Here is a 283,573-nt window from a genome sequence, read left to right on the forward strand (position 1 = left end):
CGTAGATGTATATACAGAGCACGAGCTTTGTGCAAGGTGAACGTAAAGTTATACATCAGCTGATAATGCAGTACAAAGTACGGGTTCTGCGATCAAGAGTAAATCATCACACGGATCAAAGAGCGCTCTACAATTTGAATGTCATTTACACCACAGTAACCTGGGTCTTCTTCAAAGACACACGTGTTGAATTAAAGTAGATATATACATACATAATATACACATAAATATCCAGCATTTTTCGTGTTTCATCTGTTATTCTATTATGTCCAGACGAATTAATTACCCTCCAGTAATGATATGTGCAAGGGGTGCGCAAGTATTATATCGAGAATATCGCATATGTTGGAAAGAAAATGAGAATGAAATAAATGAATTGAATTGAATGTCCTGCTGAAATTCCACTCAAAGGTCATAAACGAAAAACTACACAGTTTCTTCATTAAATTTTTCTCGTGTTTTTAAAGAGTTTTAAGCTATAAAGAGAGAGCATGTTTAGCTTCCAGATTAGATATATTTTGTAAACACTTATATATATATATATATATATATTCATCTTGGAATTTTCCACGTGTTGGACTTCGAATGTTGTAATTATTAGAAGAAAGAGTCTTAAGTACGCCATGGATCCAACGATTACAAAAAAAAAATTATTACAATAAAAAATTTATTTATTTGTAATAAAATTTTTTTTTGTAATCGTTGGATCCATGGCGTACTTGAGACTCTTTCTTCTAATATATATATATATATATATATATATATATATACATATATATATAATCTCACATTCAGAGACGCATTCTCGTGATCCAGGCAATAATTTCATTATAGGCTCTGTTCCAATATAAATGATTTTAATGGTCCCAAAATATCCATGGCAACTCTCTCCAAAGTAGCACCAACTCTATATATATATATTATATATCCCGATATTTTGTAGTATAATGTTATTCGGTAAGTACAAGATAAATGACGGACTCGGATAGGCTTCCAGTATATAGACCACCATCGGATAGATCTCCATTAGACCACCGAGCTTTCGCCCGACAGCAAGTGTTGGTTCTAATCCTTATAGCATGCAGCGGGTACTGCTTTATCATTCAAATTCATGACATTCTTGACATTCTTGACATTCTTGAAATTCATGACATGATGATGCTGTCCGGTGATCAGGAGGTCGCAGGTTCGAGTCCTGCTCGAGTATGTACGCCCATGATTTTTTATTATGGCTACTACTAAAACACTGATCAATTCAGTGTTTATTTACGTCGATGTAGGGCAATTTGTCAATCAGTTGCAATGAAAACATCTCGACGGAAGAATGTCATGAATTTGAATAATAAAGCAGTACCCGCTGCATGAGATTAGAACCAACACTTGCTGTCGGGCGAAATCTCGGTGGTCTAGTGGAGATGACGCCTGTCCGGTGATCAGGAGGTCGCAGGTTCGAGTCCTGCTCTAGGATCAATTCAGTGCTTATTTTCGTCGATGTAGGGCAATTTGTCAATCAGTTGTAATAGTGATATATAGCTTTTATGTGCAGGCCTAACAAGTCAGATTTTCAATACATCATTCAGATACAAATTGCACATCTTATTTTCCGACAAACGGTGCACTTCTTTTGTGACAAAGGGAAATTTGAAGATGATACATCGGGAGTTAAACATTTTAAAATGTACACCGGTGAGTCAACATTAAATCGATGAATAAGTGAGGAACCCACTGAAAAGACAGTATACTATTCTTCTGGTATTTGTACAATAAGTATTTTTGTTTTGTAGCACCTATCGCGGTGAAAAACAAATTTCCGTTGTCATGAATCAATACTCATTTAATCATGTCACTTCTAAGCGGGTCCATCTGATTAAGAACATCAGTGCAAAAATAGGCCACATTCTGAATCGAATAGAGTTTGATAACAGAAACAAGAAGGAGAACACCAACATTAGAGAAGACTTACCTGATAAGACATCAGAAGAGACAAGAAACGTTGTAAATGACGGATCGAACAGCGGCCCGCGCAAGTATTATATCGAGAATACCGCATATAAGACAGGCATTGAAAGGGGAGGGCAGGTAAAGGAATGGCGGTGTTAGCAGTCCGGGGTATTACAGTGATTAATGTGTATTCGGGTAGATTCCATGAGATTTGGTCCTTGCGACAATTGCTCCCATGAAATATCTGCAGGCTACACTCTTAGAAAAAAAGGTTCTTTTGAGCACCATTAAATGGTTCTCAGCACTGTCACAATAGCGACACCCTTTTAGGTGCTCGTGAGAACCTTTTTTAAATGGTGCTTGTCGGCACCTTTTGCAAAAGGTGCCCATTAGAACCTTTTTCCCGATGAAATGGTGCTCGTGAGTACCATTTAAAAGGTGCCCATGGGCACCTTTTTGACTAAAGATGGGCACCTTTTTGACTCTTTTTCAAAAGGTGCTCATGGGAACCATTTCATTGGAAAAGGTTCTAATGGGCACCAATGTTAAAAGGTGCTTACAGGCACCATTTAAAAAAGGTTCTCACAGGCTCCAAAAAAGGTGTCGCTATTGTGACAGTGCTGAGAACCATTTAATGGTGCTCAAAAGAACCTTTTTTTTTTCTTAGAATGTAGTATGTGAATTGATGTCTGTGTATTTTTGGTGTGTTTCACACGCAGTGCTGGTACGGTGCTTCACTGGCACCATTCTTAAAGGTACATTACCTATCTGCATTGAAAATGTGCATCACAAACTCATTTGAAATGAAATGAATTCATCTGAATTTCATCTCATCAGTCAAACATACGTTCAAAACATGTATATTAGCAATACATCAGCATATCATACATTATCATTGACACTAGAAAAAAAAAAGAGCAAGGATAACAAACCAACGCACATACACTTTCACAAGCATGTATACATGTACATGACATTCACCAATATTTTTTCATGAAACATTACTCAATAACTGAAAACCATAGAAATTTGCTCTTTCACAAATTCGCAGAAATGTATTTATTCACCTTCACTTTTACAATCTAAAGTTGAGGTTTGTATTTGTCATGTTATAATCTGTCAAATATTCTTAACAAGATATTTTTATTTGTTCACTAATTTTTTCCCACAATATTTGTCATTCGTGTACCGAGCAGTTCTTGAAACACCATCACACATCTCTGTACAGATGATATGAAATAGCAAGAGGTGCATCAGGCTTTTGAAATACATAACAAAATTTCTAATTCTCTGTGAAATAATTCCTGCACGGATGAGATACAGTAATTGTTTAAGTCTTAAGATAGGCAGAAGTCAAGTACATTACCTGCTTAAGTAGTATGATGAACTTTTTCCACATATTTGCTAGTTTGTTCGGTGTTGTTGTTTTTTTTTTTTTTTCTTTTAACGCATATTTGTCCTAAAAGCAACTACAAAGGGCAGGAAAACAATTCCATTAAACAGGACCTTTGGTATTGTCACAGAAAACATACATTATATTGCTGGTATGATACTTGGGATAGGATAAGCTTTACACTTCTTCGCTTCACTTCACTTCACATTCATAACGTCGAGTACTTGAATTGACTTATCTTTGTTTGTATACGAGTGACCTTTTTTGTTGTTGTTCTGCAATTTGAAAGCGCCATAGACACATCTATGCAACTGCAAATACAAGAAGAGCATCAATTCAGGTTAATCATGACTTCTGACAATTTACAGCATGTCCTACGAAAACACACACAAAAGAAAAGAAAAGAAAAGAACACATTGTTTTATAGTGAGAAGGATAATAAGAATCCAAAGGGGAAAAGAGCTAGGATACCACACCCACACAGTTTCACAAGCATGAATGAACAAAACTCCTCAACCATGATCTAAAATATGTAACATTGGGAATCAATAAAAATTTGAAGAGTTTGATAGCAAAAACCGATGAGTCCATTTTTGAAGATTTTGAAGTACGGTCTCTGTTATAAAGTACAAAATAATACCTTTTAAATTATATATTGGTTACTACATATATAAAGGTACATGTTTGAAGTTATGGTCAAAAGAAGCAAATATTTTCTTATTGTTCTCTTTATATTTCTTGACCTTTAATCGCAAATATCTCCATTTGGCAAATATGGACTTATCGGTTTCTGCGAACAAACTCTTCATTTACACTTTTTTTTTTTTTAAAGCAGAGCAACAAATTCATTAGAGTAAACTATATACAATGCAGGCCTAAAGCTGAGGTATGAATTTGCTGTCCTATAACCTGCCTATGACAATTATATGTTGTTAGCATTTGTCATTTTGTTCACCAAATTTGCCAACAGTCTTTTAAACACCACCACCACGTACATGTACATTTTGTATTTCTGCAAAAGCAATATAAACTGGTGACAAGAGGTGCATCAGTGCTTTGAAATAAATTACATAATCTTCAATTCTCTACACAATATGTAATGCCTGCGTGGGTATAAATGCAATAAGTTCTACCAGTCTAGGTGCAAACTTTAAAAGTGTGCAGAAATCGACCACACAATGACTGGAGAAGTATAAAGAGCATTTTCCGTTTGTGCTTTTTAAGTTTAGGACTATGAATGACTCCACTTCTCAGATTAGCATCTGGTCTGATCTCATTACGTCTACTAACCCCCCCCCCCCCCAATACAGTTGATTCAAAGCTGTTAAATACAAATTATAGGAAAACATTATCACTGGTACATTGCAAGTTGCAAATACTGTATTGGGATCGTAACAAAACATATGTGACCCTCCATCACACAAACCAACAAAAAGTCGCCAGAAATGAATATTTGGTTGACGGCAGATTGAGATTCTGAAAGAGCAGCTATAAAATACACTATAAGTCAATGCAAACGGACTTACCTACCCTATATCTACATATTTCTCAAAGGTTTTCTCTGGCAGCATCAGTGTTTTTTCTTTGACTCAGCTCATTCTTGGCTAGCGTAGGTTTCTGGTCGATGCTGTCAACGGGCTATCGGGCTAAAATTGTCATTCTGATCTATGTATTCTTTTGGTCACCCAGCTCATTCTTGACTAGCCCATCGGTTCTATTTGATGCTGTCAACGGGCTATCACAGGCTGTCATTCTGATCGATGTATCGTCTTAGCCACACAGCTCATTCTTGACTAGCCCAGGGTTCTGGCTGATGCTGCAAATGGGCTATCCCGGGCTCTTATTCTGATCGATGAATTCTTGTGGCCACCCACCTCATTCTTCGCTGATGTTAAGCCTACGGTTCTGGCCGATGTTGTCAACGGTCTGTCACGGGCTGTCTCTCTGATCAATGTAGAGTCTCCCTTTTTCCCTAACCGCACCAGCGACCCGAACACGTACGTACTGCTTCATCGTCCCGGCCAGAGTTACTTGTTTCCTGGTTTCTGTGCATGTTGGTGTGTCCACTTCCCTGATATATGAATTGAAAGATACAATAGACCTACACCGCGTTAATAAAACAATGTCATTGCTATAATTCGATAAACAGAACACGGCATTACATGACGTGACTCGTCACTTAGAACAAGCCTGAAAACATACTGCAAAGAGATTTTGACCTAACAGTTAGGCCTACTGGGCTGTAGACAGACCTCTATTGGCTCTAACGTTAACACTGACAGTTATAGGGAGTATAAAGTTAACGTTAGAACAAATTTCCTTCAATGCATGTCGACGGTATAGACCTTACCCCGGGGCGCTCCTTGTACACAGTTATCTTTGCGTTCGGCGTTTGGGCTATGTTTCGGAGTCAGTAGACTCTATTTTTAATAGGCATAGAAATGTGTAAACGTTACATGCATAACTAGCTAAGTAACTTAGCCCTGCCCAGTCCCTGTGAAAACGTGACAGCCATGCTCCGGCCCCGCACGGCGTCTGTTCGGGCTAACTAGCCCATGAGCCATTGCTACCGGTACGCCAAATTTCTAATTGGGAGAAGTGTCAGGCCTAACATGTTATTGTTAGATCTGGATCTACTGTACCTGGTAAACATTACACAAGATAGCAGCTTCGATCAAATTAGATCTAACAGTTAGGTTAACATTAGGATCTAGCTAACCGTTCAGGTTAATCATTGACTGAAAACGAAAACTGAGTGATGAATCTAACACGTAACATTCTAACTTGATTTTAACGAATGTCATCTAAAAATGAGATAAAACCACATTAAAATTAAAAATCTTACCTCTTCTCCTAAATTAGTGATGACTGCCATGGCGAAAATGGAATTGACAGTGACACGTTTCCAGTCCACTAACGTTACCGGGTGCCGCTCGTTATGTATTGCAGGTTTGGGTGTGATGTGTTATGTGTACACTAGCCGTCTGCTGCTGCATGCTAGCCTATGCATGGGTATTGCATTGGCACTCTGCTACATATACCTACACCGCACCACCGCTCACTGTGCGGTGGCCAGGCTAGGCAGGCAGCTAGCACAGGGCTACATAGCCGCGGCGCATGCCGCCGCGGTTACATTTTATAGTCCTACAGTGCAGCAGTAGTACGTGTACGTTTACGCGTACGCATATCTGATCGAGCGCTAAAATTGGATGGTGGCAGCTGTCAGTTGGCACGCAGCCAAGAGAAGTCATTAGTCTACGACAAAAACAATATGTACTTTTTATTATCACAGCAGTAGAAACACATACAATATCTTTGTACCAATACCACAGTTCTGGTGACTCTTACATCTGGCATTCGAATATACAGCAAGGGGAAAAATGAAAGTGGACCTAAAAACATTGTTTGACCTGCAGGAGTACCACAAATAACACTCGGGGACTGGATCGCATACTAGCAAATGGTGACGAACGGAACCATTTCGATTGGGAACCATTTATAGGTGCTCATCGGAACCATTTTGCGAGAACCATCTGATGAGAACCATTTTGGAGCCGACGAGAACCATTTGAGAACCTTTTTTTCTTAGAGTGTAAGGCAAACATAAAACCTACCTACAAACATATAACCCGTACCCTAATCCTAATCCTCACATCAAGCTAAACTTAAACAGGGGCGTCACCAGCTTTTTTTCAAGGGGGTGCGGTTTGACACTAAATGTAACGAGATTTTTTTTGACAGATATTTGGAATTCAGGAAGCTCTCAATCCCCAGACTTTTAGGGTTTTTTTTTTTTTTTTAGGGAAACCAAGCGGGGAAAGGGCACCGGCGTAGCTAGGATTTATTTATTTATTTATTTATTGTTATTTTATTCTTTATTTATTTATTTATTTTTTTTTTTTGGGGGGGGGGGCTGTTAGTATACGCGAGGGAGCGAAGCGACCGAGCCCGAGCGAACGGAGCGAGCAAGGGGGTGTGGGGGTGTGGGAGGGGGTGTCCCCCTCCCACGGTAAGAACTTTTTGCATTTTGATGTTGTAAATGGTGCAATTTGATGCCTGTTTTTGCATGTTTTATCGACTTGAAACAGTCCCACATGTTTAAGGTAGCAGTGTATTTTGATGTAGATTATTGTTTGAAGTAGATTATTGTTGAACAATTTGCCTATAAAATAGTATCATCCCAATAAACTTCCTGTTTTAATATTAACACTGAATATCATGAACGCGACGGAACAAGAGCGAGCGGAGTGAGCGAGGGGGAGGGTGTGTCCCCCTCCCACGGTAAGAACTTTTTGCATTTTGATGTTGTAAATGGTGCAATTTGATGCAGGTTTTTGCGTGTTTTATCGACTTGAAACGGTCCCACTTGTTTAAGGTAGCAGTATATTTTGATGTAAATTGTTAATGAACAATTTGCCTATAGAATGGTATCATTTAATAAACTTCTTGTATTAATTCTTACACTGGTGTCATGAACGCGACCGAGACCGAGCAAGCGGAGCGAACGAGGGGGGAGGGTGTGGGAGGGGGTCGTCCCCCTAGCACGGTGAGAACTGAAATTGCATTTTGATGTTGCATGGTGCCATTTGATGCATGTTTTTGCTTGTTTTATCGACTTGAAACAGTCCCACTTGTTTAAGGCAGCAGTACATTTTGATGTAAATTGTTAATGAACAATTTGCCTATAGAATGGTATCATTAAATAAACTTCTTGTTTCAATTCTTACACTGATGTCATGAACGCGACCGAGCCCGAGCAAGCGGAGCGAGCGAGGGGGGAGGGTGTGGGAGGGGGTTGTCCCCCTCTCACGGTGAGAACTTTTTGCATTTTGATGTTGTAAATGGTGCAATGTGATGCAGGTTTTTGCGTGTTTTATCGACTTGAAACAGTTCCACTATAAGTAGCAGTACATTTTCATGTAAATCATTATTAAACAACTTGCCTATAAAATGGTGTAAGTTAAATAAATTTCTTGTATTGATTCTTACACTGAGTATTAAGAACGCTGTCTGTTAAGCAATCAAACAGAAAAAAAAAAACATGCACACGAGGATGTACATAAGGGGCATTTCTCCTCCCATATAAAGATGATTTTGTATTTTCAGACCTGAAATCCAGCGATCTGGTGCAAACTTTTGGTGCAATACAACTGTACTTGAATTTGTACTGACTTGAAATCCGCCTTCCATTTTTTTTTCTATGAGGCTAAGGTTCGCACTTGGGCTCGCATTATCAATATGGATTGGTCAGAAGTAACGTGGTTTATACATAGACCCTACATACTTGTAAGTATAGCACACGTACATGCAAACGTGTACGTGCCATACCGTATGGATGTACAGTACGGTCGATAGATAGTAAGCACTGTAGAATACTCGTAGATATAAAATCAGTGCTAACAGGGCCCAGGGTGAGAATTTTTGCCCACGATTTTGTTGTCCCTGGTGCAAAATTAAAAAAAAAGTAAAAAAAAATATATATAGATTATTTAGCGTCCGGCGGTGTGATGTCGCTCGCAGACTGAAGTGGTGTTTTTTTTTTTTTTTGGTTTTTTTTTTTGGTCTGAATGGGGGTGCGTCCGCACCCAACGCACGCCCCCCCCCCCCCCCGTGACGCCCATGTTAAAACCCTATCACAACCCTAACCCTAACCATAAGTCCTTTAAGTCCTTGGAGAAAATAAGACCGGAGCAATTGTCGCAGGAGCAGATCGATGTCGTATCACTACTCGGGTGATAATAGCAATATAAGTGACAATTATGTAGATTATTCATAAGTAAGTGTATAAAAACAGGCTATGGAATATTCTAACATTGTAAAAGAAAACCAACGAGAGGATCTCTTTTTCTTTTTAACTGGAAATAAGGAATGATTCTTTCATTACAAGTTCTTAGGTATATAAATAAATCTGCTGGAAACTGGCGATTTCCCGACCTATCAAAATACCAACTACAATTGTCCGGCAAAACTACCTTATATGGGCAATAATATATCATAATTATTATCAATCAGTCATGCAAGGAAAAAGCCCCTCACAATATCCAGTCACGAATACTGATCCTTGACACATTGCCCATGTTGACCTTTATTATTCCAAGTGTGCATAATGCGCTAGACGCAAGTAAATACGTGTACGAGCTAAGGCCCTTCCAATAGTGTTGAGCCAAGTGAATGCCTATACAGTACTTCCACACGTTGTTCATGCTTTAGGTGCATTGAATATTTTGCAGAAATGGCCAATAAATCTGACTCCGCTTGTGCTAAGAGCTCTGAGGAAGGTAGTATTCGTGTACTCATGTGCATTTTTGCATTCATAATGCGTGTATACACAGTACTGTATTATGTTTATGTCACAATGTATAACTCGTCATAAGTCGAAATGAGAGCGGCTTCTGCGCGAACGTTGTCAGTAGGTGTTGCCCATCGCGGTGTGTATTAACATACTACCATGATTCATGTCATGCGCCAGCACGTATAATGGTGCGCACAAGAAGAGCAGGGAGCTGAGGTGAGCTCTTTCCTGATCAAGAGAGTCGCCCACTCGCTTTCCGAACCGCAAATGAATTTGTATGTTGGACCTTTTAATATCAAAATCCAGCAACCCTGAACAGCTGCCTCGGTACTTTTAATCTTCTGCTCAAAGGAATCTATATCTTGCACTGTGCCTTAGTATAAAAATAACACTAACAGATTCTGATGTGAAAGAAAATAAGTCGACTTGGTTTGGTTGGGTGCACACACGCGTTGACATCGCTAGGCGTAAAGGAAATATCTATGCTGGGATGGAGGGCTAACGCCCACTAAACACGTGACTAATGTAGAAGCTGAAATACATCAACCATTCAGGCAGAAAATCACCCATGAAATTGGACATCGCTTACCTATGTAGAAGCCTCTAAAATGTAGGAATAACTCGCAGACGTCATCCTCAAAATGAATACCGTATACGCTATAATTTTCGCGTACATGAATTTTCGCAAATTGCCTCTGTCACACATTTTCGCGAGTGGTTAAATTCGCGATTTGGGGACCAGAGAAAATACGAAGTGGCAAAGAAAGTGTGAATTTTCAACTTACTAGCAAATAAGAATGGTAGTAGTTATACACTGCATGAAAAAAAAAAAAACTTACCAAACTCTGCGAACTATTAAGTTAGAATTCAACATTTTTGAAGTGGTTAAGTCCATCGCACTAGATTTCTGATGAGTGGTACGAGGGGTTGCGATAATGGATTGGCTCTACAGTATTCGTACATTGTAAGTAGACGTGGACTAGCCCTACCACCCCAGACGCTGTTAATACGCTGTGCTATGCGAGTGCTACTTACAGCGACTGGGCTGTGTATATTAGTTAGTAGTTAGACATGGACGTGCTATATGTACGTAAACAAGCTTGGCCAGTATGGTCTGTTCGGTAAGCCATGACATGGTATACTAGTACTGAAATGTTCGTATCATCAAGGCAAGGGATTCATTTTAGAAGGTAATATTTTCGCGGTTGTTAATTTCGCGAATAGCTCCCGACTCGCGAAATTCGCGAAAATAAAACCCACGCGAAATACATAGCGTATACAGTATACAAACGATAAATGGTTTTTAGCTAATTATCTGATTGATGCACGTACCTAGGGTCTACCTACCTGCATCACGAGTGCGTGTGTGTATGTTTGTATGGATGGGAGATAGAGAATGTGTAGCAATCCGTGATGTCAAGAATCCATTGCTTTATGTTGGTGAGACATCTGTGAGCTTGTTACTAAGATCCCTTACAAAAAAAAATTGTATGGTACATGTATGGTATGGCTCTATGGTGTATGGTAAATATATGGTACAACTCTATGGTAGATGATTGCTCTATGGTATACCATATAGTGTAAGTATATGGTGGGAATATTGCATATATGGTACATCTGTATGGTAGATGCTTGTTCTATGGTATACCATATGGTGTAGATACATGGTGAGTAGACTGCATATGGTACATCTCTATGGTAGATGCATGTTCTATGGTATACCACATGGTGCAAATTTGTGGTGAATAAAGTGCATATGGTACATCTGTATGGTAGATGCTTGTTCTATGGTATACCATATGGTGTAGATACAAGGTGAGTAGACTGCATATGGTACATCTCTATGGTAGATGCATGTTCTATGGTATACCACATGGTGCAAATTTATGGTGAATAAAGTGCATATGGTACATCTGTATGGTAGATATGCGTTCTATGGTACACCATATGGTGTAGATACAAGATGAGTAGACTGCATATGGTACATCTCTATGGTAGATGCATGTTCTATGGTATACCACATGGTGCAAATTTATGGTGAATAAAGTGCATATGGTACATCTGTATGGTAGATATGCGTTCTATGGTACACCATATGGTGTAGATACAAGGTGAGTAGACTGCATATGGTACATCTCTATGGTAGATGCATGTTCTATGGTATACCACATGGTGCAAATTTATGGTGAATAAAGTGTATATGGTACATCTGTATGGTAGATATGCATTCTATGGTACACCATATGGTGTAGATACAAGGTGAGTAGACTGCATATGGTACATCTCTATGGTAGATGCATGTTCTATGGTATACCACATGGTGCAAATTTATGATGAATAAAGTGCATATGGTACATCTGTATGGTAGATATGCGTTCTATGGTATACTACATGGTGTAAATATATGGTGAGTAGAATGAATATCGTAGATGCTTGTTCTATGGTATACCACATGGTGTAAATTTATAGTGTATCATAGAATGCATATGGTACATTTGTATGGTAGATGCTTGTTCTATGGTATACCACATTGTGTAAATGATGGCGAGTAGAATTATAGAATGAATATGGTACATCTGTATGGTAGATGCCTGTTCTATGGTATACCACATAGTGTTAATCATGGTGAGTAGAATAAATATGGTCCATTTGTATGACAGGTGCTTGTTCTATGGTATATCACATATGGTGTATATATTATGGTGAGTAGATCGCGTATGGTACATCTGTATGGTAGATGCTTGTTCTACAATATACCGTATGGTGTAGAATAAGGTGAATATGGTACATACAGACATTTCTGTTATATATACTTCTCTATGCAGCTCATATATCAAAATATTTTTTTATTGTGTTACATTTTTTCATGACTCGGTTTTTGTTTTCATACAGGTAATTAACCATGTGAACAAAATATGGCTGTTAAGTATAGTGTTGGTTCTATGATGGTAATAGATGCATTGTAGTTATATGGTAGATATTAGGTGCTAACATGGAACATTGTATGGTGACTGTGGTAGATATCTGTGGCAGATTAATGCGTCATTTGTGTTAGCTGTTTTGGTTTATGGTAGATATATGGTAATTATATGAACGAAGTATGATTTATGTATGGTGTTTATGGTGTATGCATGGTGGTTCTATAACTTCTATGGTGGGTAAATGGTGCAACCATACCACCATATGCCTACCATATAACCATCATACACCATACAAGCACCATACATATATCATACTAGTATCATACATCTACCAAATACTACCATACTTCTACCATATAATCACCATACATAAAACTACCCCAGAAGCACCATACAGCTACCATCATGACCGCCATGATACCTACACCATATAACCACCACTCATCTACCACAGAAGTACCATATATCTACCATTTATAAATACACCATATAACCACCATACATACACCATATAGCGACCATACATACCCCATATTACCACCATACATGTTCTATATGACGACCATTCACCATCCCTGATACTGTTTAGTGATAGCAGACACTCGTCGCAAAAAAAACCCCCCAAAAAACGTCTTTTATTGGTCGTAAACAGGTCAACTGGTCATACGTCGTGTTACTTATACGACATCTTTATGACGACTTTCAACGGCGAATGAATTGCACAACTAGAATAGTATGCTGTGACATTTACGTCAGTTATTGACCAATAAATTACCAGTGTTTTTCTCCTGCTTTCATGTCGGGATTAAGACGCCAGTTTTACGTCGCTTTTTGACCAGAGCTAGTGCATTCCCGCAACCAGATAAAGACGTCAATTTCACGTCATTTATTAACCTAATCCAGACGTGTTGTATAAAAGGGTTAAAGTTTACTGTATATGTACATATTTCACTCTAAATCTTTTACCAAACCTTAGTAAATCTAAAATACTTGTCAAAATGGAGAATTGTTACATGACATAGCCAGAGCTCGACACTACCGGTGGCCCGGTGGCCCGGGGCCACCAAAAACGCGCGTCGGGCAAATGTCGGATAATTGCCTTTACTTTTGTAGATGGACAGCGGTAACAAACGGCTCCGTAAGATGCTAAAATGAATGTCAGATGTTTGCTTTTTATTTTTGAAATGAATAATGGTAATATTCGGCTCCGTATGATACCAAAATAAGTGTCGGATGTTTGATTTTGCGTTCGGAAATGAATAAGGATAACATTCGGCTCCAGAAGATGATGAAATAAATGTGGAATGTTAGCTTTGACGTTCGGAAATGAATACTAATAACATTCAACTCCGTACGATGAGAGAATAAATGCCGGATGTTTGCTTTTTATTTTGGAAATGAATAACGGTAATATTCGGCTCCGTATGATACTAAAAGAAGTGTCGGATGTTTGGTTTTGCGTTCGGAATTGAATAAGGATAATATTCGGCTCCAGAAGATGCTGAAAAATGTGGAATGTTAGCTTTGACGTTCGGAAATGAATACTAATAATATTCAACTCCGTACGATGAGAAAATAAATGCCGGATGTTTGCTTTTACGTTGGAAAGTAAATAACAACAACATTCAGCTCCAGAAGATGCTAAAGCAAGTGTCGAATGATCCCTTTGACGTTCGGAAATGAATAAACATGATATTCAACTCCATATAGATAGTAAAATAAATACCGGATGTTCACGTTCAGGTGAATAAGAATGTCTCATGTTTGCTTTTATGTTCGAATGTATATAGCAACAACATTCAGCTGCGGATGATGCTAAAATAGATGTCGGATATTAATTTTGCTCTGACGTTCGGAAATGAACAACAATAATATTCAACTCCATAGATCACTGTAGATAGTAAAATAAATACCGGATGTTCACGTTCAGGTTTGAAATAAATAGCAATAACAGATCAGCTGCGGAAGATCAGCTGCGGTAGATAGTAAAATAAATACCGGATGTTCACGTTCAGGTTTGAAATAAATAGCAATAACAGATCAGCTGCGGAAGATGTTAAAATAAATGTCGAATGATCCCTTGCCCTTTGACGTTCGGAAATGAATAACAATGATATTCAACCCCGAATGATGATTAAATAAATGTCGGATGTTTGCTTTTACTTTCGAAAGTAAATAGCAGTAACATTCGGCTAAGGAAGATGCTAAAATAAATGTCAGATGATTGCTCTTGTATACGTTCGGAAGTGAATAGCAGTAATATTCTGCTCCATACGATGCTAAAATGAATGTCGGATATTTGCTATTACATTTCGAAATGAATAACAGTAACTTTCAGCTGCGTTTGATGGTAAAATATTTAAAGGACATAAGGATTGAGAGAATGCAGCAATATTAGTAGAACACATCAGTGAAAGTTTGAGGAAAATTGGACAATCTGTTCAAAAGTTACGAATATTTTAAGTATCTGCGCAGTCACTGCTGGAAGAGAAGACTACTACAGTGTATGATGTCACATGCGTACAAGTATATAAGGAAAATAAAAAGAGAATTTCACAAAACTTTATACTTTATTAATAAAGTGCACATTTCTTCGACTTGCTGCTGACGTATGTTAAGGGTAAACTATTCCCCCTGCCTTCTGAAAGAGAGAAGTGGAGTGTTCTTTTGTTATGCAAAAAAATTGAATATGTTGATTTTTTTTTTTTATTCTTTCTTTATATCGTTGTACTCATGTGACATCACAAGCCATGGTATACTCTTTTCATCCAGCCGTGACTGAGCAGAAACTTCAAAAATTCATAACTTTTTAACGGATTGTCCGATTTTGCTCAAACTCTCACTGATGTGTTCTACTAATATTGCTGCGTTCACTCAACCCACATGTCTATGAAGGTGAACTTGTCCTTTAAAGTCTGATGTCTGCCTTGACGTTCAAAAATGAAAAACAGTAAAATTCGGCTCCGTACAATGCTAAATTGTCAGGTAATTCATTTCACTTTCGGAAGTGGACAGCAATAACATTCGGCTCCGTACGATAATAAAACAAATGTTGGATGTTTGCTTTTTTAATTTTAAAATGAATAACGGTAATATTCTGCTCCGTACGATGCTAAAATGAATAACAGATTATTGCTTTTACATTTGGAAATGATTAATGGTATCAATCGGCTCAGTTAGATGCTACAATAAATCGGGGATGTTTGCTTTCACGTTCAGAAATGAATAAAGATAACATTCAGCTCCGTAACATGCGAAAATGAATGTCAGTTCTTTGCTTTTACATTTGAAAAAAAAACAAACAATTAATAGTAACATTCGGCTCCGTATGGTGTTAAAATACTAGTAAATGTTGGATAATTGCTTTTAAAATCAGAAATGAATAACGGTAACTTCCAGCTCTTTATAATGCCAAAACAGATGTCGGATGTTCACAAATGTCTGCAAATGCTCCCACTCTATCGTTTCAAACGTAAGTTTTGACCACCTAAATAGGCATCAACTTTTATAATAATCTATAAGCCTATTTGCTAAATCTTAGAACTCAGAATAACGGTAAGATGATTGAATTTTCTCTTCATTTATTTTAGACATGGGTACATGTATCACTTGAGTAATACTTAATATTTCATTTTCTATGTTCAGTAGGATCGATTTAGTATTTATGTTTTTCTTGATTTTTTTTTCGGGCCACCAGATTTTACTTTCGGGCCACCAAAAAATAAAAATTAATGATTTTGATGGCCCGATCGGGCCACCAAAAATAAAAGTTAGTGTCGAGCCCTGCCATAGCCATATATACCAATTATAGTCCCCTTCGCTCTGCCATCCCCTGGCCGTGCGCGCCAAAATTAAAAAGCACAGCTCGTACGTACGTTAACCGCCAGCGCGCGGTATGCGCAGCGCAGTGCCATTGTTCGAATTGTAACCGTTAGATGTCCCCAACGCAAGCGATCTAAGAACACGTCTCGAAAGATCGGAGATTGAATGCCAAATTTGGAGACTGGAAGTGGAAAGGTGAACTGCATAAAAGCATCTGTTCGCTGAAGAGGCCGGTTTCATCAAAGAACTAACAATTCCACGTCAAATTCGGTAAGAATTTATTTGATGCCTGTTCTCCATCCACTCGCACTCGGCAAATATTCTTTGTACTCCCACAGTCCCATATATGATTTTCTGTGTTGGTGCTTAACTGCGACCAGCAGCCCCATGCATACACTATGCGTATGGGCTGCTGGTCGCAGTTAGTGCTTAAATTGGTAACCAACATAGATGTGGGGGCAGTTTCTGTCAAAATGAAATCACATTCTGCAGTAATTTACAGTGCAACTGCAAGTTTATAAGCCCGCTTACGCAGAAATAATCGACTTAAGTGATCAAGATCGGTGTGTTGAATATGCAGGCTATACATGTACCGATGTAGCTCGTTAGCTGGTTAGAAGAAAATGCAACCTTAGATCAAAGGAAACAATATTCTAACTGGAATCGGCTCAGGACTGTGCTTGACAGGATTGTGCTTGTTAGGACTTGCAAGATTCTTCCTAAATTTTGCCGTAATAATCAAGATCTACTGTGGCATTACAAAATACAAAGACGGAACTTGCAACTACATTGTACATAAGTCGTAACATGTGTAACTTAAACAGAAATCCAAGTTCAACATAATTAAGGCTTCACCGAAGGTTTATAGTACTGGCAGGATATCATTCATTGTCACAATTAATCTATTGTTGACACTGTCAATGACAATGTTACAATTCTTACAGACAAGGACAAGGTCAGAGCCCATGGCCCATATGGAACACGAAGCAGTCTAACCCATGCATATTAGTGTGTTACAGCCTGTGAGTATGAGGCTGTGTGTACTCAAGAAGATTGCTTGTTCATATATCAGTTGTCGGTGATAATGATAAATGAGTGACATTGCGATTGCGAAATAAATAATATATCATGTTATCCTGCTACATGTATTTGTCTAAATGAAGCCTTTATAGTGTTCATTATTAAAATCTATTTTAAAAATGAATTCTCTTTAACTTTGTTGTCATGCAAGTATGTGGTGATGTTTCGTGGATAAAAAGGAGGAACTGGAAACATAACAACCTAGAAATGTCGAATGCAAATTTAATACTAATTAAACATAATGCTACTACTATTTATGTGCTGAATACTGTCAAATTTGCATTTGGATTTTGGAGGAGGCCTATTGTCACATTGCTGATTCAAAATGTTTTCGTTAATATTGGTTCTCTATAAGAATTCTTGCAATCTGCATTGATTTATATAATGATACTTTAGATAAGTACAATTCAACAATTTTGGATTGAACAATGTTAGACACTGCCTTCTAATGTTGATTGAGGCTTTTAAGAAAGTTATGGAGAACACGCAACTTTATAAAAATACAGCACTTGAAACAAATTTACTTTTGCTGATGTGGCAATTTAAATGCAGGAAGTGGCTTTTTTTTTCAAAACTCATACTTTCCAGTGAAGTAATGAAATCGTTTTTGTCAATTTGTTTGTTTTAATTTCATATTTAAAGGTATGGCTGCTAGCAGTGAGCATGAAAAGTGCTTGTAGGAATGGAGGGCGACTGGAGGAGCCATGACATGAACTACACTTGTCGGCAACAAATGGGAGCTTCGTACGTGTACGTAGGGCAGAACTGATGCGAGACACATGTACCAGCCTGCCCTACCACTCATGTTGAGAAAGGCACATGTATGATGATGACCAATGCTCCCTCTGAGCCCCTGACCCTGAGTCCTGGAGGCTGGACATCATGGCTTGTTTGGGTTTTGTACATCACAGGTATGATACCACACGAGCACCCATAATTCATCACCATCAATTACAATTCCGGGGGCGGGGGGCAACTGCCATTGCAACGTGGACACCATGCTCGTTCATGAACTTTCAAAAGAACCCTAAATGAGTACCGGTAATGACCCTTCGATTTTTTCCACCGTATGAAGTATTCGTATTCAGATTTTCATGAGTTGTAAAATATGAAGAGTTTGTTCGCAAAAACCGATAAGTCCAAAATTGTCAAATGGAGATATCTGCGATTAAAGGTCAAGAAAAATAAAGAGAATAATAAGAAATGTTTTGCTTCTTTTGACAATAACTTCAGAAATGTACCTTTGTATGTAGTGACCAATATGTCATTTAAAAGGTATCATTTTGTACTTTATGACAGAGACCGTACTTCAAAATCTTCAAAAATGGACATCGGTTTTTGCAAACAAACTCTTCATATATTCCCTGAACACATATCGAGCTATTGAAAAGCGAACCCTTTTTTCAAAATTTCTGTGATTTTGATACCCTTTCCACTGTTCGCGCATGCATTGCCTGACCGTGAAAAAAAAAACCCTTTTGCATGTTTTGTTGAATGAGCATGGTGTCCACCTTTCAGTGGCAGTTGCCCCCCCCCTCCCCCCGAGAGGGACAATTTTACATGTTTTAAAAAAAAAATCTATTGACAACATATACAGTAATGACCGTGGTAGTACGTAATATAAGCATAAAATCGACATGCAAAATTTGCATTTGATTTGACCCTCAAGAGGCAAATAAGTGCACTTGTGACTCTGTATTTTGCAATATGCTAGGATTCACATCATTTTCAGTGAAAGAGTATTTGAGTTCAATTAATATTCAACAAAAATATGTGCAGAATAGATTAATTCATTTTTTTTTTGTCATACATGATGTACAATGTATTCATATGATGGAAATGTGTTACGTGAAGCTTGCTTTCAACTTGCTTGATTTTCCCCACTTTTATACTCCAAAAAGTGTGCCTATAATTTGATTTAAAGAGACTGTAGATATGAATTTTAGACTGATATTTGTAATAGAAAATGCATTGTTTTCTGTAACTTGCTTTTTATTGCTTAATGAATACATGGATCTTTGAATCGTTAGTTTTTTTTTTATCGAATAGAAAGGGAAAAATATAAGCCTCTAAAGCTTAATTCATCTTCCAATATTTCTTGGAAAGTGATCCATAGCCCATGAATCACTCTCCATTGCTCACAAGAAATATTGGTAGATGAATGGCACTTGTGTACTGTCTTGTGTGGTCTCAGTCACAATTTGGATCACCTTTTTCACTTTTATCTCTGGCACAGAAAATCATGAAATAGCCACCAGGAGGTGTCAAAAGGCAACAGATTAGGTGTGGATTCCATGTTGGAGGCAACCATCAGCAATAGAAGAATCAGGTGATTATCACATTACTGATTCTAAAGCACAAAGATAGTTTTGGTAAATCTGAAAATTTTTCACAAATTTCCTCTCCTTGCAAAGTCAGATCATTATGAAGAGTATAAGCCTATGAAAACATATACTTTTGTATGAAGATTGTAGTAACTAGAGAGTACCAAGTCATCCATTTGGATGATCAGTTTGTCCTACCTTGATAGGATCAAATTCATTAACTGCATAATGGCATTTGAGGAATATTAAGAAAAAAAAAATCCACCTTACTTTGAGAATTTTCCTTGCCTGATTTGAGCAATCAGTTTTTGCCTTTGCTCCACAACACTTGCCCGACTTTGACTTGCCCAGGGCAAGCGGGCACATGCTTACCTAGCACCTTGCCCTAGAAAATTAGCAATGATGGGTAAGAAGAGTAATGAATATGTACTTAGATGAGCATTAATTTTGTGACTCATGTTAAATTGACCCAAAACTCTTGTGTTGATACTCAGTATATGGCTAAGATGTAATTTATAGTAGCAAAAAGAAGTTCCACTAGTATTTCAAATCTTCATTTCACATCCCCTTCTTTTCCCAGCACTCTAAGTCCAGCAACCAGCTGTGGCATCCCCAACATGACTGGTCATTTCAGGATCCAGAGCAAGCCCCGTAACAAAATTCGCAAGTAACAAGCTAGCTTTACTCAGCACCCTGTACTAGCTGTATCTTGTCTCCAAGGAAGCATCCAATGGAAATTACTACATGTACGTCAGTGTGGAATAAACAATTTTGCAAAAAGGATGGAACAAAAGTCAACACCCACAACCTATTGTAGTTAGCACGTCTACTTGTGTGTGGTTTCCCAATAGGGAGTTTAAGATTTCAGTGAACATGCACTAGTGGACGGAGTCGAGATCATGTCTGCCTGCAACGAAAGGGCTACTGCGCATGTGCCTCACTCTCAACAGTACGTCGATGTGTTCACTCCTTACCCGCCAATTTCACGTCATCTCAGACGGGTGAACGTCGTCCACTGAACCATGTAAACGTAGCCTTAAATGACGCCATCGGTTCATGTCGACTACAACGTATGTCAAGGTGCAATCTTAACTCCCTAATATACAGTCAGTGAAATGCGGACTTCTACGCCTGTCATATGGCTCTCACACGCCACATCGCAGCAGGTATACAACAACCAACACAGAGCAGTTGAGACTGCACTTCTGTGCTCTTGCTTGCAGCAGCTCAGCCGCTGCCCCGGCGAATTGCCAATGTTACAGTGTGAAAATTCGGACATCTTCAGATTGTCAGTCGTATGATAAGCTTTTTATGAGAGGCTTTCAAAATGTTTGATACACGTGGATATTTTATCAAGCCAAAAATTGGAAGTTTGTATCAGAGCTTTGGAAGGTGAAACAGTAACAGAGTATATCAGCAATAACATGAATTCTATGCTCAGTCTTGTGGAGAACCGCCATTTCATGTTCTGAAATTGTGGGTAATCACCCCCTCCAGTGACATTGGGGGCAAGGGGGTATACAGTTTTTAAAATTATATTTTATTAATTGTCTAAAGTAAGCATGGCTAGATTTTCCCTTTTCATTTTTACAAAGCAGAAAATTCTGTAAAAACAAAAAACAAAGGAAAATAGGAAATGTGCAAAATTTGTACGAATTTGTGTCATGGATATCAATTACATCATTTGGAAGATTTTTTTTTTTTCTACAGAAAACCTGAAGGAGTTTTATTTTTCATTGATTTTAGATGAAATTTCAACTTTCCCTAAAATTCATAAGAAATTTGCATATTGAAATCCAAATGTTGAAAATACTGGTCTTTTTTTTTTGAGGGGGGTGGTTAAATTATTCTACTCTGTATGTGTAAATTTTCAGGTCTTTCAGTTGATTCTAGTAAGCAATATACTAGTTAGACCTTCAATACATGTGCTTGGAAACTGCTATGTTAACAGCAAAGTGTATTTTTAAAAATGTTTTCCTTTTTTCAAGATATAGAATGTATGTGTTTTTCTTGTGTTCATGATTGAATTATGTAAATACGTTTCTAATCAACTTGTGTGTATTTAATTTTTTGATGCAGTATTGTAGTCTTTGTCTTGTGTTAGTGATTGAGTGTTAGTTTATGAGGTGGTTTTGACAGGTGTAGTTGTAAGACAAATATGCTCATTACACTGAGTACTGTAAATTATACATTGATATACTGTAACCATAGAACAATCTGTCTTTTTGATGCATTAATGCTGTCCCACTCATTTTACATGATAAATAGAATTTAAAATAAAACAATTATTGACACCGTAATGATATCACACAGACATCTTTGTGAACATTTATACATTTTAAAATGTTTTCAGAGTATTACGACTTATTCTGACCAGTAGCACATCTTAATGAAGTCTTTTCATGACCAGTAACATGTCCAAAATATGCCGTAAAGGCGTCTTGTCATGACTTGTAACAGGTCTTAAATACATCTTAATGACGTCTTTTCATGCCCATTTAAATGTGTGAATTATGTTTTAAACATGTCATACAATGTATTATGGTCAGTAACTGGTCTTAAAGACACCTTGTCATGACCAGTGACAGCTAAGAATTACGTCTTTAAGACGTCATATTATGGTCAGTTACTGGTCTTAATAACATCTCAAATACGTCATTTCATGACCAGTAAGACGTCGTAATGACGTAAAAATATGACGTCATCACGACGTCTCGCGTTGGTGCAAGTTTTCGTCTTATTTGCGCCGTTATATGACGTCTTTAAGACAACTTACTGGTCAGGAAAATACGTCTTTAAGACGTTTTTAAGATGTGTTTCTGCTATTAGGGATATAACCACCATACACCATATAACCACCATACATCTACCACAAAATCACCATGCTTTTACCACACAGTGCTTCTATGGTAGATGTATGATGGCTATATGATAGATATATGGTGGTTATATGGTAGGTGTACGGCTGTTATATGCTGCTTTTTGGGATATGGTGGTTATATGGTACATGTATGATACCGCTGTGGTAGATTTATGGTGGGTATATGGTGCTTCTGAGGTAAATGTATGGTGGCTATATGATAGATATATGGTGGTTATATGGTAGATGTATGGCTGTTATATGGTGCATTTTGGTATATGTATGGTGGTTATATGGTACATGTATGATACCGCTATGGTAGATATATGGTGGGTGTATGGTGCTTCTTGGTATATGTATGGTGGTTATATGGTACATGTATGATACCGCTATGGTATATATATGGTTCTCCTATGGTAGATGTATGATGTTTTTGTGGTAGATTTATGGTGGGTATATGGTGCTTCTGTGGTAGCTATATGGTAGATATATGGTGCTTTGCTGTATGGTGTATGGTGGTTGTATGGTAAATATGTGGTGCTTCTGTGGTAGCTGTATGGTGGTTATATGGTGCTTTGCTGGATGGTGTATGGTGGTTGTATGGTAAATATGTGGTGCTTCTATGGTTGCTGTATGGTGGTTATATGGTAGGTATCTATTGCTTATATGGTAGGTACATGGTGCTACTGTGGTAGTTATATGGTAGGTATATGGTGCTTTGCTGGATGGTGTATGGTGGTTGTATGGTAACTATATGGTGCTTCTGTGGTAGCTGTATGGTGGTTATATGGTAGGTATATGGTGCTTTGCTGGATGGTGGTTGTATGGTAAATATGTGGTGCTTCTATGGTTGCTGTATGGTGGTTATATGGTAGTTATCTGGTGCTTCGGTGGTAGGTGTATGGTGGTTATATGGTAGGTACATGGTGCTACTGTGGTAGTTATATGGTAGGTATATGGTGCTTTGCTGGATGGTGTATGGTGGTTGTATGGTAACTATATGGTGCTTCTGAGGTAGCTGTATGGTGGTTATATGGTAGGTATATGGTGCTTTGCTGCTTGGTGTATGGTGGTTGTATGGTACTTATATGGTGCTTCTGTGGTAGCTATATGGTGATATATGGTGCTTTGGTGGTGGTGTATGGTGGTAATATGGTAGATGTGTGGTAGTTATATGGTAGGTATATGCTGCTTGCTGGATCTGTATGGTGTTTATATGGTAAATTTATGGTGGTTCTGTGGTAGATGTATGGTTAACAATATATGGTAAGTGTATGTTGGTTATATGGTAACTGTATGGTATTTTTTTATGGTAGATGTATGGTAGCATAAATTTGCATAAATTTGTCCCAAAAATGTAAATGAGATGTATGGTATTTGTATGGTATATGTATGGTATATGGATGGTACATGTGTTATGGTATGTGTATGGTATATGTATGGTACATGTGTATGGTGTATGTATGGCATATGGTATTTGTGCTATGGTATTTGTGATGTATTCATATGGTATTCGAATGGTATAAGTCTATGATACCATACAATACCATTGTATGGTATGGTACCATACATTGTATGGTATTTTTATGGTATACCATAGCATTTTTTTTTGTAAGGGATATGTTGTATTATGAGTTTCAGTGGAGGAGATAGGCTAAAATAATGATATTTTGCTGTCCAAGTTTTTTTTAATTCCCTTATTTTTCAAAGTCAAAAACTTCACGTAACTGTCGTCTGTCTCCATACCCACAATGCAGTTTCCACTGTCACGCAACCTTCTTTAAATGAGATGCCCTCATCTCCTAGAGTAATTCACAAAATTTGCAAGCTATGCTTTTCTTGTGAATTCCTCCTTTCCCTTAGAGTTGCAAAATGGGATTGTATTGCTTACTTGTTTTCTATAAACCAAAGTTGATATTATTACAATATTGTATACCCATATGTTTTGTTGAAACTTTCATTCAAAGTTCCCTACAATATTATGTACTCATGTAAGTGTTATGTATATTGCTTTGTATTACTTTATGTGGAAATAAAACTCATTTGAATTTGAATTTGAATTTGAAAAAAGTATTATTATCATATGTCATTAATTGTTTTCTTTGTATTTTTACGTATTTCATGCTATTCACAAAATAGAAGTCTTTGTCTGTCCATCTGTGAGGCATCCTACTCATAAGCAGATAAAGGAAATAGCCAATGATCTCGGCTTCGACTTGGAAGAGGAAAGTCTTCAGGTAAGAAACGAGGATTGCCGCCCTCTGAAATGATATTTTGAAACTACCCAGATGGCTCAAGTGTTGATTTATTTTGGTTTTATATGAGACTGGATTGCAAATATCTAAAGTTCATGTATTTTCTATTACTTACAACACGCTGATATGGATGATAATTGACATAATTGGAACAGGCAATAATCCCACATACTACTATTATCGAGACCTACAGCCTCTCTAATAACCTCTCCCATATCAAGTTGTTGTGTCCCCAATAAAATGAAGGTTGGTAAGTTTTTTTGAGAGTAACACAAACCTTCGACATCAACTTTCTGTGGTATAGGTATGCCAAGAAGGTAAAAGGTGAGCTCCCCAAATAGTTAGGTATACCTACCATACCCTTTCTACCAGCGGCCTCACCAACAAGCTTATCAGCTATACATGTATATATCTTTACGCTCCATTAATGTGCGTGTCCTTATTTTACCACAGTCACCCACCCATCCACGCGCGCGCACACACACACGCATACACACACACACACTACACACATACAGTTGTAACGGGTAAGTGAGTAACTATAGATATTCGACATTATTCCATGATAATACAAATTGAGAACGAGCGGGTATTTTATTCTCATACATATATATGCAAACTTACTCGTATGTCGGCCTACTCAATTGCATGCAGTTCAAAAGACAAATTGAATAGACCATCCATCATCATAAGCAAATGCTTAAAGGGGCTAATGACATTAGAAGTACATGTAGTAATGTTCTCATACAGGTTATACAGCACTCCATGTAAAGAAGGTGATGCTCAAGACCGAAGTGCATTAAAAAAGATTATTGACCACAGTGTGCTTTTTCTATGGAAATTCCACATCTAAAATGATTAGTACTTCTACGATGGAACACATGGTTATTTTAAGTTTTTCTGATATGACAGACTTTCAAGAAGACTATATCAGAGCACGTTGATGCCATAAACGCCATCGAGTGTCTTGTGGAGCCGAGGTTGCCGACGAAGTACCCACGTCTCCCAGGATATAGGCCTGAACAGAAGGACAACCCATTTAACGCATGGTTACACTGATCACATTTCTTACTGGATAATTTGAATAATTACTAATTTACCTAATCTCACCTTTTTAGATGAGAAGTATAAGGGGATGTGATGTTAAATATATAAAAAAAATGGGGCAAGTGTATTCATCACCATAGGCCTATTATTTTTATTTCCTAAAATCCGAGAATTGTGTCATTACCAGTCAAATTTAATTTGTGTTACATTAGTATGTCTTTCTCTTCCTTATATGTACACCTAAATAGAAAGTCATTTGACACTTTTATGCTATGTCACTGTCGTACATGATTACGTTTATTACTTTGTTTAATCTCCTCAGACCAATTAATGATCTATGAAATCACATGCTCAACGTAATCTGCATGGACAACGTGACAGGTGTATATATAAGGGCCAAGTCTTTTCAGTTTATGAAAGAATAACGTATTTGAAGTATTAGAAATGTATACTGAAAGCTTCATCGTGAAGAATAGAAACGCGTCATCCTTATACAGCAAAGTATTTACTGTATACATTTACTCCAATATTATCGATACCGCCATTAGACAACCTTGTTTTGTCACATGTTGAACCATGCAGGTATTGGCGATGTGATATCAAAGGTGCGGACAACGGAAAATTGTCCGGTAAGAGAGTTGCGGTCAAGGACAACGTAGCTCTAGCGGGTGTCCCAATGATGAACGGTTGTCATGCTCTCGAAGGTTACACGCCCGATTTTGACGCAACAGTAGTCACAAGAGTTTTGGATGCAGGTACGTCCGGCTGTTAAGTCCTCCATTTTATCAATTCAATTGTGTGAACTGTAAATGAAATCCAATTTATCGTAAATGAAAGTGCCCCGAAAGCAAGGTATGTATAGGCTATAGATGGAATTTATTTTCCTTAACGCGAAAGACATATATTGTGGGGTTTTTGTGTGTGTGTGTGTGTGTGAGAGAGAACCCTTGTTTGATAAAGATGATTAGCAATATTGTATTAATAACGATAATTGTAATAATAATTGCCAATTATGAAGCGGACCTTTCGGTTGTTTCTGATGATCTTAAGGATGAAATTATCATTCGATTTGATAGCAAGGTCTCAAACATTTTGAGGCTGCAAATATACTTGCTGATGCTATTTAGATGCAATGGTGATTTTGATGGCCAGTAGTTCCTAGGGAAACAGAGAGTACAACTTACAACTAGAGCTTATAATCATCTCGATATCTGTAGAACTGAGTCTGTTTGATGCCGTCAAAACGTGAATGCTATATAATCAAGATTCTTAATAGGCATGTTTTACGTGTAATCAGGGTATTCGCTCTGTCGATAGGTTTCCTCGGTATTTAAAGAAGTTAAAGGCATTATTTACCATTTTTAGATGAAACAAAAACCCAGCTGTAGTGCTTCAAAATGGTTCTAAAATGTGAGTTAGTGATACAAACAACCGTTGTAAAAATGCTTATCATTATAATCAATATTTGGTATTGTTAAATATACAAAAGAGAACAATATCATAATAAATTGCTTCTAGAATAAACCATCTGCAGTTATGGTTTAATGAGGAAAATGTTGATATCTCCTTATATTTTAGGCTTTACAGCATAATGTTTTGTGATTCAACTGACCTACAGATTTGCATCAAAATAAATGTGATAACTTGAAGTTTTTTTTTTTAAATCACTGCTCCCAATGACAAACAATACCTTTAATGATCAGTCTCAGGAGTGTATTGATTGAACCGTAAACGTATAATAATTGAATTTGAAGAGGAAGTGACATCAGGAAAAAAGAGGATATACTAACAATGCCACAGCAGTTCGAAGCGGGTACACTGTACTATCGTTCACAAAATAAAAACGGATTGGAGACCAGGACAGAGAAAGAGAGAGAGGGAGAGAGGACACTATAGTTGACTGGACGATGAGGACACGAATGAAAGCAGACAAAGAAAACTACGTTGATTTGGATAGTGATTCGTTAATAACGACGGAAGAACCCCCAATATAGGTTAGGATAGGCCTATACTAATTGCTGTATACACAGACAATTAAGCGAGGCAGATGTACTTTCCTATAGGGACCCAAATTGGAGGGGAAAATGAACTTTTTGGAGGCCAACATTCAGCAAATATGCTGAATAGTTGACTGATAAAGACCAAGACACAGGGCAAAATCATTCTTGAAAAGTCCAGAGAAGCTAAGCCCAAGATAAGACAAAGTCGTGTATAATAAGACTAATTTGCTCAACAAATGAAAAAAGCTAAAAATGATACAGAAATTTCTATTTGATGAGCAGTGATATGCGTATCAACATTATAATAATCATTTTAACCTTTTGCATATAAACATCAGGGGCAAAAGTGAAAGCAACTGGAAATACGCTGAATCTCAGCCACTGCCATCTTGTGTGTCTTAAACTTTAATAAATCACTTCATTAAGCCTCTTGTTGGATTGATGCCTATACGTGAGTTTGTGTTCGATTTGGCAACGCACGTTTGTATAGTCATAATGAAAAGTCATATGAAAATGTCAGTGCAGTAAGTCGTTGGTATCACTTGGACGTAATTTCACTTTAATCTGTAGGTGGTACTATCGTGGGAAAGACAGTATGTGAGAACTTGTGTTTCTCCGGCGGAAGTTCCACCGCGGCTAAAGGTCCTGTCCAGAATCCTCATGACACCGGTCGTAGTACTGGAGGATCAAGTTCTGGTAGTGCTGTAGTGGTAAGTTGATGGAATGAGCCACAGAACACAAGTCATGATGTGTCCATGGAAAATGCACCGTCACAGACGTTTGTCGAAGTGAAATATCTCTCGTGATAGTTCTACTTGTTTTCCTGTTTAGGGCTGATGATTGACATATTCTGTAAGTTGAATGAACATGTGTTGACAGCATGTTCACTCTTGTGTCCAGGAAGTACATGACTGAAGGATATCTGTATCCTGGATGTTCAAGTAGAGTAATATAGTATCTTCATATGCACGGCGTTTGCACTCTGCTCGTGTTTTTGTTTTGCTTTTGTTTTTTGATATCTTTGGACAGGTTTACAGAGTCATCTTGCTGTCAGGTTTTCAGTTATTTTGGTTCACTCTAAAAAATGAAATGGTAAATCAACATTTTAAATGTTTATACTCCTCCATGCCTTTTGTTAAATGATAAATCTAATACTCAAAATGTTCAATTTAGCACCCAAAATCTTGAACTGCCATTTTTCAAATGGTACAGTTTGAGTGTTAGATTTAAACTTTTGTTCATTGTGTAATTAACATAAAAATTCATACAAAGATTGGAAGAGAAACAACTTTCAAGATGTTGATTTACCATTTTATTTTTTAGAGTGTTGATGGATTTCTTTCAAACCTGAAATACCTGAAGTAAGTTAATGTCCCCTCTAGCATTCTCACATACCAGACATTGATATCTATCAACTCGTCGTGTGACTTTGACTTCGACCAACAACAGGTGAGTGTTGGCGAGGCGGACATGGCTATCGGAGGTGATCAGGGTGGGTCGGTCCGCCTACCAGCCAGCTGGACCGGCATCGTAGGGCTGAAGCCGACGTATGGTCTCGTGCCTTATACTGGCGCGATGGGTATTGAGATGGCAGTGGACCACCTCGGGCCCATGACTAGGACTGTTCATGACTGTGCTCTCTTTCTGGAGGTAAACTTTTCCTCTTCTTCCTCTTCTTGTTAGTTCTTCTCGGGGTGCTTTTCTGTTGGTTTGTTACTATTTGTCGTCCAATGAAGACGGCAAGTTTTGGGAGCAGTATATAGTGTCGACAAGCGCGCATATTCTTTTCATTGTCATGGACTGCAAATTTTCCTGCGACGGTGTTTTTTTTTTTTTTTCAATTCTATATTAGTCACAACTCTCACTCAGTATAGCTATTATTAGTTGCGTTTATTTAGATAAACGCAAAAGATGATACCAATTGAAGGGAAACGTGTTCACAAACTCGCGAATTGTAAACTGAGACATCCGATTTTACTATAACTTTAACAAGAAAATGCTGTCGTACATGGTTGCAAGAAATATGGCTTTTACACCAGAGGTACACTAGGTCTTTTGCTTGTTGGTCAGAAGAACAGGGGATATGGATGAATGATTATGTATCTGTATTTCTTTCACTTTTTTCGTTGATTAAACTTTTGTTGCCTCGCAAAGGTACTAGCTGGCTACGACAACGGGATGGATCCACGACAGCACCCACATATCAAAGTTCCTGAATATACAGAGGAGGTGAGGAAGATGATTTTCTTTTTCTTTTTGAGTTTTCCAAATTGATAAGGGAAATGAACCCAAATCTATTACCCTCAACATATTTCTGTAACAAGTGGAAGAAATGTAGGGCTCCTATGCTATTCATGGAAAAGTGAAAATATTTCAAATTCTCTTCATATTTTCTCTGTTGTCCTAAAGAGTGTGACATCAAGAATTTTTGTTCTCAGCTTATCCAGTGATGTTGTAATTTTTAAAAATTTTAAATTCTAATTTCAAAGATTGATGCTTTTTATAGGATTGTCCGATTTTCCTCAAAATTCACAGATGACTTTTACAAGTATTTCTGCATTCACTCAATCCACAACATGGCCGGCGCCACGTTTTCAAAAGTGTGTGTGTGTGTGTGTGTGTGTGTGTGTGTGTGTGATGGGGGGGGGGCACGTTCGGGTTTCATGAGCTAACAAGCAAAAAAAAAAAGTATACTGAGCATCTTTCTCATTCCAATTCTGGGTTTCTTCAGCTGACAAGCAAAAACAAAAACAAAAAAAAAAAAAAAAATCCAGCCTTCACAAGACAAAAATAATTAAGGCTACGGTATACAACGCTGTGATTTCAGGTGAAGTTGTGGCTTCCATGAATATTTTGTGTCTCCTTTCCATTTTTTATCTCAATTCGGGATAAACATATTGAAACAACCTACTATCCTTTGGGATATTAGTTGATATATATTGCTAGAGAGATATAATGCTATAGAGAGATATGATATTAGTTGAGAACCGTGTCGATGATCTCCGTGATGAATTCCAACCTGTACCACTCAAACTATGTTGTGATCACAATGTTAGAAATCACCGTACAATGTTAATCTAGATGTATAAAGCTGTTTTTACGTAGAGAAACTCAGATGGTGCCCTTTCTCCAAGTTAAAAATGTCTCTTTTTTTTTTTTTTTTTTGCAAATCAGTACACCATGTTTCCCTCTATTAAAGGGAAGGTAAACCCAAAGAGCAATGTGGATTGAGTGAAAGCAGCAACATTAGTAGAACACATCAGTGAAAGTTTGAGAAAAATCGGGCAATCGATGCAAAAGTTATGAATTTTTAAAGTTTTGGTGTTGGAACCGCTGGATGAGGAGACTACTAGAGGATATGACGTATGAGTGGACAACAATACAAAGAAAATATAAAGGATATTCAACAAAAATTCACTTTTCTAGAATTATGAAAGAGCAGTGGACCAACCGCTTTCAGAAAGCAGGGGGAATAATTGCTACCCTTAACATATGTCAATATCAAGTTGATGGAATTTGTAATTTTCATGAAAAATGGATTTTTGTAGTATTTTCTTTATATTTTCTTGATATTGTAGTCCACTCATACGTCATAACCTCTAGTAGTCTCCTCATCCAGCGGTTCCAACACCAAAACTTTAAAAATTCATAACTTTTGCATCGATTGTCCGATTTTCTTCAAACTTTCACTGATGTGTTCTACTAATGTTGCTGCTTTCACTCAATCCACATTGTTCTTGGGGTTTATCTTCCCTTTAACCTCTCAGCTGCTAAGTAGCAGCGCCCATGGCCTGAAGATTGGGATTCTGAAAGAGGGCTTTGCATCGCCGAAAGCAAATCCAGCTGTTGATTCTCTGGTGAAGAAGAGTATCGAAGCTCTGACAAGCGTGGGTTGCATCGTGAAAGACGTTTCGATACCGATTCATGTACAGTGTAAGCTGATCTCATTTCTCACGGTCGGACAATGCGTCATGTAGATTTTCGTTGTACTTCTGAGGTCAACAGCCATTATGGCTAAAACAGCACTGTGGGGCATTCGGTGGTTGGACAGAAAGTTGGTAATGCGTTAGAATCGTTGAATCAGAAAAAAAGTCCCATTTTGATTTTATTAGACTGGACATTTTGTGCTTTCCATTTTTTTGCAAGTCATTCTGTGATTGTTGGTATTGCATTGTTATCATTGACAATGATTTGATTTCCTTTGTCTTCCCTTTTCCCTCTCTGTTTCATATTCATTGACAATTAAGATCTTATCAATATGCTTTTGGGGACTTGTACGATAAATGACATTTTCGTCCAAGTGACGCTATTCCTGTGCGTACACGATTTATTATGAAGTATTGTTATCATACTTGATGACCAGCTTAAATTCTTTTCTCTGGAATGAAAATCTGGGCCGAAATAATCATTGCAATGATTTATGGATATGTTTGACTTCAGTAAGCATACGCTCACGCACACATACAAAAAATATGTTCATTATGATATCATGTATAATATGTATAATAATACAAACATGTGTTTATGTTGAGTGTTATCATAAATATTTCTGTTATTATCGCACAGCTCCATTGATCTGGGGCGCAACTGCGCAGGGTTGCTATGAAAACATGATTCGCTTCGGAGGCAAGTTATCGTTTCATATCTAGTCTAGGTAACATATCAAATATTTCGCAGAAGAAGGGCGATTGTTGATGGGGTGGATTAATGTTGCAGTATCGACGTTATGAGACAAAAATATTTGACCCAAAGTTTCAGTTCACGTCAGCAATATTTTCTGGTTCATGAGATCAAACTCGGTGAAACGAATTTCTGTGATATGGCAGCTCAAGTGTGGCGTCGCTTAATATTTGCAAACTGTTTCTTCAATTTAAATGAATTCGCCAAATATTTGCAAACTGTTTCTTCAATTTAAATGAATATGAAAGCATCTTTTTACCTCGGTACTATATCAAGAGAGATAGATGCACACCAACCCCGGCACCAACCCGTGCGCGGATCGCAATTAATTTGGCGCATTACATTTTTATTTCCTGCCACATTTTGGATGGGGTTAAATGGGTTGGGGTGGTAGTAAAAATGTCAAAAACAACAACAACAAAAACACGTAACCAAACAATGGCGGCAACTTCATCATCATCACCAGCACCAACACAACAATAATAACAAAAAATGTGTGAATATGAGGAAACGCGTTTACTGGGAAGGGTTAGATTTGCGACGCGGACATTAAGAAGGAAAAAAAAACTGTTCTACCTACGCGCAAGACCGCTTATCAAAATCAATATCGCGTCGTCTGAGTTTCACGACGGTGTCCGCTCAGATTCACGACGCAGAGAAGATACTTGATGCATGCCATTATGACGAACGACATGTGGGGCTTGGCTGTGTCTTCGCGAAATCTAAACCTATTTTGCAGCACGACGTAGAGAGAGAGAGAGAGAGAGAGAGAGAGAGAGGAAAATGGTCAACACAACGGTCGTCTTAACGTTCGCGTCGCAAATCTAAAGCTCCGTAATGATTCAGAAGAGATGACAAGGTTCATACTATGGGAATTTTTGAAGTACTTTTCTGTTTGTGAAACTGAGGGTTGGAGATTCAGAAATATGAATCAGAGGCAGAATGTTTTTTGCTTTAATGTTTGTTTATATCGTGCGCATTTGTTTCTACTCGAGAAACATATAGGTCATCCTCAATTTCTTTAGCTCTTCCGGAAATACAGTGGATATTATGTTAAATTTTGATGTCATATCACTTATTTTCTTTACAAATATCAGTGGGAAAACAAATCTAGCAAAAATAGAATTGAATTAATGAAGTTACGGTACTGATGCAGTCCTTACATATTGAATGCAAGAGAGAAACAAGGAAGGAATAAGCTAACGGGTTTAGAGTAATTCTATCAATACAAAGTAACAATAAAGATTAGAAATGAAACTGTTGGCTTAGCGTTGGTATGTACAAAATGTAACAAGAATGAAGTTTAGATGACCATATCCTATTCCTAACCTATGTTTTAAGGCTATCATGAATTATGAAAATTACGAATTATCTTCTATTTTGTTTCGTTGCTTTGTAAATATTTCGTTAGTTCAATCATAACGATGTGATATATTTTAAATTTTGTTCTGCAATGAAAGGAATTGGTATGGGGCATATTGGCTATTATCCTACGAGCTTCGGAATCGCATCCAAGAAAATGATTGCAAGCAGACCCAACGATCTGTCAGAGACAGTGAAGGTAAGAAAGAAGTAAAATACGAAAACAACTCAGTGATCGAAGTTAGTCTTATGTTGCTGTTGTGGTTTTCTGATCTGTTTGCTTTTAAAGATTGAAATCTATTAGCACATGCGACAACGGTGACGTGAACGTTGTCCATTATTCCTCGACATCGAAGTACTTGAAGAAAATTGGTGATAAGTGCGAATTTCTAATCATATTTTAGTTCATTTGTTGTGCAAACATAATTTTTTGACTGTCCCTGTCTTTCAGATGTTCTCTGTAGAAGGAGAGTACCTACACAGGTATTACGGCAATCAAGTGTATGCTAGGGCCCGGAACCTCGTCTTCAATCTTCGTCAGGCCTATGATCGGGCGCTAGAGGAAGTAGATGTCTTAGCCATGCCCACCATTCCGTTTACAGCATCTGAGCTCATTCATAAGGACGACTCATTGTCAGGTATATTTGGAGGCCATTGATGTTTGAAGCTTCAGTTGTTTAATTTTTCAGTTCATCTTGCATGTCACAATAATTCAGTCAATACTTTTCACTTTCACTCATCAATTACACAGGTTAACCAGGATAGTAAAGAGATTTGATACAGTGCAATATTGCGCCGAATCTTGACTACATGACGACTCTATCGGGGGGGAAAAAAAAACGAAAAAAAAAAAAGAAAATTGAAAAGGTGATGCCAACAAATGTTTTTTTCACTGAGCATTTTGCTTAAAACACGACGTCTCTATATAGTAGTCGAGAAAAGTAACGTGAAAAAAAGTATTTTGAAGAATTGCAAAAAAAAAAAAAAATTGACCTTAAACGATTGTCACACGTCAGAATCACAAGAAAATGAAAAATGTTGACAGAAATCAAGCAACCGTTTCCATTGTCTATACGATTAAACACTCGAAAATCTTGAGATGTTATTATGCACGAAGAAGGCTTTGCGTGCCAACTTGAATGGCGTAAACCGTGATTGTTCCTATAGGGTACTTCACAAAATGCATGGAGATGACAAGTAATACCATGGCCACCAACTTAACTGGTCACCCCGCCATCAGCGTCAACGCCGGATTACTGGACGGCTTACCTGTGGGACTCATGCTGGTAGGAAGGCACTTTGAAGACACCACCGTCCTCAGGGCAGCTCAGGCTGTGGAGACTATGAGAGAAGCTGCAATCGCCAAGTGAATGAACCTTTTGATGAGGAAGGCCGTTTCATCTCCAGTTATTTTTGTATCAGTCATAGAAAATGTGTATGTATTGAAGGCGCATACAAAATTTGATCCTCAGAAATCAGTGTCTCGGGTGTGTCCATGAGGACATAATTCATGCGCTCTTTGATCGACTTGAAAGTAGGCCGTACCTCTAAACTTGGCATTCTATCCGGGCATTCTATGTTTATATTAATTATTTTTGGACAATCGACGATTAGAATTATACCTCGATTATGATGAAAATTTAATGTTAATAGTCATTGTTTTGGGACAATTGGTGATAAGAATTACGCCTTGGTGTAGGAAAACAGCAATCTGTACTAATTGCATGTCTTATAGTCAATATATGTATTCCTGCCTATTTTTAGCCATTTGAAATGTATATTATTTTCGTATAGATTTTGTATCGCTTTCTTTTCTTGTGTGTGGTGGCTTCATAAAGTATGTTTGGCATACATGTATTACCGTTTCCATCATGGTCATGTACTGATATTTGCACCATTTAAGATTTGTCGGGCTTTCCTAATTCTAGCACTTTGTGCACGTCTTGGAGTCACCCAAAAAAACAAAACAAAACAAAACAAAACAAAACAACAAACACAGAATATAGGCCCATGTCTCTCTCCCCTGCTCCCACCCCCCCCCCCCATTGTCTTTATGTAGGAGCTTTAATGCTTACTTCCTTTGATACAGAGTGTGAATAACGTTTCCAACCCACCACTGACAAACCTTGAACCTTGAAGACGTTTTATGACATAGGCCCTATTAGCTGTCGACGTCTGCCATTTCAAGACAATAGGAAGGATTTGGGGAGCATTTTATAATATCTTTCAACAGAGCGGTTATTGCCTGTTTTGGTCTGGTAGTATTATGAATTAAAGGGATTTAGAAGTTTTGCAATAATTTAAATGTACAATCATTGTAAACTTCCTCGTGCTATGTGAGGAGCACACCAAGCTACACCACTCGTAAAATACACTAAGTTGACATCAAATTCGGTCATGAGAAGCATATAATGGTGACATTTACTTAATAAAACATGCACCATCTTTGTTCATAATTGTGCACAGATGAGAATGTTAACGACTGGCAAACTATCGGTAGACCTATTCACCACTATTCATACTGATATAGAAATGGACCTCACTGCGTACATCTGATATACTGCTTTGGACCTTTCAAACTCGAGTACATCCTCTGAATTAGAACGGACGATATTGACCTCAGGCTCAGTCCATGTAGACACGGTAAATATCCAAAATGTTTACATCGTTCCTTTGGTGTTCAGAGGTCCTCATTCCTAAAACGTGATGAACTTAGATATAGGGCCTACATTGTACTTGATACTGATCTGTCCGAAGTTCACAGATAGCACAGTGTATTAAAAATCAGATGATGCTATCCGTAGGAATAGTGCTTACGTTATAAATACACAGTATCATAAATGTGAACACGGAACAGAGAGGAGAAATGTGGCAGCCAAAAATGGTATAACTTAGAATCTTAAGACTGAGGATTATGCCGACATTGAAATCAATATCGAATCTCAACATAATTCTGATCTGGCTAACCCCTCAAAAACATCATTAACAGGTCTTTGTAACGTTTATGTGTGTAATGACATTTGCTTTTTAGAACAAGTACAACAGTAATGGATCGGCAAGTAAATACACAAATGTATAATATCTGTATGAATTTATGAACATTTACATTTTCCAAAAGAGTAATGATTTTGCGTGCATAATGCTGGCATTCTGTGATTTACTTGCAAATAATAACGAAACATGAGAATCAAGTCCAGTTACATAAATGGGTACACACATCACTGTAACACGCTGTGCAGTCTTACCCAAACACAGAGTCTATAATATTATGCCAGTATGGGTACTACCATTGGTGTTACATTTCCACTTTAAGTATGATGAGGTGCTATGTGCGCCACAGGTTTGTGTACGTGCAACGTATTTACAAAGTGTGTGTCTGGTTGCATATCCTCGAAGCGTGTTTTGGGAAGTCGAGCGTACCTCCTTCCCCATTTTTTAATTATTTTTTTGTTTGTTTTGTTTTGTTCGTTCTCGTTGTAACAGATGAAGCAAATACATGTATGGGATAGATATATGAGCTTGACCTGTGAATTACTCACACTGATGAAACCTCCAAATTATCTCACTCTGTGTAGAAAGACGTGCCACAGAAAATGTTACATAAATCAAATCTTGTATCAGACACATCAAAGTGAATATGGAATAGTAATGACATTTTGATGGGTTACTTTTGCACTGATAAAACTTCTGAAATTACATCGCTATGTGTAGTAAGTTGTTTATGTACCACAGGAAATTTCACATAAATGAAATTTTGTAATAGACAAAGCAAATACATTATTATGGAATGAAATTACATTTTGATGGGTTACCTTTGAAATTACCTCGCTCTACGTGTAGTGAGTTGTACCTTAGAAAATCTTGCTGTATCAGTGCAAATTTTTGTAGTGCATACAGGGGCTCACTCAAAATTTTTATGATGTTTATATTTTTGTACAGGAAACAATGGGAAAGTTGTGAGTTCATGACATTATTACCTCAGCTATTTTTGAGATGTGGTTGTGACCAAATATCAATGTTTAGTGAGAAAAAAAAGTTCAACTTTAAATCCCCATAAATATCCTCTGTCACATCATGCTGAAATTACCACCATTTGGTACACCTAATTTTTACCATGTCTATAACAGTCAACTTGAAAATGGTGTGAAATTGTACTTAAAGTCAGAATATAAATACATCACACTGAAGAACATCTTTTGCATGTAAATCAAATGAAGGTGTCTGTGGAGTGTCTACTGTTGAATATGTATCCACTGTTGATTGTACTCAAGAAAGGTACATGTATTTTGTTTCTGCTTTCCATTATGGTCCTGAATAGGAATAAGACATCTCCAATCATCATACCACACACCATGATATCACTCCCTCCAATCACTCCCTCTTCAGAATAATGCATTAACTCCATATTGTATTCCCTTCACTGTCACTGATACATAACACAAATCACTGTACACTGTGTATCCCAATGCATTTGGAAACGACTGATATGTGTATTTCTGTAACTCTCATAATGCGGTTTGTCAACATTTTTTTTTTTCTTTCCAGTGGGAAAAAAGAAACATCAGTAAGTATGACATAAATATTACAAAGAGTGGTCTTGCCATAATGTGGAAACACATGACACGGCTGTAACAATATTTTACATCATTTAGAGGTCTCAAATGACACATTACACAACTGTCAGGTAAATGGACAAAAATATGCCAAAGAAAAAAGGTTCTCTCACTGGTCTAGACATCATAGCAAGTCATCATATCTCACTGAATACAACTGACACACTGCCAGACCATTACTTTCCTTCAGTACCGTACCATCAAACTGAGGCATGGAGTCTCATGTAATTTTGCATGCTGTGTATTGGACTTGCACTATGCAACACCCCTATGAACTACAAAGAATTGTACGTATTCTGTTCATCTAAATCCACATGAAATTAGCTTATCACAGATCACATTATAGCTTCTGACAGTACACTTAGTCATTGTACTGGTGTTTCAATGTTACCTTTGCAAACCATATGCTGAGTAATTTTCTGTATTATTGCAATCAAATCCTAGCTGATGCAATGTAAACCTCAACTTAACATAAAAGGTTCAAAACTGTCATTTCCCCTGTAGTGATCCATAAAAAGTGAGCTCATTGATTAGCATTGTACAAGCTCACAAGACGCATAGATGATGAGGTCTGCATAGCTTACCAGTTGAAAAGGCAGCCTGAAAAAAAAGAGTAAACTTTTATAAGCACAAGAGTGCAAATTTGATCAAAATCAGATAAAAATCAGGGAAGTTATGAAATGATATTTTTTTTTTTTTCAAAACAGTCTATACGAATATAGACTCCTCAAAAAAATGTTTGGAAATCTGTAAGTTTCATTAATTATTTCTCCCTTATTTTACTATTAATCAACACATGCTTGACACCATCAGGATACCTTACATTTTATGATTACTGTAAAAGTAGAAATTTTCGCGGTGTTCAAATTTTCGCGCATTTCGCGCAACCAGAAACAAGCGCGAAAATAAAAGCACGCGAATATTTTTGCTTGCCATATGTGCCTGTGCGTGATGTCTTGATTCCTCGGAATCAAAAACACGCGAAACTCTTCTGACCAGGCCAAGCGCGAAAAATTAGTCACGCGAAAATATCCACTTTTACAGTATGCCATTGGGGAAAGAGCAAAATTTTAAAATATGGGGATAAGATTTAAATTGAAAAGTTGCAAACTGAACACAAGCAGTCATGATGAAGTAACAGATCAACATCAGAGCAACTAGATTCTAGCATTCAAAAGCATTCAAATGAGGCAATGGCGGCTTGTACTGCGCAGAGCACGATGACATCCAGACCACAGCCATCAGACTTCGAACGTGCCGCCAATGTTGGGCCAGCGGAGCAGGCTACCTCCAGCACCAGTTGGTCATCTCTTTAAGCTTGGAGGAAGCACACGATTATTCATATTACAGGTCTGTGGCATTGCATGGTGACTTTTTTTTTTTGTCTTTCCACCTCAATTTTATTTTCATCAGGACGTTTCCATATAATGGGCTCGTTTGGCTTTGTATGGGGTAATTCAGTTTTTGGTTGCTAGCATACTACACTCTGTGATCTTTGGCATGAAGTGGAATGAGCAAAATAGAAGTGACCAGAACTAGGTTGCAAATATTTCATTACTGTCCGAGTGTTTTCACAGATTAGCATACACCTTTCAAAAGTCGCTTTGGTTTATCCTTTAATGATAAGGTCAAGACAAAGGCGGATGATTAATGTAATGGGGTGAGTGTGTTCATGTAACTTTAGCTTTTTTTGTGTGTGAGAAATGTGCATGTTGAAATCTCCAACCAGAGTCCTCCCGATGACCAGGAGCAAGAGGCTGAGCTGAGCATCACAGAGCTGAAGGAGCTGAGAAATAAACAGATGCTGGAGGCAGAGGAGAAGAAGAGGAGGAAACAAGAGGAGGAAGAGATGGAGAAGAAGAAGAAATTGCAGGAAGAAAAGTTTGGTGGCATTGACTGGGGCATGGGTACACATGTAGGTTCTCCCCCTCCCCCCCCCCCCCCTTAAAGGCATTATTTATCTTTTGCAAGTGAATCAAAAACCCAGCTTTAGTGCTTCAAAATAGTTCTGAAATGTGAGTTAGAGATAGAAATAACCAATATAGAAATGTTAATCAGTGTAATCAATATTAAGTATTGTTAAATATGCAAAATGTGAATAAGTTATGATAAAATTGTTTCTAAAATAGACCGTCTACAGTTATGGTTCATTGAGAAAAATAGTGATTTCCTTATATTTTAGGCTTTATTGTGAAATGTGATATCCCAAAAAGTGATAATAATATAAGGCGACAGGCCATGCCTTTTATTAGCTTCTCTTTGTTTCACCATGTTTTTGGATATCTCGGCCATTTCAAAACCAATTTTCATCAAATAAACTTTTGATACCCCTAAGAATTGCGTGCTCTTTGACATCTCATAGAGTGGTTTCTGAATATCTCGCAAAACATTAAAAGCTAAATCCTCACCTCAGCCAGAGCTGTACACACCCTTTAACAATCCAACTTGTATTGGTGCTATGTCAGGTAATGATGAAAGCTCATTTTGTATTTGGTTGCTCTCTTCATGCCACATGTAAGCAATAATAAAGAGAAGACTTTGTTGTGTTAATGTGGTGAAGGTTTTTGTGAGTTTCAGTGGTTTGAGTCCTGTTTCTTAATGTCCATACATGTTTGTCTGTTTGCTCCTGCACACATTTGTTTGAATCAATGTTAATTTTGAAGAGACAATGGCAAACTCACTCATCAACAAGGAAAACAATTGGGTGACTTACCAAACTTGGGTCATTTTACAACTTTTCAGTTTTGAACTTACTCCACATTTCAAAGCACTGCACCTCCATGTAATAATGTGGTGAAGGTTTTTGTGAGTTTCAGTGGTTTGAGTCCTGTTTCTTAATGTCCATACATGTTTGTCTGTTTGCTCCTGCATACATTTGTTTGAATCAATGTTAATTTTGAAGAGACAATGGCAAACTCACTCATCAACAAGGAAAACAATTGGGTGACTTACCAAACTTGGGTCATTTTACAACTTTTCAGTTTTGAACTTACTCCACATTTCAAAGCACTGCACCTCCATGTAAGCCATAAATATAACAAGTAGGCTATCATTTTACAGAGAATTGAGCAATCTGTCTGTGGCTACCAAGCATGTGTTGATTTTTCCTGAGATAAGAGAACAATAATTGATTGAACTCAGACTTTCATTTTTTTTTTTTCAGTCAAGAAGAGAGTGAATTTTGGCTGTCATCACTTCACAATCTTCAAATGATCATGTAGAAAAACTGACAAAAATTAAAATTTTCTGCTGTAAAAGTGTAAAACATTAATGCTATTTATGGATGAATACCTTCAAATGGTGATCACTCTGATATACATTGTATAAGGATTTGAGACTGGGGCAAAATTGTAGTTGAAAAAAAAAAAAATCAAGATTTTGTGTACAAACTGTATTGTATATGGCAGGTTGTGAGGTGATGACACAATGTGACTGCTCATGAAATGTTTTGTGCAAATTAACCAACCTTCCTTCATAACTTCCTTAATTTTAAGTGATTTTGATTAAATTTTCACTTTTGTGCTAATACAATTTACTCTTTCCTATCACACAAACTTTTTCTGGTCCAGAATTCTCATTTTCTTACTTTCATCAGACACTTAACATTTCTTAAGTCAATTGTTCCTGTAAAGTATAATCATCCACTTGGGGTATCTCTCCTGGCAAATTTATGTGCATAAACTCGTCATATATTTTTTATTGGCTTTGACATTGAAAAAGAAATCAGTTCAAACTCTGCCAGTATATAAAAAAAGCCACCTAGGGGGATTATCAATTAATTAGAACACTCTGCACACTCGTAATCCTGCATAAATCCAGTTACTATGTTCCTCATGCTGCATGCTGTCCACATAATGTCCTCGCAGTAAAAGTTTACTCAACTATCAGTTCTGCATAGCATAGTATAAGCGTTAACAACCAGGTGGGTAAATATCAATTTATGTCATCCCATTCCACAATTTCTCATTCTTTTTCCATCTGTGTATTATGATGATAAGAGATTTGCTTCATCGAAATTTGCATTTTCAACTCAGGACGGAAGGAAGACCTCGGAGCAAAATGAATGCACTACCACGCACTTTCTGTCCTGTATAAATACAAATACATAGCTTGGTAGGATGAGGTGGTCTGTGGGTGACCTTTGACCTTGCTTCAGCAAAACTTTTCATATCCCCACTGTCAGACTTCCTGATGTTTGGTGCAGTGTGCAAAAGATGCACTGACAGAAGAAAGGGACGGTAAACAAAGCTGACCCCTGACTGCAGCAGGGCATCGTAAGAGTTCAACGGCCCAAGGCACGATATGACTGATGAGCATGCTGTCCATCACTTCCTCTGACCATTGTTTCACTCCTTCTTGACCTGGTCATCTCCTGGTCTGGAGGACAAAGGCACAAGAATACTGTCCATGCTTCCTGACAGGCTTTCACTGCATGTCACTTCCAGACTGCCATCCCTGCAGTATAAGTGGCAAATGACAACAATAAAACACATAACAAGAAGCACGTGCGACTCCTGTAACAACAAAGTTCTCAAACAAGGCAGTATTCTGTTGCAATACCAATATATTGTTATATCTAAAGGGAATGTTTCACCATAGAATTAAATGATTGTAATTTTTAGGCCTAAATTTTTGCTTTGTGGTCATGAAATCTTGTTATATCTGTGTTTGTTATAACAGGAGTGCCCTGTACTGAAACATTTGTAAAGCAAAGTGCATCATGTAAAAATAGGATGGTAATAACTAACTGTGTAAAAATCTGCATTTATTGCATGCTTGACTGAGAGCTTTCTCAAAACATGATTGCTCATCAGCAATCGACATCATCAGACCAACTGCTAAGCCTCTGCATAATACAAAGTACTGGTACAGTGAAACCCCGTTATAACGAGTTCGGTTATAACGAGGAACCGCTTATAACGAGGTGATCGCGTCGGTCCCGTTTTCCTTTGCGTGTAAACCTATGGCAGAACGAATCGGTTATAACGAGTTCGGTTATAACGAGATTCCGGTTATAACGAGGACTTTTTCGGCGCATCATGATAAAGAAAAACATAGGAAATTTGATCGGATATAACGAGGTACCATTTGTTGACTTGCCGCTTTTCAAACACGAGACAAATGAAACATTGAAAATCGAATTCACGCTATCCATGTCTTTTTCACGTTTTGCAGAGAACGGTTCCTTCCATGTTTTCTTTTATATCAATAAACCACGCAAAAAACAACACATTAATACCATTCGATGTTCCTACTAAATTATTAAACATAATCACTCGATTTTCTTTTCACACGCGTGCGTAATGTTATAGGTCAGACCACAGCGCAACAAGGGAAAAAAGATAACGCACTCAAAAACTTTTCATGTAGCGACACTCGTGGCAAATATGGAAATTGGAATGCGTGTTCAACTCAACATTATATCCTTTCCATTTGTAGTCCCGACTTCAGTTCTTTTGCTTGTTAGCAAATACGAGTGTATGATTATAGCCGAAATAATTAATGAAATCGCGATCTCGCCTGGTGACAGTAGCGTAAAAATAGTTGAATAACGCAATCCTGTCGCAATTTTCTTAAGAACGGATGGATGCAATGCGAAGGGATTTTCGGCAGATGATAAAGAACGCATCTTTAATCCTTTCGGGCGCAACGACAATACAGTACATTGTATGAGATTACAGCCGAAATGATTCATGAAATCATCGCATTCCCGCTGGGCACCAACAGCGTAAAAATACCCCGCAAGTTACGCTAAACGACGCACGAATGTTACTCTGAAATCATCGCGATCTCCCCGGTTGACAGTAGCGTAAAAATAGTTAAATAACGCATGTTAAGCTACTTAGCCGTTGTTCAGAAAAAGAAACAAACGCATTTAACAATTTAAATAGATCTGGGTTTGTTCATTATCACAATTTTAACAACGCATTTCACAATGAAGATTTTCTTTCTTTCAGAATGGTCTATGAGGAACAGATCTGCGTAAAAAGGATCACAACCTTCTAAATTCAATCCTATCGCTTATTTTTCAAGAACGGATGTACAAAACGCTAAGAGATTTTCGGAAGAAAATAAACAACGCATTTTAATCCTTTCGGGCGCAACGATCATACTTGTATAAGAATACAGCCGAAATGATTCATGAAATTATCGCATTCCCGCTTGACACCAACAGCGTAAAAATACCTCGCAAGTTACGGTAAACAACGCATTTTATACAATGTGATTTTAATATAATATAGGCCTATACTTCTCAAGAACATAACGTGCACTATTATGCGAAGAGATTTTCGGAAGAAAAATAAAGAATTAACCTATTTCAACCCCGACTTTTTCGCCTAATTCACAAATAATTTCCCTTTATTCTCTCGATAATAATGAACCATAATTGTGTAATAACAACGCAAAGGATGTTCTTAACTTTCATTGTTGGGTATATTATGACGTCGTGCTTATGTTTTTCTTTGTTTTTGATGCGTACGGTTATAACGAGGTACTGGTTATAACGAGGTAATATCGCCGGTCCCACGGACCTCGTTATAACGGGGTTTCACTGTATATACACGCTATCTGTAACTGCATGCTTCCTATACGTTTTCCCTTGTATCATATGTGTGGACAGCTAGTCAAATATACACACAGTCAACCTCACCTTAGTCAACCTCGCACAAGGTAACAACAAAAAAAAAAAACAACAAAAACAAAACAAAACAAAAATGGCTATGCCAGAGAAGAATTGTACCCTTGATGGATATACACATGTGTTAATTCTATTGTGTAGGGAAAAAAAATCACTTGAGTTAAAGCATTTTCTCTGGTCCTATGAATTTGACTTAGGCAAGGTTGACTGTATTTAGACATCCATGGACAGATACCCATGTCTTAAAGGAACTACAGCATAGATAGAAATGCACCATTGCAAAGGAATTTAAGAAGAGCTCTGCAAAACCAGTTAGATGGATTAATACGAAAGCTAATTATGCGTGACTTGTTAAAACTCTGCGAGTGGTTTATTCACCTTTTCAGATGGACATCTAGGGTGACTTTACCCTCCTGTGGCTCCTCTGTGGCTAAGTCTCTGAGAACAATCTGTAAAAAGAGTAGCAAGATAAGAGATGAGTTAGATGTGGCAAGATGCTACCACAAAAAGCAATTTGATATATCAATTCAGAGTGAGCACATCTGTAATTCACATACAAAGAATCTTCAGGAAATTACTAATGACAAATTAGTAATCTTCATGACTGTGATATGGTGGTAAAATTACACTGCTGTTATGTTCCTATAGCCCCTCCCCATCCCCATATTCTATAACTTATCTCATTCTGTATTTACTTTTACTGATGTGAGCCTTCATGGACAATTTGAATATTAAAAGTAAGACAACTTAATGTGAAAAAAAAAAAACAATCCGAAAGATAAAGCCCAGCATGTTTCTAAGTATACTAGAGTTTTGATTTGACATATGGCTCATGGTAATTTAAAAGTCACGCTAGGTCCTTGCAAATCTTGCAATATCAGCTCAACATTGAGAGTTTTCCGAGTGACAAGGGGGTCATCATTGGTCTGCCTTTCTCATGGATCACCCACAAATTGTGATGTTAGATGCAGGCAACACAACTTGACAGCATGATTTCAGATGTGCGTTTACCAGTGCATACTGTGTGGGACAATGAGTTCTGCCAATCGTTTTGGTGCAGAAATAATACTGACAAGACCTCTGCCCAATCAGTAGGAACAGTGTGTCCAGATGCCGAGACTCTGAGATACATCCTCTCCCTCTTATTGTTATACAATTGTAATCTATTGAACACTTTGCTACATTGGTATATTCAGATATTGAACCGGTATGCATTAAACCTTGTCAGTGATTACAAATATTTTTGTTCATATGACTGTAAAAACATTATATTCATAATTATGGTAAATCTGAGGCAATCTAGTGGATAGAGGTACAGCATGAATTCAACACTATGCATGTATACATAGCCTCATCTATGAAGCTCTATTGGGACTGTTAAAGCTTGAGCAGTTGGAATCTGTCTTTGATGTCAGGGCAGCACTGGTGTGTACAAACAATGGCCATGCCTATGATGCAGTAAGGCCAGAATTGATTAGATTGTGATGTATCTTGAAGTAAACTGCCCTTTAATTGGTTATTTCTCCTTCGTAACCATACTTGGAATCATTATTGTGTTGACTAAGTAATGTTACATCCAAGGAACAGGTCATCTTATGTACTTTGTCACATAGAGTAAAAACCATTTAATAATGAATGAGTAGTAGGATGAACTAGTATCATCATCAACTGTAATAACTTTACGGCAATTAGTAGTTACATGATGCAGATGTCATGTCAGCTCAAGAATGCCTCAAACACTTTGAAGTGAAATTCAACACCATGTTAAATTTCTCTAAAACCTAGGCTAATATCACATGTACAGAACAGAAGAAGTTTCATCAAAGTCGGACACAATGAAAGAGAGTTATGAATTTATTTTTTCACATACTTTCAGTGATGACTATAGATGTCAGTCTGATTCTGATGAACCTACTACTGTAAAAGTGGTTTCTTTCGCGTACAGATATTTCGCGGTTTCCATCGGTGCCGACTTTTTCGCGTGTGCTTAAATTCGCGGTCGGCAAAATCTGAGAATTCACAGTCGGCAAAAACTGTTTTATTTTGCACATGAAAACCCAAACTATAATCCAATAATTTTTTTATTTATCAAATAGAAATTAAAATTAAATGCAGGCTTACCTGAAATCCCGTCTCTCGAGTACTTTATAATATGCTTGTAGGCACGCACACAGGAGTTGACCTACATTGCGCGGAGTCTTCGTGTGTGCATGTGCGCAATAGCGTTGTAACAAGAGGCGAGTTCAAAACATTTTCGTGTGATGTTAAATTCGCGGTTCAACCTCAAAGCGCGAAAATAAAACCACCGCGAAAGAAACCACTTTTACAGTATGCCATTTGTTTTGTTTCTTCATCTCTTTATTAAAGCTAACTTGAACATGGTGTGGTATAACAATACACTGAAATCAGGGGGGCATTTCATGAAGCGTTTTGTCAGATATTTTGTCTGACAAACTGTTACAAGCTACTGAAATCCTTGCATCTGATTGGCTGAGAGCAAATTTGTCCGACAAAGTTGTCGGACAAAATGCTTCATGAAATGCCCCCCAGGTATGACAGGTGTTTCTGGGGTCATACCTGTCCTAGACTGGTAGTGGCTGCTGGTGTGCACCCTGGCTCTCCTTCCACAAGCTGTAGGCAGAGGGAATCCTGCTCCTTGGGAATGGTGAAGTAATGCTGCTGTCGCAATGGGATGAAGCTCAGCTTTGGCACAATGGTATGCAGAGATGGGGACCCACTTTCATCTATAACCTGTCATCATATAGCAGGTTACAAGTTGTTCAGTGACAAACAGTAGCTAGCAGTTTATATGAATACTACACTGGTTCACTATTCTTGTACAGTTGCATGTTCAAAAATAAACGAGACAAAAAATAGCAACAAAATGAAAATTTAAATTGTACTCAATGCACACAAAACAATGAACTTAGTTTAATGTAGGCCCTACGTATCCATACCTGCACAACTATTCACTAAAGAAATCCCGTACTAGCCTTCTGGCCAAGATCATGACTTGTGTGGAAAGCAATAAGGGCATTCTTTAGGGTGAAGGAACAAAAACAAAGATGCCAAACTTGTAAACAGCAATGGAGTATCCAGAGGGCTGAAAAGGTGTTGGTTTTTTTTTTTTTTTTAACTTATTTATTTATTTATTTATTTATTTTTGAATGGCAGTTTTACACTCCTACAACAAACATGTGTAGTCAAACACTTTGGGAAAAACTGTATTTTCCATGAGACTCGCAGTATTTTTGGAAAAAAAAAAACCCATACAGAAACAAAACAGTACTATTTAATACTGCAAAAATGTAACAGTTACCAACTCTATGAAAAGCATGTCTGTGAAGCTTACCTTGACATAAATGGACTTGCTAGTAGATGGTGTCTGTATCTCATTACTGCTACAAGAGACACTGTCATCTCTGCTCATTAACAAGGCAGCCTAGAGAGAAGTTGAAAGAACAGTTTGTGAGATGAAGTTCAAAATTTTTCTTTGCATAAATCCAGATAAAACTTTGATGAACTTGAATGCTGTCATGACAGAAGTGACTGAGAGTAATAATACTGTAAAACAAGAAATATTCGCAGCATAATGTTTGTGTGCATAACAGCCAACAGTTTTTTTTTTCTGAATGAATTTTGCACGAATTGCCACTTGCATTCTATGCATAAAAGTACAGAAAAGAACTTTCATGTGCATTTGAATTTAGTGAATCTTGGCTCCTTGCGAAATATGCAAAATGTCATGAACACAAAATCTCTGGTTTTACTGTTGTGTAGTTTTTCTTTCATAGTAGCTTTCAACCACACTGTGACATGTAAATTGCTTGACAGCATATCATTATGTGAATCCCTGGAATGAAACCAACAGCTCCTGAGCACTTATTTTACCTGATGGGGAGTATTCCAGCTAGGCATCAGTTCACACCACACACATAACAGCAAACTACCTTGTCGTTCAGCTTTATGTCAGGTACCCAATTGTACATTTAGGTTTAAAGGAGCATTGTACATGAAGTGTGGTAGTAAGGCTCAAATCCTGAATGATCCTGTTGAAGATCAGTGTGCATGCACCAGAACATCACACTTCTACCATGAACCTTTGAAATATTAATCTTGTGGACTTAGACCCATCCCTTAACCCGTTGAGGACGGATTGATTTTGCGACAACATGCATTTCCCATAGACACTTGCCCGAGTATACTCCGGACTTGTCCTCAACGGGTTAAGATACTAAGGTCCAAATTGTGGTACAATCTTGTCTATGGTTCAAAACATGGACAAAGACCGTAGTTTTTTATGGGGCCCCCAAGTGTCGCCTTCGTGAATTCGGGGCTAAGAGTCCAAAGAATGACCTGTTAACTATCTTACTAGCAGCATCCTGCTAAGTTCTTCACATGATTAATATCATGTGATCTTATTTGAAGTTTACAAAATTGGTATAGCTCATCTAAACTCCAAATTCCACATACTGGTCGTGGATATTGACTATACCATTCAAAGGTTTGTTTTCTGCAATGTACCATTAATCTGATATGATGGAATAGGCATATATTATATATTGTGGTCTAATGAAATGTTATTGTTTCCACCTTGTTCTTTGCATTTTAATGAGAATTTGGAAATATATGAAATTAAGTGAAAATAACTGGAATATACTCAGGCAATCAGAAAATCAGGCTTCAAACCCATTCCAACATCTGTTCAAACCTTTTTAATTACAATTACAGTCTAAGATGATTCCTAAGTGCTAGGATGTAGTACTGTACCTGCACTGCAGCCCCTGTTGCAATGACCTCTTCTGGTGATATTGAGTTGAGCAGCTCAGCATCAGGAAACATATCTCTTAGCTGACTTTGAAGTTTTGGAATGCGAGTTGAGCCTCCTGTAATGATTACCTATCATTGTCAATAAAAAAAAAAAAAAAAAAAAAAAAAAAAACAAACAACAACAAATAAACAAACAAGCAAACAAAAATACATATAATTGAATGTACACAACATAATATCCCTATCTGATCAATGATATTCAGGATGTCACCCTCTGTGATTTCAAGCCTTCCTGATTGTCATCATTCAGAGTACCTGCACCTCGGTGAAATGCAAGACATAGTAAAAAAAAAAAAAAAAAATTGTTTTGGCCAGGGTTGCATACGTTGAAATTTGTGATCATGATTGATGTATGGGTGACCTTACAAGAGGACTCTTTCATAAGTTGCCAGTTGTTTAATTTTGTTTTTATCACCGTAATAGTGTTCATTACACTTACAGAGACATGAATGAATGAGAAAAGAGAAGTATATGTACAGAAATGTGTAGCTCAAGATATTTCATACCTGCCAAATGTCATATTTAGAATAACAAACGCTGTATCATTTGTTGAATGCTCAGGTTTGACATGGCCTAGGGACTTATTATCTTGTAAACAACTGTGCATAATAACATTTGAATTTCATTTCATCAAGTACAGTCATACCATTATTTCCTTAGATTACAATACTAGTCATCACCTTGTAAGAAGACTGTGCAATCAAAAAACTGCCATATCTGGGAGCTGTATACACTGTGTTCAATGGCAAATGCAGAAATAAAACCTACACATTAAGATAAAAAGGTGACTGCCTTGGAACAACCCTTGTGTGATTCAGCATTGCCATCTTTTCTGAAATGTAATAGCTGGAATTCAACTTCCATGCATTCAGACCGAGAGATTGCTGGTCTAAATAGTTACAACTTGCTTGGACCAAATTAAGGTAATTATGATTGGTCATGTTACCTTGTGTATATCACTTGAAGATAACCCAGTTTCTTGAAGAGTAGCTGGTATTAAGTGGAGACATCTCTGGAGAGGTACATTAACCACTGATTCAAATTTAGCCCTGCAAGGAACCAGATAGGTACAAAGGTATTACTGAAAGATTGTCACACACTTACACTTTTCAAAAATATTCACTGATGGGTGATTCATGGACCAATTCCTACTGGCAGACAGATGGGCAGATTTGGTGTTTGAATAAACAAATCATCCATTAAATAAACTCTCAACTCTCTATTTCAAAGGCTATGGTAAACAAACATTCACTGCTTTGATGGACATGGTTCAAACTATTTGCCCAGTGGTAACTTCTAAACAGTGCTATGCCCCAAGAATTTGTCTTGGGCATAACACTGTCAAGAAATCACACTGCTGAGAAATCACAGAGGACAAATAGTTTTAACCGTGACCTGAGAAAAAGCAATTCATGTTTCATATACCACATCCCTCTTAATTTGAGATAATTAGCAAAAAAATGCTAAATTAAGGCATTGAAATAAGGTTGTTACGCTCCCAGGAAGAGAAATTACACACAGCATTATTTCACAATGTGCAAATATAGATAAATGCGCATGATACTTTCACAAGATTAACAGCAACAATGCGAATATATAGATACGCCGACAAGATATGCGCATCTTGAAAAACCACTAGCTGACTTCTGGGCAGTAAAGCCAAAACTATTTACTGCCCTTGGACCAATCAGAAGCGAGGACTCATCAAATGAGGCATATAATAGTAAACATACAATGTTACAGAGTAATTCAGGCATCAAAAATCTTAATGCAGTTTGATGCTAGTATTGGCGAGGCTCACACAATTGGCAGTATACAATTTCACACACTTGCTTAACATCTATGTGCATCACAGACAATAGTAACAGATAATTATACATTGTCGCTAAATAGAACAAAAACTGGAAAGAAAAAAAACCCTTCCTGTTGCATAAAATCTCATATACATGGAATGAGAATAAGGGTTCAGTCAAAAACAAATTTCCTAGTGAAATTACAATTGATAATAAATATGTTTATTGGGTATCCATCTTACCTAGTTATGTTGCTATGGAAATCAATGCCCTCGTAGAGTGAGTCCACTGAGATGTGTGAAGTATTGATGGTGGAGAGTACATGCTTGCACGTCTCACATGCATTGTATAGCTTCCCCATGGCTCTCTTGTTTTCACTGACATCCATTCTATACTGTCTAGAATTGAATACAATTAAGGACAAGACAAAAATAGGTCATTATACATTTGTCAGAGAGTTTGATGTGGGCAAGGTAAGTCAAGAAATAATTTCTGCTGGAATTTTACTCTGATTCTTCTATACATGGGACAATTTCATTGGACTGACCACGTGGCAATTATGCATACATTCTATAAATTTGGGAATATGAAGTAATGGAAGACTAACTCACACCTTCATATATCCTCCCCCATCAACAAATTTGGGTGCTGCATGTACACAGGAATCACATATTGGCACATACTGATTATTACAGCCACAATGGTTTTTGTTTATGATCTTTTATTTTATTCAAGGCAGTCATCATTATATGAACAGTAAAGTTTTTAATACTTCCTATTTGGCTTCTGAATCAGAATCATTATTCTCAACTACATCATAACAATTTCCTAGTAGCAATACAAGCAATATCAAATTTGTGCTCCCAGTTATCATGCAAAATGTGGTGTGTATCATTCCATACCTCTTGAATTCCTGAACACACAAGCTTGAAAGGGCGCTGGTAATGTCATCTCCTCCACACTCATGATATGTCTTTGAGGCCTCAATCCTGTAAAGGCCATTTGTCACATTGACAACTGACACACTCACTGTGCTGCCTCCAAGTCTGTACACGAGCACATTACTGGAAAGAATCACAAAAACAACATCTGGGTGAGCTGACAAATGCTGTAACAGCACATCTATAAAGTCAAACAAAGGGATGGCCCAGCTCACAACGACATGCGTTATGTCAACCATAATAGTATTTTTAACCTCCAAACTATAACTATGTAATTATGATTATGCATCCAGACTTCAAACAAATAAAACACCACTGACATATATCATCATTGAACATTTACAAACACTTGTGTTTCTGAAGATGAGTGAACTAAATCACTCCTTCATCTAGAATAACTGATGGCACTACAGTCCAAACTCTCTAATCCGGACATGTCAGGACCAGGGCTCATCCGGATATTAAAGGGATTTGGCTGGATATGGGAGACTTAATGTTTAATACATGCAGCTGCCTACCCAATGGTAGCTACATGTAACTTATTGCAGGTAGCATACACTCATACTCTTTCTTTGCTATAAGTGCAAAATTATAGGCGTTTCTCTTTTTTTTTTTTAATAAGAAAATGAAAATAAATTTGTTGTCAAATAATATGTAATTCATGAGAGCTTGTGTAGAAATTTTTTTTTAGTTTAAAATCCCCCTTTTTCCTGTAATTATTAGATTGAAAAAAAGCAAACAAACAAACAATCATGGCAAGATGGCATCAGGATAATAGAGAGATCTGGATAAAGGAAGGCCGGATAAGAGAGGCTGGACTGTACTTCTGACAGGTGATATAGGCATACCATGGATCATGAAGCTTTGTAACCCCGATGCTGTAAGCTAGAGCTGCTGCAGAAGGCTCACTGATTAAGCGTAAGACTTCAAATCCTGCTACTTCTGCTGCTTTCCTGCCAATAGACAATGAGAAACAAAGATAAAATACCACATAATTATCAAATATTGCTATATTTCTTTACATGTTTTTCTCAACTACCCACAATGATAAGAACTTCCAGGAACATTAGCAAATTGGATGATTTCTTATGCTCATTTCTACTACTCTCAATGAAACTGAAACACAAGAATATATTGTCTGCAGCCATCATGCCAGTTTCACAGAAATGTATGGGATCGTTATATCCTGCTTCACTGTCTATTTCAGTTGGGCACTGCAGATTTTTATCAACGCTGAAGTGCAGGGTGGTCCATGAAGGAATTTTGCATAATGCCTTGCCAACAATTTCATTGAACATTAAAGTGGTGTGACAAAAAAAGAAATGACAACATTATAGACAATAGAAAACTTGCCAAAGAGCCAGATGTGTCCATTAATTTCACATAAACATGCTCAAGATTTATTCTCAGATCATAGCTCATTTATTGATAACTATTCAAGACTACTCCACTAAGGATAAGATGCACCTAAAACCCAGGAGAATCCTGGGTCCTTGAGAGGGTGCTGGACCCCAGCTGCACAAGACTTTGCAATTCATACTTGTGATGCCTGTGGTGCATACAATTTCAAGATCTCTTTCCAGGCATCATGCTTAAATTTGCAAGTTGTGGACTACACTGGACATTATCATAATATACAGCACATATGAATAATAAATAATACTGCTATAACTCGACAGAAAGAACAGCTGGTCTTTAGGCTCTACTTACCATTTAGTTTAATAACATATCCTCTGCTATCAGTTGGGATTTTGTCATATTTTCTACATATGGGAATTTATCAACTAAAAAGATAAGCTTAGAAGCAGACATTTGAACACAGAAAGTGGCATGGAAAAGAAAGGCAGCTTCACTACAGTGCATACACCTACAGCAAGCAAACAGGAGATATCCTCATTAAAGAGGAAATCCACCCCCAAATTAATAAACTTTAAAAGAAAGAGAAAAAATTCCCTACAAAACGTTCCAAAAATAACAAAAATCAGAAAAGAAATAAGATATGACATTATGAAATTTCACATTTCTTCAATTTACAATTTTTCATGTATATAATATGAAATTCTGACAAATTTTTGTTTCTATCTACATACAGGTAAAAACATATTCCCATACCAAAATATATCAGTTAACATTTGCTTTCTTTTAATATGTGTGGTATTTATATGGCTGAAATATGAGATTTTTGTCATTTCTGTATATGAAATGAATATGAAATTGTGAGAGCATGACATCATTAACTTGCTGATTTGAATATTCATGACAACTACTCAAGAAGTGTTTTCCTAAGAAATTTTTAAGAATTCAAAATGTCATAACTTCCTTATTTCTTATCTGATTTTGATAATTTTTGCACTGTTCTGTAGGGAATTTTTTTTTTCTTTCTTATGAAATTAATACAATTCTGGAAGGGATTTCCTCTTTAGGTCAACTGAACATTGATACCCACCTTACTGCATCCCTTTGTTGGCCTGAGAAATCAGCTGGTACTGTTAGGACAGCACTCTTGACACTTTTGCCTCCCCCATGCTCTGCAATTTCTGTTCATGATAGATATGACAATATACTCTTAATGTCACCTAACTAAAAAAAAAAAAAATAAAAAGCTTTCAGGAAATGGGATTGAGTTCCCATCACACATTGCAATAACTAAACAGTCTGATTTTTCTTAAATTCAACCAGCTCTTTGTTTTTGCAGTAGCATGGTATACTAATCTTATATCTCTGGGTAGCTACAAATTAGCTTTCAAGTTTGTGGCTCAGATTCAGAAATTTCACTTTTTTAAAAACAAGTTTGAAATATGACTGCCGTGAACAGAATCCATTATGTGAAAAAATGTAATACAGAAAAACTGTACATTTCACTGTACAATCAGCTGCTCAGGTGACTTGAGATTTGGAGTTTGTTTGCATTGGAAATATAGACATGTTCTGCAATAAGCCAGTTCATAATTAGCTCATGGGCACGTTGGTACAAATGACCTTTCTTTTTTCTCAGTTGGTTAGGCACTTCAATCGTTTTCAAAGAGACATTATGGGTACCGGTAAGCTTGCCCGACGTAGTAATTCATGGAATTTGTGTTCAAACAATGAATGAACTTGCATAGACCAGGTGACCAGAATGGTCCGTCAATCAACCGTCGGGGAAGCATCCATTTCATTGATTTGCATTGAATGCATTAAAAAACTGTTTTATTCTTATTGCCAAATACCAGGTTTGCTGTCAGGTGGATGTAGTGGCAAGCAACATTTACAAGGATTGCATGAATAATCATTGTATGACAGATGCTTATCTCAGTGAATTTAAAAACCAACTTGCCTCTTGGTACAAATGACCTTTTTCTGCTCATGCACAAAGTGGAACTACGAACTGGCTTATTGGAAATTTGATTCAAAATGAAGGCTAAAAAGAGAGTAGAAGGACGTTAATCACTTGAGAAATTACTGTCATATATTCAAGTCATGGAAAACAAGTTTTTGTAAAACTATAGGATTACATTGGTTATGGACCCAGTGTACTTCATGTATTTACTGCTCACTAGAGGCAGCTCCACAATCAAGATTCAATTGTCATATATGCAAAAGGAAAAACAAGAATGAACCTTTCAATTTTTTAAAGATGAGGACAGCAACTTCCAGAGAAGAGATGAGTATCTTCTTGTTGTTAAGTTCCACCTCAAAGCCTGCAAGGCCCTGTTTGTCTACCACTCTGAATGCAGATCTCTTCTTCACCGCTAGGACCACTTGATCTTCAAAAGACCTTCCTAACAGGTGTTTGACATGCATCACAGTGTTTACCGGGTTGCGCAATCTTCCTTGCTTTGCAGCTAGCCCTACAACCTGTCAAACAAAGTCCAAGAAATAATCACCAATGCAAAAATATTGGAATCATTTCTGTAGCCAAAAAGTGTGGTCATCATGTCTCTCCATCTTACACATGTGGGTTACTTTCAAAAGGTTACCCCTTGTTCAGTGAATGAAAGTCAAAGATTCTTACAACTGCGTTTCAGCTTTGTGAGTCACTTATCATTTGAATTAAGTGGTCTTCATATTGCCAGATATAGCACAGTAATTAAATACTGACACTACCACCAGCACCAGCAAGGGCAAGTGCTTATTCAAATCCCCAAATTTATCAGGGCCCTGTTGCACAAAAGATGCAATCAAACATTAAGTCAGAAAATCTACAGTGTAAGTCAAATATCAGCCAATTCATAACATGTTGCACCACAGACAAGGTGCCTGGAAGTATCTGTCATTAGTCCCTGGGGTCAGCAAAGGTCATTCATTGTTCCCAATGAGCAGAGTGAAGAAGAATGGATAAGTAGAAGGAATGTATTTGAAAAAAATAATATATCATATATAAATTTGTTTCTTTGCATTTTTGCTTTTCGGACAATGATCAATTCAATTCACTATACATGTACTATATGTCAGTGCATAGCATATCAAATCATAAAACCTCTGGTAGCAGATCAACACAACATACCTTGTCATTGTCACTGAAGGCTACCACGTTTGGAGTAGTTCTGTCACCTGCATCGTTGGCCAAAACTTCAGTTTTTTCATCCTGCCATAGCAAAGTGCAAAACACATTAGGAGCCAAAATGAAAATCGAAAGTATGGTGGCTACTTCCTCAGTATAGTGTCATCAATTATAACCCGGCACATACATGATGTACACATAGAGGAATAGAGACGAAAGAAAAATAAAACCACACCTTAACAATGTCAAGGGGAATGACATGCATCCAACTCCATAAATCCATAAATAAAAATGAAATAAAAAATAAAACAAAAAATGAGAAAAGACAATTAAAACAAAGTGAAAAGCATTGAAAGAAAAATTGGTCTAAAATGTACGGACAATTCAGCAATCTCCATCATACATGTAGATGTAGCTGTATGCATGTACTGTATACAAGTGTTGATCTATGCAGTCAAAGTGCCCTCAACAGCACCCATGCAGTTTTCATGACAGTGTAGCGTCTCAACTTTTCACTGTTTCTTTCTCTCTCTCTCTGATCTCCTTCATCTTGTTTCACCTTCTCCTCAATCAACACTCACAGTTTCGTTATGCTGGCAAACACTCTGAAATGCTTTATTGCAAGCCTCCGCTTGTAATAGTGCTTATCTGCATTGCTATGATGATTAGAGCAATTTTTGGTAGGCTTATATTCAAAATGATTTGAGATGAAAGCAAGACAGCGCTTCTCTCTACTTTGGTTTGTCAATACTCAAAGGTCATCGCCAAACTGCTATACTAGTGAGGACACAGCTAATTCATAAATAAAATACTGTGGTCACCGTCAGTGCTCAGTGATGTGTGGTTTGTGTCTAGTGATTTTTCCCCAAGTTTCTAGATTTGGACTGACAAATGCTATGTGCATTCCTTTGCTTCAACTCACTGGTGTTTTTGGTGCCTTAGTTTTTGTGTCATGACCATTTGCTGAATTGTGAAGGCTTGAATGAACATATCTGAATAAAAACTCTGATTTGCCTCTGCACAGTACATACATGTATTCATCATTTGACATTTTCTTTACTTCTGAGGTGCACAATTACAATTACATGTGAATTTATGGTGCAAACTAACCCCGGGGTGCTCCATTGTACAGTTGTGGAGATGTACTGTGGGAGCACCCTGAGAGTGAACAGCATGCTGCATGTATCTTTGTACAATGAGAGAGAGAGAGAGAGGGGAAAAAAAAGAAAAGAATTTCATATATTCAGGAACCTAAAAGTGCACTATGTGTCTATCACACCAGAAATTCTGGATCTATCTAGATACGGTACCCAGTCGTCTACAGTCTATGACGGCTTTTGCTAAACAGTCAAGTCACGGGCGTGTCGCAGCGCCGCTCACTGGGGCTAATTTAGCCCCCAAATGCTGTATGGTGTCTTCAGGAAGGCACACTGAAAACAGTGACCATATCCATTACCAGTTTGCAACGAATGTACGCCATGCATCAAAACATTGCTTGGGCAAAATGCTTTTGGTGAAAGACGATTTAAGCCTTTCAAAGAATAATGGTTTGAGTATTAAACAGGAGAAATTGGAAATTAGAAAGGAATGGCACAAAAGTACACTAGCGCCAATAAATGAGTAGAGAATTCTTGAATATATTGGCATTTAGACTAAGGTTGATTAAAGATCACAATAAAATGGGGATCCACAAAGATGTGTTGTGTCACAAATGAAGATCCAAGCTCCATTACAGTTTATGAATGACTCTAGGCCTATCTGTTATGGAGATATATGTTTTTACCCTCGGGTTAGATAGGTCTACATGTAAAAATCATGATTCAAAGCAGACAGAGGGGTTATTCATTATACACATTGCATCTAAAAATGTTGATTGAGATTCCTTATACTTATTCATAATCTTTATTTTTCGACATTCTTAATTTTTTTTTTTCAATGACTATTCTGCTTTTCTAATTTGTATGCTCGTACTCAATATAGTCTCTCCGTTCATTCCCTGATAGGTTCTTTGGCAACTCAAATATTTCTTTTGCTATGGAACTTAGCATTAGTTTAGCATTTCATGCATGCTCCAGTCAATGAAGCACCGGAGTGCAATTTTGCACAACATATTAAATCATACAGTGTTTGCTGATGACACTAAAGTTTACATGAAGATTCTCACCAAATCAGATTGTGACTCTCTTCAAAATGACCTAAATGAACTGGCAGCATGGTCCAAACGCTGGCTGCTTGACTTCAATGCTGAGAAATGTGTTGTTCTACGCATAGGTGCAACTATAGCTCACCAGTACTCCGTATTTACTTACAAGAAGTGACTAGCCAAAAAGATTTGGGTGTTACTGTAAACAACAAGAGAGCAACAAGAGAACAACAAGAGAGCGCTAATTCGTGAAATAGTGCGCTATAAAGGGTGCGTCTCCATCAGCCCGAAATTTTCTCAATCCCTCCACGCTTCTGGTTAGCCAGCTGGCAATGGAAAACGCATGTACAAGCTAGTAATTGTGCATAGTACATTACCCCACGCACGGTGTATTCATCCAGGATCATAGGCCTACTGTTGTTGACATCATTAAAATCAGGGAGGTGATTCCTCTCACCTCCCTAATAAAACTCAGTGCCGTGCATGCTAGCTGTTTTTTGTAAACTTCTTCCTTAGCTGAAGATTCTTGCAGATTGTGTCTATTTTTGATTTGTTTAAACATTGCAATTTGTTAACTTCATATAAAATGCCTCACTGGACAAAAGAGTAGTGTTATTAATATCCCTTTGGAGAGAATATGCTGTACCGCTCACCTCCCTGGTTGTAGTATCGTACATACGGTGATATAGGAGATTTTGAGCGGGGAAACCCACTTTCGAACCGCGAGCTAGGCAGAGTAATATTGCAAAGTGCGCATGCGTTAATTTTCGGACTAATTTCCCGAAGCAGGTTGTTCGAGCTGATGAAGACGCATATTCGCTGTATCGGGCTATTTACTAAGACCGCAAAATGTCCCGCTAGTTTGAACTTCGGGCTGATGAAGACACGCTTATTGTATATTTCGATCGGTTTCATTCTGCGATATCAACTCTTTTTTGATGTGTCCCGTTAGATGAAGACACCAAACAGCTTTTTGGGCCAATTTCACTTCAGCAATCCGCGCCGCGCTGCGCCCGCGACCCAACTCCTGTTAGCAGCATGTATAGTAGGTCTACACATGTCCTTTGTAGGTGTCAAACACATCGACACTGTACAGTACATTAAAGGGAAGGTAAACCCAAAGAGCAATGTGGATTGAGTGAAAGCAGCAACATTAGTAGAACACATCAGTTAAAGTTTGAGAAAAATCGGACAATCGATGCAAAAGTTATGAATTTTTAAAGTTTTGGTGTTGGAACCGCTGGATGAGGAGACTACTAGTGGACAACAATACAAAGAAAATATAAAGGATATTCAACAAAAATTCACTTTTCTAGAATTATGAAAGAGCAGTGGACCAACCGCTTTCAGAAAGCAGGGGGAATAATTGCTACCCTTAACATATGTCAATATCAAGTTGATGGAATTTGTAATTTTCATGAAAAATGGATTTTTGTAGTATTTTCTTTATATTTTCTTGATATTGTAGTCCACTCATACGTCATAACCTCTAGTAGTCTCCTCATCCAGCGGTTCCAACACCAAACTTTAAAAATTCATAACTTTTGCATCGATTGTCCGATTTTCTTCAAACTTTCACTGATGTGTTCTACTAATGTTGCTGCTTTCACTCAATCCACATTGTTCTTGGGGTTTATCTTCCCTTTAAAACCAACACCCCTCTATTTATATCATTGGGCGTAAAGAACGAACTTTCACACATGAGACTAGGAGATACGCGCAGCGGTTTTGCATTGTTCACTGAAGATGTGATGATGCCCAAATATTACTGAAAAACCCAACAATAAACAAGATAGATCAACAGCAAAACAATGATACAGTATGTGTTGTTTGAAGGTTTGCATGGTGAAAGAGGGAGAAAGATTTGTGGTGAGACGATGTGTATGTTTCTAGTCCTTAACTGGATCGTTGTTTGGCAGAAGAGCCTAGAAAGAGGAGAATTGAAGAGGGGAGCGACATATGGGGGTTGTAAAGAGGGCAAAAAGTGAAAAGTGGAGGACAGTAATGGGCTAGAAGTTGAAGTTGCACTAGTGGAGACGGTAGAGAAAGGAACAGAGAGAGTGGTAAGGAAGAATAGAATGAGAATCAGGTAAGATGTTTGGACATCTTTAGAAGGAGAAAGATGAAATAGAAGGGAAGAGGAAGAGGGAGGAGCTGAATGCTGGAAAATCATGGAGATAGGAGAAGTGTTGGACACCCAACTTAACATGCCATGATGTATGACTACACTTAACTGCGACCAGCAGTCCCAAATGCATAGCGTAATGGGGCTGCAGACTGTAGCATTCAGGATCATGACAGGGGTAGTAGGATAGTAGATCCAATTACCAGATGCTTTTTTTTCGTGGCTTTGAATTCCGTACTCAGAGGATGAAATTTCGGCTAAAAATAACATCACTTATTCAAAGACTCCTGGAAATTACAAATTCAGCCAACTTATGTCAATTGTTCGCTCCAGTTTTAAGAAAATATGCTTCAAACATACCCCTCTAAAAAAGTTGTCTTTTGGCGCGGTGCAAAATCGCATAGTATTACCGGACACGATTTTCGCAATGAAATAATCGACATCTTTCGCACCTAGTCCTTGCACCAGAATCACAATTTATCCGATAAATCACCGTACACATTCCCACTGAGCGAATGAGGCTCGAATTTCGTAATTTACGGTAAAATGTCTGTCTTGAACACTTCAAACAGCTCACGCAATAAAACCTTGTGAGAAATCGACAACTGGTTAGACTCTACATCTAGTTTACGTGCTTTGTCTATGGGAGCTGCAAGCGCGGGTGACGAGTTGTGGGCCCCTTAGCGCACAACTATTCCGCATCGTTCGCGTTTGAGGATGATAGCTACAAATTTCCAATATCGATCAGGGAACTGTTGGTTCTATTGGAATCTTCAGCATTTTTCCTGTATGTGAGTGGGATTTCATAGAATTTCAGTCATGAAATGTGATTCAAGCATGCATAAATATTAACTATGACGAGGTACGGGTCACTCAACCATAAATTTGAGGTAAAATGTGAATTCCTTTGTGTTTTTACATTTTTATGTCACGTTTTTTGCGATTTCGGTCCACACAAAGTTCTGTGAGGCTAATCTACGATTACGAAGTCTCACGCTCTCCCAGGTTCCTCTCGACCAAGTCACATTAAGTCATCAATTCAAACAGAAGGGACTAGTGGCAGAACCAAAGGGTGCATGTTACCTGTTGTCAACACTTCAACATGATCAACTTCACCTGTAAGTCTTCAAATTGAAGAAATTTTTTGATTTTTAGTTGATATTTATCCGTGATAGGCCTACTACTCCTACTACCCGTCATCACACCGTCATGATCCTGAAATCTACAGTCTGCAGCCCCATACGCTACACGTTTGGGGCTGCTGGTCGCAGTTAGACTACACTAGTGTCTAGAATCGGGAGCAGCGCCATCTGTGGGATCATTCTGAAACCGACTAACGCCAAACGGTTGATCACCATATCCATCGGCATCACCACACCTGACGCACAGTGGGTGCAGTGGCCAGTGCCAACTAATGTGGCTAGTTATTTTCTTCAAATTTTCTATGTGCTTGTAAATATCTGTAAATAAACTGATATATTATGAAATATATATAATATGAAATATTATAATGTAAATAGCACAGTCTGCAAGAATCTTCAGCCTATTGAAGGAGGCAGACTTGATCAGAAGAAGAAAAAGAAGAATCTACACACTTAGGGGGCCTACCTATTACAGTATAGGCAAGCATGGTGTCACCGCACACCATGGTATCAGGGGCGGATCTAGCTTTTTATAAAGGGGGGTTGGGGGCGGTATGCGAGGGAGCGTAGCGACCGAGCCCGAGCGAGCGGAGCGACCGAGCCCGAGCGAGCGGAGCGAGCGAGGGGGGGGGGGAGGGTGTGGGAGAATTTTTGAAAATCTGTGTGTGAAAATGGCATTTTCTTGCATCTAAAACGCCACTATTTTTGGTATAGAGGTCATTGCCAACCCCCCTCCCTTCCCCCCCTCCCCCCCAAAAAAAGAAATAATAATAATAACAATAAATAAAATAAATACATAAATAGAAAAAAATAAAATTACAAGTTTTAAAAAAAAAAGATAAGATAAAAAAAAAAGGTCCCCGGATTTTTTATTTTTTATTTTTTTTTTTTTTGGGGGGGGGGGGTTGCAACCCCCCCAACCCCCCCTCTAGCTCTGCTTCTGGGTATTACCGGCAAAGCACATTTTTGCGTATTAATGACATTCTGTACGCGCGAGACTTCATAATCATAGATTAGCCTCACCGTGCTCACAGAACTTTGTGTGGACCGAAATCGCAAAAAAACGCAGCATAAAAATGTAAAAACTTGAAGAAATTCACATTTCACCTCGAATTTATAGTTGAGTGACCCGCACCTCGTCATAGTTAATATTTATACATGTTTGAATCACATTTCACGACTGAAATTCTATAAAATCCCACTCACATACAGGAAAAATGCTGAAGATGCCAATACTATAACCGAAAGTTCACTGATCGTTATTGGAAATTTGTAGCTATATATATCGTCAGGCCTCAAACGCAAACAATGCGGAATAGTTGTACGCTAAGGGGCCCTCAACTCGTCACCCACACGTGCAGCTCCCATAGACAAAGCATGCGCACGTAAACTAGAAGTAGAGTCTAACCACTTGTCGATTTCTCCAAGGTTTTATTGCGTGCAACTCAAATGGCAACTGTTCGAAATGTTCAAGACAGACATTTTACCGTAAAATACGAAATTTGAACCTCATTTGCCGATTTCTTCTTTGTCATCCGCTCGGTGAGAATGTGTACGGTGATTTGTGGGATAAATTGTGATTCTGGTGCAAGGACTAGGTGCGAAAGATGTCGATTATTTCATTGCGAAAATCGTGTCCGGTAATACAATGCGATTTTGCACCGCGCAAAAAGACAACTTTTTTAGAGGGGTATGTTTGAAGCACATTTTCTAAAAACTGGAGCGAACAATTGACATAAGTTGGCTGAATTCGTAATTTCCAGGAGTCTGTGAATAAGTGATGTTATTTTTAGCCGAAATTTCATCCTCTGAGTACGGAATTCAAAGCCACGAAAAAAAAGCGTCCGGTAATTGGATGTCCCACCCTACCATTTAATTTAGGCAGTGTATACAACCACACGCGTGTGTCTTTACCATCCAGCCACACGAGTGTGGTTGTAGCCATGGCCCGAGTCGCTGGATACAGCCACACTCGTGTGTAATGTACATGTACATAGGTATACAATGTACACACACGGTACGGAGAAGATGATCGCCGTGCGTGCATGTCAAACACGTAAACGCCACACAATCAGCTTGCTCACAAAGTGATGAAAGTAACCTCATTTTCATACCTTTTAATATTGTTATTTTACAAATATATTTTTCGCTCCATTCTCATCTTGTTTGCTTGATATGATGGGTTTAGAATTAATAGCAAAGTTACAACTACCGCTAAATTGGGGGACTTTGGATTGACATCGCTAAACTGCTGGTGGTGTGCCAGTGATCGCTCAGTGCAGCTGCAGCCTAGCCAGCACAGTTGTGCCGCCGCCTGCCCCAGGAGGGACCCGGACTCGCGCGCCGGCTGCCTGTGTACGCTGGATCGTGGATGCGCGATTTGCGAGTACCCGAACGAACGACACGAAGGCGAAGTCTCAATAACGACACGATGTATCAAAATCAATTGTAACTTTGAATTTACCTCATCAAATCAAGAAAATGAGAATAAAGTTAAAAATGAAAAAAAAGTAAATTTGTCTAGATGGTGTGATAATCTAGGAGGCAGGTTCATGTTCATTGCTTTGCAGTGTTGCATGATCGCGTGTTGATGTGGCCGGCCACACACAACATTCCCGCTACGCGTTTGTGGATATGTACATAGTACAGTACATTATACACACGAGTGTGGCTGTATCCAGCAACTAGGGCCATGGCTACAACCACACTCGTGTGGCTGGATGGTAAAGACACACGCGTGTGGTTGTATACACTGCCTTTAAATTTATACACCATGACTAACAGCCAGTGTTACCAGTTGTAAATATCATAAGTACACAAAACGAGATACGTGGGACTAAAGATTTACTAAACACGTGCGAGGCATTGCATGACTAGCTCGGTTCTATTTTTTCCAGTCCATACAAAAAATAACGCAAACTAGCTAGAATCTCCATGTTTATTTATGACTTATAAGGCCAGTATTTGATAAATCACTTACTTTGGTTATTGCTACACAAGACGTTGTACCACCAAAATATACTCCGATGGAGGCTGCCATTTTGTTGGCCTAATGACCTACGCTACATAGTACGTCATGCAAATTTGCCCAATCAGTTAGCGACAAATGTATGACAAAGTTGTCCACGTGTAGTAGTTTGAGATCGTACACTACCGGTACTACATGTAATTTATTGTACTGTACTGTGTGTAATATCGGCTTGCTGTTGCTTTTTAGCGGAGTGACATATTATGTACACATCACATTGAAGTCTGTGGAGACCGACCGGCGATGAGTAAATTAAAAGCTGACTACGTACCTCTCGAGACCAAAAATTTCTTCACGTCTGATATGAACTGACTCGTGCTGCTGCATGCCGTACGATTGCTGACTTGCCGACTTCACTTTATACAGTTCATTCGTTAAAGTCACCACTCAAAACAAAGTGAGAAAAGATGCAGGTTTCATCAAATTTATTGTGTCCGGCGCTAATTCTGCTCCTATCAGTCGTGATACAATGTTTGACACTGACAGAAGCAAAGCTGAAGGAAGGTGAATGTGAAGGTAAGAGTATAAAATAGACCAGTGCAGTGGGGGTGTTTGTGAAATTATAATGTCTTATTTTTATAACTTTTTATTATCTTAAAATTCCTAATCTCTGTGATGTTGCTGGCCAATTAAGTCCAGTGTTGTATGGTACGTTAAAGTAAAAAAAAAAAAAAAAAAAAACTTATCTGAATTCACTCTTCTTTTATTTTTAGGTTTGGTTTGCAAGGTTGGTGCACTCTTGAACTAGAATTCTAATTCTAACGTTGTTAGTTCTAAGTTAGATTTGTATCCATGTCGATCTCATTAAAGGCTCCTAACTAGGAGTACAACAAACTTCTAGTAACGTACGTATGTTATTAGAGATAATTGAGAATACGATGTCTATATTAGTCTAGCCCGACCAGACGCTGTTACGCTATGCGAAAACAGCGTCCGACGAGCGCGGCATGCAGCCTCAAAGTGAGGAACCTCAACACAACTAGCACTACAAAACTTGGGAAAATGTATACTTTTCTCCTTTAAACAGAATACTTTACTCACGTTAAATGCATGTTTCTATTACAGAAGAATAGTTCGCCACACTGGGTCCATGGAGACCACTTGCGATAAGTCCGTGGAACAAATAAATGACACTTTCTGGCGCAATTCCTGACCGTCGGTACGTCGCGACGTACCATGTACAGCGACTGGGCTGTGTATAGTTAGGCCTGGCGTGAAAGATTGTGTACCGTGTGGACATGCTGGATATGATGATCAATTTCGGTAAGTTTCATTGCGTACATTTGAATACTGATAGCATCAGATGTAGAGTAAATATTGAAAAGTATACTCGTTGAGTTTGAGGTGACAAAAATGATGTTAAGTATCAAAATTCAAAGCTATCGTAATACGATTACGTCGCTCTCCTAGTGGTTGGTGGTCGCGCGCGTACAGCCCTGTCGCGACGTACCATGTACAGCGACTGGGCTGTGTATAGTTAATATTAGTCTAGGTCTAGATCTAACGTTACAGCGAAATCCGAGGATAAAAAGTAGATCTATAATCCGCCCATTATTCAACCATATTAAACAAAAGTTTGACCACTGATTGTCAATTTAAAGGGAAGATAAACCCCAAGAGCAATGTGGATTGAGTGAAAGCAGCAACTTTAGTAGAACACAACAGTGAAAGTTTGAGGAAAATCGGACAATAGATGCAAAAGTTATGAATTTTTTAAGTTTTTGTGTTGGAACCACTGGATGAGGAGACTACTAGAGGAAATGACGTATGAGTGGACAACAATACAAAGAAAATATAAAGGAAATTTAACAAAAATTCACTTTTCTAGAATTATGAAAGAGCAATGGACCATCCGCTTTCAGAAAGCAGGGGGAATAATTGCTACCCATAACATGTCAATATCAAGTTGATGGAATTTTTATTTTCATGAAAAATGGATTTTTGAAGGATTTTCTTTATATTTTCTTGGTATTGTGGTCCACTCATACGTCATAACCTCTAGTAGTCTCCTCATCCAGCGGTTCCAACACCAAAACTTTAAAAATTCATAACTTTTGCATCGATTGTCCGATTTTCTTCAAACTTTCACAGATGTGTTCTACTAATGTTGCTGCTTTCACTCAATCCACATTGTTCTTGGGGTTTATCTTCCCTTTAATGTAGGGCCTATATCTATTGTTAGTGTTACATATATGTAAAAAAAAAAGAAATAACATTGTTAGATAACAACAGAAATGAAAAGAAAAAAATCAGAAATCCTAGCCAATTGTCATTCTGAAAGGGAGCTCTAACGTTAGTGTTTCTATTTCTAAGAATCCGGAGCAAGCATTTGTATTATGGTTGACCTCTTGAGTATGTGTGTGTGTGTGTGCATGTTGGGGGGGGGGGGGGGGGGAGGCCTAATTTGACTGACACAGCATTATTGGCTGACATTCTTTCATGTTCAGGTTTCTTGATTGTTCAAGAGACACAAGCATGTCGACCCATGGATTTCTTTTTTTCCTTGACAAAGCCAACTGATACACATTTTATCTTCATTTCAAAAACTGTACTGCCATTTTTTTTTTCATTGTTTGTCTTGTACAATAATTTTGAACTAAAACAAGAAAAGTATCATCAGATCTGTGCAAAAGCAGTACAGATACCCCAGTATGTGACATCCAGTACACTGTATCTTCAAGACAGGACTTCAAATGTACTTTCATGTTGTTGTTTTTCTTATCCCCATCAGAACAAAAAAAGTATGTTAGATTAATTTAGTGTGTTTTATTTCAATCCTCAGCTTACTAGTATACAACTAAGCATGCCTCATACTTACATGTATTTTCATTTTATCCCCAGTGTGCCTGAGTGTAGTGCAGCAGTTGGAAAACATGATCACAGATGAGGACAGAAAAGATACAGCTGTCATCGAAAAGAAGATCAGAAAATACTGCAAGGGAACCAAAGGGAAAGAGAACAGATTTGTAAGTATCACTCAGGTTTGACTTCAATATTGTTTGAGCTACTGTACATTCTGTCATGCATTCAAATTGCCTTGAAGTGATGAAATAATTGGTAGTGTATGAAAATGCAGATTATCAGGTGATGTATGCGTAATAATCAATGTGCATGCACATCACCTCTTACTAAATTGTTAAAAGCAGTTGTTAAGGGGGGGGGGGGAAATATGTACAATGTATGTAATCATTCAATATTTGAGTTTTATCTCTTTCACAACTGTATGGCATAACACAGGTAAAACAACTGTCTTGTAAAATTGTTTATTGATCTATTTTTTTCTCCCTTTCTTCTTCTCTTTTCTCAACAAGAATAGCTTGTTTACTTGCTGCACTGATGATCCGTAAGTTGAGATGACCAGAGAATATGTTGTAATGTTGTCATTTTTCACTTGACTAAAATTGTATGTCCTGTTCCATGTACATTTTGTATCTCTGTAGTGTTACTACATGGGAGGCACGGAAGATGCTGCAACTGGGATGCTCAATGATCTGATAAAACCTCTGTCTGTCCCTCTGCCTGCTGATAGGATATGTAAGAAGCTCAATGCTAAAGACAGTCAGATATGTGAGCTGAAATATGGTGAGTTTTACTTCCCAGATGGGAATGGATCAATGTAGTATCAGTGATGATAAGGTAAGGCTATTTCCCTTTGAGGGAAATTCAAAGGGCCTTACTTTTGTCCTTGCAATGTAGTGTGGTAGTACGGTATTTGTTAACAGCTGTAATAGAATAATTACATGATTTTTCTTAAAGTTAAGTAAATCCAAAACAAAGAAACAAACACATGCAAAGGGTCTTACTTTTGTCCTTGCTATTTAGTATGGTATTTGAATTAACAGCTGTAATAGAATAATTGCTAGGATTTTATTATAGATTTTAAAGCAAAGTAAATCTAAAACAAAGAAACAAACAAAATCATAAGAACACTTGTCCGAATTATATGAACATTATTGATAAAGCAAGAAATAAAGCTCCAGACATATTTATAATGACATAACATGTATTATGACAAAACTTTGCTGCTGTTCTACATATCATTATGAATATCATTGTAAAAGAATATGAACTACTTGTGTGGTTTTCCAACTCTATATCACAGGTTTAATTAAAAGCTACAATGAAGTGTTGGTACAAATGTGTACAGAATATGTATTCACGTGAAGAGATTTTGTTCTGAATGATTGAATATGCATCTTTTGACATATTATTGATCTGATGGAGAGGTGAACTGAAATTGACATTTTGATAATATTCTGCAGACCCATATACTGAATATATATATATATATATGAATACTAAAAGTGGGCCTCATGGATATTCTCAATGATAGTACCTCATGCATTATATGTCTGCAGGTGACTCCCATTTAAACGCTATCTTAAGGGGGGGGGGGGGGGTCAAATTGCCTCCCCCCCCCCGACATTTTGCGACATGATTCTGCAACGTGCAATCATTTTGCCGCACCATTTTATGACTTTTTTCATTTAAGTCTCCCGCTTATTTTGAGACCAAATTTGCGACATCTGGGTACATTGTTTTAAAGTTTAGTAATGTTTTGCATATGCATGTGAACCTGAAAACGGCTCAAATTTGTGATATTGTGTGCAAATCCAATGCAAATTGTGTTTTTTTGTTGAATTGATATAAATTAGATTATTTCAACTTTAAATCGTTGAAATTTTAATCAATTCTGATATAAATAAGCTTGAAAAAGTGCCTGCAACAAATTTTGGCCAAAAAAAAACCAATTTTTGAAAAATGAAATGCATAAGAATTTGACAAAACAATAAAAACAATAGAAATTAATTTTGATTGTGCTATTTTTTGTTGTTGTTGTTGTTATTTTAAAGATCGAAAGAAGAGAGAGAGAGAGAAATGGGGCCCTATTTTTTTGCAAAGAAATTGTTTGATGTGTCTTTAAGAATGCTGACACAAAAATGTAGCAATCCTTCAGTCTTTTTAAGGGAGTTAACCCCTACAAAAATATGATTTCAAGCATAAATTTGCAGAATTAATTTACTAAAAATAGAAAATCAATATTTTAATATTATATGACCATAATCTTGTAGTTCACATCCGGCTCTATGTTCGTGCAAAATTTAGCAGCGCATCGTGCTATCGGCGGCCAAGATCTCAGTAAAAACTTGGTCTCAAATAGCTAAGTTAGAATAGGGTTAAAACAAAGTCCTCAGGAATGGCAGTGAAGTATACACTGTACAGTGTGTCTCTAAAAAAAGTAAACCCAAATTCGACGGCAAATTTTCAGAAAACTATAAAATATTTACACATTATTTTTTCATGGTTAGATAGTCCAATAAGTCCTCTGTCCAATGATACCACGTAGGTTATGTAACTCTCATGCATGACTGAGCATGATTCAACTTAGTGAATGGGTGTGAAATCATCACTGTGGCAAGTTCCATGATCAGCATACTTTCTCACATTGTACCAGATGGCTCTTTTTTGTTGGAGGCTGCCTGTCAGGGAACTGCACCCGAAAAGCCTCTTGAACTTCCACGAAACTTCTTGTTTCCTGGTATCGAGTTACCAGGAATATACTCTCTGCTCAATTGTCAACTGTACCATGTTTGGAAAGCATGTGAAGTGTGCCTGTGTCTGGAACAACCTTTGCTGAAGTTGTTATGTAATCATAGGCCTAACATGTGACAAAAATTTAATTTCAAATATGACCTGAATGCATGACAATAGCAAGAAATAACTTGCCACAGTGATGATTTCACACCCATTCACTAAGTTGAATCATGCTCAGTCATGCATGAGAGTTACATAACCTACGTGGTATGATTGGATAGAGGACTTATTGGACTATCTAACCATGAAAAAATAATGTGCAAATATTTTATAGTTTTCTGAAAATTTGCTGTTGAAGTTGGGTTTACTTTTTTTAGAGACACACTGTATAAATATATATAGATGAGAAATTTGGGACCTGCATTTTTACTTCATTTCATGAGAATTTTGTTGCAAATGACCAACATTGAGAATTTTGTTATAACCATGTGCTCTGCATTTTGATTCAACCCATGAAAGAAAATGGAAGAAAGCCAAGTTTGCAGTTGAGGACAAAATGAAATGACAAAGTCTAATATTCTATCTGTCCTATTATACAATCACTCATACAAGAAAGCCAATTGAAAGCCAATTTGCCAATGGATTCACTTTTACATTTCTTCTTCCTATATTTAGTTATCTATTTATTTGAATAAAGTGTTATTTTATTTATTCCATTATTTGTTGTTGGTCTTGTTGACATTTCTTCTGACACTGCAAAGTTTGTTATCAAACAGAATATTCCAAACTCTTGATTGTACTTGTGAAGTGTTTTTGCTATACATGTATTTGCTATTCATCATTGAATGGTTGGGCTAGCTGATACATTCTGACCTGTTTTTCAACTCTAACGTAATACTAATATTTTTTCTTCTGTTTGTCTTCTCTCTCTCTCTCTATTACAGAAAAACAAATTGATTTGGATGCAGTAGATCTGAAGAAACTGAAAGTAAAGGACTTGAAGAAGATTTTGACAGACTGGGGAGAAAGTTGCAAATCCTGCTTAGAGAAGAATGATTTCATTGAAAAGATAGAAGAACTCAAGCCAAAGTACTTCAAAAAGCAGCAGAAGCAGGAATTATAACTTTTGAGTAAAAGTAGAGAAGGCTATTTATTGATAGACTGTTACTTTTATATCGATTTAATTATTCCGTGTGTTTAAAGACAAACCTTGTTTTTCAAGATATAAAACAGTTGCAGACACATGCACAAATCCCAAACAGCAAGGAAAGAATTGGATAGTTGATGAATGAGGGATTCTATTAAATTGGAAATACTGGAGAAGATTCTGATATTTGATTTACTAATACTGTACATGTATACCTACAGTGCATTGTACATTGTAAATGTGAATGTGTGTAAATACTATACAGTATGTACATGCCTTAATTGCAATTGAGTGTAGCAAGTGGTGACAAACAATCATATATACTGTATATATTTTTTGTTGTTGAAAACTTGCCTCATGGAACAAATAATTGGGGCATTCAAGATGTGTGAAAAACCCTAGAAAATCTTGTGTATTTTGTATCCATTTAAATTTTCAAAATTCAATTTCCTGTCAAATTTTTTGAAAATTTTCTTACATACTCTGTGTAGTAGTGTTGAAGATGCATGCTCAAGGGTTTGTGTAATACACATCAAATTGACAAGAAAGTACATTGAATTGGAACATAAATTGCATTTGCCTGCATGCTTTCTGCAGACAGGAAGAACAGTACATCTTGATGTGGATGAGCCTACCCATCAAATAGTTTGGACACAGAGATGAAAGAATGCTCACAATGGGAAAATATGAACTGTTCAGTTATACTTTCTTCAATGTCCAGTGGACAGTATGTTTCTGTGATACCTGAATTCTGATCATTTAATGTGCTCGGATGTATTTATTTCAATTCAGCTTTTTGGGGGAGAGGTTGGAGGGGTTGTTGAGTGCTTTATTGGAGAAATTCTGTTCTAGGCACTTGTGCAAATTTATCCAACTGCTTTAGAGCTGCTGTACCTTCCAGTTACTGAAGAAAAAATTACGATGGAACCTCATAATTATGAGCTGTTTGGGACCACTGAAATTTCCTCGATATATCGGCATTGGGTGTATCTTGTTATATGTGGGATGAAAACAGGAATATACGTGTAAAAGGAATGGGAACTGCAAAAATACCTCATTATCAACAGGTATTGCTATATCTGACCTAATAACGTGGTCCAACTGTATTTTACAATGTATAATTAATGTATTTTTTATTGCACATGTTCCCTTAACATGAATTGTACATTAAAATACAGAAAAATTGCCATTGTCCATTAGATATTATAGTACAGTGGACTCCCGTTATAACGAAATCCTCGGGACCGGCAGTTTTCTTTCGTTATAACTGAACAAACAAAAAAAGGGGGGGGGGACGTTACAAACCGAATTTTTACTTCGTTATAACCGGAATTTCGTTATAACTGTGTTCGTTTTAACAGGAGTGCACTGTAAAAGCAAAAATTAAGTCAAAATCTGCATTGTGATCTATGGGATTGTAATAATTTAACTTCACAAAATCAGTTGTCTGTACTGTTTTGATTTTGATTAAACACAATTGTCCATCTGGTCAAGATCAATTTGACTTGAACATATTATGCATCTCAAACAGTTATGAAAGATGCAAAAGCTAGAAATGTTGGAAGCAATGATACAGCATGTCAGGGGGTTTTAATTGAAAGGGTTCTTGGGCAAAAAGACAAGCAATGATAAGATTCAACTTGTCCAAAGATGCAGGTACTGTACTTGGCATTAAAATCAGACATGCGTTTTTTCATATGTCTATACATAGACAGACATATGTCTAGATGTTAAAAAAAAGAAAAAGTACTGTAAAAGTGGAAATTTTCACGCTGCTGAAATTTTTCGCGCAATCAGAAACTAGCGCGAAAATTAAAGCACACAAATATTTTTGCTTGCCACATGTTCCTGTAGGTGATGTCTTGATACTGTGGAATTAAAAACACACAAAACTCTTATCTGGCCAAGCGTGAAAAATTAGTCGTGCAAGAATATCACTTTTGTACAACATAGTTGATGATAAATATCATCAACAAAGGAATGGGTGGAATTGTGCATTTTGATACATGTAGTGATTCTTTAGAAAAGTGAATGTACAGCTGTACATGAAGTTCCAGGTTGACATTACTTATGTATGCATACTGTATTTGGCAATGGACAACTGGTATTCATTGCTCTGTGAAGGTGCGTTGTACACTGAAGTTTGACTGCAGGTACATGTACTAAACATCCATACAGAAAGTTATAATGACATGTACTCTTCAGTGTTCATGCAGCACATACAAGTACTTCAGATGCAATCTGATCCTTTGGCATTTCATTCTCAAGAAGCAACTACAGTGTACATGTATAAATTTAGAGAAATACATGTACACATGGAGGCCTACACTGTGTATATCACTTGTACACCTTTGTAGCTTTAGTAGCATTCTGGAGTAACGAGTCAGAAAGTTAGCAGATTACGCATCATCAAACTTTTCTGGTCCAGTATACATGTATGTATGTCAACATCTTGTAATATTAGATCATCTAAGTATGGGTTTGAGGAGGCAGCATACATATTCAGGCTTAAAATACTGTAAAAGTAGAAGTTCTCATTTTACATGACCAGAAACCAGCACAAAATAAAAGTCTGTGAATACTTTTGCTTGATATATAAACTCTGTTTGATGATATGATTCCATGGATTTAAAAACACTTGAAATTCATCTTCCTTGGCCGGGGTGAAAACTTACTCGCATGCAAATTTCCACTTTTATTGAATAAAAGTAGAAATTTACAAGCAAGTAAGTTTTTTCCCCAACACCATGTAATCTCTTCTTTTTTCTTTTTTTTTTTTTAAGCAAATGAGCTTGCTGTAATGTAGCTTGAAATTAGTCATTTCAATGATTATGGCAAACATCTTTTGAGTACACTTGTATACATTATGTGCGTGGCAAAAAGAATGGATGTCACTGCGATCACTGATTATTTCTCTTCCACAGGTCAAGTGTGAGTTTCACATTCCTCTTGTCCTTTTTCAATCGACTACAGATTAGAGGCTACAACTTTGGATAATTTCAGGGTTTTTTTTCAGATTCCATTTTTTGGTTAATTAAATTGTAGCTACATTTTTTTTTCACACATGCCAAGAATAATGAAATGTGTATCATTGCATTTGTATGTAAACTGTATATACATGAACAACTTTTAGCATTGATGTACATCAGTACATGTACTTGTACAGTACATACATAATGCATTGTAATGTATGCATCTAAGTAATTGGATGGTCTTTGTGTACCAGTACACTGGCAATCAGTACAATACAGTACATTGTGCAGTGCTATGTATCAAAGTACATGTAATGCAGAATGCAGTGTGTATTTGTTGGTCATCAAAACACAATTCAACTCTACAAAGTGTCCTTTATGTGTATTTACAATTGTATCATACATTTGCTGCTGTATCACTGAATAAAAGTATAAGTATTCTGTTTTCAGTATAGAGTGTGCTATTTGTTTCTGCTCCAGTGAACTTGCATTGAAATTGAATGGATTAGAGATTACTCATCCACCACACCCATTGTGTGCTTGCAGTGTGTATACATGTTGTACATTATACAAATGTACAAGTGTATAAACATGGACAGCATTCATGATAGAGAAATCAAATTAAGGAACTTATAAGAAATAAGAGTTATGACCAAAGCATTCTTTCATACTGTACCTGGAGCATCTACAGCAGGTCTCGAGTCGGGTTCTCTCAACTTTTTGTACAGTAATACAATACCCAAGTCACAACTGCTAGTACGTGTATACCAAGATGTGTCACCTGTGCATTGCATTCATGTGCAGCATGCCCACATAAAATGGTGTACCGTAATTAACATGAAACTGTCGGGGAATCACAGAAGACACAGAAAGACGTAAGATGAACAGTGCAAGTACAACTGTATAGTAACAGTTATTGTCTTTTCCCCCAATTAAATAGAGTGAGAAAATTCAGCCAGCTAGAAGTATGCATGTATGTGTATTTGTACTTTTCCATGTTGTGAATACAGTACCATGTAGTGGTACAGTACACAAGCTTGATGAGAGTGAAGTGACATAATTTACAAAATAACCATAACATGTATCAACAAAAATACATAATACAGTCAACCTTGCTTAAGTCAATCTTGCATAAGTGTACTAATCGCTGCAGTCAAATGTCTTTTCAAATCTTCTCTCTATATTCTATTGATTTTGATCCCTCGTAAGTCGAATTTTCTCTATTAAAAGTCAAAGCTGTTTCTTCAGTCCAAATAGATTTGACTTCTAAAAGCAAGGTTGACTGTATTGCCAAAGTCCGTATTTCCAACACAAGATATGTAGAAGAGCAGAATAACAGCGATATGACAGACATGAATTACCTTTAAAACAAAACGAAAGCAATATTTCTAGAGAGAAAATACATATATGATTAAATCCAACATAAAAAGAGATATTCAGAGTTTCTGGCCTTAGAGACAGGGAGTTTTCTTAGCTTAACAGTTGTTGATGCAGACCCCAAGGACACTCCAAGGATGCAATTTAGAATGAAAGAATGGGCCTGAAAAAACATCGACATATACTACCAGGGCCTGAATTCAGGCTTTCACCAAAAACTGGCATACTCACATCTGGCATAAACTACCAAGAAAAATCAACTACATGTACACATGTAGATGAAAATTCATGTGTATTTGATGAATTATTCAAAGCTAAACAGGTGAAAAGTTTCCCTCTTTCTCAGTCACTCGTAGCTTTAAAAAAGAAAAGAAAGAAAGAAAAAGAAAAAGGCCTATAGAAGTAATGGTTTTAGTGTACTTTCATTGGATTTTATGGAAAGGATTTTAGAACTACATTGTATGTCATACTTCCAATCACCAGCTGGTCCAGTTTAAAAAAAAAAATCAACATAAATATACAATGCACAAAGAACTGCCTAACTAAGTGCCTACATCATAAACAAAAAACAAACAAAACATTGTCAACCATTCCCCCTTGGACTGGATTATGGACTTCGCAGGCAAAATTTCTGATGCTTTTCTGGCACTGTAGTTTAATATCAGCAAAGTATGAGTGCACCAGATGTACACATTAAATTACACCTACACACATAATATGCATTAAATGTAAGATCAACTTCAGGGAAAATCATGTATTCAACTGCATAACCAAAGTTTAATGTCATGAAGTCATATTAATAAGTACAATGTATTACGATGTAAGTCTTCATACAATCATAAAGCAACAGATGGTAATGTAACATTTTTGCTTTCAAATGCAACCAGAGAACACTGTTTGAATGCTTGAATTCGCTCTGTGATTTCTTCTTTCCACTGCAAAATCACCTCATCTAGACTTGATGACAAACATTCTGGAGCACTGAATGAGTAAACAACATGCTCTTTTTTCTGCAAGACACAAGTGTTGCTCGGGTGCTCATTTTTCATGGATGGAAAGCTTTCAAATGTAAAATTGCATATGCACTTGTGAACACATAATGGAGTGTAGGAGAGACAGTTTCCATGGACATCCACTTCATACCAATACAGTACAGGATAGCCCAACAGTAAACCAAACACTGTTGTGAGATTCCATTCACTACATGAGAGATTCACCACATCTCCAGAATCTCTTTCAACTTGAAACACAACATCCCTTGCAGCAAGAGTAAAGTTTGAAATATCCTCTTGGCTCGCTATCTTTGGCTTCTCTAATGTCCCAGTAACATCCACCAGAAGTGCTGAGAACTGAGATGTTGATACATCTACAGTGTCATAGTTGTCACCATCTGTCACATTGTTGACTGGAGTTAATGTAGTCAAGAACTTCCTTATATTCTTCAACAGCAATAGTCTGTTTACAAATATAATGTCATCATGCAATATTAAAGTTATGTACTCTGTCCCTTGCACAACACTGCTATCTTCTGCAACTTCACTTTGCTGTCCTTGTACAAGTGGAACAGGTTTCTCAACATTTACACAACATAATGGTTCAACGACATCCCTTGCAAATCTTTGCAAAGATTCTGGTTTACATGGAGGATAGTCATATAAAAAAGATGGCTTGACTCCACCTATAACACTGGAAATGTCACACACTATTTCTTTCCAATGTTTGCTCGCTGCTCTTCCAAGATAACTTGTTGCTGCTGACTGTAAGTTCATTATGTCTCCGTTTACCAGATCACTCTGTATCAACTTGGAAAACACCATAAATCCTGCATGTGCACTTCCAACTTTCAGCAAACGAGCCCAGCGTCAGTGAGTGGCGATTGTGATGACCTCTGAATTTGTCAGGCACTTTTCGATTGAGTGGACGAGACTTGTAGCAGGGATCTCGTAATGTACACGTACATCACACTGACTGTATCTACCTTGCACTTGCAGTGCAGTGCCAGAATGTGCTTCACTATGTTCCAAATTCGACAAGCTGTCCTTTCTTGCTGGGCTCTTGCCTGCAAAACATACAAAGTGTAGTAGCTAGTTCATGAGGATGGATTGAAGACTTGGATTCTGATCCTGTAGGCCTTGTAGCTCATTGAACAATAGCCCAACCAGATGACATGCAAGTGCTGATGTGTTTGATGTGTAGAGGCACTCGAGGCAGGGGTAAACCTGTGTATAGTTAATTGAACATAAACATGTATAAAGAGATGATATAGAACCGGAACCTAGTAAGTAGTATTGGTTGAGATCGGGATTCTGCTTTTACTTTTTTGCAAGATACTTTGCGGTTAGAAACCACTTTATGAAACGTTAAAGTACGATTCCGTGAGGAATTCAAATTTTATTTGATGAAAATCGGTTTTGAAATGACCGAGTCATACGTACAAAAACAAAGTAAAACAAAGCGGTCGATCCAAGAAGGTGGGTCCCACCTTTCATTAGGGTCACTTCATTTAGGATATCTCAGCCATTTCAAAACCAATTTTTATCAAATAAACTTTGAATTCCCCTTACAATTATAATAAGAGGTTTCTCACCATCTCAAAAAGTACCTTTTAAAAAAATGTTGGAAAGCTGAAGTCTCATTTCATCCAAAACTATACCATCCCTTTAATGCTTAGACAGCTCGCCACATTAGCAGTATAGCCCTGTGGTACGGGGCAACTAAAATTTGATGTTGGGCCACCAAATTTCTCAAAATGCTATCTTTTGGTGGCCTAATCAGGCACTTTAAGACAATGGATTGTCACATTTCCATAATAATTTTAGACCACCACATTTCTTTTTCAGGCCACCAAAATTCCAGACAGTGGAACAAGTGCAGAATCATGCGAGGCGTATGACAGTAGCTTGACCAATGACCTATGAACTGGAGTACGTACGTAGGCAGTAAAAACCCGCTCTACGTACAGAGTACCAGTACTTGAAATAATAATGTTTGAAGTCTCTGTAGTGCTCATCTTCCGTCCTTCCTTCTTTCTTTCTTTTTCTTTTCTTTCCTTATTCTCAGAAAGACTTCAATTTCTAATAATGTCCTTCGACTAATCTTAAAAATAGATACAACCCTACATTACCCTAACCTTGGTTCCGAGTACAGATGCACGCACCCTATAAATGGTGGGACTTATTTAACGATTTTGCCCAAGTCTCTGGTCCACGAACCAACGAGCCTATGATTTTAATATAGGGCCATTTCATGAGCTTGCAGAAGAACAAACCAATGAGTCTACGATTGGGGCTATTCCACAATTTTCCTTTTCCCATCCCCCCACCCCCATCATCAGGCACCTGTTTAATAATAATGTTCAATAAACCCAGTTTATTTCAATGATCTCTTCTCCACTCAACAAGTAGCAAATCCTAAAGTCACATAATGAACAGAGTTCTGTTGCTGACATGATGTGGGAGGAAATCAAGACCACCTTACACAAACATACTCCAATGGCAAAAGCTAAATACATTGTAAATAAAGTAGACCTCTAACGTTAGACCTGATCAGTGATATGGCTATGCACCGTCAAAAATGACATCTGGTCGTTTTAGTCAGCCTGCCGTGGATCACTTCTGCAGCCAAGCGAAGAAACTGCCAGAAGCAGAAGGAAGAAATGTGCAGAATCAGGGATCGGGATCTCACTCAGGGTCCAGCCGGAGATGACAGAGTTCAGAGAGGTCTCCCATCAAAGATCACTCATAAATCAAAATGCTGTGCATCATGCACTGGAGTGTACGATGTTTGCATGCATATGCGCTTCCTTGTACCAAGTATTTACTTGTCGGCTGCTAGCGCTGGATAAAATTGTGTTATGCTTGCTAATGTTTCTCCAGTTATAGAACATTATCAAATATTACTCTAGTTTTCATAAACCTGTATACCGTATTTACTTTTAGTCCGATAAATTTATTTTACATATATTATGATAACATATTTGAATTTAAGAACAAAATACTTAAAAAAAACATGTAAACGAGACTTCCATTCTAGTTTGGCAACAATTACATAATGGCTCCCAGAACTGCAGTGTTGCCCCTGCGACAATGACGTCAATCCCAAGCTTTTGCTGCATGCATGATAGACCTTACAGCTCATACTGTCACATCTCAGACCACTACCGGTGGCAGGTACGTAGGGTTTCTACGGTACGGGTACGTGCTATGGTACATTTTACGTACGTTGGTACCTAAATAGGCCTATAAAACTTACTAGACCGTCTACGTAGTTCTGGCCATGATAGAGATGGGATGAGTGAGCGAGAACACCGAGGAGGAGCACAAAATAGAAAAGGTATTTCCATACTAGATTATATTCATATTATCCTGGAGTGGATCTTGAAATCAGGGTCACACGGGTTTTGTTGTTTTTATAGCGCAATCTGCAACTCCTTTGGCCAACGGATACGAGCTCGAGCCTGAGGCCGTTTGTTGACTCCTACTTTTACACAGTGTCAGTGGATGTTTGAGAGTACACTGCCGGCTGCCTACACTATGACAGCTAGATAGAGAGTGATAGGGGTCTATAAGAATCTGCATCTGCAGTGATGTGTTCTTGGTTTGAAGAGAAGGTTTCTAGATCATCTAGCCTACAGTAATTACCGCCATGATCGCCCGCATCGGCTAAATTTCTACCTAGACAGAGTCGGGGCACCACTACTGCCAGTTTGCTGCAGGGGTCCAGTTTGCGGCACCCCTAGGAATATCTAACCATATCTTCAAAAGTCAAAGGGTAGACCCCCCTATTTTTTTCTAAATTGTTTTATTTGAAGAGCAACTGAAGAGCTTTCTTTTAATACCAGAATCATGAAATAACTCGGATGGTGGCCTTCATAATTCTAATTTAAACTGTCTGTGTCACACTGTTTTTAAAAAGGCAAAGTAGATTTATTTCTATGACTTTCTTAACAAAACATAACGGTTAAGATTTTGTTCTGTTGCTAGGCCAGGCAACCACCATTATCCCTTGTTTGTATCTTTCTACAAAATCTTACTATGAAAAGAGGCCTGGCATGGTAAGGATATTCCTCGTGTAACGGTTAGTAATTCTAACTGTGTTTAGATATGGTCTAATATTCTAAAATTAATTTCCTTTGTCAGTTTTGAGGATTGCAACAGTCAGTGACCAAAATGTCGGGGATGGGTCCGGTTTGCGGCACCTATGGGATTTACACACATAGCGCTATTTTACATGTCAAAATGGGTGGAAATTGACGAAATACAGTTGAACCTCTCTTATCCGGCCTCCCTTTATCACTGTTTATCCGGATCTCTCTATTATACGGACGCAATCTCGCCGTGATTTTTTTTTTTTTTTAATAATTACGGGAGGAAAGGGGGATTCCCAACTCCTTGAGAACTCCTACACAAACACACACGAATTACACATTACTTCCAACATTAACATACACCTCTATTTTGGGGTCTGTTACTGAGTGTAACAATGAAAAGGTTGCAGTATACACATTACTCATGTGGTACTACAATGGGCTACATCAGTACATGTGTATGTATGTACATGTATAAAGCATTGAGTCTCCCGTATCCGGCCAAATCCCTTATCCGGATGAGCCCCGGTCCCAACTTGTCCGGATACGAGAGGTTCAACTGTACATGCAATCTTGAAAAACTATGAAATTGTGAAGAATCGAGGATTCGAGATAATGAATCCAAATAAAGTGTTCTAACAAGCTGAAATCTAGTTAGTTGGACCATCAAATATATTTGGTTTTTGCAAAATTTTAATGTTTGAAGAAATCAGGGGACATTTTTGTGTGTGGTGCTGCAAACCGGACCCCCCCCCCCCCCCCCCCGGCCGGGCCCCTGCCGCAAGCCGGGTCCTCTTGGTGGTTGCAAATTTTCTGCATAAAATTGATTAGATTATTATGACTAGGGACTAGTAGTAGGGTAATTCAGTCCACCATACAAAATTGTGACGCAGTGTCAAGAGGCCTCTTCCAATTTAAAAAAAACAAAACAAAACATTTAATTTCTGTTGCTCGTTTTACCAGTGTAAATACCCTTGAAACGGCCTTAACCTGCCGCAAACTGGGTCCGCTACTCTAGTGTCATGTCACTACTGTCACCGTCAGTGCATTCTGAATTCTTTCAATCATGTGGTACTGGTAGAACTAGGCTCACTAGTTAAAAGTTAAAAGTTTGTGCATGTTTCAAATTTCATTTACCCTTGAAACTGAAATTCTATGAAATCTAACTCATGTAGATCTAGAGTCCTTGGAGAGTAAAAATGCGGGAAAAATGCTGAAGATTTCAATGGAACCACAAGTTCAGTGATGGATACTGGAAACATGTATACTGGTTAGGTATCATCGTCAAATGTGATCAAGTCTTACTTTATTCTTTTTATTACTTTTTGCTCTGGATATCAATACATTTAAATGATGACTGTGCATGGTTTCAAAATTTGATGTGATGGACGGTTTCATACACCGGATGAGTTGCACAGGTCGTACTTTACCAAAAGATCAGTGTGTGTCTTTAATATCTTCGGGGATATGTTCCACGGGGACTACGCCCGATGCCTTCATGGAATGGGGACTCCTTAGGAGGACCATAAAAGTTTAAAAAATGTTATTTCTAAAACTCCTCCAGAGAGATGGATTTTTCTGTCTAAGGTTGAACCAACCACTCTTTTAGCAAGAGCCACTGTATTAACTCTCTGTGCCAAGATGTACTAGTAAACCCCTTGTGTGCCACATTATGCTGAGACCGCAATGCATGAGCACTTTAGTCTTTAGAAAGTCATGTATTTCAAAGGAATGTTTATACTAGACGTGCAGTGAGCAGAGTTGTAGAGAAAATATTAAGCTTTGCTGGGGTGTAAATCTTGTGACAGAGCTATGGTTATTTTTCTTGTGAATGGCCTGCAGCTTATTGTCCAGGTCTGGGAGGCATGACTTTTGCAGACATGTGTGCACATGGTCATTACCACAACTACAACAAAAATTTAGAGTTTTCCTGAATACCTACCATGGAGCACAGCTGTTCAACCACATGCAAGCAAGCTATTTGTGTGAGGAATAAAGTTGCGATTGAAGCTTTCATTGTATTGTGACATTTGGCTCAGAAAATTTGCTGCTGCTTCTACGCGTGACACATGACCTGTCGCTTCCTTCTCATGGACTATTACTCCATGGTGGACACCCATGTTTGCTCACATACAGTACAGTATGAGATCTTTGTGTACAGGGAGATTTTTCAGTCACATGACAGTGAGGTACATTCATCATAGAGACTATGAAGGACTTTGCAGTGATCTGAAACAAAATTACTTTTAAATGAATTATAATAAGTCTATTGACCCCTTATCAGGAAAACTTTAGATGCAAATTGTGATGTATTTTCAGAAATTTTGTATTGTGTTGCTTTTTTATTTACTGCCTGCATTCTCCTTTCCCACTAGGTGCCCTTGCTGATAGTAGACACCAGTCCTGTTGAACTGACTGACTGCCAAGATGGGAGTCAGTTCAGAATTTGATGCCGTCTACGACATCCTTGATTCGCGTCAGAGAGGCTTCATTGAGTATGAAGAAGTCCTGGAGTTTTACCTTGAATTCTACTTCATGCCAGTAGCAAGAGACCAAGTAAGAAGTTATAAATTAATTGAAATACGAGATCAGATACCAGTGTCCACATACATACACTATGACTCCACATTAAAAGAAGACTTATGCTTCTCTACCTTACTTTGTGATACCAAAGACACATTCTATTCTTATTATCTCAATAACTTGACAACAACTTGAGACATAGTTCATTAGTCATGATGACCATGCCCAAAATAGATCAAATCCTTTTGTGTTACATAAAGTGGTTACTTGCTGATCACTCACTAATGAATATTGACTGTTCCACATTGGCAGAACAAGAATTGCATTAGATTTTCGGGATTGTGATGCTAAACGACATTAGTCTGATTAGCATTTGAAAGGAAGAAATATCAGTCTCAATCACAGTTAGAGAATCAAACTTTCAAATCAGCGATTTTCAGATTTCCTTTTTATTTCTACCCCAAAAATACTGAGTTTCAGGACTCCTTTAAGTTTCAACTAGCAATGACAATCATTTCCTATTCAGGTGTCAGAAGCCATTAAACATGTCTGTGGGAAGGAAGCAAATGGAAGATGCCAGAAAGCGCAATTTCTGGATCTAGTTGTGGAACTGGAGCGCAGACGCCAAATTGAGCATGGAACATGGTGGGATTTTAAAGGCTTAGATACAAAGGTAAGATTTTATCTTATTGAAAACCTTTGTCAGAACCAATCTTAAAGCTTATGCTTATTCATTTTTACAATTTCTGTTATACTTTTATGCCTTAGTGTAGCTTGCACTTTAAGAGCACTTAAGTGATAATCCAGTGCTATATGATGACAAATTGTATGATGTCATGATCATTTGTCCATAATTTACGTGTTTGAGAGATTTTTGCTTTTTGAACTACTTGAGTATAAAGTGTAACAAGTTTGCTTTGTGCCTTTTCAAGACTTGGTGCTCAATATGATGTCATGTGTTTTTAAGAATTGATTTTGTCACTTATGTCATGATTTTTACAATTTTCATCTTGATATAAGGATGCAGACAGGATTTCGACAAAGGATGCCCTGTTCCTGATGAAAGCCACACACCAGGAGCACTTCACCTTTGCCACTTGGCACGGTTTCCTGGAGTCCCGAGCCCATCCTCATGAGGATGTCAGCTATTCTGAGATTCGGATGTGGCTCTGCAACTGGCCACTACCAGGGACTAGCTGCAGCTATGAGGAGATCATTACTACAGCAGACATGCTGGACAAGGAGAAAAAGAAACAGGACATGCACAGACGCAGAAAGGTCATGAACCTCCAGGTACTGCATTTTACAGTAATTACTCGTAGCCTTTGCCTACAGCTTTCAGGCAAATATTCGTCCTTCGGCTCTCCTTGGTTTGTTGCTTCTGAAATCAGTCCTGGTATCAGTGAAATTATTGTGGGCAATGTTTAGTTTGCCTGATGATCCACTAAAAAAAAAGAAAAAAGAAAAAAAAATCTTCATAGCTTAGGTATAAATGTATCTCATATATTTTTGTTCTCTCTCTCTCTCTTTCCCTCCCTGTCTTTGTAATACCATAATGACTACTGTTGTCCCCCTCAATGATTTAGATGCTGTGTAGCAGTGCTTTTGCCATTCTACTGAGCTAAAGGCTTATCATGACTATTGTTTGGTGCTTTCTTAAAGGGCCAGAAGTTTGTTGCATCAAATTTTATAATACTCTGAATTATTCACTAATTGAGCCGAGGTTATGTAATGTGTATCCACCCAGGTACTGTAGATGGTTATGAATGGTCCACGGGGAAGCCAGCAGTTGATACTTAAAATGTGGTAAATGTGTTTGATGGTACCCACAAAATCACTGTCCTGATAGCAAGAGTCACTTTGAATCTCTTGATGAAACAGATTGGCAAAGCAGAGGGAACTTGAATTGTGATTTATCACCAACTGGATAACACTCATCACAGCGACCACTGTCATAACTTTGAATTCATGGTCCTGTTGCAAGCAATAGTAGATGGAATAGAGTAAACAGCATATTCTATCAGCAAACAGAGGTTACTTTTAAAACACACTCAATACTAAAGAAAGATATCATAATGCATTTGCATCATTCTCTTTGAAAGCAGAATGTACTTGATCTGAATTTTTACAAATGCATGCCACATGCCTTCATTATATTGAGTATTACTGATATACAGACACAATGTTCCAAAAACACCACCTTCTTGCTTCACATATTTCTTAAATTTGATAGCATCAATGGCACCATGGTACGGTACATAACGTTCATTGCAGAAGTGCACTTACATCCCAGATAGTATACAAATGATGCGCAGATCTGAGTGTGTTACTTAGTTAGTATGAATTGTGTGCACAAGATAACTGTGGCATTGCTTAACCCACTCAGCTGTGTCTCATGGGTTATGACCAGTTTCCGTAGTTGCTGCATGCACACACTATTCATACTGACATACAAAGAAGCATGTACATCATCTGTTTCGTAGAGCAGTGGCCAATTTATTTTTTCCAAACCTTCATTTTTTCTCCTTTTTTTAGTAATGCTTCTAGTAGTAACCAAAGCATGGCAAACTATCAGATGTAAGGCTAGCCATCTTGCTTGGTGACCTATTGCAGTGAGCTAACTGCTTGTTAGCATGTCTACAATGGCTATCATCAATGATTGTAATAATTGCTTGATATCAAACTTCTGGACAGCAAAAATCAACACACAGCTCTCGACCAATGAGATTGCACATTGCCTTACACTGTTCCATGATAATTGTTGACAGTACTGTAATTTATTTTTCATCCATAATTTGTCCAGGATGACTTCATCTCTGCAATAGAAGCCCAAGAGAAGCAGCAGTACAGTAATAGATTCAGGAATGAGGCAAGGAGAAAACTCAACAGGTAAACTTAACTGTGCATTCACTTCCCTCACATAAGTTTTAAGTGAAAGGAAATCAGCCTACTATTGTAGTAATTATTCATATGTGTTATGAGGAGATATTCCTTGTATTTTTAGATTGGCAATATACTACACTCTTGTCTAAAATTATGATACTTAGTGTGTCACGTTTTCAGTAGAAATTGACCAGGAAGTCATGGAACTTGTAATTTTAACTGTGTAAGTCAAACTTATATACTGTATGATGCAACTGAGCCTTTAATACTTTTCCTTCATTGTAGGATGCTGCAGAGCTGCAATGAACAAATTGATTTACATTCAGTACATGCATGTGTACTAGTATGTATGGCAAGCTGTGTATGATTTTCTACCTTGCATTTGTTTGAAAACGCAGTGATTATCATTGCCTTATATGCAATAAATTTCACCTATAGTAGTGATAGCTATTACCATGAACATATCTCTTTGTCATCTTTAAAGATATAGGACATATTGATTGAATGGCTTTAAAGATTGACTTGCTTGAACTTAATGAAGTGGCAAATTGATTGATTTGCTTTTAAGAATGGATGTGCAGAAAGAAACTACATTGTGCAATCATTTGATAGAATGTAGTCCTAAATGTATTTTTCTACATGCCCAAAGAACATGGCCATATTGGAATAAAGATACTTTGCACAAAAAAAAAAAAAAAATGATGATCGTAGATGACATCAAATAAACTTCAACGTTTGGAATCCCTCATAATTCTAATTGCATCAAATTGTTTGTGATATTTCAGTCATACCACCAGAGTTCTGTAGTTGCCTTTTCACACAGTATTTTGCACACATTATCCTGTAGTAATTTGTTGTGGGCATATATGCACTGACTTACAATTGATGTGATTGATTTTTGACATATGACTTTCATGTTTAGTAAAATTTGATTAAACAAATAAAATACATCTGTTGGCTGGTGTAGGTGGGTGCAACTTGGGGTTGAGTCTCTCCTGTTTGATGACGGCTATGATGCCTTTGAAGGAGATGGCACAAAGCGAAATACTGTCACAGTACAGGATCTTATGGAGGCCATGGAAGAGAAGTATGATATCCTGAGAGAGAAGCTGCTCTGGGAATCCACACAGAAGCATGTTGGTGAGTCGCAATTTTCATCACCGGAGGCACACCCCTACTTTCATGCTTAAAACGTCTCATTTTCTGTATGATTATTTTGTCATGGAACACGCTGAGAACAGAAAATCAAGCAGCATTGTAGACATAACTCTTTTCATGCTAAGTCATTATATTATGAAAGCATGTTTTATTTTCTGTTTTGTTTGTTTGCTTTTTGTTTGTTTTTTTGTTTGGAGCATCAACAGAAATTCAACTACAAGGAACATTCTCTCTAAATATAATATCAGGTCATTTTGCGTCTGTGGTCTGAGTGTACGTTCTACAATATGAGCAAGATGAAGAGGAGAAAATTATTGTCACAGGCTATCCATTACATATCATTAGGTTCAAATATTGGCAAAGTTATAAAGTAAGACAACCTGCATCTACAGCTCTTTCTATTTTGTTTTTTTCCTTCTTCAGGTGATACCATCTGGTCCTCAATGCGTGAGAGTGAGCGTGAGGAACAGGTTTTGCGCGTCAAGACCAAAGAGACAGAATACCGCATCAAGGGTGACTTTGAGAAAGTCACTCAGCTGAGCATCTCATACCAGGTTTATGACTTCACGCTGACTTCTGTGATGGGTTTTGACCGACTGGCACATCTCAAATACCTGAAGGAGTTGCAGGACAATGAGAAGAAATTGCAGGCAGAGGGGAAGTCAGAAGAGGAGCGCTACTTGGCATTTGCTGCTGAACACATGCAGAAAGTTCAAGGTAGGTAGTTTGTGGCCTAAATAAATGATTCTATGACAGCTAGGCTACCATATAATTGATAATGTTTTGAGGAATGTTGTTCACAAAGCACAGGTCAGATTTTGTCACAGTCAGGCATTTTAAATACAAACATTTCTAAATCTCAGATTGTACTTCTCAGGGTTTCTAGACCAATTGCAGAATCATACAGTCATTAATGTTTACTTATGTAATTTAAGTTTTTCTGGAGAATGGGGGCAGCAAAAAAACAACAACAACAAAAAAGTAAGTCAAACCTCATATAATTATGAGTCTGTGATAACTGGAATTAAAATATCAAGTTTTGTGACTAGGGTGATGTATTTGTTTTGTGTGTGACACCCCTTTTTATGCCTCTTCCCGTACTAACTTGGTTATTACATGGTATGAACTTTAGAATGCCTGCAAAGTCCCTTTATCATGCGTTTCTGTTCTCATTTGGCAAAATGAACTGGTATTGTCTGATTCATATAGAAATATATTAAAGTTCACAATGTGACCATACAGTTGAGACAAAACCGATTGTTACAAAATCTCTTTCTCTCTGTATCTGCAGGCAGAGCCACAGCAGGCCAGCTTCTGATTGACCTGCACAAAAGACACATGTCTGAGAAGGACTTTGTCCTCTCCTTGTTGAAGGGCAGCCAGGGTAGACCTCTCTTCGCTGCAGAGATGGTGACTGAGTATGTCTACTATGTCAGCCAACAGCTCATTGCAAGCTGGGAGCCCTCTCAGCTGGAATACTCGGCAATGGCAATGGGCATCTCTGAGCGGACACAGGATATCAAAATGTCCTGGTCAGTTGGAAATCTTTGCTTGCAGTAGATAACATGAACAATATGAATCTTAGTTTTTTAATTAACTAAAAAACAAATTTGAATAATTATTTTAATGGTTAATCTTTAATTCCATTCATTGTTGTGTTTAATCTTTAATTCCCTTTACTATTATGTTTAATCTTGTCATGATCAAGTATTTCAATTTCTATTTAACTTTCAAAAAGAATAATTGATGTAGATGTTTTCTAATCTTATTGATAGCTGCATGCATCATGTAAATGTGGTGAGAAACAAATAGGTGGTTTATTAAATGCCATCTCAAGAAAGGAGTGCAGTTAAGCAGGAGTATTGGATGTGTTAGTTAATAAGTATAAAAAGTGAAATTGCTCTGTATCCTCTTGTGCATGCAGTTATGATTATGATCGTGATCTGCATGAGCTGCTAGCTTTAGAGCGTCTCCACAAGGCCCCAATGGGGACCTTCCCAGACAAGCCATCAGGAGAACACCCACCCATGGAAGGACGCAGTCGTGGGATTGTAGACATCCAAGTTCAGGTCATGCGTGCTGTACTCCGTAAACACATCCACGAAAGACAGGTGAGCATTGGTGGATGTTGTCATCATAATTGCTTTGTACCCCAGCTGCTACACTTTCTTCTGCACATTATAGCAAATCTGCTCATGACTACATAAATCTAATAAAGCCTGTATGTCATCGAGCAGTAAGGAATACGACATTGTCCAAACCTTCCCCTTGAGTTGCATTCCACAGCGTAGCCAGGTTGATATCTAGGTTTCATAGAATATTTACATTTGACGCAATGAGCCAGGATTGTATGAAGCCAGAAACACCCACAGTGTCAAGGCAAGAGTTGATATGACACATTGCCTTGTGTTCTCTGTAGATGATGGTGTACATGCTTCAAGGCAAGGAGAGCAAGGCCTGGCGAGCAGTAGCCCGCAGGAGAACCACTAGGGAAGGGAGAGAGGAGAGAATCAATGAGCTGAGAGCCCAGTGCTCCAACTGGCGCCAGTCTTCGGCAGACTTCATGCGTGCAAAGCAGAAGGCACACATCAAAATGTTGCTTGAAGGCGCCTGGCTCTACCATGAGAATAAGTAAGAACCTTAGAGTCCGAAAAAGCTCTTTCAAACTGTTGTATTGAAGTCTGTCATTCTGGTGATAACACATTGGTTTGACATATAGTAGGCTCAACACCATTATTTCCTGTACCCCTACTTCCATGACATGCATTATACTCAGATACATTGGTATCGTGGTATTGAAAGAAAACAAAAAGCCTGTCATTGGCTGGTTAGACCAACAGTCTTTTCCTTCAGTGGAAATTCAAATTTGCTACCATGCCCACCAGGGGTAGAAGATATAAAGATGAGGAAAGGAAAACTCTTTGAAGAGTTTACCATGTTTTAGCTCCTTTCAAGTGAAGATGATTTGTGATAATTAATTGTCAGGGTCGACTTGAAAGATCCATGAAACTGATATTAGAGGAGGGACTTTTGCATACATGTTTGGGAGAAGGAAACCAAGCATACAGCTTAGCAAAGTATTTTTTTAATTTAATTTATTGTGTGGTTACTTTTCTACTTCAGTCATGCTGCTATTGATTAGAGGTTTCGAAAGCATTGTAAGAGTAAAATCTCAGTCCTCTTTCTCCTCTCCGAATGGAGATGCTTATAGTACATACACATCAAGTACCTACTGCTTTTTCATGCATGTTCAGTTTGTCATCTCGTGTCATTTTGTGTGTCTTTTGAAAGTAAAGGAATGCACACATAGTGTTGCTGATGGATCACCTTTTCTGGGGAAATGGTGATATCAATGATTTGCTTTCCAGTTGAAGGATAAGATGCTGAAAGTCATTTGCTCTCACTTGCTTTCACTTCCTTCTGTCTTTACTCATATGCATGATAAAGGCAACTAGACATCAGAGGAGGCCACAACCTCAGCCTGACCCAGGTTTCTGCTCATGTGTTGGCGGACATCCAGCAGCATCACACCAAGGAGTTGGAGCGCATCCTTCTTGAGATGCAGCACAAGGTTTGAAAGTTCCTCACTTGGGAGTTTCTCTGCCTGCTGGCATTTTTTCTTCCATTGAAAAAATAAGCCTTTGTTTTAGATGTCTAGTTTTAGATGTCTATATGATATAGCATTGATTGGATGATGATGATGATGATGATGATGATGGTGATGATGATAATGATAACTATCCTATTTACCCAGGATGGCAGGTTGGTACTGATCTAGCTAGATCCAGAAATGATGCACTAGCAGAGCTAAATTTCTGTTGCATGCCAATGGCATGATGGAGCAGACATTGGGGCATTTACACTGTAAAAACAAAAACAAAAACAAAACAAAAAAGACAGTATTGGAAAGTTCATAGTTTTTGATAGGCCATTTACACTGCCAGAAAATCAGAATTATTCCTTTTCTAGGCAAGGAGTGTGCTTGCGGAGAAAAATTGGTGTATATATATATCTATCTATCTATATATCTATATCTATCTATCTATCTATCTATCTATCTATCTTTCTATCTATATATACATATATATATATATCTTTATATATATACATATATATATATATATATATATATATATATATATATATATATATATATATATATATATTTTAGGTAATTGCTGCGCACGTGCAACTTGTAGCTGTCTTTGCATGAAAGCCACTGATCTGTGAAATTCTTACATGAAGATCAGGCAGGCAGGGAGGAGACACTCGCATGCCAAGGGTGGATGTCACATGACCAAACATTGGAACAAAACTGGAGAGCTGGGGAATGAGTGTTTACATTTGCAACAAACAAACAAACAAACAAACAAACAAACAAACCTGAATAAAACTGCCAAATTTCATTAAACTTCATTCCTAAGGAGGGCTTTTCAATTACGGTGTTTTGCTGACATACCAGTAGATGCCTAGCAACATCCAATAAAAAACTGTAATGTATGAAGAACTACATTTTTTTTTCTTTTTTTTTGACGGTGTAAATGCCCATAGTCATGATCTGATGAGTGTTAGATCTGGACCCACTCATTTTCCTGCCTGGTTGCTTTTTTTGCCCCCTGTACCTTAAAAAACAAACAAACAAACAAAACTCATATGTATTCTAAATATTGCTTGTACCTCATGTACAGGATGTAAAAGAGCTGATGTCCATCTGGTGGAGGGAGTACAGTGCGCTGAATGAGGAATGGCTGGATGGGATTTCAGCTGTCATCCTAGGCACTTTTGAACTCACCCTGGAGGAACTCGAGATTGTAGCTGCCCTAGAAGCAAAATATGATGTCCTTAGGTAAACACATGGTCATCAAATCATTGAGGATTAAAAGTCTCTTGGGAGACCTTACAAACAAGAGAAAATATGTACACAGACCCCCACGTTTTATATAGAATTAATGAGCGAAGTCCTACACATGATAGCATATCTTTTATTTTCAAGATTTGCTTTGGGACTATAAAGTGTATATGAGAAAGGAATTGAGCCTTATATGAAAGTAAACAATGAAACAGTGCAATGTTTATCTTGAGTTTACAGTATTTTGAAGCATGATATCAGCATATCTCCAAATTTCAATGGGTAAATACAGGATGATAAGTCAAGATTTTGAATGGTTCAATAAAAACTCACAAAGTTTTGCAACTTACAAACACAAACTACTTAATATTCATTAGGTCTATCACATACACAGCATGTTTGATTGTGAAGCAGGAATGAGCAATGCAAACTCATATCTCTGCCTGTCATATTTCCAGGGACAAGCTCTTGACAGATGCCCTTCTGAAGCAGTTTGGAGAGGCTGAGTGGAGGAAGATGACTGAGGGAGATCGCCAACGCCACATCCTGAAGTTGAAGCTTGAGGAGCGACGTCTCAGGCAGGAGGGCAAGTTTGACCAGGCAGCAAAGCTCTTGGGAGACAGTATCAAGGTATGTTCAGCTTTTCAAAGTTATCACGTTTGGATGATATAGCCATGATTCGAAATTCTTTCATTATTTCAGGGATACTATAAGTTTTTTTTTTTTTTTTGATTGATTGAGGCCAATTTAGGCCATTTATTCGGCAAAATAAAACACAATAACATGTAATAATGGCGTTTACAATGAGAGCCAGGCAGCCTTGAAAGCATCTTGTGCTTGTGTTAGGTTGCCTACACATGAAAGTTAGCCATGCAATGCATCTAACATGAGCAGCTTCACAGTGATTACTTTGTCATTGATATTTGCATGACTGGAATGGTGGTCACAACTGATGTTGTTTGGTTGTTGTTGTTGTTTTTTTTTCAGATGGTTAATGTCATTATAAAACCATCTTCATAGATGTTGGTAACTAAGGGCTTTATATTTTGGAACAGCATTGCTGTACAAATTCATGAAAATTCAAAAATTACATTTCTTTACGTCGCTATAGGGCAGTTGTCAATCAGTTGCAATAGCATTGCTGTATCAGATTTGCTAGGCAGATTCTATAGTATTGGTAATATTTCTCTTTAATCAAGTATAAAGGACACATTAACAAAATTATCATGTTCTTGAGAAAACATAGTCACCACCAGCAGTGATTAAGAGTTATCTTGGTGCAATGGCATGAGAAATGATCAGTACATATGAAGATTGCTAGAGAATTGTATTGCTGAGCAGTATGCTCTCTATGTGTGTTTGCTGTAGGACAAGGAAGCACTGGAGAAATTGATGGGCACCAGTCGAGAGGAGTTCCAGAGGAAGCTACAACAGAGGCTTCTCATGAGGGAAAAGCGTAAAGCCCAAGGCCTTGAATCAGATGAAGAGAGTGATTCAGGTATACAGTGTACTGCTGTAATAACGAAACATGGTTATAACAACATTCTTGTTACAACAAAGTAGAAATTTAGGTCCCAAAATTATCATCAATATGTCTTTATGTTCTTTCCTGTTGGGCTATAACGAAATTTTGGTGTAACGAACGAAAACTGCCGGTCCCAAGGACTTTGATTTAACGGCAGTCACCTGTACTTGTACTTTTCATTGAATATTTTAGTTGTCCCTTTCTGTACTAAGACAGCTCTCTGTACTGCATATTCTTTTGTCATAAAGAGCACTAGTTCTAGAGCAATCTCATATCAACAACACACTATAGAACAACAGCAATTTCTTGCTACATTTAAGTGACATGAATCAAGTGAATTTTTGCATTCAAGTGAAGTACATCAGTAGTATTGTAATAGCAGTCTTTTACTTCAAATTGAAGTTCTGATTGAAGTAAAATCTGATATACTCACTTCTGGCAGAAATTCAAGAGAGTGAGACAACCACAGGCAATATCCTGAAGGACCTCCAGAAGAGGCAGGATGAAGAGCTCAATGCCATCATGATGTTGCTACGGCAACAACAGAACCAGTACCTTAGTGAGCGAGAGAGGCAGGAGCTGCTGCTGAGACTGAAGAGGGAGCGCCGACGTGCAGCCAAGGAGAACAACTTTGATGAGGCAGCCATCTTGCTCGGATTGGCAGAGAGGAACAAAGCCAACATGGAGGAAAAGTATGCACATTGATAGAAGTCTAAGCTTGCAGCAATACTATCATCTATTACTTTGCCGTGCATGCTGTCATGTGTCAATACCATTCACATTCACCTTCTATAATCTTCCACTTTTAGAGGTATAATTTTTTTCCCTTTCAATATACAAACATATTCATGCAAACTTTTGTTGTGAAGAATTAAGTAAGTATAGTACTTGGAGTCATTTTGATATGCATATTGTATTTTGGAGTGTTTTTCATCACTTCACTCCTTCTTCAATTTACCATTTGGTATTCAGAGGAGATAGCCCATGACTGTGTAAATTCCGATCATAATTTAATTGTAGATTGAAGGCAGAGAGAGAGCGTCAACTGAGACTTGCCAGAGAACGGCTTGCAGCAAGGAAGAACAAATCTGAACAGATTGTGGATGACTTTGATGATCCAAACTTACCACCCAAAGGTATGCCATCCAATGTACTTTGTGGGATTTTTTTCAAACCAGAGACCACATGCAGCATTCACTTCACATATACATGGTAGAAGTACTGAGGCTTGGTGAGTATGGCTCTCGAGTTGTAAACAGAAGATGATGATATCTTACTCGCCACTACTGCAAATGGAACAGTAAGACCTGTTAATATGTATGCATTATATAATCACATTAATGATTAAGTGTAAATAAGCAAGAACTTTGGCTTGCAGGGCATTACACTATTAACCCTGTAACTGTCTTCCCCAGGTGACCTTGAGGCCTGGCGGGATGCAGTCTTGCGAGAGATGGATCGCCGGCATCGGGCGGAGCAGGAGCTCCTGGTGAACATCATCATGGATGAGGGCAGTGAGGATGTAAGAGATGCAGCCAGGAAGATGGGCAAAGAGGGCAGGCAGGAAAGACTCCTTCACCTCAGGTCCAAAGCTGAGGGACTCAACCTTGAAAAGAAAGGTACAGTAACTGTAGTAAGATGGAGAGACTCAAATACGTAACAGGATTTATTGCACCATTTTCTTTGTCCAGTGGTTTAGTCGGTCCATATTCTTGCCCTTTAGTCTCTACACACAGGTAATGTTCTCTTCTGTTCATCTTCTAAATGTGATGTTTCCTTTTTAGCATGTGAAATAAACTGAATTTGAATATGAATTTGAATGTTGTAACTGTCAAATCAACTGATCACATTTCAATACAATCTTGATTCACTTTTCAAGAGAGGAGTTACGGTTTGTCTCCAGATTCTGTGATTTCTCAACAAATAGACAATTTAGAAATTACTATTTGTAGTGAAAAATGAAAAGGTGAGATATTTCTGAAAAAAAAAATGTATCATGGTAATCAACCTACAGCCTTGTACACATTACTAATTCAGTGTAGAATAAATGCTATCAGTGAAATCTAAAAGTCTTGGGGAAATTGAAATACCATTGTGAAGTGTTTGATTAGAGTAAATTATGCATCGTTTTCTTGTGCTGTGAGAGTTAAAATTCCATTGGGAAATATCTAAGGAAGGACTGGTGGTGTTTTGGAGCTGCAGTCGTCAACTGTGACATTATATGTGACCCTGCATCACAAAACCAACAAAAAGTCGCCAGACATGGATTTTTAGTTAAGGGAAGATATTGAAAGAGCAGATTCTAAGCTGTAAAATGATGTATGACTCAATTCAAATGGACTCCCGATCCCCTAACCTATCTACATATTGGAAAGAAAGCACACACTCTGGAAAGGTGTGGACTGAGAAAAGAGGCTCTGAATTACAGGGTCTATTCAAGCGCTTAATCTTTCCAAACCATGCTGGCTGAGTGATGAAAGGGACAAAAACAAAACAAAAACAAAAACAGGCTGTAAACCACCGTAGCAATAACAATAAAGGGATTATCAGATTAAGTTGAAATTAAGCATGCTCTATTAGCACATTCTGTCCATGATAAATGCCAACTTTCAAGGCAGTAGCATTATCTATTCAAAAGTTATTAGAGTTGAAAGTGAAGGATGTGCAAAGGGTTTTAAAGAAATGAAAGGGGGCCTCTAAAGACTTACCTAATCGCACTGCTCTACAAAAAAGGGATTGTAGCAAAACTGCTGAAAACACACTTTCCAATTCGTTTTATAACCCCAAACTTAAGAATAATGTAAATGAAGAATAGCTCTTTCAGATAGTATGAAAAACTCAAAATTGACCCGGTTGACCCATTTCACCTTTTTGAGGTCCTCTCGCAAAATCAAGGGCTGCGACTTTTCGTTCGTTTTGTGATGCACAGTCACATATGATGTATGGAAGAAAGCAATCGATAATAACTGTATTCGTAGTAGTTAGTGTTGAGATTGAAAGCAAAGACAGATGTATGTATGTATTGTAGTACTTATACTATTTATTTTGCAAGAGATAATTTACACTTATAAACTCTTTGGGTAATGTGATATTGTGGACATATAATTCTCTTTCAGAGGAAAAAGAAGAGAATCGTGACATCTTGGAGGAGGCAGGAGCTATCAAGAGTATCCTCCGTCATAGGACCTTACAGGAACAGCTGACAGAAGGGGAAGTTGAGCAGGAGGAGGTGACTGCTACACTCTTAGCAGACCTACAGGAAGAACAGGAAAGAGAGTGTGAGGTTGTCATGGCAACCATCTTTACAATGGTAAGACAAATGGTATGTATGTATCTATTCAGCGCTGTCAATGGAGATTTAAATAAGTAACCGTCTTTTTCGATATTTGATTTTGCTTATGCAGGGTCACACAGAATGCTGTTGTTTCAAATGAAGAGCATCAGTAGTTATCTATCATAAGCTACTGGCATATATTGTAGGTAGTTGAGATGAATTCTGTTTGTGACATGAGAATTCACCTATTTCTTGGTGTAGTGCATGAAAAAAAAATCAACTCCATTGAATGCACTAGGTATCAAAGGGCTGCTTTCATCTATCATGCTAATTACACCGTAAGGTGATTATGTTGAACAAATGGAAGAAATGAACAAATGTCACTTGCATTGTGCATTTTACATGAGATACAGTGTAATATTATCTTCAAGACCATGGCTATATGAAGCCTGTTATCAGGCAAGTAGAAGTATGAACTATATCTCAGTTTGTGAATGAGCCTCCACTTTTTTTTTTTTTTTCAAAATGCTTGGTGACAACCTGTCCCTCATTCAAATTATCCATTTTTGCTTGAGACTATTTTGTCTTTCAAACTGTTTATAGATTTAAAAGGTAAAATAGTTTCACCCTGCAAATCTATGATAAGCCACTGTGTATACAAATTCAATTCAATATGGTGGTTTCTGATGTTTACACTTACCTTGTGGCTCATCAAAATGTGATATACTTTTATTTGGTAAATTCTAGGCAATTTTCATCAACAATTAGATTTTAATCAAACATATAGGATTTATCCAGTGCTATATTTCTGATTAAGGTGCCATAAAAATGTCATATTAGACATTCTAACTTTACGACTACACTCTCCCAATCATTTGGTCATGATTATCATTAAACTACTATCAGACAGTGTACTTATTTCAATGCTCTCCGGGATGGTTACGATAATATTGAAGTGTACAATATGATAATATTGTAATTAAATGCTCTGATTATGGTGGGTAATTCTACTCCCTTCTTTCATGGATCCAGGGGAATATATGATTCAAACAATTGAATGCTGTAACATAACAAAAATACTAGATTTACTTTCCAATTAAGCTCTCTTGTGTAGCTTACAGAAGGACACAGGTTTTTCAAATTTTTATACCAAGAAATGGAACTAGCTAATATCGAGAGTGCCCAGCAATTGACAACTAGAAAGTGAGAAGTTGAACTTGAATTTCTGTGGTTGTGTCTGGAATGACCAAGATAAGTCTGTGCTTGTTTTTTCACCTTGCCAGACTGAGGAGCAGCTGTCTCGTCTGCGCATGGATCAGATCTGGGCTCGCCACAATGAGCAGGGACGCAATGTGTTGACGATCTTCACACAGTACGAGGGTGTCGGTGATGAAGACAGCTTATTACAGGTGAGGAATTGTTAAATACATATGAGTGCTTTTCTTGTTATTTAAAAATAACTGTTTCTTTCTCTGCCAGTTGATAACGTAGCATAACCCTGCTGACAGTTGTTCTGAATTTAATATCAGCAGATGAAAAAAGAAGGCTATTGAGCAAATCCAAATGTCAAATTTCAGTGCTGAAATTGCAGTGTGTGAAGCACATAATGGTATTATTGTTCAAGAGCATTGTTCTCGTAATAGGGAACACAGTTGTGATTTAGTTGAGATATGCTAATATCTAAAAAAAAAAAAAATAAAATGTCATAACAACTGTTGAAAAAGGAGGCAATGAAATAGCTAAGTCAGCCATGCATTAGATGTACATCGCTAAACATTTTTAATTATGCCTTACATCTTATAGGCGCTTGACAAGAAGTATGACACCCTGAGACAGAAGCTTCTGAAGGAGGCTCTCATCAAGAAGGTTGGTGAAGAGAAGTGGGAGACGATGTCTGAAGAGGAGAAGCATACCATGCTGCTGGACCTCAAACAGCAGGAGAGAAGGCTTCGGGCTGAAGGTAACATGCTTTCAAATGTTAAAGGGAAGAATGAATGATACATGTTTTTTTAGTTCAGTTGATAGTTGTATGGTTTTACATATGAGAAAATTTTCTTAATTTTTAAGGGGAAATGTAAGCTGAAGAACATAAACAAGTAACAAGTTTCGTAGTTTTAAACAAACATACTGTGTTCATTTTTTGTATGTTTGCAATTTAGTATTAAAAAGCAGATGTGATGGTGTGTGTTTCATGTAATCATAATTTTTTTCTCTGTATGCATGACAATATTTTCATTTTGGCTTACTGTTCTGCTATCTTTATTTGCAATGAAACCAAACTTGAATTGAATTTACTGGAATTCAGAAAGGGTAGATATAAACAGCTGCAGCTGTAGTGATATTCATTTTCTCACACAGCAGAAGATGCTTTCTCACAAAAGTTGGCCGTAGAACGTGTTTTACAATCTTATACTCATGGCTTATTCATTGAAAAATAAAAAAAAAATGGGATGATGAAGATGTCACCACACCGTAACAAATGATTGACAACCATTACCTCTTCAACAGGCAAAACCTCCGAGATTTCTGAGTTGCTTCAGATTGAGGTGGCATCAGATGATCTCAAGAAGTTGATGGGTTCAGAGAGGGACCGCTATGAAGAGAAACGAAGGCAGAAAATGGAGCTGAGAAAGAAGAGAGTATCACAAGGTAAATGATTCACATTGTACAAATGTTCATGATATATTTACATTTTTTAAACTGGTTTATGCAGACACATGCATTACCATTTCAAACTATGTCTGCGTGTAATCGTGTCATCCACATCATTTTGCATGCTTGCTTTAGTAGTGCTTCAATTACTGAAATTTGACTCACTTCTAATTTATCATATTAAAGGTCTGTTCTAAATGTAGTTGAGATTTTGTGATATGAATAGCAGAAATAGTCATGTGAGATTTGACTATTTGAGCAAATGTTTGATTATTAGGGACCTTGTGCAAGTGCAATGTTTATCATGGAAACATCAAGCTGTCTTCTTGATCCCCCTCACTTTCACTTCACTTCAATTCAATTCAATTTTCATTCAACCATTCAGTAAAAACATATGTATACACATGCAAATAAAAATATGCATGTAATTATATCGGAAAGTGTACATATATAAAAGACATTGAAAGGTTATGGACCCCTGTGAAGCAGGGCTTGTATTGATGGGGCCCAATATTCTGACACAAATCAAACTTCACATTAAACTTTCCAGGCCTTGATCCAATTCAAGAGGGTGAGGAGGGTGGCATCTCAGAAGATGAAGAGGAGACAGAGGATGATGTTCTCACTCAGATCCAGAAGCGCTACGATGCAGAGCGGGAAGCCCTGATTGCCCAGCTCAGGGGTGTCGATGCACAGTACCTCAACGAGCGGGAGAGGCAGGCAGCACTGGCCCGCCTGAAGAGGGAGGTAAGGAAGGCCAGGAGAGAGGATGGATTCCATGCGGCTGCCCTTGTCCTGGGTCTGGCAGAGAGACATCAGGGCGCTTTGGATGAGAGGTAATATCCCAGTCTTTACCAACTTTGTACTCTCCTTCATCTTTTACTATAAACTAAAGGCAAAACAGGAGAGTCAGTGTACTGTGTGCTGGAGAAGAGTTATCGGCATTTCATTCATTTGTTTCAAACAACTTTATATTCATATTTACATCTTTACTCATATAAGTATAGTATCTGAATATTGATGTGTCATGTGGCAATAGCACATACACACAATTTCTGTACTCAGCATTATTTCTTAGACAAAAGGATTACCACAGCATTACTCCAATCAAATTTTATTCAAGAGTATTCACAATTATGCTAGGTTTTATGCCAACTCAATTTCAGGGCAGGGTGCCATAGTTGTTATTCATATACACTTCACCAATATGAGAATAGAGTAATGTTTGTGCAACACAAACTTTGTGCCCAGATTACGGCGGGATCGGCTGCGTCAAGAGCAGTTGGCCAAGGAACGGCTTGAGGCAGCAAGGAGAAGACAGAAGCTAGGAACTATTGAAGAGGAGCAAGATGAAGAGCTACATGTTGTAGATGTGGCAGACAAAGCTGCCATGCAGGTGAGATTTCTTAAGATCACGCCCTATGTTTGGTCATCTCCTCGTGAATGAATCCAGAGAAACTCATGTCCTGATCTTACTATGTTTCACTTTAGTCATGACGAGTTGTTGAATTGTTGACAGATGTCTTAAATAGGAAGATTTAGACCGAGAATTTAGATCAAGGGTATTCCAAATAAGCAGAATTTCAATCATGTTTATGGCCTTGCACAGGTTTGTATTCCATGCATATTGCTGTGAACTACCAGTAGAAATGTGTTGGTTTATTGTACCACAACTCACTTGTACATACATCTACTCAATCTAGTGCTATTTCTCATTAGAGTGATTCTACTAGCAGAAGAGTTTGTTGTGTTAGTGGACAAAAGATATATTCCAGAAGAGTTCTGATGCGTGTATACCTGCTCATATGCGTACCAATTTGGGAACAGGTACAACTATACCCAGAAAGTTGTAGACTCATCTAAACAAATTAGAAACAGTGTAAGGAGTTCACATTTATGAGTGTGTCTTGCACCCAAGGGACAAATTTGCCTCTCAATTGTCAGGAGTTTTCAGTAAGCGTAGTCTCTACTGAAGGTGTCATCCTGATAATGTTCTGTAAACCAGGATGCAGTCCTCAAGATGCTAGAGAGGAAGCATGAGAGAGAGAGGGTGGTTCTCCTTCAGCTCCTCCAACGTGGTGGCAGTGAGGAGGAAAGGTTCATTGCTGGAAACCTCTCGGCAGAGGCACGTGCTGAGAGACTTCAAGACATCTGGAACCAGATCAAGCAGCTACAACTCAGTAAGTCTATACTATGCCTGTGCAAAAAGCCTTGTAATGTTATTCATTCCTCTTCAGTAATACCGTGTAATATGATTTTATTCTTTCTCATGAGGTTAGAAAGAATATGTCATATCCTCCTTTACCTAATGCAAGATTGGCCTTGATAGCTTTGTTCAAACACAAGTCTTGCTCGATATTCTGGTATTTTTTTATAGTGAATTTGGCTTTATTTGAGATGCTTTTTGGACACCAATGAGTGATATTCTCTCTATTCTAATCCTTTTCCTATGTACACAGGTCAAAAGGAAGAGCGAACTAAGTTACTGCAGGAGGCAGCTGTTGTTAAGATGGTCTCACGATCCAAACTCCTGGAATCCAGTCAGGAGGGAAAAGTGTCAGAAGATGAAATAATCATATCCATCATGGCTGACTTACAGCTGCAGCAGGACAAGGAGTGTGAAACCATCATCCATTCTCTACCAGACAAAGTAAGACATTTCTGAAGACAGGACTGGTGTAGATATGGCTCTGTTGGTGGCTGGTTGCTAACTTCTGATTCCTTTGTTTCCAGTTATTGAAGTACAGTCTGACCTCTGTTATCTGGCCATGTTGGGACCAGCGCCCGTCCGGATAAGTAATTTGGTTGGATATGGGGGAGATAATGATTATGCACATGTACTTGTAGTTGTTGATCGAGTGGTAACTAAGTAGATAGCGTACCCTGCAGCACTGCGCAGCAGTGGTGTAATCTATGCTAGCTTATTAAAGAATAACAGAAATTGAAGCATTTTAATGTAGAATTCATTGCATGTATCTGTTGGGAATATTCTTGGTAAATCATGTGAGATATTTATAAGAGTTTGAAATCTTTTTTTTTTTCCATCTTCACTGCCTGTACACATGTAGATGATAGAGAAGTGACAAGAGTTCCACATACTTTGATTGTTTTTGTACCTCTTCTAACTCACCTCTTCACAAAAGGATCATGGTGCCCTTACCAAGCTGCAGACTGAGAACCAAGAGGCAATCAAGAATGAGAAGAATGAGAATGTGACTATTGTGGTGACCAGTACTGACCTTACCACTAAGGCCGGAGAGAACCAGCTGATAGAAGCACTGGAGGCCAAGTATGATGCCCTCAAGGACAAACTTCTTGCTGATGCCCTCATGAAGCAGGTCAGGATTTTCCTATGTTACTGCCAAATTAAGACAGAATCCAATCTCATGATTTTTGTCGAGCCCACCGGAGGTGAGGGGAGACTAAGGGATCGCCTGCGGCATCTGTCCGTCCGTCTGTAACGCTACAAAAACTTGAATAACTCTCTACTGAGGACTTCAATTTCCATCAAACTTGGAGGGAAGAGTGGTTATACAAAGTTACACATTTTACCAAACATGAAGGTCATCTCAAGGTCAAAAGTCACAGGCAGGGGTCAATGAACTTTAGGGCCCAATGTTAAGTTTTTACGGGGCGTTTCAATCATGGCTCATAACTTTTGATGTATCTGTCCGTTTGTGAGCAAACGTGGTTGGTAGATGTCCCTTGGGGAGTTAAAGGACACCAAAAGGTCAAAGGTCACAGACAGGGGTCAACAAACTTTTAGGGCCCAATGTTAAGTTTTTACGGCGCGTTTGGATTATGGCTCATAACTTTTGATCCATATGTCCGTTTGTGACTAAACTTGGCTGGTAAATGTCCCTTGGGGAGTTGAAGGTCTCCACAAGGTCAAAGGTCATAGGCGGGGTCAATGAACTTCCAGGAGTTAGTAAAACAATTTCTTCTACGTGAATGGGCGAGACACATTTTGGCACTTGCCTTGTATGTTTGTTTGATTTTTTGTAAGAACTTGTGTTAGCTGGCATATAAAAAAGTGGAGGGGGGGAAATGTCTGTCAGAAGTTTTTCAGCAAGAATTGTCTTTTGTCATTCATCTGACACACACCATATACATCTGAATTTTCTCAGATTTTGGTCACTAGTTAAAGGCTTGAAATACATAAACAGTACTGGTGTATGGAAACAAAATATGAAGTACCTTCTTCAGAAGGGGTAGTTAGTGTTGATAAGCTCCAAACATTGCTCAGTTATGTCATCTTTTGTGCTGACTCTGTGTTGTAAAAGGCAAGCTAGACCGAATTGCATACACTGGAGTGAGAAAGATATGACATGAACTCAGATTTACTTTTATAATGGAAGTGCATGCTATGTTTCAATCATTAAGTTTCATCTATGTGTGTAACAGTTACATCCCATCTTAAGTCCCCCTAGTATTCCACCTCTTCCTATCATTTACTGTTAATGTTCAAGCAGTGATGGCAGACAGGTTTTATCTGTGGTAAATGAGTATCTATTGTGTCTCTTAGTGTTTGTGCATTATATCTATTGCATGTTTGGATATGTCGTAGATCCAGATTTGCAGTCTTTGGATTTTGAGCTGCATTTCGGGTATGACAATGTCTAATGCAAACAGTGTGCCTCGGCACAGCTTTCCCGGTAAACTGTCATTATTTCCTTACTTGTCTTGATGCCTGTAGCTTGGAGAGGGAGAGTGGGCACAGCTATCAGAGAGGGAACGCCAGCTACGCCTCATGAAGCTGAAGATGGAAGAACGCCGGCTGCGGCAGGAGGGCAAGTTTGATGAGGCAGCCATGCTGCTGGGTGATGCTGCCAAGTCCCAGCAAGCTCTGGAGTCCCTAATGGGAGAGTCCAAGAAGGCTCAAGAGGAGAGACTAAGACTAAGACTAGCGAGACGCAAGCAGAGGCTGGCTGAAGGTTTGTCTTTAAAGTTTTAGTCTAAGTTTTGATTTATTTGATGTAGATGTCACGGAGGCAATCAGGTGTTTATGATGAAACAACAATGAACTTACAGTGTTGTGCCATTCTGACTGAGAACAAAATGCCTTGCTTCAATTAAGTACCTGGTTCTGCTGCTACCACCTTACACTGTTAATGTGAATACAGATGTAGTATCAAACAGTGTGACTGAAGAATTATCCTGATACCATGATGATAAACTGAGCTAGATAGTTTGATGAATTTATTCACTCATCCCAGTGTTATTGTCCCCGCCGAACGAGTTCGAGCAGGGGACTATGAAACGGGCTCCGTACGTGTGTGTGTCCGTGTGTCCGTCTGTCCGTCCGTCCGTCTGTCTGTCTGTGCGTCCGTGTGTGATCAAAATATTCAATTTGCTACTTCTCTGTCATTTATGAGCCAATTTTGATTCTGTTTGCTTTATATGATAGCACTACATGGGAGCTTTGAAACTTCTACACAGAATTTCAGTTGTGACCTTTGACCTTGACCTTTGACCTATATTGTACATTTTGCTTCAAAATGCTACTCCTTCGCCATTTCTAACCCGATTTTGATTCCGTTTGCTTTATGTGATGGCACTAGGTGAGGGCTTCAAAACTTCTACACAGAATTTTGACCTTTGACTTCTTTGACCTTTGACCTTGATTTTTGACCTATATTGTACATTTTGCGACAAAATGCTACTCCTTCGCCATTTCTAACCCGATTTCGATTCCGTGTGCTTTATGTGATGTTACTAGGTGAGGGCTTCAAAACTTCTACACAGAATTTTGACCTTTGACTTCTTTGACCTTTGACCTTGATTTTTGACCTGCATTGTACATTTTGCTACAAAATGCTACTCCTTTGCCATTTCTAACCCCATTTCATTTCCGTTTGCTTTATGTGATGGCACTACAGTCTGTAGGTGAGGGCTTCAAAACTTCTACACAGAATTTTGACCCTGGACTTCTTTGACCTTTGACCTCGATTTTTGACCTATATTGTACATTGGCTACAAAATGCTCCTCCTTTGCCATTTCTAACCCGATTTCGATTCCGTTTTCTTTATGTGATGGCACTAGGTGAGGGCTTCAAAACTTCTACACAGAATTTTGGCCTTTGACTTCTTTGACCTTTGACCTTGATTTTTGACCTATATTGTACATTGGCTACAAAATGCTACTCCGCCATTTCTATCAAAACCCGATTTCGATTCTGTTTGCTGTTTGTGATGGCACTAGGTGATGGCTTCAAACCTTCTACACAGAATTTTGACCTTTGACTTCTTTGACCTTTGACCTTGATTTTTTACCGATATTGTACATTTTGCTACTAAATGCTACTTCCGGCGGGGACACATTTTACGCACCGCGTAATTTCTACTTTTCCTTGTTTCAACAGTGGGATCCTTCTTGTAAATTTACTCATTAGACAAAAAATTAATTGTTCTCCCTTTTCCCCCCTCCAAAACCAATCAGGAATGTCAGAGGAGGAAGTGACTCGACTGGAAGAGGAGGAGATTCAGCAGGAGGAGGAGGAGCTTAAGAAACAACGTCGCAATGTTCTCCTCGATCTGGACAACCGGCTAGAGGATGTAAGTGACATTTAAGTGCATAGTCGACCACCCTCTTCTTCTTGCAGCTTCATTTGCATGTCTGGCTGTTAAAATTTCCCTGTCATCAATTATGCTACATTGTTGAATTCTATATTGAATCCATCAGTAGTATTTGAAATACTCTAAACTTCATTTCATTCTTCCAATTTGGACCTTCTTTGGTAGGTGTGCTGACTCGTTAAGCTGCCAGTTACTTGCATGCATAGTGTATTCTGTTTTTACATAACGCTATACATAAAGATAGTGGAAAGAAGCTGATTGCATTAATTATAGCAACTTGTATCAGACTGAGTGTTACAAAACAATTAGATTTTGTACCAATGAATTAATTCAGTTTGTAGATGCTTAGAGAGGTCAACTACAAAGACAATGCTAATTTGCAGGTTGATTTAAGGTCAACAATACAACATGAAACTCCACCACGTTTCATTTCAAATATGATTACATATCACCATTTTCACTTTTATCTACTGAGTAGTTTCATATTTAAGCAGTAATCTACATTTTGACAGTGAGAAATAGTGCTTCATGTTTATAATAACAATATTTGTACTATACTACATTGTATTACTTGTTTTTTAAGTTTCCCATTTCCAAGTTACTTGAGCATTTCACTTGTTCATGTTTCACTGCAAGTAATGTTACACAGTTATAGCAAAACACATGACATGGTGATAAGCTTCATTGTCTCCTTCACAAAACACCTGTAGGAGAAAGCTGCATTGTTGGCTGCACTGCGTGGCCAGAGTGATCGCCTCCAGAGCGAGAAGGAGCGGCAGGCAGAGCTGGCCAGGCTACGGAGGGAGCAGAGGAGGGCCAGGCAGGAGGACAAGTTTGAGGCTGCTGCCCTCGTCATGGGTCTAGCCCAGCAGGCAGAGGATGCGTGAGTCTCTTTGCACAAGTCATTCTTGTCTGTCTCTATTCATAGAGGTCTGTTGCATGCAAAACAAATGAAAAAGGTGTATAGCTTCATCAGTTATGTGACTTATTGAATGTTCTAGAAGAAAGCAATATCCAGTACCCAAAGACTTGAGATCTGGTAACTTTTCTCAGACATCACTCAGACTAAAAATTGATTTTTGCATGTGTATATGCTCATACATCAAAGGTCAGATGGGCTCTTTATGGAAACTTAAATGTACTTATTTTCAAGAGACTCATTTTTTCCTATGAGAAGTATGGAGAAGTCAAGTTAAGGAAGGCACCATGGTGGTCTTGCCAGTCATATTCATGTACTCTGCAAGGCGATACATACTCTGACATGGAAGTTTTTGATTTAAATCATAATCACATATCATTACATCCCACACTGACTAGTTATGCCTGTTCAGAATCTGTGGCCACAGTAAAATGTCCTTTTCCCAAAAATGCTATTTCAACTCACATATGGCAGTGATTTGTTCTCAGAAAGTAGTGTAAAGTTTACCACTACAATCATGATAATTAGTACAAATGTTGGATTGATAATTTTCTCAGGAAAGAGAGGGACCGCAAGAGGCAAGAGCAGCTGGCCAAGGAGCGTCTGGAGCAGAGGCGTAGGTTGAAGGCATCTGGAGCCAAACAGGAGACAGACACTCCTGTTGTGATGCCAGAAAATGAGAATGACAAGCAGGCCTTACAGGAAGCAGTAGTGAAGGAGATGGAGCTGAGGCATTCCTCTGAGAGAGATTTCCTCATGCAGGTCAGTTGGAATACCTCTCACTGGAAGGAAATAATATGGACTGGAAATAAGAGGAACAACGCTAAGCTTTTCCTTGACTGTGATATTCATAAGAGCCAAAATTATTATAAATATGCTTATTACATAAAGAAAATTACTGACTGTTTATCAATAGTGTTTGTTTTGAACACATGAACTAATTTTCTGTTTGACAAGTCCAAAAAATAGGAAATAGTTATGAATGTGATACTCTCCTCTACTCTGAATGATTTGCATTTGTTATCCATTACGGAAGAGGTAGTTGCTTTTTATTTTTCATTTGGCAACTGACTAGAGAATGATATGAATTCCATGTCAGCACTACCAATGACTTCACTGAGATGTTTTGATTCTTGCAATCTGGTATCATATTCAAGGGCTACCATCTTGTTGCCAACATATTCATGTTTTCATTCTTTTGATAGTTAGTAAGGAAAGCGTATTCGATCCATTCTGTATATGGCAGCTTGTCCAAGAGGAGAGTCAGGGTGAGCTGCGTAAGAACGCCAGCCTGATGTCAGAGCAGAAGCGTCAGCAGCGACTGGGAGAGCTGAAGGAGCAGCGAAGGCAGTGGAGGGAGAGTGGCCCCACCAAGGAGACTGAGCAGGAACAAACTGAGATATTGAAGGTCAGATTCACCGCTCTTCTTTTATTGAAAAGGCACCATGAATGCGGCCTAGCTCTCGCTAAGTTGGATACTCTACCCAGTGTATTTTCTACACTATTTCAATCATTTAGTTTGAAGTTATGGCAGTCACCATTATTCTTCCCTTTTTTTTCTTCTTTTTTTCTCATAGAGACATTGAATACAAGAAATAAACAAAGATCTGTAAAAATCAAACAGCGCTACCAATTTGGACAATAAGTATGCTTGTGGTGTCCTACACACTATCAATGGATTTCACAATTTGGGTCTTTTTGTGTACAAGACGTAGGAGTGGTGCTATGTAAGTGACAATGCATTGCCATAATGATACTGTTATATTTTTCTGTGAGATACTGTGATATTAGATTACAGTCATACAAGTAGTCGTAATTTCAAATCATTGGTATATGAACAAATTGCACCAAGTAGATCATGTGACGATCAATAAGAATGAGATGTAAAGTCCTCTTCTAATTCCTACTCTATCTGTCATTAACCACAACCTATCGTGGATATCACAACATTGCCATCAATCAACAGAAAGGAGTGGCTATCCAGCTTGAATGTCATCTCCATGACAAGACTGAGAAGGGTGAGGAGGCTTCAGATGAAGACATAGAGGTCAACCTCTTGGCTGACCTTCAGGAGAAGCAGGACAAGGAAGCAGGTATCCTGATGGAGGATCTAGACAACAAGGTACGTAGGTGGCAGAGCTAGAAGCAGTCAAGGACTGAGACATCTTATGTCAGCAAGCTAGCTTTTTTTTTTTTTCACAGATCTTAGTTTAGATCAGTTTGGTCTATGTATAAACTGTAGATGAGATCAGTGGTGAAAAAATAAATGCCTGTATTTGGATCCAGAACAACATAGTGAGTAAATCATGCTATACAACACTCATCCAAGCATGGAGTATGAATATTACATGGTCTGGTGTGATCAAATCATTTGGATAATTGTCCACCTTTTTGACATTACACATAGGTCTTCAAAATGTTCACTATTATAGATTTTGTGTTATGCACCTGTGTGCTATGTAGCAATGCCTGACTCAACAGAACGTTCACAATAGTATTTTTGTCAAGCCCACCGGAGGTGAGGGGAGACTAAGGGATCGCCTGCAGCGTCTGTCCGTCCGTCATCCTTCTGTCGTCCGTCGTCCGTCCGTTTGTCGTCCATCGTCCGTCCGTCTGTCGTCCGTCCGTCCGTCAGTCATCTGTCCAGAACGCTACAAAAACTTCAATAACTCTTTACTCTGGGCTTCAATTGCAATCAAACTTCGAGGGAAGAGGGGTCATGCAAAGTTTCACATTTTACCATATATGAAGGTCACCTCAAGGTCAAAGCTCACAGGCAGGGGTCAATGAACTTTAGGGCCCAATGTTCAGTTTTTATGGCGCGTTTCTATTATGGGTCATAACTTTTGATCCATAGGTCTGTTTGTGACCAAACTTGGATAGTAGATGTCCCTTGGGGAGTGGATGGTCACCACAAGGGCGAGACACATTTTGGCACTTACCTTGTTTAATCCCTTGCTTCTCAACCTTTTTGGCTTTAGCTCCTACAAAATTGTTTGAGGCCCAACAAGTATAAATCTTTTTTTATCTTATTTTTGGCTGACACCACCGTCCGCCTGAGAAAGCTTCATGACCCACCCTGGTTAAGAAGCGGGGTTAAATGAATAACTGAAATTCTTGCACAAGTTCCTGTATACTGTACCTAATAAGGATGACTCAAAGAGACCAAAGAAAAGCTGGAGTAGTTGTAAGAGCAATTTACTGTATAAAACCAGTAAAAAAAACAACAACCAAGTTTTAGTCATTCAAAATCTATCAAATGTTCTACTTGAAAGTCATCAGAAGGATTTATGCCTCCTTTTAACAATCTTGACATGCAAGCAGTCATACCATCAGTACTAACAGATTAAACACTGACGTGTACAATTGCGCTGCTTGCAATGAAATAATGTTTCGTTGATATATCTGTTTGTTCTGTGTAGACCTTGATGACATTGAAGCAGCTGAAGCAAGTGCAGTTCATCGCTAGGGCCAACAAGTGGAATGACAATGTAGCTGCCACAGTGCTTGTGACCAAAGAGGAGACAGAGGCAGTCACTGAGGAGCAGCTTGTCAAGGCATTGGAGAGTAAATATGATGCCATGAGGGACAAGCTACTAGCTGAGGTATGTGAGGTAGCTGAGGTACTAGCCTACCTATGTTTAGAAGTGTCTGCATTCCTGAGGTGTTGCTTCAGAGAGGTGTTGCTTCCGAGAGGCTCATGTGCTATATGTAGGACAAGTGCAATCATTTACTAGATTTGGCTGCAAAATTCTGCATCTGTTCACCCCCCATTATGTTTTAGTTGATATCGGGATTTGTAATTTGTGCACATATGGAAAAAAGCTGTTTTGTCACAAGTTGTGCCAAAAAAGAAAAGGATTTTTATGTGACTACAGTCATTTATGCATCATATTTTGAATGTTGAATCACACCCAAATAGCACAAGAGTTCTGTTTTGTTGAGTTTTGCTGCATACTGATCAGCAACATGAAAGCAGCAGTATTTGTATTTTTTCTTTTCATCATTAGTTTTGTCCAGGTACAGAAGGGATTAATTTCATGCACACAATTTAAAAATTGCACATTGGGAAGTTTGTTGCCAAACATGAAAAATGAATGGATGTGTTGTTCTCTGCCCAGGCCTTGATCAAGCAGACAGGAGAGGCAGAGTGGGCCCAGCTGTCAGAGCGTGAGCGCCAGGCTCGCCTCATGAAGCTTAAGCTCCAAGAACGCAAACTGAGGCAGGAGAACAAGTTTGATGAGGCTAGTGCCCTGCTCAGCCAGGGCATCAAGGATCAGACAGGTCAGTCATACAATCTTCCTATGAGTCAGCTATGTCACCCACCGAATGGGGCAGTTAATAACACCAGCAATGCATAGTGCATGTCATTATGTCACTCTACAGTATATTATCTGCATCATATAATGTACCAATGTGTTATCATAACGGAGGTATTAACATGTGCAAGTCCTTCTTTTTTATATTTTGTTTTTGTATTGACTAGCTGAGGAAGGAACATCACAAAACTTTGTACCAATGAGATCTTTAATGCTAATGAGGAATTGTTGCAATGATGTATGTTAAAGGGGATGGCTAGTAACCGATCAGTGGGAATCGGCGGGAATGCTGAGGGATGATTGTTCCAATCCTTGTGGAATTCATTGAAGAGTACATTATATATCTGCTGTTGTGTGAAAATTATTTGCTTCAGAACGGTCTCATATTCAAGTACTGTGCAGATTAATGCCCCGTCACTGACCAGGCACGCTAACCTGGAAACATTAAACTGCACATTACTTGAATATGAGACCATTCTGAAGCAAATAATTTTTACACAACAATAGATATATAATGTACTCTTAAATGAATCCCACAAGGATTGGAACAATCATCCCTCAGCATTCCCACTGATTCCCACTGATCGGTTACTAGCCATCCCCTTTAAATTTCCCTACAATGTGGCGAAATTTTACCAAATCATATGGCATCATTTAAAACCTAAACAGTTAGATGTGCATTGATATTCCTACTAACAGTGCCAGCATTAGTTTCCAAGGTACATCTTGATAATTCATTCTGTAACTGATGCCTTTGAGATATGTGTTCTATATTTCAGTCTGTTGGGCTGATGTTAGGAGAAAGTCCCAAGCCATGGTTTTTCAATAAAGTTGCCATCAATAGGTGTATTTATCAACCTTTTTCAAAAAGAAGAAAATAAGTGAAATTTATGCATGGGGACACTTTATATTATTGATGAAAGTCTACCCTATTAAAGCAATCAACTTACTTCACACTAGTGGTAGTGGCCATCTTGCATTTCTCACAAGTGTGTTATTGAGTCAACCCTCCAGTGATCTGATTGTGACTTGATTTCTCTCCCACACCCCCTACATGGCGTAAAGAGCTGGCTCGTCTACTCGGTGTAACAAAGACAGAGCAAGCGGAAAGGTTGAAGCTTCGTCTAGAGAGGAGGAAGAAGCTGAAAGAGGAGCGAGAGGCGGAAGGTCTGGCAGTAGATGAGGAAGTGTTGGATGACATCCTGGATCACGAGGAGACCCGAAGAGATGTCCTGGAGGAACGCAAGAAAAGACATGTTAGTCTACTTTTGACATTGCATTTAACAAAAATTCATCAAAGAAAAAGAGAAATTACTAAAAACAACAACAACAACAACAATATATCAGTTAGCCAACTCAATGTTGCATCGTTGTGCTGTTGGAAACAAGCCATCTTGGTCAAATGATGAAGATGTTGTTTTGTTTGTATACAGGGGGCCCAAAATATGAGTTTTTTCAAAGGTGCATTGAACAGTAGATTCATTTATAAGAATGTTCCAATGGATGATTTCTTAAGAAGAAAGTCATGAAGAAAAATTGTTCTCTTTCATTTTATGTTATATTATTTCATTATTAATTCCATTTTATAGTGGGATTAGTGTTCTTGATCTTCATGTAAGTTGCTAGATTTTGTAATCTTTTGTAGGGTATTTCGGCAAATATTGTATGTGTTTTCATCATAATAGCCCATAATTTGAGTAAGACGTCCATCTGAGTAACAGAAATGTTTTACCAACGCTCCAGTGCTAAGGTCTAACAGCAAAGGAACTACCGATGCTCTGTGCATTCAGGGTCAAATTCTAATCAAATAATCAACTGAAGTATTGCCAAATTGTCCACAAACAATTCTGAATGCATTTGAGTTTCTTATTTTTAGATGCAACAATCTGCATGTTAACTTGTTGATGATGGTTTGATTTTGCTACAACATGCATTTCCCATAGACGCTTGCCCGAGGTACTCGGGACTCGTCCTCAACAGGTTAATGTATTAATTTTGTTTCTACTTTCAAATGACAAATACAATTTCAAAGTTTGTATATTAATTGGCTTGTTGGTATTTGTTTAATTGCTATCAATGTCTGTCATGATTTTCTATATTCTGGGTATCTTTTATCTCTGTCTATCCCCATTATAGAACATTCTTGAAGATCTGAACAACCACTTTGAGGATGAGAAGAATGCCCTCCTAGCTGGTCTCAAGGACCACAATGAGTCCATGATGGCTGAGAAGGAGCGACAGCTGGCCCTGGCCAAGCTACGTCGAGATCAACGCAAGCTGCAAGATGAGGAGAAGTTTGAGGCCGCTGCCGCTCTCTTTGGCTTGGCTCAGCAGCATGAAAAGGCCCGAGAGGCAAAGTAAGACAGCTTGCCAAGTCAGTGTGACATAGGGTATTTTACAGACAGTTGTACAGAATGGTATCTTTTTGTTGTCAGATGACATCTGTTGATATCTAAATACAAGTGCATTTACATTCTATATAGTGTCCCAATAAGTCTTCAAATAGTCTTCAGTGGGTTGATTAAAACATGGTCATGGTGTGCGAAGTGATACTAATCAACATCCTGTTGTCAAGTGTTACGTTGTCTCTCGTTCATCTAGTTCAGTCCTAGTAAGTCAAAGACTTTTAGAGGGCCATTCAGCAGATCCAATCCTGAGCCTGAAAGGTTTGATGTGAAGCTACCTCAATCATCAAATCAAATGGCTTTCCAAGATGCCTTCCTGTGGAAACAGCACACTTTGATTTGTCCCGTTTTACTTCTAAGAAGGCAGGAATATTGATTAAAGTTCCTTTGTAACTTGCCAACAGCTATGAGAAGGACAGGGAGAGGCAGAAACAGCTGGCAAGGGAGAGACTGGCAGCCAAGAGAGCCAAGATGGCCAAACAGCAGGAGGGCCAGGCAGCCACGACTACCACAGCGACATCTGAGATGACCAGGACTGAGATTGAGGAACAGCTCCTACAGGAGGAAAGGGAGAACATGAAGGCTGATGCATCACAGGCCTCCAAGAAAGGTAGCACAGTCATACATACAGCTCATCCTCTTGGCAACCTCAATGTATCATGACATCTTTGGAATCTCTAACTTTCTCTTTTGTCTCAATGCATTGTACATTTGTGTCAGTTAGCAAGCCCTTTGAACTTGCTCACAAAGAGGTTGGGTAAGTATTGACACACATATTGCCTCATTCACTGAACGTATTGACAATGCTTCATGCTTGATCACTTCACCTTTTATGTTTAGTTACAGATTGTAACAATAGTTTTCTCTTCATTCCATTGGAACAACATGTGCATGCATCAATATTCACACTTGATGATTTATGTCATGTGTAACCTTCTGTTTAAGCTTGATTGCTCTACATATTCTGCCTTCGATATGCATTAAGTTAGCACACACTGTTTCTACTGTTCAACTTCATTGTAGTGACTATATCAAATCTGATCAAGAATTAAGAGAGCTGTGTCATATGCTGTTATATCCAGTATTGGCCTTCATATTTTTTCTCTGTAACTTTCTAACCTTTAAATTTTCCTCCTCTAATAACTTCATAATGTGTCATCATCCATGATGTCTTATTATGCTATAACACTTTCTTGCATATTGAGAAAGAGAGCAGGATCAGTTTTAACCAGATTTCTGTGCCAGGTAGAAATGTTAAAATCTGACTGATCTCCATCAGTCTGCTTAGGTGGATTTTTCAGAACACTGAATATTTCTGTGTGTAGAGGTGAGTCAGGAGCATCAATTTGTAGAAATTCACAGCTGCAATCTTAAATGAACAAGTTCTCAAAAAGCCAGTTTCTTAATTCATTACAGCTCAATATTTTAAACATAAATAATTGTATTTGCATGTGTTTTTCATCAGCATGTGCATGTGTGTTTTCACGCACGCGTTTGTGTGTGTACATGTGTGTGTTTTATGTTAAGAATCAAAACATGCTGCTAATTAAATTGTGGCTGCACCTAATCGGTGTCCTGCACACATTGGTGCAATTACGATCCCAGGAAATGAGAATGAAAGATCCTCGTGAAGAAATTAATAAATTACTTCTACATGTACCTTGGTGATCCTAGACATTGTTGTTTCATTTGGAGATATATATCTTGTTTGACAAAACCACTAAAGACACTAGGGTACCATTCATTTTTATGCCTCCGCCACGAAGTGGTGCCGGAGGCATTATGTTTTCGGGTTGTCCGTCCGTCCGTCCTTCCGTCCGTCCGTAATGAATTTTGTGGACAAGGTAACTATCGAAACCTGTTGAGGTATCCTAATGAAACTTGGCATGTATGTGTATTAGGGGGTGAAGTTGTGCCTATCAACTTTTGGGTGCACATGCTCAAGGTCAAAGGTCAAAAGGTCAAGGTCAAATATATAAAATTTCACTATTTCCACCATATCTAGTGAATGCCTGAAGATATTTTCTTGAAACTTAGTGTATACATGTATTACCCAATTAAGATTCTCTGGTGAAAGTTTGGGTCATGAGGTCAAAGGTCAAAGGTCAAAAGGTCAGGGTCAAATACATAAAATTTCACTATTTCCACCATATCTATTGAATACCTGAAGAGATTTTCTTGAAACTTAGTGTATACATGTATTACCCAATTAAGATTCTCTGGTGAAAGTTTGGGTCATGATGTCAAAGGTCAAAAGGTCAGGGTCAAATACATAAAATTTCACTGTTTCCACCATATCTATTGAATGCCTGAAGAGATTTTCTTGAAACTTAGTGTATACATGTATTACCCAATTAAGATTCTCTGGTGAAAGCTTGAGTCATGAGGTCAAAGGTCAAAGGTCAAAAGGTAAAGTAAAAATATCAAAACTTCTTTTTTTTCTCCGTACCTTGGAAAATTGTTCAAGGTATCTTCATGGAACATAGTATATACATGTACTGACTGGAAGTGATTATCTAGAGAATGTAGGGTTCATGGGGTCAAAGGTCAGGGGTCAAAGGTCAAGTGCAACCCTTCAAAATTTTACTATTACCCTCATATTTATGCAATGCCAGCAGGGTTATTTTTTTACACTTGGTGTATGCGTGTGTAACCTAATAGAAATTCTCTGGAAAGTTTTTTTTTTTCTCTTTTTGCCTCAAAGGTCAAAAGGTCAAAGATCAAGTGAAAGTGCTGCACTAACTTTTTCCTCCATATCTCGGAAGTGGCTCAAGTTACCTTGAAACTTAGTACATATTATGCATGTTCTACCTGAAAGTAATTATCTTATGAATTTTAGGGTCAAGGGCCAGATGAAAATGGTAACAATTTACTATTCAATTCAGAAATTGCACTTTTTCTCCACACCTGTACCTTGAAAATTACTCAATGCCTAAATGTATGAATGGGTCAAAGTCAAGTTAAAGTCCTTAAATCCCTAGATACATGCTCTCCTATTCATCCAATTAAACCTACGTCAAGGAAGGTGAACATTCAACACATTTGTGACAAACTTGTCATTCCAATATTTTACCAATTTTGTGAAAATGTAATCACACAGTGTCCACATGTACTATCTAGACCTATTGGGAAAATCATGCATTATGGCGGAGGCATACCAGTCGCCAAAGCGACATTTCTAGTTTTCTGATATATCACACATTTGTCTGTGTCTTATGTCTGGCTTACAGAATGAAATGCATCCACCAAGTGCACTGAAACAGACAATAAGGAATATTATTTTTCAATTTCATTCTGTTAACAAACAAAATCAAAACAAGATTGGCTTGAAGAGAGAGAGAGAGAGAAAAAAAAAAGATAAAACTGTTGACCATCCTGAGCAGATACGCATTGTAAGTGTTTTCATTGCATGGTGTGATGTAGTGTCTTGTGTATGTTCTTCATTTGCCTGCCTTGTATCATGCTGCATGCACTTTGTCATCTCTTCATCTGCCATCTTCCTCCATACTCACCTTCATCACCTCTAGCTGAGGAGGATGCTTCTGCAGAGAGTGAAGGTAATTTCTCTTATCTACACAGGCTGTTGCCATAACAACGCCCATCACTAGTTTAGTGTTATAGTCTAGTGCCACCTTGGATGTGATTACTACCGATGGAAATGATGTGCCTTCCTTTTATGAGATGCATGACTTTAGCAGTTAGTGATAATTTGATGTTGATATCAGAAATACTCCTCACAGAGCCTGCCTGAGCATACACATGCATAACCTCATTAAGTGTGTAAACAGGGGGACAAATGTTTATATTTACAGTGTTAGGGTGCGTTTACACCAAGCACGGTAGGGGCAAAGGCCTGGGTTTTTGCTATGGTGTGCCAAAAGGAGCCATGTCTGATTCAGTTAAAAAAGAATCAGAAATTTAGTACAAAATCACCCAAAATGTTATTCTTATATGAAAATCAAGAGCAACAACAGTAGATTATTAATTTTGTAACAAAATTATTAGCGCAGAAGTGATATTGTAACAGAACCAGACATGGTTCCTTTTGGTGCACCACAGCAAAAACCCGGACAGTTGCTCATACCATGCTCGGTGTAAATGGGCTTTAGAGGTAATGTCCCACTGTGAGCTGCCATATTTCCACATGATTTGTCTGTAGAGGGCAGTCACTGGCATCAAGGTTTTATTCACTGTAAAAGTTTAGCTCAAATTGTTGCTTACTAGTGCGGCACTAAATGTCGTGATGTTTCATGAATACTGGAAATCTGTCATGCAGCCTGCAATGCACACATCCTCTAAGCATGTAGAGAGACTTTCACTGCACTATTAACATGCTATAGGAAGGTGATGATTCATGTTTCTAGCAGACTATGCTAGTATTAGATTATGTCAATGAAGTCGGAATAATGGTCATTGCCTGTAATCCATGATTTCAGTTCTTGTATGACTTTCACAGGAAATGGTGTCAACTATTTTGTTCTGAGAAGTAAGGACTGCATAGGATTGTGTAGAGGGACACTGCACTCTTTAATACTGACAACTACATCAAAGCTGATCTACACAATATGAGTGTTTCTGTTCGTGCAATCATAAGCATGCATTTAGTCACTTCACAGTTTCCCAAATGTTGATTATTTTAACATTTTTGAACTGTTCCTGCATGTCTGTAATGCAATTTTGTGACATTTGATTTCTTCTTTCTCATCCACCGAATATAAAGCTGTACACTTTTCAAACAATTAACCATAGCAAGTCAAATGTCATGATGAGTTGAATGTAACTAGGTGTTTTCATTTATACTCTGAGGAGAAATCGTGCTATACCGGATTCGTGACCATTCATCTGTAGCTGTGTTTTGACCTTTGACCTGTTATGATACTATCTTCCAGACCCAGTGTCCCTCATATCATCAGTCATGACTGAGGTGGACAAGAAGCACAGCCATGAGAGGGATGTGCTGGTGACCATGATGGACAGTGCCATGACCAACAGCAAGGAGAGAACCAGGTTGGAGGAGATGGCACTCAAGGTATGCCATTTCTTGGGATTACCTCAAAGATCCAATACTCATTTGTATCTTGATCCTGCCACAAAATATAACTTTTGCTACTCAGCCAATGTAATCAAAGGCAGTGACTGAAATATCACAGTATGTTTTGCTTTGAATCTCACAATATATATGTCAGATGCCCCGCTCTGCTGTACTGTCCCTAACTTTTTTTTTTTAGAAAGGGATCAGCAGGTATAGTACTACTGCATTAACATCAATTTATATTTAATGTCATGATTTTGTTTGGCCACCACATGACAATGTCACCATAAACTGTCCACAAATCTTGGAGGGACCATTAAATGATGACCATCCATTCCTTATGATGATATAATGGCTATTACAATGTGATATGTGCATTTAATGTGCTCTTTTCAGTTCCAGTATTCTCCTGTCAAAGAATCCTACCTACTTTATGCAGTGCTTTACATATGCCAGTTTTCCTCACAAAGATCCAAGTTTGGTTCATATTCACATAAATATACCACCAGTTTCCATGATCTATCTCTGACAAAGGCAAGTAACTCACAGACCATTCATTGGACCAGCAATCTGGCGTTGTGTTGGGATGCCATGAGATGGAGCACTTTGCAGATATTGATTTGTATCCTTGTGTCCTTCAGAGTCATCATGCCTCCACATCAGTGGTGACAGAGGCATTATATTCTGGCCTTGCTTGTTAGTCTTTGCATAGGTCTGGGTGACTATTTGATTTGGGGGAAGGATGTGAATTTAATAGTCAAAGGTTACTTATACAAAGTTTAGAGAGCTTACCACTATAGAATCACTCTTTTGGTTTTGGATTTGTAATCTCTCTAAAATTGTTATGTGTGAGCAGTACAGTATATATTAAAGATATTATGTGATGCAATATTGGGCAGAGATCATGGTACAGAGGTCAGGCAGGGTCAAATATACAAATTCACATTTCATCTCTAAATGTGAATAGAATATACAGAATGGAATTATGAACTAAACCAATGTTATAGCTTTGTTTATTTGGAACTATTGCTGTGAGGTTGTGATATTATTCACATGTACATTTTCAGTGAGACAAATTATAAAACAGTAGTCAATATATTTTTTGGTCCCATACATTTTGTTAAAATGTACATTTGCCACCAGTTATAGGGTTTCCAATCATGGGTTCTTCTCTACAATTACAAGACAGAGGAGTAGGTAGGAGGTGATTTGTACTTGTAGGCTGCCTAGAACTCGACTGCCATGGTGTCTTCGCTTGAAACCCCAGAGGTTCATTCCGCATGATTTACATATACTGGATATTCATACTGTTGCTTATATACAAAGAATAACATTCATGAGTATTTAAGAGAGGTACAAATAATATACATGTAAATCAATGCTTGGAGGAGAGTTTACTTACAATAGGAACAGAATGCAATTCATAAGGTGAAGTAAACAAATACAATGAAAAATATTGATAGCAATGGAACATAAAAGGTTTAGAGTAGAGAGACAGATTGTACAAAAGTGATTTGTAATGTATAAAGGCTGACTTCAGCCACAGGAAAATTTATGAGCCTGTTCAAAATGTTATCCTACACTATGTGAGTTTTCTAATCTGATCATAGGACCTACTAGCCCAGCTTGAAGCCCTGAAGGAGGAACGACGCCAGCTGCGGGAAGATGCTGACCTAGAGTTTGGGGAGGTGGATGTCTCCAAGCTGAGTGAGGAGGAACTAGTCAGTCACCTGACCCATGTAGCAGAGTACCAAGAACAGCAACATCGCCTGCTGAAGAGCGCCATCACTATCAAAGCTGAACGTAATATCTAACCTTGTTACTTGGCATTCAAAATCAGTGTGCTTGTTGATTGTTTATGATTTGAAAAAGGAGAAAAAATGATATCTTTACATTATGGACAAATAAACTCTCACTGACAGAAATATCAGTGTGACCATCATTAAATATGTTGCCTGACAGTTCTGGATTATTTGTATGTTAAAGAACTTTCTCGCCTGTATTTTCTCATTACTAGGTGTCCACTGTTGTACACTTTAAAAAAAAAGTAAATGTATGATTTTGTTGATTTGTACAATAAGTCTAGCTGTGTCTATGGTTAGATTTTGCTTACTTCTAATATCTTTTAAGGCAACCTGAATTAAATTCCCTACATAAAGGAAAGCATCAGAATGTGGGTTTTTTTCCTACAGATGTAGAATGTGCAATTGCAATGATGTACTCAGGAAGGCAGTTTGAATTTAAGTAAAAAGAATGTGTGGGACTGCAGTTTGTTTGGGTTCATTTCCTTGCCTAAACCCAATGACATGGGCAACTAGAATGGTACCTATTTCACACTATACCACCTATGATAAGGATATGATTGATCAACTCATTTGCTTTCTAGATAAATTTTTATGGAGATGAATAGCCCTTTGAATCTGCAATATCCTCACTTTTCTTCCATGGAGAGCCATGCTTTCCTTTACTACTTCAGGCTACTGAAACCAGATCAAAAATTCACAATGGTTTAGGTGTCAGTATCCATCATTGTGATTTATTATATCCAAAGTAGTTTGTAAGTGACTGCAAATAATATGTCATTTGTTGACAGTGATGCGTCGTACCCTCATCCAAGAGAACCGGCTGACCATGGAGGAGATAGAGGAAGAGATTTCGGTCTTAATCCTGTCAGAGCTACAGCAGAAACAGACAGTAGAGACCAATGCTGTCCAGGGTCTCCTGGAAACCTTCCCTGTAAGTCAGCAGGCCGCTCTCTTCCATCCACTCGCACACTTTCAACATTCATTTCCAGCAGCATAGCAGTATAGTTGCTGTCTGCTTTGCTTTCTACTTTTTTTTTTCCTTCTACCACATATCTGCAACTCCTGTGAATTCTATGTGAGGATTTTTACTCAATACCTTAGTTAGTACCTCCCCTATGTATCAAAGTATTAGAGCACCAATCATTCATATACACATTCATGACTGAGCTGTAATTATATGTTAGTGTATCTTTCCTGTACAGAGTAGTCAATCATCAGGCAATATTTGAAAGGTCAGGGGTTAAAGATAAGAATTATCATGTGGGTAGCCATCAGATATGTGACTCTTGAATAATTGGCAGGCCAAAATACAGATACAAGAGTAAAAAGAGAAATGAGCAATGATATTTCTATTGACATCATTTGTTTTTGTTGTTTTTCCTGATATCTGCCACAGTATAATTCTAACTCATATCTTTGCATTTCACTAGTACAACTTATGGGACTGATCATGGAAAAGTCACATATCCAGAAACAAGAAATATTAGTTTGAAGTGATAAAAAGGAAATCAATGGATAATTCGTCTGTTTAACTGTCTGTAGATTCTATCCACTGTAAACCCTCCAAGCCTTGATATTCTATACCAGTTATTTAGCTCAGAGATGACAATTTTTGTAAGCATTTTGTTGGTTATGCTGAAAATGCATGATTTTACCTTTTACTTCTGTGAGCTTAGTTTCTGTATATTCATTGCAAATTGTATTGTATGAAACATGACAGATTGTTTCTCATTATCAGAGACTGGCAGTTATGTTAAGAAATGCATGCCATCTTGCTGGGAAATATTGACCAGAAGAGGAAGGGAGAAGGAAGTTCTGTTGTGAGGAACCAGCATCAGCATTTATATACTCCTGTTTTATGTGCATATATACTTTTCATGACTATATATATGAAATGCTCATTTATCATATTTTCTTAAATCACCTTAAAATAATTTCTGTACACTTTCCTATGTTTCCCAAGCTTTCAATGTACAAAGATGCTGTGGATATTCTCAAAACAGTTTAGTTTCACTATATGTATGCAATTGCAGCATGTCACTTTGCTTTCATGGATAATGCAATCTATTAGCTATATCTATTATCTATGTAGCTTGATGGTTTGAAACATCCTTGCGTGATACAAAAGATTACTCATCATAGTCCTTGATGTACATCCATTGAATAGAATTCAATTAATGTCATATCTTTTCTCACATGCCTAATCAATGAACAGCTTTCTATCCAGTGAAACTGCTATCATAGTCTTTTCTCCTAATTTGATTCTTGCATTCATTCTTTTTTTTTTTCCTTCTGCAACCTCCTTTGCATGTATTTATTCCACCTGTCGCATCTTGCATATATTACGCATTTCATCAGGGAGGAGGAGGTGAAAAAAGTGTCCAGGAAAGAGACTTCCTGGCTGGATTAGCAGCCGGAGTCAAGCAGTTCTTTTCCTCATCCCAGGATGTGGCTGAAATGGAAATAAAGGTAGTATGGTCCGGCTTCCCTGTGATGATAACAATCACATGACACTTTATTGGACAGAGCTTGGCTGTCTGATACATTCATCTTCTGTGTGTTCAGACAAGATTAAAGGATACTATTTAATACAAAGTATGCATGTTTCACTGCCATCTATTCTATATATTTTCTTACCCTTTCAAACCACACTTAGATCATTGCCCATTCATAATTAACATAGAGCCACATAGGACATAGCTGCCAATCCAAATTAAGTACAAGAAACAGTTTTGCTTTTAATGTGAAGACTTCTTACCAATGAATGAAAGAAATAAAAAATAAACGTCTATATCGGCTGACAATTCCAAAAGATAAAAATCAATGACTTGAGCTGATAAATTGATTAATCTCTAGGATACTTCAAAGTTGATTTTTAACAATCCCTGAAAATTTTTATGCCAGTTAATGAAGTTCAGTTGAAAACAAATAAGAACACAAGAGAGAGAGAGAGAGAGAGAATGAGATATCTTACAAGCGTGATTGTCACCAATATACTTCACAAGCCTGTAAATTCTCAATGACTGCACTTGTATGTGGTATCAAAAATGTTCATAGTCTTTTCACCTCCAATTTCATGTGAACTTAGCAATGATAAATCAGATTATTTTAGATTTTCAGAAAGCTGTAGGCGTTTTAAAGTGAATTGTGAAAGATTTTTAATCTATCAGTGACTTTACGTCTTCACACATTGGATATTGTGATATATTTGTTTCATGTGCAGTCTTGTAAAGCCAGTGAGTTTTGTTTAATTCAAGTATGTCATCAAATGTTTAAATGCCTAAAATATATGAGTTTGTGTGTTAACTGGTTAAGCCACTTTGGTGAGTTAAGTTTGCCAGAACATGATAAATATTGCCATGTGATACAAGTTATTTGGTAGAGTTGTAGCCAGGACTTCAAAAAAAAAAAAAAAACAGTCGCCAATCAATACTCCTTTAAGTTGTGATCGATGAAAGATATCCTGCTATATCAATAGAGCTAAACATTGTACCATGGTATACACGCCAGAGGAGCACTTGAATGCTCCCAAAGTGTATCGTACCGTGCCATACCGAGCCAAGAGTTATCCACTTCCCGATGTGCTCCAGAAGCATGATACCATACTGTATCAGAAGTTGGCATGAGAAAAATGTGCATAACATGTACTACAAAGAATTGATACCCATTATTCAAGACACCTGTATAACTAATGGGATACGCTTTCTCCACAGAGCTGTGTTCAAAAGCTTCCAGAAAGCTGCCAATCTGCCACCATATGTTACAGTAAGGTATCATTTGGTTTGATTTGGTTCGCTTTTGAGTGCTCAAATGTAGCCAAAAATGATTGCTGATCTTGTTCTGTGAATAGTCCATTGTCCACTGTCTCAGAAATGTGACTATTCACTGGAGCTCACACCTCATCTCTTGCAGAGTGATGAGTTCCTGGAACAGATGAAGGTGAATCAGAGACGTGCACGGCGAGAGGGATGGCTGGACAATGTGGCAGTGACCATATTTGATACCACCACTATCACCATGGAGATGACCACAGAGATTGAGGAGATTTCAAGGCGCATCATGCAACGGGAGGAGCGCCTGGTAACTCTCCAGAGGGAGTTTGAGGAGAAGAAAGCCCTTGTCAAGAAGAATGGTGAGTTCAACAACATGAAATATATTCAAAAGAGTTGCTCTATCTGTAACAAGGTTTTAAATATTCGTGGATGTGGGCATCCCTTTCATGTGTCATGTACCTGCACAAATACCAGCAGTTGTAGAAAGTCAAAGTCCCATTTCACACAAGTCTTCTGTAAACCATGGTGTCCACCAGACTATCATTCAGACGTATGATGTGTACAGATCGATGGAGTGAAATTCGAATTTACCCAAGGTACCTGAAGATGTTTGGTTGTAACTAACTATTTTGGGGTCCTGCACCCTGGTTTTATCAAAGATGCCCAAGCTTCTTGCATATGATGACCTCACCCCAGTCTGCTCCTTCTGGCAACCAGTCTAAGATGCAACATTAAACATATCATTTTCATTTTCAAGAAAGACGCATTGAAGTTTCATGTTACACACATTTAATCGTCGATCAGGAACTGGAGAAGCCGCTTTTTCTCTGAAATTATATCAAATTTCAGTCTAAAATTTTGCCACAAGGTAGACCACACCTTCTACCATTAGATTACACCAAAACCTCAAATTTGAATGTTTTGTGTTCTTTCATATGCATTTGGCTGGTTTGATTTATCGCTGATGAGTTGCTTTTATAAAACCATATTCCATCACTTCAGCAGCTCTTTATCTTATGGGCTGTGCTGTGGTGCTATCTAATTTTTTGTTTTGACCATCCATTATCAAAGATTGGTGATGGACAGCAGTCCTGTGACAGCATTTGAAATTTCACATGCATGTGACAAGGAGTGTTGCCATGTACTAATTTGTGAGTAATAGAATAATGTTCACTATTGTGATTCATCATTTCATTTAGCACAAGGAAGAACTGCTGAAGAACTTGATGAGATGATTGCTAAGTTGGAGCAGGAGTATGCTGACAGGAAGAAGGTAAGATCACATAGCTATTGGATTTCTAGGGCTTGTTTACTCAAGCTGATGTTTGTGATGACTGTAAATTGTAATAATTGCAGTTCATGTAGTAACAACTTAAACACCCAATATTTGCTGTGCTAATATCTGCTTGCACCTCAAAAGGCAGTTATTGCATCGTAAAGTGAGTTCAATCTTTGTGAAATACACCTGTGGTTTGGAGCAGTGAATACTCCCGTCAAATCAACCTTACTGTGGGGGGGGGGGGGGGTAATTGTTTGTGTTTGTTGTGGGTTTTTTCATATGTAGTGAGTTGAATGTTGGATTATACATTAAGATTCACTCAGTCAGTGACAGAACATCAGGTTACAATGAATTGTCAAAAGTTTGATAGTAAAGAAGGGAGACTGAAGTTTCCTTCAAATGAAACCATCTCGTGTAAATATCTGTTTCTTAAACTATTAATTGTGATGCAGGCTTTGGAGGAACAGTTAGCCAGAGACAAACGGCAGGAGACTGAGATGAAGGAAGTCAACCATGACCTGGAGGACAAGGAGAAAGAGCTAGAGAAACTTGATGAGGAGATGGCAGCAGCCATCAAGAAAGGTGAGTGTTTGCAAGGAAAGACAGGCAGAGAAAACTTTGAAAAACTTTATCATTTCATTTGTGCAAAGATAGTGAAAAAAAAATGATAACAATTTTTGCAATATATATGCACTTTAGTACAGTTAATAACTGTGCGTTCTCATGTTACTTAATCGTAGACTTGCATATCATACCTGCAGCATTCTGTTGAAAGAGAATGTCATGAATCTAGGACTCACAGAGAGAATTCTGCACATCACTTTAAGATAGGATGTAGAAATTGGTCAGTGTTGATTGTACTATGTTTACCAAATCTTTGGTCATGGCATTTCTATTTGTCTTTTTAGAGGAGAGTCATGTTTATGACAACTACACAATTTGCCAATATCATGTAATTTTATGAAGTATAGCTGTCAGTTGTAGACATATCTGTGCTGATAGAGAGCCATTTATCACTAGCACTCTTGATCATGAACCTCTCTCCAGATAAGGATTTGCTCAAAACAGTTCTGTTAAAGTGTACCTTCTCACATGCCAGGCTACTGTTTGTTTTTTGTTTTTTTCAATCATTATTATATTGCCTAACTAACTGAATTTTGTTGATTGCGCAAAATCTTTAGCATGCCTTTTGATAATGCTATCACTAATACTAACTACATTGTACAATATATTGTTGTTATGACACTGATATGTTACAGTGTGTTTCTATGATTGTCTGTATTTAGAGTTTGATTTAGTCCTGTCAACCTTGTAATTGTTATGGTCACTTTTCTATAATGGCTACCTGCCTAATGCAGCCATTACAAATTCCTGTGGAAAGAAATTATGTGATTGAAACTTGTGCATAGCAACCACCTGGTCAACATTGCCAGAAGCCATACTCACTTTCCATGAAATGTTAATTATGATCAGTAACCAACATGTCTGTAAAGGCAGCCTGGGACATTTCCCTGATGGCCACTAAACACAGGTTGTTTGTGTTTTAATTGGTAACTGAGCATGTGTGTATTTCGTAATGTGTGAATTATTTGTAAGCTGTTTGAAGTGGCCCTTGTGCCGTAGTACTCTTATTCCTTTGCTATTCATCTTTATCTAAAAATTGAGTGTTGTAACTTTTTTTCATCCACCATCTAGGGAAAAGTGAGTATGAATGTGAACAAAGTGTGCAAAGCTACTAACATGGAACTCTTGATGCATGCTACTCAGAAAAAAACACTAATACAAATGAGATGTGCCGTATATTTAGTTGTGTCAAATAGTTTGTTTGCCTCTAGTGTCTCCCAAGTTCTCTACTGGTGCAACTGGTTGTGAGACTGTGATATTCATTTGTACCATCTATTGTCATAACTCTGGGGATGTATAGATTCATGAGTCATGCCAACATGTGTTTCATAAAACATGTCAAAATTTAACAGTAATTTTGAGCTGACATCTATGAAACCCCCTTCAAAAACAAACAAACAAACAAGCAAACAAACACGACCCCCAGTCCATGAGCAGAGATATGCACCCTGTGCAGACACACTAAAGAAGATATAAGTTTTTATAATTTTCCCCTGAAAGTATGGTATTTTAGTTACCAGCTCTGGGGAAGTCTGTGTTCCATTCGCACACAGACTTTGAAATAATCCACTTGAAATTTACATGATCACCAGTTTTAACATTTGCAAAAGCATTAAACAATCCCAAACTTTAAATTCTATGCAGGACCAAGTATGATTTTTTTCCTGTGTAGCAAGTTAACTTGAGCATAAGTACAGAAGAGCAATGTTTGATAAGCCACCTTTGGTTAGTCGCACATCTGAGGATATAAGCACTATGCTGTGTAAAAAACACTAGCTGCCCTTCTATTCCAAATGTGGCAAGTGATTTGTCATTTTCTCATTAATTCTTTTGGTTTTATCACATAAGTGCACTCTTTGTGTTCCAACTGGACATGGTAAATACACATTCAAGAAAGACAATGTTATTTGTGGTAATTACTCAAGAAAGGTCTTTACTCTAATATCATGTACTTGCTTTCTTTGCATGTTTGTTTAACATGTAAAGGTAATGCCCTAATTTTACCTGCATTTTTCCATCAAAAGGGGTTAGTACTCTTTTCCCTGCCTGTACCCACCTAATCCCCCACTCCTCGATGTCAAGAACTAAAAGAAAGATATTGCTGTGTCAATGCATGTGGGTATGAATCTTTTGTCCTCTTCCCACCAACTTTAATACATGCTTTTCCCTTTGAATTTCTGTGAAAGATTGTCCTCCGTTCCCATGTACATTCTGTCATGACAAACAATGACTATGAGTGCTAATAATTAACACTTCTAGCCGAGTAAGATGTACAACATGTAATTAAGGGCTTTTTGGTGTAAACACTGAATTAAAAGCTCAAACTGAGACATGTTCTTGTAGACACTGCTTCAGAGTGAATTCAAAGTATTTGTACATGGAGTAGTTCTTCAGAAAAAAAAAAAAAGTTGCTTCTGTCAAAAATAGATGTTGCTTGCTCTTAAAAAACCCCCCACAAAATTGAGAGCATCAATTTGAAATGGAAAGATACCTGCTGTAATTATGTAAATAGTTCCATTATGGGTGAACACTTTGTACACTTTTGAGCTTCTTAGCACATGACATGCCCAATATAGAGGATTGAGTCTGTGTTGTCAGATAGAGAAGTGAGCCAGGAGCACATAGATTTTACTGAAATCCTGCACATGCCACATTTTTGATTGTGCTGATGGTGCAACCACTGTCTTTCACACATTGCTGCTTTTTGTTGCTGTGAGTTTTCCTCAGAAAAAAAAGAAAGAAAACAAAGCAATTTGTAGAGAGTTATGACAAGTATGAAATATGGGAGAAAATGATGACAGAGTGATGCTAGGAGGCTATTTCTAAAACACACTTCTTCTCACACACCACTTTCAGTAATGAGCTGAGGAAGGTAGGGAAAGTCTGTCATGCTCTTTGTGTTCCTTATGTGATTCTTCATGTCAGTGTATACTGTTTAAAGTAGCCTGTATGATCTGCAAAGTGTATGTACTAAGATGGTCATTATGATGTCAATGTAGTGGTATATTTGATCATTTTGATACCCACCAGAAGCACTCCACTGTCTTAAAGACGACTTGTGTGTTGAACAAATAACCAAAATTAGGAAAGTGGAAATTACACAGCACATTACTGTCACATACCTGTACTTTTAAATTGCAGAATTGTGTTTCATCTCTGTGACTTGTAACTCAACCCAGGTAGTTCCTGAGTCTGCCATTGGTTGTTAGATGTACCTCACAGATACGAATGTGTGGTGATGTAGAGACCTGTGTCATTATCTAATGTTTTAGTGGTGTTATATGATGACTGATGAAGATCAAGTTTTGTGTACTAGATACATTGATCTTCAAGCAAGTTTGTGAGTGAATATGGCCTACACTTTCCAATTACACTTTGCCAGCCCTTTAATACTGTTTCACCTGTGTCTTATTGGCTTGGTGGCACAAGTGTTTGGCAAATGAGCAGAAAATGACAGGAAACCCAATTGTTTTGATCAGGTTGTCACTGATAATAGTTCATTTCGGTTCATCTAGAGAAGTTTTAAAAACCTAAAGGACTGTGATGCAGTCTGTGATTGATGTGCAAAGCAGTTTTTAAATAAATGTTTTTATAGGTCCATTGTGTCTAGGAAATAGAGGAATTAAATTCATCCCCTCAATAGACAGTACTATTGGCTGCCCACAATAGGAGCTGTATACAGCTTTAAAAAGTAGTCTTCATTTCAATGGTAAACCACCCATGCAGCTATGCTCAGCAAGTGTTGTTAATTAGTAAACACGTAGATGCAGATGAAAGTAGAAATAATGGAACAAATATGCCTAGATATATTCTGTTCCCAACATTGAAGGATGGGTTACTACGCAGGGCCTACTTTCATAACCAAATGTTTGTTTGTATCTTATGATAAGGCCTTAAAATGTATAATGTGAAAGCAAGTATGAGAGATATCTGAGAGCATGTAACTTGGCCAGTTCCCTGCTGTACCAAGAGATACATCATGGAAAGTACAAGTGTATCGCCAGAGTACACCATCACCTCCTCACACAAAGGCAACAACTTCTTCCGATTGTAGCCATGTAGTAGTACTAATGAAATAGTTTGATTAATATTTGCTGACAGAAAAAAGTGGAGATTATGTGGTAACGTTTGAGTAACTGATGATGTTTATAGTCCAAAAGCCTTCTTAACAACTTATAAGTTCTGTAAAATTGCACAGCAATACAATCCATGCCTACTTTCTTATATAGTTCATCTGCTACTGGAAATTGAAATTGGTGAGTGTTTCGTAATTGTTGAATAGAAATACTGACTCATTCCATGTTGTTGTGTTATTTTCAGAGCGAGAGCGACGTCCCAGTGAATCCTACGATGCTGATGCCATGGTAGCAGAAATTGAGTCGCAATTTGCTGAAAAGAAGAAGGTTTGTTGGAAAGGTCTTGTCAAACTGATTATGAGACAAATAAACAGATAAATGTTCAAAAAGAATGTTTACCTTGAATGGGTATCTCAGTACTTATAAAAGAGACACAGTGTTTGGTGATGACCTCATTTGAGAAAATGGGTAATAGAAAGACAGATAGTTAGCATACAAATAATGCACTTTATACTGGGAATTAACCAAAAATTATTCATCCAATAGCAATTTTGGGACAGCCTGAAACACACAACGCAAAGCCAGTGTGTTTCAAACTGTTCTAAAGTTACAGAGAGCGAATAATCTTACTAATAAGAACAAAATAATGTGCATTATTTGTTTTATAAAATATGCTTGATATGGCACAGTATTGTTCACTTGTTGCTAGATTTGAACTCTTTTCGCAAAGCAACCCTTAGGAGGACATTGTCAAAGTCCGGAAGACACGTAAATAGCAAGGTCATATTTGGCTTGTCTTTGTCAATCCATAATTTCCAAGTGGCATTCTCTCCTATTTTGTGTGTGTATGCTTGTGCTGTGACCAGGCCATGCAGCAGCAGCTGGAGAAGCAACGTCGCCAGGCCATGGAGAAGATTGCTGCCCGCAAGCAGCGGCAGGAGGATCGCGACTTTGAGGACCAGATGGCTATTGCTCTCATCCATGCTGCTGAGAGGAACAAGAGCCAGAAGGAGGAGGCTGCCATTGAGCAAAAGAAGAAACAGAATGAGCTGGTATGCCATGCAACCTCATCCCTCAGACATTTGATATATCATTGTGATAGTTGGGTTTTGATACCTTATATGCATTGGAAATTATTGAGAAGCCATTTACATCCTTAATAAAGTCCTTTTCTTTCACAAAACTTATCTTCTCAAGTGATATACAGAAAAATGATGGGCATAAAAGTTTCAAGTATACCAGCTCATGACTTAGCAGTGTTCCTTTTACTGTTTATCAGTAAATCCTGAGAGGTTTCTTTCACTAGACCTTAAATTCATTATTTCCTTCATCCAGTTGTTTCATATTTAAGGTATCTGTCAAATGTACAGTTTAATCAGATTTGATCTATAACATGTTGTCCGTGTAGATGCAAGAGCGTCTTGCTGCCCGGCGAGAACAGCGGAGGAAGGCTGCTGAGGAGAGGGCAGAAGCTGAGAGGCTGGCCCAGGAGGAGCAGCGTAAAAAGGAGGTCTCATTTGATCGTGACTCCGAGAAAAAGAAGGTCAGTTGAATGACATATTTCTTGAATTCCCTCCATTGTAAGTCCTGTGAATCATCAAGAATCATGGAGATTTGTTTCTTGGAAAAAGTTTGTTTCTTTCAATCTAAAACTTTTCACTACTTTTTTTTTTCATATGTCATTGAGAACATTGGCGTGATGTTTAGGGCTCTGTGGAAGCCCTTTAACAAAAATGCCAGTTAATCATAGTTTGCTGAACTCATTCATCAATAGTCTTGTGAGACAATGAGGATAAGGCTACCATGTAGATAAGGTGTAGTATTACACTTGTGGTTTGTAACAAAGTGCGTAATTTAAAAAGTTAACTTGTTGAAAAGTATGCATATTTGTTTTAATGTGTCATCCCAATCAACAAATAACTGATCTTCAAAATGTGCCTTGTGTTTTGTTTATGTAAATTGTGTGGGGGTTGAGTTTGTTTGTTTGCTTTTTATTTTTGATAAACAAATTGAGAATACAGGTGCACAGGCCCAAATATTTCTATTTTCAAGAATATTTTCTTTCAGACACTCCCTGGAAAATGTCTGTGGTTATAGTGACGGATAAATTAAAGATTCTTGTGTCTTTGTTATTGTATGATTGTAAACTCACATAGCATAGTGGAATTCCTCATGGACATGTAACTTTGATAGACTGTAATGTAAACTCATGCAGATCTTCATTGCATCAGGTGTCATTTTCATTTCATTCAATTTGTTTTTTGGATGTTAAACAGGTCAAATTTGCAACAAAGGTGAGATTTCTCTCAGACTTTTGCATGATGTTATATCAAAGCAAAGCTTATGATGTCTGTGCTAATGATGTATGATGTTATGCGCACATAAAAGCTAACTAATCAGAAATTCACATTGGGTCATGATTTCCAGCCAATTGTGTGTTATATTTTTAGCTTGATCCCAATTTCCCCTTTCCTCCAATATTTTTACAATCCCAAGAGGTCCTTATTAGTAACACCCTTGTGAAATTTTGCCTCATAAAGGTCACAACAGACTTCACCGTGACAAATTAGCTGATATTTTTCAACTTTATGTCATTAAAGAAATCCTGGTTCATACTATACAGTTTTCATCCTGATTACTTTAAAGGGATGGTATAGTATTGGTGGAGCCAAGGATTGGGCTTGTAACTTTTTGCGAGATACCAACAAACCACTCATGAAATAGTACAGAGCATACCATTCTAAGAGGAATTCAAAGTTTATTTGATGAAAATTGTTTTTTGAATGGCTGAGACATCCAAAAACAAAGTAAAAGAAAGTGATATTAGGCCTGCTCTGTTTTGGATATCTCAGCCATTTCAAAATCAATTTTCATCAAATAAACGTAGAATTCCTCTTAGAATTACATGCTCTTTCACATTTCATAAGAGGTTTTTTATTATCTCACCAAAATATGTTAGAAACCTGAAATTAGGACTCAACCAACTCTATCCGATCCCTTTAACCTGTAGATATAATCCATTGTCACACTGACCTACACTGCTGCTGGTGACAATAGAATTAACAGTGTAAGATATGTAAACTGTATAAAGTTCTATGACATTATATGACATATATGCATGTGATTTAAATTGACATGAGTAGGGTTTTCATTAAAACATGCTGCATGTTCACATTGGTAAAATGCAAAATCACATTTATTTTATATTTTTAGTTTGCAGTCCTCATGATTTTGATTGAACTTTGTTTTGATTCTGTTAGACATGTCATGTTAGGCAAGTTCAATCAGTTTTTTTTCCTCAGGTATGAAGGAATGTAGATGGACAATAGTGAATGGATTCTTGGCTGCCTTTCTGAAGATGTTTTTATTCAAGAAAAACTACTTTACAGCAGCACAAAAAAGTTCAATTTAGGCATTTAAATTACTCACTATTACTGCAAACAAATCATCTTACCAGCTTTACAAAAAGTGTAAATTAAAATGTAGTTATTAATTATGAACTGATTTAAAAAGAAAGCTTTGCAAACATGAATTAACTCAGTTGCATTTTACACCAGTTTTGGTATCGCTGTTGTGAAGCTAAGATGCTTGCTGTCATTTTTGTAGAGACTACTACATGGAGCAAACATTGGCATTAGGACAATATTGCACAGAGTTGCAATATATTGTACCTTTCTTTGATATGTAATTAGTCTCTTGTACCATTGATCTAATGTTTGCAAGCAATAATCATAAGCTTAGATGTCCATTACCTGAACAATTTTGTGTCTAAGAAGCATCAAGTCGGACACATTTGTTCTATGACATAACTCTGATAGTTTCCTGTGATTAATAGTTAAGTCCATGTCCCATTTAAGGCATTATACATATTTCTGTGCCTGTACACCATGAACACAAACCGACATACTTCCTATTTCAACCTGCCATTACTAGCCTGGTAGTGAGTCCCTTGAGCCAAAGAAGAAGGCTCGAAAAGGGGTCAGCTTTCAGGATCCTCCTGTTGAGGAAACGGTGAGTGCACCATGGACTCTATCTTGACTCTATGTGGACAGCAGGTGGCAACATTGATGAACCTTATCTGTGACGCCTCATATTGCAAAAAAAAAAAAAATGTGGGGTGGCATTTCATGATAGAGACAGTATGCCTTTTTCCATTTTCTGCAGATGTTATTCATATTGACATTCACAAATGTATTCAAATGCTGTTGATAGGTCTTCCTATATGGAAAAGTGAACAGTTTTAGTATCTGATTCAGTCCTATATGTCACCATCTTTTCATTGCAAATTAAGTCTGAGAGCAAGAGTTAAAAGTATCAAATCTGTAAATTTATGTCTGTTAAACTTAGTAAAAAACAAGATCCGAAATGAATCTCCCTTCAGGAGGAAATGTGTCATTATTTTGTAACTAGATAATACTGCCTGGCACTTGAACTGAGAAACAAAATGGTGACCATAACTTCTCATGTGGAAAAGTGAACAGTTTTAGTATCTGATTCAGTCCTATATGTCACCATCTTTTCATTGCAATCTATACTCTTTCAATTTGTAAAAGATCTTGAAGAGTATCTGCTGTGAGAAATAGCTATAAGATTGATTTCATGTCTTGAATGTAAGGTTGACAGGAAGTAACCTTTCATGTCAACATGAATTTGAATACATTTGTAAAATAGTATGTGTGTTTGTGTGCGTGCACATGTGTGGTAATAGAAAGTATTGTTTTGTGAGAAGTGAGTGCTTGTGACAGCCAAGTTAAAAGCAATGTTGAATATGGCTTGCCTAGGTAAGCGCCAAGTCTTGTGATGCTGTTGCTGTTATCATTTGTGTGTAGAACACCGCAAAAAAAAAAAAAAAAAAAAATCAGAAACACATGTGGCATGAAACTTTTGCGATTTGCCACTTGCATTTAATGCATTGTATAAGCAAACACTTGTACATGCATTTTACTTTCGCAAATCTTGGCTCTTCGTCAAATCTGCGTAAGTTTCAGGCACATGAAAATTTCTGTTTATACAGTACGCAATTGTTGTTCAGCACATAATGGATTAAAAAAAAACACACACACACAAGCAAGCAAACAAAATGCTCACAACCTGTAATCTTCTCAAACAGCTGCAAAGAATGCAGGATGGCCAGTGTGCCAAAGAATGCTGATGAAATGACTAAAACTACATTTTGTAAGTGCTAAAAGGTACATCTAAGGTTGCAAATAATAAAAGTGGTTACAGGGGTATGTAGAAACATGTATTTTATGAGGGTTTAAACAAGCATAACAATTCAGGGAGACACCAGCACTAAGTCACAACATGCAAAATTATGTGATGCACATGGGCAAACTATCAACCCTGTCATGTTGTTATATGTTTGGCATAGTGTGTGGTCATAGCATATAGGATTTAGGTTAAATTAATGCAGGATTGAAGGAAATCTTATTCAAAGCATATTTGCCTCTTTCATTAAATGCTATTACTTGAGTACTAGTGAAATCCTCATTTATATATTCCATCCCCAATGTAATCTCCCATGGATGAAATTATTCAGGCTGCGACTGCTTTCAAACTGATGACACAATTAACTTTGAAACAACAAATCATCTTTTGAACATCCTTTCCCAACAATGAGGTTGTGGAAATATTTTCCCCTTCCCACAACACCACATCCCAATATAACAGCAAACAGATATGGCTTATATCGTGGTCATGAAATGTGATTTCAAACAGGAACTGAAGACCTTAAAAACAGCTTCATGTTACAATACTGGTAGTGAATACATGAGATATTTGCAGATTGATCAGAGTTAGAGAATAGGCCTTTTCCAGCTTGAAAAGCATATAGGTCATTCAATTGTGAACTCACCACATTTTGAGTGTGTGTTTGATAATCACATTGGAATGTAATACTTATAATAGTATATTGGAATGAGTCTGAAGCAAAGCACCCACTGGATATGTATTTCCTTCAGTTCACCGGGCTAGACATCAGTAAAATCCTTTAAGGAGTAACAAAAAAGGTGATTGCTTATTTGTTGCTGAAGAAATTAGGTTGCAATGTCAGAAATCCTTTGGTGTTGTCCTAACCTGATTCTACTTCATGTGAGAACAGGTTTTGTGACATCTGGTTAAATGTTTCCCAAATATATGACATCATATCCATGAGAAGAGTACTCAATCAAGACATCTGCTTGAATGGTTTAATCTTCATGATGCACATGCAACACATAAACCTCTGCATTTGTGCTCATTTTGAAATGAAGTGAGTAAGGTCTGCTCATGTTATTTTAAAGAAAAAAATGCTTCATCATTTGCATGTGAAAGTGAACCTTCAAAAAGAAGTAAATCATAATAAAACGTCGCTGGGGCGACAAAACCTCGTATCTACAAAATGTCAAATGTTCAGGAGAGCCAAAAAACATGGCAGCCAAAGCACTGTCGCGAATGGGATAGCCTTTCCTTTGACATGCCATGGTTGCTTCATTTTTGGAGTAAGACAGTTGGGATTTGGACAGGACATCACTTAATCCATTATTTGACCATTAATCCAAAAAAGTCATTTTCACCAAAATTGCAGATACAAGGTCTTGTCACCCCAGCGACGAAAAGTAACATGCAAATTATGTTATCATAAAATTAGTGCAGGGAAGTGTTAGAGAAGAATCAAGAATCTCTCTTTTGCACCCATGCTCTTTGTTCCAGAGAGATGTAAATGCTCTCAATCACAGGTGTTGGTAAATTGCTTTGGCAAAAGACAGCACGTCTGTTTAAGTATGCAGCACTCCTCTATCATAACAAACCCAGTGAGCAGCTGTTCAGCGTCCTTTTCAGTATTTCAGCAGCAGCTATTTAGTGTGCAAAGAACAGGACATGTGAGCGAAAATCAATGAAGAGTCTACTTCTTTAACTGTAGAATACTACTCAAGCATGCCGAAGCATGAATTACAAATTATTTAATCCAAAAGATTACACTTTTAAGTGCTAAATTTTGCAAACAAAATTATGCATGAATGTGTGCAAGATGGTTCAGTGTTAACTTTTTGTTGGATACTACTAATTCCTTTATATTCCATTCCAAGGGTATTGATAATAAGAAGATTTGAAGAAAAACTATAAGGATTTGTAAGGTGCCATATTACCATCAAGTTTCATACAGAATTCCAACATTTCCTGTGAAATACAGCTTGAAGATGTTCTTTGGTTCCCATATCCAAAGTCTCTGGAAGAGTGGCTTGAAGCATGGAACATCAAAACTAGCCAACTGCTATGCATTCAGTTGTTGTGCTGTAGAACCTCTGCATAAATTTGTACAAACTACAAAGAGACTCTATGTACTCCTTCTGTAACACCTCCCTGATCGGTGTATTTCAAGCTGAAATGAATGTGTTTCATGTTAAATATAATTCAGCTCTGCCTTTGTTTTATTTGCTGAGAATTATTATTGTTATTATTATTTTGGTGATAATCATGTGTACATGCATCCCTTGGTGTGGCTATGAATTATCCGCCCTGTCAAGTGCAGGTGTGCATGATATTCTAATGAAATTTGCATAAAAATTGTGGTTATTGTTTGTCTGGCTGTTTTGAGCTGCTGCTGCAAGATGGCTGCTATCTCTGCTGCTGATTGATATTTTTTTCCCCTCTGCTTACATGTAAATCTGTTACTGGTAACTGTATCGATAAAAGTGCTTCACATTTCCTTCTATCATCTTAAAGATACTAACGTTAATTCTCTTTTGTGAAAAATACACATATGCATTTTCAGTAATATATGATTTTTATGTACAATGACCTCTCTCTCCAATCTTATATGTGTATATAACTATATATGTATACTGTGGTAAATGGATGCATGTTTGTATCTAATATACGTATTGGCAGCACTAGACTTTACTGCCAACAACCCCCAGGGTCTAAATAAGAGTTACTTTATATCAGTTTCTATCGTCTCATGGTGTGACTCTTTATACCAATGTACCAGCTTTTCGATTTTTCATTTTCACATTTTCCTTATCTTTATAAGCAAAAGAGATACTTTGAAATCATGCAGTTAATAGATCTCACTTTCTATAGCAATATTATAGAAAACACATTATTGCTAGAATGAGGGTTCTCTTTTACTTTCAGGGCTACTAGGTGAAAGAGGTCTTTATCATGGCTTTCCTGTATCAGGGTAGCACTAAAAGTCTTCAAGAATAGCAAGCTAATCCCAGCATGTGGGAAGTGGGTGTGTCTGTGGGAAATGCACATATTTTGGAGGCAACCAGTATATGATGGGGAAATAGATTATAGTGTCTTTTGTTGTACACCTTCTCACATCACGTTGCTTTCTTAAAAATATTAAATTCCAATCAAAATGGCTCGAGTCTTTTTTTTTTATTGTGATCAAGACTATCAATTTTACTTTAAAAGTAATTTTAAATTCAACAGATGAATTTGTAAATACTTACTGTTTTATATACAGGTAATTATGTTGTATACAACTTCTTAATAACTAATAGTAGATATGAACAAAAAATCAAACCTTTTCCTCATGCAAATTTGAATAATGTTAATTTTGTTAATTTCAGACATCTCAAATGTGTGTGAGAGAGAGCAAGTGAGTGAGAAAAGAAATGGTTTACTCAGTATGTCATTATTTGAAACAATTTTTATTCTGTTCAAATGGTGGTTCATGAGTGTTTTGAAAAAAGAAATAGTGTTTTGTTTGCAGCTAGAACAATAATGACATCTATGGAACAGGTATATTCACATTGCCTCATTGCCAATCCAAGCAAGCAAGAGTATTTAGGACCATAATTTTGCACTGCACTGCCTGTAATGTAACTTAATCAGCTAGAGTAACATGATAGCAATTAAAGGTAAGTGATATTCTCATGATTTCATTCTGTTATTATTCAGATTCTAAACTCTGATATCAATCATGATGTTCACTTCCTGGTAGGTTGTAATGCTTGACTGAGTTGCAGAAATTACATATTTTTACTCTGCCTTGGGTTTCATTTTCTGTTCTTTTTGCCTGCATATGTTTTCAAGTTTTTGTTTGGTTTTCCTTTCTTGCTTCAGCATCCTAAAAGCTTCTTTCAGATTTGAAATTCCTGTTGAAATGCAGATATTGTGTTGATAAAACTCTTATTTGTCTATCATCGTCTCCATTTTAACCCCATGGTGATGAAGGGTCCGGGACTAGTGAGAGAAAAGACCGTGGTGGATGTGAACATGTCAGAGGATGAGAAGCAGCAGTTGTCCAAGATGTTGTTGTCTCAAAGTAGTGATGCCCAGTGGAAGCTGGAGAAGGAGCGTCAGAAGAGGGCCAAGGAGGTAGGGCTCTGTGACAGGGTCAAAGCGATCCAGAGAGAAAATTTTAAAAAAATGAAAGAAGGAAATAGCAGCCTGTAAGAATCTGACCAATATATTCCCTGCAAAAGTGTCCATTCTAGAGATCTGTGTGATAGACATAATGGCAAATACGATATCCTTTACCTAACACACACACAAACATATGCATATGCACAGACATGATTTACTATTATACATATGATGCATCACGCGTTACCCCTCGTACCGTAGTACCCCGGGTAACCGCGTTGTGTAGCGCCACCTCACGTCCACTCGAGGACAGCCAGAGAAAAATGCATGCACTGTGTGTGCATGTACATAGTTATACTATGCGTGCATGGAAGCTGCGATACCACTAGCGTGTGCTTTAGTGCAGTGCAGTGCAGTGGCTAGTGCGCACTAGCTCCAGCACCAAAATAATTTCCTCTTTTTGGCACCCAGGGTACAACCTTTTTAAAAAATTAAATAATTCAACAAAATGGCTGATTTTTGTTTGATACCCCGGGATACCATTTATGTCATCATATAGAACAGAATTAGCACATGCATAGTGTATATGTGGTCACTTACAAATTTTATCAAAATTATACATATTTTTTTATAGAAGTAGCCAAACAATCTGAAAGTTTGATCCAGTCAGATTGAGTCATGCATATTTTAAGAGTTTGATTGCAAAACAAATTATCTCCATTCTTGTTAATTTGAGATATTTGCAGTCAAAGCCCTGAAAAAATGGAGAAAATAGAAATATTGGATACTTTTAATCATGTCATAAAGAATATTTCTTGCTGTGTTACAAGTTGGGGGTTTAATTTTGCTATAAGCAATGGTGGACTTAACGGTACTTCAGGATGTATAAAAATGTTGCTTAGCCCACTTTGTGATCAAACCCTTCATTTGTTTATCCATAACATTTTCCCTGTAGACTTGTGCCCAGCCATGCACTTGCAAATTTCCTGTTATATTTTTGCACTTGATGCATATCCTGACCCAATATTACCTCACACATGACAGAAACATATGGATTTTTCACCATAGACCCAATGTACAAAATGTATAATGCACACATGTATTTTGTGAATCAGTGAATTAAGATGCCCTTTGATGTAAACCCCATGTGGCAGCACCCTGTGCGTGTGAGCCATTTGAAAGTCAACTTGTTTATCCAGCTCTCAGCAGCACACCCAAGCTGGTGCATTTACTACTTGATGTAAAGCTTGTGATATCAATGATTGTACAGAATAAACTCTGACAGCATTATCAGTGGAAAAAGAAGAGTTCAGTTTAAATCACAATGTTCATGTCTATTCACTGTCACTGTCCATTTCTCCCTCACAGCTAAAAGAGCGTCTGGAGATGAGAAAGACTCGCATCCAGGATGCTGCTACGACCATCCTCGGTTTGGGAGAGAGACAGAAGACTATGGTGGAGAATGCTAAAAAGGTAACGTGATAGCAGGAAGCTCTGCAGTATCAGCAGTCGGCATGTTTTCTCTGAATGTATGGTACATAAGATTAGGTATTCTTTCACTCCCTCCACGTACGTAAGTTGTTACCAACCTTTAAAGAAGTGCAACATACTGAACCTTCATTATGTTGTTCAGATGGTAGGATTAAGCTGATTTTGTGACTGCTAACATAAAGTAACAGATCAAATTCTGCAATTAGCTCTTACAAATAGGCAGGCAAGGTTCTTTTCTTGAGAAAAAAAAATGTTGCAAAGAAATGCCTGTCTGTTCATTTTATTTAAGTGGTATATACTTCTTTTTTTCACATCTGTGGGCTACAACCCACATATAAATACTATGTCATGAAGACCATGCTTTCATTGATGCATAGCATGTTGTTAGTTTGATGGCACCACTTTTCAACATTCTTTTAAGAAAAATGGTGAAAATAAACTGAAAACATCTTCTCGTCATTCCAGCAGCAATAGTCAAAATTCAGTCACACTGATCATAAATCAAATGTTGTTATGATGAGTTAACTTACAACAATTCCTGCACCACATGGCTACCATCTGAGAGCACATGCTATAGGCTAAGAATCTTTTTTAATGTACTCACGTATAGATCATAGCTTGCTGCAGTGCCAAATGACTTCATTATTAAAAACACACTGTATATGATATCTGCTGACTGGTGTTTGTGCAGTAGCAGCACCCATTAACTCTCTACAGAAAGTCAAAAGTTTGTTGCTCATTATCATTTGACTCTGACGGTGTGACAAATTTTGTATGTGCCTTTCAATTCAGGATGAACGGGAGCGTCAAATCAACCTGGTTAAGGAACGTGTCCAGCGTGTTCGCTATGAACGTACCCTGACAATGAAGAACAAGGGTGCTCCCAAAAAGCAGTTCACGGATTACATGGAGCCAGATGAGTCGGGTCTAACGGAGGATGAGAGGATGATGCGCATTGCTGATCGTATCAACAGTCAGTTCAAGAAGGATGAAGTCAACTACAAGTCGGGACAGAAAAGTGTAAGTGGCAGTTTGGTGTTCCCACTGCTTTGCAAAATAAACATCTTCTTTTTTCTTCTGTGTTAATAGTCAACAGAGATATATGCTACTTCCAATGAACAAGATAAGCTACAGTGAGCTGGAAGTGCTTATTGATTTAAATGCATTTCTAACAGATGTAACATTTAACCAAAGTATCTCTTTTATTATTGCAAACTTCATATCTTCTATAAAGGCATATGCTTATGAAGAAACATATTTGAGTTCAGTTTACTGATTTCAAGTTTGATAATTTCAGTGCTGCTGGTCTTACCCAAGATAGATTCCATTGCCAAACATTCTTCATACTGACAGGGCTTGGAATGACTGGTAATTTCCATTAAGAGCATGTGGTAATATCTATTGAATACTTTTGTAAGCTGGGATAGAATGGAATAAACAGATGATAAGGTGACTTATTGGGCTGGTGAATAAAATTGAAAGACAAACAGAAAGACAAAGTGAATAATTTGATGGATAGATGAATAAGGAAGAGATGTGAGCTTGTTTTAGTGACTGATATAGCATCTTCATATATGGGTGAAATGAATTGCAGCAATTTTATGCAGATGTTGGTAATATATACTACTTGAATATTTTTAAATATTTGCTTTGTTGGTTGTTTTTTGCATTATTCTTTAAAATTCGATTCATATCATAGCATCAAATTCTCAGCAAAAGCTTCAACCGTCGATGTCACGCCTGTCGACATATTTTTGAGGAGGAAGTGAAAAAAACTGTATGTGCTACTAATCACAAAATGGCTTCAAGCGTTCCTGCACTCGCAGCTATTGCCAGTTCAACAATTTTTGATGGATATGACACTTCAAATTGTTGTTTGAAAAGTTTTTCAATTTCAATGCATTTACATATCAGTTCTTTTTTTTTTTCTTTTTTTTTGTCACATGAGCACAGGCACTTAGGTATGTGATGCTCCAAAATATCCTGTTCTCAAGTCAATATCCCAATCTCTTGTAAACTTTTTCTCAAAAGATAAATCTTCAGGTTCAACTATCAAGTGTAAGAGTTATTGTGGGCATTTATGTGTATATGGTGGTTTATTTCTCCACACTCTTGTGGTAGAAACCGGTCTGCAAATGTAAACTTGGAGACAATGCAAATATCTCAACTGTTCCTACTGAAAGTTCCAGTGCTAGGAGTGATTTTCGGTGGAAGATGGTTGTGATGTTGAAGTTCAGCATCATTCCTGTCTAGAAAAGGTACTGAAGTTTTATAAAGTCTCATAACTCTGAGGAGGACAAAGAGGTCCACTAGGCTTGTGCTGTTTTTGTTTGTCTGTGGCATGAAGTGAACAAGAACTCATGACATCCCAGATATTGCGCATAAAGTGATCAGGGCTTTTCCTCTGGATTTTGCAGGTACCCTGTCTCAACTGTGCTGACTTGGCAGAACTTTCATGCTTAGGGCATCGTTTTTGACCGCTACATTTGAACTGATGACCTCATAATTGAAAATGATGAAATGCCTTTGTCAAACGTCGTAGCTATCAGTCCTTAATGAGGCAGAACCAGACTTGTTGATTTAATGTTTTGAATAAGTATAAGATATGATGCAGCTGCAAGTTAGGACATGAAATTGTCTTCAGTATGGAACATTTCTTCTCTCAGGGGCAACTGCTGTGATGCCAATTTTGTTTTTGTTTCCCTCTTCATGTTTTGGTCTTCTTTCCTGTGGCTTTGAAGTCATCAAAGGATATTTCAAGTGAACTCTCATCCCCAGATTGATTGTAAGACTTTAGACACCTTTAGAATGAAGGTAACAGTTCTCTGCAAGAAGTCATAGTGATTAATTTACACGAAGTGTTCTACGCTTTGGTGTCCTTTGATGTTTGCACATTTCTCATTGATGACTTTGGGAGAGTTGTTCACGATTTGCTTGCTGTTCTTGAGGTGGACCTGGAGCAATTTTAGATGAGTATGTATTTGAATGAACTGAGTGGACAGAATGAAGATTTGGACCATAAATCACGCTGATGCCATCTTGAGCTATATTTTATTTTAGGAGCATCTTAGGGACATGTTTTTTACCTTTCCTGTTAGGAGTCTATCCTTGGGTTTAATTCTCTCTGGGTTTTATGTGCATGTGTCTAATCTGAAGCTGCACTTCAGGATGTCTTATTGATTGAGGATCAGAGGCTGTTTGTAGGTACCGGTAATGCACCAGCTAACCCGTGATGTGTCAGTTTCTATGATGAATTTCTGGAATGAGCTCCAATCTTCAATGGTTTGTTCAATCCAGAGACATTGTAGGTCACACGCTCACACACACACACACACACACACAGACTAATTATTTTCCTTTGCTTTTGCTTTTTCTTCAATATTGGCACCACATTGCACCGATGGTTCCAAAGGGTATTACATTGTCTGCAAATGATATACAACACATGTGATAATTTTTGGTGTCAAGCTTGTCCATATAAAAAGAAAGACTTACCCATTTAAATCAAATGGAGATTTTGAAGGCAGTTCTGACAAATATATAAAGTCACTTCATACTGACATCATTGGAGAAATGTGGAAGGGCTAGGCATGTCATCTTCATAATTTCCATTGATTGTACTGTTTTTAAGCTTATCAGTCAACAATATTTTTAAAGGTCATGTTGGTTCATGAGATATTAATGACTACCATGATATCTCACATAAGACCTAGATACAACTGTATCTCAGCCAATTTACATAAAATGTCCATTACCAGATATTTGTTAAGCAAGTACATGCAGTAAATAATGCAAAAGAAGTCAATATATAGAGCTGCAATGTTTCATGTGTCCACCATTGGTCCTTTGTGTCATGCAGTGTCGGTCTTACAATTTTTTTCTGAAAAAATGTGATAGCAGTGTATTTTATGATCCTTTTAGATTTTTTTTGTTTCATAAGCATTTATTCTCTTACATCATCACAATACACAATTTCTTCTAAATTGTCATTTACAGCTTTCTTTATTTAATCACCTCTTTGGGAGATTTATGATAAAGTAATTTTTCCTTCTTTTGATTTTCATTCCAGGCATGTAACACAAGTTGTTATCTGGACCCTTACACTCAATGATAATTTATTTTGTCTTCAATCATATCACAATGTTTTTCTGTGAATGTGAATTCCACAGAGTTGACTGGCACCCTTCTTTATCAATTGTGATGCAATCTACAAACTATGATTTTTTTGACAAGTATTTTTTTTTTTCATGGTCTGCACAAATGCCAGAAATTTCAGTTTGCATGTTCTCAAAGATTACAGTTTGATACAAAGGTGTTTTTCTGTTTTCTGGTATATACAGCATGTAAGCAAGTGCACTTTTCGTCTTAAAGTTGATGCAAAGTTAGATATGTATTTTTTTATATATTTTTTTTTTTTGAGTGGATAAACAATGAAATTTGTCCTTTTGATTGCATACAATGCAGTCACAGTTATATATTTATGATTACTTTATTTATCATGTAAATCATATCAAGCTCTTTTAGGGATTCACACATGTCACCATATAAGCCTTAGTCTCATCAAATTGTGACAACTGAATATGTTGCAAAGGCCACTGTTTAAGGTAAATGAAGAAAGTAGACACAAATATAAATTAATTCTGAAAATTTCATCCATATTTAATGTCAGTCTTCTCTTTCAAGTCTTGCCAGATGTTTAAAAATGCTCTAGATTCTGAAGAGGTTCTCTCTGTCTTGGTTCTTTAACCTCCTCCAAATGTAGGCCTTTGAACCTGACGAGGATGAGCTGGAATCTGTGACATCATCAGGCTCCAAGCCATCCACTCCTCAAAGTACCAGCCGGCCAAAGACTGGTCGCCTTCTGGGCCAGAAGGAGAGGGAGCGGCTGATCAAGTCGAGGCAGGCCAAACGACGGGAGATCAAGAAGGTGGCCAACAACAGTATCTCAGCTGCACCGGACATGGACTCCCTGGCTCAAATGATTGAGGATAGAAAGAAGGCAAGGTTGGAAACAGAGGTGGAGGAGGAGGAGAGCAGTGAGGCAGGATCTGCCCTCTAAAGATCTTTGTCAGCTTCAACTTTGATATTAGTCTTCTTTAGCGACAGTTATCTCAGATTTTCTATCGAACTTTCAAAGTAGTTAGGATCATAATGTAATCAAATCATGCTGATATGCAACATGCATTCCAGGAAGATGATTACCTGCATTTTGATAAGTTTGTGTGCAAGTATACCTTACCTAGAACTCCATCACAAGTGCCTTACCATTCCAGTCTGCAATACATTCAGTCATGTGATTCATGGTCACACACATAAACATTGTAAATTATTGACACTTACCGATGGGCCTGTCTTTTTGCATTTTACAATTCTGTATGGTACATGTCATCTTTGGTGTATTTCTCCTCTCTCTTTTTTTTTTTCTTGATATAATGATCTGATTAACATATTCAGTATACATGAGTTAAGTAAGGAATGGCATTTTCCATTCTGTTAACTAACACATTATAGATAACATTCTATATGATTGTAGATTTTATGAAAGATGTCACTCTACATGTTTATTCATCAGAGTTTGACATAAGTTGCAAATCAGATAAGTCTGTCTGTATGCACCACATCACTTTACTGCCCAAAATTGCTCATACATGTTTCCGACTTGTAACTGTACTTTTGCTCTCGCTTTTAAATAGTGAATCAAAATTATATATTTTTCTTCTTCTTTTCTTTTTTTTTTTATCCTGTTCATGTTATGGCAAGGTAATCTTTACCATGATAATCCCAGAATTTTATCATGAAACTCTCATCAGTATGTGTGATTCTAACATTCTATGAAGTCTGAAATTGTTGTGTACGCAACACATTGTCCTATTCCACATTTTATTTTTGTGCAAACTCTGGATAGCAGCATTTTTGTATGAAAACTATGCTTTCCCAAAAAATCTTTACACCTTGATATGATTGTAATCAAATTGTGCATCCGTCCATATTTTTTAGGTAAATCACATGTGTACTTATTCAGGCAAGATACATGAGTATCATGGCAAACATGAAGACTATGAATATTTGGATTGTAGTAGATTTATCACCAATGACTGTTTCAATCCTCCTTTTTCTGTATCTCATATCATTGTCTTTGGTTTATCATTTGCACAGTATGGATGTATATACCTTATATCAAATGCAGAAATCTTATATTCAGAAATGTAGAATTTGCTATTTTGTAATTAGTATAGTTTTTTTACCATGATTTCAATGTTGCCCATTATCAGGTGTCCTAGTGAAGTTGTGCAGGTATCCATGATATTTGTATATTTAGAGCAGGCATGGTCTTTCAAATTTTATTGACAAAGTACTTTAAAGAGTGTGTGTGTTAGAGTAGTAATGAGTAATGTGTGCTTTTACATTTACACATTAAAGGACAAGTCCACCTTCATAGACATGTGGATTAAGTGAAGGCAACAATGTTAGTAGAACACATCAGTGAAAGTTTGGGGAAAATTAGATCTTCCGTTCAAAAGTTGTGAATTTTTGAAGTATCTGCGCAGTCACTGCTGGATGAGAAGACTACCACAGTGTATGATGTCACATGCGTACAACGATATAAGGAAAATAAAAAGAGAATTTCACAAAACTTTACTTTTTGAATTAAGTGCACATTTCTTCAACTAGTTACTGACATATGTTAAGGGTAATATTATTCCCCTTGCCTTCTGAAAGAGAGAAGTCGAGTGTTCTTTTGTTATGCGAAAAAAGTAAAAATATGTTGAATTTTCTTTAATCTTCCTTTATATCGTTGTACTCATGTGACATCACAACCCATAGTAGTCTTCTCATCCAGCTTTTAGTAAGCAGAAATAAATTTCATAACTTTTCAACGGATTGTCCGATTTTCCTCAAACTCTCACTGATGTGTTCTACTAACATTGCTGCATTCACTCAACCCACATGTCTATGAAGGTGAACTTGCCCTTTAAATTATCATTCTATCAAAATCATGGATACGAAGAAGTAAGTGATTGTTTTCAACTTCATATTTTTGACAAAATATTTATATTTAAACTGCATCATATACTATTCTAAATGACTGAATTTACGGTAAATGAAGTTCAGTATCTTAACGTGTACCAACACCCTGGAAATCAAATTTGTGTACAGCTAGGATACACAAAAAACAACCATAATTCACCTGTGGGAGCTCCTGAAAGTAGGCCTATACATATTTTGATAAATCAAATCATATATCTGTGATAATCTGGCACTTGTGCTCCACGCATTTAATTTCTGCTCCGTAAGCGCCAGTACTAGCATGAGCGCATTCTAGCTATATGGGTACATTTTTACGAATGATAAAAACAAATATCAATAGTGTGATCGTTTGATTGAAAAAATCAGGTAATTGACTAGTCTATTACAAGTCCTTTGTATACTCTTTTAAAGTTACTTTTGTACACTCTTTAAAAGTTACTTTTTAACCACAATAGATAAAGATTGGAGTGACAGAAAATTTAAATATTTTGGAGAGGGCATGTCTCATGTATATTCTACAAATATAGTAAACATAATACTCAGGGTATTGGTACACTTTAAAGGGACTGTACAGTTCTGATTGAGGTGAGGATTTAGCTTTTAACGTTTTGCGATATATTCAGAAAACACTCTATGAGATGTCAAAGAGCATGCTATTCTAATGGGTATCAAAAGTTTATTTGATGAAAATGGGTTTTGAAATGGCTGAGATATCCAAAAACAAGGTGAAACAGAGAGATCCTAATAAAAGGTGTCGCCTTTAATTATTAACACTTTTTTGCATATCTCAGCCATTTGAAAACCAATTTTCATCAAATAAATGTTGAATCCTTCCTAAAATTGCATGCTCTTTCATATTTCATAAAGAGGTTTCTCATTATCTCACTTAGGAATGTTATAAATTTGAATCCCCACCTCAACCAGTACTGTACAGTCCCTTTAATTATGAAATTTGATGGACTAACAGCTTTGAAAACGAATCAAAACAAAACATGGCAAAGATGGAACTGTTCTACAGTTTTGATTATTGTCACATTTTGGATATATGTACAATTATTTCAACTATGTTGCTATATGTTTGTTTTGATGTGATTTTGGAAAATGTACAGCCAAATGCCATTCTGTGTTATTCTATAGACCTCTTTTTGAAGGACCCCCCCCCCCCCCCTTTGGAAGTTCTAGCAGTTTACACAGGTTGTTTAGAGTCAGTAACAAACTGGTTAAAGATATACACATACAGGCAACTCCCATTTTAAAGAAATCCTCGAGACCGATAGTTTTCTTTTTCATAATTAAAATCATGTTATAACCAAAGAAATTTTGCTCCATAAACTTCATTGATAATAATTGTGGGACCTGAATATTTACTTTGTTGTAACAAAAGTTTGTTATAACTGTGTATGTTGTAATAGGAATCACCTTGTGTGTAATGTGTGTGGTCACGTTTCCAGCATAAAGTCAGATACCATAAAAAGGAAGAAAAATATGTGTTAAGCCAACTTTGGCAATATAACCTGAACAGTTTCTAACTTTTAATTCTTTATAAAGATATTTTCCTTGTAATAAAGTGGAGCAAATCATTTATCAACTTAAAGCTTATCATCTAAAAAGTTAATATACATGTACGTCCAAAACCCCCAAATTTATTTTTCTGACATATGGTTCTCGTGAGGACACATCACATTTTTGATGGTCTACATTAAGTGCTAATCAATGATTAGTCTAAATGCAATCATGTGACTTACGCAGCAGGGGTCGAAATTGTTACATTACGAGCAGTGATGGCACGTCAGGTGATATAGTTCCAGAAATTGGCTGGCTGCTGACCTGATTAGAATGAAATCACCTGTATTTATGTGGACCATATTATATAAGAGATATTGCCTCGTCTATTGTAAAATAATGTTTGGCAGTCCCTTGAGAGTTTTATTTTCCCTCAGTGCTGCATGCTTCAGGGAAATTTAATCTGTTGGGGAAATATAATTTGTTGGGGAAGTCAAGTGTTATAAATCTAATAAAGGCAATACCTGTTAATTGTCTCAGCATGATTTTTTCATTTTTAGATCAAGATACATGTTTGGGTTTTTTTTTAGTTGATTGTGAATCAAAAATTAATGTCAAACGTTGCATTTTAATTGACCCATCAGATGAATATAAAATTGCACTAACAGATCTAACACCACCAAGTCCGATGTGACTTTTTAGTGCCGGGACTGTGACTTTTCTTTGTGTTACAAGAACAGCCCATTCTAATTTGCATTTGCATGTATGTGCACGTGTATCATCCATGTTTTCAAACATTGCATTTTGTTCTTTTCATGTCATTCACAGAATAGAGGCAAGGCTTTGCTATTTTTGTTTTTGGTGTCCAAATGCTGCACAGAAGAGTTTGACCAGATGCTAGAATGGTAAACATAATACATGTATGTGCAACATTGCTCATTTACAATCATCTACCTTTGAAATTTTACACTTACATCTCATTTAAAAGACTAAATTTCATTGGATGTTTTCCTTTGTCCAAAAGTCAATATGTGTTTGTGTGTTTTCTCATTTTGTGATATACAAATTAAAAATAGAGATTTTCTTCATTAATCCAGACAAATTTTGTCCTTTTAGTGTTTCTGGTGTCATTTATTTTATTGTGGTTGACTGAAATTTGCATGTGTGATTATGGAGGTGATCCTGTAAAGAAACTCAAGTTGCCCATCACTTTATGCTAGATGTTCATTGCACATGTAACTCCGTTAGTCATGCCAACCCAGAAAAAGTTCCACACCCAGCTTCACTTCACTTTCTCTTTCTTTCCATGCAATGTACTTGGCACTGTATAGGCTATTGTAAAAGTGGAAACGTTTCAAAAAAGTTGAGATTTAAAAACTTAAGTCAGATTATCATAAGTCAGTTTATCAGCCCATCAGAATTGGGTATCTAGAGACTGATATTCTGACTTCTGTTTGACCTCAACTTTTTGATATGCAAAGGGCCCAGATGTCCCAACATGAAGCATACTTGCATGTACTTAACTTAAATAAAAATAATGTCAACTATTCATTACATGGCCATGTGTAACACTTGCACTGCCTTCATGCACGCACACACACACACACACACACACACATACATATACACACACATGCATACATGTACATACAAAGAGTACAACCTTTCAACCTTCTCATCACTATTCCTGAAATACTGCATTAATTCAAGAACCCAACCATGCTACATTTGTAACACCATGACAGCAAAATTAGACTTTTGTAGCACAACGCTTTTTTTTTAATTCAAGAACATGTAGAGTATTAAAGTGTAACAATCGTTAACCAGAATAAATGTCACATTTCTTTATACAAGTGTGAAAAATTGTTCAACCTTAATTTGTTCCAAGGACAGAACATAGCACAACAATTTTTTTTTTTTTCTGACAGGTGCAACTTATTATTACAAGCTCTTTGTGGTAGAAATTCTATGTAATAATATACATATCAGTGGGTTTAACACAACACTTTAAATGATTATGCCATCAGGATATTGGTGCAAATTGCTGCATAGATGTAGCACCATGTGCCAGTCCAATGTCTGTGAAGACAAAATGTTGATGACTTCACAAATACCAAATGTCTATTGTAGGAAGTGCAAAATTGCATTTTGAAACACGAACTCCCATGACTTCTCAGTCATAAAACAATGCTTCTTAAACATTAACAAGTGGTAAAACTGTATTCTCAATCTCACAATTTGATATGCTTCAGCATTTCTCATGACTTGCGATTTTCAAAATAATAAAATGTATGATATACAGTCTGTAAATCCAGTATACTGCCACTTTAAGTCAATGCAGATGTCTGCCTATATGTATGTTGACTCCCCTCTCTGTCGAGTTCATGTCCACTGAAATGACAAGGTTTTAAGGCAGTAATGCACAATTACAAGGAAGGAAATGATTATGAAACTGCTGGTACAGTGTATTCCTTTTATAGGGAAGTCCTCATACAGGACTGGCAGTTTTCTTTCATTATATTGAAATGTCGTTACAGCTGAACAGTAGTGTATAAAGAAGTTTACATACATGTACACGTGTAGATTATAATTTTGGGACTTCAGTTTAAATTGCTGTATATTGAAGCAAGAATTTAGTTACAACTGTTACAATAGCAATGTACTGTATACGCCTACATTTGGTCTATTTTAAAGGACAAGTTCATCTTCATTAACATAAGGATTAAGAGAATGCAGCAATATTAGTAGAACACTGAAAATTTGAGGAAAATTGGACAATCGATGCAAAAGTTATGAATTTTTAAAATTTTTGTGTTGGAACCGCTGGATAAGGAGACTACTAAGGCTTGTGATGTCATATGAGTACAACAGTATAAAGAAAATGTAAAGAAAAATTCAACATATTTTCACTTTTTTTGCATAATAAAAGAGCACTTGACTTGCCTCTTTCTAAAGGCAATGGGAATAATATTACCCATTACATATGTCGGTAGCGAGTCAAGGGAATGTGTACTTTTTTCAAAAGATGAAATTTTGTGAAATTCTCTTTATATTTTCCTTATATTGTTGTACGCATGTGACATCATACACTGCAGTAGTCTTCTCATCCAGCGGTGACTGCACAAAATCTTCAAAAATTCATAACTTTTGAACGGATTGTCTGATTTTCCTCAAACTTTCAATGATGTGTTCTAATATTGCTACATTCTCTCAATCCTTATGTTAATGAAGGTGAACTTGTCCTTTAAAGACAATACATCTGTGCTGAAGAAACAATGGAAAAAAAGTTGCTTGACCACCTCATTATTTAGTCTCTTGTATGAGGTATTGTACTAAGTGGTACGTGGTAAAGCACTGAAATAGTTTGTTCATCCTCAGATGAGAAAAAAAAGTATGCATAGACGGGGCAACTACAAAACTGTACCTGCATAAATGAATGGAAGAATATGATATACTCCTAAGATGTTGGATATCTGGAATGTGACATAGTTCAAAAACATATTACAGCTCCATTTAATTCAGACAAATATAAACTTGAAATCTCAATACAAAAAGGGAAACAATTGAAATCAGGTTGCACTTTAATCGCCTACTAACTGGATTGCAGGAGCCAGTTGTTTGTTTTCGATAAAGGGCTGTGAAAGTGTGATAAATGTCTCTTCGAAGTACCCTACAAAAACAAAAGTAGAGAGCAGCGGTTCAAGTTTGAGAAATTTGAAGGAATAAATCACAAGTTCGAAATATATTCCCATTTGAAAAGGTAACTTGTATTACTTATATTGCTTGCTAAAACACCACCTTTGTCCAATGCAATCATAATGCTTGCGGGAGCTGGAAGTTATCACTTATTTGCATATTATTGAAATTGATCATTCTCTTTTTACAGTAACACTTCTGTGGATTGATATAGTAAGTCTAACCATCTTGACTTCTACCACATCTTTAAATGCATTAACCGATAGGCATGTTCTACATCAAAGTTAGTGGTTTGACAGGCTCCAGGCCTGACATCAACATTTAGATTTTGTCCTTTCCATGCACAGCATGACTGCAGCAAGAGAAGTTTAATTTTCAAGAAACTGACATTCTTGTATCTCAATCTAGAATATGCCATTGGTGCGATAGAAAGAGTCCTTGACAATGCGAGAACGCCCAAATGAGGGGGCCTTGAATTCCTTCACAACGTCATCTAGTCTCCAACCATATTCCCAGGAGCTGGTAAGAGGAACTTCGTATTTGCACTCTGGTTTCTTCAGCTTCCGAATCTGCAGATAGGCATAGCGTCCAGTTCCCTCCTTGCTAAATCCTTCATACAATTGTGCACGCACCTTCGGAGTGGCGGGTCTCATCTCCACAAGAAGAGCATCAGGATTTTTTCCAGCCAGCTCTGCAAATTTCTGCTTAGATTCTTCCTGGGCTTTTGATACGTCAGTCTTTGCTGGTGCCTTCTTGGTTTTTAGTGCCTGCACAGGAATCAGCTTTACTTTGGGAACCATGTCCGGGCGCTTCTTTCGAGCGATAGCCGCCTGTCCGCCTTCGCGGGACTCCCTGGCAAACTCCTTGCTGTATTTCTCGTGCCATGCCAGGCGGGTGTAAGCCTCCTTGTGGATGGATTCAGTCCAGAAATTTTGTCGTTGGACATCAAATAATTCACGCGGCATCTTGAGAATATAAGACTATTTCAATGACTTGGGCCGAAGAAAAGTCAGGTTTCTTATCCTTTTCAGTTGAAGGATAACCAGGCACAAATATTAACGGAAACCGCGGAATCCAGTTCCATCTACACAACTATGGCTGTATACCGTGTACGTTGTGATGTATGCTGATGCATGCGTACGTACGTGGGCCCACCCGTCGTACCCACACATACCGGCGCATGGCTGGAGGTATGTCAACAAGGGTGTCGTTATGGTTACAAGACTGGACAATGGCATGGCATGTACCATACAATCAATAGGGGAGCAATGTGAGTTTTATAGAATTAAACTTGCTTCATTCTAGTGATTTTCATTTAAAAAAAAAATTGTAATTACTTTAACTAGTCAATCAAAAAAACGTGTAAAAGTGTTGATGCTAGAATTGATGTGCAAAAAATATACATCTTTTCCTAGTATCAGTAGCAGACCCCATGAGGAGTGGATGAGACGCACTCAGCTCTATCTTGGCTGGTGATTGCCGTGCACCGTGATAGAGCTCTGCGATATATATACAGCTCTATGCCGTGCACACGGATACCAAAGACGCTAATCTTTGACGGATACCATCGTTGTATGAGGGAGGTGGCAGAGCCCCGCCTCCTGGTGGATGTCAACATGGTATCCAGACACAATGTTGTAACCCCTATTGAAATTAATTTTTGATGGGTAGAGACGGGGAAGAGATCGTTTGAAATGAGTAGATAGGGCCCTATGGTGTACATGTATTTGTTTGTTAACAAATGTGGGGTTTTGTTGTTGTTTTTGTGGGGGGGATTTAGGGGTCTGTTTTGAGGGTTTTCAGTGCTTTTGAGGTAGTTCTCCACATATTTTTTTTTTTTTTTTTGCTTATTTTCAGTATGATAAGCCAGTTCGCAATCAGCTCATGTGCACATTGGTACAAATGAAATTTATGTTTTTCGTTTTTGTTAATAGTTTGGTTTGTTGTTGTTGTTTTTTTTTCTCAGTTGGGTAGGCACTTCATTCGTTTTCAATAAACTTGCCTATGTAGACCGGCTGACCAAAGGTCAGTCAATTTTATTGTTTTGTGTTGAATGCATTAAAACCATTTTCTATCAATGCTGCCAAATAACGGGCTTTCTGTCAGAGGATGTGCTAACAACCACAATTTATAAGGAATACATGAATAATTATTATACATCACGGATGCTTAATAACATGCCTGATTGTACAAATTACCTTTTCCTTCTCGTGCGCAAAGCGGAACTGTGATCAGACTTTAAATATCAAAGACTGCTTCATTTAGGTCTCTTTCAGAAGACAGAGGAATACGTTTTCCAGCCCAATTTCATCAGATTTGCATTCGATTTAATAGTGAGATCATTCAAGTTCGAGCGAATGTGAAGCTATGTCATTCAATTTGATTGCTTCAGCACTCTATTTCATGATATTTTTTTTTTTCACATGAATGTGCAAAAAAGTGAGTTCAATTTAAAACTGCACAGGAAACGCATTCAAATTCGCATCAGCACCATAGCACCGCCATGTATTGATGAACGTTAACAAATTCATTAAAAGGCACTCATTTACAGTATTTTGAGCAGAGTGCTTTTCGTTACTGCATATGTTCTCTGTAGTAACTCATTTTATTCTGTTTGAACAAATGGTCAATCTTTGACTTTAATATACTCAAATTGTCATTTCCTTTGACAAACCGTCATCTGAAGCAACAACTTTCATAATTTACGCATATACATGCAACAACTTTCATGTATGCATGCATGTATATGAGTTCATTTATACACGACCTTGGCGTACTGCTTGAGAATGGCCATGCATATAAAAAATAGCTTGAATATGGACAGAACTGTAGTAGCTGAAGCATTCGACAACCAGCAAATAGGCTTACTGTCGATACACTCGTGGGGGGGGGGGGGAGGGGCAGGTCTCTTCGGCTCGATCGAGTAACGTAATGTGTGCGATAGAGACGAGGAAGGTGAAAATTCGGTTACAGCTCGTTATTCCAAAAGTTCGTTATTCCGAAGGCTCTTTATTCCTAAGATTCGTTATTCCGAAGGTTCATTGTTCCGAATTTCATTTTCGGATTAACCGATCTTCGGAATAACGAACCTTCGGAATAACGCCACAAATTTTCGGATTAACGAACCCCTTTTCATTTTCGGATTAACGAACCTCTAGGTATAGGGAATTTGCGTGTTTCGGATTAACGACCCTTCGGAACAACGAACCTTGGGAATAGCGAACCTTCGGAATAACGAACAGCACTCGAAAATTCACCAAGCATGCCAAAGAGATAATGTAATTATGGATCTGGACGTGTACAAATTTGAGAAATAATATACCATTGTTGTTGACAATGAATAAAGTGAAACTGGAAGAAATAGAAAGAAGAGAAATACATAAAATATTTGTGAAATTATATTAGATGAAACTTTGAAATGTATAGATGAAATTATAGACCTATTAATCACATTATCTTTTTCACCCCCAAAATGAATCAACTTTAAAAGAAAGAGAAGAGTATTTCCTATGTACAGAACGATACAAAAATGACAAAAAATCAGGTAAGAAAAAGCCTATATTATGACATTTTGAAATTTCTTCTTTTTTCGGAAATCATTTCTTGACCAGTATATACGTATGAATATTCAAATCAGCAAGATGTCATGCTCTCACAATTTTTTATTCATTTCGAATACAGAAATCTTTTCTTGACCAGTAAATATGAATATTCATATCGGCAATTTGATGATGTCATACTCTCACAATTTCTTATTCATTTCGAATACAGAAATGACAAAAACTCATATTTCAGGAGTATAAGTATAAAACTTGCCTTATAACCACCCAAAATAAAAAAAAAAAAAAGAACAGATGTTAACTCTAATTACCCAATCTTGCAGGGGCGGATCCAGGAATTCCGCAAAGAGGGGGCGCCTTTTAATAAAGGGGATGCACGCCCCCCCCCCCTTCCATTTTTTTTTTATATTTCTTTTGTCTTAACAAAAAAATTAATGGGGGGCCCGCACCCAGTGCGCCCCGCCTGGATCCGCCACTGTCTTGGTATTTTTTCAATTTTTTTCAATTTCGATTTATTTTCATATTTCTCGATGAAAAAATACATCAAATATAACAAAATTAAATGAAGTACATGATATCAAGCTGGAGACATACATAAAATATTGCAAATATATAAAACATATAGTGGTCGATCTATGAAGTTTTGAATCTGTGAATGAATGCTAAAGAAATATGAAGGAACCTACTTAAAAGCAAGCTTGTTGAGCGTAGGTCCCAGTTAAAATCGAGTTAAAGATTAAGATGGGGAGCACGGGTACAACAATGACCGAAACATAGAGAAAAAAAAAAGTACAATTATACAGTTATATAGTAAATTCTTCTCTAATGCAGATTTGGGGTCGGATAAGCCACATGCTGTAGGCGGATGAACCATTGTCGTTCTGGCAATAATAACAATATGACTCAATACATGATAACAATGATACGGTTAAAAAGTATTAGAGATTTATACATTGCGTGTATTATGGAGGGAACATATGCACCTGCAAATCCCCGCCCCCCCCCCCCCCAAAAAAAAAAAAGATAAGGTATGGGAACCAATGCTTTACACTTGTATTAACTAAAAATACAAATTTATCGAATTTCATATATAACGTTACATTTTTTCAAGATTTTTTTTAACATTATATTTTTAAGGAAAGATTGGAAATTATGTTACTGTCAGACTACAATCTGTGAACTTTGATTTTTGTTTTGTTTTGATCAGTTTGAACTGTGAATTAGTAGACTTAGAATTACAGTAAACAGAAAATACACAATGTTTCTATGCCTATACCATTTAATTTTATCTCCATCATCTTCATCTTCATGATCACATTATTCCTATCATCATTGTACCTTTTTCATCATAATCATATATTATTATTATTTATACTTTTATTAGTATCTATCATGCACTCGTATATGAAAATTTAATGCATTGTTATTATCATATTCAGATTTTTTTTTCTCCATTCTGCTAAAGGATACGTAGATAGGTTTCTTCGGCTGCCACATGTTCAAGCATCCGCCCACAGTGGCAGTCCTTCTTCTGCATAATTTCCTAGGTAATTGTTTGCAAATTTGATAATGCTATATATTTTTGGCAATGGAGTCAATGTATAGGCCTACACATTTATCTTTTCTCCTTTGAATCATGTACATTGTAATCTGTATTTATGTTTTTAAGGTATTTCTGAAAAGAATTCTGATTCATGGATGTAAAATTATGTTGAAGAAAATGCATCAAACAAAAAAAAAAACAAATAACATACATTTATAGAAATTGTGAGGGTATGATATCATCAACTCGCTCATTTGCATATTCATAAGGACTGGTCCAAGAAATGTAAAAAAAAAATTACAATTCAAAATGTCATTTTCTTCCTTATTTCTCACCTGATTGTTGTTATTTTTGTATCGTTCTATATATCATTTTCTCTTTCTTTTGAAGTTTATCTATACTTCTGGGATGGATTTCCTCTTTAAAAGTAGAAAATGGGAATTTTACATGTATAAATGCAGTTTGAGTCTCATAAAATAGAGCTTATTTATGTTAATTGAATTCGAAAGTAAGACGAAGTTGTGTGCCTATAAAAGAAATTGAAATTGGTACTTGGAACGAAATTGAACGTTTACCCAGCCGGCGCGAAATGGATTGAAAGCAAACTTTGCGTTGTTAAATTGAATGAATTTCTCTCTTCCCATATAAATAGTTGAATGAAATGGAATCTAAAAGGAATGACATGAAACGAACTTGAATGAAACGGGAGAGTAGAGTATTGACGAAAATTGCTTTAATTTCAACGCCTTCCCTTTAATCCAATTGCAAATATATATGATGAAATTGGGGGTGAGGAACATAACCCTTACTGGGTCAGTAACAGGTAAATGAAATGGCATGCACTTTTCTTAAAAAAAAAAAACAACAAGAACGACCAAAACAACAAAAACAAAACTTCATGCGATTTCCGTGCAATTTTTCTTATCATTGTTTCATGCCTGTGATTTCACTAGTTGTCATCTTACGGTAGCGATGGCATCATTATAATGACCAAAAGGTAAGAATTATATTTAGAGACTGTCTCCAACTTAGCTGATATATTTTACCAGTCTTTCTCTATGTTAACTGAATTAACCTTATGTTCAGTAACATATTCCATTAGAGTAGGCCAACTAATCTCGAGTCTCTAATGCTCATTTTGTGGACTGCGCTTATACATTTTATACATTTTATTAGCTATGTGAAACTAGTCAAGAAGGCATGATGCGCTCAAAATGAAGTCACTAGTTTCTTGATGAGAGCAGTGTGAGTAAAAAAAAAAAATAAGTTTGCACTCGGAAAATTGCAGTTTATTCTTAAAAAAAAAACCCCAACAACAATAGCTATGAGAACAAACGATTGATCATACATCGTCTGAAAAAATGTTTTATCCTGGATTATTTGGAATTATTCTTGTGTGGTATTGAAGTGCACGAGAGAGCGACTCTGAATTTAATGACATGTACTGCATATTGATGTTGGGTTGTTTTTTGTGGGGTTTTTTTTCCAGAAGTAAAATCACACACAAACACACACGCACACGCACACACATATGATATGTCATGCAGAGTTCTTATCCAAAAGGTGCTAAATCCATTGCACTAATGAAGGAGGAAAATGTTTTACATGCTTCTGAGTGTCTTGATGCATTGACTTTATAGTATGCGATTATAGCTATCATGAGTATCCCACTGTTGGATAAATAAAATGTGCTTCAGAAAAATCTATGTACATCTACATTGATTTTTAAAGAATATGTTTGTGGTTGTTGTTTTTTCTTAATCTTGTGAAGTATGCATCTTTTGGAAATTTCAGCAACAGTGCATGATGAACAACTTGTAAAAGTTGTGACCTTGTGTATCTTTTTTTTTTCTGGGATGTTTTGCTGATATCTATATTTCCTCCCGTTTCCTCCTGCTCTCCAAAGAGTTAATTTGCAGAGAAATTAAATATTCACAGCATCAGGTAATAGTGGTTCATCTGAAAAGCTGCAAAAGCAGGAAATCTAGCCAGCCTGGGCCCCGTCTTATAATAAAGCCTTCAAATCAATCACAAGTCCCCAAATCAACCGCTACTTGCATTGCAGCTCACAAGAAACTTGCATTGCAGCCAACGGCGTAAATCCATACTGAGGAGTGGGGGGGGGGGGGGGGATGGTCACCATCGCCACGATTACAAGCCCATAACCGGACCGGCGCAGCCTTTTTTTAGGGGGGGGGGGTGGGGGTGGGGGGAGAAGCTTTGTGCTCCCCTCCTCCCCCCCCCCCCCCCACACACACACACTTTACAGGGATCGGATGCCCCGCTCTTTTACATGAAATATAAAGTGGGAGAAAAGTGGCAGCAACAACATAAAGACTTTTTGTTCTTGTTGCTTTTTTTTTTTTTGCTTTTTTTTTGGAAATATCTGTGAGAGGGAGCGGAACGACCGAACGGGGGAAGGGTGTGTATGGGGGGGGGGGGGGGGGTATCCCTCTCCCACACGAGGAAGATTTTGCATTTTCAGACCTGAAATTCAGCGATCTGGTGCTCACTTGTGGTGAAAATTTTCTTTTCTTTTCTTTAAAAAAACAATGTGAAAATGAAATATTCACAATATATTATTGAATGACAAAATCGTGGCATTTCAGCTCTTGCTGTGCGACATCACTGTGAAGGCTTCCTAAATAATGGGGCCTATCATCGACGTAGACAGGATTTGATCTTAGGAGGAGCGGTTATGACTTGTGAGGGAACGAATCAAGCGAGGGGGGAGGGTAGGGGGGTTTCCCCCTCCTACGGTGAAATCTCTTTGCGTTGAAAATTTTGACATTTTCAGTCCAAAAACTGCCGTTTGTAGCTATATTCTTCGCTTTGGAAATTAAGGGGGGGGGGGCACACCAGCCGCAACTGCTGTCAATCACTGGCAGCATCATCATGAGAATGGCATAGCGATTAAATGCGAGCGAGCGGAGCGAGCGAGCATGAAAATTTTAACATTTTACAGTCTAAAACTGCCGTTTGTAGCTATACTTTTTCGCTTTGGACATTAAGGGGGGCCGCATCAGGCGCAACTGCTGGCAATTACTGTGCAGCAACATCAGGAGAATGGCATAGCAGTTAAATGCGAGCGAGCTTGAAAATTTTGACATTTTACAGTCCAAAGACTGCCGTTTGTGGCTGTATTTTTTCGCTTTGGAAATTATGGGGGCACACCGGGCGCAACTGCCGGCAATCGGGCAGCAACATCAGAATGGCATAACGATTAAATGCGAGTGAGAGAAGCGAGTGAGCTTGAAAATTTTGATACTTTACAGTCCCACATGTCCTTTGTGGCTCTACTAGTATTTTTTCGCTTTGGAAATTAAGGGGGGGGGGCGCACCGGGCGAAAACTGCTGTCAATCACTGGCAGCAACATCAGGAGAATGGCATAGCGATTAAATGCGAGCGAGCGGAGCGAGCGAGCATGAAAATTTTAACATTTTACAGTCTAAAACTGCCGTTTGTAGCTATACTTTTTCGCTTTGGACATTAAGGGGGGCCGCATCAGGCGCAACTGCTGGCAATTACTGTGCAGCAACATCAGAAGACTGGCATAGCAGTTAAATGCGAGCGAGCTTGAAAATTTTGACATTTTACAGTCCAAAGACTGCCGTTTGTGGCTGTATTTTTTCGCTTTGGAAATTATGGGGGCACACCGGGCGCAACTGCCGGCAATCGGGCAGCAACATCAGAATGGCATAACGATTAAATGCGAGTGAGAGAAGCGAGTGAGCTTGAAAATTTTGATACTTTACAGTCCCACATGTCCTTTGTGGCTCTACTAGTATTTTTTCGCTTTGGAAATTAAGGGGGGGGGGCGCACCGGGCGAAAACTGCTGGCAATTACTGGCAGCAACATCAGGAGAATGGCATAATGATTAAATGCGAGCGAGCGAAGCGAATGAGCTTGAAAATTTTGACATTTTCCAGTCCCAAAAACTGTCGTTTGTGGCTGTATTTTTCGCTTTGGAAATTAAGGGGGCGCACCGGGCAAAAACTGTTGGCAATTACTGATGGCAGCAACATCAGGAGAATGGCATAATGATTAAATGCGAGCGAGCTTCAAAATTTTGACATTTGACAGTCCAAAAACTGCCGTTTGTAGCTATAGTCTATATTTTTCGCTTTGGAAATTAAGGGGGCGCACCGGGCGAAAACTGCTGGCAATCATAGCAGCAACATCAGGAGAATGGAATAATAATTAAATGCGAGCGAGCGAAGCGAGCGAGCTTCAAAAATTTGACATTTTACAATCCCCAAACTGCCGTTTGTAGGTATATTTTTCGCTTTGGAAATTAAGGGGGGGGCGCGCACCTGCTCACAATCACTGGCAGCAACATCAGGAGAATGGCATAGCGATTAAATGCGAGCGAGCGGAGCGAGCGAGCTTGAAAAATTTGACATTTTACAGTCTAAAAACTGCCGTTTGTAGCTATACTTTTTCGCTTTGGAAATTTAGGGGGCACACCGAGTGCAACTGCCGGCAATTACTGGCAGCAACATCAGGAGAATGGCATAGTGGTTAAATGCGAGCGAGCGGAGCGAGCGAGCTTGAAAATTTTGACATTTTACAGTCCAAAGACTGCCGTTTGTGGCTGTATTTTTCGCTTTGGAAATTAAGGGGGCACACCGGGCGCAACTGCCGGCAATTACTGGCAGCAACATCAGGAGAATGGCATACTGATTAAATGCTTGCGAGCGAAGCGAGTGAGCTTGAAAATGTTGACATTTTCCAGTCCTAAAAACTGTCGTTTGTAGCTATATTTTCGCTTTGGAAATTAAGGGGGGCGCACCGGGTGCACCTGCTGTCAATCACTGGCAGCAACATCAGGAGAATGGCATAGTGGTTAAATGCGAGCGAGCGGAGCGAGCGAGCTTTAAAATTTTAACATTTTACACTCCAAAAACTGCCGTTTGTAGCTATATTTTTCGCTTTTGTTTGTCCCACTTTTATTTGAGAACCATCCCCCCCCCCATCGACGCCTCTATACATATTAGGTTGCTTTTGTTAAGTGAAAGATCTGCTGCACACTCTTTGATAAATTAGGGAATATACGTCTATGTCAAAAGTGTACAAAGTTTATCCCTTATCCTGTATAGCGGACCTTTTGCATGTTCATAATGCAATACAACGATCTGGTGCATTATAGTTCTGGCGATATTTGGACAATTTTCCATTTAGAAAGTTCGAGATTTGTCCTCATCTCGGGAATTGCTTGGGGGATAAATGATTTGTCTGTCTAAACACTTCCTTTGGGGCGGGGCAAATGCCCCTTTGCCCCCCATAGATTCGACGTCCCTGATCTTCCCTTGGTATGCCCATAGATGTATCCTGACTGAGTCATCAGTCACTGTCGTTTCTCAGGAATGATTCAGGAAATGGAGGGGATTCAATTATGGCGATAAAGTTGTTGTTATTGTTTGTTTCTATGTTTTCGTACATATTTTGCAGATGGTCCCCAGTTACTCGCGTCATAGCATGTTTACATGAAGACCTATACTATTTGACGTTGTCAACGCCTGAGCCATACCTTACAGTGTATGTCGATGTTACTTTCTTCGCGAGCGAGCGAAGCGAGCGAGCGCTTGAGAAAATTATACATTTTCCTACAAGATAGAATACTGTTCAGCTCTGTTACCTGTCTGAAGGCCGGCGTACAAACGTCATGCAATATGCCAAAATTGATACAATCACATTTCTGCTTCCTCCATTTTTTCCCCTCAAAATTCAGGGGGGGATGATTGTACAGGCCATCCCCCCTCCTCCATTTCAGGGGGGGATATATCCCCCCCCCATCCCCCCCCCCGGGATTTACGCCCATGATTGCAGCTCACAAGAAACTTGTGATTGATTTCTATCACAAGTCTTTATAAGACAGGCCCCTGGTCTCACTCTGGGCAGTGTTCGGGGTCAATTGCGGTCACGCATCATGCACACGGATTTGGATCCTGCTGAATTATTACGGATCTAGCGCCTTTTCGGAACAAAACTCATTTTCTTCGCCTGATTTCTCAATTTTCTCGTAACAATTTCAATTCTATGAAGAGTTTCTTGTATAATAATGTTAAAAGTCAATACATTTCTGTCAAAAGGTCGGCAACTGAGCATTCATCCGTGAAGGGTATAAGATACGCCAAGAATCAACAACATCATCATGACAACCCTGTCTCTTTTCAGTACATGATCGAGTCTTGAGCGTAGGCTAATAATATTGATGACGTCATCATCTTCCACCCTCCGCCTCCACACCATCACAAATTCAGAGCGGACACCATGGCTCCTGCGCCAGCCGAAATTGATGTTTTTTCTGGTCCTCATAGTCGTATGAAACGGCTTGTACAGTTGTATTCAGACAAGGTAGGCAGTTACATAGGTAGTTTCCAAATTACCCTAGATGGGTTCGTTACACCAAAAGTTGTCCTGTGAAGTTCGTCAGCTGGGCCACATTATTATGTGTGGTGTAACGTTAGTGTCTAACGTTAGTCATAATACGTAATACATATGGCCCGTCCCGTATGACTAGACGTAGCCGTAGGTAGCCCGATAAGACGCCGCGCGCTCATGTGCTGTATAATGCATGTGTTTATACATGTGTTAGTACATGTAGCTAGTATGACGAATTGGCCGCTGAAGTGAACAGCAATTCCCCAATTACATGTATGATTAGACTAGACTAGATTCTATATCAACACCAATTTTTGCTCGAAGGAGAGTAGATCTAGTCAGGGGGGCATTTCATGGAGCATTTTGTCCGACAAAGTTGTCACTTAACCTTGTCGGACAAACTTGCTCTCGGCCAATCAGATGCAAGGCCAAGGATTTCAGTAGCTTGTAAACAGTTTGTCAGAAAAATATCCGACCAGAATGCACCATGAAATGCCCCCCAGAAGTTTCAACTTCATTTGATGAAGTCCTGTTAGTGTTAACATTATTGGAATAGAAATCTATACAAGCTTGTAGGCCTAAGTAGAAAAAGTAAGTAAATTTACAGTAGATCTAATAGACTCTTAACGTTAGAGTGGTCTAAAAAAATGTGTACAAAGTCAAAAAAGGACAAACCGATTATTGAAGTAGATTCGAGAGCCATATCATAAGATCAAAGATTAAAAATTGATATGTTGACTATGACTAATGAGTATGGACTATGGTTAGCGATGCCAAATCGGCCGCCCTTTTTCCTATGTATAGAACGTATACTCTGTTTACGTGTTAAACATGGTTCCAAATTTCGTTGATTTTTGCTATCAATTTAGATAACCTACCTTCAATCTCACTCAAAACTTCATATATTTACAATCCGATGTTTGTAAATGGTTAAAATACCGGTATACGTTGCGATAGCATTGAACGATAAACTGTTTACGGATTTTGCACTTGAAATGCGCCGTGAAAATGGTTCGAACGAGTCATGGAGACCGCCATTTTGAATCACGTCCCTGCAAATTGAGCTAAGCATCACATTAGAAAGTATCGTGATACACGAGATTTCGGTATCTGTACGTGAGCGCACTTGCGTAGATCAATCAGTGAACACTACTGCTACGAATTTATGAAAAAAATCCGAATAATTTTGAGTATGTACAATGTATATCAAATTTAACAGGATTTTTCGAGCTTGTCTGAATTGGGTGTTAAAAAAGCAACTTTGAAGACTGTTTCCATACCCCTAACGTTAGACTTAAGTTTTCAGCAGTTTTCATACATATTCTGAACGAGTGATATGTCAGCTTTCCAATGATACCAGAATAGCTGCCTATCATCGTAACGCAAAAAACCGCCAGCGGGAAATCCCGGGGCATGTCTACTGCCTGAACCGGCGATATGGGAGGAAAGTGTACATTAGTCAATGGGAAATCTGGTTGTGAGATGGTCGCGAGAGTGTATCATATGAAATGATTAGAGAGGGGTACTGTTTATCTTTTCCTGGTTTATTTAGTTCTTGAAATGCAATAATGAATCATCCATCATTTTGATTTTTAAACTACAACATGTTGTAGATTTTAATTTATTTGTGAATTTGTTTATTTAGGGCCTATTTTTTATTATTATTATTTTTTTCAAGAGATATCATGTCTATCATTTTGGTTCCTGTAATGTTAGGTGTAGCGACTGTAGGATTAACTTTATCTAGATTTCCATGAACAATTCAACTGATGCAAAAATATTTATAAAACAATTGCAGACCTGCCTTCTTGTTACTGTTTGTGTTTTTATGACTCCGCCACGAAGTGGTGCCGGAGGCATTATGTTTTCGGGTTGTCCGTCCGTCCGTCCTTCCGTCTGTCCGTAATGAATTTTGTGGACAGGGTAACTATCAAAACCTTTTGAGGTATCCTAATGAAACTTGGCATGTATGTGTATAGACCTTATGCATATGACGTCACACTGTCTTACTAACTGAAGGGCGCCCTCCCTCAGAGGGCAAGCGATGCGTTGCTAGAGCGTGCTTTTACACGCGAGGCAATGGGCATTTACACACAACATCGGTGTTTCTTTTACTGTCTTTTCTATTGCATGTAATCTACAGCCCTAGATCGGGAAATTCAAGCTTGTATAGCAAAATCGACATTTGATGTATGCATTGCACTCACCAGGTTAATGATATATCCAACATTTTGGCACAATTTTCATGAAAAAAGATGCAACTACCAGCGGTTGTAACAGCTCATCAACCTACGAATTTAGCCAATCGCATGCGAGGTAGATTTCTACGTGTTTTTTACTAAAACATGTACCTCGCATGTGATTGGCTAATGAAATTCAAAATGGCGACATACATTCAGCGAACGGCGATGTTGCGCTATGGATACAAATTTCTGCGATATAACCTAGGAATTCTGTAGTTGCTGTGAGTATTTCGATTGCACAATGTGAGAAAATTACCCAAATATTGCTGCATAATGTGTCATGTCATGTCAAACTTGTTTGATGGTAAAAAAAAACCTTCCACTAGCCTGGGGACTGGCGGCGAGTGAGGCGATCGCCGCTAGCGCGCATAGGAAAAGCACATAACTAGCTGCACGCCTTTGCGATGTCAAGGACTTCGCTTGCCCTCTAAGATGGCGTCGCGAGAGGTTGTCAAGCGAGTGATGACGTCAATGCATAAGGTCTTTTAGGGGGTGAAGTTGTGCCTATCAACTTTTGGGTGCACATGCTCAAGGTCAAAGGTCAAAAGGTCAAGGTCAAATACATAAAATTTCACTATTTCCATCATATCTATGCAATGCCTGAAGATATTTTCTTGAAACTTAGTGTATGCATGTATTACCCAATTAAGATTCTCTGGTGAAAGTTTGGGTCATGAGGTCAAAGGTCAAAGGTCAAAAGGTCAAGTAGAAATATTAAAACTTCACCTTTTTTCTCTGTACCTTGGAAATTGTTCAAGGTTTCTTCATGGAACATAGTATATATACATGTACTGACTGGCAGTGATTATCTGGTGAATTTAGGGTTCATGGGGTCAAAGGTCAGGGGTCAAAGGTCAAGGGCAACACTTCAAAATTTTACTATTTCCCTCATGTTTATGCAATGCCAGCAGGATTATTTTTTTGTAACACTTCGTGTATGCATGTAACCTAATAGAGATTCTCTGGAAAGTTTTTTTTTTTTCTTTTGTTTTTGCCTCAAAGGTCAAAAGGTCAAAGATCAAGTGAAAGTGCTGAACTAAGTTTTTCCTCCATATCTCGGAAGTGGCTCAAGTTATCTTGAAATGTACTACATATTTATGCATGTTCTGCCTGACAGTGATTATCTTATGAATCTTAGGGTCAAAAGCCAGATGAAAATGGTAACAATTTACTATTCAATACAGAAATTGCACTTTTTCTCCATACCATGAAAATTACTCGATGCATAAACGTATGAATGGGTCAAAGTCAAGTTAAAGTCCTTAAATCCCAAATACATGCTCTCCTATTCATCCAATTAAACCTAGGTCAAGGAAGGTGAACATTCAACACATTTGTGACAAACTTGTCATTTTAACATTTTGCCAGTTTTGTGAAAATGTAATCACACATTGTCCACATGTACTATCTAGACCTATTAGGAGAATCATGCATTATTGCGGAGGCATACCAGTCGCCATAGCGACATTTCTAGTTCCCTGATGTTTTAGGGAAATTGAGGTTTTGAAGAAGGGGGAGAAGTTGAGTGTGCCCCAGATTGGATTGCATTTAGAAGAAAAAAAAAAAGTAAAAATGGGACAAAAGTGGAATAAAAATGGGGGGGGGGGCATGTGCCCCCAATGAGATCACTAAAAAATACACAGTTTGTGACTTGTGATGCTTATTAAATATTTCTAATTATATCAACATGACAAAGTTACTCTCTTTATGTTGACATCATATCTCAATGCTGTGGTAAACTTTCATTTCAGCACTGATTGAAAAATGTATGAGTCTTCATGGTGTGTACTACAAGTTGTGTATCCTGTAATATGTAAATTAAGTTGAGTAATAATGCATGACCATGTAATTGTTACATATCTTTGCAAAATAGATCTAATGTTTATTTTCAAGACCAGCAATACAATTTATATTGTACATTACACAAATTTTGCACTTGTGGTTCACATCCCACAAACCACTCCATCACTGACTATTATAGGCAGATTATCTTATAGCGATTCAGGCATGTCAAATGAAGCTTGATGATGTGCTCATTTGTATAATTATGTATGCAAACATGTTCTGTAGGCCCTATATGTTACATACATGTAATGATATCAAGGTGAAGAAGGCCCTACATTTTTCTCATAATCAAAGGTTTACATGTAGTCAGGTAAGGATTAAAAAAAAAATAGTCTTGGTATTGCGGCAAATTTGATGCATTGTACATTGCGATCTCATTTGCATATTACACTAAATTTTCCCCGAGTATAGGTCTACAAAAAAAAAAAAAAAAAAAAGCTTCTGAGTATATTAGATGTTGAGATAAATTAAATATTCATTGTAAATGCTCTTTCAATGCTAATTTATTATTTTTCTTACAATTATATTGTCTCAAATGCATTTCTTGTGAACAGCCAGGAGGAGCCGGCAGACACTTTTGAGAACATGCATACGTAATAGATGAGCTCATTTGCATACTTGCCACTACTTCACAAAAATATGTCGACTGAAATTAAAGAGCATGTCATAAGCTTCAAAATGAATGGTCACTCAATATACTTCACATGAATTTAAAAAAATTCCTTTGGCATCGCTACCATGGTATCACTGGTGATGAAATTAATTGGTTTTGATATGCCATGGGCAAAATGATACACACTGAGTAGAATTCAAACACAGAACAAAAAAGAGAAATGAAAGTCTAGGGAAATCAGTTTTAATCTTCTATCGTTTGTTTACAAAATGTTTACATTTTGTTTCAGTTATCAGAAGTAGATGTATCCAGCTGTGCTGACCTACGTGCTTTGCTGTGGAGTCTGAGGTCCACATTCACAGAGTTCAAAACACATGAGCACATTGAAAATGAGTGCATCATGTGGAAATTGAAGAATCGCTTGCAGTTTCTCAAGGTAAGAATACAAAGATGACTGCTGGCCCTTTAATCTGACATAAAAGAAGTCTACTTGATTGACTTCGCAGTGCTGAGAGGGTGATCTATATGGGGATCTAATGCTTGTGCATTCATTTGCTCCCATCATCGGTTCCCTGATTTTGCTCCTAAAGGTTTACTCGGCTTTGGTATTTTGTAAACTACACAAGTACTTTAACTGAGAATGAATATCTTGTGTGTCGAGTTTATCATACTGCTAATATCTGAAAGACAATGCTGCATTGTGTAAATGCAAATAATATGTGTTGCGTAACACATTGCTAAGTGTCAGTCAGTGCAATTGAGAAAGGCAGGGTTGGTTGGCTTGTATTGAAGAACGTTTTGATGAGGTATTCTGTGCATACCAGTATTTATCCACTGTATCCTGTGCAGGAGCATGTTAGTAACCATACAGTTTTCCTTGATATGAAGGGGAAAGAAATGCAAACGTTGCTAACAGACATTCTCAAGAAAGAATTTTTATTAAGGTTATTAACCAGAATTCAATGAATACTCCACAGTATGTATGGATATTTCTCAAATTACAGGTTAAAATGCATATAATGAATTATTTCAGATTTGAAATAACAGTAATGCATGAAGATGTTTACCTTTTAAAATCTATCAAAGGAAGAGAGTTGAGATCATTCATTGTTTTGGAAGAGTCAAGTGCAGCCGTACAGATATTGCTAAAACTCTCAAAATCTAACCTGAGTGTCCCTGAAATGGTGATGTTACATGCCACCAATTATTTCACACAATATTTAACTTTTTGAGAACTGGCCTAATTTGGTTGCCACTGTTGTGTCTTAGAGGACTAATGTGACACAACTATCCCTGAAAAAACAGGGATTAATGTCTCCTCTAAGCTGCAAACTTTTTCATACCCGCCCAAACCGATTTATAAATTTATTGCCAAATGCTGTAGTACAATGAAAGCTTCACTTGCGATTCCATTCCTGTCACATGGATGGTGATTGAATATCAAGCGGTGTCCCCTATTGGATTTGCGAGTAAATTGTAAATTTTTGTCTCTGTTTGGTGTACAAAAGTCATGCTTGGGCAATATAGTACTACTGGTCATTTGAAAGAAAAATAGTCAAAAGATTTGTCATAAAATTTCATTGTAGAGCAGAATGTAATTCTAACAGAACCTAGAAACTTTTCTTGTTGCAAACCAAAACTGACAAAAAATTTAGAGGAAAGAGTGACTTTTTAATTATCAAATCTGTTGACGTTTTTAAAATGAAACTGAAAAATCTTAGATAACATTCCTTCATACAAGCACAGGATTTTCTCAAAGATTTTGAAATTTATGAACTGAAGATTAACGATGCCTATTTGTAGTATGTGATGGTAAGGTATTGAAATTGATGTTCTTAGGTGGAAATCGATGCAGTATCTGAGGTGCACTCTGACAACAAGTTGAGTGAGATGGTGACACTTGTGGAAGAGGGCTGTACCAAGGCTGATCGATGCACCTGTCCCAAGGAGGCAGCCACCATTGGCCACAACCTCATCAGAGCACTCCACAAGTTTACAGATGATTTCCTGCCACACATGCAAGAGGAAGAAGAGGTGATGCAACAAGCTTTCCTCTAGTACAAATGGAGAGGCTAGTGATCATTTTAATTCATGTCAATAATAGACATGATGCTGGCCTCCATCAAAGTTACGGGTTTAAGAAGTTTGTTAACTCACCGGAGCTATTTTGATCGCTTTTGTCCATCATCCGGTTTGTATTTTACTTTCCTGCAGTTTTGTATTGTTTGTCTTTCAAGTACACAGTCTAATTTTGACCAAATTTAGTAACAAACGTTCCTAAAGGTAGGGAATACACAATTTCCCTTCTTTGTAATCTGATTCCTCAGCCATTAAAATCTGTAATTTATGGGATCTTTTCTTAAATTATTCTTAAAGCTTTTAAAGGTGTCATTGTTTTAGAGACTCATACAGGTAAAGATTAGTTATTGTCCATAGCTGTTTTGGATATTTATACCCCCGCATACATGAAGTGTATAAGGGGGTATACAGGAATCAGTGTGTGGTCGGTCGGGCGGTCCATTGCAAATCTTGCATTGCGAACTCCTCCTACAGTTTTGAAGCAATTTTGATGAAACTTGGGGTACATAATGACATTAAGGTGTAGATGTGCGAGACATGTTTTTTGTGTGTGTTGGAGAAAGCATTGCCAAAGTAACCGAAATTTTCCCAAATCCTTGTGGAGTGAACTACTTCCACAGTATTTAAGCAATTTATTTCAAATTTGGTATGTATAATGATCTATAGGTGTAGTTCTGCAAGGCACACTTTGTGTTTGTACCTGACAAGGCATTGCCATGGTAATGGCATATTTTCTTGAAAATCTTGTGGAGTGTACTACTTCCACAATTTTGAAGCAATGGAACTCAAATTTGGTGTGCATATTGACATTGAGGTGTTGATGTGCAAAACATATTTTTTTTGTGTGTGTTTGTCAGAGAAAGTGTTGCCATGGTCGCCACAATTTCCCCCAAACCTTGTGGAGTGAACTACTTCCACAGTGTTAAGTAATTTATTTCAAATTTGGTATGTATAAATATAATGATATATAGGTGTAATTATGCAAGACACAGTATGTGTTTGAACCAGACAAGGCATTACCATGGTAATGGCATATTTTCTTGAAAATCTTGTGAAGTGAACAACTTCCACAATCGTGAAGCAGTCAAACTCACAAGGTTCTCACAAGGTACTGCACACATAACACACACACACACACACACACACACATAACCTTTTATCAAACCCTGGTTCAATTCTTTTTCATAGGAATCTGGGCTGCGGGAGCAGGGGTATTAATCATCTTTAGTGATATTTCTAGTTTAGACAGTTGTGATTTATTTAATGGCAAGGGGCACCACAGAGAGATTGTATCAAGGTCATATCTATTATATAGCCAGTGAGCATTAAGCCATGTGGGGTTTTTGCTTTTGCTTTATATAACGATTATGTTCATAATAAAAAAAAAGAAAAAAAAGAATAAGTCCCTGAACATGGACCTACTAACGATTGGACTTGCACTGAATCCAACCACTTTGAAGGATGAGATCCGCCGCCACCTGATTATGCGCATCTTAAAGGTGCATAGTCCCTCTAGTGTAGAGGGCGCTGTTGATGATACTGCCGATCACCGTTAGCATTGATGTGAAGATTGCCGAAGTTGAGCTGTCATCAAGAGTAAAGCGTGAAGGTGTTGCTAAGTAACGTTGCCTTCGTTGTCTTCTCTGCGCATCACGCAGTCTGTAGTAATGCCAGGGTGCGTGCATATGTGCTTCTTATTATGACATCACAAAAGAAGTTTGCTAAAGCTGTCATCCCCTCTAGCCGAATCATGAGCCGAACTGTGATCGGACCACTGACTACAGTGGATCAGACTTCTTCGGACTCGGGGGAAGTGGGCCAAAGCATAAGCGCCAAAGAGGAGTCGATAGCATAGGTCTCTTTTGGAAACTTGCGCTGTGTGCCCACATACGCATATGACTACAACACCGGGACCATGCACCTTTAATCAGTGCATACAGATGTCTCAAAGATGATGGTTGCATAACATCATGCATTGTCACTGACAAAGAATTGTTTCCATAGTCCTGGTTTTATTTGACTGATGCACTTTTTTTGTCCCCGCCGAACGAGTTCGAGCAGGGGACTATGAAACGGGCTCCGTACGTGTGTGTGTCCGTGTGTCCATGTGTCCGTGTGTCCGTCCGTGTGTGATCAAAATGTTCAAAATGCTACTCCTTTGCCATTACTAACCCGATTTTGATTCTGTTTGCTTTATATGATAGCACTACATGGGAGCTTTGAAACTTCTATACAGAATTTCAGTTGTGACCTTTGACCTTGACCTTTGACCTATATTGTACATTTTGCTTCAAAATGCTACTCCTTCGCCATTTCTAACCCGATTTTGATTCCGTTTGCTTTATATGATTGCACTAGGTGAGGGCTTCAAAACTTCTACATAGCATTTTGACCTTTGACTTCTTTGACCTTTGACCTTGATCTTTTTACCTATATTGTACATTTTGCTACTAAATGCTACTTCCGGCGGGGACATATATTACGCACCGCGTAATTTCTACTTTTCCTTGTTCAGATGAAAACATCTTTGAATAAACACCAGTGATGAGAAGCAGCAAACCTCCGAACATGACTGATTTTGTGTCATTGGATTAGAATGTAGAACTTACAGATTCACTCACTTGCACTCAAACATATGACCTTGCCTAATAGTAAGACAAACACAGAATTTTGACCTTTGACTTCTTTGACCTTTGACCTTGATTTTTTACCTATATTGTACATTGCCTACAAAATGCTACTCCTTCGCCATTTCTAACCCAATTTCGATTCCGTTTGCTTTATGTGATGGCACTAGGTGAGGGCTTCAAAACTTCTACACAGAATTTTGACCTTTGACTTCTTTGACCTTTGACCTTGATTTTTGACCTATATTGTACATTTTGCTACAAAATGCTACTCCTTCGCCATTTGTAACCCGATTTCAAGTCCGTTTGCTTTAAGTGATGGCACTAGGTGAGGGCTTCAAAACTTCTACACAGAATTTTGACCTTTGACTTCTTTGACCTCTGACCTTGATTTTTGACCTGTATTGTACATTTTGCTACCAAATGCTACTCCTTCGCCATTTCTAACCCGATTTCGATTCCGTTTGCTTTATGTGATGGCACTAGGTGAGGGCTTCAAAACTTCTGCACAGAATTTTGACCTTTGACTTCTTTGACCTTTGACCTTGATTTTTTACCTATATTTTACATTGGCTACAAAATGCTACTCCTTCACCATTTCTAACCCGATTTCGATTCCGTTTGCTTTATGTGATGACACTAGGTGAGGGCTTCAAAACTTCTACATAGCATTTTGACCTTTGACTTCTTTGACCTTTGACCTTGATCTTTTTACCTATATTGTACATTTTGCTACTAAATGCTACTTCCGGCGGGGACATATATTACGCACCGCGTAATTTCTACTTTTCCTTGTTCAGATGAAAACATCTTTGAATAAACACCAGTGATGAGAAGCAGCAAACCTCCGAACATGACTGATTTTGTGTCATTGGATTAGAATGTAGAACTTACAGATTCACTCACTTGCACTCAAACATAGTGAGCTATTGCGATCACTCTTCGTCTGTCGTCCGTCGTGCGTAAACTTTTTACATTTTCATCTTCTTCTAGAGAACCCCATGACCAATTTTCACCAAACTTGGCAGGTAGCCTCCCTAGGGGGATAGGATCTCAATTTGTTCAAATGGGCACCATGCCCCACCTGGGGGGCCCCAGAGAGGCCCAAACCTCCCAAAAGTAAGGAATCTGAAAAAATCTTTTTCTCTAGAACCAGAAGTGATAGAGCTAATTTGATACTATGAGTATGAGTTGGTACATTGGTGACTGTAGTTTCAAGTTTGTTCATGGCGGAATCAGGGGTGCCCCCCTTGGGACCTAGGGGAAGGGGGTGCGGAGGGGTTCCTAATGGGGCCCAAATTGTACATTTTTATCTTTTTCTTGAAAATACCGTAATGAATTTTCACCAAACTTGGCAGGTACTAGTAGCATCCCCAGGGGGATAGAATCTCGTTCCCATCATATGGGCACCATGCCCCACCTGGGGGCCCCCAGGGGCCTAAATTGGGGCCTAAATTGTAAATTTTCATCTTTTTCTTGAAAACCCCATGATGAATTTTCACCAAACTTGGCAGGTAGCATCCCTAGGGGGATAGAATCTCAATTCTGTCAAATGGGCACCATGCCCCACCTGGGGGCCCCAGGGGGACCCAACCCACCCCCAGTTAGGAATCTTTAAATGTTTTCTCTAGAACCAAAAGTGATTGAGCTAAGTTAATACAATGAGTCAGTATAGATGACTGTTATTTCAAGTTTGCTCATGGCAGAATCAGGGGTGCCCCCCCCCCCCCCCTTGAGACCCAAGGGAGTTGGCTGGAATGGGTCCAAATGGTGATGTAAATTGTACATGTTCATAATCGTTGAAAACCCGTGATGAAAATTCAGGTAGCATGCCAGGGGGTTAAGATCTCAATTTGTTCAACAGGGCGCCATGCTCCCCTTTGGGAACCGAGGGGGCCTAATCCCCCCCCCCCCCCATGAAGGAAATAATTACAATTCTTTTCTAGATTCAGACTTGATAAAGCAAAGTTACTTTGAGTTTGTACATTGATGACTGTAGTTCCAAGTTTGTTCATTGCAGTGCCCCCCCCCCCCCCAACTTGGGGGGGGGGGGAGGGGGATCCAAATGCACCTCCAAAATTAAGGAATATTCATTAATATTGTTCTCTAGAATCAAAAGTGATAGGGCTTTAAGTCTGTCTTTTTATGCCTTCGCCAACGAAGTGGCCGGAGGCATTATGTTTTCGGGTCGTCCGTCCGTACGTACGTCCGTATGTCCGTACGTACGTCCCGTTTGGTTTTTGTCGATATCTCAAGGACCGTGAGGTGGTTTTGCATCAAACTTGGTATGAGGGTATATCCTGGGGGGATGATACTTTGTTTGGATTTTAGGGTCATGGGGTCAAAGGTCAAAGGTCACAGGTTATTTTGTGAAAAAAAGGTTGAAATTTCATGTTTTTCTCCATATCTCGCAAATGGTTCAAGGTATATTCATGGAACTTAGTATATATGCATGTACCGATGGGCAGTGATTATCTAGGGAAGTTGGGGGTCATGGGTCAAAGGTCAGGGGGTCAAAGGTCAAGGTCAACTCCTCGAAATATCACTACTTTCCTTATATTTATGCAATGCCTGAAGGATTTTTTTTTTAACTTGATGTATGCATGTATAACCCAATATATATTCTGTGGGAAGTTTCTTGCCAAAAGGTCAAAGGTCAAGTGAAAGTGCTAAACTGCACTTCTTCCTCCATATCTCAAAAGTAACTCAAGGTATTATCATGAAACTTACATATTTATGCATGTTCTACCTGACAGTGATTCTCTTTGGAACTGTGAGGTCAAAGGTCAAAGGCCAGGTTTAGATAATACTATTTTACCATTTGATACTGAAAATTATACTTTGCTCAATACCTTGAAAATTACTCAATGCATAAACTTATAAAAGGGTCAAAAGTCAAGTAAAAATCATCAGTTCCCCCAAATACCTGCACTCTGATGTTTTAATCATTCATCCAATTGAACCTAGTTCTAGGAAAGTGAACATTCAGCACATTTGTGGCACACCTGTCATTTTAATATTTTGCCAATTGTGTGAAACTGTCATCACACATTGTCAACACATTGTACTATAGACCTATTAGGAGAACCATGCATTATGGCGGAGGCATACACCAGTCGCCGTAGCGACATTTCTAGTTTTTCAATACTACCTAGTCCAATATTCTATCAAGTACAGTGTACCTTGCAGACGTATTTTTACCAGTGTGATGGAATATGCAAATAGACACCTTGCCCCCAGCTGTCCAAGCTACCCCACCACAAGTTTCTAATGTTCTCAGGTAAGAGTCTGCCAGAATGCATGGAAGGTGAACTTGCGATACTCGGGTGAGTGCGAGACCCCCGGGTCTCTTGTCTTCTGTTTGCGTTTGTTACATACTCAAAAAGCTGCATCACTTCAGTGATCCCTCGCAAATATCCCCAAGTTGAATTATCCTTTGGGTTTATGCCAGGTTCAAGTGTGTGCGTGTGTGTCACACACAAACACACTGCTATAGCTTCTGACCATTCGACCATTGAGAATTACGGGTTTCTGGGACGAACACTGAACTAGGGCTTTCTATAGCTCAGTCTGTGTAGCATGGGGGTAGCAATCCGGAGGTCTCGGGTTCAAATCCCGATGGAATCCCATTTTCTTTGCTCATTTTTCCACTAGTTATTATTTTCTGCACATTTCACTCATCTTAGCCAAAGGCTCAAGTGGACTATTGCAGTTGTCATTGTTGTCATGGTCATTGTCTGTCCTCTGTTGTGCATCATACGTAAACTTTTTATGCCTCCGCCACGAAGTGTCGCCGGAGGCATTATGTTTTCGGGTTGTCCGTCCTTCCTAATCAATTTTGTGGACAGCGTATCTAAAAAACTGTTAGAGGTATCCTAATGAAACTTGGCATATGTATGAGTGGATGAAGTTGTGCCTTTCAACTTTTGAGCACACATGCTCAAGGTCAAAGGTCAAAAGGTCAAGGTCAAATGCTCAAAATTTCACCATTTCCCCTATATCTATGCAATGTATGAAGGTATTTTCTTGAAACTTGGTGTATACATGAACTACCAAATAGAGATTCCCCAGAGAGAGCTTTGGGTCATGAGGTCAAAGGTCAAGTGAAAATGTTAAAATTTCACTTTTTTCTCCATATCTCACAGATATTTCAAGGTATTTTAATGGAACTTAGTATATGCATGTACTGACTGGCAGTGATCATGTAGGGAATTTAGGGGTCAGGGGGTCAAAGGTCAAGGTCAACTCATCAAAATGTCATCATTTCTTTCTTATCTATGCAATGCCTGCAGGATTTTTTTTTTTCTTGAAACTTAGTGTAATACATGTATTACCCAATACAGAGTCTCTTGGAAGTTTCTTGCCAAAAGGTCAAAAGTCAAGTGAAAGTGCTAAATTTCACTTCTTTATATTATAAAAGGGTCAAAAGTTGGGTACAAATCCTCAAATCCCCAAATACCTGCACTCTTAGACAGTACAGCCATTCATACAAATAAACCTAATTCAAGGAAAGTGAACACTCAATGCATTTTTGACAAACCTGTCATTTTAATATTTTGCCAGTTACGTGAAACTGTCATCACACATTGTCAAGACATTGTGCTGTAGACCTATTCGGAGAACCATGCATTATGGCGGAGGCATACCAGTCGCCATAGCGACATTTCTAGTTTGACTTCTTCTTGAAAAGCCCAAGATGTTTATGTCAAATTCAGGCATGACCCCATCAGGGCCCAATGGGGGCCAATTCCCAATGTTTTCATTATCTCCTTGAAACTGCATTGTCAAATATGTGGTTGTGACAGATTACTCTGTATTTCCTTCCAACCACAGATCTTCCAACCATTGCTGATGGAATACTTCAGCTACAGTGAACTGAAGGAAATCAAGTCTGATGTGATCAAGAGGCACCAACAATTAACCAAGTACTGCCCTGAAGAAAAGGGGGACAACCAAATCAAAGGTAATCATGCAGGGTCGTTAAGTAGACTCCGTTAATGCATACTTTTTCAACATTCCCATCTGTGTTCAGCAATGCATTATTTTTCTACATATTTATCTGTGATTGTAAGCCATTTTGTACAATTAATTTAGTTCCAAATTGTAATTGTATACAAAATTGTATCAATTGTAATCAACCCAATAGCATAGGAGCAACAAACACACCACCCTGGTTCGTTTGCTTTATCAAAGAAATATTCTTTGATTTATTGTTCACAAAGTTAAGTCATCTATCTACAGGCATGCAATCGGAGATAACTCTTCATCTTGTAATTATCAGTACTTGTTAGTATCAAACAAAATTTTTGTCTTAATTAAAAATTGCTCAGTGATTGTTATACAATGTTTGTCTCTGATTTCTCAAATTCAAGACAAAATCCGTAGACAAGATTTCAGTGGAGTTCAGTCTTGATTTAGAAAGCTGAATGATGCACAGCTAGCATACACATTGATAACCATTAACCTTATTCTGCTTGGGGGGGTCAAATTCACCCCCTCCACATTTCACGCCACGATTTCGCAACACGCAAAGATTTCGTTGCGTCGTTTCATGACTTTTTTCATTTAAGTCTCCTGCATATTTTGAGACCAAATTTGCGACGTCCGGGTACACTGTTCTGAAGTTACATAATGTTTTGCATAATGCATGTCAACCTGAAAACAGCTCAAATTCATGATATCGTGCGCAAATCCAATGCAAACTGTGGTTTGTTTTTTTGTTAAATTGATATAAATTGGATTATTTCAACTTTTAACCATTTAAATTAATCAATTCTACGGTTTGGTTCTACTGTAGATAAGCTTGAAAAAGTGCCTGCCACAAATTTTGGCAAAATGAATAATAGAAAACAAAAGGTTGAAATACAATAAAATACATAAGAAATCGACAAAACAATAAAAAACAAAAGAAACTGATTTTTATTGTGCTATTTTTTTACAAGAAAATTGTTGGATGTGTCTTGAGGAACTCTGACACAAAACTTTAGCAATCCTTCAGTCTTTTTAATGGAGTTATAGGTGAAAAAATGATTTCATGCATAAATTTGCATAATTAATTAACTAAAAATAAAAAGCAAATATTTTTCAATTGTATGACCATGCAGTCTTGTGGTTGACATCTGGCTCTATCTTCAGGCAAAATTTTGCGGCGATCACGCGATCTGCGGCCGAGAACTGAAGGGGGGTCAAAATGACCCCCCCAAGTAAAATCTTGGTCTCAAATAGCCCAGTTAAAATAGGGTTAAGTTTTGTGATGGTATCCATATTAACTGTAAGAATTGTTTATTCATTATTTGCTGTGCCTTACGAAATGACTGGCTGACTTTTTTGTTTGTTTGTTTTTTTAATTCTTTGCATTAAAAGCTGAGAAGGAGAGTGACTCCAAGGATCTGAGCTGTAACAGTGATAATGCAATCCTGGAACAGGAGGAGGATCTTGATGATGATGATGATGACAACAGTCTGAGTAAGATCCAGGGTCTGCCAATGGAAGTCCTCCTAAATATCTTCTCCTACCTTAACCCATGGGAGTTGAGCCAGTGCAGCATGGTGTGCTCTAGGTGGTCTTGCCTAGCTCGGGATCCCTGCCTCTGGAAACACCTTTCTCCAACGCGCTGGGCTAGAGGTTAGTGCTTGGCCAATGAAATTGAACACTTTTTGCCAGGGGTATGTATGTCATTGTGCTTGGTCTTTGTGCTGTGTAAAAAGATTGGCACTACAAAATATCCAGAATATGTTGGTGATTTGATGAATTGAAAAAAGAAGATGTATTTATTATGTATTTATTTATTTATTTATTTGTTTATTTATTTATTTATTTATTTGTTTGTTTGTTTATTTATTTATTTATTTATTTATTTATTTATTTATTTATTTATTTATTTATGTATTTATGTATTTATGTACTTATCTTTTTTTTATTTATCTATTTATTTACATTTATGGTTTGACATACCTGAAAAGAATGCCAATACACTCCAATTAGAAATTAAAATTATTTTTCAAAATTCTGTTAGTATGTATGTTTGAGTCTGACAGATGTTATTCTGAGTAATGTAGCTATCTTTGGTTTTAAATATTAGTAATTGTTCATGGGATTATACTCATCGTAAATTGTCATGCCCCACCCCTCCAGATCTCTTATTACTTTTTTTCCCCTCGCTTTCTTTGTTGTTTATGTTAATACCCAAACACATCAGCATAAGATGAAGATGAATCTGACATTGTGTCTTAATTTTTGTTCGCATATTTGAGTAGAGTATTTGTTTGAATGCATGAAGATGTACCAGGATATACAGCATATTTTCATTTTAAGTGTACTTTCAGCAGTCACATTGAGTCGCATTTGAGTTTATAGTAGCTGTATAGAACTGTGAACCAAAGTTATTTTACTTACGGTAAAAGTGGAAATTTTCGCAATGTTGAAGTTTTCGCGCATTTCGCGCAAGCAGAAGGTAGTGCGAAAATAAAAGCACGCAAATATTTTTGCTTGCTATGTATTCCAGTAGTTGATGTCTTGTTTATGCAGAATTAAAAACACGCGAAACTCTTTTCACCCGGTCGAGCGCGAAAAATTAGTCGTGTGAAAATATCCACTTTTTCAGTACTTTGCCTCACCGTCATGGTCTGCTGCTAACTGAAATAATGACTGGGGAAGGGACATAATAATTGTCCGAGAAATTTACAGAGTTCAGATGTTATATTAGATCATGATAGTGGACAATGGATGTTTGATTTGTGTGTGGCATCCCACCCCTCGCCATGTACTTTTGCAGGTGACTGGCAGTTTCGTGCACCAGCCCAATTCCCAGATGACGATGAGGATGATCCGTATGACAGGGATGTGTACGTGGTCGTTGATGAGGATGCAGACTTTGACGAGTCCACTTCCTCTGCACTGGAGAGTGACTCCAGCAATACCAGCGTGGCCAGTTACCGTGCCGCGTGCATTCGACATGAGGCACGTATGCTGGTAGCCATGGTGAGATATCTGCTCCCTTATGTTGGACAGGGAGTGGAAAGCCTCAATCTGGCCAAGAGCAAGGGAGTCACTAATGGTCTGGTGAGTAAAGACTTGAGTTATCATACACACTTTTATGTCATTAGTCTTAACTTGTCCATGTTTCATTTTTTGTTTTAAGAGTTTTTGTCTTGAATTTGTCCATGTGGGAAAGTGACTAGCCTCCTTAAGAGTTTAAGTGCAAAATGCCTACCATCATCAAGTGATTACAACACGCATGTCAATTACCCAATTAAGCGGTACCTCATCATGCAGAGACTATTGCACCTGTACTGAACTGGTGATATTTTCACATTACAAATTGTTGCTGAAGTATGTTTCCTTTTTAACATAGAAAAACTCCTTTAATGGTTTATATTTATCAACATGTTTTTATCAATTTTACAATCTGTAGGTCTACAAATTGCTGACTCAATGCCCTAATCTACAGCATCTCAACTTGGCAGAAACTAAAGTGTCAGATATTGCTTTTAAAGGGTAAGTGAGGATATTATCGTAACCCTGTGAGATTGTTTTGTGCCAGGTATGTCTATAGTTTCATCTGTAATATGAGTGAAAGGTGGACACTTGATTCCCTGTGGAGACTTCTAGCATGAAATTTCATTCGACAGTCCTAGAGCAATTCTTGTTGTTTTTTATGTGTATTGATGACGGACAGAAGTTAAAGTGGTTTTGCACCTCAAAGGGGAAGATTTACCTTTTAGCAACTCTTCCTGATGAAGGCAGTTACTTGAAAGTGAAAAATGTGGGCAATATTTTGGCAGCATTAGATAAAGCTATTCAAAAACATCAGTAAATCATTTGATACTTCATCCTGTGTCTGCCTCAAATATGACCCCCTTTTATGTGAGAGTGATATCATTGTAGAACTACAGTCAACCTTTGCTTAAATCGACCTCGCATAAGGCGAATAATCACCTAAGTCAAAGGTCTTTTGAAGTTGTCTTCTCTTTGTGTTCTATTGATTTTAATCTCTCAAAAGTCAAATTTTCTCAAAGTCGACACTATTCCTTCAGTCCAAATAGATTCAGCTTAGGCAAAGTTAGCTGTACTTTGTGTGAATAAATGTTCGGTAAATTTTACCTCTTTTCAGTTCCATGCTAGAAGTGACCTCTGTGACTCTGCAAAATGTATGATATTAGATCCTAGTTGTAGGATATCCTCATAATATGATAACCATCATTCATATTTGAAAGGCAGAATCTTTGTGTTTGCAAAATGAAAAATAGACTATTTCACTCATTGTGACTGCAATGCAGTACAGGGGAACCCTGTCATAATGAGCTCACTTGCAACTAGGTACTGCTTTTAACAAGGTAAATTTGGCAAAATTGATTTTCCATTGCTGTATTTAATTCTTCTCTTTTTAAGTTCATGTACAAATAGTACCTGTTATAACGAGGTATAGTTGGCAGTCCTGGTGCCCTTGTTATAACAGTGTTTGCCTGTATTGCGCTGTTTGTCCATTTTCTGTAGAACCGGAAATTATGCTCATTGCTTTCAGGTTGCTCATTGTTATGCTAGACTGAATAAAACTGGAAAAACTTTTTTTTTTTTTTTTTTTTTTTTTTTTTTTTTTGGTAGGTGATATAGATGAATGAGAGATTTAAGAGAATGATTAATTCACAGCACTCATTGCATTTTGAAGCAAAGTGAAAGTGTTAATTAAAGGGATCGTATAGTTTTGGTTGAGACCTAATTTCAGGTTTCTAACATTTTGGTGAGATAATGAGAAACCTCATATGAAATATGAAAGAGCATGTAATTTTATGAGGAATTCAATGTTTATTTGATGAAAATTGGTATTGAAATGGCCGAGATATCCAAAAAGAGCGATTCTAACAAAGTGTGAGACCCACACTTTATTACAATCGCTTTGTTTTACTTTGTTTTTGGATGTTTCAGTCATTCCAAACCCGATTTTCATCAAATAAACTTTTAATTCCTCTTAAACTGGTATGTTCTGTACTATACCATTTGAAGTGTTTTCTTGGTATCTTGTAAAAAGTTAAAAGCCCAATTCTCATCTCCACCAATACTGTACCATCCCTTTAAGGATTAGTTTCTTTTATACTTGGTTGGCTTTTCACAGTTGATATCAGTGTGTTACTCTGGCTCACAGAGGCTTATTTTTTTTAATTTGTCATTTTCTCTAGAGATGAAAAGGATGGATAAAATACAAAAAGACATTTAATCCAGTTGCTGGGCAACAGTTAGGATAGGAGAAGTAAAATGAAACAAAGACAAGGCATGTGAGATATAACATCTATTAATATGTTACAATGTAACATTGTTAATTGTCATCTACCAGGTTATGACTCTGCCAGTAACCATGTTTGTTTGATTGATGCTCTATTTGCTTTCCTCTTAGCCTGGGCAAACATGGCAGTGGATGCAAGCTTAGGCACCTTGATCTGTCTGGCTGCACCAACATCTCTGATCTTACTCTCAAGAGATTGGCATCAATTTTGCAGGAGAAGGCACCGGTGCAAGCGGAGACTAAACGATTTGTACCATGCACACATGCAAAGAGCAGGGTTGCCAAGGATGAAACTCAGGCTTCATACTTTGAACATGTCAGTGACAAGAACGGTCGACCGCTGTATCGCTGCTCACCAAAAAAGACAGAAAAGGAATGCTCTGGCAGGTTTGCTTTTCACAATGAAAATGACAGAAAAGATATCCACAGGACAGCCCATTGCCTTGGTCACAAGAGCAGTGCAAATGACTCCTCACGTATACATCCCATACCAGACAACTCTCCAAGGACTAGAGGCTGCTCTGGCAGCAGCTGTACAGACAGTAATAAAGGGAGCAGTTGTCATGGTAACCAAGATGACGTTGTCAACAATCGTGTCACTAAGGATGGTTGCTATGAGAGAAACCTGGAGTTCCTGAGCTTGTCAGGCTGCTATCGCATCACAGATAGTGGATTGAGGTAACAAAAGAGTATGAGGTGCTAGATCAGGATGCCTGTTGATATACAACTGTTAGAGCCTCTGTTATTTATACCACATGAGGGTCTTCTCTTCAGAAAGAGAAAAAATACATATAAATATATAAAGTATATAAATAGATATTTTCTCAAGTGGCATTTTAGTGTTTGTTTTGTTATTTTTATTTCTTCCAGATACAATGAGCACTAGGGTCCATTGGATATGCATGGGAAATGTACTTGATCAGTGAAAATGTACATGATCAGTGAACAAAGCCAAGTTATGAGACAAAAATTGTATGCATGAAAAATTGTGTGACAGCATTGTGCTGGGAATTTTTATATTAAGTCTATGCCAGTATTCCGGCTTGACCTACAGTTCCTAGTGGCTAGTATTTATACCCCCGCCACATTTGGTGTGAAGGGGGTATATAGGAATCACCATGATGTTGGTCAGGCGGTCGGTCGGTCGATCTGTTGCAAAATCTTGCATCGCGAACTCCTTCTACAGTTTTGAAGCAATTTAATTAAATGAAACTTAGGGTAAATGATGATATTGAGGTATAGATGTGCAAGACATGTTTTTTGTGTTCGTCGGACAATGCGTTGCCATGGTAACCACAATTTTTCCAAAACCTTGTGGAGGGAACTACTTCCATAGTATTTATGCAATCAATTTCAAAATTGGTATCTATGATGATCTATAGGTGTAGTTATGCAAGACACTCGTTGTGTTTGTACTTGACAAAGCGTTGCCATGGTAACCGCATGTTTTCTTCGAAATCCTGTGGAGTGAACAACTTCCACAGTTTTGAAGCAATTGAAATCAAATTTGGTAGGCATTATGGCCTTGAGGCATAGATGTGGAACACATAATTTTTTGTGTTTGTCAGACAAAGCGTTGCCATGGTAACCATAATTTTACCAAAACTTTGTGGATTGAATAACTTCCACATCATTTGAGCAATTAAGGTCAAATTTAGTATGATGATCGGGAGGTGTAGTTATGCAAGACACCAATGTGTTAGTATAAGAAAAATGTGTTGCCATGGTAACCACTCATTTTTTTTTTTATCAAATTGAACCATTTAATCTATGAAGGTGAAATTTGGTGTGTATGATGCTCTTTAAGTGTAGTTTTGCAAAATGTCCTTTGTATTTGTATCGGACAATGCATTGCCATGGTAACCGCATGTTTTTTTGTTTTTTTTTAATCCTGTGGAGTGAACTTCTTCCACAGTTTTCAAGCAATTGAAGCCAAATTTGGTAGGCATTATGGCCCTGAGGTATAGATGTGGAACACATAATTTTTGTGTTTGTCACACAAACCGTTGCCATGGTAACCACACTTTTACCAAAACCTTGCAGATCGAATAACTTTTCCATCATTCAAGCAATTAAAGTCAAATTTAGTATGTATCATGATCTAGAAGTGTAGTTTTGCAAGACACCAATGTGTTAGTATAAGGAAAATGTGTTGCCATGGTAACCACTCATTTTTGTATCAAAATAAACCATTCAAGCAATGAAGGTCAAATTTGGTGTGTATGATGATCTTTAAGTGTAGTTATGCAAAATGTCCCTTGTGTTTGTATCAGACAATGCATTGCCATGGTAACCACACTTTTTACCCAAACCTTGTGGAACCAACTGTTACCATAGCACTCAAGCAACTGTGGTCACATTTTGTTTCTATGATTGCCCTCATGACATCACATACTATAAAGCAACACTAGGGGTGGGGGTATAATCACCTTCAATGATAATTCTAGTTTATACAGATTTCATTTGAAATGCATTTAACACATTCCCATGTTGAATATGTAGGTTTATTAAAATGTAACTTGTGGATGACCAAGGCTACGCAGTAGAGTTGTAGCTGCCATGCATCTGTTGGCCAGCTGCCGACAGTCACTAGTCTGTATACTAAAAATCTGTGACTCAGCTGGCCGGATGTCAGTACCTAATTTGGTGTAAGCGTCATGCTTGCTTCTTGCTCTTCCACGTGTATAACTAGTAAGATGCAGTTTACTATGTGCTGATACACACTTAAAGCAAACTAGTGCTGTGGTTTTGACTGCAGAGACCAGATTGTGAGAGGAGGAAAATGGCTTTTCAGTTTCTCGGGGAACGTAAGATATCAGTCTTCAGGCTCAAAGTGTGCTGGAAAGCTGCAGTCTTTTTTCACATGCGACATCTGAGAGCAATCTCCGTAATTCACTGTGATAAAATCATAAGGTTGACCAGTACGAGCTTATACATGTAGTTAAAACAGTTATATGTGTTTCAAACAGCTAATTCTGGGAAGAATTTTGTGTCTCAAGTTGGCAGTGTGTAGATCTTGTTTTGCTACAAATTTTGTATGAAGACATATGTAGCAATCAAGACTGAGCTTGATAGTTTTTTACTTTCACTTACCCCATTCAGGTGCCCTTACAGTGTATAACAAAAGAGTTTGCGAGCCCATCTGCGCACGTATTATCCATAATCTCATATCCGATCAATATTTCGCATCGTTCAGTGGCACCTGCAGTTGACTGTTCAAAGGGGAAACATGTACTGCTTGACTGCTTTCGCACAGGCGGATTATCAACCTTTCCATTTATTAACGACGGGGCAAAAAGAATCTCACTTGGGGGCATTGAATGCTCTTGGAGAATTGCGGAAGGAACAAGTCAAAGGAGACTTGTTCTGGGCTAGTAGCCCTGCTTTAACTAGTTTTTCATGACATCTCAACCTGGGATGACAGAGTCAGCAGTGTATGAAAATGCAAAATTTTAGAATATGTTGGCCAATAATAGGGAAATATCTTTTAACCTACATTTGATCTAAAAATGCATGACACTAGTGGGGGTATTATATTCATTGCTTGCTTTTCATTTCATCTAATGCATTGTAAAATTCATTAGATTTGGTATTTGACAGCAAATACGATGTCCTAATGATTTGTGACTTTTCAAACAAGAAAACATGATGATTTTCATTAAAATTTATCAATAAAGGGTATGCAAGTAGGTCAAAGATATGTCCCCAACAAAACATGTAGGGCTCCAGGGCTGGTATTCAATTCAATACATTAGTAAAGATAAGACATACACTGCATTCTTCATGTATTTTGCTTAAATCGAATACGTAGGCAAAAATGATATTCAAAGGATGGTAAATGGCTAAGGCAGGGCTCCACACTAACTTTTATTTTTGGTGGCCCAAAGGCAAACATCCGACCTTTTTTGGTGGCCCGATCAGGTCACCAAATTCTTCATTTCTGAAATTTTAGTGGCCCGACGTGCAATTTTGATGGCCCCGGGCCACCGGGCCACCGTTAGTGTCGAGCCCTGGCTAAGGATATGTGAAATAATTTCTCTAATTAAGTAAATACTCACACAACTTAGGTGTGTTTACTATCTAGAAGCGAGTTTTTGGCTGAGTTTTTGGCTAAGTATTTGGCGTACTCTTGATAGGACACATAGGACAGTCATTCATTGTTGCAAATTTGTTAACCTTTTGACCTGTTTGTAAAAATAGCTGCATTATTCATCATCGTCATAATCACCATCAAGAAATTCACCGTTTTGCATATCAATGAATACATCCTACTCTTAAAGACAATGAAACTGAACCAATCAAAAGATGTTGCTTTAATTGTGAAGGAATTTAATGCATAAACCAACTAATAGCACAAAACATCTTGCCAAAGAGTGAGTAACACAATTCACCCAATCTCACCAGTTGATCAGGTCTGTCTTTCTATGCTAAGGGATGCTTTCAACATATAGATGGTGACACTACAATCATTATCTCAATTATCCAGTTAGAGTTCTGATTATGCGGTGTGTAAAGAAAAAACAAAACAAAAAACAAACTGAGAAATTCACTGTACACAGTGACTACATGATTTTTGTGTTGACAGGATGATAGTCATAGAGAATTCTCATGCAAAATTATTCAATGCCAGTTGTTGATTCAGCCAATGTGTGGGCGTGTTGTCACAATTGTGCGTATTTCTTTTTTCTTCCCTTCTAGATGTTGTCTGCCTTAGTAAAGATCTAAGAAATGTCTTCAATACAGAATAAGCCAAATACTTAGCCAAGCCAAATGTATGGTTTCATTTGCATGCATACTTTGTAGATCTATATATCACACTGGTCAGTGATAGGGATCGATAAATCTCATCAGAGCATAACGAAAGGGCCATGTACTTCTGGCACAGGAGTTATTGTGTCAGAATGCAACTGCATACAGGAGATTATTATGCTCTTGTTAGTCATGGTATTGTTTCTGATTTATTGCAGGGCACTTTCTCAGGCTGGTGGCTGGCCCCATCTAAAACACTTGGACATGTCGGGCTGCCTGAATATCAGTGCTCTGGGGCTATCTCAGTTGGCGGAAGCATCCCCTGCCCTCAACCACCAGGAATTCTTCTATTGTGATAACATAGAAGAAGGTCCTTATGCTGATACAGCCAGCGGATGTCAAAACCTTCAGTGTAGCAACAGAGTGTGCTGCAGATCAGGGGAGTGAAGGACTGAGCTTCTGCTTCAGAAGGCATAAAAAGTATGAGCATAAAACATTGATGAAATATTTCGCCAGAGGATGTTGCATTTATCTATCTGATGTTTATAAGGTTGTAAAGTAATCATATATCCTTCCCTGTCAGCTTACAGTAAATGCTTGAGGAGAATAGTAAGGTATTCTGCTATTGGTAGTAATATACTTTTAAATAAACAAAGTCATGTCAATATTGTGGAAGTTATTCAGATTCTGTGCTGGCATAAACATGTTAGAAACCACATTCTACATAAGTCACTTGTTATGTCATTACAGAAGAAGTGGAAGTGCAGTAATGTAAAGGACTATTAGGGTCTATCAGGTCAAGTGTCAATTTGCTGCCAATCAATACAGGGCAGTCCCATTATTACGCCAGATACAAGAATCTGCATTTAACATGATAAATTGTGTGGTCCCAACTGGCCGTCATGTGTCAAACCCTAAGAATTTGTAGTTTCTTTTATTGAAAAAAAAATTTCAGGCAGAAAAGCAATGCATACTTCCTTTGAATATTCACTCTCTGTACTTAGCTGCCTTATCCCTTCGTGTTTGCGGTAAGAGACTACCTCCAGTGATGAGTGCCACTTTCTTGCATGTATGCTCCGTATTAGATAAGTTCAAAAACTTGACAATCGATTAGAATAATTATCTCTTTTTTTTTTCTGTGAGAATCACTCTTTAGACTTTTCACGTCATATTTCCTGCTTTCCTGTTCATCAGTATTGCATCATACATGTGCTATGTATCTAATTGATCATAGCAGAACATGTTCCTAAAGTGTACATTTGCTAGTGTGTTCTGAGTGTATGAATACAATAGTCCGGATATAACCTGTAAACCAGGTAAATTACCTGCACCTGATGATCTCATTGTACAGGTAATGTGATTCCCATGTACATGTTGCATTGTAAGATGATTTTACTAGACATATCAACATTCACAAGATTCCATTTTCAAACTACTTATTTCTGTTTGAAGTTTCCCTTTCAGTTCCTTAGAATCTTCACAGATTCAAAGTTAGAAGTTTTTTTTTTGTTTGTTTTTTGTTTTTGTTTTTGTTTTTGTTTTTTTTTTGTTGGAAAATAGCCAAAAATCACCAAAACCAAGGAAAATTTCCTTTTGGATGTTGCGGTCATCCCCCCCCCCCCCTTTTTTTTTTTTTTTTTTTTTTTTTTTTTTTTTTTTTTTTTTGTTGACTTAATTGCTAATGCCTCAATCCATAAATGTCTGATTTTGCCATTTTGAGAGCTGTTGTGTACTATGCACACAAATAATGATGTATCGTGTAAGTGCATGTACCTTTGCTCAACAAGTGTGCATGATGTCAAGGTTATGCTTTTTGAGGACATCAGTGCTGAGATCCACTGTACACAGGATTTAACAATTTTGATGCCATCTATTTGTGATTGGAAACACAATCTTTTCTGGAGTCTCTGTGGAGGACATATTCAGTGTTGTAATTCCTTACATTAATAATTCTGTAACAGTGACCTAAATGGATTGTGCTAGAAGACAGTTTGCAAAACCTATACTATCTGAGAGTAAAATTAAGCAGTCCCTTTTACCGCCTGTCATGCTGCAGTTTCTTAAAAAAAATAATAATAATAAGTTCTAGTAGACAGTTGTAAGTTCTAGTAAATGAAAAAGTAAGTTCTGAAAAAGTTGTTGATATTGGATGCTCATGTAGTTTGGGTGAGTTGTGTTCAACAACATAGCACTTTTAGTCCACATCGTTGATATAATGCTTTGTAAGTGATATCCCTAATTCTTTTCCAGTAACTAGTGTAGGCTTTTCAGCAGCCAAAATGTACAACATCATCAATTTTCTTTAAGAATAGTATTCTGTGTTATCTGTTTTAAACTTACCTGGTATATTACATTATGTTTGACAGACATTGTTTTATACTGTTCTGTTGTAGTGCTGTTTATACAGAGTATAGAATCAGTGAGATGCATTAAAATGTGGTCTACTAAGGCATTCCCCGCCCCAGGCACAGTTACAAAGTACGTTTTAAAATGTGTACTGCTTGTTAGAAGTACATGGATGCATGATTCAGTGCCCCAAACTTTGTATAAGGTAGGTGACCATTTATGCATTTCATAACTTACCACTTATTTTCATAGCTTAAGATGTATTATCTCTCTGTCTTGTGTCTTTCTCTTGTGCTCTTTCATAAATCAAAATGTAGAACATTTATGATTGTTGTTCTGCAGCTGTTGTCCTCATTCTTCCTCTTTCCACTACTACTCTACTCACAGTATCTATTTTATTTTTGTTGTTTGTATTTTGCCTCACATTCACATTGCAATTTATTGCTTGAACAAATTAAAATCACATAACTTGGAACTCTTCCTGCAAGTATTAGAACAAAATTGGAATTGGGAGGAACAAACAAGATATTGGTTGTATATCCTGCAATTGGTAATACAGTTTCCAGAGCTACTGCCCTGCATTCCAAGGAAGTGACAATGATCATTGACATAGAATAGACAGGAGCTGTTGTTGGACGTGTAAACTAACGAGTTAGTAGAAGATGCTGTGCTTCTACCATTTTCACCCGTAGCGTGTTTCAGTAGTAATCTGTGTGCCCTGATTATTGCGCATGGAGCTCATGTCCAATTGAATTATCTCATTTCATATGATTGGTAGAGGGCTACCAGGTAATTGCATCTTGGAATTAAAAGCTTGAATGGTATGTGGAAATGTCGCATTTGATTCATTGTCATTTTATGAACATGGAAAGTATCCTTTTTCTCATAGTGGGGAATTTACTTCAAAGTATAAGACGTTTTGGAAAAAAAAAAATTGTTTAAATCTAAATGAGATATCATGGAAAGGTTTTACTACTACTGTATTATGAAGACCTTGTTTACAGTATGACTGTCTGGAAGTCATCTCATTATTTTGCAGGAGAATTGAACATAGCCATTTGGTCATGTGATGTTGAAATAGCTTGTGTAGAGAATTCATTTGTTCTATATTAAAAGATATATGAAAGTGATCACTTTTGTTGAATTTGTAGGAAGAAATTGATCTTACTTGTCTTTGAGGACTTTGAGATATGGTGCTTATTGAGCAGAGCCATTGAATATACTGTTTGAGTGATTGTGAAACATACATGTATTTCATGCATAGCATAAATACAAAATATCATGCCACCAATATCAAGTTCAGATGAATAAGGCAATTCATGAGATGCCTGCTGAACACCAGCATATGCTGGTCACATTGAAAGACACTGTGTATAACTTATATCATTCCAAATGTTCATTCCACAGTACTAGAATTTCACTGATCTGTTGGATTTGTTGTAATTACTGTATGCTTATAGAGCATGAATTTCTCGGTGCATGCACTCTCTCTCAGAAAATTGTATGATGTAATGAACAATCAGCAAAAGATAGACACTTAATACATTTCTCACTGCCAATGTCACATTCTAGCACAGGTATATATATATATATATATATATATACTCCTAGATGGGTCATTTGGAAGACATTTCCATTTGTTTTATATGCAAATTATTATATACATGTTCAATGGCAGTTTACGCAATGGAGACACGAAAATTGTCTCCTTAATGACCAGTTGTCTCCCTAATGAAGACACTTCCCCCCAATATGTCTCCCTAAGGTGCCAACTAGGGATATATATATACATGTATATATATATATTATGTATATGTATAAAACGGTCCATAGGGCGAATATACGTCTGAAAACGAGGTATCTTAAGGGGAATTCACCTCAAAGGGGAAATTTTTGATTCCCCTTAAGGTTTTGACAGTGTTTTTCAATGCCTTATCTGTGATATGGGGCCTCAGGACTACTCTACAGTAGGACACAGATGGCATAGTGTGTGTAGATTGAGGACTGTACCATCAATACAATTTAGGGAAGATTGTCAGCGATGCAAAAAAAAAATGGGTGTATGTACGGTATTGGATGTGCAGTGCATAGAAAATAGGTCATTGGGGGAATGTAGGCATATCTGCTTTTTCTCCAAAAAGAGTTTATTTTCTCATAAACATACAGAATTTAGTGGTATACCATGCATTTTGCGCTCTTGTCAATTCAATGCTTCATTGAGCCCATATTAATGCATAATTTCTCAAAACAGGTAATATTTGAATTTTTATGAATATTATTATGCTTTTTATCGAAATTCCCCCAAACTATCTTTTATTCTACATTTCCCCTACATAAGATTTAACATATATATATATATATATATATATATATATATATATAATTATATATGTTTTCAACACTTGGGCTTGGGCTTAATTGTCTACACACAAACATGGTTTAATAAAGACGTGATTATAAACAGATGTGCATGCACGGGATAGAAACATTGAGCATAACATGAAATAATAAGCTATGGAATGAAATAGAATGAACATAATGGAAGGAATGTGATTTCAACAGAACAGATTTAGAACCTATTTGATAAACGATGGGAAAGCAAAACAATGGAAGACAATAACCCACTAAATAGACATGAATAAGAATTATGGCGAGCAGAAATATACATAACTATAGTTGAGTGTAGTTAAGTGCCTGGCAGATTTGTGTGTGTGAGTGACAAAAGCATGTGTTGTCATATCAGCATCATACTATGTATATCTACACACACAAGTCTCAAGACTATTTTTTATTTATTTGGTCCATCTAAATCATCAAATTTCCTTTTGGGGGAAAAACTAAAGAAAATGACAATTCAATAAAACATTTAAATAATACAATTATAACAATGATAATCATGTGACAATAGACAGCTAGATACAATGAATATTAGAGTGCTTCAAATACCACGTGCCGTGACTAAGAAGTAAGAAGAAAAATGTAGTCTTTAAGACTGATAAAACACTGAAATAATTGTAAACCGTGATGATTATGTAAAAATTATCAAGTATGACGAATGTCTTAATTAGAACATTAGTTTTAGTAGGCCTATAGGGGCATGCCTACCACTGTTTCTACATAGATCAAATTTGGCCGTGAGAACAACACTGTAGTTTGACCGAATTTGGCCGTGAAATTGAATTTGGCCGCGAAGATTAGTGGTGATCTGGCAACCCTGACAGAGTCTCAGTCCCTTAAAGGGACTCTAACCTGACACTGATGATCGCGCCAGCTCTAGAGCTGAAATGCGTGCAGCACTGAGCCAGGAGTGATTTATCCCCATTTCTGCATGTGCATGATTAAAAATGCATAACAATGTATACATTAACAAACATTAATCTGATGGTCTAGCTGACATCAATATCTCGTGGCACCGGGCCACCGCTACCTCTGGCACGCCTCCCCCTCTGATCTTCCTTTCATGCTATCAAATTGTGATTCCACGACAAAATGCATTCCACATCGTGGCATTAACGGAGTAAACTCGTAAGAACGTATTGGAAAACTTTTTTTTTTTCATAATCCTATGCTCAGTAAAGTTTCCCATGTATTCACTGGGCAGTAAAAGTGTAAAAGTGGTCCCACACTACAAGTTCGAATTAGTTGATATGATGATGCAATTGTAATCAGTGGCGTACCTAGGGAAAACGGCGCCCGGGGCAAGTACAAAAATTGCGCCCCTAATTTCTGAAAAAGTGTTCAACCCCAACACCATCCCGGTAGGGACTTTAAATAAAGTCCACATGATGCCTTTTCAAGCACTTAAAAAGGGATCTTTTGAGGGTGATTTAAATGTAATGAATTTTGATAGATTTTGGCGAGCGAGCGCAGCGAGCGAGCCGAAAATTTTTGTATTTCAGCTTACAAAACATGGAATTCTTGTCATTTTTTGCTTACCAAATCTTACAATTCTAATCAAGATATAGTGACGGCCTTATAGATAACGATTTATACCAAAAAACTGAGGACTTTAAAAGATATTCAAAATTAGTGAGCTGAAATTTGTATATGTCCTCGTCATCATCACGTATTGTTCTTATCTTTTCTTGTATAAATTTTGGCGAGCGAGCGAGCGCAGCGAGCGAGCCGAAAATGTTTGTATTTCAGCTTACAAAACATGGAATTCTTTTCATTTTTGCTTATTAAATCTCACAATTATAGTGACGACCTTATAGACAACGATTTATACCAAAAAACTGAGGGCTTGAAAAAATACTCTAAATTAGTACGAGCGAGGGAGCCGTACATTTCCGCGTCATCATTACGTTTTTAATAAACATTGTCATTTTGTCCGCGTCATCATCATATTTTGTTTTTATCTTGTTTGATTTAGTTTTCTGCCCCTTCCCCCCCCCCCCCCCCAACCATTCTCCCTCCCCCCCCCCCCCCCTTCCGGGCGAGTTTTTTTTTTTTTTTTCCTTCTTCTTCTCCTTTTCTTTTTTTTTTCTTCTTCTTCGTTTTTTTTTTCCTTTTTTTTCCTTCTTCTTCGTTTTTTTTTTTCGTTTTTTTGCGCCCCCAAGGAGTGGCGCCCGGGGCACGTGCCCCCCTTGCCCCCCCCCCCCTAGATACGCCACTGATTGTAATACAGCCAAAACTCGCCTTATGTCTTTGTTTTTGTTTTTATTTTATTTTTGTTTTGTTTTGTTTTTTTTTTGGGGGGGGGCTAATGTCACTATTTCGTGCTAACATGTAAAGCAAATGTAAAACAAATTTCACAACTCGCGCATAATAATGTTTATGTCCTATTTTTATGAAACCTCTAACATTCTGCATGACTGTGTTTATAATAGAAACCTGGACATGGTGTAGAATGGCACTTTAATTAGATTTCTATTCTACGGCTAAACACTTGCTATTCCTAGACAGAGGCACAATTTCAAAACGGAAGAGCCTAATTACAGTGAGGAACATCGACCAGAGCAAATCACAGGATTGCAAACTCAATCGTTTTCACCTGACATTCTGTTCGTATTTTGGCAAAAATCGTCTGAATGACTAGTCACGCAGTTCTTACAGATAATGTTGGGTAATTTAGTTGGTCTATTCAGCTCTCGGCTCACGTTGTGCTAGAGCCAAAGGCTCAAAAGTGAGCAATTATACGATCATTCATCGTTCATCATCCATCCCTGTGCGCCCGTCGTTCGTTGTCCATCGTACGTCATCTGTCGTGATAGAGTAAACTTCTGAACCTCATACATTTTTTTTTTTTCAGCTTCCTTCTTGATAACCCCATCACGGACTTTCATGACAGAATATGCCAGGTAGTATAGGATCTCACGTGTAATGTTCATCTGGGGGTTAATTCCTTTGCAGAGTCCCCAAAACTTTGAAATTAAGGGCCTTAAAAATCTCTCTACAGAACGACCAGACGTGATAGAGCTAAGTAGTGCTATAAGGCTACAGTGGCGGATCGAAGGGGGTTATAGGTGGTTTAACCAAGGAGGTACTTATAGGCGACTAGTACCTCCTTGGTTTAACCCCCCCCCCCCCCACACACACACACACACACACCTTGGCTCTTTTGTTTGCTTGTTTTTTGTGCTTGTCTGCAGTTTGGAGAGAAGTGGCAGCAAAGAATGTGAAGACCAATTTATTTTTCTTTTTTGCTTGTCGTGACCCATCGTCATTGGGTCACCCCCCTTAGCAAAAACTCGATCCGCCCCTGATTAATAAGCGCATTGCCGTGACTGTATAGTTTCAAGTTTGGTTTGCTTGTTTCTTTCTTCGGTTTTATGGCGGATACGGCGTTCCCCATCGGGGCCCTTGATGAGGTTTTTAATTTGGGGCCAATTTTCACATTTTCTTTTTCTTAATAAAATGTCAATTTTTACCATACGTGTCAATTTTTACCAAACTTGGCAGGTATAGTATTATCGCCAAGGTGATACACATCTGTATGTATAAAAATACGATGAGCATTGTGTCCCATTGGGGCCCCAAAACCCCGAAATTTGAAAATGTTTAAAAAAGATATAGAATACTTTCGATTTTGTTTGTGGCGGATCCACGGGTGGCCTCCATGGGGCCCAAGAGACATAATTGGGAGCCTGTTTTCACATTTTGATCTTTTTTAAAACGCAGGTCAAAATATTTCTACAAATGTATAGAAAGGAATTATCGCTAGTGTTCTCGAATCATGTAAATGGACACCATGTATGTCCCTCTGGAGGTCTCAAAGCCCCTCAAGTTTGCTGTGTTCTTCCAGGTCACAGTCTGCAAGAATGCGTGGAAGGTGAAGACGAGTTTTAGTTGCGATCTCGGGTGAGTGCTAATTGGCTCACATGGGTTTCTTGTCAATTTACTTTCCGTTGGGCTGCGTTCACATAGAAGTATTCGGTATTCGCTATTCGGTATTCGCTATTCGGGCCCCGAATACACCATCACCCGCACCGTCAACTCACCATCCCATGCAGTGAGGATTTCTTCCTCCTACATCCTAGCAAATCTTATTAACAATTTCTAAACTGCATCAGAATGTCAGTCTACATGCTTATTTTTGCTAAAGGGCAAATCCAGACCAAAATTGTCATTATTTCATAAACGAGAGACGGTATACGCTGCAAGAAAATCGAACATGTTCGATTCCCACTTTGCTGTACTTTTCGCAGCTATTCGGTACTTTCGAATAGTGCCCTCCTATGTGAACCGGTGTGAGGAAATCCTATCGTTCGATTCAAGCTATTCGCGTGCCCTCGAAAAACGAGCCCGAATACCCGAATAGTATACTTCTATGTGAACGCAGCCTTAGAAATGACGCAAGCTGATGTTCCTGTCCGTTGATCTATCACGCACACCGTCATTTTGTCTCACCATTTTTAGTGAGAATGTGCCTAGCTCGTGGCGCCTTGTTTGTACTGCTTTGTACGGCGGTTGATGCTCTAGCCAAAACCAATCGATATCTTTCTTGCATCTTGCTAAGCAGTGATAAGCGACGAACCTCTCAACGGGACACCGAAAATCGATACATTTTGGAGAGGGCGTGATGTTCAAATAGTAACCGAAGCTAGCAACTGCACGATAAGTGGTTTCTCCATTTTAAGGTCCCAAATACGTGTGACTTTATTAAGGTGACAACCATCACTACCAACATCAGCTAGGATGAGTGCTATTTTGTTCCATGTCGCAATTCGCAGCGGACGACAAGTTTTGCCTAGACCCTAACGTACTGGCATGTGACAGGTGACAGTAAAAAGGCCATGATTACATACTTCCAAAACCTCGGACAAACTTTTGCAAACGTGCATTCTTCTACAGGGGAGCCAAACTATATAACAGCCTTCCCCGCATGCTGTCTGTGACTGCAAGTCACTGAAGGATTTTAAACGGTCCCTTTTTGAATTGGTTTAATCTCATCTGTGTAAATTCATCTAGAGATAATAAAATATTTTTTTTTTCTGATACACAAGAAATGCATCTACACTTTTCATGAAAGCGTATTTTGCCTTGAGATTTTGTATAATATTGCATTATAAAGTAATATTTTATGAGACTATTATAATTTTGTATTCATATAATATGTAATCTTCTACTCTTGTTTTTTTCTTTTCCATACCTCTTTATAACTGGTCCCCATGGAAGACCAGCGGCACCAGAAAAGTGCAGCTGATTATGGGTTATCCAGCCGTTATCTTTCTATAATCCTACATTCTATTCTTTTGATTATCGATGATGAGTCACACTATTCATTTGCTATATGTATGTGTCTTTCATTTTATGCATAATGTATCATTTTCTTTGTACCTTATATGTTGTCTTTTACACCTGTATGTGTGTTTATGACGGAAATAAAACAAACAAACAAACAAACATCTGACGATTAGTCTTCCTATTTTGGACTCTGGTGAGAGTCAGACACCGGACGACAGAGATTGTGTATTATTATCAAAGTGCAATTCCACTCCGTCTTAATTTATTGTATTAGGCGCCAATAAATAGAGTAAAATCAGATGAATGGAATAGTAGAAGTTTTACATAAATCGATATAAAATAGGAAAGTTATGGAAAGTTGAAATTTCCCATGTTTTCATATTATGCTTTCAAAATCAATGGCAAACACAATATTGCAATAGTATAAACATAGGCAGAGGTGATCATCGCACTAATTTCCCATTGAACTGGATACCACCTGTACCCGCAAAATCCATGGCACTGTGTGCTGCATATTTATGGTTACACTTAGTTGTGATGGCAGCGAATTGGCCAGTTCCAGATCTGTTAGAATCTGGTTTGAAAAAGAAAGAATAACATTTTATTTGTACAACAATGAAAACTTGATCAAAATCGGGTAAAATTAGGCAAGTTATCGACTTATGAAGTTTTTTCTAGTTTAAACAAATCAGTATAGTTCTCCAACAGTTAATATGAATATATACAAATATGAATGAGTTGTCAAAGTCATCGTCTCACAAGTTTGAAATTTCCAGTTATTGTTTTTTTTAACGCATATTCCCCAGTCTCAAATCCTTATTTATCTGACTGATCATTGTTTTGAAGTTATTTCGCCAGGAACAACGTTACGTTTTACACTTTTGTAGCAGAACAAATAAGTTTCGTCCTTTATTTCCTAAATTGCACGAATATTGTGAGGTAATGACATCATCAACTCACTCATTTGCATATACATTGCTCAACTGCGAGGATCTTCTGGCAAAAATTCCGAAACTTCACAATTTTATAACTTCCCTAATTTTTGTCTCATTTTGAGGAAACTTCACGGTTGTGCTGATAAATTTTCACCCCTCCTGGCAGACTAATTAGCTGGTCCGGAATTATCCTTTGTATATCGTGGAATATTTGCCACAAGTTGATAAGCTATTACCGGGAGGCATTCATATAGTATTAGGCTTAATCATAAAATATGACATGGTGATGACATAAGTAGATTGTTTTCGGGAACCTCCGTTTTGTCTGCTTTTGGATAGTTTCATTTCGCACAAGTGCCAATCGTATGTGTCGCGCCGATAAAGCTTCCAGATTCATATCTAAGGTAAACTGCACATGTTTTGATACATCCATCATATACACCGCTTTGTATATTATATATCTTTAAGTTATTCGCTCGTCGCTACGGGGACCATTTCTAACAAAGTTAGAAATTTGGGAGTATTGGATTTGAGATAAAGATGACATCAAATCAGAGTGACGATATCAAATTTTGACCTGGTCTATATGCACATTGTTTTTGCGCTGGGTGTCTCTGTTATGAAATTAGTGACGTCGAGTCTTAGATTGTTTGATGGGTAGAAAAATATTGCATGCGTGCTATGAGTGTAATGCTTATATGAAGTGAAGGATGTGTGAGTTGATGCAATCAAAGATCTTTGATGCAGTGTAAACTATACATGTATATACTTGGTTGACAGAAGGGATTACTCATGCTGAGACGCGTTCTGGTTATTCCGATCAGAATACAAATAATATGTTTCTGAAATCAGTGGGTTTTTGAAATAGTTTTCGTGACAGTCATGTATACATTGTACATAGATATCACTTTCAATTAAAGGGACTATACAAATGCCGGCTGTTTTTAGTTTTCTTGCTTCCAAAATATTGAAGGCAAATTAAAAGCAACGTCATAGTATACAAGGACCGATATTTTCTTATTTTTCTCCCACCTGAAGAAATCATGTATAATTGATTTACACACCCTCGAACAATCACAGTCTATTAATGTTTCATAATCATAGTCCCCTAAATCACTCATAAGTATTATATGACTTTGAGGATGATTTTTATACCGTTTGTGTTCAACTCCATGGTTAACATTTCATTGCGTCACGATATGGGTATAGTAAATAGTATAGGACTCAGTAAATGATATGAACACAGTTTATCTATAGAATAACAAAATAAAGAGCATAATTTGTCTGGGGAGGTGGGCTCCAATCACTTCGCTGATTTGTTCTTGCTGCACTAACTTGTGCTCAGGTATTGTTTCATTTGGGATCGGCTCGCATTGCGTATAGCATACGTTTAAAATACTTCACGACTGCAGCTCCGAATGACTGTATTTGATACCATGTTTCTCCCTGGGGTTTCTCCCTTTATAATATATTTATATCAATCCGATCTTAATGCCAACATGCAAAGTACCATAAGTTCTTTCGTAAAATGCATCTGTACAAAAATCGAGGCCAACATCTGTGAGAGCAAACTATATGAAGATACGACGTCAGAAGCAGCTCGCAAAGGGGCTCGCATTAAACATCTAGGAGCTGTTTCGTCGCAGCATGTTCTACACAGGGAGGTGAGAACTCCCTGCTATACACGAGGCTGAAGAGGGCCTTGGTACCCTTTTTTTCTGCCACCTGTTTGTACGCTGCCAAGCAACCCTTGCTTATAATGGGATAACGGGCGGAGCCGCGCCAGTCAGTGGTGGTAATAGTGCACGTACGTATCAACGGCGCGTTGTCCATCTATAAATAAATCTGTAAACAGAACTGCTCTCGAAATATGTTTCGCTTCGCGCATGCTGAGTCAGTGTGATGGTTTCAAAGAGCAATACTCTGGTGTCGGATAACAGAGTTACCTGGCATTACTTCCAGAAATTGAAAGATATGCAATATAATTATCTAGATCTAAACAATCTAATCGTAATTATGGTAAATTTCATTTTTCTCTTGAGTGCGCACAACGGGGCCAGAGTATCGTAAGCCGAAGATTCGAGGCGTTTGGTTCAGAAAGCCGGTTTCGTCAAACCATGGACCTACAAACAAATTCCCGCTTGAGCGAGTCCTTTGTTATAATCCTGATCGATCACACCCATTCCCACCTTTCATGAGGATGCCACAAAAGACTTTCCCATTGATACCCAGTCTCGTGTGAATTCATGGAGATGAAAGCGGCCATCATACAGTAAAAATAGATTAAAGAACAAACTTAATTCACCCAAATATTTGTGGATTGAGTGAATGCACCAAACGTAGTAGACCCCATCAGTGACAGTTTGAGGAAATGATCCCTTCAAAAGCTATGTGAGAAGATTGCTACAGCTTGTGATGTCTCATTATGAAGAACAATATAAAAAGAAAATAAAAAGAGAATTCCACAAAATTTCATTTTTTAATGAAAAGTATAATCATACATATTCCCTCGACTTATTTACTGAAGTATATGGATAACAATTTTGCCCCTACTTTCTGAAAGAGGCACGTTGTTGAATTTTCTTTACATTTTCATTGCATTGTTCTTTGAATGTGACATCACATACAAGTAGTCTTCTCATCTGATGATGGCCGCACAAAAACTTTAGGGGGGGGGATTGAGCAGTGGTTTGTTTTGTTGAGTGATTGTTTATTGCACCCCCCTGTTCTTACATTCTTGGTTACAAAATAATGGCTATCAATGATAATGTTAATGTGGAAAGAAAACCACGACCCCAATTAATAGCTGAATTTGAGATAAGTACATAAATTATGTATGCATAGATAAGTATGGATCACTACATCTCTTACTGCCTATAAACAGAAAGCATTTTATATAAGGGGGCTTTTCCCCATCCCCTCCCATGATAATGGATTCAGAGAGTACAGAAATATCAGAAGTATACATCAGTGAAGTTTGAGCAAAATCGGACTATCAATTCAAATGTTAGATAGCAAGATAGAAACATTATACAATGATGTGCATACAATATAAAAGTAAAGCCATAGGTAATAGCAATGCAACTGCCATGCTGTAGAAATGTCACACCATCGAATTTACGATCTTTGACCTTGACCATTCATCTCAATCATTTCATGTCAATTGCATAGGCCTATTCATTCTCATCCTTCCTGCTTAATTGTAAAACCACTGAACATTCCTGTATACATGTATATATATATATATATATATATATATATATATATATATATATATATATATAAGATGAAGAAGTAGAGTGGTAATGCATTTTGACAGTCCAACAGTGCTATTTATTCAGACCAAATTTTCGACGAATACATTCGTCTTCCTCAGGGTCGACAAATGTATTCAGGAAGACGAATGTATTCGTCGAAAATTTGGTCTGAATAAATAGCACTGTTGGATTGTCAAAATGCATTACCACTCTACTTCTTCATCTTTTCTATACTGGTATCAACATGCAGACTACAAGTATCATATGAAGAGTTTGTTTGCAAAAACCGATAAGTCCATTTTTGAAGATTTTGAAGTACGGTCTCTGTCATAAAGTACAAAATAATACCTTTTAAATGATATATTGGTCACTACATATAAAGGTACATTTTGGAAGCTATGGTCAAAAGAAGCAAAAATTTTCTTATTATTCTCTTTATTTTTCTTGACCTTTAATCGCAAATATCTCCATTTCGCAAATATGGACTTATCGGTTTTTGCAAACAAACTATATATATATATATATATTCAAGCAAAAGTAATTAACATTTGACCATAGAGAATTATGCTCTAAATGTAATCACCACATATGTATATTTTGAGTAGCATACAACTGTTATAGGCACCAAGAAAATCCTCGGATGTATAGACATTTTTCTAACTGCAGATAATGAGATTTGGGTAGGATTGATGGGTGGATGACCCCTAAACTAGGCCTCTTTCACCCTTGGCGAAGAGGAGAGAGAAAAAAACTTCAGGTTTACAATGCAAATGTCATAAAAGTGTAGGCAGTATAACCCCCCCCCCCAAAAAAAAAAAAAAAAAAAAGTCCATGAAAGTAGGCAAAAATTAAAATTCAATTTTCCATGGGAACTCAATGGAGAATTCTACAAATTTCAGTTTTGTGTTTTTGCTTTTTTAAATGAAAGTATACCCCCTGCTTTCCACTTATTGTGTAGTTGCTAGCTTGGTTACTACATGTATTTAAGCATCAAGCCCTCTCACAGAGGCAAGCCACATGCTATTTTCATTATGCCAGAAAAGTTAAAATAAGTTGAATCCTGTTCATAATTATCTTCTCATCCAGTGATGGTGACACCAAAACAATAAAAATTTGTTACTTTTGAATGGATTGTCTGATCTTCCTCAAAGCTCACTTATGTGTTTACTAATATTGAAGAATACACTCAATCCACTTACATAGGACCTATATGTATTTTGGTGTCACTCTCTTTTGTGCCTTTAAACATGTGATGGCACAAAAATCGCAACAGTATTCTCTATTTCATGCCTATCATTCATCATTGTTAAAATCATCACTAGGTTTTTTCCCCCTTGCTGCAGGATGCTCCCCTAAACTATCACCCTGAGTGAACTATATTTGGTATACGATACATTGTACTGGTACTGGGAACTAAAAATATGCGCTATTGCAACTACTGCAGTAACTGTATGTAGTGAGAAGCCTTCAGGATACAAAGTATATTTATAGCTTTCAAGCTTACAACATCTATTACGGTAAGAATGACAGAATGTTTCACATCAGTGATTTTTTATTTATTACTATTATTTCTTCTTCTTTTTTTTTTGGGGGGGGGGGGCATGACATAAAAAAAAGAATGTCATGTCCTTCACATTATACCATAGTGCTCAGTCTCGTAATGACCTTACAATGATGTATTTTATGGGGAGAGGTAGCAGTTGCTAAATCATCAACAAAAAACTTACTTTTTATTGCATTTTAGGGCTCAAACACTGGGAGCACTACAAAGTGATACCATCGCCTTACAGCACATTTTGCCATTGTATCCATGATTACTATTGCTGAAAACATGTCAAATCTAAAACACAATATCTAGTTGAATATTCTCCGATTTTGATGAAACCTCTACCAATAGTAATATTCTGTTTGTCAGATTTTACTATACCTCTTCAAGTCAACAGGAGCAGTGTGGAATTGCAGTTTAGGATTACAGCGAGTTCTTGTTTCTACACAGTGTACTAATATAAGTATTTTGTACCAGGTTAAAAAAAAATGAAATAAAAATTGTACTTGGGCCTTCTTGCACTCCCAGCCTGTTTTCAGCACATGATACAAAGGATATCTCGTTATAAAACGGGTTCTAGAATCTCTGCAATCTGATTGGTCAATTGTCATGCATTGATTTTTACTGATCCACACTGAGCCATGCATCTGGTAAAATCCGAATGCATGGAAACAAGTCTTGTATAGTATAGTATAGTATAGTGTCGTTTAAACAGGTCAAAAGTTAAACTTGCGCATCCAATTCTCACCGATCCACTGTCCTGTGCATCATTATTTTGTATACTACATCTCCCATCTCTTCCTCTGTGTTTGTCAACATCACATCATGTGACATTTCCCATCACGTCAGCTTTGTCAACATGTGTCTCCACTCAGTCTTCCAGGCAAGACGTCAACGTGTGATCAAAATCCCCAACACACACATACGCAATAAATTATATACACACCATGTACAGTGTACTCTCTCTCAAAGCCGAGCAAACATTTTGCAGGAATCAAACACAAAATGATTACAATGTACAGGTTCTTATTTAGTGACATTTGTTTCTTCCTTTTAATATTGAAGATCTTCAAAAGATCTGGAGTCCAAACAAGAGTGCAGGAGCTGCATATAGATATCAGAGCGGCACCTGCAAGTCCTTTCTTTCAGTACAAAATAAGTTTTATAGAAGTCACAACAATGCTCTTTACAATAGTTATATAATGGGTGTGTAAGGATTAAAAGATGTACTGTTAACACAGTAATCAGTTTACTTTGCATGAATACACACAACACTGAAATTATGACACTCTGCTTCATATACACACATAATGTTCCATACTGTACAAAGGCCACTAATTCAATGTAAAACGAAGATCTGTACAATTCACTGTAAGTGGGTCTCACTAGAAAATGCTGAAATATTCTTTGGATTTGCATGCATGCAAATAACAATGCTTGTTTGAAATTAGACTCGTCTCTATATATTCTGAACTCCAGCCAGCTACATGTTTACTTAAGTCATGCCACGTGTGGGTAAATTTAATTCACCTTACATCAAATAAAAATAACATAAATAAATATGATGATACTCATCTAATCAAGTGCTCAATGATATTACAAGAGAAGGGCTGTCATGTTGCTCATATCAGCTAAAATTGGACTAGATGTGGTTATTCCTAATAGTGTGTACACAATGTGTGCTTGATACAGAGTGTGGTGTAGTGAAATAATTAACCAGGGCACATATTATTCACCCCATTGCTGACAGATCACAGACAGGTGCACGAGTGAATGAGTACAACCAGCAGGGGCTGCTTTTGTGCACAATGATCACTATTATTTTGCCGTTTACTTTTTAACCATACATTACTGCACCAAGGCAACTGATCCTTACTTACACATTCGGTTCAAGTATAAATGCCAATTACAGTGTACCCACATAATATGCACATATACGATGTAGAAACACTTATGAATATCAGGCACAAATCACTTGATGTGGATGCAAATATAGCTTTTCCCTACTGTCATTTAATAAGCTCGCTCACACACACACACCACACATACACAAACACACAACACACACACTATCTGATGCAACAGTTTGGGGGTTCCTATCGACAAAACAGCTCTACATGTACAGGAATCTGTACACTACTGTACTCTGAAATCATTTAATTAAATATGCCTTCTCCACTGTGTGGTAACTCTAGATAATGGCATGAAGATTTCAGGACACTCTTTCATGTTAAGTTTGCTGTCATATTCAGCCATTGTAATCTTTGTTTTCTCTACTATACCAAAGAAAATGACATGTGTAAGGCAATGCATATGAAGGCAGCAGACAATGTCACATGTTGATACTGGAATAATACTAAAACATGGCAAGTCCTGAATAACTGCACAATACACGACTCTGGACATTACATACACTTCCTCAAACAGAGTTCACTTCAAATGGCAGTTCTAATAGAAGTGTTGTAGGTGATGTACAGTTTCCCACTCTGTGATCCCTGAAACTGGATACCATTATCAATGGCAAATAGTGCATGATGCCTTATGTTCAGTACAACAGAATCTAGGACTTAAATCCAAACTAATAAAAATGTTATGCCTTAGTATACAAGTGATATTTCATACACTGTAGGAACATCACATTGTGTGAAAATGCATGTTGTGCCTGTACTTGTACAATACAAATTTTGCATGGAAATGGTGTTGTCCCTAATAAAAAAATGATTGGCTGTCCAGCAGCTGCCTTTACATTGCTCATTTCCATAAAAATTCAAATGAGTGAGTCTATTCCTCTTTTCACAATTCACTAAAACAGCACAGTATAAAAGATTAAAAACATAATGTGTTGCCCAATACAAACAAGTATCAGAAGCATGTCAATAAAGCACACATTGACAGTTCATTCACATGTTGTCTCAGACCTGACTGCTTGCAGCTCAAATGGATGTCCTTTCACATACTTGCACCCAATGCAAAACAGCTATAAAATTTATGAAACTGCACCTTCATTTAAAGAAAAAGATAATACTTACATGTAGAACTACAAGAATGACATTGAACAGTAACACATACTTCAAGGTGACCATAGTGACAGTATCATACATTGTACATACTTGTTTCAATGGAAATTAAAGTGAAGGGTGATGATACAATTCTGCAGAAGCATGAAGCTACAAGAATGTCATCTTCATACAAATACCAAACACTTAATTAGACCACAGCAGATAATGTCTACATGTATGGATGAAATGAATCACAATGAATAAGCACACCTGTGATATATGCATACATATGTAACTCCATCACAGGGTTCACATATAGGACTCGTAGGAGCAAATATGGAGCTCATTACGGTGTCACACATGTGAAGTGTATGACTCGCCTTCATACATCACTCACACAGGGGACCACACTCCTCACGTTACAGCACACATACATATATGTATGCTCGTTAAGCCAGCAATGTGGAGGAGCCACTGGAATCCTCCAAGCTAATATCATTCACCAAGAATGCAAGAAAGTGATGTCACACACTGAACACACTGTGACTTATCTGTGGCAGATGCATTACCTCCTCCAGGCGAATAATAATGTGTCATCAATGACTTGTTCCAAAGTCTTAGGCAGAGCTATCCAACCTTTGATACGTTTCACGAATTTCTAATATGTCCATTACATTTACCAGGTACATGTATTGGAAATGCTGAATAACTTGCAATGTACAGGACATATGGTTCAATTTGTAGACTATTAAAATTCACATCAGGCAATTTCTATACTTTCGTTATAAATTCATAGACCTGTGATCCACATGTTCGGCATCATGATTTATGTATGCTATTTAATATTCAAGACAATTTGTTTGTTTTTCCTCTCCATTTTGGACAAGTCCTTATCTGTAGTGTACTTTGTTGACATTAGTGAAAGTATTGTGTTACCACATGGAGCAGAGCCAGAATATTGTAGGCAAATTCTGGCCGACTGCTTCTCTGGCACAAGTTAGTTGACAAACCACAAATGTGAAGAAGTGCATTGTATCAAACACTCACATTAAGACTTGTCTTGCACTGAGGTCATATTTTATGCATACAATAGAGATTTCAAGGGGAAAAGGATACTTATGGGGCCAAACACTGGAATACTCTTTCACTTTTTGTGCAATGGGTATGGCACTGCCTGTTCACAGGCTACTTGTAATTGAACATGCTTGGTGGATAATGTCCTTCAGTATATGGATATGTTTATTGTTATACAGTATACAGGGACTTGTTAAGCCAATACAGAAAACCAAATACAGCTTGAAACTACTTGTAAATTTGCACCTTGGACTAACATTGTTAATCAGCACTGTGTAGGCTCTTTACAACAGTAAACTTACAGAGTACATTAACATGGGGAAACACTGGGAATACAAATCACTTTAAAGGGTGTGTACAGTTCTGGTTGAGGTGAGGATTTAGCTTTTAACGTTTTGCGAGATATCCAGAAACCACTCTATGAGATGTCAAAGAGCATGCAATTCAAAGTAGTATTAAAAGTTCATCTGATGAAAATCTGTTTTGAAATGGCTGAGATATCAAAAAACAAGGTGAAACAAAGAGATCCTAATAAAAGGCATGGCCTGTCGCCTTTTATAATCATCACTTTTTTGATATCTCAGCCATTTGAAAACCAATTTTCATCAAATAAACATTGAATCCTTCTTAAAGGTATTAGCCCACATTTGTAAACCTGCAGCAATTGGTCTCATGTAGTTAGCATGGAGTTTGGGTATGATTGCAGTAACACCTGTGCAAAATTTCGTTCCAATTAGTCCATTACTTTCATAAAAATAAATGAAAATGCACCGTATGCATGCATATAAAAACGCTCGCTAGCTCCGGTCCACGCACGTACTACATGCATGCGATACATGTGTAAGTTAATGTACATAGCTAGCCCGCGCTCATAATTCGATTTTGGGTCAGGTTGACCCGGTTTGAAAATTGATTTTAAAACGATGATTTTCTCTTTTATCGAATGGTATAGACAAAGAGCAACAGGTGAGGTATGTTACTGTTATAACGTGTACTTGAAATCATATTGGACCTGTTTTATGCAGTTTTGATTTTCGTGGGTTTGCAAATGTGGGCTAGTACCTTTAAAATTACATGCTCTTTCATATTTCAAAAGATGTTTCTCATTATCTCACTTATTCATGTTGAAAACATGAATCCCCACCTACACCAGTACTGTACAGTCCCTTTAACTCAGAAACAGCCCAGTGCCAAACTATCACACTTGATTCAGTGGGAGTGTGTAAAGGACAGTGGAACGCGCGCAAACGCATGACAAACCAATAAGAACCGCATGCCTACAGGACAGAATGCACAAGGAACAAATGAGTGATGCATGAGACGTACATAGTACATCAAACGTCAGAGAACTATGCATACACGTTTGATGTGCTGTACATAGCCATTCCATTTCTTGCAGCAACGGACTCTACAGGAGGCCCTAGCGGATGGAAACGCGTGGAAAGCGACAAGTGTACATTACAGATACAGAAGAAAACGTACAACTATCGAAGGACAGATCACGCTTCCGTTTTGGGCGAGAAAAAACTTTGTTGTGAATGCACAAAGTTTTCTGGCTGCTCTGACGGAAATCACCGGAAGATAAACATCCATCCAAAGGATTTAAAAGGACATGAAACGCATTTTAATGGATATCAACGGATGCCAAAAGTCGATATTTGTTTTTAATGCATTTGCCATATCCGGCAATGTGTGACAGGGGCATTAGGGATGTACTGGAACTCCATGGGACATAACCTACACATAATGCATTTCACCAAGGCTCAAAGGAGTCACTACATATCATTCAACTGAAAATTCAACATTCAACTAAAAAAAAAATAATAATAATAATAAAATCACAGGAAAGGCTGACACTACGAGACATGGTTTTCTTACTCATATGGGGAAAGGGGGTAGGGGATAAAAGTTGGCTCGAGTCAGTTCAAAACAGCCTGATGTCATACATCAATATTACTACAAAACCAGGATCTACACTGTACATGTAGCCAGTACTGTTAGCCAGTACTTAAATACAATGTACATACATGTATATTGTAGAATGACACTAGCAGCAACAGGCATAATTTTGGCTTCTTTAAAATGGAAGAAAATGAAGGTTTAAGATTTGGAAGATGATTCACTTCAGGGAGTACATTACAGTTCCGTTGCAAAATCTCAAAGAAAAAAATCCAGACAAAAGCATTCAAGTACCTTGTCAATTGTGACCTTTGCAAGGCTGGATAGGGATATTCTTCTTCCTGAAGTACATCCATCTCAGAAGAATATAATCAGACCTGAATCGAATCTAATTTAGTTACCAAACGATAAAAAAAAATACTTGTATAAACGTCTATGTTATCTCTCAGCATGTCTTGCCTTTCCGTATTGACTAATAAACAATCTTGCCAAAGCATAGGGAGTAACTAGCCTACTTAAAAGGTTAAATCATTTTGCATAATACCCTACACGACAGATTACACGCAGGTATCAATTTACAATCATATACCTGATCATCACTGAAATGGTTTGACATTTTGACTGAAAACTGTTGAACTACAGGTACCGGTATTTCATGCATTTGGATACTTGCCCCCTTGAGCGAAGAACTACAATGCATACTTAACACTGGTTACATCACTGCTGATATTACAGGCAGTTGCACATAACAGTTACTCTTATTGATCTTACTGTGATGCATATCTTTTTTGATGTTGTATGTGATACTGTATTTGTAACCTCAAAATCAAGCAACTTGTAGACGCATACCGGTACACTGATGTATCTGCAAAGTAACAGTATGCATAATATGGTGTCTCAACCATCAAGCCATGTAATAAGGATAATACACTGCAACCAAAGCACTGAATATCATAAAGTAATAAACTCAAGGCAAGTACATTGTATGCATTATACATCATTCATATACATGCGCATTTTGCACTGAAGTCAGGTGAGCAGAACCAGCATGAAGAGATTCAGACAGTGCAATATCCAGTTCAAACATGTGTATGGCGTGCCACAAATAACTATAAATGGACGGATATGTTGTGACTCTGCTTCACTCTTGCCATGAATGTACATTTTAATTACCGACTGCACAGTATACACTATGTTGAGAAAGGAAAAAACAAAAGTGGAATGCATGGAATGCATGCTCATACCCAAATCAACATACATGTACCAACCAGTACACACACATCCAAACTGGTGCAGAGATTTAAATCGATAAAATGGATTGAGGTAACGACTGGATAGAACTACAAGTGCATGCGATTGTTGGGCTCCCTGTTTACTTTCAATGTTCATTTTTGAAAACCGAACATTCCACAATACAGGAATAATGTAATGTGAGAATAAGCAGTTTGGCACCATATCTGTCATCTAAAAATAGATCTATTTCACCACATTGCTTATCAAATATGGTAAATTCTACCTATGATTTCCGAATGATTTCATATTATCAGTCTTTACACGGTGTAAATACTGAAACTTTGCAATGTGACACATGTGATGGATGCACTTTGACTGATGTGGCACTGTGGTAATACACACACTTCATTGATAAACCAGAATTCATCATCTTAAATTGAAAATAAAGCCCATACTAGGCCTTCCCTTTCATCAAAATTTCTCTAGTACTTCAATGCTGACAAACAATGATTTATGTCACAATTTTTGGTAGTACAGTGCGCTGTGACACATCCTGTCGTCCCTTTTCATTTCCCGTTGGGGGAAGCTTAGACACAGCAGATGAACCATGGCGTTTGTTCTTTGCAGAGGTGGTGTTGCCATGGCTGTCAGAAGGTGGTTTTGGGAGACGGCGACGCAGCCAGGAATGACGAAGAGCTTGACTGGGAGACATGCGACTAGATGGGTCCCACTCCAAACACCGTTTCAGGAAATCAAGAAAGTGTGGGTCATCACAGCCTTTCAGAGCTTTGACAAGATCCTTGCTCCCAGGTGGGCCACGCACTTTCCCTCTTCGAGATCGACCACCATTGAGCACAGTTGTTCCATCTGGAAGTGTAGTCACTGTACAGTACCGTGGCTGGCCTTTGGAGTTGATAAAATTCTTGGACCGCTTTGAAGTATCAATCAGATTTTGAGGAGGCATGCCCATCAGCTCAATCATGCAAGCCAGTTGGTCACCTTCATCTTCCCCAGGGAGGAGAGGGTAACCTGTCAGTAGCTCTGCAAGAATACATCCCAAGCTCCACATGTCAATGGGCATGCCATACTTCCCTCCGAGGATTACTTCTGGTGCTCGGTAGAAACGGCTTTGGATATAGGTGTAGATTCGCTGGTGCTCGTAACAACTGGAACCAAAGTCGATCACTTTGATGCCACTCCTACCCTGTTGTTTCAGGAGGATATTCTCTGGCTTCAGATCACAATGGATTATCTTGTTTCGATGCAATGAATCCAGGCACTGTAGTAGTGAATGTGCGAACTTCCTCACAAGCTGCAAGCTGAAGCCCTGGAATTTGTTTTTCTTGATGAGCTCATACAAATTCATGCTCAGCAGTTCAAAGGTGATGCATATGTGATTACGAAATGTGAAACTCTCAAACATGTGAATGAGGTTCATGTTGTTGTCTTTGTCTTGCTTTCGTAAGTGTTCCAAGATTCGGATCTCTTCCTGAGCTTGACGATGAAAGCGCTTCTCATTACGCACCATTTTCACTGCAACATGCTGATTCGTTTTGTGATCATACACCTTTACAACTTGCCCAAAGCTGCCTTTTCCTAGAATTTTCAACACTTCATACCTGTAGCCTATGTGATCATGCTGAACGTGAATGTATGATCCTTGATCATCATCATAGCCACAATTGTTAGGTCCACCAATCACGCCTTGTCGCTTCTTAGCATTCGGTCCAACAAAATATATATGAGGATAGTTGAATATCTCATGATGTTCGTATGAAGTGAGTTTATGCATGTAGAGTTTCATGCTTTCTTCAGGGGTCATAGGCAAATTACGTCCTTTTGCAGATCCGTTTTTCGATCCATCACTCGACGGTCTCCTCACATCCGGCAAGGCATTTCCATCATGAGATAAATGGCCATTGGCGATTACCTTATTTTGCACCTGCCTCTTGTAATTGTGGTTATCGTCCGTTTCAAACAGCTGCGTAACCTGCAATCCGGTGGGAACATTTTCGTTGGTTTTCTTCGTAGCCCCAATCGCGTGGTTCTTGATCGGGGGCAGCTCGACATGCGAGCCATGGTTGGCCCGTGCTGTCGAGTCCGAAAGGTGTGGGTACAGCGTCGTAGTAGGTGCATCTCCCTGCGTGAGAGATCGCGTACGAGACGCCTGTAGATTAGGCTTTCTTGCAATTGCGTCCACCATCTGATCAATCATTTCGCTATATCTTGAGAGAAATGCAAAATATTACTCCACTGCTAGCATAAAATCCATTCTTCTTATTTTTTGTGACGCGGCAGCTTTCCTTTCGTGCTAATTCCAATATGGCTGCACCGCGGCTCTGCAATTCTGCACCATGGAATTCGCCCTTTGTTGCTATAGTGACACGCTGGAGGTGAGCTTGTTTACAACGTCATTGATATGACGTTTCTTACCAACTACAAGAGACATGTGACCTGAAGCAGCCAATAAGAGAGCCCGCCTCCAGCAATTTTGCATCACAAAAGAACACTGCAGCCAGCTTTTCTGTTGGTAGATACGACATACTGAGAAAGTTCATGTCAGCCTTAGGCGTCTTTGAAAGCGTACCCATCAAGAACTCATACTGAATTTGGAAAGAAAGATGTTTCAAGGGCTAAGCGATTCTGATTTGAATGAATACCGTTAAAAAACAACAGAGTTGTTTAAATTAAGAAAACAGATACATATCAAACTGCTAAGTCGAAGAACAAAGTCGAAGAGAGTGTGTGTATGTATAGTCGTATGTGGGAGTTAGAAGAGAGAAAGATATGTGCGAATGTTAAACGCTATTTATTATATGATAATTTGAATATAGTATATGGTTATTAATGTGTTGTGTGTAGATTGAATGTGTTTTGATATGAGAGTAAGATGGTGAAAATAGATTTGCCAATCAAACTGATTATTTTTGTAAAATTATTGTGCTGATTTGAGGAAGTTCATAACATCACCTGCATTGATAAATATAAGTGACCGGCATACACAAATCCCACATACTCAATTTATTCATAATAATGAGAATCGTGGTATTAGAAATTGCAATTTCAATAGTTGTGTTTGTTTTGTCGTACAGGTTAATTTCATTGTGCAATAGTTAAAATTGATATGTTTGATTTTTTTTTTCATTATTCTATCCCTATGCATTTTTTTCCCTTCTTGTACATATAACATTCATGGTCTTTTTTGTACAATGTCGGCAATTCAGCCTGCGGGCTGCGATGGATGTTACTCAATAAAATACCTTTTAAATTCCAATTCAAACTGACCCTGTCAAAAGTGATGACAGTGATTTCTTATACTGGAAGTTTGCATTATGTACGTATATGGCGAAAGAAGAACAAATCATTGGCGATTTTTTTTTTCTAGCAACTTTATTTTTTAGTTTGAACGAAACATGCATCAGTTGGCGTTGACGTCACTTTTCATTTGTACAGTAATACCAAGGATGCAATTTTCACTTTCCATACTATCAAGTCTGGTGTTTGCTATGTTCCATATACTGCATAAGCATAAGAGCATTAATGATGCCTTCATTTCATGAACTAAAAGAGAGGGAGAAAAAAAAAAGAAAGAGAGAAAAAGACAGGAAGAATTTAGCTCCAAGAAAGGCATTTATAGAGCTTTATCATTAGAGAAATATCGGCATCTGTTTCTTTGAAATATGCATAACGTTTTGGGCTGTTCCTGCTTGTAATTAACCTGCATGATCAAAGCTTTGTAGTGCCGCGATCAGGAATGAAAATTAATTTCATATAATTATGCCAGTTGACGACATCATTTAAGCTGATACATACATTTTCCCATAAGCAACTTCCAAAACTTTAATTGTAGCACTTTGTTTTGTGTTTGATAACTTGGACGTATACAGTCATCAACCGCAACTCATTTACTTTATACAAGGTAGTATAATAGTTGTTTGTCTTGCTATTTATCTTCCTCATTGCTGATAGGTATCATGTGGCTGGTCATTTGACGCTGATTAGAAGTAAAATATTACCGGCAGTACACTGAGACCTACATACTTATGCTTACCTACCCGTATTCAAGAATCTGTGTCTGTTTCATCTTAAAAAAACACACACAAAAAAAAAAAAAACTGCAGTGTATAAATTTGATCATAAAACTAATTTGAAAGATACAGTAAAATGAACGGGAAAACTTGTATGTTTGTATACCTCAGTTGTTCAACAACAACAACAACAACAACAACAACAAAAAAAAAAAAAAAAAAAGAAGAAGAAGAAGAAGAACTCTTCCACAGCATAAGCTATAGTGTTGTTTGTGCGTGTTCTCGATCGATCGCCTACAAACTTTCTGCAGCCGTACGCACCATATCTGTGTTGTCCAATAGCTTTCTTTTAAGTGGATCAATATCGAGCAACAGTGCTGCCCACATTTCACACAATGTCATGATTTTACGCACCAGCAGACGATGGTAAAAGCAACGAGACTGACTTCGCACCTTGCGTGGCGTGAATTAAACAGACTAGGTGTTAAGCGCTTGAGTCTATTGTTCGAGCAAGGAGTCCGTCTTCTACCACATCCGCTATCTACTGTTTTGAAATAAGTGTTTAGAAAAGGTACTGACAGAGAAGGAGGTATAGCTTAGTACCTCCATGCTGATACGCGGTCACCTCGAAAATGGACAGGTGGCCCTACACACTGCAGCCGGACATGCCGGTTCAATTAAATGCCATTAACCTGTCGTTCACCCTCATCGGGAAGGATTTAATTATTGTGTAGTATTTCAATTGAATAAAAACAGACACAGATATCCATTGTATGAATTTGAGATTAAAGCTGCTGAAAAAAGAAAATAATTGAAATACGTATGTGATAGATTTGATATTTTTAAAATATTTATGTATAACGCGTGCAGTATCATTAACAAGATTTTATTTTCCTCTATTTGATGACCATACTTGAAAGATTTTGGAAATGGCGCTGTGATCTGTTTTTTTTTTTTTTTTCATTCACACTCTTCACATAATTGCAAAAATTACATTATATATATATATATATATATATATATATATATATATATTATACATGGCTCGACACTGACTTTTTTGTTTGGTGGCCCGATGGGGCCACCAAAATCCAAAATTTCAAATTTTTGGTGGCCCGAGAGAAAAATTTGGTGTCCCCCCCCCAAAAAAAAAAAACACAATACAAAACATTAAATGTCCATTTTTTCATGAGTCAAATATTTAAGATTTATGATAGTAAGAATTAGAAGTTGGAAATATCTATTCATAAATAAACTTCAACAAACTTGCAACACTCACTCTCAGGCATTCATTCAGTCCTTTTCATCCATCCTTTGAACAAATTTAACTGCTAATTTCCGGCGCATAAAAGTTACGAATTTATTGACATGCTTTTCAAAACATTTTGGTGGCCCGAGGCGGGCCACCAAATTTGCCCTTTTTTGAAATTTGGTGGCCCGACTTTCATTTTTGGTGGCCCCGGGCCACCGGGCCACCGATAGTGTCGAGCCCTGTATATATATATATATATAAAACATACATATTGGAACATAATAATGCAACGACTGTGGACAGGTCTCAAGAATAAAGAAACTAAATCACTGCCAGGAATGATGAAAAGGAACAGGCATTCATCACGAAGGGAATTAAAGGGTAAAGCATGCATTCAGACATCTCATACAATTAATAGGCCTGTGTACATGAACCAAATTCAACGGCGTAGCCAGGATTTCATCTTAGGGGGGGCGGTTAGTCTGCGAGGGAGCGAAGCGACCGAGCCCGAGCGAGCGGAGCGAGCGAGGGGGGGAGGGTGTGGGAGGGGGGTGTCCCCCCTCCGACGGTAAGAACTTTGTGCATTTTGATGTTGTAAATGGTGCAATTTGATGCATGTTTTTGCGCGTTTTATCGACGTGAAACAGTCCCACTTGTTTAAGGTAGCAGTATATTAACGATTTTGAGTGTAGATTATTATTGAACAATTTGCCTATAAAATGGTACCATTTAAATACACTTCTTGTACTAATTCTTCTCACTGAATATCATGAACGCGACTGAACCCGAGCGAGCGGAGCGAGCGAGGGGGGAGGGGAGGGTGTGGGAGGGTTACTCCCACAGTAAGAACTTTTTGCATTTTAATGTTGCAAATGGTGCAATTTGATGCATGTTTTCGCGCGTTTTATCGACGTGAAACAGTCCCACTTGTTTAAGGTATAGCAGTATATTCGAGTGTAGATTATTATTGAACAATTTGCCTATAAAATGGTATCATTTAAATACACTTCTTGTATTAATTCTTTTCACTGAATATCATGAACGCGACTGAACCCAAGCGAGCGGAGCGAGCGAGGGGGGAGGGGTGGGTGTGGGGGGGGGGGGTGTCCCCCCTCCCACAGTAAGAACTTTTTGCATTTTGATGTTGCAAATGGTGCAATTTGATGCATGTTTTTGCGCGTTTTATCGACGTGAAACAGTCCCACTTGTTTAAGGTATAGCAGTATATTTGAGTGTAGATTATTATTGAACAATTTGCCTATAAAATGGTATCATTTAAATACACTTCTTGTATTAATTCTTCTCACTGAATATCATGAACGCGACTGAACCCGAGCGAGCGGAGCGAGCGAGGGGGAGGGGGGAGGGGAGGGTGTGGGAGGGGGTTGTCCCCCCTCCCACGGTAAGAACTTTTTGCATTTTGATGTTGCAAATGGTGCAATTTGATGCATGTTTTTGCGCGTTTTATCGACGTGAAACAGTCCCACTTGTTCAAGGTATAGCAGTATATTTGAGTGTAGATTATTATTGAACAATTTGCCTATAAAATGGTATAATTCAAATATACTTCTTGTATTAATTCTTTTCACTGAATATCATGAACGCGACTGAACCCGAGCGAGCGGAGCGAGCGAGGGGGGGGGGGGGGGAGGGGGGTGTGGGAGGGGGGTGTCCCCCCTCCCACGGTGAGAACTATTTGCATTTTGATGTTGTAAATGGTGCAATTTGATGCATGTTTTTGCGCGTTTTATCGACGCGAATCAGTCCCACTTGTTTGGTAGCAGTATATTTTTATGTAGATTATTATTGAACAATTTGCCTATAAAATGGTATCATTTAAATAATCTTCTTGTATTAATTCTTTTTACTGAATATCATGAACGCTGTCTGCAGTTCAGCAATGAAACAGAAAAAGCATGCACACGAGGGTGTAGATAGGGGCATATCCCCTCCCACAAGAAGGTGATTTTGCGTTTTCATACCTGAAATTCAGCGATCTGGTGCAAATTTTTGGTGCAATACTTTTTCATAAGTGTTAAAATCACGGAATTTAGCTTTTATTCCGAATGTGCACCATCTGTGTGTATGTATAAAGTCTAGTGAGGTAGAGCTTAGGGGAAGAGGGATCCCCCCTCCCGCTCGCGGAGCTTTTGCGTTTTTAGAATTGAAATAAAGCGATCTGGGTATAGCCACAGTCTACTTCTATGCATGGCGGAGGGGGGGGGGGGGGGGAGAGAAGGGATAAGGCGTGGGCGAGTGTTATCTCCACCCTTCCCTTCCGATGGAGCTTTTGCCTTTTTAAGGTTGAAATTGAGATATCTCGTTTACGCATATTTGATGGAATCAACATTATTGGGAAATCACCAAAGGAAAAAAAAAAAACGGATGGGGGGGGGGGGGGACTGAGGGAGGAAAGGGTCGATTAAAAGGGGAAATTCCCCTTATACATTAGGGAACCTTGAGTTTTCGGAATATAAGTGATAAGTCTTGTGCACTCAGAATTATTCATAATTTTTTTGTGTGTGTGTGTAAATCTAGAAAGTGTATTAAGCTAGGGAAAGAGGCACAGAGGGGGAGGGTTTGGGAGGGGGATACCCCCTCTCAAGCACGAGAGATTTTGCATATTTTGAATTGAAATTCAACGATCTGGTGCACACTTCGAGTGAAACATTAAAAAAAAAATATCTTATTTGATGACTGAAAGGTTGCAAAGGAGACCCGCTTCATGTGCATGCATACAGTATACACGCATTTTTTTTTTTCGCCTCCCAAATCCCCGGTCCAAATCTTAGGGGGGGCGACCGCCCCCATCGCCCCCCCCTGGCTACGCCAGTGACCAAATTCATGAACTTTGATGTACAACCACACATACAATATTGCACAAAACTATGCACAAGTACAGTGGTCATTCACAGTCATACACACGCACACACTCACGCACGCACGCACGCACACTCCAACTGGACCCTTCAAATTGGCACACGGTCATTTTTTGATTTGGACATTGTGTGCACTATCATCAAATAATTGGAAACATAGAGCGTTGTCATTTCGTCTGTCATTGTCAAAGAGCTCTGCATATTGTTTTGTGGCTGAGTGCCAGGGACATTCTACTGCATGATCGAAAATTCAATTCTTTTAGCAGCTGCACCAACAGAAATAAAATCCTGCTTATTCTTGACGGTCTTTTCAGCTCATCCACCAAAAGTTCTTGGCGGCTGTAGATTCTAAAATACTACACACCTACGAGTTTGAATAAAATCGTCGAGAAACGTGGTAATAGTCTAGTCAAAATATGAAATGACCCCCAACTAATTGCAACAGAAATGATTCTATTTGCATTTGACCTGGAATAGCTACTAAAATAGCATATTAAAAGTTCCCTAAAATTCGAGTGGTGGATCAGTGTCTAATTTGCATAAATTCAAAATGGCCGCCATACAACCTATTTATTCCTATACTTCGGGACATATAACCCGCAGAAAGTAAATTCTGGTGTCTAAACCTATGTTTTTTAGGTCAAGGAATACAATTATGGTATCTTTAGTAACTTCCAAGCATCCCTATATATAGGTTTTACATATATTTGCATATAATTACATGCAAAATGGCCGCCGTATGCATGTGCAAGCCCGTATCTCCGTATATTTCATCTGTAAATGGCCCTTTGTTGTCCGAGGTCTTAATTCTACTGCTGAGAATCACTAATATAGAATATGTTCCACTCAGAGGATAACTAGCTATAAGTTACTAAAAAAAATTGAATTTATGTATGCATAAATAAATTCAAATTATTACCGCGAATATACTTTCAGATATATACGAATACAAACTGCAGAACGTTATTGTACTGTAATGTCTACATCCAAGATTTCAAGGGCAAAAATTGATATAATACCATTTACAACCTCAATGATTATCCTTACACCTAGTTTCATATTCTTGCATTGATTAAAAGTATTGTATTACTCATATTTTCTTGAGATAAAACCGCAGAATACTAGACAACTGTGAGTAGCATCAAATGGAACAGATTCTATTTAACTTTAATCTCAACTTAGCTTCCAAGGTGTGCTCAATAGGTACATAAATATTAAAGTCTCAAATTATGTGGCAGGAATCGTTAAACTTATTTCATGATTGCATGATCGTATACATGTATCACATATTTTGCCATCATGTTAAATGCTTATACTTGTGTCTATGGTGCAATATTTCTATTTCTTTCTCTCTTTTTTTTTTTGTCAAGGGGGGGGGGGGCGGCATGTCATCAAGATCATGATTATCCATGAACAACTCTTCAACAGTTTCATGAGTTTGGAAATTTGTATAGAGGATGTTCTTGTCATTTTAGGGTACCTTGTCATTCACAGACTTTCTGAATAAAAGACGAAGGTATTTCAAGTTCACCCTCCATGCATTCTTGCAGACTTTTACTTGGGAGAAAGGAAATTGGAAGAATTTGGGAACCTCTAGGGATTTTGAGTGTATATGGAAGCCTTTGGGGACTTCCAGGTCTCAGGGAGGCATGATGACACTGGTGATAAAACCTACTTACCTAAGTATGTTGAAAATTTGACCATGTGTTTTCAAAAAGAAGAAACGAAATCAAAAATGGCCCCCAACATTTTGGTCCCAGCCCCAAGATGGCCGCGCCTAGATCATATTTTAGGTGCTTTTTGGCATCCTGTGGTCTGCGCGGGTAGGGGGGGGGGGTGGATGGTACCCATTTTAACAATACTCTACCAGCTAAGATTGGTAGCAAATTGAATGCACTATTTGTGAAGATGATGAAAGTGTGAAAATTTGTCCCTATTTGGCACTAGCCCCATGGTGTTCACCCTGGATCCGCCATGAGCAATCTTGAAAGTATGTTAATACACTCACCAATGCATTTGCTCAATGTCCTCCTGGTTATATAAAAGCAGCGACTCTAAATTCAGAGGGGGACATGGTGCCCACACGAACAAAAAAAAAAAAAAAAAGGAAAAAAAGATGAAAATGCGAAAGCAAACTTAAAACTTTGCAGTCGCCAAGATATTCAACTTTGTACTATATACCTAGTTCTATCACACCTGGTTCTATTTTTTTTTTTCTTTTTCTGAGATTTTTTTGATGATTAGATTCCTTAATTTCGGGGTTCTTGGACCTTTCGGACATGGTGTGACACGTGTCTATTTGAACAACTTGATAGTCTGTCATCCTTGGGATTCTACTCGCCAAGTTTGTTGATAATCTTTCATTGCATGGAGTTTTTAAAGAGAATCTGAAAATGATTTTCGAAAAATGCATGCATGACTGACGACGGACGCCAGACGATAAATGATGGCTAGTTGCAATATTGGTTTGCTGTCTTGTGCCTTTGGCTAAGATGACTGTAAAATCTCGTGATTCAAAGTTACTTGATTTCAAGAAAAAATTTCTTCCATTTCCAGTACATCATGTTCATTTTCTGGCTTGCGATAATGCGCTTGTAATGTGATCTCTGAACATATAGATCAATGATAAAAGTGTGAAATGAGTAAACTCGCTTACACACAAAGTATTCCATGCTTTTACTATAGATTCTGGACTAGGGTAATGTGATTTTTCAGTTGATTGATTAAAATCAAACAGGATCTCGGCTTCATTTCATACAGACGTAAAGAAGTGTCGTAAGTCTCACGTTTGCAAACTGTGTCGACGTCTTTGAAGAATGCTCCTTATTCCTAGTCACCAATTAGAACAACATTATCTGACTTTTCACATATTTTAGACATACAAGATTACAAGTGCCTGATTTCTAATGGCCACCTGCAACTACACAGCCAGTTGCTAACAGCCTGTCTTGCAGTTGCATCAAACTTCCTTCAGCAGGAGTTCCTTAATAGCTGCAGCTTTGTCTGTAGAAATCAGAACATACACTGACATAATCTTAAATATCCTCCTCAAATCGTCCCAATTCCAATGATTGTATGTCATTTCCCTTCCACTGTTTAACTTGAAGAAAAGCTGCTGCTGCTGCTGAAGTGGAGGGAAGGGACCTTTTGGAAGTGTTGGGGACGGAGAATAATATCTGGCTTCAGACTGCTTTTTCGCCAGAAATATTGAATTCAGCCTTCATGCTGCTCACATTTCCGAAAAAAAATGTGTGTTGCTAAAAGTTTTTAACAGTGTAAAGCCTCAAGGCAATATAAAACATTTCTTTTGATAAAGATGCAGATCCAATAACATGAAAAATGGTAAAAGTAAGACATATCAGAATTCATGTATACGTGTCATATGTCGCATGAAGCCGACTAGAAGGATGCTGTTTGTATTGATCGACTGATGAATCCAGTGTTCTGGTAATAGAAAGGTTAAGGCCTTTTTTTCTTTTTATCTGGCTATGAATCACAATGTTTTACATTTTGCAGAAAGTCACTGGGTGAAACCGCGCGAAAATGACAAAATCCTCTTCTATACAAATTGTCACGGTCGTATGAATTACCTTCCGTTGCTCATTGATAAACATGCGTTTACCAAAAGTTTTGCAAAAAAAAAAAAAGACACAAGCATCGTCTAAACATGGAGGCAAATCATCAACAGGTATGAAAAAGATGTTTGAAAAATTCTGCTGAATGATTTAAGACCAATTTTTATTTACTGTAAGTACACTTTGGAAGCTATATGAGAGTATAAATACTAGTAAAAGAAAATAAATGACAGATAAAATAAAGAATTATAATAATTATAGACACAGGTAACCATTTAAAATGAAGGAGTATTATTAGATTACATCGCAGTTACAAGATACATGTGTATTTTAAACAATTCCTGCCACATAAACATGTTCAGAGGCTTAATCTGAAGAAAATGTAATATGAGCAGCACAGTACTTTTAATCAATGCAGATTTATGCAACTATTGTAGGTGAAAGGATAAGATTTCATTAAGGTTGTGAATGGTGTTATGCCAACCTTTTTGCCCTTGAACTTATGGTCGCAGGCATGACATGTATGTTCTGCAGGTTACATACGTGTATATCTGTATAAACTTGAATATACATTGACTTAGGTTGTATATGTATACGTGTATCCTGCGTGTATATCTATATAAATTTGAGTATATACGGTAGTAATTTGAATAGATTTATAAAATGTAAATATAAGCAGAGATTTAGCGACTTATTCCTGAGTGTACTACATTAATGATTCTTAGCAGTAGAATTAAGACCACAGACAACAAGGGGCCATTACAGATGAAACATACGGAGATACGGGCTTGCACAGACATATGGCGGCCATTTTGCATGTGATTACATGCAAATATATGCAAAAACTGTATATAGGGATGCTTGAAAGTTACTAAAGATATCATAATTGTATTCCTTGACGTAAAAAAACATAGGTTTAGACACCAGAATTTACTTTCTGTAGGTTATGTCCCGAGATATAGGCATAATTAGGTTGTATGGCGGCCATTTTGAATTTATGCAAATTAGACACTGATCCACCACTCGAATTTTAGGGAACTTTTAATATGTTATTTTAATAGCTCTTCCAAGTCAAATGCAAGTGGAATCGTTTCTGCTGCAATTAGTTGTGGGTTAACCCACTTTTTGCCGTATTTTGACTGGACTATAAGTGTTGCGCACACAAAATAACGTTCCAAAGGCGGCGGTGGCGTAACATTGCTGAATCCATATCTTCCGGTTATCCCAAAGGTTTCTTAATTCGAAAACGAAACAAGGTTTGGTATTCCGAAGGTTATCATGATGATGATAATAATAATAATAATAATAATAATAATAATAATAATAACAATAATGATAAGGTCATATTTATCCAGGGTAGCCTCTTCAGTGTTGCCACTGTCTATCAGAGGGTCCTGCCATTATCATTAAACCAGCGTTGCCCGGGTATTTTAGTCCCATACACCCATTCATTATACACCTGGGTCGAGAGGGACATAGTTAGATAAACATCTTGTCCAAGGACGTAAGCACTGGGTGGGAATCGAACTCGGGTCCTCCGATTGGGAGTTGGGAGTCTTAATCCACTATGCCACAGGGCCCCAAAGGTTCCCAGGTAAACTTGAAAATGATCTATAAGGTTCGTTATTCAGGAGGTTATCCGTTAATCCGAAAATTAAATAAATTTCATTAGTGACAAAATAATATGGTGTTGTAATTTAAAAAGGTATATAGGATATAATGTAATGAAAATAAAATGAAAAGATGCACACACATTGTAAAGTTTGAGTTACTGATAAACGAGAAAGAAATATTTTCTTATACATCATCATCAGGATGAGCCATGCACGACTAAGTAGAAACAGAAGGTCACTCAAAGGCAAGAAAAAAAAAAACAACAACAGCACCGAACTAATCATGCCCGCATATACGGATCATCCCCTTAGAAAGGATCCTGCCCGGGAATCCTGAGTGCTTCCCTGGCTATGCTAGATCAGCCCTTTCGCACACTGTACTCGATAGGAACAATATTGATCCCCCCCCCCCCCCACCTGTCACACATCGCCACAGATTATTCAGTTTTGGAATAACGAATCTTAATGCATTTTTTGGATCAACGAACTTTATTTCGTTTTCGGATTAAGACACTTTCGGAATAACGAACATTTAAATAGCGACCCGTAATATTTCATTTTCGGATTAACAAACCTCCGTAAAACGGACTTTTTTTTTTCCATTTTCGGATTAACGGACCTTCGGGAGAATGCCACAATGTTTGGATTAACGGCCCCTTTTCCATATTCGGATTAACAAACCTCTAATAAGTATACTGGGAATTTTAACGCACCTTCGGAACAGCGAACTTTGCTTTCATTTTTTTTTTTTTTTTTTTTTTTTTGATTAACGAACCTTCGGAATAAAGAACATCACCCCATACCGGGAGATATAGACAATTTAGTAAAACTTGTAAAGTTTGTAAAATTAAATTTGCATACATATCATGTATGAAATGATTGATTTGGCCTGTTATGCTCGAAAATATCAATTTTTCACCAAAAAAATTGCAGGTTTTCTGCAATTCAGTCAGACATATTCCATTGACAGCATAAACATTGTGCCGACATAAAGAGGCTAGACATATTCTATCCTTTATGTGATATGCTGACATGGGGTAACTCTAAAAACGCAGTTAAATCGATAGTTTAGTTTTTGTTAAAAAAAAAGAGCTTTAAAAATTATCTGTAATGTGGATTTTAGGGTCAACACATCAATAATCTTCTAGCAGCAGAAATTGAAAGTGGAAGATCTATATGTTTTCATATGGGTTCACTAATGTACAGGCGGAGATTTGCCAGTGGTGCTTTCAAACTTTATGTTTACCAAAAATGCCAAATACATCGCTATGCCACCAGAAGTGTGAGTACTCTTCATTTATCTCATGCAAACACACTAATTTGTACAGGACCAACATTTTGGAATTCACTTGACTCTGCGGTTACCGGTTCTTTTACTACAGTGTATGTCTGTTTTAACCCGATTCCCACCCGGGTGGGGGGGGGGGGGGGCATTTTGCCCCCCACGTTTCGCGTGATTATTCCCCAACGCGTGATGCTCTCGCCGCGACATTTTATGACTCTTTTCTTTCAAGTAATCGCGCAACGTTTGAGACCAAATTTGTCGGTCTCGGGCATACCGTTTTGAAGCCACGCCCCTTTGAAAAAAAATTCGTCGACCCAAAAATTGCTCAAAAATATGATTTTGTGTACAAATCCAATGTAAATTGTGTTTTTGCAATTAATTTATATAAAAATGAATATTTTTACTTTCAATGGCTGATAATGATTTATTTTAGCCTGATTATGCTTTAAAAAGTTTCTGCGACAAATTCTGACGAAAAAAACCAACAAAAACAAAAAGTAAAAAAACAAAAAATACATAAGAAATGATTATGAAGCCGAATTTTTGCTTCAATATTATTGTTGAGGATATTGAAAAGAATATGTTCACCAAAAGTCTTGAAGCTTTATTTTTTTTTTTATTTATAGGCATTTTTTTTTTGCATAAATTAGCATAAATTAATATAAAATACATAATTAAAATCTGAAAAATTTAACTATACATTCTTGTAGATCACATTGGCCTCTACCTTAGTGCAAATTTTCGCGAGGATCGCGCGATCCACGACCGAGATCTGAAGGGGGGCCAAAAAGCCCCCCCCCCCCCCCCCGTGGTTTCAAGTCCCTCAAAAAACCCGGTGGGATTAGGGTTAAACATGAATTGAAAAAGATGTCTCGTACATAAGTATTTAGTTTAATAGCGGTTATATTCTTTGTATTCATCAGTGAAGCTTCCTATATTTGTTCAAGATTACACCTGCTAGAATTCTCAGAATATATATTTTCCTTGCACTCTGATTAGTCATCCTGTAAAGTTTTTTTTTTTCTGTACATTTATGCTAACATCCATTCTCTGTCTCTCTCTCCTTCCGAGCTGTTTTACTATCTAAGTAAATACATGATGTATCGTTATTTTACTTGAATGTGTTTCAATAGTTACCAACTCTCAGAAGTTCTGGCAGTTATTTGTTCATGTCATTTTTTTATTTCTGAGAGACCTTCTTTACAAGCCATGCTTCTCAAAGGTCTCTTCATCATAACGTTTCTTTTTTAATGTCACTACTTAACCATGTGATTGTTATACACTGATATTTGTATTTGAGAAACGGAAGGCAAATAACGTTTAATTCAAGTTCAAGTTCAGTTTAATTGAGAAGACGTCACTTCCTATATAGAAACAACAACAAAAGACTCGAGGGTATCGCGCTCACCTGGGTATCACAAGTTCATCTTCCATGCATTCTTGCAGACTATTGCATACCTGAGAACATAGCAAACTTGGGGGCAGGGGGCAGCTCTATCCCTGCTGGCATGAAGATACTTAAAATGGCACTTACCAATCTACTTCGTCATAGCACTAACTTAGCTTATTGCTTCTGGTTCTGAAAACGAAGACTTCACTTGTAAGTGAAGAATTGTACTCATATTATTTACAAATACATTTTCCACACTCTAGTGATACAAATACTTGTTATTTTAGAAAATCTAACCACATCAGGAAGATGAAGATTATGTGAAAATTGGGCCTCTACTTGAACCCCCCCCCCCCCAGCCCACCCCTGGATCTGCCATGAACATACTAGAAACTGCTCACCAATCTGCTTACTCATATCACTAACTTAGCTTATATCTTCTGGCTCTAGATAGAAGATTTGTAAAGATTTCTCCTTTTTGGGGGGAGGGGTACTGTCCCCCTTGGAGCCCCAAAGTAGTGAGGAATGGTGCCCATTTGCACAGATACCCTTGCATTGTTACCCTTACCAGGAGAAATACTCACATTACCCCTGTTTTGTCCTCATTGCATTGGTTACCTGTTGAATCTCGCATTGTATTTAAACTATTACTATTTGTTTTTCATTGCATACATGGATCTGCCCCAGAGTACAATGTTAATTTACTGACATTTTATAATCCTTCCAGATGTTTAAGGTCATCCGATTGTAGATTGCTTGTTGTTCCAAAAACGAAGAAATCATGGAGGGATCGGTCGTTTGCACATGCTGGACCTTACCTGTGGAATCAGTTGCCTCAAGCTATCCGTCACATTTCGAATGTTGACTCCTTTAAAGTTGCCCTCAAGACTCATTTGTTCATGACCATTTTCCAGTAGAATTGTATTTTATGATGTAGATTTTTTCATTATCATTTTGTGTCATTCATTTTCATGTGCATGTTTGTGTAAGGATTTTTGTATTTCATGACTTCCTTCTTCTGTGGAACTGGCGCATTATAAGTACCCTGTATTATTATTATTATTATTAGATACATATTCTATCACCTGAGCAATAATCCCTGGTGGGGGTCTTTGGGGGGGGGGGGGGGATGAGAAAAAAAAAAATCGGGGTGGGGAATCACATCACACCACCTATATTTTCCGAAGGTTCCTTCTTTCTGTCCTTTAAATTTCACCATAAGGTAGGTCTAAATTAGGTTTGACAAAATCCTTCAAGGAATGCAGATGAATGGTGGAGCACAAACAAGAAATAAGATGGTGGTGTCCTTTGACCCAATGAATGAAATCCATCAATGTGGCCAGTAAAGTGCATATACAAGGAAACTCTAAAAAATACTTTACATAAAAACAAGGGCACTACTAGACAGTTATAGTTGTCTTCTTTTGCTTTTGTGTATGTGTGAATAGAATTAAGATCTGGTTTCATTTGTTTCTTCACGAAATGCAGCCTATAGGCCACATAAGGTACCAACTAAAATATGACCTTTGACCCTTTAAAGGCAGAATACTGGGGGTAGCATCACCAAAAAAAAAAAACAAACAAAAAAAAAAAAAACAAGGATGAGTTTCATCATGACACTCCTATACAAGTTTTGAAGAAAATTGATTTAAAAATGTATGTGGTAGAGTGCACACAAGAAATACATTGTACAATATATCTGCCACTAACTGTAATTAAAAGGTAGAACATTGGGAGCAGCACCACTAAAAGTAACAGAAGTTCAGATTAACTTTGTTAAGACCCTGTACAAAAATTGAACAAAATCCAATGAGAAATGTGGCTAGTAGAGGGCACATAAGCAGATACTGAAAAATTAACATTTTCATTTACATGTATAAAGAGGGAACAAGCAAGGGTGCTTTCACCAAGAGTTATAGGTGGCTCAATTTTTTTTTCCCTTAATGATACACCTCCATAATAAATTTGAATGAACTCTTATTTTGTAACAATTTTCCTTATTGAAGCAGCGAGAGTCCTTCTGACTTGTACCCTGCATTTTAACTGTACAGTACATCCAAAAAAAAAAAAAAAATTGAAAATCAGATTTTCACATTGATAACTTTCAAAATGATTAAACAATCTGAATGCTATTTCAGGGAATGAAACTATAACTTCTTACCTACATTTTGCAGAAAACCCCATTCAAATTGGGTGGTCACAGAAAAATGTGGATCATTGTAAAGCATGTCATGGGTCTGTTTCTTCCAAGTTCAGCACTTGGATGCTCTTGGAACTGTGAAAACAATAGACGAAACTATGAGGGAAGGGATTCCCGACATGCTCTACAAAGATCCTCATTTTTCTTTGACCACTGAAGCAAATTGGATGTTTTGTTTTTTTTTATTTTTCTGTAACACGTGGGTAATAAGTTGTAGTTTCATACCCTGAAATTGTACATGTGTGTATTTGGATTGATTCACAACTTTTTAAAGTTATTGTTATGGACGGTCCTGTTGTAATTTTTTTTTTTGACATACGGTATAAGCTGTTATTTTTGCGTACAGATATTTTCGCGAATTAGGTAGGAGGTCACAGACATTTATGCACGATGTTGTTTTTGCAAATTGACACCGACAAGATCTTAAATGCATTGTTTCACTAGTGCATGGCGACATTTTCGCATGTTTTGAAATTTGCAATTGAACTGTGATGCGTGAAATTCAAGAAAATAACAGTTTATACAGTATACAGTACCTGTATCATATTCTCATTTACAAATCTACAGTGTTGACACATTCCTATTTCATCTTCTGGCAGGGTGGAAGACATTTTCTGTACTCTATATCTCAACCACAAAGATGACATGACTTCTAACACTGCAGCAAGAAGAATTACATGAACACACTTTCACAGCTTTTTTTCTTAAAGAATGCATAACCGGTTGTGCTTTATTAATACATGTATTCATGATGTGGCATATTACAATGGTACTGTCAAGGTATTGAAACTCTCTTGTGAAACAAACTCCGTCCTCTTTATTTCTGTTAATTGACAAGAAATGATGTGTGATATTTTCAAGACATCATATTCCTTTGTATCAAGACATTGACAAGACTACCAAAAATAAATGCACACAGTGTAAACAAGTCTCTTAAGGTTGCTGAGAATGAAACAAATTGCAGGTTTTATATCTATCTCCAAGACTGTCTTCTTCTCCTTTTTTTTTTTTTTTTTTGCATCTGTATGAACACATAGAAGATCTGGCCTTATATGGATTCTTCACTAAGTACCAGAGCAAGTAAAATAAGAAATGAATACAAAATACTGAAATTAGAATAGGTGGCATCAAGGTTTGTCTTGATGCATGTAGAGCTCCTTACACTGGTCTCTGCCAGCCGCTATACACGTTACAAGTACCAACTGTGCCAACATGGTGTTTATTATGACAGTCTTTATCAAAACACAAACCTATCATGCAGGGGACTGCAAAAGAAAAGAAAACTACTTTGTATTTGCCATACTTAGGCAAAGAACTGAAGGCAGCAAAATGCAAACAAATTGAAAACGTACTGCAATATCAGTTAACATCTTTCGAAGATAGAATGATTAAGTGTTTGGGACATAATTTTATTACCTATTGTTCTTTAAGGACACACATGTACAGCAAAAACCAAACTTGTCTGCAAATGTTGTCTGATTTTACTTCTGCTGTTCAATAAATTTCATTACACAAGTTGTTGCATATGAGGTACATGTTTCCATTTATTTTCACAAGTGGTAATTTTCCCTATGGTCAATGTATAAATGTGGATAATTCAAATTCACGGCATCAGGCAAGACTAACTTTTATCTGCCAGAAACATGGACATTCTTAGCTAAATTTGGAATATGGCTCCCATACGGTTGGCTTGGCAAATAGTCAAAAATATTCTAATGAATCGATAACATATGAAGAGTTTCTTTCTAAAATGTGCTAAAGCCAATTTTGATGGTATGGAAATGGGGGGAAAATGGCAAAAAAAAACAACAAAACAAACAGGATTTTTATTTCAGATGCTTGTAAGTGTTTTCATGCATTAACTTCATGTCCCATAAGAGTTCACTATAATGTGATAAAGGTAATGTGCCTTGGAAAAAACTATGTGTCTAGAATGATCTTTAAAGAATCAATACAGTATTTGGGGGGATTTTGTGGAATTAGCACCTTTAGGAACAATTATTTTAGCACAGTGATGTACAGCATCTAAATATTGTTTTAGTGACTAGTTTCTTTGACTTTGTGTAATTTTCTAGGTTGATATGTTATCTCTATACATTCTCCTCCTGTTTTCTACATCTCTCCAAATAATTTACTGTAAAACATGATATTTTCGCGGCATGAATTTTTCGCGAATTGGAGCTGACGGCCTTTTTTGCGGCATGAAATTTTAGCAAACTGCCACTGGCATTCAATGCATATAGTGTGGACAAGAACTTTCGCGTGCATTTTAATTTCGCGAATCTTGGCGCTCGCGAAATTCGCGAAATTAAAATGCACGCAAACATTCCTCGTTTTACAGTATATGCTTGGAAATGAAATATCTCATAGCTGATAATCAAGTAACATTTGGTTCACCTGGAAAGCTATGCAGCTGGGAGAGCTAGCAAACCTGGCTTTACTCTGGGGGCAATGTGCAGTCAAGCATGCATGCTTGTTTCTGATTGTATCCAGTTGGATTTAGCACCTTTTGGAACAAAAGTCATTTTCATTGCCTGATTTCTCAATTTTCTGACAATAATTTCAATACTTTGAAAAGATTGTTGTACGGGACTAATAAAAATAAATACATTTCTGTACAAAAGTCAATTTGATGAAAAATGGATTTAGCAGCTGTTGGAAAGGAACTCTTCATATACAAGATGACTGAATCAAATCTACATGATTATTGGAAATGGCCGTGCAACCTCCTATGAGATAGTTTCTGGGTTTTACTACAATGCTTTATAAATGCAGGCTAGTTCCTCAAACAAGAACGCAAAGAAACATTGCATGAGACGTTGCCTCAAGAGACATTTCGACACGAAAATTAAATGTATCCCAAATAGAAATGAGTCAGCGATGCATTTACTTTGGAAGTGATTGTAACAAACAATCCTTTTTATCACTTTTACAGAAAGCAACAACAGAAAAATGGTGATTAAACTAAACTGGATTGACATGGAAAATACATGTATAATGTAAAATTTAATCAAGCAACATGGAGACTACCAATCCACTGATATGAATTCACAGGACCATTTCAAAAACCTGAATTTCAAATGTGCCCAATGTTTGGATGCATACCTGCATTTCTTTAGACAATATAGGGCTTTACTTGCCTATGACAGGGAATGCTGGAAGAATCAGACAGAACATTATTTACTTCTTTTATTACATGCAGGTAATCAAGGAAACATGTCTTTTTTGCATATCAATCATCATGTAAATTAAATGCACTTGGTCATCAGAAGACTTACCGGTACTTTTTTTCATGTTAAACAGAAATGAGCAAATCGTGGTAAGAACATATTTTTCTCTCTTACCCTAACAAATTTTAGTATATAAGCATTTGATGCATTAGTGAGCCAATATGTCCCTCAGTAATTACTGAGCACAATACAGCAGCATACAAGAAAAAAAAAAATAAAACAACAAATACCTACACGAGAGGTTAGTCAATGACAATTTAAAGACAAAAAAAAAAAAGAAAAGAAAAAAGAAAAGAAATATTACCAGCCTGGTTGCTAGATGCATGTCAGCAGCCATTTTGAACAGTCCATAGTGCTCTTAAGGTCACTCTGCTTTTATCACACAAAATGGGCAACATCAATTCAACAATGACACAGCTTTCACAACTTTTGACCTCTGGTCAAGAGACATTGTCACCATCATCATTCCTACACCATACTCTGCACTGTATGTTTCTCTCAATTTTTAAACATACACCATCTAATCTATTAAAGACCCTAACATCAGCTAAGAGAGCTAACAGAAAAATATATGAGCACATCTGTTAGGAAACTGTTAGTAAACATCTCATTACGATGTTCCGTAATTTGTAAACAGAAAATGTGACACTTCTAAGTCAGAGAGACAGATTAAGGAGGGAAATAAAAAGAACAGTGTATTCCAAGATTAAAGTTTAAAGAAAAAACAGCCGACAGCTTCAGCATGAATACTTGTATGGCAGCTGTTCATGTCAATTCTTTCCAGAGTCTTCTTTGAGAGCGACAGTCTTATTGAAGACCAGCTGAAAGATACAAAAGACATCATAATCACACTAATGGACCTGAATATGATTTCAAACATCCAAATGATTATTGCTCAAACAAAAATTGCTACAAATCAATGCCACAGTTTTTTAAGGTGTTGCACAATCAAATAGGTGCCGATATCATCAATTAATTGCATCACTTTAAATCTGACAGCAGCACGAGTACTCTCTGTTATTCATCTCATCAATTGAGCCTGGTTTGTTCCTATAATACATGGTGTCAAGTAGTAGCCTAATTTCATAAAATGTTTTATGTCAAATCCAGCATTGGCCAGGTATGTCTAGTGTCTGTTTTCGGTGGTATTGGAATGGCTGGACTTTAAAAAAAAAAAAAGGTTTATCAGAATAATTTTAGAGTACAATTAAGGGAGAAGGCGTCATTTAGAGCCCATTTACACCGACTTTTTGGCTGGCCCAGGGCCGGCCTAAAAGTCGGTGGAAACGCACGCTGGCCCAAATGCGGTACCAAATTTGGACCCGCATTTGGACAAGCTCCGGAGGTTGTCTCGGGCCGGCCCTGGGCCGACCTATTCTCGGTGTAAACGCACGCTGGCCCAAATGCGGTACCAAATGCGAGTCCCGCTTCCTTTCCGCAGCGATCGTGACGTAATTGCGTAATGTTATGAGTGCTTATATCATGCAAGCTGTCTTGTCTTGTCTTGTCTTGAAGGAGCGGAGAATTCTGTCCTGCAATGTCTCACAATGTTTCATCTCTGTAATTTTTTTCCTCACTCCAGAAAATTTGTGCATATATAGGTAAGGATGGTGAGAAACTGTGAAATTGATTTTTGTTGGGTAGTGGCGGTGATGTGACGTTATTTGCGATTTGAATTATCCCAAAATCCATGCTCTGTCTCAGACAAAAGAGTCATTACATCCCCAGGTATTCGGTTTCATGTTAGTAAAAGTGATCGTGACGAAGATGAAAATAATTTTGTGAAACGTTAGGCCTATGCTCCTGACCTGATTGAGGTTGGATGAAACTGCGGCTAACAAACCATTGAAGGATTACGAATAATGACATTTTAAAATTATGAAAAAAAAATTGTATAGGTCTAGGTGCTATGCTAGAATGTCAGTGCTAAAATTGAGGATTGACTTTCCAAGCCACTCCATTCAATTTCAGTAGATTTCTAGGTAGATTAGAGTATATTTCTATTAGCAGTTAACCAATGGAAAATGAGAAGTTTTTCAGCAAAAAATAAATAAAATAATGAAATAAAATAAAAAATGAATAAATTAAAATTCTATTGAGATTGAATGCTTTCATGCCCTTCCTTGACAGGCTAGGGCTAGATGAATACAGAAAACTGCATTCAGTCCTCACTGCAAATGATAATTTCATTCCTGCAGGAAGACCTAAGTCTAATAAAGTGTATGAATTTTTCATTAGGAATTCTTCATTTTAAGAAAATAGTGTTTTTTATGTTGTCTGTGTATGTGTGTGTGTTGTCACAGAATTGCATACGTACACAATACACATGCAGAGCGCCGCTACCTTCAGAATATTTATATATAGGCCGGCCCAAATTCTTGGTGTAAACGCACACCGAGTACCGCAATTTGGGCCGGCCTAAAAGTGGTCAGGAGGTGTAAACGGGGTCTTACATAGCATAGCATTAGACCTTAACCCTAAAGAGGCGGTGAATCAACCCCCCTCGACATTTTTCGTGACTATTCCGCCGTGCAAAATTTTTTGACCACGCCGTTCGCTGACTTTTTACTTTCAAGTCTCGCGCATCTTTTGACACCATTTTCGCGAAAAGTGCGCATACCGTTACGACGCTGCATGACCTTTTACTCATGCCTGTCAGACCGAAAATGGCTCAAAAACGTGATTTTGTGTATAAAGTCTATGCAAATGGAGTTTTTTCACCTTATTCATAGATATGATTATTTTCACTTTCATAGGCTAAAATCAATTAACTTTCACATAATTATGCTTGAAAAAGGTTCTGGAATAAGTTTTATGGAAAAAAATGATAAAACAAAAAGTTGAAAAAAACAAAGAAATACATTAAAAATTCATAAAACAATAAAATACATAAGAAATTCATAAAACAATAAAATACATGAGAAATTAATTTTGATACATTTTTTTTTTTCGAGTACATTGTTAGGAATGCCACAAAGAATGTTATCACCAACAAGGCAAATGCCATAATGTGTCTCGCCCATTCGCGTACAAGAAATTGTACGCGAATGGGATATAACAGATAAAAAAAAGAGATATACGTGTAAAAGGGTAAAAATTTATGGCAAAAAAGAAATGTGCCATAAAAATTTAACATTGGGCCCTTAAAGTCCGTTGACCCCTGCCTGTGACCTTTGACCTTGTGGTGACCATCCACTCCCCAAGGGACATCTACCATCCAAGTTTGGTCACAAACAGACCTATGGATCAAAAGTTATGACCCATAATAGAAACGCGCCATAAAAAACTTAACACTGGGCTCTAATAGTTCGTTGACTCCTGCTTGTGACCTTTGACCTTGTGGTGATCATCCACTCCCCAAGGGACATCTACCATCCAAGTTTAGTCACAAATGGAGTTATGGATCAAAAGTTATGACCCATAATAGAAATGCGCCATAAAAACTTAACATTGGGCCCTAAAGTTCATTGACCCCTGCCCCTCTTCCCTCAAAGTTTCATTGCAATTAAAGCCCAGAGTAAAGAGTTATTGAAGTTTTTGTAGCGTTACGGACAGACGAAGGACGGATGGATGGACAGACGCCACAGGCGATCCCTTAGTCTCCCCTCACCCCCGGTGGGCTCAACAAAAATTAGGATTGTAGGAGCTTTGCTTTCTGATTTAGAGCAAAATGTATGATTTTATGCATATATTAGCATAATTAATTAAGTAAATGAAAATTTCCATTTCTTTTTGTATAGCGTGGTGGATTACGCCACAGGTAATGCATATACCAATTTTCATGGCGATTGCGCGATCGACGGCCGAGATCTCGGGGGGGTTGAATCAACCCCCCCTCGGTCACAGAACACCCCAAAAATCAAGGTCAAAGGTCAAAGAAGTCAAAGGTCAAAATTCTGTGTAGAAGTTTTGAAGCCCTCACCTAGTGCCATCACATAAAGCAAACGGAATCGAAATCAGGTTAGAAATGGCGAAGGAGTAGCATTTTGTAGCAAAGTGTACAATACAGGTCAAAAAAATCAAGGTCAAAGGTCAAAGAAGTCAAAGGTCAAAATTCTGTGTAGAAGTTTTGAAGCCCTCAACTAGTGCCATCACATAAAGCAAACGGAATTGAAATCGGGTTAGAAATGGCGAAGGAGTAGCATTTTGTAGCAAAATGTACAATATAGGTCAAAGGTCAAGGTCAAAGGTCACAACTGAAATTCTGTGTAGAAGTTTCAAAGCTCCCATGTAGTGCTCTCATATAAAGCAAACAGAATCAAAATCGGCTCATAAATGACAGAGAAGTAGCAAATTGAACATTTTGATCACACACAGACGCACACACGGACACACGGACACACACACATACGGAGCCCGTTTCATAGTCCCCTGCTCGACCTCGTTCGGCGGGGACAACAAAATCCCTTAGTATTTCTTGCTTTCTCCTTAAACCATTTGAATATTTCCTTGAATACAATGCATGAGACTGTGATATGAAGTGTTATCTACAGATGACATGGAAGGTATTTCAAGGGAGCTTCTTAAAGAGAGCTACTACAATTTAAGGCATCATCTCACCTTTTTGTCTGAGGCATCTGTGTCCACAGAGAAGTAACCAATTCTTTCAAACTGGAACTTGTCAAAGACCTTGGCCCCTGACACTGATCGATCAACTAAGGCAGTTGGGATCACTGTGAGAGAATTCTGTTTAGAATATAAATATAGATACATGCAAAACAAAAACAAATAATGTTAAGTCATGTCACCCAGGTTATACCCACCACAAAACATATGTCATGCATCAACTTTGGTGTACATGCAACAAGTATTATCTGTAATATTCCAATGCATTGTGCATGGCACAACTTTGATGCAGACGTATGACTACAGTTGAACCTCTATTATCCGGCCTCCCTTTATCCGGATCTCTCTATTATCCGGACGCAATCTCGCCGTGATTTTTTTATCTTTTTTTAATAATTACGGGAGGAAAGGGGGATTCCCAACGGATACATTTCTTAATAATTATTTAGGTAAATCATCCCAAGAATTATAAAAGAAAATGATTTCATTCTTGCAAACACGAACCTCTATTTTGGGGTCTGTTACTGAGTGTAACAATGAAAAGGTTGCAGTATACACATTACTACATGTGGTACTACAATGGGCTACATCAGTACATGTGTATGTACATGTATATGTAGACTCTACATGTATAAAGCATTGAGTCTCCCGTATCCGGCCAAATCCCTTATCCGGAGGAGCCCCGGTCCCTACTTGTCCGGATACGAGAGGTTCAACTGTATATAACCTTAACAGTGTCAATATTCCAGCAAACATAGTATGAACTATCCAATTTCTCCTCAACAAAACTGCTCGCAACATGATAAGCCGGGTTATGTACTTGTGTTTATAGGCCTACATTTGGAGTTCACCTCATCGCACATCCCCACCATCGACCATCCTCACAATTACTGCATCGAAAATAAGCCTGGGAAGTTTGGCTTCAATAAATGACAAGGTTTTCTCCATAGAGGCACCAATAGGTAGGTATTCAAATTAGCGAAAGAAAGAAGATAAAGTGTAATTAAGATTTATTCAGATGTATCTCTTTCCTCAAAAATATATTCAGCATAATTGATAGTCCCTTAACCCTAACAAAGCTGGGGGATTCCCAAGCCCCCATCCAGATCTTGGCCATTGCCTGCGATATAATTCACAAAACTGTTGAGTTGATTTTTCCAAAAATTATCACTTATGCTAATTTATACTAAATAAAGCTCCATAAGGCGTATTTTGTGTGTACAAATTCTTTCTTGTATTTTTAGCAAATTTCGTGAAAAAACTATGCCATCAAAAATAATTTCTTAAGCATTTACTTTTTTTTTTAATTCTTGTGTATTTGTTATTTTTTTTCAATGAAATTTGTTGGTGACACTGCTCCGAGCAAGAAAATATGTTATCACGTGAATTTAATAAAAAACAGGCAAAAATAATCATGCTTTTATGAAATTTGACTAAAAGTACAATATGCATTGAAATTGTACATGAATTCATGCTTTGGAGCAAGTTTTGGTCTGACATGCATGTATGTGTACCTATTTATGTGTAACTTTAAAACCGCACGCCCAGGCAATTTGGTTTCAAAATGTGGGAGACCAAAAAGAAAATAGTCCTAACACACTGTGGTGTTAGCTTTGGGCGATAGTGAAATATCACACAGAATATCAAGGGGACCTCCCAGGCCCCCCTGGCCTACTTAGAGTTAAAGCAATTTCAAAACTTTTCATACATTGAAAACAATAAAAAAAAAAATCCCAAACAAAATACAAAAACAAAAAAACAAGTACAAAAATTATGCACTCTTGTGTGCAATAGATTTCTGATAACTTAAGTTATCAACACTGCACACTGGCACTGGTCCGATGGTCCAGGACCAGTGAAAATCACTGTCAACTAATAAATGACTTTACACTGGAAATGAATAAATAAATCATCAACAACAACAACAAAAACAACAACAACACCAACAACAACAACAACAACAACAACAACAACAATAATAATAATAATAATAATAATAATAATAATAATAATAATAATAATAACAACAACAACAGCAGCAATATGGATTTATATTGTGCTAAATCCATTCCATAGAGTGCTCAAAGCGCATACATACTATTATTACCCCGGTGTCTGGAAACATTATTTCCAACCAGCACAAAGAGTGCTCACACAGCTAAATTTAATTGCAAACATATTCTACATTGTATCTACAGCTTGCTTATGAGCATTATCATTTAGGAAATTCATAAAATTGTACTTTGAGCAGCGATTTGATTGTCTTGAATAAAATTAGTAACAGACCGCAACATGCAGAAGCATTCCCCTCAACTGAAGACATACAAGATGTTTGTTGATCACAATGGAGCCTGTGGTGACACTTAATCTGGGTCATACATAGCATGAGAGAGATATGCGAATGAGCAAATAACAAATAAATGAAAACTAATATGAAACCTCTTGTCGACATCAATTTGTCAAACAAGACACAGGCGACATATCTTGGTTTTGTATTCCCAACTGTATTACCTTACCTTGTTACAATCTGTGATAAATCCTCCAGGAACTTCTTCAGGGTCTTCTGGGTTCTTGTGCATGAAGCTGGAAATTGGAAACAACCAATAAATAAATGAATAAATAAATAAATAAATGAAAGAATAAATCTATAACTACACCAATGATGACATGTGGGGAAGGGTTAACGAAAGACTAAAACACCCATTGCCATGAAATGGAAGTGTATCCCTGGGTTTGTTGCGAAATCCTTACCGTACAGTATGACCTCCCGTAGAGTAGGAGGGTTTTTCCATGAAATACTACACATCCCCCACACTAAAGGGGTTAAAGGGGAATGAAACCCAAATATATATGTGCATTGAATGAAAGCAGTAATATTATTAGAACAGATCAAAATGTGCCACTCTCTCAAAAGTTATACATTTGTATAGTTTTTGGTGCAGTCACTGCTGGATGAGAAGACTATGACAATGCATGATGTCCTATATGGAACTAGAAATGGCGCTAAGGCGACTGGTATGCCTCCGCCATAATGCATGATTCTCCCAATAGGTTTATAGTACATGTAGACAATGTGTGATTACATTTTCACAAAATTGGCAAAATATTAAAATGACAAGTTTGTCACAAATGTGTTGAATGTTCACCTTCCTTGACCTAGGTTTAATTGGATGAATAGGAGAGCATGTATTTGGGGATTTAAGGACTTTAACTTGACTTTGACCCATTCATAAGTTTATGCATTGAGTAATTTTCAAGGTATGGAGAAAAAGTGCAATTTCTGACCCTAAAATTCATCTGGCCTTTGACCCTAAAATTCATAGGATAATCACTGTCAGGCACAACATGCATAGATATGTAGTAAGTTTCAAGATAACTTGAGCCACTTCTGAGACGGAGGAAAAAGTTAGTTCAGCACTTTCCCTTGATCTTTGACCTTTTGACCTTTGAGGCAAACAAAAAAAAAAGAAAAGAAAAAAGAAAGCTTCCAGAGAATCTCTATTAGGTTATACATGCATACACCAAGTGTAAAAAGAATAATAATCCTGCTGGCATTGCATAAATGAGGGAAATAGTAAAATTTTGAAGTGTTGCCCTTGACCTTGACCCCTGACCTTTGACCCACGAACCCTAAATTCTCTAGATAATCACTGCCAGTCAGTACATGTATATATACTATGTTCCATGAAGATACCTTGAACAATTTCCAAGATACGGAGAAAAAAGTGAAGTTTTAATATTTTTACTTGACCTTTTGACCTTTGACCTCATGACCCCAAACTTTCACCAGAGAATCTTAATTGGGTAATACATGTATACACTAAGTTTCAAGAAAATATCTTTGGGCATTGCATAGATATGGTGGAAATAGTGAAATTCTATGTATTTGACCTTGACCTTTTGATCTTTGACCTTGAGCATGTGCACCCAAAAGTTGATAGGCACAACTTCACCCCCTAATACACATACATGCCAAGTTTCATTAGGATACCTCAAAAGGTTTTTTAGTTACGTTGTCCACAAAATTCATTACGGATGGAAGGACGGACGGACAGAAGGACAGACGGATGGACGGAAGGACGGACGGACGGACAACCCGAAAACATAATGCCTCCGGCACCACTTCGTGGCGGAGGCATAAAAATATGTAAAGCAAAGGTAATGAAAAATTTCACAAAAGTTTACATTTTATGAAAAGTTCCAATTTCTTTGACTTGTTGCTGATATCTGTCAAGGATAATATCATTCCCCTACTTTTTGTGAAAAAGGTAAGTCAAGTAGACATTGCAGACACTGCAGCTGCGTGACATAGCTGAATCCAAAGTATCCTCAAACTGGGGAGTACAATAACATTATTACTTGACATACACTTCTAAATTTCATGGCCAGAAATGACATGCAAACACCTTTGACCTATCAACACTATCATTTTCATAGTTAAATAATAATTGTTATGTCATTTGTACGTTGTCATCGAACTTGACCTTTTGACCTCAAGGAAGTTGCCCATAATCTACCCAGTGTATCTACACTTCATGTAGTTAACTTGGGTCAGGTACCAAGAAAGTTCATATGGCAGTTTTTTTGATATTGCTAAAACAACATGTGGGACAGAGGGACACATAATATTGTCAGCACACTTTGGGCAGAGGCACACTTAACATACAAACTAAAAACAAATATACAAGATCTCCGTTCCTCTCGCTTGATTACATACTAAACCTATTCTAGTATCCAACTATTTATATGACACGGAGAATAACAAGGACAAACTAAAAGTATAAAGGAAAGACACTCTTATAACTCTGTTTATCTTGCACAAGTAAGTTCACATTTGTCCTAGCATGGTTATTTTCTTAGTTTTACACTCATTAAATAACTGGGGTAACCAATAACTTTTCACTTGGATGTTGTGATACATTCTACCATTGCTATTAGCATGGGTGTCACTTCACTTTCAAATGGAATCACGGGACTCTTTGGAATATACTGTGTGGTAAACAGCTTCTGAAATCTTAGTTGGGAGTAAGGAAATGTAGTACAGAAAAACAGAGAGAGAAGTACAGACTCTCATACACAAGTGACCATAGAAAGCGACTATAACTCACAGTCTCTCATAGATTCGGACTTCACATTCCAGAGGATCTGATACCCAGTGGATGAATGCCTTTGGCTTGGTTGTCTCTTCCAAAGGTGTAATTCTAGCCTTCAGTTCAGTCACTTGTCCCTTGTTGTCTGTTAAGACTGATTCCACACTGAGAACTTTGCCAGTGTATTTCAAACCAACAGGCTGGGCAGGAGTCAATCTCCTATATCCCTTCTCCGCTTTCTGAAAAGATACAATTACACATACTAATTGATATATCAAGTGAATACAGCCAACTGCAGTGTCATCAAATTTCTTTTAAAAAAGATATGACGCCCAAATTTAAATTAGATTGAGTGAATGCAGAAGTATTAGTCGAACACATGGATGAAGTGTGAGGAAAATTGGACAATCCTTTCAGAAGTGAGGGTACAGTTCGCTTTGGTTCACTTTCGAGCGCTTGAATGCACCTTATGTGTGAGTATGCATGCATAACTAAACCAGGGCTTGTAATAATCCATTTTGAATCTCAGTTGTCTCATCAGGCCATCGCAAGATAACCTTGTTCTGACATTAATTTTTAGTAGTCCCAGGCCACAAGGCTACCGCTAATGTTGAGTCCTGGATAAACATGTATTTCTGTCAATCTTGTCGCGTTGATATGGCTAGACACTCATTTGTTCTTACTTTCTGCTGCGGACAAAAAAACAAACAAACAATATTGGAAGCACTCGCTGCTCACTAAACTGACCTGCTGGAAGTCGTCTCTCTCGATGTACACCACAGAACCAAAGCTGACGGTGTGTGTGCCCTGCTTGGCATCGTGGGGGATATTGGGCACCTCCAATGTGCAAACCTGTGATATATGATTAGTTCAGCATTAACAATAGTATTCTAACATGAACTTGAATTCTTTTGTCAGTGTATTCTATTTAGCAACCAGCAATTGATGTCTGCACTCATTTAAATTACAATTACTTGAGGCATCACCTTCATTTTTTTTTTTTTTTTAATTTTCAAAAGACCACATCATAGCCTATTCAAGGTCAATTATGTGAAGGGATTACTTATTAGGGTATCTATCATGACAATGGCCAATCCGAGGAACATTATACTGTAGCTCACATTTACTATCATTTGGGGATTTTTGAATTTTTCACTACAGGCAAAGTTGCAAAAATCAAATGAAGAAGGATAAGAAGAGAGAGAGAGAGAGAGGAAAAAAAAAAACTAGAAATGTCGCTATGGCGACTGGTATGCTTCCGCCATAATGTATGATTCTCCTAATAGGTCTATAGTATGTCTTGACAATGTGTGATGACAGTTTCATCAAATTGGCAAAATATTAAAATGACATGTTATAATGTGTTGAGTGTTCACTTTCCTTGAACTAGGTTTAATCGGATGAATGGCTGCATTTTCTGAGAGCATGTATTTGGGGATTTGAGGACTTTCACTTGACTCTTGATCCTTTTATAATTCTATGCATTGAGTGATTTTCACAGTACAGAGAAAAAGTGGAGTTTCTGTATTAAATAGTAAATTGTTAGCATTTTGACCTGGCCTTTGATCCTTGACCCAATGACCTTAAAATTCCAAAGAGAATCACTGTCAGGCAGAACATTAGTTTCATGATAATGCCTTGAGCCACTTCCGAGATATGGGGAAGAAGTGAAATTTAGCACTTTCACTTGACCTTTGACCTTTTTGGCTAAAAACTTCCTAGAGAATCTCTATTGGGTACGGTAATACATGTATACACCAAGTTTCAAGAAAAATCCTGCAGGCATTGCACAAATTGTGATGGAAAAAGTGAAATTTAATGAGTTGACCTTGACCTTTGACCCCCCTGATCTTTGACCTCATGACCCCAAATTCCCTAGATAATCACTGCCAGTCAGTACATGCATATGTACTATGTTCCATGAAGATACCTTGCACCATATCTGAGATATGGAGAAAAATGAAATTTTAACATTTTCACTTGACCTCTGACCTTTTAACTTTGACCTCATGGCCCGAAACTCTCGCTAGAGAATTTTTATTGGGTAATACATGTATATACTAAGTTTCAAGAAAATACCTTCAGGCATTCCACAGATATGGGGGAAATAGTGAAATTTTGAGCATTTGACCTTGACCTATGACCTTTGACCTTGAGCATCTGCACTCAAAAGTTGATAGGCACAACTTCACCCCCTCATACATATACCTGCCAAGTTTCATTAGGATACCTCAAACGGTTTTTTAGTTATGCTCTCCACAAAATTGATTATGGACGGACGGAAGGAAGGACGGACAACCCGAAAACATAATGCCTCTGGCGACACTTCGTGGCGGAGGCATAAAAACAGTCCACTTGCTGAAGACGTACCTTAGCTAACATGAAGATGTATGCATCAACGGCTACACTTTCCTTCTCAAGCTCAAATTACATCTTTTATGCCGCAACAATGAGTAATCAATTGAAAATTACCATAATACCTGGGGCCTTTGTGTATCGAGAAAGTATTGGCATCTTACCTTTGACTCAAAGTTGGATATTGAGACCTTGATGGGATCAAGTACAGCCATGACCCGCTTGGCTGTATTATTGAGGACATCTCGCACACATGACTCCAGCATGGAAGGGTCAAAAGCCACTCTGGACATTGTTACACCGATCTGGGCAAGATACATAGAATAATCATTTGATTACTTATTCCAACACGTCCTTCAGGATTTCATCTTTTCATCTGGCTTTCCAAGAAAAGGAAGTCATTGAATGCTTCACCATATTCATCAATGGAAAGGCTGGCAATCTTTACTTCCATGAATGTTTGCTTCTAGTCTGTGAAATCGAGATCAGCTGCCTGCTTTAATGCAGTCTGGAGTCTAAGAATTCTAGACGAGTTTCTGATGGTGCAAAACATGACAGCAATCTGTATCAAGCAAGATATAGGAAAACGAACTGATTGCATGGGTGGAGAAGTGAAACATTGAATATGTATTCAGAGTAGTGCTATCTAGAGTGAAGTAAACAATGGAAAAGGATTTTTAATGTCCCTTCCACTCCTCTACAGCTATCAATGCCACACTTCAAAAGTTCAACACAAGAGCAACACATGCTGAACCTCACCTTTGCACAAAACATGTTGATGGCTTCAGATGGAAAACCTCTTCTCCTCAGGGCTGTCAGTGTAAACAGTCTTGGATCGTCCCAATCCCTGAATAGGAAATCAAACAAACGTGCTCATATCATTGTGTAACTTTGCATCAAAGTTTGAGACAAAGTGAATTCATGAAAATCATGGAGACATAATTTTTCTTTGAGAAAACAAGCGTAAACAGGACATTACAATAATTCCAATTCATCTATAATCTTATATAATACTTTTAGCTTTATTTCCAGAGAGATGGATTGAAGAAACTGTTTGCCACTGCCACTGGAAAAGTTATTTTAGTTATTTTAAGCAAGAAGATGACAACACTCACCTGACAATGCCTGCTGTGATAAGTTTGCCTATCTTCCTCTTGGAGACCACTGTGTAGTGCATGTTAAGCCTGCCATATTCCCACTGGACAGGGCAGTACACATCCAATGCATTGCATAGCCAGTAGTAAGAGGAACGTCTGTACCCATGTGGGAGAGGACAAAAAATAATAAAATGCACTAGTCAGTTTGGGGTAGTATAATTACCTGACAAATAATTTTTGCCAGGCAGATAGAAATAAAATTAAACACAAATGCTTTCAAAAGCCTGCTAAGCATATCAACCTATCACAATCAATTCAAACAAAACTTTGGCATTTCAAGAAAGTAGTTGAAAAAGTTCCACCTGACATTGGTACATCTATATTGTGTTTTTTTGCTTTTGTTTTTTGATGTGTTAGTGAATATACTCCAAGGAATACTGTGATTAGAAGTTTACGAAAATCACAAGCAGAGGAGCAAATATTCCCTTAGATCCTAAAGCTTGTAAGAGAAATCTGTATTCAATCAGACACTCTTCCTTTCTTGGGTATAAGATTTCAAGATGCATCATACATATAAACATAAAATTTTAGCATCATTAGCGGTTAAAGGAAAGATCAGACCAAAAACAGACTCTTTTCTGCAAAAATCTGTATATGGGTATTCTAACAATCATGAAAAGTTGCTATAAACTCAAGAGAGCCATGATTCCAAATGCTTTGTTTGTTTGTTCATTTCCATCTGAGAAGATGGCTGGATAGCCCATATTCAGCTATGCTATGCTGGTCTTCCATGGGGTCCAGTTGGATGTGAGGTGGGACCACTTCACCGGGTTAAACATCCTGCTCTTTGCGATGAATGAATGAAGCGGGATCTTTTACGTGCATGAGTTGTGACTCTCTCATACACGGGACCTCCATTTTACGTCCTATCCAAAGGACAGAGTGTTTTGCCTCTTGCTAGAGGGGACGGTATGATTACACACAACATTGCTCAGTCCAGACTGGGGTTCGAACTCAGGTCCTTAGGATTGTGAGGCAGATGCGCTACCGACTAAGCCAACACACTGCGTTAATAATAAGTAATGGCACAATGCAAACAATATGGTCATCACAAGTAAGCTGTAAATTATGCAGACAGATTTGTAAAAGATCCTAGCATCCTAACTTGATGGAAAATAGCTTGAAAAGATGTGCCAAGCACAAACTTGGCATTGTATGAAATAGAAACTGAGATGGCTGTATGTAGAAGGGTACACTCTCAAGCAGTTACCTGCATGTTCAGTTTTCTTTTTGTTTTTGTTGTTGTTTTTGGTAAACAGTATAATTTCTGCATATGAAACCCTTGATACCCTACTATCATCATAGTCCAGTCAAAATATGAAATGACCCACAACTAATTGCAATAGAAACGATTCCACTTGCATTTGAACCGGAGGAGCTATTAAAATAACATATTAAAAGTTCCCTAAAATTCGAGTGGTGGATCAGTGTCTAATTTGCATAAATTCAAAATGGCCGCCATACAACCTATTTATGCCTATATCTCGGGATATTATAACCCACAGAAAGTAAATTCAGGTGTCTAAACATATGTTTTTTAGGTCAAGGAATACAAATATGTTATCTTTATCAACTTTCAAGCATCCCTTTATATAGTTTTTGCATATATTTGCATATAATTACATACAAAATGGCCGCCATATTGCCTGTGCAAGCCCGTATCTTCGTATATCATTAATGTAGTATACACTCAGAATTAAGTCGCTATATATCTGGACATAAAACCTGTAGAAAATAGATTCTGGTGTCTAAACCTATGGTTTTTAGGTCAGGAAATACAATTATGATACAAGCAGTAACTTTCAAGCTTCCCTTTATACATTTTCTGCATATATTTGCATTTAATTAAATGCAAATTGGCCGCCATTATAACTCCACAGGCTTATATCTCTATCTGTAAACGGTACCCAGTGATGGTGTCTGTGGTCTTAATTTTACTGCTGAGAATCACTGATGTAGAATACGTTCCACTCAGGAATAATTACCTATATCTCACTAAAAATTTGCATAGCTATGTTTAAGCATAAATCTATTCAAATTTTTATCGTGAATATAATTTCTGATATACGAATACGAGCTACAGAACGTTAATTGTACTGTAATTAATGCATCCAATATTTCAAGGGCAAAATTGTTAGAATTCCATTCACAACCTTAACGATTATCCTTACACCCAGTTTTATATTCTTGCATTGATTAAAAGTATTGTACTACATTAAACTCACATTTTCTTGAGATAAAGCCTCAGAACAGAAAACAACTGTAAGTAGCATCAAATAGAACATATCTTTATTGTATAATCTCAACTTAGCTTGCAAAGTGTGCCTAATAGGTACACAACAGTAAAGTCTCAAATTATGTAGTAGTAATCGTTAAAAAGATTTTTATGATTGCATGATATTTAATGTATTATATCGTGTAATTTTACCCTCATGTTGACTGCTTATACTTGTGTCTATGTTGCAATACTTTTTTTTTAGGCCAAAGGGGGGGGGGGGAGGGGAAAGTCATCAAGATCATAATTATCCATAAGCTACTCTACAAAAGTTTCATGAGTTTGGACATTTGTTTAGATGATGTTCTTGTCATATTATCTCACATAGCTTTCAAAGTGTGCTTACGGTACACCAAAATTGGTCTTAAATCATTCAGCAGATTTTTTTTTTCAAGCATCTTTTTCCTTACCTGCGATGATTTGCAGCCATGTTTAGTCGATACTTGTGTCTTTTGTTGCAAAACTTTTGGCAAAGGCATGTTTATCAATGAGCAACATATGACCGTGATAATTTGTATGGAAGTGGATTTTGTCATATTTTTGCGTGGTTTCACCCAATGACTTACAAAAAAAAAGCCAGATACAAAAAAAAAAAAGAAAAGAAAAAGGAAATGCCTTAACATTTCTATTCCTAGTACTCTGGATTCATCAGTCGATTAATACAAACAGCATCCTTCTCATTGGCTTCAAGCTCATAAAACGCTTATAAATTCTGATAAATGTTACTTTTACCATTTTTCGTGTTGTATCTGTTACATCAGGCTGTTAGCAAACTGGTAGTGTATAGTTGCAGGGCAAACAGATTTGACTGCACACAACCCATATCAGTGGCAGATGCGGGCCATTATAGATCAGACACTTGTAATGTTGTATTTCTAAAATATCTGAGGAGTCAGATGATGCTGTTCTAATTGGTGACTAGGAATGAATAACATTCTTGAAAGACATCAACACAGTTTACAACAAATGTGAAACTTACCACTCTTCTTTTCGTCAGTATGAAATGAAGCCGGGATCCTATTTGCTTTGCATTAATCGACTGCAATTTCACACTATCCTAGTCTAGAGTTTGTGGTATAGAACACTTTGAGTGTAAGCGAGTTTTCATGTTTTACACTTTTATCATTGATCTATATTTTCAGAGATCACATTACATACTTTAAGTATCTGTATTATCGCAAGACAGAAAACGAAAATGATGTACTTGAAACGGAAGAAAGTTTTCTTGAAATCCAATGACTTTGATTCATTAGATTCTAAATTCATCTTAGCCAAAGGTTCAAGACAGCAAAAAAGGTTCAAGCTAATATTGCAAATAGCCATCATTTATCTTCTGGCGTCCGTCGACAGTCATGCATGCATTTTCAAAAACCATTTTCAGAATCTCTTTTAAGACCACATGTAATGACAGATCTTCAACAAACTAGGCAAGTAGCATCCCAAGGATGACAGATTATCAAGTTGTTCAAATAGACGCCATGTCCAAAAGGTCCCAGAACCCCCAAATTAAGGAATTTATCATTAAAAAAAAACCTCGCACACACACACACACACACACACACAAGTAGAACCAGTTATAACAGAGCTAGGTAAAAAGTACAAAGATGAATATCTTGGAGACTGCATAGTTTCGCAGTTTTATCTTCCTTCTTTTCAAAATTTTACACACTATATATATATATACATATATATATATGGTACCAGTACAGAAAATATGACGAAGTAGGGTGGTAATGCATTTCAGTCCATAGCAGTGCTATTTAGTCACACCAAATTTTCGACGAATACATTCGTCTTTCTTCAGAATTGCCATTGTCGACCTTCAGGAAGACAAATATATTCGTCGAAAATTTGGTCTGAATAACTAGCACTGTTGGACTGAAATGCATCACCAGTCTACTTCGTCATCATATGCCCACACGTTAATATATATATATATATATATATATATATATATATATATATTTTTTTTTTTTTTTTTTTTTTTTTTTTTTTTTTTTTTTTTTTTAACGTGTGGGCACTAATGTCCCCATCTGTATCTAGAGTTGCTGCTTTTATAAAACCAGAAGAGCATCGAGTAAATACATCAGTGAGTGTATTAGCATACTTTCAAGATTATTATGGCAGATGCAGGGGTGACCTCCTTGGGGCTAGTGCCAAGTAGGTACCAATTTTCACTCTTTCATCTTCAAAAAAAAAACCAAAAAAAAAAAACCAAACTGTTCAATTTGTTATCAAACTTGGCTGGTAGAATATTGGTATATAAAATGGGAACCATCCCCCGGCCACAGAATGCCCAAAGGCACCTCAAATCTGATCTAGGTGCGGCCACCTTTGGGCTGGGACCAAATTATTGGAGGCCACTTTTGATTTTTGATCCTCCTTTTGAAAACATATGGTCAAATTTACAACAAACTTAGTACTGTAAGTGCATTTATCGCTAGTGTCATGCATATATGGACATCATGCCTCCCTGGGCCCTGGAGGTCCCTAAAGGCTTCCAGATATGGCCCTACAGTTTCCCAACGTCTTCCAATTTCCTTTCTCCCAAGTAATAGTCTGTAAACATGCAAGGAAGGGGAACTTGAGATGCTCGGATGAGGGCTGGACCCCTGGGTCTTTTATTCAGAAAGTGAGTGACTGACATGGTACCCTGATATGATAAGATCGTCATCTAATGTCCAAACTCGTGAAACTTTTGTAGAGTAGCTTATGGATATAAGCTACTCTTAATTTGAATAGATTTATGTATGAATATACGCAAATTTTTAGTGAAATATAGGTAATTATTCCTGAGTGGAAGGTATTCTACATCAGTGATTCTCAGCAGTAAAATTAAGACCATGCACAGACACCAACACTGGGTACCTTTTACAAATGGAGATATAAGCCTGTAGAGGCATTGTGGCGGCTTTTTTGCATTTAATTAAATGCAAATATATGCAGAAAATATATAAAGGGAAGCTTGAAAGTTACTGCTTATATGATAATTGTATTACATGACATAAAAAACAAAGGTTTAGACACAAGAATCTATTTTCTGCGGGTTTTATGTCCAGATATATAGCGACTTATTCCTGAGTGTACTACATTACTAAGATACCTGCTTGTACAGGCAATATGGCGGCCATTTTGTATGTAATTATATGCAAATATATGCAAAAACTATATAAAGGGATGCTTGAAAGTTGATAAAGATAACATATCTGTATTCCTTGACCTATAAAACATTGGTTTAGACACCGGAATTTACTTTCTGTGGGTTATATATCCCGAGATATAGGCATAAATAGGTTGTATGGCGGCCATTTTGAATTTATGCAAATTAGACACTGATCCACCACTCGAATTTTAGGGAACTTTTAATATGTTATTTTAATAGCTCCTCCGGTTCATATGCAAGTGGAATCGTTTCTGTTGCAATTAGTTGTGGGTTAACCCACTTTTTGTCGTATTTTGACTGGACTATCATCTCATCATTGAGGTGACAAGCACCTTGTATCTCATATTTTGGTGAAAATCACCCTTTTGGATTAATTCTCAAATAATCTGTAAAGTGAGGTCCTGTCAAAATCCTAGCTGTCTTACCCCAAATATGAAGCCACCAGGGCTTGTCAGAAGAAAGGCAATCCCAATTGGTATAGTTCTTGGGCTGCCATGTTTTTTCACTCTCCTGAACATTTGACATTTTCAAGATACACGAAGTGGCCATTGCTGACTATTTTGTATTTTGTGTGCAAAGAATAATTTATGTTTTGTTATAAAATATGAAAGATGTATGTACAGGACACAAAAAGGCTAGCATATACGTAGGGTGAGAGTTATTGATAAGTATTGACAACTAGAACCATGTACATGTACAAACACTTTGCTGGCCAAGATTGCCTACAGTGTGAGCAAGGATTTTGGTCAATTTATTTTCCCAAACACTGTCAGGAGATTTCTTAAAGAGACTTTTCACTAACAGCTCAAGCTGTTGCACGGAAACCAAGTACTTCTTGACATCAGGATTATCCCCATGTATCTGAGCATTGCCTGCCCTCGTGCACTGAGAGCCACCAGGGACATTCCCTTGCCTTCACGAATTTTCCAGGCAACTTGGAGTCCTCCTGGCAGTGAATGGAGACTTCGCCATAACTTCCTGACAAACTCCACCAAGACTTTTGTGTGGTTTTCACACAGGCGCCGTTAAAGGTTGCAAAGGTGCTGTACTCCATGACAACCACTATCTTAGCTTCATAGTGAAAACCACAGAAAACACCCCAACTTCAAATATAGTGAGGACAAATCCTGTGGGCATTGCTTACATGTCTACTATAAAGCGAGCTGGCAACTTTCACCTGAAAATCAATAGGTCCTGTTATACAGTGGTCCGTCATCTCAAAGCTTGAAATCTACTGACCTCACTGTAACAAGATACTCTATATGTAAAACAAAGCATTTCTTTTCCATGTTATATAAAAAAGTGCAAACAAACAACCACAATTATCATGGAAATGTATCTGAAACAAGCTCTATGGATAGAAAGAATGTCATTAAAACAACAAAGCCAAATCTTTAGGTATGGCCGGCCACAGGGTGTACATACCTTGACTGAAACTCCTTGGTACAGAGCGAGTGTGTGATGTGCTCAATAGAATCACAAAGACAGTGTGTGTAGTCGTATGTAGGGTAGATACACCTAGAGAAGTATGCACAGAAAGAGCACAAAATAAATTGGCAGTAAAGAGGGTAATGCTCCAATGACATAAGAATAATTCTAATAAGAACAAAGTTGCATATACGGAAAATGTATTTTATTTGCAATGTTCTCTCACTTAAACTACAAATCATTCCCATCAATTCTCAAATATGACTTTCACTAACTATGCACAATATGAGCGTGTGAGATCTATTTGTTTTTAATTGAATTGAATTACTGAAACTGCACTGGTCTTACACTCAAGACACAGTGAACAGTTCCAGCACATTTACTTTCATATTTCACTTCACATCTGTACATTAACAAAAAAGAAACAAAACTACAAACAAGCAGTTAGCAAAATACAAAATATGATATAAAGTTGGTCATAACAAGAAAGTGTGTCAGCATATGTACATAAAAGACAATTCCCTATAACATGTGAAATATGAAGGAACTGCAAAAGCAAAGCTTGTGAAAGCCTCTTCCAATTGTGCTAGTGATTTTAAGAAATATGGTATTAGAATATTTCTTGTCAGCATGCATGTTAACAATTTCTGTTGTAGATCATTGTGAAATACTGTTGTGGACCTTGATGCATAGGCTTAAGTGGCATGGTACATACCATTGGTCCTTGCTGCGGTGGTGGGGGGTATACTTGATGCGGTAGGCTACCGGGTCTTTCTTGCCTTCCTCCAAAGTGGTCTTCATCCTCAATATGGCCTCCCCTTCCTCAAACTTCCCTTTCCTCATATCCTGAGATGGGAGAAACAATAAAACAAAACAAAACAAAATAAAAACAGTATAAGCACGTGTTTCATGTGAATCATACATCATGTAGAATTTTACTAAAAACAAATAGCTATAAAGACAAAATCATTTGCTGTCACTACTGTTTTCAGCTTTAGATATAATTATGATATTGTGCTTTGGTGAAATCTCCTTGGACCACACATTTTGGTATGATGAGAATGATGTAGGCTTATTAGAAGACCTCAAGCTCTCTGGATGGTGTCTCACTGACAGCCTTCCTGCAGAATATCTTTGACATTCCACAGACAGGAGTCAATAAAGAGAATAAAGAGAATGTTTAATGCACAGTGAATCTATGAGGTCTTTATTAGTATTTTCCCCGAAATAATTTAAACTAGAGGTAATTTTTAAATCGTTCCTAAGCATTCCTGAAATAGTTTCCTAAATAGAATTAGTCTCACCCCCCCCCCCAAAAAAAAAAAAAAAAAAAAAAAAAATCTGACATAGCAGTAGTGTGGCTTCTTGGCGTTTGCCTCAATTTTCCCAAATGTACTTAATGAGCATGTTTTACTGCAAAGCATGTCGGGCTGATATTCTTTTTGCAGGATATTTTGCCACATGCGCTGCACATACATCATGCTGCTTGTACATACGCTAGCAGACACAATATTCAAAATTTTGCTCTTTGGGTTACGCAGGTGGACACCATTTCCTTCTTAGCCTACCCTACCCAACTCAGATGTACTAACAAAGAGTCCCTCCAATTTGCCTCCAAATTACTTCAGAATGACAGGAAATATTCTAGTCTATAGTAGGCTTTTAATGTCAAACTCTATTATCATGAACTCTCAATCATGACTCATTGTTCAACCTGATAAGATACTCAGGCTCAAGGCACAAATAAAATTCCAAGTCAGTGCAGTGGTCTACCTCAAAGAGGCGAAGGCTCTCCTCAATGGGGCGGTCCCTCCAGGGTGAGTCTGGAACATTGAAACCCTTCAGGTCCTCTGACTTCATATGGCAAACATAAGCATGGCCCCTGTTTGAAAGATAATACATACTTCCACTATTACAAACACGTTAGTATTACTGAGTTTGTCTTTAAAGGGGAAGTCCGGACGATCATCAGCCGTTTCCAGTGTAAAGAACAATATTTCATGAACCTATTACCCTTTTCCCGACGAGAAAAGACCATCAGATACATTTACTATGATTTTTTTGAAAAATAAGGTAATTCCTCATGTTTGAATCCGTCGCGAGCAGCCCTTCTTCAATGCATAACTATGACTCTCTTAAGTTTATGATTTGCGAGTGCGTCCCTTGCTCGCTTCCAATTCTCTTTGTTGACGCACTCTATTTTCGTTACCTGAGTTTTTGAGTCATAGTTACTAAGGGAGAGCCTCCTCGTGGCCCCGCCGGGCAACGTCTAACTTGCGTAGACGGCAGATCTCCCTTAACCAATTTGTTTGGTGTTTGTGTGCCCTTTCAAATTCTTTCTGTTTTGTTATTGTAGTCCAAATTTAGGACTACAATTAGGGGCACACACTTTTCTTTTCTTTTCTTATCTTTTCTTTTATTTCCGTTGTTTCGTTACCTAACCGTTTCGTTTATAACCACAGTATGAGCGGCACCGGTTTCGAGAATGGTGCTGACGTCGACCAGGACAACTCTATTTGTCCAATATGTTGTCGGAAGTTCAAGTCATACGCAGGTCGACGTCAGCACGAGCGGAAGTCCCACCCAGACGAATACCATTCGGGCGTGGCCGACGCCATCAGGGCACGCCCAAAGATGAGGTGGGATGAGGAGGAGCTGAGACTGGCCGCGAGTGCGGAGATTTCCGCACCCGCTTCTGTATACAACATCAATCAGGTTATTGCCAAAATACTGCCGCACAGAACCATCGAAGCCATTAAAGGCATGCGGCGTAAAAACGCCAGGTACTCGGCCCTCCTCAGGGAAATGAGATGCCAAGAGGGTTCGGATGTGGGAGCAAACCCAGCCGAACCTGGGCTCGAGCAAGCCACGGAAGGAACTTCTGGCCCTTCTTCTTCCATGGAGACATCGGTCGAGGCCGCCGCTGCGGTCTCGGCCGATACGGATGATAGCTCGAGCCCAACGCGTGCTTCGAGTGAGGGAGTCGCTCCACCGGTGACCCCTAAAGAGGCCTTTGTGAGGATCTCTGGGGAGTTGGGCCTTCGGGTCCCCTCCCCAGAGGGAGCTCAGGACCTCTTGATGGGCAAGCTGGAGGAGTGGCTCCCGAGCGCCACCTCACGACGCCGCCCTGCAGCCCCTTGGGCCGACCAGCAGGGCGGGACTAAGAAAAGAAAATCCCAATGGAAGTACCGACAGACTCAGCAGAGTTGGAAGAAGGATAGGGGCCGCACATGCAGAGATATTCTGGACGGAAAAGTTCCAGGTGCGGCCACGTCCTTCCCGGAGGGGACGGAACAATATTGGGTGGATCTTTTGGGAAGACCCGCCCCTCCGAACCAAGGCAAGATCCCTACCCCAGTTGCTGATGCCTCAGCAACATGGTGTGAAGTGACTGCAGATGAGATAAACAAATCAATTAAGGCCTCCAAAAAGGGAACCGCCACTGGACGGGATGGAAGAGTACTAAAAGACCTTGCCCAGGTCAATACACTTAAACTCCAGTGGCTTTTTAATGGATTTTTGGTCTTTGGTCTCCCCTCCGCGCTTAGAGAGGGAAGAACCGTTCTCATCCCCAAGTCCTCACATCCGGAGGGCCCCAGTGAGTATAGGCCGCTCACGATCACCTCGGTGGTCACGAGGACCCTCCATAGGATCTTGGCTTGGAGAGTACGCTCTGCTGCACCTGTCGGGGACTACCAGAAGGGATTCACTGACGAGGACGGAACGGCGGCCAATCTGGCCTTGTTCCATGGAGTCATCAAAGAAACTAAGAAATTGCTGTGCTGCGCACACTGCGCGTTTATTGATTTTCGGAAAGCGTTTGACTCCGTTGGACACGAGGCTATGTTGGCGGCCGCCACTCGCATGGGGTTGCCGAAACCGTTGGTGGAGTACATCCAAGGCGTATACGGCGACGCCACCACCACGGTGTTTGACACGGTGGTACACTGTAAAAGGGGAGTCCTGCAGGGAGACCCTTTGTCTCCCTACCTTTTCAACATCACTCTCGACTGGGCCCTAGCCGAATTGGATGAAAACATCGGCGTCCAATTGGGGCCTAGTCGAATCTCCAAGCTAGCCTTTGCAGACGACATTGTCATCTTCGCTAGCACAGCCACAGGGTTGGCTACCCAGCTTCGACGCCTGGAAGCTGGGGCTGCAAAGGTTGGCTTGGAGATAGGACTCTCTAGGTGTGCCACCATGTCGATTGTAAGTGACCCCAAGCGGAAGAAGTGGGTGACCGACAAGAACTTGACTTTCGACACGAGTGGCGGGAAGATCAAGGCGATGGGGCCCGGGGACTTCTATAAGTACCTGGGCGTGTCGGTTGGAGCCGGAGGGACGGAGGGGCCGTCGAAGGCCTTAGCTCGCTGGTTGAGTGACCTGTCGCTGCTTAAGCGAGCCCCTCTGAAGCCGCAGCAGAAGATCTGGGCGCTCGTCAATGTTCTGGCGGCGCGGCACCGCTACAGCCTTGTGCTGAGCGGTGCGAAAAATGGAACCCTTCGTAGGGTTGACAAGGAGACAAGAAAATTTGTGCGCGGGGCTTTACATCTGCCCAAAGATTCGACCAACGCAAGTCTCCACGCCCAGATCCGGGACGGCGGGCTCGGTATTCCATCTTTCGAGTCCGCTGTTCCACTTTGCGACAAGGAATCGTGCAGCGTCTTGCCCAGTCCCCAGACGATCGGGTGTCGCGGGTCGCCTTAGAGGCCCCTCGCTCTCTTCCATTCTGGGTCTCCTCGGAGACCGGGGTGGAGGAGGGTCGGAGGGCCTCGGCCCGCAGCTGGGCTAGGATGCTGCACGAGTCCGTTGATGGGGCTGGGTTGGCGGAACCCCATTCCGCTAGGTCCTCCCACGACTGGGTCAACGACGGAACCCTCCTGCTTTCGGGCTCCAACTATGTCACAGCGATTAAGCATCGTCTTGGTGTTTCCACCACTCGGGTGAGGGCCGCTCGCGGTCGTCCGGGGGCTCCTGTGGTGTGCGATCTGGGGTGTGGTCGGGTCGAGAGCCTCGGCCACATCCTCCAGTCTTGCCCGGTGGTCGCGCCCTGGCGAACCAAACGCCACGATCGGGTCTTAGATCTCTTCGTGACCCAGCTGAGGGAGCATGGTTGGAACGTTCAACGCGAACCGACCGTGCCCACCCCAGCTGGGATACGTAAACCCGACATTATCATGGGGCGCGGCGATCGGGGAATGGTGGTGGACGTTCAGGTGGTGGGAGACGCCAACGTGTCGTCGCTTGCTGCGGCACACGCACGGAAGGTCTCCTACTACCGGGAGAACTCAGGCATTAGTGATTACGTTTTGAAACACTTTGAACATCAGCCAGAGTTCTCCACGCTCACCATCAACTGGCGGGGGCTTCTTGCTGAAGCCTCCATGCGCACGTTGCGGAGCGCCGGGCTATCGCGGGCAGATACGAAGCTGTTAGTCGTTAGATCCCTCGAGGGTTCGGCGAGAATCTATCGCATGTTTAAAGCACAGTCAGGGCGCGACTGACTGAGATAGGTTCTTGCCGACCCCCCTTCCCCTCCGCTCCGCGGCCACTCAACTGTTGGGTTCAATCCCGGGAGCACTTTCACACCCACTTCTTTTTGGCTCAACTTAATTAACCCATACTCTTTTTGACACCCCCCTCCACATATGGAAGGGTCTCCAATAACTCCTGCCATATCCACAACCGCAATCAGGCCACGAGAGCCACGAGCAGTACCAGAGTAATACCAGACTGCGTGGAGTGGAATGAGCCGGGATCTCTGCCTGGTTGCCATCTAACCCAGGCTGCATGATCAGTCATGCTGCGGCGATGCTAGAGAGACATGACGCCAAACAGCGAAAGGAGTCGATGGCCATGAACGGCTGGCTGTCACTCTGAGTCCCGCCACCAGAATTATGGGGCACTAAGACAGAGTTGACCACAGAGTTGACCACGGTCCTGCCACCGAAATTATGGGGCACTAAGACGGAGTTGACCACAGAGTTGACCACGGCTTTAGCGTACCATCTGGTGCTGTTCATGCCGACGGCCCCTTACGAGCTATGTGGCGTCGCAGCCCCGACCGAAACAACAAGGCTGGCGCTCAACGGCAGATCTAAATAACGCCGAGATCCAATGACGCCGATACAAGAGATGTTGGAGTACAACCTGAGGCTCCTACCTGGGGGGTGCCTTCCATTTTCTTCTCTCTTTATCTTTCCCTGTTTTTCCCCCCTATCCATGACCTCTTACTTATGTTGTGTGGCTTTCGGGATAGTAGTGTATATATGTATATTTCCATTTTCTGGGCCAGCCTTGCCCGAGGCCTCCCCAAGTATTATGTTACAGCCGAGTGAGCTATTGTAATTTTGTTGTCAAGGATCACCAAATGATGTGATCAAATATGTTTGTAATGTTCGTATTGTTAGGGGAGAGCCCAAAAGGGCGAATACAAAAAAAAAAGAAAAAAAAAGTTATGCATTGCGTGTGACGTCACAGACTCACTTTCCTCAGCGGAGCACCGCGAGTGCAGCCCAGCTACGAATCGATCTCACATTGCACTGCTGACTGCGGCGCGGTATCCGCATGCCTGCTGAGGTCTGCCTTGTTGGCGCTACCGCAGGAGTCCGTACACTGTTTTAGGAGTGGTGTTGCCAAATGCTGTATTCCTTTATTCAAATGATCTTCGGTATATATCTATATAAAATCCGTCAAAGATTCATGTAAAATAATTGCAGTGTTATAAAATTTTCATTTTATTGAAATATCATAGTATTGTAATACTGCCGTACTTATTAGTGTCCACCCAATCATTTACAATTCATTGGCTATTGTCATCAGAGTGATCAGGCATACAGGTACGTCTGCTGCTGCCAAATGCTATCACAATCCGCGATCGTTTTTTTTTCAACTTCTGAGTGTAAACAATCTGAAATCAGTCTGTCAATTTCAGAATTATTGCCTCTCTTGTTGTCCGAGACTGTTGAGTATGTCTGACGGTGGTAAATTACGACAGTATAACTTGAACCGCGGAAGAAACGCCAGCGCCAGCTTCATCATAGTACCGCCGCCGGTAACTGCGACCAGCAGCCCCATACACATAGCGTAATGGGACTGCGTACTGTAGCATTCAGGATCATGATCGGGTAGCATCGCGGATAAATATCAACTTAAAATCGAAATATTTCTTCAATTTGAAGACTTAACAGTAAAGTTAAAGTATTGACAACAGGCTTTGGGCAACGTTTGGTTCTGCCAATAGTCCTTTTCTGTTCAAATTGATGACTTAATGTGACTCGGTCGAGAGGAACCTTGGAGAGCTACACTGAATTATTGACGGCCAGCACAGGCGCACACGCAAAGAGACATCTCTGTGCGCACACATCTCCGGTTATGCGCTGGCCGTCAATTCAATTCTAATTTGTGCATGTCGTTTAAACCAGTATCAATTTGGGGTGAAAACATGTGACATTTAAGTCACATACCATTTGTATTTCATGACCAATATTCATGTAACCTCCACCATTCTGTTTGTTTGATTTATTCCTTTCATTAAAGTATACTTGAACATTGTACAGTAACAGAATTTTGATTCAAGTTTTTGGCTCAGGTTAGCTGAAAACAGGAAGAGGAACAATGGTAATACAAGAAGCTGTGCTTTGACTAAATCCATGTGCATAAACCTCACAAAAAGTGCTTACCTCTTGATAAGTTTTACAGCCAAGTCATAGAGCTCTTGGAAGTTGTCGGAGGCATGAGTGACCTTATATGGAGTATATCCAAGCCATGTGACCATATCGTAGATACCCCTGAAGAACTTCTCTTCCTCCTTTTCTGGATTTGTGTCATCGTACCTCAAGAAGGTAATCCCATCCATTGCCTTGAGTATCATTGCACATGGTGAATTAAAAATACAGGGGGAAAATTTCATATCAAATTCCTGTGGCAATCAAGTGACTGGGACATGTCACAAACATTTACAGTTATCTCGAAGCAATTCAAGGGTATCTCATTTTTTTTTCGGTGCTGAATGAAATATTGTATTTTAAGATATATTTTTTTTTCTTATTCCTGCAAATGAGATAACTTTCAGTTTTGACAACATGAATGACTATAAGCAAGGCTTGTATGAAGGATACTACCTCTGCTATCTTCTAATCAAAATGTTAACTTCGTTTGCCTTTTTTATCTTGGCAATGAACTCCACATTCCTGCTACAAATATATGTGTTAAGCAAGTAACAAATAAGGACTGAACCACCTTTACACACTTTCCTGGTTTGACTTGCTTTAGCAGCAGTCCAGCAGCAATTCACACTTCACAGAAATTCTCCTGTTCTTTATTCTTTGGGGTTCATTTGGCATTAGGAATGAGCCACTTGAACAGACACATTTCACTGACAAAGAACTTTCTGACTCTACTCATTTAGACTCACCCTTGCATAGCCAAAGTTGAAGTTGATGGCTTTGGCATGACCAATGTGCAAGATGCCATTAGGTTCAGGCGGAAATCGTGTTCGCACCTACATGAACATCAGCAAAGGAAAGATCATGACAACAACAAATTGGAATTCAAATCAATGCTTCATTCACAAATATCTAATGGTAGAACACTAAAACTAGATTTATACAAACGCACACACACACACACACACACACACACCAAAAAACAACAGTGCACTGTGCCACTAACATTATGCATGAAGCCAAAGAAACATGTTTTGTTATGCAGCAGATATCTATGAGATAGGATTTTCTCTACAGCCACTACAATGTACATCGAGATATGGGCCTGTCTACACATCCCTCCAACATAACACTGAAGCACACTTGTAATTAGGCCAACCATGACTGCCTCCTTTTAAAAGGTCACAAGCACTTAACAATATGGAATTTTGTTTGTTTCTTTACACAGATACTGCTATTATTTTGATATCAGTGCATCAGTATCTTTGTAGCTCATAATGACACAGCAAAGAAGTAATTCATGTAACTCTTTAGCCTGAAGGTGACTATCTTTTAGCCCTTTACCTTTGTAAATGATATTGGAATCCATACCAGGACATACTGATGTCATGTGCTATAAACAAAGTTACACAGGTACACCTTGCAAGCTTGCCAGTATTGTAAATGGATAGGTTCATTTGAAACAGAGCTCTGTGCTGGGTTGGGCACCAGGGAGACAGTGTGCTGGTTTGAGCAGTGTGCAAAGAGCACATGGAAGGTAGTTTACCCCCTTCTTGACACATTTCAACAAGCAGTGTCTCTTGTGAAAGTGTTATTATGACATCATCACATTAAATCTTAATCACGCAGCTGTCTAGTATATGGACTCAGAGTGAGAATTACCAGTGTTACATAACTAGTTGCTCTGTGGATTTCATGTACAGCAATTCATTAACAAATTGCAAAGCATTCATTCCAAATTACCTGGCCTCCTGTTAATTTCAAATGTTCCTGCAAGAGTTGCATGGTGTTCGGGGTGGTGACGTATCCATCAGTCTTGTAGTTCTCTCCTGCAAATAATCATGAAAACATTGGAAAGCATGAATAATGTTGATATACTTTCAATAAAGAGTTCTTTTCAATGAAGAGTTTTACTGGAAAGTGGAAAGATATATCTCTATCTGAAAAGTTCTCATATCATATCCCAAAACAAAATTTGACCTGACACTTTGGGATCAACATCTACCAGCTACTTGAAATTTGGTGGCTTACGCCAATCTGTTCATTTGCAAAATTTAACCACAAAAAGCTGTCATCATCTCCGCAAAACTACATTCACCTTGCGGCCTTCATATGACGAACAAAGATACCAAGTTCATCACAATAGTGCAGGCCCCTTTCACAGCCTTCCTAATCCCTAATTTCCACATCTTTCAACAATCTATAACTAAACAAGGAAAAGTAGAAATTACGCGGTGCGTAATATATGTCCCCACCGGAAGTAGCATTCAGTAGCAAAATGTACAATATAGGTAAAAAGATGAAGGTCAAAGGTCAAAGAGGTCAAAGGTCAAAATTCTATGTAGAAGTTTTGAAGCCCTCACCTAGTGCCATCACATAAAGCAAACGGAATCGAAATCGGGTTAGAAATGGCGAAGGAGTAGCATTTTGTAGCCAATGTACAATATAGGTAAAAAAATCAAGGTCAAAGGTCAAAGAAGTCAAAGGTCAAAATTCTGTGTAGAAGTTTTGAAGCCCTCACCTAGTGCCATCACATAAAGCAAACGGAATCGAAATCGGGTTAGAAATGGCGAGGGAGTAGCATTTGGTAGGAAAATGTACAATACAGGTCAAAAATCAAGGTCAAAGGTCAAAGAAGTCAAAGGTCAAAATTCTGTGTAGAAGTTTTGAAGCCCTCACCTAGTGCCATCACATAAAGCAAACGGAATCAAAATCGGGTTACAAATGGCGAAGGAGTAGCATTTTGTAGGCAATGTACAATATAGGTCAAAAATCAAGGTCAAAGGTCAAAGAAGTCAAAGGTCAAAATTCTGTGTAGAAGTTTTGAAGCCCTCACCTAGTGCCATCATATAAGGCAAACGGAATCAAAATCGGGTTAGAAATGGCGAAGGAGTAGCATTTTGAAGCAAAATGTACAATATAGGTCAAAGGTCAAGGTCAAAGGTCACAACTGAAATTCTGTATAGAAGTTTCAAAGCTCCCATGTAGTGCTATCATATAAAGCAAACAGAATCAAAATCGGGTTAGAAATGGCGAAGGAGTAGCATTTTGAACATTTTGATCACACACGGACGCACACACGGACACACGGACGGACAGACACACGGACACACACACGTACGGAGCCCGTTTCATAGTCCCCTGCTCGAACTCGTTCGGCGGGGACAAATATCACCACACATTATGTTGAATATGACATTCTTTAAAAGTTTCACATTGATTTGGCATTTGTTTTGGAAACTGAAAAAACAAGAACTCTCAGACATAACCTCCTGATCTCTGACCTTTCCAATTTCTGTCCGAATATAATGAATGAATGAGGTGAATTGTGATGAGATATTCCTTGCTTAGTTTCCTACTCAGATTAAGATCAGATGATCCTGACAGTTAATTACTGTTTGTTGGTTGTAAGTACCCACCAAAAATTTTAGGACTAAGTGTTGATCCACGACCCTTTCCATCTCATGACTACTATTACACCAACATTTAAAATCTTCTTTTCATTACATGCCTGTATTGATTCATGCTTCATTCGGATACAACATTCCACTGACTTCATCACTGTTCATCATGACATGTGTAACAAACCTGGCTTGTGGAACTTGACTGCTTCCCCCATAAGTTGGTTGATGGACAATGGTGCCTTAGGTTCTGCTGGTGACTCCAGGTCCTTCTCCGGCTCAGCCCTCTTCAGTTCCTCCTTGGACTGCTTGGACTTGTTCTTGGCTTCACCACATGACTTTTCCTTCTTGCCATCCTGAAAAGCATGAAGACACCATAAGATGAACATCCAGCCATTCAGGTTTAAACTTTGTCCAATGACTTTTTACAGCATGGAACCTCATCAGCCATCATACATCAATACACACATGTACTGCTAATGTTTCACTGGGGTAACCCAAAATTTTGGCATTTAAAAGACTTTTCATCACATTTGACATTATATTCTTCAGTCCAAACCTAATCAGCTCAGCTATGCTCCTCATAAAAATGCTACCCATAAGTCAGGACTCTCTCCAAAAGGCTCTCCAGATATCAAGTTTGAGAGGGGGTGTCTCAGCCAGGCAAGACAGTCTTAATGAATTTTATGCCCCTTATCCTTCATAGCAGATGCATGAAATAGTAGAATACATTAACCTATCTAGTTCAAAGTGTAAAAAAACAAGGAAAAGTAGAAATTACGCGGTGCGTAATATATGTCCCCACCGGAAGTAGCATTTTGTAGCAAAATGTGCAATATAGGTCAAAAATCAAGGTCAAAGGTCAAAATTCTGTGTAAAAGTTTTGAAGCCCTCACCTAGTGCCATCACATAAAGCAAACGGAATCGAATCGGGTTAGAAATGGCGAAGGAGTAGCATTTTGTAGCAAAATGTACAATATAGGTCAAAAATCAAGGTCAAAGGTCAAAGAAGTCAAAGGTCAAAATTCTGTGTAGAAGTTTTGAAGCCCTCACCTAGTGCCATCACATAAAGCAAACGGAATCGAAATCGGGTTAGAAATGGCGAAGGAGTAGCATTTTGTAGCAAAATGTACAATATAGGTCAAAAGTGAAGGTCAAAGGTCACAACTGAAATTCTGTGTAGAAGTTTCAAAGCTCCCATGTAGTGCTATCATATAAAGCAAACAGAATCAAAATTGGCTCATAAATGACAGAGAAGTAGCAAATTTAACATTTTGATCACACACGGACGGACGGACAGACGGACGGACGCACGGACGGACGCACGGACACACACACGTACGGAGCCCGTTTCATAGTCCCCTGCTCGAACTCGTTCGGCGGGGACAAAAAAAAAAAGAAAGAAAGCAGGAAAAAAAAATAATGCAAGAATGCAAGAGGGCAGTGTCCATGTGCGTATTCTATCACACTGGCAATAATACCTGCCAAGTTTGCATGGAGGTCAACAAGTCAGCAATGAACACAAAGTCAATATTTACGATTCATTGTTTTAAAACTGAACACAAACAAGACCAAAGGATATTCTGCATCCATTCTGTACCTTGCCAGGTTTGGTCATGTCTGCTTCTGTCTTGGGGCCAAGTAAGATGAGAACCTGCATGTCCACCTCATTCTTGATGGCTTTCCCATCGGCCCACTTGAGTTTCTGACGTACTTCACCTGCAAAACAGTGGCCAAATTATCACGAAAATGAACTAGATGACAACATTTGACAAAATGTTTTCAGTTCTTTGTTGAAAACAAACACATAAACTAACAAACAGCAGCACATTCTGTAGCAAGATCAGAATCAGCTTAACTAAGTGTAATACAATTCGTAGAACATGCTGCAATCTTGCTACGATAGCAATGAATAAAATGTTAGCATTTTGATTCTTGCATATGATGTCATGTAAATTGAATTAGGTAATCATTAAACAAAATTACATCCTCATGCCACTCTTTCAACAAGGACTTTGTGAATGACAAAGGAACTAATGAACACCCCCCCCCCCCCATGATACTAACATTCATTCAGCACGTTTCATACATATAAGCGAGTTTGTACACCGAAATATTAAAGTTGAATGTTAAAGTGCACCTTATCTTTGAAAATGTGGGGTTTCAACATTAAGAATGTTCCCCTCATCCTCAGTTGTGCTTACCAGAAGTGACACAGAACTGATTTCACTGATGTAACATACTTACTGATGAGAAGTCCCATGTTATATTGGTACCTCTTTTCCAGCAGGCCATCCTTGTGCTTACTAATTGCCCTCTCCACCTAGGGAAGCATAACAGAAACATTCTAAATTCAAGACGTGCTCTTTCTTATGGATTAAATCTTTACCATGGTGAATAAATAGGACAAATCTATGTCATGAAGACTGCATAATAGCATGAATCATATTTTTGAGTTAAAAAACAGAGGACATCTCAGGCAATTGGGAGTCACAGAGTGGAATCATAGAAAATAACATCAGTAACAATACTGAAACATATGGAGCTGTACAGTTGCAACATTCAAGATATCAGGAGTACATCATGCAGAAGGATGATGAAATATAGCAGAAGGATGATGAAATATAGCAGACGGATGATGAAATATAGTTCAATATGCAGAAAGCTCCGTTGTACTTTACACTGTATACACTAGAATTATCACTGAAGGTGATTAATACCCCCGCCCCTAGTGTTGCTTTATAGTATGTGATGTCATGAGGGCAATGACGTTAATACCAAATTTGTGCACTTGTCGAATTAGAAACAGAATAATTTTAGTTTACTGTACAATTACAGAGTTGACACCAAGTATAAAACTTACAGCAAATGGAAACATGCTTTCCCCCAGCATCACTACACTTAAAGACCATCATACACACCAAATTTGACCTTCATAGCTTGAATGGTTTATTTTGATACAAAAATGAGTGGTTACCATGGCAACACATTTTCCTTAAACTAACACATTGGTGTCTTGCAAAACTACACTTCTAGATCATGATACATACTAAATTTGACTTTAATTGCTTGAATGATGGAAAAGTTATTTGATCTGCAAGGTTTTGGTAAAATTGTGGTTACCATGGCAACGGCTTGTGTGACAAACACAAAAATTATGTGTTCCACATCTATACCTCAGGGTCATAATGCCTACCAAATTTGGTTTCAATTACTTGAAATCTGTGGAAGAAGTTCACTCCACAGGATTTAAAAAAACAACAACATGCGGTTACCATGGCAACGCATTGTCTGATACAAATACAAAGGACATTTTGCAAAACTACACTTAAGAGCATCATACACACCAAATTTCACCTTCATAGATTAAATGGTTCAATTTGATACAAAAATGAGTGGTTATCATGGCAACACATTTTTCTTATATTAACACATTGGTGTCTTGCGCAACTACACATTCCAATCATCATACATACTAAATTTGACCTTAATTGCTTGAATGACATGGAAGTTATTCAATCCACAAGGTTCTTATTCTTCTTCCGATTAAGTCTGCCTCCTTCAATAGACTGAAGATTCTTGCAGACTGTGCTATTTACATTATAATACAATTTATTTACAGATATTTACAAGCACATATAAAATTTGACGAAAATAACTAGCCACTGTGATCAACCGTTAGATGGTTTCGAAATGATCCCACAGATGGTGCTGAAACAATTTCTGGCGACAGGGAATTCCAGTTCCTTACAGTTCTTGGAAAGAACGAATGGCGATGCGATTCAGTTCTCGAGTATGGTACCTGATAGGAGTGTGGTTGCGAGGCTCTCGTCAACTAAGTAGCCTGTTTGATAATATAGTCCTGTGCTGAAAGAGGAGTAAGATTATTGTGTATTTTGTACACAATAATAGGTTTTGGTAAAATTATGGTTACCATGGCAACGCTTTGTCTGACAAACACAAAAATTATGTGTTCTATATCTATGCCTCAAGGCCATAATGCCTACCAAATTTGATTTCAATTGCTTCAATACTGTGGAAGTTGTAGATTTTGAAGAAAACATGCGGTTACCAGGGCAACGCTTTGTCAAGTACAAACACAAAGAGTGTCTTGCATAACTACACCTATAGATCATTATAGATACCAATTTTGAAATTGATTGCTTGAATACTGTGGAAGTTATTCAATCCACAAGGTTTTGGTAAAATTTTGGTTACCATGGCAACGCATTGTCCGACAAACACAAAAAACATGTCTTGCACATCTATACCTCAATATCATCATTTACCCTAAGTTTCATTTAAATTGCTTCAAAACTGTAGGAGGAGTTCGCGACGCAAGATTTTGCAACAGACCGACCGACCAACATCACGGTGATTCCTATATACCCCCTTCACACTATGTGTGGTGGGGGTATAACTACAACGAAGAGAAGGCTTAGCATGTTATAAAGATACACAAAATCATATGATGTACATACATATGCATGTAAGAGGTGTCTTTTCAATCACTAGATCCTTTGCACAAGTTTCATCTTTTAGTAAGGAAAAAAAAAATTCAACTGATTTCTAGGCGATTCACAAGAGTAAGTAGGCAAGACACACTTATTTTCTATTTTCATTTGTTTATTCATCTATTTTTTTTTTTTTTTTTGGCTGATAAGAGTCTTACAGTATCAATGTAAAGGCAGCATTCAATATCATGAGATAAGGCTATTATCAAATATCTAAAATGGCAACATATTTCGTAAATCCTACGACACAAAAATTGTTATTGGTAATTACAATCTGCAACAGTCAAATTCCCTGCTGTGTGCTCATGTTTGGATTATGGAGGAGAGCTCTCTAGAGTTAAACAAGGATCTCTTTTGACCACCAAAAATTATTCAACTTCTTAGATACTTCAGCTTGGTAAGCATATATAAGTTACACCCTACTCAACCTTACCTCATCTTCAATGTCTTCTGGGTCCACTGACACCCCAATACCACACGCCTTCTCAAATTCCGACATGCTGATGGGATCTACTGGATGTGACTTGATGTACTCAAGGGCAGCTGTGAAAATGAAGCCAGGACAAACACACTCAGAAATATAGGTAAATGGAATATGGCATAAACTGAGATGCAAGATCAGGTTGCCATTCTGCTGAGCTTGTATGTAAAGCATATCCTCTCCCCTTTTTGCTTTTGCTTTGCTCTGTTTGGTTTCATTTTGGGTTTTTTTCACAAGCATTTTTGTTATATAGGATATAATGCTCACTGCTACCAACTATTTGATAATCAACTTCTTGGTCTTCCTGATTTTTATGTGTGCGCCTTGAATGATCAACTGTTTGTAGTACTTTTAAACGCTTTCAATATACATAATTCAGTCAAAAGAGAGAGAAGCCCAAATAATTGTCGATTGAGTGAAGGCAAAGCTCTACATTAGTAGAACACATCAATGAAAGTCTGAAAAAAATCAGACAATCTGTCCCAAAGATATGATTTTTTTTTCAAGTTTTAGAGTTGCCATTGTTGGATGAGAAGACTACAATAATTTGTAAGATCATATACGATACAAGGGTATGAAGAAAATATTACGAAAAATTCAACATATTTTCATTCTTCTAGCACAATAAAAGAACACTTGCCTTACCTCTTTCAGAAAGCAGGAGGAATAACATTCTCATAATATATATGTCAATAATGAGTTAAAGGAATGCATACTTTAAAAAAAATGAAATTTTGTAGATTATCTTTGATTATATATGTAAAATTCAGTTTTTCAGCTGTGAAATAATCAACGATGGGGCCATTTTGTTCTTTACTCTATTGCTACATCTTGACAAAACATCTACTAGCATAATGGAAAAGTTCCTTTCATCCTAAACACATTCTCCTTTTTCTGGATAGTTGTTGATATCAAGGAAACAGAAAAGGATTGTCTATAAAACTTGATAATGAAAGTTGCCAGTAACAATGAAATTCATGGTGTCTGCACTCTGATGGTGGGTGCTGACCTGCAAGCTGAGGCTCAGTGGCTATCTTCTTGGAAGTGATATATCCGATGAGAAAGTCTGCTCTTTTCTTGTCCTTCAGTCTTGTGCTGAGATGGTACAGCAAGTTGCCAACAGCCTTGCCAAGCTCACCGCCTCCATTGTTTTGCTTTGCCTTCAATAAATATTTTGACATTATCAAGAACTGATATTAGACAGGATTGTAGCTTGCCAGATAAGGCGTGAGATGGCACAGCGACTCCTTTCAAAATAAATATTAACTAAAGCAGCGTGCCAAAATATCAATATTTCACAAGAAGTACACCTGTGAACTAACAAAGTTCTATAAATTCCTTCTGAACCATGGGACAAAATTGACTTTAGTCAAAGTGTTTCAAATCAAGTAGAAAACTTCAGTTTGGCTCCTGAGCTTGGATCTTGTGGCCCGATTCATTATAGTTTCATGCTCATCTCTGTACACTGACCATACTCCCACTAGTACTGTAAAAGTGAAAATTTTTGTGCTAGTAATTTTTTTTTTTTGCACTTGGCCAGGTAAGATGAATTTTGTGTACCTTAATTTAGCAGACCATCTCAAAAAGCTCACCACTTCAGCTTTGGCAGCACAAAAAGGTAATTGGTCTGCATTACAAACATTTAGCCCGTTCAATAACACTACAGGACTAGCAAACATAAAGAAAACTACAAATAACACAACAGTGATTCCCCTTCACTATGCCAACCTCAAGATCAAAGATACATAATATTACATATAACAAGCAAAAAATAGCTTGCTTCTATTTTTTGTGCTAGTTTCATGTTATGAGAAATGTGCAAAAAATTTCCACTTCTACAGTACAAGTTTATACAACAGGATATATGTTGTACTTGTTTTGGGGGCTGATAAGCAATTATTTTGGAAAGATGGAGGCAGTCAAATAATTAGAGTAAGGCTTTCTTGTGAATGTCATGTGTACCATTGCTGACTACGGCCAGTTGACACACACAAAGAACATACAACTTCAATGAAAACAATACAAATATTCCAACCATCATGGGCAAACAAACAGTTGAATGAACTTCGCTGCTTTTGTAGGACGTACAAGTGTACATGCGAAATATTCTCCAAACTGCCTGGATCTATCTTGGGTTTTACTAACATTTTACAAACATTATGCACATCCTAATACATTTTAGAAAACAAATCATGAGCAAGTCCTGACCCAAGATTCTGGAAACGTTCACAAGAAATCAAAAATTGCTTGAAACTCTCACTGAACTTGGGACCCAAATTAAAATTTTTGAAGGTCAAGGCCATTTTTAAAAGGGCACTTTTAGCTTGGGGCAAAGTGGTCTTGGATACCCCATAACTTCAAGGGGCAATAAGGCCATTCGAAAGGGCATTAAAGATAATAAAAAGTTTTGGTACCTCAAAAGCTTCCCTGAATTTCCTTGTCTTGGTTTGTGTTTCGGGTTAAAGTACGTTGTCTGTGAGAATTACTCGCCCCAAAGTGCTCTCATGACTTAGTAATCATGCAATAATGGTTTCGTACCAGAGCCGACGCTGGACAGCGTCGATAAATATTGTACGAAACCACTGACTGCGACCAGCAGCGTGCAGCCCATTGTACGCATAGGTTACTGTGACCAGCAGCCCCATACGCAGAGCGTAATGGGGCTTCGCATTGTAGCATTCAGGATCATGACAGAATTAGTATCGCGGGTAAATGTCAACTTAAAATCCAAAAATTTCTTCGATTTGAAGACTTACCAATTAAGTTGAAGTATTGAAAACAGGCTTCGAACAATGTTTGGTTCTGCCAATAGTCCCTTTCTGTTCGAATTGATGACTGAATGTGACTCGGTCGAGAGGACCTTGGGAGAGCTACATACACTGGATACCATGGCCAGCGCATGCGCACACAAACATCTTATCCGTTCATGGATTTGAAATTTGTGCGCATGGCATGGGATGTGTTCACAGGCACTGGCTGTAGTATTCAGTGTACTGTATGTAGCTCTCCTAAGGTCCTGTCGACCGAGTCACATTCAGTCATCAATTCGAACAGAAAGGGACTATAGGCAGAACCAAACGTTGCCCGAAGCCTGTTTTCAATACTTCAACTTAATTGGTAAGTCTTCAAATTGAAGAATTTATGGGATTTAAAAGTTGACATTTACCCTGCGATACTAAATCTGTCATGATCCTGAATGCTACAATGCGAAGCCCGATTACGCTATGCGTATGGGGCTGCTGGTCGCAGTTAATTGCATGATTACTAAGACATGAGAGCACTTTGGGGCGAGTAAGTCTCACAGTGTTAGTTATATGAAAGGTACTTTAACCTGAAACACAAACTAAGACAAGGAAATTCAAGGACACTTTTGAGGTACCAAAACTTTTTATTATCTTTAAGGCCACTTTTAAAGGGCAGCTAATTCTGGTCAAAAGAGCACCAAGGCCATTATTTTTCTCAAATGACAAGTAGCGCAATGTAAGGCACTTCGGTACCAAAATGGCAATATAACACACGCACACACACTATTTCCTTTTTGTTTTCCTTTTCTTTTGCATTGGTGGATAATTCAGAAAAGAAATATGGACAGGAGCAGTCACCAGTGGGGGATAATTCAGGAAAAAATAATACAGAATGGAGAACAAATAGTTAGAGCAAAATTGGTCATTCTGAGTTTGACATCGTTAACTTACTTTTTTATCCGGCAGTGGGAGATAATCCAGAAAAGAAATAAAGAAAAGAGGGGAAATAGCCTTACTTGGGGCCAATTAAATAATTTTAAGCACTAAAGAATCATAACATTTGATATCCTGTCAGTGGTCTTGCCTGGAGTCTTCAACTTGAGCTAGCTCAAAACATTCTTTCCCTGTTCATTCCCTAGACCCCAGACTGTTTATAACCTCCAGGAATGCGCCGGTGTGCATAGTTTCTGGTCTCCTACTTTAACCCCTCCCACTTCCCCAAGTCTGGCACCTTGCCATCATGGGATTTTTTTCTTTCTTCTTTTATTTTTTGTCAAGATGGGTTCACATGCAGTCAAACTACCTTCTTCTGACTGCACTTTTTGTTTAGTTTTGTTTCTTGTGTGTTTCTTATTTTTGTGTTTTTTTTCTTCATGATTCCTCACTGTGTTTTACACCTGGAGCACGCACCAGTCACCTGCAGGTAGCTTACAGCGAGCAAAAATGGCAGGCAGTTTTTTCTGCTACCGCTAATTTTCCTGCCCAAAATACTTGGCTTTGTCACTACGAAACCCCAAAACAATATAACAAACAGAGGGGCATGACGGCCGAAAGAAAACGGGCACACCTTCGACCACAGGAGCATGATGGCCAAGAGAAAAAGGGTAGGTATATTCATGGTCTTGAGAATATAATTTTTCTGAGGGGCATCACAGCTAACCAAGGAGGCATCGACGATGGCCGTCGATGGCCTTGATTAATTCGAGCCCTGCTGAACTAAAATATGATGTGCGCGAACAGTTGACTATGCTACCGAGCATCTGTGCCAGTTTGGCGATCTTTTGCAGACTGAAATGCCAATGATAGACTTTGCCATTTTTGGACATTCACATCCTTCACAAAGCATCTGCATGCTCCATGAAAATAGCCTTTAATAGTTTAGGGTTAAGGTAGGATAGCTCTGGATCTAAACTACATGCTATAGCTAAGCAGATAGGGTTTAATTCTGTTTGTTGTAGTAGAATTTTACCACCCTTCCAAAAGAAATCCAGGCCTATTTCAATTCAACCCCCATACTTTGGTGCTGAATACTGTGGTTCCAAAGCTAAGGTCAGATTTTGTTGCAACAACAACCTGATGTCGATATTAGGCCTAGATCTGATCTTGTTACATCGCCAATGTGGCCCTGATCAAACCATTCCCGCAGCATGGCCATGGAACTCTTTCCGTCAAGTGATTACAAATGCAGGTTTTGGCAATCATGCACTTTAGAGCTCTATACTATTGATACACGATTTTACCATTGTCGAGCAGTGCATGCGAATTCGAGTACCGGTACCTACATGTACCAAGCACCGCAGGTTTGATAGAATGTGTGTTCTGGTACTGTGTGTGGGATTTCATGTTTTGGCATGCAGTGTGTGTGTGTGTCAAAAGCGTGTGTATGTAATAAAAGCACTTACAGTACGCCGTGCCATTTGCTCTAAATACTCGTAGGATACCCTTCCGTGCGCCATGTGAGATGGAACAGGTGCTGTGCATGGCATTAAACGCAAGTCAACACAGATAAACCTTTGGCCTTTATATGATTTTAAATGAACGGATTCTGCAATTTAGTCTATATCTTGAGAGGGATCACTATATATTTGACCTATTGCAGAGGGTGTATGTCCACTGTCCTTGATGAAATTTTGTGAAATACAGTGTAATTAAAAAAAAAAAAATCTAGAACGACCTACTTCACACTTTGCGCCATCTGACAATCTTCTGCAATGTGACACTGTATCACAAAAGATTGCAGTGAGAAGCATGCTTAAAATCATACAAATACAATGGCATGTGAAGTTAGATAATCCTGCAACAGACAGCAATGGCACGTGATATCACTCAGTATTGAATGTTTTGTTGGAAACGCATCGCAAGCTATCTATCGCTACATGTGCTGATGTAACATTAGTCAAAATCGCAGTGTGAGGTGGGCTTTAGCGACCTTACTTGTCAAACGGCATTCTATAGAACAAGAGAAGCTCGGCAGCTGCTCAGTGCATGGTGGTTCATAAGATATCAACTTGTCCATGGCATACGGGGAATGAGGTAAGGCCTACCAACGGCCATAAGAGTGCATGACTGCTCCTGTCTATTAAACGTTAGCTGTACCATGTGTAGGGCCCTAGTTAGCCCGACCAGACGCTGTCAATACGCTACGCGAATACAGCGTCTGACCAGCGAGCGGGCACCTTCATAGTGGGGAACCACAACACAACTACAAAACTTATGAAAATTTATACGTTATTTGTAAACAATGTACACGTTACCAAACGTTACTCACCTTAAATGCATGCTTGTATTACAGAAGGTTCGTAAGTCCATTGAAAGCCCTCGTGATAAGTCCGTGGAACCAGAAAATTATACTTTCTGGCGGATTCCCTAACACCGTCAGGGTTCTTCGTTGCAGAATTCAAAATGGCGCCTTGATCTCTGCGGAAATCTTTTGCGTGCGTGCGATGCGCTGCTTGTGTGTTGGTGTAGCAGCACGGTCGACAGCGCAACCTTTTGAAAGGGCATTCAGATCATATGACCTCCCGGATATTGGAAATGGCCTGGCGTGAAAGACGATGTACCGTTCGTGAACCGTTCACACATGCTGCATATAACCATCATTTTAGGCAAGTTATTAAATCTAAATTTCAATATTCATAGCATAGATATGAAGTCTCATTATCATTTTGTTCGTCAGATGAGTTTGAAGTGACAAAAAAATTATCTAAAGTATCAAAATTCAATCTGATCGCATGCGATCGTTGGACCCTCTTCGTGTTTGGAGCTTCGCTGGTACAGCCCTGTCGCGCTACGTATGTACAGCGGCGACTGGGCTGTGTATAGTTAGGCCCTAGTAAACCAAGTTGTTAACTAGACAGAAATATCCGTCTGTCCGGAGGAGTCTTTTATCATTTTTTGACTTCACAGTTTTCCTCAACTCGGATTCTGTGAAGCCAGCACTCAGCAGACGCAGTCTCCGCGCAACATATCCCTGACGACAAGATACAGACCGATCTGTTGGTCAAGTTGTTAACGAGACAGAAAAATCTGTCTGTCCAGAGGAGTCTTTTATCATTTTTTTGACCTTTAACGTTACACTCTTTAGATTCTAACAAGTTACAGCTCTCGGGGGATTCCATCGAGCCAGACGGAGTCTCTGCATGGAACATATCCCCCACGACAAGATACAGACTGATATTTCGTTCCAAGTTATTTAAAACTAGACCTAGCACCATACAGTGTACCATCGATTAATGCATATTTGCATGTAACGTTAGAATCATGGTAACTGATTCAGGTAGATCCATGAAATAACACAACATAAAACATGATGCAATAACTGGACACGACAGCAGCCAGATCCGTAACAATACAATAGTACTGTGCGCAGTTTGTAACAAATCATAGTTCATTTATAAGGCAAAGCCGAATTTCCAGCGGTACGGGATACCATCAACGACACATGTACGTGCGTGCATAAATGCGGTCAAATTTTGGAATTCCCGCACTAAATTAACTCGATCAAATATATAAACGTACCTTTTCAATGACTGTTTTGAAGTTACTGGCTAAAACTTCATTCTTAGCCGTTTCTTTCGCTTTTTGTTCACTCAGTCCTGCACTGACAAATAAACTTATGAGTGATTCAGCCATTGTCGTAATACGTCGCCTGTGTGTTCTCTCTCAGCAGCATGAGCGGAATTGAATGTAATACGTACAGTTATTGCTCGCTACTAGCTTTACTGCACTGCAACTGGGTACCCATGGAGAGGATGGGGATCGCGCTCGCGGCTCGGACAGCTGGAAAGAAGGCCATACGTCAAGCGATGTCTCGCCAGTCCGCGCGTATCATATTATTTTCAACATTCATTCATTCATTCAATTCGGTTTGTACTATCACTCATCAAAAAGTCCAATAGTGTGAGTTTACATAAAACTAACACAGAAATAAAATCAAAGAGTGAAATTCACAACAGAATTGCAAAGTTGTAAAGCATATAAAACATATACATTGTACATACAAATCTAGACAATCAGAAATCACATCAAAAACACATTAAAAATTAGGCCCTAGAAAGGAGACTTTAGGATGAGAAAAAAAAGGAACTGTACATAAGATTGCTTTCAAGATTCTTGTGAGTAGGCCTACGGAAAAAAATGCTTATCCATGCAAAGAGATAGAAAGGGAGAGAGAGAGGAGGGAAATAAAAAAAAAAGCAGAGAGAAACTCAAAGAGCAAGGAAGAGGAGTCGAGAGATGGAGAGAGGGAGGGGTAATAGATGGAAGAAAAGTGCTAAGAAGAGTACATATTGCATGAATTAAGAAAGTGATTGCACAATAAAGTGTAAGTCAATACTCTAAAAAAAAATCGAGTGAAAATATTCACTCTTGAAGGAGTGAATACAAAAAAGAGTGAAAATAGTGTGAAATTGGAGTGCGTTTTGAGTGAAAATGTTCATTTTCACTCATTTTGGAGTGACCTCAGGGATCACTCGAAGATTTTGGAGTGATCCCTGAGGTCACTCTAAATTTCTAAAACGAGTGAAAATGAACATTTTCACTCAAAATTCACTCCATTTTCACTCTAAATTCACTCTTTTTTGTATTCACTCCTTCAAGAGTGAATATTTTCACTCGATTTTTTTAGAGAGTAGTTCATTAACCTTTTGACCTTTGACCCTGTCCGACTTGACCAAAATTCGAACTTGGCAGACATAACGGATTATTTAAGTATTTTCTATACTAGTGGTTCTAAGCTGTGGAAAGTTATTGAATTTAACGTATTATACACAAATCTCTAGCAGTGATGCAAGATATGTTATACTCGTGGTATGAATTTGGTCACGGTCATAGTTCAAAGCTGTGAAATGTTATTGAGATTACACCACCGTTATTATTTACATGTAGTGGTTATCATATGTAATTAAAGGTTATTTACATTGACCTTTGAACTTAATTGCCGGACTTCATCCATATTCGAACTTGAATTTGTATCACATCAATACTCTTTACGCTCCTATGGAAAGCTATCGCTGTCAAAGCCAAGAACAGAAAATTTTAAACGCATGTTCGCATATAAGAATGTTGGGCATCCGTGTCCAATAATGTTCCCTTGGATATCCTTACCATCGTATAATTCATTTGAGAAGGCAATAAATAACTGTTTTGCACTGGATGTTATGATATATGATCGGGTATATTGTTATAATCATGTGGGAAGGGTTGTGGGTGGGGAGGGAATAAATTATGGCCAATCGGGATGGGAGGGGTATGAGGATTCACGGGCTTCTTGCAATGTTGTTTTAGTTGATGTAACTAGAATCGATACATGAGTGTACTGTGTTTGTATGATATCATGTGTAGGTATGAATGCTTATGTGTTTGTATCTATTTGTACAATCTTACATTATAGTTTTATCGATTTCATTGTACGGAGTTTCAAATGTGGTTATTCATGTGAAGCTGGACCCCTCATCGGAAGACCAGTTGAACCATGAAGGCCGAGCTGAGCAGGGCAATCCATCCGTATATCTGGTTCAGTTTTCTATTCCATTTGTGTCTCATCAATGTTATTATGTGAATTTACGGTGAATAAGCAAACAAACAAACAAACAAACAAACAAACAACTGTCAGGTCGGCATAAGAAAATATCTGCTATCAGCAACGAGATCGATGTCTTCCTGTTGAAGGACGCTATAGGCCTATATATGGATTATAGTGACATAGAGAACACGGTTGCAAATTTATTTTGCCCATCTTATACCGTGCAGAAAATGTCTCGCGAACCGAGACCATGCAGTCATCAATCTCAAAAGATTTAAACACATCTGAAAAGTCGGATAGAGCTTCAAATTTGCTGTCAAGGACTTTCCTAACCTGTATTGATTGGCAAGATGCGTATAGGCCTACTTTTCCATTCCCATAAATCTTATTCGACGTTCCATCAGCCCAGGGAGGTGAGAGGCAACCTCCCTGATCAGCCCTACATGTTTCTTTCCGTTTGGGGGAAGCAACAGTTATAATGTATTCAATGCAATAAGCCAACAAGGTTTTAAAGCCGTTTATCACCTCTATTAATTTCAATTTCAATTTCAATTTTATTTCCATTTCCACTGAATAAGCAGGGAAAATTATATACATATTTACAGAACATATTATTTGTAACAATTTCAAAGAAAACGTACAAGTGGTCACGAGTAACAACAGAAATTCCTTTCTAAGGTATATTTATATACATAATACAAAGATTAGAATGGAAATGGAGGGTCCCACTAAAGAGCAAAGCTTGTAGGGTATGGGACCCTCGGAAAATGCGTACACAAAATCAAAGAAACCAATGTCAACTGACATGAAATTAACTTAGGAAGGAAAAAAAAAGAAAGAAAAAAAAAGGAAAAAGAAGAAAAAAGGGGAAATGAGACTATGGTACAACACACGCCATCGTGGACACAAGCATGCTGTACTTCATGATGTAAATGCAATGATAAAACGATAAAACGCTCCCTGGTTTGATATTGCGATTGATTGGGTGCATATACCGGTATGAATGCATATGAACGGATATAAAAAAAAAAAGAGATGGATAGACTCACTGTTGTCTGGTACAATAAAAGAAATATCTGTGGAAAACTTATGTTAAACAGATTATTTTCTTTAAAAGATGATTTCTGTGTGATATCTTAATACTTGTAATTAGATCCAGAGGAGTAAGATGCTATGACTAATTACAGATCTATCTCGACGATATTTCGTGTATCATGCTTCATGACGTACCTGAAGACTAAGGCCTATAACCTCTTCCCAGCCACGCCTTTCCAACGCTTATACAATGAGGCCATCATTACCATCGTCACCATCGTCATCTTATTATTCTTGCACGCCTATAAAACACGAAAGTTTAATCCACTCCAACTTTATTGTACACTTACTATCTTCACTATCACAAAATATAGGCTTTGTCGTTAATTTCGGGGAATCCTCACTCGTTTCCATCATCACTTCAATTACAGACCTCAGTTTTCTTATTAGCTCGACAACCATACAGTTTAGACTCCCAAAATGACAAAATCGAGGGAAAAAAGTGATTTTGGTGCACCGCGATTCTCTGTTCTGTAAGCATTTCCAGTTAATTTTGCCACGCTTTCTTGGTTTTTAGTCTCAACTTTTAATCATGCCCTTTGCAAAATTGCATTTCAGAACAAGCAAACACAGATTATATTGAAGTCCGTTAACAGCACTTTCCTTGTGGACATTGTTTATAATAAAGGAAAATCGAATGGTGACTGTCTCAAACACTGATACCTAATTCGGCTTTTGGAGACTCCAACTCTCCCGCTTTCGACGGGAGATCTCCAGCCGAAAGCCCATTTTTGCAGAATTTCCCGTTCTCCCGCTTGAGATCTAATTTCTCCTGCTTGAAATGATCTCTTACTTAATTTCATTGCATGTTGAAAAATAAGCCTTAAGCGCAAGAGAGCATCTAGAACCCTAGACCGCAAGGGACTTTGCGCTCGTGATGTGCACAAGTTGGAGTCTCCCGTTTGCTAGGGGTTTCAGGCGGGAGAATCTCCAAATCAGAAGGTGCTTGGGGTTGGAGTATCTGTTAAATTCCCAATCATGCACGTGCCATCCGTTTCGAGAACAATGGCCAGTGCACAGATGCCTTCATAAGAGGCTTGAGAGTATTTTGTTCAATACTCAGACGAATCTTTCACACAGGGCAGGATGGCCTCCTATAAATATGAATTTGCGCAAATCAATGTGTTGAAACTTTTAGCAGCCCGCATGGCGCTTTAGATGCTTTAATATGATTAAGTAGCAAATTTCACATAAAGCGTGCAGGCTGACAACAGCAGTGTCGTATATAAACAAGATGAGTGGCCGCATTTTACATCTACATGGAATTGTGCACAGTCAGTATCTGGGAATGGGCACTTTTATGTGGAATTTGGATCTCTGCCTCCCACATTGCAGGTGTGCATACTATAATGACCGATGGTTTGTCTCGTATATCTTATAGTGATTTGAATAGGAAATACATCTCAGCCTATATTCGTTGCAATTAATCAGGTCCACTTGTTACCAGACATGGACTTATTTGCATCTAATATAGTGCCAAACCGAGGCTGGCTTCCTTTGCCTTTTGTATACCCCTGAGAGGGATGATGCCTTTGCTATTGCAGGTCATATTTTATCCCACACATGCATTACTCCCCTATTTTGTCTCATTTTTGTAGAATCCTCAACAAACTATACATAGAGCCGTTATGATTGACCCATTATTAGGTCCTATGGCGTATAAATACACCCAAACTTGGTTTCCGTGCTTTATATTTATGCAACTCCTCATATTACAGCCACGCCCTCATACTTCTCCCATAGATGAAGAGTCAAGCCCCACCAAAACTCGATCCCCATCAAGCACATGCAGTGGCGTATCTGGGGAGAGGGGGGGGGGGAATGAAAACCAAATCAAACAAGATAAAATCAAAACATGATGATGACGCGGACGAAATGACTATGTTTGTGTTCACGCAAGAATTCCATGTTTTGAAAGCTGAAATACAAAAATTTTCGGCTCGCTTGCTGCGCTCGCTCGCCAAAATTTATATAGAAAATAATGGGAGTTCATGAAACTGTACTTCATAAATTATTGAAAGCCAAAAAGATTCCTAAGGATTCATATAGTTTGTTTTGGTTCTCATGTTCCAGAGAAGAGTTATGCGTATTGGAATGACATTACCTATACCATTAAACATTGATTGGGAAAAGGTCCATAATACAAACATTTTTGTACCATTGACACTAAATTGAGGTCATTTTATTTTAAAGTGTTTCATAAGGCTATAGCTCTGAATGATTTTCTTTTTAAGATTAAATGG

At 38.1% G+C, this 283,573-nt stretch overlaps 9 protein-coding genes and 1 long non-coding RNA gene across 11 annotated transcripts; 5 read left to right on the forward strand and 5 right to left on the reverse strand.

The window, feature by feature from the left end:
* Positions 1-9,542: 9,542 nt before the first annotated feature.
* On the forward strand, positions 9,543-35,885 carry LOC140240513 (amidase-like). The gene is made up of 12 exons (XM_072320282.1): positions 9,543-9,612; positions 24,773-24,870; positions 25,801-25,937; positions 26,518-26,690; positions 28,506-28,645; positions 29,385-29,585; positions 30,090-30,164; positions 31,703-31,868; positions 32,502-32,561; positions 34,076-34,176; positions 34,429-34,615; positions 35,145-35,885. The coding sequence occupies exons 1-12, from the start codon at positions 9,567-9,569 to the stop codon at positions 35,345-35,347; spliced, it is 1,587 nt and encodes a 528-aa protein (XP_072176383.1). The 5' UTR covers positions 9,543-9,566; the 3' UTR covers positions 35,348-35,885.
* On the forward strand, positions 17,361-20,947 carry LOC140240504 (uncharacterized). The gene is made up of 4 exons (XR_011902033.1): positions 17,361-17,391; positions 18,092-18,360; positions 19,686-19,778; positions 20,354-20,947. It is a non-coding gene; the product is annotated as an uncharacterized lncRNA (long non-coding RNA).
* A 4,650-nt stretch (positions 35,886-40,535) lies between the features above and the next one.
* On the reverse strand, positions 40,536-65,744 carry LOC140246203 (heat shock 70 kDa protein 14-like). The gene is made up of 13 exons (XM_072325652.1): positions 65,668-65,744; positions 57,281-57,361; positions 56,394-56,631; positions 55,241-55,331; positions 53,643-53,747; positions 52,756-52,917; positions 52,096-52,251; positions 51,007-51,109; positions 50,001-50,129; positions 48,583-48,672; positions 47,808-47,981; positions 45,609-45,679; positions 40,536-43,045 (listed from the first exon to the last, which is right to left on the reverse strand). The coding sequence occupies exons 1-13, from the start codon at positions 65,725-65,727 to the stop codon at positions 42,937-42,939; spliced, it is 1,569 nt and encodes a 522-aa protein (XP_072181753.1). The 5' UTR covers positions 65,728-65,744; the 3' UTR covers positions 40,536-42,936.
* A 205-nt stretch (positions 65,745-65,949) lies between these two features.
* Positions 65,950-75,821, forward strand: LOC140246206 (mesencephalic astrocyte-derived neurotrophic factor homolog). Its single transcript, XM_072325655.1, has 4 exons — positions 65,950-66,231; positions 68,557-68,681; positions 69,156-69,297; positions 72,195-75,821. Exons 1-4 carry the CDS (start codon positions 66,123-66,125, stop codon positions 72,371-72,373), a joined length of 555 nt encoding a protein of 184 aa, XP_072181756.1. The 5' UTR covers positions 65,950-66,122; the 3' UTR covers positions 72,374-75,821.
* A 431-nt stretch (positions 75,822-76,252) lies between these two features.
* On the reverse strand, positions 76,253-80,542 carry LOC140246205 (UPF0739 protein C1orf74 homolog). Of its 2 annotated transcripts, none has more exons than XM_072325653.1 (2): positions 80,312-80,542; positions 76,253-78,965 (listed from the first exon to the last, which is right to left on the reverse strand). In XM_072325653.1, the coding sequence occupies exon 2, from the start codon at positions 78,561-78,563 to the stop codon at positions 77,583-77,585; it is 981 nt and encodes a 326-aa protein (XP_072181754.1). In that variant the 5' UTR covers positions 78,564-78,965; positions 80,312-80,542; the 3' UTR covers positions 76,253-77,582. The 2 variants fall into 2 exon arrangements, with proteins under 2 accessions (XP_072181754.1, XP_072181755.1); XM_072325654.1 differs by having other exon boundaries at positions 80,288-80,542.
* Positions 80,543-81,044: 502 nt separating this feature from the next.
* LOC140246207 (uncharacterized) lies at positions 81,045-147,921 on the forward strand. Its single transcript, XM_072325657.1, has 53 exons — positions 81,045-81,078; positions 84,208-84,388; positions 84,882-85,028; positions 85,376-85,648; positions 87,159-87,244; positions 88,206-88,378; positions 88,820-89,113; positions 89,688-89,928; positions 90,321-90,507; positions 90,816-91,027; positions 91,844-91,967; positions 93,085-93,242; positions 93,704-93,875; positions 94,614-94,743; positions 95,213-95,462; positions 95,791-95,906; positions 96,186-96,389; positions 97,887-98,080; positions 99,328-99,453; positions 99,848-100,004; positions 100,553-100,693; positions 101,247-101,532; positions 101,948-102,092; positions 102,702-102,876; positions 103,156-103,346; positions 103,840-104,034; positions 105,393-105,630; positions 107,136-107,251; positions 107,983-108,155; positions 108,749-108,953; positions 109,438-109,599; positions 110,158-110,313; positions 111,614-111,796; positions 112,313-112,475; positions 113,576-113,766; positions 114,647-114,867; positions 115,320-115,525; positions 119,805-119,944; positions 121,558-121,750; positions 122,541-122,683; positions 124,111-124,221; positions 125,665-125,884; positions 126,725-126,798; positions 127,257-127,386; positions 131,749-131,831; positions 132,371-132,556; positions 132,913-133,047; positions 133,781-133,798; positions 135,438-135,515; positions 140,670-140,813; positions 142,170-142,274; positions 143,085-143,312; positions 147,055-147,921. Exons 2-53 carry the CDS (start codon positions 84,260-84,262, stop codon positions 147,349-147,351), a joined length of 8,805 nt encoding a protein of 2,934 aa, XP_072181758.1. The 5' UTR covers positions 81,045-81,078; positions 84,208-84,259; the 3' UTR covers positions 147,352-147,921.
* A 4,653-nt stretch (positions 147,922-152,574) lies between these two features.
* On the reverse strand, positions 152,575-155,633 carry LOC140246208 (protein SPMIP1-like). Its single transcript, XM_072325658.1, has one exon. It carries the CDS (start codon positions 155,483-155,485, stop codon positions 154,925-154,927), a length of 561 nt encoding a protein of 186 aa, XP_072181759.1. The 5' UTR covers positions 155,486-155,633; the 3' UTR covers positions 152,575-154,924.
* A 10,253-nt stretch (positions 155,634-165,886) lies between these two features.
* LOC140240522 (F-box/LRR-repeat protein 5-like) lies at positions 165,887-192,053 on the forward strand. Its single transcript, XM_072320292.1, has 9 exons — positions 165,887-165,982; positions 171,000-171,146; positions 172,550-172,744; positions 180,250-180,379; positions 181,780-182,040; positions 183,191-183,477; positions 183,830-183,912; positions 185,807-186,373; positions 190,663-192,053. Exons 1-9 carry the CDS (start codon positions 165,899-165,901, stop codon positions 190,889-190,891), a joined length of 1,983 nt encoding a protein of 660 aa, XP_072176393.1. The 5' UTR covers positions 165,887-165,898; the 3' UTR covers positions 190,892-192,053.
* Positions 192,054-211,783: 19,730 nt separating this feature from the next.
* On the reverse strand, positions 211,784-215,760 carry LOC140246209 (dual specificity tyrosine-phosphorylation-regulated kinase 2-like). Its single transcript, XM_072325659.1, has one exon. It carries the CDS (start codon positions 215,632-215,634, stop codon positions 213,931-213,933), a length of 1,704 nt encoding a protein of 567 aa, XP_072181760.1. The 5' UTR covers positions 215,635-215,760; the 3' UTR covers positions 211,784-213,930.
* Positions 215,761-235,049: 19,289 nt separating this feature from the next.
* Positions 235,050-278,377, reverse strand: LOC140246210 (glutamine--tRNA ligase-like). The gene is made up of 20 exons (XM_072325660.1): positions 278,231-278,377; positions 271,978-272,128; positions 270,921-271,030; positions 268,221-268,296; positions 267,574-267,692; positions 266,161-266,329; positions 264,316-264,401; positions 263,322-263,408; positions 262,588-262,766; positions 256,679-256,787; positions 255,621-255,751; positions 254,903-254,995; positions 247,998-248,135; positions 247,642-247,729; positions 247,047-247,187; positions 245,275-245,379; positions 244,546-244,766; positions 241,954-242,020; positions 239,432-239,557; positions 235,050-235,692 (listed from the first exon to the last, which is right to left on the reverse strand). Exons 1-20 carry the CDS (start codon positions 278,342-278,344, stop codon positions 235,642-235,644), a joined length of 2,361 nt encoding a protein of 786 aa, XP_072181761.1. The 5' UTR covers positions 278,345-278,377; the 3' UTR covers positions 235,050-235,641.
* Between the last annotated feature and the right edge of the window lie 5,196 nt (positions 278,378-283,573).

Source organism: Diadema setosum, chromosome 2, assembly GCF_964275005.1.
Source record: "Diadema setosum chromosome 2, eeDiaSeto1, whole genome shotgun sequence".
NCBI lineage: Eukaryota > Metazoa > Echinodermata > Echinoidea > Diadematoida > Diadematidae > Diadema > Diadema setosum.

Bases quoted from the DNA above. Each gene is read 5' to 3' on its own strand.
- LOC140246210 (XM_072325660.1), bottom strand. From the start codon at position 278,344: ATGGCTGAATCACTCATAAGTTTATTTGTCAGTGCAGGACTGAGTGAA. The intron at 254,996-255,620 runs GTATGTACCATG...ATACTTCTCTAG, and splicing joins CACCGCAGCAAGGACCAATG to GTGTATCTACCCTACATACG. The intron at 235,693-239,431 runs GTGAGATGATGC...TGTATCTTTCAG, and splicing joins CAGATGCCTCAGACAAAAAG to CTGGTCTTCAATAAGACTGT.
- LOC140246203 (XM_072325652.1), bottom strand. From the start codon at position 65,727: ATGGCAGCCTCCATCGGAGTATATTTTGGTGGTACAACGTCTTGTGTA. The intron at 55,332-56,393 runs GTTCATTCTTGT...TATCATGAACAG, and splicing joins CATCTTTAAAAAATTGAAAG to AAATTGCAGAGCATGGGGGA. The intron at 50,130-51,006 runs GTAACATGACCA...TGACAATGATAG, and splicing joins CTTCAAGTGATATACACAAG to GTAATCATTACAGGAGGCTC.
- LOC140240522 (XM_072320292.1), top strand. From the start codon at position 165,899: ATGGCTCCTGCGCCAGCCGAAATTGATGTTTTTTCTGGTCCTCATAGT. The intron at 171,147-172,549 runs GTAAGAATACAA...TGATGTTCTTAG, and splicing joins ATCGCTTGCAGTTTCTCAAG to GTGGAAATCGATGCAGTATC. The intron at 172,745-180,249 runs GTGATGCAACAA...TTCCAACCACAG, and splicing joins ACATGCAAGAGGAAGAAGAG to ATCTTCCAACCATTGCTGAT.
- LOC140246207 (XM_072325657.1), top strand. From the start codon at position 84,260: ATGGGAGTCAGTTCAGAATTTGATGCCGTCTACGACATCCTTGATTCG. The intron at 104,035-105,392 runs GTCAGGATTTTC...TGATGCCTGTAG, and splicing joins CTGATGCCCTCATGAAGCAG to CTTGGAGAGGGAGAGTGGGC. The intron at 105,631-107,135 runs GTTTGTCTTTAA...AAAACCAATCAG, and splicing joins CAAGCAGAGGCTGGCTGAAG to GAATGTCAGAGGAGGAAGTG.
- LOC140246206 (XM_072325655.1), top strand. From the start codon at position 66,123: ATGCAGGTTTCATCAAATTTATTGTGTCCGGCGCTAATTCTGCTCCTA. The intron at 68,682-69,155 runs GTAAGTATCACT...GTATCTCTGTAG, and splicing joins AAGGGAAAGAGAACAGATTT to TGTTACTACATGGGAGGCAC. The intron at 69,298-72,194 runs GTGAGTTTTACT...TCTCTATTACAG, and splicing joins GATATGTGAGCTGAAATATG to AAAAACAAATTGATTTGGAT.
- LOC140246205 (XM_072325653.1), bottom strand. From the start codon at position 78,563: ATGGTGTTTTCCAAGTTGATACAGAGTGATCTGGTAAACGGAGACATA.
- LOC140246208 (XM_072325658.1), bottom strand. From the start codon at position 155,485: ATGCCGCGTGAATTATTTGATGTCCAACGACAAAATTTCTGGACTGAA.
- LOC140240513 (XM_072320282.1), top strand. From the start codon at position 9,567: ATGGCCAATAAATCTGACTCCGCTTGTGCTAAGAGCTCTGAGGAAG. The intron at 25,938-26,517 runs GTTACACTGATC...TGAACCATGCAG, and splicing joins GACAACCCATTTAACGCATG to GTATTGGCGATGTGATATCA. The intron at 28,646-29,384 runs GTAAGTTGATGG...GACCAACAACAG, and splicing joins GTTCTGGTAGTGCTGTAGTG to GTGAGTGTTGGCGAGGCGGA.
- LOC140246209 (XM_072325659.1), bottom strand. From the start codon at position 215,634: ATGATTGATCAGATGGTGGACGCAATTGCAAGAAAGCCTAATCTACAG.